This window comes from Natator depressus, chromosome 10 (genome assembly GCF_965152275.1).
Source record: "Natator depressus isolate rNatDep1 chromosome 10, rNatDep2.hap1, whole genome shotgun sequence".
NCBI lineage: Eukaryota > Metazoa > Chordata > Testudines > Cheloniidae > Natator > Natator depressus.
This window is the reverse complement of record NC_134243.1, coordinates 25,470,031-25,731,418: the sequence shown is the minus strand read 5'-3', so window position 1 is coordinate 25,731,418 and position 261,388 is coordinate 25,470,031. Positions and strand designations below refer to the sequence as shown.

Here is a 261,388-nt window from a genome sequence, read left to right as displayed (position 1 = left end):
AAGTACTGACTAGCATCTTTAATTTTGAACTTTGCTTTTCTGTATGTCATTGGGGTTAGTGAACTTTTTACAGCTTTTAAATAACAAAGTTGTGACTCTGAAGCAGATGGATTGCACACCTTGAAAAGAGGTGGGAGCATGTAAAGGCTATAATGAATGTCAAAAATGCTTCTGTAAACAGGGATTTCTTTAGTATTGTTTAACTTCAAATACAACTATAAAAACCATATTTTAATTCAGGGTTCCCAAGTTGCTGTCCATGGGATACTGCTGGTTTGCAGAGCATGTACTGGTGATCCAATAGAATTGATGGTTCATGTAGTCCTGGCTGCTGATTCTTGTTTCTTCAAATATCCAGGCTCTTCATTGCAAAGAAGAGTCTAGTAGCCAGTAAAAATAGGTGGAAATAACGAGGCAACGTAGCTGCTTCCACTAGGGGCACTGCTACATGAACAAGTAGAGGAAACAGGATCATGGGGCAGAGTGGAGCTGCCAGTTGCAAAGGAATGTCCAGGAAGAGGGATAGAGTGAGTTGGTCAGCAGAGGGACGGGAGCTAAGGCTCCAATCCAGCAAAACTATTAAACTAGCAAGTAGCCCAATTGATTTCATTGGGAATACTCAGGTGCTTAAAATTAAACATCGGCTTAGATGCTCTGTTGGATTTAGGGTCCAAGTGACAGAAAAAAGTCTTAGGGATGTTGTGTTATCTGAGTTGAGGTAGTGGGGGACGAGGTGCACATGCATGCTTTCTGAACTTATTAAAATGTTGTTCTGTATATATTCGGTTTGAGTCACAAACCTGACATGAAGAAAATCTGTCAATTTTCTTGTGGTTCAGAAAATCTCTCCAAGAAGACTTAAAATATGTATTTTTCTTGAAGACTGAAATGTGACACCCGGTGGGGACTGTTTGGGGGAACGTGCATTTAGAGTCTGCTCATGTAAATATTTGACTGTTCAGATTTTTGCCAGATTTTCAAGAGCCCAGGACCTCCCACTTAGGCATTTAAAGAAGTGGTCAGCTCTTTAAAACTGCATCATGCCCAGCAGTAGACAAGCAGCTGCAAGGTGCTGAATGGTGTTAGAAGTCTGGTCACTTCATATAGGTGCCTAAGTGGGAGCTGAGCTGTTCTGAAAAAACTGACCTCAGCTGTGGATGTTGATCACTCTTGGGGGGGGGGGGATGGGGGGAAACTTGTATTTAATTTTTTAAAATACATTGACAATTTAATGTGTGTTGAAATGTGCCATTTATCTAATATATCAAAACTCTGCATTTTTTGCATTTTTTAAAGTGATATTAACACAACAAATGAGCAGTTGTTTCAAATTTCTTAGCTTGTGGCATAATGTCAATAAATTGCTGCCAAAAAAGTTTCAGCTAGAAGCAGACTTTTATAACCAAGTTATAAGCTTTAGAAAATATGAAGATCTTGGGTCAATGGTGACTGCTGAAAGGAAGCGGAGCCTTTGCGGTTGTGGAATGTGCTTTTGCAAAACTGTTATGCTGTGTAATCAGTGTGGCCAAAGGCTTTGTTGTTTTTGGGTTAATACTAACAGCATGGTTTTACTTTGAAAATTAATTTGTGTTTTGAAAGTGTGGTGTAACAAGATAAATGAAACAGACCCTTTATGTGGAAAAGCTGTGTGTGCATAAGGTAGGGTGTTTACTCTTGCTGTGCAGATTTTTTACTTTCAGAGGAGCCTGAAAAGTCAACCCAACCATCAGCAGAAGGAAACTTTGGATTATACAGGTAGAGTGACATTGTAGATTTATTCTCCTTTTTTAACATAACTGGTTCTGATTAGATCTAAATGGAGTATCGCATGCTGAGATCCATTGTATGAGGGAGGGTGAAAGCCAGCTGTTTAAAATAAAAGGGAGTGTGGCATTTATTCACTTAAAATATTTTCTAGGTAATCAAAGGTAATTCTTTTATCTCTCTGGAATGTTTAAGTTTGGCTATACTCTAAAAGTGATGATGTTTTAAAAAAAAATGGTTACATGTTTGGACCAATGAGTTTCATTTAGAGTTGCTCCCATTACGATTAAAAATGGCTGTGGCTGCAGTTTCAGTCTAAAGTCCTGCTGTGTTGCCCCTTATCACCAAAAACAGATTCTGCAACCAAAAATAGGTAACAGCTCTGAGGGTACAAGAGCCAGAAAGGGAACTTGCACTCTCATCTGTGTACTTAGCTGTCCAGTACTAACACATAAGAAAAGGAAAAACCTATGCCAGAAAGTTAAGCAGGTGTTGCTCAGCATACCTAGAATAAAAGTTCTGAGTAAGAATGTGCAGCTCTTACATAGCCATGTTTCTTGCCATAACAGCACTTTTAAATAGTACTAATAGCGTGTGACCTTACTGAGGACTTACTATGCACATTTTAGCCTAAAGCAATTTAATTTGTTCTACTGATAGCAACAAAACCAAAAGTTTGTACAAATATTGTGTACACAAGTCTTGCACCCAGAAATTTAGTTTTCACCTTATCTGATATGACTTCCATTATATGTTTGGCAAAATGATATATTTTCCTAATATAGCATGATTTGGAAAATGCTACTAAGCCTGTTTGAAGAATATCCACTTGTGGTGTGCCAGATGGTGGCGGACATGAAGACTTTTTTGTCTGGTGCCTGAATTGTGTTTTGGACACAACTTTAGATCTTAGAATGTTGGCCAGAATATGTAGTGTAACAATATAGGTTATTAGGGTTCAGTAGCTCAAGCAACAGGCTTCAGGTCTCCCCTGATAGTTTTTCTCCCTTTTTACTGAGTGGATAGTTTAAGTAAGCAACTCTTCCAGTGAATTTGAGCGTTCGTGGAAGGAGCTGAATACATAAGCAAAGATGCTGCAATGGAAACCAAATCCTCGACACCAAACAGATATAGCTCAGATTCTTGCTGATTTGTCTTGAGTGATCTTCAGCCTACCTTCTCTTTCACTACCTGTCCTTTTCTATTGAGACAACAATCAAGGGTGCCAATTTTGTTGGTCGCTTTCATGATGCAGATAGCTGTTCGCTAGAAATTGCCATGGGGCCTCCGATTCCATTCACGTAGCCTGCCAAGCAAACTAAGGTGGTAGATGACAAAATCATTAAGATGGACTATCTTGGATGGGAATTAGAAGGGAGGAGGTTTCATGCTCCCTCCCCCCACCTTTTTTCCCCAATCACTGTAGACACAGTTCCCCTTCCTCGTTTTTTCTAACCTGGCCTGTAGTGGAGATTGGGAAAGGGATGCACAAAGAGCCCCAAGCACAGACGAAATAGTGTGGGAAGTCAAAGGTAATCACTGTGTTGGCATTCCCTCTGAGATCTCTTCCACTTGGCTTATCCAGAACACCTTGTTCAATCTGGGAGAACACTTCATCTAGTTCTTCTGGATCCAAAAAACTCCAGGTTTCGTCACTGAGGTTCCTTTATTTTACATACAGCAAAGCTATGTTGAGTTGATCAGACTCAAGCGTAGGTTGGGTATAGGGCAGGGATCGGCAACCTTTGGCACGCGGCCCATCAGGGAAATCCGCTGGCAGGCCGGGATGGCTTGTTTACCTGCAGCGTCCGAAGGTGTGGCCGATCGCAGCATCTCTCAGCCTGCGCCGCTTCCCGCAGCCCCCATTGGCCTGGAACGGCAAACCGTGGCCAGTCGGAGCTGCAATCGGCCAAACTTGTGGACGCTGCAGGTAAACCGTCAGAGCCTGCCAGCAGATTTCCCTGACGGGCCACCTGCCAAAGGTTACCGATCCCTGGTATAGAGTGTACCACACATTCCAAGTTACACAGAAACCTTATTTTGAATACTTTTGCATATTACATTGCATATACTATGCATTATATCACACATTTTTGATTGGTTCCTGAAAAGTAACCAATCTATGTTAAGCATGTTCTGTCCATGCATTGTCCATGTAGAACCTGATCTTTATATTCCAGGTTTATCTTGTCCATTGCTCCTAGCCTCAGGACGTTCCTGCTTATTTTAGCTGGCTCACATATTCTATCATTTTAGCCTACTGCTTGGTAAGCCCTTATTTACAAGTTCACCTCTCAGTCATGCCTACAAGAAATGAGGCAAGTTACTTATGTCAAGCCAGGCCTACACACTTGTCATAAACATACAGCTAAGGGTAGCATAAAATCCCTCCCGGGTTGCTGTACTGAATCTTTACCTGTACGGGGTAAGAAGCTCAAATAACCTAGTTGGCACCTTACCAAAAGGGCCAATGAGGAAAGAAGATACTTTCAATTCTGGGGGAGGGTGTTTGTTTGGGCTCTCTTTGTTTGTTCCCTCTCTGGACAGAGAGAGGGACCAGGCAGGAAAAAAAACATCTCCTAAAAGCCTATCTGAAATGAGCATATAAGATTACAAAAATTGTAAGTAAGGCAAGAAAATGCATTAGATTATCTTCTGTTTTAGCTTGTGAATTTTCCCTATGCTAAGATTAGTGTTTTATTCCTGTTTTTATTTTTTTGTTTTTGTTTTGTAACTTTGAAGCGGAGCCTAGAGGGGAATTCTCTGTGTTTTAAATCTTTTTATCACCCTCTGAAGTTACCTTCCATCCCGATTTTACAGATGTCCTTTTTTATACTTTACTGTAAAGTTCTTCTTTTAAGAACCTGATTGATTTTAGTGCCTTAAAGATAAAGGGTCTGGTCTGTACTTATATTAAAGGCAATTGGTTGGTATATTATTCTCAAGCCTCCCCAGGAAAGGGGGTGAAGGGGCTTGGGGGGATATTTTGGGGAAATAGGGACTCCAAGTGGTCCTTTTCCTGAATTTTTGTCTAAATCACTTGGTGGTGGCAGCAATACCATCCAAGGACAAGGAAAGGATTTGTGCCTTGGGGAAATTTTTAACCTAAGCTGGTAGAAATAAGATTAGGGGGTCTTTCATGCAGGTCCCCACATCTGTACCCCAGAGTTCAGAGTGGGGAGGGAACTCTGACAACACTGAAATAGAGGGAGGTGGGAGAGTGGCACACAGCAGGGAACTGGTGGGGGCGGGGGAGTAATAGAGGGATACAAGGAGTCCCTGGCGTGTGCAGTGAGCTCACTCAACACAAGCTGCAACGTTTGACCTGCCCTCTCCCTTCACAGTTACTGTAATTTAGGAAATAAGTGGTGTACTGAATTTTAAAGAACCCAGGAGAAGGTCTCTAATAATGATTTGTTGATAACTAACCTTCTATATTAGTGCCCTGGAATGCTCTGATTTGATGAGCATAGATCAATCTATTAGACGCACCAAATTTCCCTGAAGCAATAATGGATATTTTGGACTGCAGCTGTTTGGATCCAATGAGCATGCAACTCAATGTTATCACAGGCCTGAGGATCCTGCCTCTACGTTTCTATATTTAGCTAAAATAAATTGAGTGGTATAAGTTTAAAACATGAACTGCATATTAAAAATAAACCATATCTTATCCACTCAGGTTCTTGTACCACCCCATGTTACCATTAAATATAACTATTTCAGAAACCCCCATTTTATATATATATAGCCATCCAACATCTTGACAGATGAAAGGAACTGTAAGAAAGTCGATCCGTCAGTGTTGCTTAGCAATGGTATGGGCAAAGAGCCCAATGCATGAGCAGCAAACCTTCCCACAGTGGCTACAGGTCCACTCACCAGATGGAAGTTGAAGCATACTCTGCTTCCTGGCTTGCCTGCGGGCCTCAGTCTGGGATCTCTGATGGCTCTCCATGGTTACTGCACCAGTTTTAACCTGGCTTCTCCAAACTGAACAATTGTGGGCAGGATTTTCCCAGTTGTCAGTGGGAATGCTGAATTTCTTGAGGCCTTGCTTGACCTTGTTGCTGTATCAGAGCTTTGGCCTTCCTCTCCCTTGCAGGCAGTTCTTAAGTTGGCCATAGCGCACAGCCATCAGCAAATGTTCTTGAGGTATGCGCTCCACGTGTCCCAACCAGCAAAACCTGCAAACATCCAGCATAGTCTGCATAGACTGTAGGCTGGTTCTCTCATGGGTCTCATTATTGGTGATCTCTTGGTACCAAGTAACTCCAAGGATTTTTCTATGACAGTAGAGGAGGAAACTGTTCAATCTCTGCTCCTGCTTGGGCTATGTAACCCAGCTTTCACAACCGTAAAGGAGAGTACTAAGGACACAAGCCTGATAAACAGACTTTGTGTTCAGGATTAGCAACTTGTTTCAAACACGTGAGGTAAGTTTGCCAGAGGTAACAGAAGCTTTGCAATTCTGGCATCAAGTTCCCAGCAAGGTTAAATGAGTGGGTAAGAATTGAGCCAAGATAGCAGAAGTGATCCACATTGTCCAGAGCTTCTTTATTGACGTAGATTTTAGGTGGAATGTTGGTATGTTGTGATGTGGCAACTGGTTTCTTGATACTGATTTCCATACCAAACTTGGTGTATGCATCATCCACCCCATTATAAACTTTTAATAAAGCAATATTACTTTAGCATCTGCATTATGATCACTCAAAGACACACTTAATTTGTGACAGGAGTCTAGTGTTCCATTTGTTAGTATTAATTATTCATCTGGAACTTAGCTGTACAACTATTGAGCAAATTAAAACTGCAAGTCCTTTATGTAGCATTTGTGTAATGTATTTAAAAATCAATTAAAATGGGAAAGCTTGTAAAAGGAAATATTTGAAACTGGTTGCCTCCCTATTTCATTCTTTCCAGACTAATGATAGGTTTGAAGGATACAAATAAATAAAATGTGGTTGTATTTTAATGGATGAATTTTAATGGATGCACCAACCTAGTAGAGATTCTCCCCACCCCCGAAGCACAATTCATCAACATGCATTGTGCGTCTGGAAAAATGAGGTAGCAAGAAGCTCGAAGATATCCTCCTGTTGCAGTAAGGCCTCTGACAAAAGCTGTACATGAATTTACACTTGGAAAGAGGAATAAATATGCTGAAGTTATTTAATACTGTGCAGCACTGTACAGTTACTAACTTCCTGAAACTTTGGCATCAGTCCACTTCCACAGGTGCAAATTAGCAGGAAGATTATGGCAATTTCAGTGTGTAATGCTTGTAGACAAGCATAAACATATCCTGGTTCTCAAAACCAGTGGCTAATACTACATACTGCACCCAACTAACTTATGGCCAGCAGCACTTTGGTGGATTTTTTTGGGCTGTTGGGTTTGTGGGTGGTTGGTTTGGGATTTGGAGGAGGGGGGAAGAGGTCTGCTCACTCATTCCTGACGAGGCCTGGAATTAGGTTAACTGTGATAAGATCACAGCCCAAATTGGCAAGGCTGCAGGACTGAGTATGTGCTATCTTGAATCTACAAATTATCAAAGTGTCCTTGATAGCAACCACATGGCTATCATGAGTATTGAACTGTTTTATATCACGGGCTGAAGAAGCGTTTCCTAGGCTTGTCAGTCCTAATGACAGAGGCTTAGGATTTACAGTAATGGACTAGTTAGATCTAGAGAGTTCAACATCAACCCTGTCTGTCCTGTACCCATGCAGCATGCTACTTGAATTGTTAGAAGCAGGGCTGGATTATGACATTCTGAGGCCCAAACGTATGTCAAGTGTAAGAGGCCCCATACCATAAAAAAAAAAAAAGAATTTATTATTTTCACAGAAAGGACATTGAATTTATAAACACAAAAGCTTTATATTTGCATTAAAAAAAGGCAAAGTTGTAAGAATAGAATAATAATCTTCATTTTCAGCAGCCCTGTCTGACATCATGACAGAAATAAATTTTAGACTAATTCTTTGAACTAATTGCATATGTAAGTAAAGCAGACGTAAACAATACAATATAAAAAATACAAAATAAAAAACCACAGTCACTACAATTTACTAGAAGTTCTCAGGAAATTTTTCTTCTCTGTTGGGGCATCTAAATTGTGGAATTCCTTGTCTGAATGCGCAATGAGACTCTTAGATGATATAAGATGGCAACAGAGGATAAAAGAAGCTATAGAGGATATAGGATCTGGATAAGCCACAAGCTTAGAGCTCAACTGTTAGTTATATTGATATGAATTACACCCCGGTAATAAGTCAATCATCAAAAAATTGTATGTGGGTTGTATTTTTCCAATAAATTGATTTGTTTTGTTTTTATGCTGAATTACCTAATATGGTACTAAAATTAGTAGCAGGAAGTTTTGTATTGAAACAGGTTAAAAAATTAATTTTATATTTTAAACATTGAGATTTATATATCTATATAACAACAAATATTTTTAGTAATATATATGCCAAAAACCTGTGTCGTTTTACCAGGATATTTCTGTGAAAGTTAGTGCTATTTTGCCTATGTTCTCACAGGAAAACAAAAGGATATAATTCTTTTTACACCATGAATAAGGAAAATTATCCTTCTTTTCATATGAATAAATGAAAAAACATTTGATTAATTTTATTAGGAAAATATAAAGTTTATCCAGACTATATATAAAATATATTTACAAATATTTATTCTGATTGAATTTTTGCTATAAAACAATGAATTGTTGGGATTTTTCTTTTGCTATACTATAAAAATACGTCTTATGCATATGATATGTGATTTATAAGTCTATATAAGAATTTTTACATAGTCTACTACCTATAATAAAATATTATCTTGCACACTCCAAACCTGGCGAGCAGAAAATCCCAGTCTTTTTCTGGGCAGACATCTCTCTTCGCATTCTCTTCTCTATCCTCTGTCTCCCCCAGGCCCACTAATTAATCTCGAGCAAACACCTTGGCAACAGAGTGACAACAAGCTACATGCGCTAAAGAGAGAGAGAGAATTTACCAGAAAAAAGACTGGTACTTTCTAGACAGGCATTGAGAGAGTGAGAAAAACTAGCCTATATTCAAGCAAATATAAATATAATAGCCTATACATCATATATGCATATAGTTTAAAATAACCTGCTCACCAAGTATTCAGAATATTTTGAGATACATGTATATCTTCCTTCACTTCTCTCAAAACCCTCGATTTATCCTTTCGTCAGCACTCATACTGATACTTCCTGATACTACAAGGGAGAATCAGCTATTTTTCCATTGAAAATGGTTAAAGGAATGTCTCGTTTTGCTCTCCAAAAGTGCTAAGCGCCCATGGCTTCCACTGAAATACATAGGTTGAGCAGCTGTAGCCCCTGTCTGAAACAAGCCACATTTACATGTTTTAAATATGCGTTTAGGTGTCCAGGTTTAGGCACCCACATTTGAAAATGATGGCCTGGTTGCTTTAGATGGGGTTTGACAATTTGTATTTGATGCCTTGCTGTTTGTCACTGGCTTCTCTTGCTTTGTTCAGCAATTATTGATTGGTTTGCTTAGGATGCCATCCTGCAAACTCATGCAGCCCAGCTGCCTTCAGAATTCAAGATCTGCCCAGTCCAGCAGCAAGGGGAGGAAACTCACAGCAAGTAGCTCTGCTCAGCAACCAGCTTGGTAGGCTACCCTCTCTCATCAGCTTGGGAGTGGGTACTGGTAAATCATTTCTTCTCCAAATTAGAACTCTGCTCTAAGTAGTAAATCAATCACAGATGTTCCTCACTTTTAGGTGTGGGGGGAATGTTAACCACTAGATGTCACTACAACCTCAGGAATGAAGGAAGTCATAGGTGTCAGCGAGAATTTAAGAATGTCTCACTTCCTTTATGGGGCCATAGGCTGGAGATTTTTCCTTAAGACTTCCCTTTTGGCCAAGAGGGGTTAGAGTGTATGGTCTGTGTGAGACAGGGAATGTGTAGCAGAAGGCCAAATGAATCAGGAAGTCCCAAAGAAAGCAAGCTTCTCCGCCCCAAGGCGTCTCCTCAAGCCCTCTCACTCCTTCCAAGGCCCTTTGATAGCAAGATTATCAACAGCTTCTACACCTTTTTAGGCTTTGGGGTTTCCTCAGACTAAGGAAGCCAGATGGCCTATTGCCTCTTCCTGCTTAAGCATTTGCCCCAGTTAGCCCGGAAGTAAACACACTAACTGGCCAGATGCGCTCTCTGCCTGGGTCCCTTTGCTGGTAACTAATTCCTTTCCTGCCTGTGGTTTTGTGGGGTATGTATGTCCCATCACACCAGGTTCTAATCAGGTCCTTATAAATCTAATGGCATGTTCTAATTAGGGGCCCAAATCCTTCACTCTTATGTACACAAGTAGTCCTAGTGGATCTATAATGTTTGTAAAGAAATGTCCTTTCACATAAAGATGAGACTTGTGCCTGTACAGAACTTACAAAAGAAGACGAAAGAAATTACAAGAGATGTCAGGGACAAAGCATGCTTTTGTGGAGGTGAGTGGTCTGGAGCTAGGATCTCGTCAGTTTTATTCCCTGCTCTGCCACTCACGAACGGTAAGAAGGAACTGAGGGGGCTGCTGGTCCCTTTATACCGGCACTATGAGCACGCAACTCCAGGGGGCTGTGGAGCTGACCTGATGGATACCACTGAGGGAAAACCTTTCCAGCAGTGGTGCTCTGGGCGAGCACACACCTATGTTGGAATGGACATGAGTGACACATCTAGAAGAACAAGTCATAAAAGGTGGATAACAGTGTGACTGCCCACAATTATAGTTACCACACAGCTCTTTCTAAGCAAGCCTGCTTTATTCTTAAGGTAAAAAGAATTACAGAGAAAACATATTAAGAACAATAAAAGAACCTACCCTGCTGCTAATCAGGTAACCAGAGATTTCCCCTCCTTTCCTCTCCCCCTCCCCCCCCCCGAAGTATGGGCTCTGGAAGGAGCAGTCCTTCAGCACCCCATCCATGAGGCTTCTGTTGCGGCGATGAACTTGTGACCACATCAGCTTACAATAAACACACAGTCTTATGGGGCCTCAGCAGGCCCAAGTTCTTCCAATCCTGTCCGTGTGGATCCAAGAGGTCTAGAATGAAAAGTAGAAAAACACCCATGCACCCTTTTACGTTTCCCACTCCATTTAAGGTCCAGCTGAGCTCCAGTTATGGAGCTTGGCTAGCTGGTGCCAGCTAGTGACCAATGAGCACTACTCAAAGACGACCAAATTGGAGTCTTGAATGCAAAGTGTCAAAGCTTCCTGAAGGAAGCTGTTAACATTGTTGTCAGTTAAGCATTCCCCCAAGGGAGAGGATTACACAATGACTTTCAAAGAACAAAGGAAATTTGTTAACCCTAACATATCGAAGAACGCCAGTTATGGAACAGGTATGTAGTGCTTTTTCCCCCCTGTGATCAAATGCAGGGTGTTTGTGTTGGTGTCAGAATTTTGCACACTATTGCTTCATATTAATGAACTCCTGCATCTTTTAAAGTATGTACAATGATGAATCTCTTGTGGAAAGTACATATCTTGCTTGCAATGCTTGAGAGAGCCCCAGACAAGTAAATATTTTGTGTCCTTTGCTTCATACTGTTATTATTGACTATTACCCAGATAGCCTGCTTCTTGTAGAACTAAGTCTTTAGGGAACAGCTGAAGAGTGAGACTGCCGCTCAGCTTCTCCTTAGCCTCCGAGTACCAATCTGGCAAGAGAAGGATGCAATGGCAAGAGGAAGAAGGACCCAGCCACCACACCCAAGCTGCCTCTGTGCAGTGGGAGTTGGGCTGTCCATGTTATTTAGTATGGCTTAGCTGGTCCATGGTAGTGGTGGTTTTTTATCGGTTTATTGCAAATGGGCCCAGAAGTTGATCTATGGGCATGACTTTTAAATAGAAAGAAAACATAATCAATACAAAGAGTACACAGCACTGAGGTCCTGATCCTGTCATGCATCCCTGGGGGCAGGTTGTTTTCCGCACAGAGGCTCGCCCATATTGATCTGGTTGCAGAAATGGAGCCTTAGTATGTCCACAAGGATGCATCTCTTTTATTACTTATAACCCTAATCCAGCAATCAGCACCATGCAGGTGGACAGCTTTTCCCATGCAGAGTCCAATCTCTTCAGAGGAGCTGTGCCAGCTTATACCAGCCAAGGACTGGGCCCAGTGTTATATCAGTGGAGGGAGGAGAGAAAAGGCAGTGATTCTTTGGAGGGGTTCAGGAATGCCTTGACTTTCTCAGACTGAGATTGCACCTGAGTGCATGTTGCTCTTTGGGACATGTTCTACTGGACAGTTCCCCATTGGCATCCACAACTGCAACAGCAGAATTGGTTCTAGCAACATTATGCCTCTCACACTTAACTTTGGTTGCCTTTCCAGAACCCAAAGGACTCCTATAGCATCACTGTGCCAGTCTGCATGGGAGGTGAGACTTTACTAATATGATAATGGTCTACACACAATTACTCCAGCAATCAATGAAACATACAATGGAAAATCCATAAATAGTGTGGTGTTGTTCCTCTGTATGAGCGAGCATATATCCAAGGACAGAGCATTAAAGAGCCTAACTTGCTGTTTTGTTTTTGCTCTTTCTGACTGGTGTCAGCTATAGTGCAATGAAATAAAATAAATGTCCAAGGTAATTGAGGCACTTAGGGTGAGATCTTGAGCTGGTGTTAATTGCTAGAGTTGTTCTTTGAGTTCTTGCTCATATCGATTCCAATTAGGTGTGTGCACGCGCCATGTGCACAGTTCACCAGAAGGTTTTTCCCCTAGCAGCCCTGTTAGGTCAGCTCTGGAACCCCCTGGAGTCGCGCCTTCATAGCACTGCATAGAGGGCCCTGCCGACCCGCCACCTCTCCAGTTCCTTATTACCATCGGTGGCGGTCGTCAGAACGTTTCATCTCTCGTCTTCAATGAGCGATCATCTCGCGTATTTTCTGTAAATAGTTTTAAAAATTGTTGTAGTTAGACATCTGGACTTGTGGTACTGGGGAGTGTTTCCCTCCCCCGCTTCCCTGTCCCTCTCCCGGACCCGGCGCGTGCCTCGGACACGGGGTTAAGTCATGTGGGGTTTGCCAGAAGCCTATGCCAAAGGGTGACCTGCATTCAGTTTGTCTAAAGTGCTTGGGGGAGTCCCACCAAGCAGACAGGTGCAAGATCTGTAGGAGCTTTTACCTCTGCACGAAGAAGGAGAGGGATCACAGACTAAAGTTGCTGCTAATGGAAGCATAGATGGGGCTCCTCATCATCGGCGCGCAGCACAACGGCTTCGGTCTGGGAAGTGCCAAGGAAGGACTCTGGGATAACAGGGGATCTGGGTCATCCAGGCAGCCACCAGGCCCTCGGCAGACATTTTGAGGATGCGCCTGAGGACATTATACCAACCTCTCAACTGGATCCTTCTTTCTCATTTTTGGAATGTCTATCTCATTTCTACCGAGCGTGGTCCCAAACCACCTCAGACCATTGGGTCCTCTGCATGGTAAAGATGGAATATTCGCTCCAATTTTCCTCTTCTCTCCCCGCCCCAGACTCGAGACTGGGATGTCGAAGCCTTTCATGATGTTGAGTGATGAGGCCCAGAACTAGTGGTAGTGTGATTGGACTGTCCACCGGTAGCTGCAGTAGTGTGGTGTACCAATGCTGACGTGGCCAGGCCGGGTTCCACCAGGATCACTGAAGTTCCATTGCTCCGGATTTTGAGGAGAACCTTGTGAATCAGTGGTATGGGAGGGAACACATAGAACAGGGAGTCCTTCCATGGAAGGAGAAATGCGTCCACCAATGAATCCGGGCTGTGGTTTTGGAAGGAGCAGAATTGTAGGCACTTTCTGTTGGCCCTTGTGACGAACAGATCGATCTGGGGAACTCCCCACCAAGGGAAGACATTGTTTATCTCATCTGGGCAGATAGACCACTCGTGGTTATGGAAAGACCCGCTGAGGTGGTCTGCTTGTACATTCTGTGACCCTGGAAGATAGGACACTTCCAAAAGTATGGAGTGTGCTATGCAGAACTCCCAGAGCTTGAGGGCTTCCTGACAGGAGAAAGGAGTGTGCTCCCCCTGTCTGTTGATATAAAACATCGCTGTTGAATTGTCTGTCAAGACCGATATGGACTTGCCCTCCAGGAGAGGCCGAAAGGCCTAACATGCCAACTGGACCACCCTGAGCTCCCATACATTGATGTGAAGCATCAGTTCCTCCTGAGACCAGAGGCCCTGATTTCTGTGCTCCTCACCCCATGGCCGAAGCGTTGATGGTCAGACATAGGAATGAGTGGGGTTTGGAAAACGCGACCCCTGCTCATGCCAAGTGCAGGTTGAGTCACCAGTAAAGAGACTTGAGAATGTCCAGGGGAAGGGTCACCACCATGTCTAGACTGTGCCCGCTTGATCGCTACACCGATGCCAGCCAAGCTTGGAGAGGTCTGAGTCTGAGCCTCGCACGTTGCACTACATACATGCAAGATGCCATGTGACCTAGGAGTTTTAAGCAACTCCTTACTGTGGTTATAGGCAGTGATGAGCTGCCAAAATCTTAACAGCTGGTTCCCTTCTCACCCCACGAGGGGGTCATTGCTCACCCCCCTCTCCTATCCCCTGACTGCCCCCAGAACCGGGCAGGAGGGTCTTGTGGGCCACCGTAGTGGGTGCCCACCCAACCCCTAAGAGCCAGAGGGACCCACTGGGGGGCGAGGTAGGGAGTCCCGGAGATGCTTACCTGGGGCAGCTCCCAGGAAGCATCCGGCAGGTCCCTCTGGCTCCTAGGGGTGGGGGAGCACAGCTAGGGGGGGAGCAGGGGGAGCGGCTGCTCCCACCACTGATCACATCAAAAGTGGCGCCTTAGCTGCCAACTCCGTGGGTGCTCCGGAGCTGGAGCACCCACAGGGAAAATTTCGTGGGTGCAGAGCACGCACTGGCAGCTCCCCGCCCTGCGCCCGGCCCCAGCTCACCTCACCTCTGCTACGCCTCCGCCCCAAACGCACCGCCCCGCTCTGCTTCTCCGCGCGCCCCCCTCTCCCCCCGGGCTTCCTGTGAATCAGCTGTTCGGCGGGAAGCCTGGGAGGGCTGAGAAGCAGGCCGCGGCTTCCCACTCAGGCCGAGGGTGGCCTAGGTGATCTGGGACGGGGAGTGGTTCCCCTGCGTGCCCCCCCCCACCCCCCCGGGTTACCTGCTGCAGCGCAGGTGGCCCTCCTCGCACCCGCCCCACCCCAGCTCACCTCCGCCTCCCTGGGCCTGAGTACAAAGCCGCCACCTGCTTCTCAGCCCACCCTGGCTTCCCACGCGAACAGCTGATTCGCGGGAAGCCTGCGGGGGGGAGAAGCAGAGCAGGGCGGCGCGTTCAGGGGGGAGGCAGAGTAGAGGTGAGCTGGGGCCAGGGGTGGGGCGGGGAGCTGCCGGTGGGTGCTCTGCACCCATCAAATTTTCCCCTTGGGTGCTCCAGCCCTGGAGCACCCATGGAGTTGGCGCCTAAGGCACCACTTTGGGCCGGTTAAATTTAGAAGCCCTTTTAGAACCAGGTGTCCCTCGCGGAACAACCAGTTCTAAAAGGGCTTCTAAATTTAACAACCGGTTCTAGCGAACTGGTGCAAACTGGCTCCAGCTCACCACTGGTTATAGGGAATTGTTTGAAGGTCCTGTATGATGTTGTGAATGGTCTGGAATCGGGATTGGGGCAGGAATGCTCTGGCCTGTGCTGAGTCTAGCACTGCCCCTATGAACTCTATTCTCTGAGTAAGAGTGAGCGTTGACTTTTGAGTGTTTTTAGGAGGAGGCCCAATGTGTTGAAGGTGGATTTTATGAGGGAGACATGTTGATCCAATTGTGTTCTGGACCAGCTCTTGACTAGCCAGTCGTCTTGGTAAGGAAATACCTGAACCTGCCTTTTCTATAGAAAAGAGGCCACGACTGACATAGATTTGGTAAACACCCAAGGTGTCAACAATAGGCCGAATGGTAGTATTGTGAATTGGTAGTGGGAACTCCTGACTGTAAACCTTAAGAAGTGCATGTGAGGCGGAATTATGGAAATGTGGAAATATGCGTCCTTCAAGTCGAGGGTGACATACCAATCTCCTGGATCCAGGGACAGAATGATAGTGGACAAAGAGACTATTTGAAACTTTAGTTTCTTCATGAACCTGTTGAGGCTGCACAGCTCCAGGATGGGTCTGAGGCCCCCTTTTACTTTCTGTATTAGGAAATACCAGGAGTAAAACCCCTTTCCCCTGAACTCCGGTGGAACCTCTTCCACAGCCCCCACCAATAGGAGGGTTCGTACCTCCGGAATGAGAAGCTGCTCGTGAGAGGGGTGCCTGAAGAGGGACGTGGAAGGAAGGTCGGGGCAGGGGGGCGGCTATCTCACAGCTTGGAAGCTGCATGGCTGAACCTGCTAGAGCTTACATGCTCAGACCCCGTTAGGGAGGTGGTTCTGGGTAGCAGAAAGTCTTCAAATAGAGTGAATTACCTAGCCAAGTGGAAGAGATTTGCGATTTGGTGCTTGTAGTGTCATATCCCTCCAACACAATCGTCAATCCCTTTCATCTTGGACTACCTCCTAAAGTTGAAACAGCAGGACTTGTCTCACTCCTCGATAAAGGTTCATCTGGCTGCCATCTCAGCTTTTCACCCAGGAGAGCATGGATGCACCATCTTCACTAACAAAATGGTTCGGCAATTCCTCAAGGGGTTAGACAGATTATATCCTCATATTTGCTGACCCACCCCCACTTGGAACCTTAACTTGGTACTCTCGAGGCTGATTGGGCCCCCGTTCGATCCCCTAGATACATGCTCACTCCTCTACCTTTCCTACAAGGTGGCCTTTTTGGTTTCAATAACATCAACCAGGAGGGTGTCCATGCTCAAGGCTCTCACATCTGACCCTCTATATACCATTTTCTACAAAGATAAGGTGCAACTGCAAGCCCACCCGGCATTCCGCCCGAAGGTGGTCTCAAGTTTCCCCACCAATCAAGACATATTCCTTCCAGTCTTTTTCCCGAAACCCCATGCCAATAGCCGTGAGCAGAGGCTTCATTCCCTGGATGTGTGGTGTGCATTGACTTTTTATATTGAACGAACTAAGCTGTTCCATAAGTCGAACCAGCTGTTTGTTGCTGTAGTGGACAGGATGAAAGGCCTCCCAGTGTCCATGCAAAGGATATCATTGTGGATCACATCCTGTATCTGTCTTTATGACCTCGCTAAGGTCCTTGCCCTCGCTCTGACCGCACACTCCACCAGAGCTCAGGCATCTTTGGTGGCCTTCCTGGCCCAGATACCGATCCAGGAGATATGCAGAGCAGCTACGTGGTCTTCAGTCCACACCTTCACTTCACATTACACCATCACCCAGCACGTCAGGGATGTTGCAGTGTTCGGCAGGGCTGTGCTTCAATCAGCGAGTCCATAAACTCCGACCCCACCTCCTAGGTAAGGCTTGGGAGCATAGGCACCAACTCTGTGGGTGCTCCAGGGCTGCTCTGCACCCACCGGCAGCTCCCCACCCCGCCCCAGATTGCCTCCGCTCCAGCTCCGCCTCCTCCCCTGAGTGTGCCACATCCCCGTTTCTCCCCCTAGCTTCCAGCTGTTTCGCGGCAGCGTGCTCAGGGAAGAGGCAGGGCCGGGGCGGGGATTTGGGGAAGAAGTACAATAGGGGTAGGGAGGAGGTGGAGTTAGGACGGGGACTTTCGGGAAGCGGTTGGAACGGGGTAGGGTTGGAGTCGGGGCGGGGCCAGGGGGTGCAAGTAGCCACCGGCGCCAGGAAAAATTGTCGCCTATGCTTGGGAGTCACCTAATTGGAATCGATACGAGCAAGCGCTCAAAGAAGAAAAAACGGTTACTCACCTTCTCGTAACTGTTGTTCTTCGAGATGTTGCTCATGTCCATTCCAAACCCACCCGCCTTTCTCTCTGTTGGAGTATCTGGCAAGAAGGAACTGGAGAGGCGGCAGGTTGGCAGGGCCCTATATGTGGTGCTATGAAGGTGCGACTTCAGGGGGCTCCAGAGCTGACCCGATGGGTGCTGCTAGGGTCAAAAACCTTCCGGCGAACTGTGCACGCAGCGCGCACACACCTAATTGGAATTTATATGAGCAAGCACTCGAAGAACAATTCTGGCAATTGACACCAGCTCAAGATCTGACCCTGAGTGCCTCAATTACCTTGGACATTTATTTTATTTCATTGCACTATAGCTGACACCAGTCAGAAAGAGCGAAAACAAAACACGCACACACCTAATTGGAATGGAAATGAGCAATACATCTCAAAGAACAACAATTACAAGAAGGTGAGTAACCATTTTTTTCGAGCAAGTCAATTGGACTCCAACAGGTAAACAAAAGGAGTTTCTCTGCTAGCCTAGATAAAGTAACAGAGGAAATGGGGACTATGTGAGCAAGTTGTTGTATTTCTCTGTAGCACAACAGTATACAAATGCCCAGGTTAGTGCCTCACTCAGGCATGTCTACTCCCAGACAGGAGGATAGGAATTGAAAAGATAATTCAGGTCAAGGGCCAGATCCTCAGCTGCTTTAATCAGTCAACTAATTGCAGTAGCACTACTCCAAATTACACTAGCTGAGGATCTGGCCCACTGTTACTTTTTTTAAAGATGCCTCATCATTCATAGATTCATAGATACTAAGGTCAGAAGGGACCATTAGGATCATCTAGTCCGACCTCCTGCACAATGCAGGCCACAGAATCTCTCTCACCCACCCACTCCTGCGAAAAACCTCTCACCTATGTCTCGGCTATTGAAGTCCTCAAATCGTGGTTTAAAGACTTCAAGGAGCAGAGAATCCTCCAGCAAGTGACCAGTTCCCCATGCTACAGAGGAAGGCGAAAAACCTCCAGGGCCTCTTCCAATCTGCCCTGGAGGAAAATTCCTTCCCGACCCCAAATATGGCGATCAGCTAAACCCTGAGCATATGGGCAAGATTCACCAGCCAGATACCCAGGAAAGAATTTTCTGTAGTAACTCAAATCCCACCCCATCTAACATCCCGTCACAGGCCATTGGGCCTATTTACCATGAATAGTTAAAGATCAATTAATTACCAAAATCATGTTATCCCATCATACCATCTCCTCCATAAACTTATTGAGTTTAATCTTAAAGCCAGATAAGTCTTTTGCCCCCACTGCTTCCCTTGGAAGGCTATTCCAAAACTTTACTCCTCTGATGGTTAGAAACCTTCGTCTAATTTCAAGTCTAAACTTCCCAATGACCAGTTTATATCCATTTGTCATCCTCAATCCCCCAGCTAGGTTTTCTTCTGGCATTTTTGTCAAAGACCAGTTGAATTCTCCTCCTATGTTTTAGATTCTTTGCAGGTCAAGAGCATGCAGTAAAATGATGATGACTTCGGGGGTCAAATCCAACAATGTGTCAGATTCTCAGCTGGTGTAAATCAATATAAATTGAGGTAAATCATCAGCTCCTTTGACATCAAGGATTTCACAAGATGAGAATCTGCCCCGTTTTCTTCAAAACTGAGAGTGAGAGAGATTTCTTCCAGCAGGTGGCATATGGAGTCTCTATTAACAGCAACATCAGCAGCCAAGTGCAGCAATAAAATTATCTACATGTATTTGTATTTCTACAAACTGCTTGCTTCAGTCAGTTCTACTGGCGTCTGAAAGGTGAGATGTGAGATAATAACCCCTGCTGCTTCAGTAAGGTGAGTTGCTACTGCACACTCCTTTCTATCGTCTGTGTGGGATTTTGTTTGTGTGACGAAGGTGTAATATGTACTGTAACAGCAATTCTTCCAGTTCAGTGACTTTCCTCTTCTGTTCTTCTAGTTAATAATAATTCAAGGGTGAGGAGTGTCTTATGTATATACAGTATGCAGCCCCTAAGCCTGACTGGGTGATACTATAATACACATAATGCATTGTTAATAATTCAGAATATCCTAGAATCAAAGGCAGATAGACTGGTGGAAGCGGCCACAAACAATTTGTGTACTGCATTTGTACTCTGCTTCTCTCATTTTTAATAATGTTGCAGAGCTATATAACATCTTTACAGTTCCTGATCTGGACTTGCAAAGGTTTGGCTTTATGAGACTGAATTATGTTGCTATCTTCTCAGGCTTATTTCACCCTTTATATAATGTATTCTGGCCTTGGCTCACTCAGTGAATCTTTAGGTATTGTTGTCTGAGACTCTTCTTTATTATCTTTCCCCCTCTTCCCCTCCATTGTCCTTGTGTAGCATCACTGTTGATCTCCAGCATGTACTCATGGAGACACCATGGATCAAAGTCATTCTTGGAGTAAAGTGAAGTCAGTTTGGCCCTGTGTGTTTTTACACTGCTCTATTTTATAAATATGGCCCTATAAAAGGGTGCCAAGTTTGAGTGTACGCATGAGATATTTTCCAAATATTGTGACACTGAATTCAGTAGGAGTTTTGCAACTGACTTCAGTGTGCAAAGGATGCATGTTGTGTACTACGTAATTCTTTTCTTTGAATTAATATTTTATTTTTGCTTTTTTGTAACAAAACCTTAAAAAACTGACCAAATATTGCTTTTGGCTACAACTTCTCTGAATTTTCTTATGTCTCTCAGAGCTCTTGTGACAATTTGTTTATTAGAAGAAGAGGAAGGAGAGAGGCAGGGATCGTTGTTATTCAATTCAGGATTTCCTTGGGGGTTTCAAAAAACCAGCTAGTGCACCCTCCCCTTCTCAGGAAGTGTATTTTTCCTGGACAATACCCCAGTGTCTCTGGATAGTTAGCACAAGTAGCAATGGGCCAGTTTGTGGCCCACAGAATGTAATTTAATCCCTCCCTTGAAGATATGAAAGAGTACAGGAGATTTGCAAGAAAACCAACAGTTTCCAGTAAAACAGAAATAAGGGGCTATTAGAAAACCCGCTTAGTGCTCATCACTTTATCCTGACCAATTAATTCCATATTAAAGTCAATGGTAAGACTTCCATTGATTTCAGTGGGAGCTGAATTGGACCTAAGTCTCTGATCCTGCAAAGACTTAAGCACAAAGTCAGTGTACCCAATGATCATAAAGTTATGCTTATAGAATCATAGAAATGTAGAACTGGAAGGGATGTCAGTAGGTCATCTAGTCCAGTCCCCTGCACTGAGGCAGGACTAAGTATTATCTAGACCATCCCTGACAGGTGTTTCTCTAACCTGTTCTTAAAAACCTCTGATGACAGACATTCCACCACCTCTCTAGGTAATTTGTTCCAGTGCTTAACTACCCTTATGGTTAGGAAAGTTTTTCCTAATGTCTAACCTAAATCGCTCTTGCTGCAATTTAAGCCAATTACTTCTTGTCCTGTTCTCAGTGGTTCAGAACAATTTATCACCTTTCTCTTTATAACAACCTTTTATGTATTTGAAAACTATTATTATGTCCTCCCTCAATCTTCTCATCTCCATACTAAACAAGCCCAATTTTTTTTTTAAATCTGTCCTCGTAGATCATGTTTTCTAGACATATAATCATTTGTGTTGCTCTCCTGAGGACTTTCTCCAATTTGTCCACCTCTTTCCTGAACTGTGGAGCCAAAAAATGGACACAATATTCCAGTTGAGGACTTATCAGTGCTGAGTAGAGTGGAAGAATTACTTCTTGTCTCTTGCTTACAACACTCCTGCTAATACATCCCAGAATTACGTTCGCTTTTTTGCAACAGTGTTATGTTGTCAACTCCTCTTTAGTTTGTGATCCATGATAACCCAGATCCATTTCTGAAGTACTCCTTCCTAGGCAGTCATTTCTCATTTTGCATTTGTGCAATTAGTGTTCTTTCCTAAGTGTAGTGCTTTTGGATTTGTCCTTATTGAATGTCATCCTATTTATTTCAAATAATTTCTCTGGTTTATCAAGATCATTCTGAATTCTAATTCTGTCCTCCAAAGTGCTTGCTACCTCTCCCAGCTTGGTATTGTCCACAAACTTTAAAAGTGTATTCTCTATACCATTATGTAAATCACTTATGATGATATTGACTAGAACCGGACATAGGACAGATCCATGTGGGACCCCACTTAATATGCCATTTCCAGTTCAATTGTGAACCATTGATAGCTACACTCGGAGTACTATTTTCTAGCCAGGTATGCACTCACCTTATAATAGGTTTGTCTAGGCTATATTTGTCTAGTTTGTTTATGAGAAGGTCATGTGAGGCAGTATCAAAAGTCTCACTAGAGTCAAGATTTCTCACATCTACTGCTTCTCCCCCATCCACAAGGTTTGTTACCCTATCAAAGAAGAAGAATAGATTGGTCTGATGTGATTAGTTCTTGACAATGTTGACTATGTTGACTCTCGCTTATTACATTTTTTTCTAGGTGCTTACAAATGGATTGTTTGATTATTTGCCCCATTATCTTTCCAGGTACTGAAGTTAAGCTGACTGGTCTATAATTTGTCTTTATTCCCCTTTTCAAAGATAGGCACTATATTTGTCCTTTTCCAGTCCTCTGGGATCTCTTCCGTCTTCCATGAGTTCGCAAAGATAATTGCTTATGGCTCAGAGATCTCTTCAGCCAGTTCCTTAAGTGTTCTAGGATGAATTTTATCAGGCTCTGCCACATTTGCAGACATCTAATTTGTTGATATAAATTATGTCTCTCGGGATGTCAAAAAACACACCCTTGAGCAAGGTAAGTTCCACTGACAGAAGTACCAGTGTTGATGGTGCTGTGTCAGTGGGAGACACTCTCCCGCTGATGTAGCTACTGCTGCTTGTTGGAGGTGGTTTAATTATGTTGACAGGCAAGCTCTCTCCTATCGGCGTAGAGCGGCTACACAGGAGTTTTTACAGCAGCGCAGCACCAGTACAGTTGTGCCGCTGTAAGCTCTCTAGTGTAATTTTTAACTTGTTCTTTTCCTATTTTAGCTGCCGATCCTACCTGATTTACACTGATGTTCTCTATATTAGTCATCTGATAACTTATACCTTTTTTTGGTGAAAGCTGAAACAAAAAAGACATTTAACAGTTTAGCTGTTGCCGTGTTTACAGTTATTGTCTTTCCCCCTTCATTGAGTAATGGGCCTTACTTGTCCTTGATCATCTTCTTGCTTCTCATGTATTTATAAAATGTTTTCTTGTTACCCTTTTAGAGCCCTTGCTAATTTAATCTCGTTTTGTGCCTTGGCCTTTCTAATTTTATCCCTACCTGTTCGTTTGTGTTGGTTTTTATATTCATCCTTCGTAAATTGAGTTAGTTTCCACTTTTTGTATGATTCATGGAAGATCTCCTGGTTAAGCCAGGGTGGCCTCTTACCATACATACTATCTTTTCTACGCATTGGTTTAGTTTGCTCTTGTGCCCTTAATAATGTGTTGGGTTTTTTTTTTTAAATGCTAACTCTCTTAAACTCTTTTTTCTCCTTAGACTTGCTTCCCATGGGATCTTACCTACCAATTCTCAGGTTGCTAAACTCTGCATTCTTGAAGTCCATTGTCTTTATTCTGCAATTTTCCCTTGTACAATTTCTTAGAATCATTAACTTGATCATTTCATGATCACTTTCACCCCTGCTGCCTTTCACTTTCAGAATCTCAACTAGTTCCTCTCTTTTTGTCAGAATCAAATCCACAATAGCCTGTCCCCTAGTCACTTTCTCCACCTTTTGTAATAAAAAGTTGTCTCCATGACATTCCAAGCACTTGTTGGATAATCTGTGCCCTGCTCCATTATTTTGCCAATCAATGTCTGGGTAGTTGAAGTCCCCCATCACCACCAGGTCCTATGTTTTGGACGATTTGTTCAGTTTTTTTTTTAAAAGGCCTCATCCACCTCTTCTTCCTGGGAGGTGGTCTATATTAGACACCTATCATGATCTGACCCTTGGATTTTTACTCCTTTTATTCTTACCCAGATACTTTCAGCAGGTCTGCCTCCCAATTCTGTCTCCACCTCAGTGCAAGGCTATACAGCTTTGATATACAAGCATGAGCGGTGGGTGAACACCCACTTTGGGGAGGCTAGCTCGTCGGCCCCACCCACCCCCTGGACACTGGAGCCCCGAATCTTCCCTCCCGTAAGAGAAGCCCTAAGGGAGTGGCCCCCCGCAACCAGAGGAGCCCTGGCCCGCCTGCCTTAGCCACACCGGGCCAAGCTGTCAGCCTCAGTGCCCCTCCTCCCCAGGTGAACCACTGCCCCCCCCCTGCCCCTGAGGGCCCCCCAGCCGAGTTGCCACGCTCTCCTGCGAGCGCTGGGCCGAGCTGCTCGCCCCCCGAGACGCTGGGCCAGCCCCAGCTGCCAGCCCCCCCAGCCGAGTCACCAGGCCCCCCCCTTCAGCACTGGGCTAAGCCGCCATCCCGCAGCACTGCGCCAGCCCCAGTGCCAGGCTGAACCGCCGGACCCTCCCACCCCTGAAGGCCCCCTGGCCAAGCCACCGACCCCAGTGCCCGGACAAGCCTCCTTACTCCCCAGCCTGCCGCTGGCTCTCCACGTCCCTCCTCACTCCTCTAATCCCTGACGAGGGATGCAGCGAGCAGTGGGGACTTCCAAGCGGTGTGTGGAGTGGAGGAGACATGGCAGGCAAGCAGCAGCAGCAGGCGATGGGGGCCTCAGGGAAGGGGTGGGGTCATCGCGGCCCAGGTGTCCGGCCGCAGGTCAGTGGCAGCGCCAGGGAAGCCTAAACCTGTCCTATTATACCTGCCACCCATGTATACAAGGTAACACCTATGCTTGTTAGTCTCTAAGGTGCCACAAGTACTCCTTTTCTTTTTACCTATGCTTAAGACTTTGTAAGATATGGGCCTAAAAGAATCTACAGAACTCAAAGGGGAAGCCTAAACACGGTCCCACAGTTGCAGAAACCTCTTTCTCCAGTTTCTTCATCCAGATTTATAATCAGATTTGGCCAATACCGGGAACAAAGGTTAGTCCTAAAGTCTAATACAATGGTGTGCAATGATGTAAAAGTATAGACATGAACTGCAAAACCTTGGTGGAGGCTTGTGCCTTTCCTTTACAACAGTGGAAACCCATAGACTGCTCTAGAAAATGGTTTTAAAGTTCACACACAAAGAAACAAATAGGGGATTGAGAGATGACCAAGCTGCTCAGACCCCTCTGTGTTCAGAGATATTTATGATCTCCATGGGTCATACCATTAACTTTTATGCATGAGAACCAAGGCGTTTCCATGCTGCATCAGACTAGTCATCTATCTAGTCCAGTATCCTGTCTCTGATGTGGCAGAGGCTTCAGATGAAGAAGGAAGTTGTGGGACTCTTTAAGGGACAACTATGAAAAAACCTGCCCGTGGGGAAGTTTCTTTCTAACTCCATCAGATAGTGATTGGCTTATGCTCTGAAACATATGGGTGTTTATCCATTGTAGAAATAAGTATAATATCTTATAACTGGGCATGTTCTCATTATTTAGAGAAAGAGCTAATATTTGTATTAATCTAGTTAACCTCTTGGTCACCATGAGATCTTATAATGATGAGTTCTATAGGATAATTATACATTATGTAAAACAAACAAAAACCATTTAACCCCTTTGTTTGTATTAGTGGTAAATTTGGTTCCTTTCATTTTCATTGCATGTCCCCTCTTTTTTGTTGTTGTTTTTTTTTTTTGTGGCATCATGATGAACAACGGTAAAGAGGGGCTCCTCATTTACTTATTTTATGCACCTCCTATCATGTCTAAACAGTCCAAATCCTTTCAGTTTCTACCTTGTAGGGCTTTTGTGTATCTAGTCATTTTTGTCAGTTGTCTCTGAAAGGTGACCAGAAATGAACACACTATTCTGGGCAGGGTGCACTTGACATATATAATCAATATGTGCATGTGAGGCCTACTACTGATTACCCTGAAAAACACATGATTTAAGAACATGGGTTTAAGATTAGGTTTGCTTCAGAGCAGAGCTTCCTGGGGTTTGTGGGAAAGATGCCACCAGGGTTCAGCTCATATTTGAGCTGACTCTGTTCACCTACGCATACCAATCTGTTATGAGACCTGGCCTGAATGATCCAGCTTGGACAAGTCTGATCCAGCATGGAGTGATGAGCTGGGGCAGGAGCTCACCGTGCTGGTATCATTTCAGCTCCAGCCAAGGAATTGCCCAAGCACCTAAAGGCTGCCAAGTTCCTGCCTTGCCCCCTATCGATTCCTGAGGCTTGGTACACGCAGTAATACAAGCCAGCTTCTCTTCTGCTAATTAAGTGAGCCGTGCCACTGTCTAAGGGCCCACGATGCGGTGCTGAGTGCCACCAGCCCCCCCGGGCTTCAAGGGGAGTTGGGTGTGCTCAGCACCTTGCAGGTGCCTCAGAGGCACTAGCCCACAGGCGATGCTCAGAGTGGGTTTGGCTTAGCCCTGACCCTGTATGATCCCCACACTCGAGCTGCCCGCTCCCCTCCCCAGCAGGACTCGCCCTTCGCCCCTGCCCAAGCTCCGCGAGCCTCCTCTCCAGCCAGCCAGCCCCGCCCCTTAGGGGGGAGGGTGCCCGGGCCGCAGCCTCTGATTGGCCGGGCTGGGAGCGGGGCCCGGGGCCGGTGGCGCGGATTGGCTGCGGCGAGCAGGGATGGGCTGAGTGCGGGCCAAGGTGAGAGTGAGCGGTGGGGCCCTGCGGCTCTGTCTGCTCAGCCTGGAGCCTTGAGGCCGGGGAGGGACAGCCCGCCGTCCGCGGTGAGTGTGGTGTGGTGCGGTGCGGTGCGGTGCGGGGGGACTGCTCGTCACAGCCGGGGCGGGAGGTCCAGGCCCTGGGGGAGGCAGGCTACGAGCAGCCGTCCCTAGCGGGGCAGCCGGGCATCCCCGAACCTCCCTGCCGTGCGGAGCAGGGGACTCTGCTGGCCCGGCGCCCCACAGCCCTGTGGGAAGCCGACCGGGCGCTGCTCAGAACCTGCCCCTCCCCCCGCGAGCTGTTTCTGGGAACCCCCCGCCCGCCCGCCCGCCTTCGTCCCTGCCCTCCTCACAGCCCCTACTTCAACCGGGGGGGCTACCGGGCTTATCCCCCCTGCCTCCTGCCTCTGTCCCTGCCCTCCTCACAGCCCCTACTTCAACCGGGGGGGGCTGCCGGGCTTATCCCTCCTGCCTCTGTCCCTGCCCTCCTCACAGCCCCTACTTCAACCGGGGGGGGGCGGCTGCCGGGCTTATTCCCCCGCCTCCTGCCGCTGTCCCTGCCCTCCTCACAGCCCCTACTTCAATCCCGGGGGGGGAGAGGGGGGCGGCTGCCGGGCTTATCCCCCCGCCTCCTGCCTCTGTCCCTGCCCTCCTCACAGCCCCTACTTCAACTCCGGGGGGGGGGCTGCCGGGCTTATCCCTCCTGCCTCTGTCCCTGCCCTCCTCACAGCCCCTACTTCAACCCCGGGGGGGGAGAGGGGGGCGGCTGCCGGGCTTATCCCCCCGCCTCCTGCCTCTGTCCCTGCCCTCCTCACAGCCCCTACTTCAACCGGGGGGGGCTGCCGGGCTTATCCCTCCTGCCTCTGTCCCTGCCCTCCTCACAGCCCCTACTTCAACCGGGGGGGAGCTGCCGAGCTTATCCCTCCTGCCTCTGTCCCTACCCTCCTCACAGCCCCTACTTCAACCCCGGGGGGGGGGGGAGGAGGCGGCTGCCGGGCTTATCCCCCCGCCTCCTGCCTCTGTCCCTGCCCTCCTCACAGCCCCTACTTCAACCCGGGGGGCTACCGGGCTTATCTCCCTGCCTCCTGCCTCTGTCCCTGCCCTCCTCACAGCCCCTACTTCAACCCGGGGGGCTACCGGGCTTATCCCCCCCGCCTCCTGCCTCTGTCCCTGCCCTCCTCACAGCCCCTACTTCAACCCGGGCGGCTACCGGGCTTATCCCCCCGCCTCCTGCCTCTGTCCCTGCCCTCCTCACAGCCCCTACTTCAACCCGGGGGGGCTGCCGGGCTTATCCTCCTGCCTCTGTCCTTGCCCTCCTCACAGCCCCTACTTCAACCGGGGGGGAGCTGCCGGGCTTATTCCTCCTGCCTCCTGCCTCTGTCCCTGCCCTCCTCACAGCCCCTACTTCAACCCCGGGGGGGGGGAGGAGGCGGCGGCTGCCGGGCTTATCCCCCCGCCTCCTGCCTCTGTCCCTGCCCTCCTCACAGCCCCTACTTCAACCCGGGGGGCTACCAGGCTTATCCACCCCGCCTCCTGCCTCTGTCCCTGCCCTCCTCACAGCCCCTACTTCAACCCGGGCGGCTACCGGGCTTATCCCCCCGCCTCCTGCCTCTGTCCCTGCCCTCCTCACAGCCCCTACTTCAACCAGGGGGGGGGGAGGCTGCCGGGCTTATCCCCCCGCCTCCTGCCTCTGTCCCTGCCCTCCTCACAGCCCCTACTTCAACCCCGGGGTAGGGGGCGGCGGCTGCCGGGCTTATCCTCCTGCCTCTGTCCTTGCCCTCCTCACAGCCCCTACTTCAACGGGGGGGGGGGCTGCCGGGCTTATCCCTCCTGCCTCTGTCCCTGCCCTCCTCACAGCCCCTACTTCAACCCGGGGGAGGGGCTACCGGGCTTATCCCTCCCACATCCTGCCTCTGTCCCGGCCCTCCTCACAGCCCCTACTTCAATCTGGGGGGGAGAGGGGGCTGCCGGGCTTATCCCCCCCATCTCATGCCTCTGTCCGTGCCCTCCTCACAGCCTCTACTTCAACCCGGGGGAGGGGCTACCGGGCTTATCCCTCCCACATCCTGCCGCTGTCCCTGCCCTCCTCACAGCCCCTACTTCAACCCAGGGGAGGGGGCTGTCAGGCTTATCCTGTCGCCCCCTGCCTTCCCCAGCCCCTACTACAACCCCAGCGGGGGCTGCTAGGCTCCCCCCGCCACACCCTGTCTCTATCCCTGCCCTCCTCACAGCCCCACCTAAAACCCGGGAGGGGGGAGCTGCCTCTGCCCCTGCCCTCCTCACAGTGTTTACTTTAACCCCCAGGGGTGGTGGCTGCTGGCACCTTCTGCTCACCCAGTAGGTGGTGAGACTGCTGGGCACCCCGAGAACTGCTGCAGGGTGCTGGAAGTGGTCTGTGTGCCGTCCCCTTCTTACATGGTGGCTCCTTACCCAGCGTGTGTGATTCAGGGGAGGGAGTAGCGGTGTGGTGAGTAGCGGTAGTTGGTGAGGTGCTAGGAACCCTGGGATATGCCCCATAAATCCTAGCACCAAACATCTGTAATTGCAGTGCCACTGTGAATCGTGGGTATGTGGATACACAAGTACAGGGCATTTGGTTGTGCTGAGATGGGCTTGGCTAACACGCATCCCCATGTGCCGGGCTTGGCTAACGTGCATCTCCATGTGCCTGAGCCAAGATACAGTACATCCTGCAGTGTAGACATACTCAAAATGACTAGTCCAAGGTGACACAATCAGTGGCCAGATTAGATGTAAAACTGAGGGGTTTTGACTTCCAGTCCCATGCTTCAAGGCAGGCAGATTCCATCTCTTGAAATCCCCTTTTCTTTCTTTTTTCAGTTTAAAGTCAAACTTAAGAATTCCCCATGTCTCTTAACCAAATGGAAACATTGCACAGAAATTTGTTGGAACCAACAGATTGACTGATCACATTTATATATAGTATTGAAGTTAACTGTAAAAGTCATTATATCCTAAAACAGGGGTGGGCAAACTTTTTACCCGAGGGCCACATCTGGGTATGGAAACTGTATGGTGGGCTATGAATGCTCACAGAATGGGGTGTGGGAGGGGGTGCGGGCTCTGTCTGGGGGTGCAGGCTCTGGGGTGGGGCCAGAAATGAGGCATTCAGGGTACAGGAAGGAGCTCCGGGCTGGGGCAGGGTGGTGTGGGCTCTGGAATAGGGCTGGGGATGAGAGGTTGGGGGTGCAGGAGGGTGCTCCAGGCTAGGACTGAGGGATTCGGAGGGTGGGAGGGGGATTGGGGCTGGGGCAGGGGGTTGGGGCGTGAGAGGGGGTCGGGGTGCAGGCTCTGGGCCGTGCTTACATCAAGCAGCTCCTGGAAACTGTGGCATGTCCTTCCTCTAGCTCCTACGTGGAGGCACAGCCAAGCGGCTCTGCACGCTGACCTGTCCGCAGGTGCTGCCCCTGCAGCTCCCATTGGCCACGGTTCTTGGCCAATAGGAGCTGTGAGGGCAGCGCTTGGGGCAGGGGTAGAGTGCGGAGCCCCCTGGCTGCCCCTGTGCATAGGAGCTGGAGGGCGGAAATGCCTCTGCTTCCAGGAGCTGTGCGGAGCAGGGCAAGCCCCAGACCCCATTCCCTGGCGGGAGTCTGAGGGCCTGATTAAAACGTCTGAAGGGCTGAATGCGGCCCCTGGGCTGTAGTTTTCCCACCCCTGTCCTAAAACCTGTCAGTATATTGGCTGTACAACATCAGTTCCCATCAAGCAAAGCCAGGGCATCAGCTTTCTTGCTTTTAACTTAATGGATGAAGAATCTCCTTCTCTTCACTCTTGGGTGTGAATTTTAAGTGTGTATGTGTGCAATATATATATAAAGAGCATAGATATCTTGTAGGGAGACTAAATCTTCATGGGTGAGAGTCCGAGGGAAGGTGTGAGGCATTTTCCCGTTACTACTTTATATAGTATAAAGTATATGGTATATCCAGGAAGGTTCTAAACTGAAGGAACTAAATACTTTGCAATTGCCAATTTATCAGTACCATGGTTTCCTTCAAGGAGGCTCATTGAATGGTATGTGTTATTCCCCAAAAGAAAAGATCTTTTTGCCAGTGATCAGGAGCCTTCCAGACACTGTGGTGAGTCTGAACCAAACACCCTGTGCTCTTTTTCCATATGGGCATAGTTGGTAGTAGAAGAGCTGGGCATTTATCTTCATCTGACAGGGGAAAGACCAGTGAGGGCAGCTATTAGTCATATGTAGGAGACTATTCCTGCTGTGTCCCTGGAGAGAGAATGATACTTTAAGTACAGTGCAGTATGGTCTCTCTAGAGTATGTAGATTAAAGGGCCATTAATCCACCACATAGGTAGTTAATATGGTGGGCCTATCATTTGTGAAAGGATAAATAAGATAAACCTATAGAACAGCTGTTTCCTTTCATAGACAACATGCCAACATATTCTTGTTCCAGTCTCTGATTTATTTTTAAATTCCCTTTCTTCATGGACTGTTTTGTACACTGACAAGCTTGCGTTAGATGCTGGAACTGCTATCAGCAAGTGACAAACTCTTTCAGTGATTCAGGGTTCAAGTCATCTATCCCAGACTGCACATGTTTTGTGATGTATTTTATCAGATCACAATAGTGCACCCAGAACATAGTCCCGTTGTCTGAAACGATAACCATGGGGTAGGAAAAAGGTAAAAACAATGTTTTTGGTGGGCATATGGTATTTGTGCTAAAATAAGAGTTCTGGGTTTTTCTAAGGCCTTCAAAATGGCTCAAAGTCAAAATATTGTCATAAATTCTTTCTTTGTAGCTTTTAAGCTCTTCTCTGATTTATGGGAGCTGGAGTCTGTATTATGCCTCAGTGCTCATTCCTGACCCCACCCCGAAAAGTAGGATCCTGCTCCTCAGGTCTCCCTCAGTCCCGCATCCTTAAGGGAGGCAGGTACTTCTTAGAAACCTAGCAAAGCAAACAGGACACTTAGGAGGTGGTTAATCATTTGTGTGCCTGTTGCTGTATAGTAAATTGGGTTGGTGCCCTGTGGAGATGTGCTCCCTGGTGCAAATGGATCTTAGAAGGCATGGCCTTGGGCACATTCTGTGCTAAACCCATTGCATTTGTTAGCTTTGTGATAAAAGACCACAGCCATCTGTCTACCTCTTGAAATCCACCAACAAATGCAGAAAATCAGAGTAGCTTGTGCGCTTAGATGGTGAGCAAGTTTACTCCATTGAATTTTTTAAAAATGTTGTTTTAATATTTTAGTAAACATTTGTATAAGCTTGCTACATGTGACGGAGAGAACAAAGAAATACAGGCTATTGCAGTGTTGTTAGTTTCTCATTCTGTTCCATGAAATTACATATTGCAGCACTGTAGAATAAATGATCACATGGTTCCTTGGACTGTGACACATGGATGTGCAGTGGTAAATCCCTCTGTCCCTATTGTGTGTGGATTTTAGTCTTTCTCTCCATAGTACTTTGTAGCTGCCATAGTGACAGGCACTGCAGTGAAAATGTTCCTGTGTAGCTGCTTTTCCAGCTCAGGCTGTTGAATCTGTTCATTCTTTTACGTCAGATCAGGGAATTTTTCACTAGCTGCCTTAGTGAATGTACGTTGGAGACACTGCTGAAAGCTTTTCACTTGTAGTATCAAGGATGCACATCTTGCTCCTAGTTACGAGGCTGGCTTTTATAAAAGACAATGCTACAGTGTGCTAGCTAAAGTGCTGTGCTTACTGGGCGTGTTGCAAAATTGTTTACTGCACAAAGAGAAAATAGAGGATCAGGTATATGAACTCACAATGTTTCGGTTACTGATACAGAATTTCCCTCAAACCCAAATAGCTCGCCTGCCTTTAGATTATCTTGCACAGACCTTTCAAAGGATCCATCACAGGTATATGTCTGAGTATTAATACAGAAAAGAAGCATTTGTTCAGATGAGTGGCTTTATTGTGCTGCATGAAGTTTGTATTTTTGCCTCTGGGTCTAAAATATGTAAGTCCATGGAACTGCAGCTCATTTCCTTTTCTGTGGCAAGATTCTGGGCAGTTTAAAGGCAGGAAAGCTCAAGATTCCATGTATTGATGAGATTTACTGATTAAAGCTCCATTGAAAAAACACATATAGTTAATTTACTCAAAAACATAAATAAATCCTGACCTTTTCAAACTTTCCTCATCCATGAGCCACAGAGTTGGCTATGTTTATTCTGTAGAGCTTTACACCCGTGATCCAGTTAATTAAATCTTAGTTCAGAAATCAATGCCAGGACATAGCTATTCTGTAAGGCCTGCAAAATTTACCAGGTTTTTGAATGATGCTTTACCTGCCAAGACTACAGTTCAGGGTTCTTTTTCTCTTGTAGCAGCTATTGCTGCTAGCATTTTGTTGCAAACTGCTTTCTTAATGTTGTGATGGTCTTAGCTTTTGCAAGGGAAATTCAGAATCTGAACTCAGATGCAAACATATAAATAACCTACACAGTCACTTCCTCTTATTTTTTCAATGAATTTACTTCTGAGTTTACACATGTGCCCTAGTAATGATCTCAGGCCCCAATCTTCAGTCTAATATTGTCAGTAGACCCTTGTTTGAGCGGAGTCCTGTTGCTGCAAGATGTCCTCAGTGCCGGACTCTCTAGCTACCACATCCCTCCACAATAGGATACAGTTGAATGTTTTCAACCACTTTTGCCACAGGACAACATTTTCCCACTTTGGTGCCTGTCACAGGGTCGCTGATCCTTGTGAGTAGACCAATGCCAGCTCGCTTGGGTGAGAGAAGGTAGGCCCCAATGAGCCAATTAAAGGAGGCAGGGCTACACCTAGGGCTATAAAGGCCTGTCAGGGGCACGAAGAGGAGTGATTGGAGCAGGCTGTTCCTGGGAAGAGGAACTACGGAGAAGTGGGGCTGACTCTGGGGGTGGGTCCCTGGAACAAGGGGCCAAGTACTCAGGGAGATAGCCCTGTGGCAAGTGTTCCAGAAAGGGAGCAAAGCTGGTTGTGAGAAGGAAGCTAGTTGAAAAGGAAGCTGTCTGGAATTGGGAAGCTGTAAAAAGAAAAGGAGGACTTGTGGTACCTTAGAGACTAACAAATTTATTTGAGCATAAGCTTTCGTGAGCTACAGCTCACTTCATTGGATGCCTTCAGTGGAAAATACAGTGGGGAGACTTATATATACAGGGAACATGAAACAATGAGTGTTACCATACACACTGTAAGGAGAGTGATCAGGTAAGATGAGCTATTACCAGCAGGAGAGTGGGGGCGAGGGAGGGGAACACCTTTTGTAGTGATAATCAAGGTGGGCCATTTCCAGCAGTTGACAAGAACGTCTGAGGAACGGGGGCGGGGGGGGGGAAATAAACATGGGGAAATAGTTTTACTTTGTGTAATGACCCATCCACTCCCAGTCTTTATTCAAGCCTAAGTTATTTGTATCCAGTTTGCAAATTAATTCCAGTTCAGCAGTCTCTCGTTGGAGTCTGTTTTTGAAGTTTTTTAGTTGAAGAATTGCCACTTTTAGGTCTGTAATCGAGTGACCAAACAGATTGAAGTGTTCTCCGACTGATTTTTGAACGTTATAATTCTTGACATCTGATTTGTGTCCATTTATTCTTTTACGTAGAGACTGTCCAGTTTGACCAATGTACATGGCAGAGGGGCATTGCTGGCACATGATGGCATAGATCACATTGGTAGATGTGCAGGTGACCGAGCCTCTGATAGTGTGGCTGATGTGATTAGGCCCTATGATGGTGTCCCCTGAATAGATATGTGGACACAGTTGGCAATGGGCTTTGTTGCAAGGATAGGTTCCTGGGTTAGTGGTTCTGTTGTGTGGTTGCTGGTGAGTATTTGCTTCAGGTTGGGGGGCTGCCTGTAAGCAAGGGCTGGCCTGTCTCCCAAGATCTGTGAGAGTGATGGGTCATCCTTCAGGATAGGTTGTAGATCTTTCATGGTGCGTTGGAGAGGTTTTGGTTGGGGGCTGAAGGTGATGGCCAGTGGCGTTCTGTTATTTTCTTTGTTGGGCCTGTCCTGTAGTAGGTAACTTCTGGGTACTCTTCTGGCTCTGTCAGTCTGTTTCTTCACTTCAGCAGGTGGGTATTGTAGTTGTAAGAATGCTTGATAGAGATGTTGTAGGTGTTTGTCTCTGTCTGAGGGGTTGGAGCAAATGCGGTTGTATCGTAGAGCTTGGCTGTAGACAATGGATTGTGTGGTGTGGTGTGGTCTGGATGAAAGCTGGAGGCATGTAGGAAGGCATAGCGGTCAGTAGGTTTCCGGTATAGGGTGGTGGTTATGTGACCATCGCTTATTAGCACCGTAGTGTCCAGGAAGCGGATCTCTTGTGTGGAGTGGTCCAGGGTGAGGTTGATGGTGGGGTTGAAATCATGGTGGAATTCCTCAAGGGCTTCTTTTCCATGGGTCCAGATGATGAAGAGGTCATCAATGTAGCGCAAGTAGAGTAGGGGCATTAGGGGACGAGAGCGGAGGAAGCGTTGTTCTAAGTCAGCCATAAAAATGTTGGCATACTGTGGGGCCATGTGGGTACCCATGGCAGTGCCACTGATTTGAAGGTATACATTGTCCCCAAATGTGAAATAGTTATGGGTGAGGGCATAGTCACAAAGTTCAGCCACCAGGTTTGCCGTGACATTATCAGGGATACTGTTCCTGATGGCTTGTAGTCCATCTTTGTGTGGAATGTTTGTGTAGAGGGCTTCTACATCCATAGTGGCTAGGATGGTGTTTTCAGGAAGATCACCGATGGATTGTAGTTTCCTCAGGAAGTCAGTGCTGTCTCGAAGATAGCTGGGAGTGCTGGTAATGTAGGAGAGGAGGCCATGGAACCCGAAGAGAAAGGGTGAGCTGAGGATAGAAGTGATGTGTGTGTGGGGGCATGGAAGGTCACGTTCTCGCACACATACACATGCACCCTGCCCCCCCCCCCGCCCCGATTTCTGACTTCTGTTTGGCCCTGCTCCCTGAAGTCCTGATGTAGTGGGGAAGAGCAGTGGTGTGTCTCCTTGGCTGGGCAACAGGACATGGAAAAATTACTATATTAGCTGTATAGCTATAATTATTGTTGCAAGGTGTTTGTTTATAATCCTGTTATCAGTGTTTTTGCTTACTTGTATTACTATAAAAAAAAGTCTTCGATGTCAGCTCTCAGCCAAAAGGTCAATTGCTTTCTGCAAGTTTAAGTAGAAAATATGTTTAGCTCTTTTGAACTGTGAAGATGAAGTCTTTTTTTTTCCCCCCCAGTGTAAAAAAAAATAAACAAAAAAAAAAACCCCCAACAATTACCACACCTTTTTTACACAGATTACTCGAAAAGGGGCTGAATTTTGAAATTTGGCATATGTCTAGTACTCATCTTGGAATATTTCCATGATTCAAATCTGGGGAGGGAAATTGATTGGATAATAGTGAAGATGCTGAGTAATCACTTTTTGAGCAATACTCACTTGGCATCCGCTAAGATTTATTCTTGGAACATAATTAAACCCTGCCCACTTTGTAACTTGAATGACGACAATTGAACTATCGCACAGCTCAGCAGACCCAAGAGCTGCTGCTGGGACAGTCTGCATAAGGGAGATATTGCTGTGTGTTTTTCAGTGAAACATTTCCAAATAAAATAACAGCATGGGCAGGAGACAGTGATCCTGAAAAAACTGCACATCCTTTGATCGTTGTAGTTTGGGTTGCGTTCTCCTCTGTGAAATTTTCAGCATCAACTGAGAAAATTGGATCGAGTCTTCCCGTTGATCCATTGACAATGCGGCTTGTTACAGCTTGGTTTGTTCTGATTGTAAATGTATCTTGTACAGGCAGCATTCAGAAATGTCCAATACATTTTACTTGCACTTTCCCTTCATTTCCCTTCTGCCTCTTACGCTATTGATGGGGCCAGAAAAAAACTTCTTCCTGAAGTCCTCCAGATTATCTGCAGGGTAGTGTCCTTCCAGAGTCATGTGGGCAGATCTTTTCCACACATACCTTCTCAAGGCCTCGAACCTCTTTTGATAAATCCTCCCATCTCTAGTCTTTGCAACACTATTCCTTCTTTTGAAAAATTTTCTTGTTCCTAACACTGGTCCAGCTTCTCCAGTGGGAGTGCTAATGTAGACAACACAATAGTGTTTTTACCACTGTATCTCATAAATCTGCTTTGAGCAGGCTTTGTGTTGGGGGGCCACCTGAAATCCTGTCTGCTTCTCCATTCATTGCCACCTGTAGAATAGCTGAAGCAGTTTTTGCAACCGTGAGAGACTTTTCCAGTTAAAAGGCTAATGTAGATCTGGCATGTGACTATGTAAGACAGGAGATACTGCAGATAGACATTCTCTCTCCAGGGGCCAGGAGAGGTTGGAAGAGCATGTGTTGGACCTTTGCAGGGATAGGCTCTCTAGACTGAAAGACCCGGTGACATGCAAAACAAGGTTGGAAAAGAGGAGAGAGAAAACTGGGAGATATGGACAGAAAAGGAAGAGAGAGAATCTGTCCCGCCAGAACTCTCACCTGTGACCTTCATCTATTCATAGTAAGTGCAGGTTCAGGAAAGCCAGTTCAGATATCTAGGTTGTCCAATACTTCCAAAGTACTTGACCTAAGGTGGTGTATGGATATGTGTGATAGTTTTGTACATATAGGTTGGGGGGAAGTATGAAAGTAGAGGAGTATTATCAAAGAATGTGAACATTTCTATGAGGTTCATACTTCTGTCTAGCACAAGTTCTTTTTTACTCCATAACCTAAATGTGGGTGCAGAATTTCTTCAGAACTCCCTTCAAATTAGAATATCCTCTTTATTAATAACTAAATGAGACTGTTTGTTGCAACCTTGTTTTTTCTATGGTAGCCTGATCAGTTAGTGGTTGTCACATAGAAAGAACAGTAAGTGGGGACCTGGGAAGGGAAATAGAGCAATGAAAGTATTTTCACAGTGCTCCATTTTTGCACTTTATAGGGGGTATCTGAATCAACTTTCAGGTGTCAACTTGACATCCATCTGTAATCTTCATATCAACAAAGAGAAAAGCTGCTTTTGGAAATTGGTACCCTGGCACTGCCTGGACTCTTGCTAGTTCCTTTTCCTGTAATCTGGGATCCCAGAAGACGGAGTGTATTCCACAAGATTTGGCTGTACCCTTTCCCCTTTAAGCATCGTGCCCACTAAAATCTGAGCTCGTGCTTAGTGTATTAATGAATGCAGAAAGGGTGAACTGTTTCAGTGTGTTGCAACAAATCACTAAGGGGAATTCAAAAAGTAGGAATCAGTAATGTTCAGGAAAGTGAAAGAACAGTGTCCTTCTGTACAACACCCAACACAATGGGGCCCGAATCCGACTGGGGCCTTTGGGCATTGCCATAAAATAAATATTTACTGCTACCAAAGCGAAGGACTGTGCAGGTGTATTGTATAAGCTTCCTGATAGCATAGCATTGCAGATGCACCTCATTCCTAACCTGCAATCTCTTATGTAGTTTATTAGTAATATAAATTATTAGGATAGCATCTAGAGACCCAAGCTGAGCTAAATCTTGACCCTATTGTGCTAGACATTGTACAAATATATAGTGAGACACAGCCCCAACACCGAAGACCTGGCAACAAAGTGGGAGGGGGAGGATAAATCATACAAGCAGAGTGAACAAAGATATTGTTTGTAGCATGGGCAATTATTTTTCAAATTAATCTGGCAGCGCCCCTTTACATTAAATGCCTAAAATGTGGGTTGGCAAATCCATTCTTCCTTGTAACCTGTATTTCTACCCCTGGCCCAGACGACATGTTCTATTACATGCTATTTTAATGACTTTTTGATGTGCATGAATTAAAATTGGGACACCAGGAAGTGTAGTGGGGGAAATAAATCCTGAATAGCTCAGTGGATAGGTCTGATAGTGTTTAAAAGAATGGTTGCCTTGCTTGGGGTTAGAGGAAGTTAATACTGCTAGTTTAAAAAGCTATTTAGAAATCAGTGTTAGGATATAGATATTCAGGCCTGTCTGTAGAGGCCTATGCTTAAGAATGTAGGTATATGTTGATTATTTAGCTGGTTATAGAGGTATAAAAGAAAACTAAAATCACTGCTTTCTTGTGTAAGGGCCTTCTTTCACTGTGACAGTCTGAGGCCCTGTTCTTAAGCTAAGGCCTTTGGCTAAGCAGTGGGAGCAGCCATAAACCGGGAAGCGTATGGTTACATCCTTACATTTCAAACGAGTTATATTGAAATAAGGCAATCTGGGGCTGTTAGAAAGATGATCCGATATATTTCCTCCAGAGAAAGGGAAGAGCCTAGAAGAAAAGGAAATTTAGTTTGATAGTTTTCTATTTGGTAAGAATTTACTTATCAATAGACACAGCTAGGGAAACTCTTATGTCTTTATAGATGTAGTTGTAAAATCCTCACTTCTGTATTATTTTGTCATCATAGTTCCCACTTTGTTATTGTTTATTTGCATGGTCTTTGTCTGGTTTTATGATTGTTTCTGTCTGCTGTATAATTAATTTTGCTGGGTGTAAACTAATTAAGGTGGTGGGATATAATTGGTTAGCTAATCATGTTACAATATGTTAGGATTGGTTAGGTAAATTTTAGTTAAATGATTGGTTAAGGTATAGCTGAGACTATTACTATATAAATTAGGAGCAAACAGGAAGTAAGTTGGGATTCGAAAATAAGGAAAAAGGAACTTGGATTTAAGCTTGCTGGAAGTAGCATGACCAGATGTCCCGATTTTATAGGGACAGTCCCGATATTTGGGGCTTTTTCTTTTTTTGGCTCCTATTACCCCCCACCCCCGTCCCGATTTTTCACACTTGCTGTCTGGTCACCCAGCTGGAAGTTTACCCCAATAAACATCGAATTGTTTCCACCTTTGGACTTCGGGTATTGTTGCTCTCTGTTCATGCGAGAAGGACCAGGGAAGTAAGTGGGTGAAGGAAGAAGCCCCCTAACATTTTGGTGCCGAGTCTGTAAGTCCCCCTCCCCTACAGTCCACGCAGCTGCTTGGAGGGGGTATAGTGAACTCTCCTGATGGTAGTTGCGGGTTCTGGCAAGCCGGGGTAATGGATTTTTTTGATAAATGGATAAGGAAGAACCAGGGCCCATACCAGGTGCAGGGGTCAACCTGGGATGAGATTAAAAAGGAAATGGAGGTAGTGTTAGGGGACCCAGTGGGATGGGGAGTGGCTTAGGAGCCCACCATCCTTGTACATGGGTAGTGGAAGAAGGTCCCTGCCCATGGGGACTGGATGCTGTCCAGGGAAAGGAGGCACTTCAGTCCACTTGTGAGAGGTTTGAAGTAAGGGCAGCATTACAGGAGCTGGGACTCGGGGAGTGGGGGGAAAAACAGTTTTGAAGTGAAAAATGGCAGGGTTTGCAGGAGCAAGTAACAACCCCCACTCTTCTCCCAGAGCCAGGATGAAAACCTGGAGGTAAGGATTCCCAAGTATTTCAACCCAGAGATCCTACTCTTGGCTCAGAGTTAACTATATCCTTTTCTTCTTTTCCGTCTTTCTCTCAGTTTACTTAATTTGCTGCTGGTAGCCTGTACTTTAAACTGACCTCACCAGCTTAATTGGTTTCTTTCTGCCTCTTCCCCCTCTTCTCCCTCCGTCTTTCCATGCTTTTGTTTTTTCTGAAGTTTTAATAGAGGGTACTTTGGATACTTATGTAAAATGTTTTTGAGTTTTTGGACAAAGCATGATGGAGGTCTTCTGTATTCCACTGGAATTTTTTGGAGTAAAAGATCCCTGGGCAAGCATGCCTTTTTGAACAGTCTCAAGGTAAAGACAGCACAGGTTAAGGCAGCTGTGTGGCAATAATTGTATTTGGTAAAGAGTAACAGTTGTGTTACAAGAAGGAAGTTTTTGATTTAATGATGAAACCCAGTTATATAAATGTAAGTGTATGTGCAACTCTGCAGTCACATTGGATGGAAGCTTGGTAATTAAATTATACAAGGGGGTCAGGTAGAGTGGCTACTACCACCACTATGCTTCTGTCCCCAGAAGCCTTTACAGCTATTCTGAGGGGAAATGGGCCCTTTTCCCACAAAAATGATCTATAAGGGACTGCTGCAGGCAGCAGGCGGAGAGAGACTGTGATCCAAATTATTTGACTATTGGGTAATATAATCAAAATCACTAAAGGAATGTAAGGGGTTTCTATTGGAACTTAACTTGGCTGCCCATTGCTGTCTCTAGTTGTACAAGATGGGCGTGTAATCGGGGTACAGTTGTGTAAAAAAGAGTAATCGCAGTGCAAGGGATGTTAGGCAAAAGAGAATTTTGTGTGTGCGCACAGGAAAAAGAAAAGAAAAAGGGGAGCAATGATGGAAACACTGAACCTTGGGGTAGCTCTGGGGGATCGAACTGTCGCTTTGGTGGGGGTGCATGAAAACTCTGTGGGCACGGGGGAGGCAGTTACACCTTGTGTAAAATTAATATGGCTAATATAGTGTTATGGAGGTTAAACTATGGAAGGAATGTGCATTTTCCCAGGACTTGTGCAGTGTATATTGGAGAATGAGTAAAAGAAATGCAAAGAAAACATGGTACTTATTTAAAATCCTATTAGGGCTCCAAAAGGAGCCACAATAGGTTGTGCTTTCTTTTTCAGATCTCTGTGTGTTTTAGAGCAGGAGATGAAAGTGGAAAGTAATCAGAATTCTGGTGGAAGTGAAATGTTTCCCTTTTAAGACCGTCTCTGAGCTGCTAATAGCTTTGAATCCAAAAGCAAGCCAAAAGGCTTCTGTGTGGATGCAAATTACCTAGCTGGTGGGGAAAGGGAAGAACTGCCCATAAGTGGCAGCACAAAGAAACAAAGGAGCTGCAAATAATAAATACATCTGGTCAGCAAACAAGCTACTAGAAGACTCAAATTATGGCCCTCCAGGAAAGGGAGGTGGAAAAACAAGTCAAGCCTGAAAATAAGGGGGGCAGGTTAAGCCTAAGCGGGGTGTGTGTGTGTGTACAATGCTAAAATATGAAGCGGCCTTTCAGCTATTATCTGAGAATAAACTTAAAGCTTGGTACAGCAGAAAAACTATTGCAAACCTGGTCTGTTGTACAAGAGGGGAAACTGAGGTACACCACCTCATGAATTTCATAAATAACCAGTGCATGGGGTAATTCACTAGCCTAACGATAGAACAAAATAAGTACAGCCAGGAGGTAATTCTTCTGTTTTTCCTGCAATTAGCAAGGATATTTGTAAAAGAAAGTGGTATTATTATTAAGCAATAATCTGTCCCCATCAGGGGGTGGAAATTGTTTCTTTTGTTTTTCAAACACTCTACACGCAAGCTGGCACCAACGGAAAAATAACCCATAATACCATGGATCTATGTTTTGTGGTGTTTGTCTGTGGCGTTTGTCTTGTTGCTAGCATTGTTGTGTTTCAATGAACACAAAACTTCATGACGTGGGTCAGGGATGGCTTCAAAAAGCTAACCTGGGGGTGCGGGGGAGATGTGTATGGGAATGCAAAATGCTCAACTAGGAGGCCAGCACCTGTGTAATAGCTACCATGGTACCTGGAAATGGAACAGCAACTAAAGTGGTCCCCACAAGCCCTATAAAAATAATGAGAAGTGGAGGAGATCACTGGGAATCAATGGAGGGGTGTGTAAAACGGTGTAAATCCAGAGAAGATGTTTGGATGTGCCCCTCCCTGATGGCCATGGAGGAGCACAGCCAATGGCATATGGCAAGGGGTGGACAATTGGGTGTACTGTGTATGAGGGGTTTTGCTGGGAATGTACATATTACTAGGGGGCACAATTACACCAGCTCATAACCAACTACACACATCTACACACTGCTATCTGGACATTGGCGCGCAAATGGATCTATAAATCTTATTGCTGTAAATAATTGAACCAGGGCACACGGCCTGATTCCATACCAAGTGGTTAAGTTGGTTTGGACAATAACCCATTTCTCTGTGGACATTCAATGAACTTATAATATGGACAAAAGCACGCAAAACCTGCAGAGGCAGCTTGTTGCAACTGCCAGCAACTGGATACATTAAGATCTTGACCCTATCGAAGGAGGAGAGGCAGTGTTTTGGTGGTGGCTCGGATGATGGACCATACTGCAGGACTCTCCTTGTTGCTGTGGATTATCAAAGCAGCTGGTGTGGTGTTAACTGTATTTGTGTGTTACGTTGCATATGGAAACGATCAAGGGGGACACAACCCCCTAGAGAACAGCCACTAATTATAACCTATAAGTAATGTAGTAAGCCCTCCCCACCCCACAGTGTACTAGACAACCCGAACCCAACCTTCTTGGGCCCACTATAATGGGAAGTCTGGAACACTAATTGGAATAGGTATGGTATGCCCGTATGAGAGAAGGTGCAGGGCGTGGTACTACACAAGAGGCAGTGGGACAGATGGAGCAACGACACATTCCACCTTGATGCCTGGCCCTATCAGGAAATGTGTCACCGTATGTCCTATGCTTTTCCAGGGATACCTGGGCAGAAGGATCCCAAAAGAAAAAGGAAAAAAAGGGGTGGAGTGTTAGGATATAGATATTCAGGCCTGTCTGTAAAGGCCTATACTTTAAGAATGTAGGTATATGTTTATCATTTAGCTGGTTAGAGGTACAAAAGAGAGAATGAAAATCACTGTCTGCTTGTGTAAGGGCCTTCTCTCACTGTGACAGTCTGAGGCCCCATTCTTAAGCTAAGGCCTTTGGCTAAGCAGTGGGAGCAGCCATAAACTGGGAAGCATATGGTCACATCCTTACATTCCAAACTAGTCATATTGAAATAAGGCAATCTGGGGCTGTTAGAAAGGTGATCTGACCTATCGCCTCCAGAGAAAGGGAAGAGCCTAGAAGATGTAAAAGGAAATTTAGTTTGATAATTTTCTGTTTGGTAGGAACTCACTTATCAATATAGGTATAGCTGAGAATATTACTATATAAATTAGGGGCTAACCGGGCTAAATTCTGCGCTAACCAGAAGTAACTTGGGATTCGAAAATAAGGAAAAAGGAACTTGGATTTAAGCTTGCTGGAAGTTCACCCCAATAAACATCCAATTGTTTGCGGCTTTGGACTTCGGGTATTGTTGCTCTCTGTTCATGCGAGAAGGACCAGGGAAGTAAGTGGGTGAAGCAATAAGCCCCCTAACAATCAAAACAAATTGCTCTAGCATGACAGGACAGATTCAGCAGTAAAATACCTATTGATGATGAGCCAAGCCAAACACTACCTTATTTTCCTGTGCCATGAGGAAAGACTCAGATTCTGAGTGTGATCTCCAAATTCTTTCTAATTCCATTGGTTGAGATTTAAAGTATCACTGAGTGAGTTGACACCAAGGGCTCGTCTCCTCTTACGGTGGATCGACGCTGTGGCAGGTCTAGTGAAGACCTGCTTAACTGACCGCCGATTGCTCTCTCCTCAACTCTGGTACTCAACCAGAACTAGAAGCATAAGGTAAATCGACGGGAGAGTTTCTCCCGTTGACCCAGCGCAGTGTAGATACCACACTAAATCGACCTAAGGTACTATTTTAGGTGGACTTAGCCCCGCAGTGTAGACCTGCCCGAAGAGTCTTCAGAGAGGGTGTATGAGGCTACATTACGTCAAGGGATGAGGCTGTCGGCTCTTCTCAATGTTCTCTCATCAGCACGAAGCAAATCTTGTCTCTCACTTCACATTATTGCTGCAATGCAGCTGCTGGGAAAGGGAAACAGAATCACCAAATATGTGTGTGTGTTTGGGGACACAGAGAATGAATTAATCCAGAATGAAGGGATGGGTGAAAACCCAAGATTCCTGCTTGAATAATTTATTTCCCCAGGTTACTGCATGAGAGAGATGAGAGCGCCTTGGTATATACAATCACTTGAAGAGTGGGTTTACAGGGGACAGTCAAAATTTGGGTAACTGCTTCAAAGTGACGCTTCAATCTTGGCAATTTTAAAAAGCAAGTGCAGTTAAATAATATAAGAACGGTCCTAATGGGTCAGACGAAAGGTCCATCTAGTCCAGTATCCGGTCTTCCGACAGTGGCCAATGCCAGGTGCCCCAGAGGGAATGAACAGAACAGGTAATCGTCACGTGATCCATCTCCTGTCGCCCATTCCCAGCCTCTGGCAATCAGAGGCTAGGGACACGATCCCTGTCCATCCTGGCTAATAGCCATTGATGGACCTATCCTCCATGAACTTACCTAGTTCTCTTTTAAACCCTGTTGTAGTCTTGGGAGTTCCACAGGTTGACTGCATTGTGTGAAAAAATACTTCCTTATGTTTGTTTTTAAATCTGCTGCCTATTAATTTCATTTGGTGACCCCTAGTTCTTGTGATATAAGGAGTAAATAACACTTCCTTATTTACTTTCTCCACACCAGTCATGATTTTATAGACCTTTATCATCAGCCCCCCAGAGTCATCTCTTTTCCAAGCTGAAAAGTCCCAGTCTTTTTAATCTCTCCTCATACGGCAGCGATTCTATAACCTTAATAATGTTTGTTGCCCTTTTCTGAACCTGTTCCAATTCCAATAGGTCTTCTTTGAGATGTGGCGACCACATCTGCACACAGTATTCAAGATGTGGGTATACCATGGATTTATGTAGAGGCAACATGATATTTTCGGTCTTATTATCTATCCCTTTCTTAATAATTCACAACATTCTGTTTGCTTTTTTGACTTCTGCTGCACATTGAGTGGATGTTTTCCGAGAACTATCCACAATGACTCCAAGATCTCTTTCCTGAGTGGTAACAGTTAATTTAGACACCACCATTTTATATGTATAGTTGGGATTATGGTTTCCAATGTGCATTACTTTGCATGTATCAACTTTGAATTTCATCTGCCATTTTGTTGCCCAGTGACCCAGTTTTGAGAGATCCTTTTGTAGCTCTTCGCAGTCTGCCGGGGACTTAACTATCTTGAGTATCCTCAGCAAATTTTGCCACCTCACTGTTTACCCCCTTTTCCAGATCATTTATGAATATGTTGAATAGGACTGGTCCAAGTACAGATCGCTGGGGGACATTGCTATTTACCGGGTATCTGGCTGGTGAATCTTGCCCATATGCTCAGGGTTTAGCTGATAGCCATATTTGGGGTCGGGAAGGAATTTTCCTCCAGGGCAGATTGGAAGAGGCCCTGGAGTTTTTTTGCCTTCCTCTGTAGCATGGGGCACGGGTCACTTGCTGGAGGATTCTCTGCTCCTTGAAGTCTTTAAACCATGATTTGAGGACTTCAGTAGCTCAGACATAGGTGAGAGATTTTTCGCAGGAGTGGGTGGGTGAGATTCTGTGGCCTGCGTTGTGCAGGAGGTCAGACTAGATGATCATAATGGTCCCTTCTGACCTTAGCATCTATGAATCTATGAAAACTGACCATTTATTCCTCCCCTTTGTTTCCTGTCTTTTAACCAGTTACCAATCGATGAGAGGACCTTCCCCCATTCCCAGCTGCTTTCTTTTTGGTGGAATAATTTAGGTGACACAGCTTTTAGTACTATTTTTTTTCTTCCCATTCTTAAAGCCAGAAAAACTATTTTTTTTGCATGTCTTTCTGCAGCCACAGGAAGTGAGCAACTGTTCTTGTTCTTTAATTGTAATCAGTATCCTAATTATTAAATGGCCACACATGCAGGTGCAATGTCTCCATTTCAACCCAAAGGGTGAGATTTTGATCTCAGTAAATAAGAGAAGTAACTGTGGACTTACACTTCTGTAACTGAGATCAGAATCTGGCCCTCAGACTCTGCAGTCAGGCCCGCCAGCGGAGGGGGACGGCAAAGGGGTCAATTGCCCAGGGGCCTGGCAGCGGATGAGATAGATAAGGTTTTATTTTTGTTTTTTTAATAAAAAAGATAAAGAAATGCAGTTTCCTCCTCCTGCTGCTCTGTACAGAGCACCATCCCTCATTGTGACAGTAACAGTTTGCCAGAGCGCTGCTGCACCCTACTGGTCTGGCAGAGCATCAGCAACAGCAGCCTGGGAACCACAGAGCTTGCTGTCTCCTCTGGCTGCTCAGGAGCTGCTGTGCCTGCCGTGCTGGCTCTCTGGATGTGGGGCTGAGGACACGGAGACTTAAAGAGGAACAAGCTCCCTCTGCGCTACCAGATTTCCTCCCCCAAGGCTGCAGCCCCTCACCAAACACAAGGCAGCAAGTTCAGCCACCCAACTGAGTCGCCCTAAGTTTGCTGAGAGGCAGCCAGGGCTAGCCCTCCCTTCACTGCCGCTAGCACTGGCTGATGAGCCACTACCATGAGCACAGGATGAGGCGGGGGGCCACCTGTGACCACATTAAATGTGGTCAAAATCCACAAATGGCTCTAATATAATGGATTTCTACATTCCAGTTAGTAAGCTGGCGTTGCAGGCATGCAATGGTGTTCCCAAAGCATGTCATAAAACTTCAGCTTCTGATTAACTTTCTGCCATTAACTAGAAGCAGGAAGGGAAGAGGTGCAGGCTGCAGTGTTTCTTGTTCAAGGCTTCAGTAGATTATCAAAGGATATTGACTTGGCAGTGTCCAGTAAAATTACTTTATTGTTAAACCCTACATTCAGGTCTCACTTATAATGTATGTTTTATGGGTGAGAGGATAAACTTTGGACTGTCACCTTTTTTTGAGCAGTCTACAACAATGCTCCCACTGCATAGCTGAGCACAAGAGAAGTTAAATACAATCCAAGAACAACTAAAGGAAACATCCTTAAGGAAAGTGCTCTGCTGACCCATTACACTGGGGCTGTTTGTTTCAGCATACTGTCATTGAAAAATAAAAGTTCCAGTTTGCAGAGTCTGTAACAACTAAAATGCTAAACCTAATGGCTTATTTCTTCCAATGTCCAAACAGGCCAAATTCATCCCTGTGGAACTTCTCTGAAGCCACATTGAGTCACACTGACAGTGAATTTAGCTCAATATCAATGAGGTGATATCTTCTATTGAATCAACTTCTGTTGGTGAGAGAGACAAGCTTTTGAGCTTACACAGAGCTCTTATAAAAGATATTACCTACCCATCTTGTCTCTCTAATATCCTGGGACCAACATGGCTACAGCACTACATAGTGTGGAAAATGTCTAATTTTCATTTGACCAGAGTAAAAGAGGCTTGACTTTGGAATTCATGAAGGCCTCTGATTCAGCAGTCCATCCCTATTCAGCAAAGCATTTAAGTATGTGCCTGAGGTTAAATTGGGGCCTAATTCAGGAATCTACATAATCTGGGTGTTCTAGCTCTTATAGGGAGAGTCTGTCGGCAGTGTGAGGTAAAGGAAGGCTCTTGGAGCATAAGAAAGACTTCAGAATGTTGGCTGCCTTTTTTCCACTCAATATCACTCCTTTTTCTGTGGTCTTAAGTTCCTATACTCAGTTCTCCCCAGACTTTTTTCTCCTCTGTACTACCGCCTCTTTTATCTAGCCTCCAAATAAAAAAAGTCTATCTGTAATATTTATTTGTTCTTTTGTATTGCATTCCACAGCAACACAGATTATTTTGAGATTTCTGTTCTCCTGCCTATAGAAATTAGTTCTCTTTGTAAGGCACCCTTCCAGTTTAGGGATGGACTGAGCCTGCTCTCTAGAGTTTACTGTAAAAACACAGCTTAAGAGGTTTTCTCTTAGAATAAATTGAAACGAATATGATGAAAGAATTGTGATTGGAACCATGAATCTTTAGCAGAATGAAGTTTGAATACATCAAGTGACTTGTAAAAAGGACTGGAAACTTTTTATTTTATGTCGTTTTTCCTGCTACCAAAATCCTCTCATTTAGCCAGGAAATTCTGCAGTTATTCAGATCTTTCCCTTTAAAAGTCATGGTCAAGAAAAGTGGATTGAGATGAGCGCTTTAAAGGTGGATTCCACTTGCAGCACAACAAATGTCAAACATATGTCAGCTGTCTATTTCTCATGGGAACATCAGCAAATAAATATAGTCTTTTCTAATGTTTACTCAAAAAATACTAAACCCAGCAGTCAGTCTCTTGCAGTATCTCTAGGCTATCACACTGTCCTCCTTCCTCTTGCAGAAAGCTTTTCGTCCCACATGTTGTCTCTAAGGCCTGGTCTACACGGGGGAGGGTGTCGATCTAAGTTATGCAGCTTCAGCTATGTGAATAACGTAGCTGAAGTTGATGTACTTAGGTCTACTTACTGTGGCGTCTTTACTACGGTAAGTTGACGGCTGGTGCTCCCCCGTCAACTCTGCCTGTGCCTCTCATCCTGCATGCTTGGTGGTTGATTTATCACTTCTAGACTAGACACGATAAATCGACCCCCGCTGGATCGATCACTGCCTGTCGATCCAGCGGGTAATGTAGACAGGCCCTAAGTCAACTGTGGGTTATTTGCTTTTCTGAAACCTATTACACAGATTTGCATGATCTATCTTGAGGGGGAAAGGGCTTGGGGTTTCTAGTCTCTCTTTTAATGACAAAGTCTGATTCAGCTAAATTTCAGTTTGGGTGATTATATGCTGCCTATTTAAATACCTTGGCATGGAAGATGCTGTATAAATGTTGATGAGCAGGTGCAGCAAAGGGGAAAAAAATTATCTGTCACAGTGTAATGTACATTTCTATTCCAAAGCACTTTTGGGAAGCTAAGGCCCCACTTACTTAATTTTCTACCATGAGTAACTCCATTGATTTCAACAGGCTTACTGATTTGCAGTAAAGTTAGACATGTATATAAGTGTTTGGACTGAGGCCTCAATGTAGATTTATATTTGAACTGAATTCAAAGCTGCCAATGTCTGTCCATTTGCTTTCTCAAGTGATGTAGGTCACTGAAGCTGGAACTAACCTGCTTGGAAAAGGTTTGTGTGGCACATAGTGAGTGCTGTCACAGTCTGATGTTATAGTGGAAGATGAATCAAGGTTGTTTGAATAGCAAACATCTATGTAGTGAACATCTCTGAGCATGTATGAGTTGACTGTTGTTCAAGTAGCTGCTCCTTAGGAGTCGGACAATATTTTCCCCCAGACCCCTAAAAAGTTTCTGTTTTTTCCATGCCTACATTTAATTGACCATACACCATAATTCCCGCTCCCTGCCCTGACTAACTGAGATGTGTAACGGGATTTCAAGGGAAGGGGAGACAATACCATCATTTTGACATTTAAATGAGTAGACTAGACAAACATCACTAGGAGAATGTACTGCAGGGATCAGTCCTGCATTAGCAGGGAACTGGACAGCCTCACCAAACAGGCCATCTCCATTTCTAACTGCTATGAATCTATAATTAAAAGAAAAGGAGTACTTGTGGCACCTTAGAGACTAACCAATTTATTTGAGCATGAGCTTTCGTGAGCTACAGCTCACTTCATCGGATGCATACTGTGGAAATTGCAGAAGACATTATATACACAGACACCATGAAACAATACCTCCTCCCACCCCACTCTCCTGCTGGTAATAGCTTATCTAAAGTGATCATCAAGTTGGGCCATTTCCAGCACAAATCCAGGTTTTCTCACCCTCCGCCCCCCCACAGACAAACTCACTCTCTTGCTGGTAATAGCCCATCAAAAGTGACCACTGTCTTCACAATGTGTATGATAATCAAGGTGGGCCATTTCCTGCAGAAATCCAGGTTCTCTCACCCCCTCACACCCCTCCAAAAACCACACACACAAACTCACTCTCCTGCTGGTAATAGCCTATCCAAAGTGACCACTCTCCTTACAACGTGCATGAAAATCAAAGTGGGCCATTTCCAGCACAAATCCAGGTTTTCTCACTCCCCCACCCCCATACACACACAAACTCACTCTCCTATCCTTCAGGATAGGTTGTAGATCCTTAATAATGCGTTGGAGGGGTTTTAGTTGGGGGCTGAAGGTGACGGCTAGTGGCGTTCTGTTATTTTCTTTGTTAGGCCTGTCCTGTAGTAGGTGACTTCTGGGAACTCTTCTAGAGCCAGAAGATGACCCAACACTCTCACAAATCTTGGGAGACAGGCCAGTCCTTGCCTACAGACAACCCCCCAACCTGAAGCAAATACTCGCCAACAACCACATACCACACAACAGAACCACTAACCCAGGAACCTATCCTTGCAACAAAGCCCGTTGCCAACTGTGCCCACATATCTATTCAGGGGACACCATCACAGGGCCTAATAACATCAGCCACACTATCAGAGGCTCGTTCACCTGCACATCCACCAATGTGATATATGCCATCATGTGCCAGCAATGCCCCTCTGCCATGTACATTGGTCAAACTGGACAGTCTCTACGTAAAAGAATAAATGGACACAAATCAGATGTCAAGAATTATAACGTTCATAAACCAGTCGGAGAACACTTCAATCTCTCTGGTCATGCAGTCAGAGACATGAAGGTCGCTATCTTACAACAAAAAAACTTCAAATCCAGAGTCCAGCGAGAAACTGCTGAATTGGAATTCATTTGCAAATTGGATACTATTAATTTAGGCTTAAATAGAGACTGGGAGTGGCTAAGTCATTATGCAAGGTAGCCTATTTCCCCTTGTTCCCCCCCCCCCCCGAAGACGTTCTGGTTAAACTTGGATTTATGCTGGAAGTGGCCTACCTTGATTGTCATGCACAGTGTGGGGAGAGTGGTCAGTTTGGATGAGCTATTGCCAGCAGGAGAGTGAGTTTGTGTGTGTGTGGGGGTTGAGAAAACCTAGATTTGTGCTGGAAATGGCCCACCTTGATTATCATGCACATTGTAGGGGGAGTGGTCACTTCGGATGAGCTATTACCAGCAGGAGAGTGAGTTTGTGTGTGTATGGGGGTGGGGGAGTGAGAAAACCTGGATTTGTGCTGGAAATGGCCCACTTTGATTTTCATGCAGGTTGTAAGGAGAGTGGTCACTTTGGATAGGCTATTACCAGCAGGAGAGTGAGTTTGTGTGTGTGGTTTTTGGAGGGGTGTGAGGGGGTGAGAGAACCTGGATTTCTGCAGGAAATGGCCCACCTTGATTATCATACACATTGTGAAGACAGTGGTCACTTTTGATGGGCTATTACCAGCAAGAGAGTGAGTTTGTCTGTGGGGGGGGCGGAGGGTGAGAAAACCTGGATTTGTGCTGGAAATGGCCCAACTTGATGATCACTTTAGATAAGCTATTACCAGCAGGAGAGTGGGGTGGGAGGAGGTATTGTTTCATGGTGTCTGTGTATATAATGTCTTCTGCAATTTCCACAGTATGCATCCGATGAAGTGAGCTGTAGCTCACGAAAGCTCATGCTCAAATAAATTGGTTAGTCTCTAAGGTGCCACAAGTCCTCCTTTTCTTTTTGCGAATACAGACTAACACGGCTGTTACTCTGAAACCTATAATTAAAATAGGTATTTTACACATGCGGACACACTTCTCAAAGCTTCAGTTATCGCCATGTTGGGTGGAACGCAGACTGTTCTCTTGGGAAAGGGGCAGCTATTGTCAGCCATTGTATATCTGATCTGTCATTCTGCAACCATGGGAGAAAGGGTGTTTACTTTCAGAAAAGGGAAATATCTTCTGTGGCTATTGAGATCTGCTGGGCTTGGGTTTTGTCCTAAGAGCAAATGTGTAATTACAGTCATTGAATACATTCTTATTTTCATATCAAATTGGAACTTGATATATACCTTGGTAAACTGGGATATAGGCTACTGCATAAAGAGGAGTGGACAGTTACCAAAGTCTTAGGGTATGCAGGGGCTAGGATGACCCCTCCCTGCTACATGTTCTTGAAAACTCCAATCTTGCATGTTAAGTTTGATTAGTGTAGAATTGAATTGATGCATTGTATTTTTTGTCTTCTTGTGACTTGTTAAACTCTCCTGCTGCCAGAAATAATGTAATATATGAACTGATGTTGCATTATAAACATTGATACTGATGTCATAAGAAGAATTGAAGAAGCATGGAAGAAATAACCTCCCAGCTCATTATCTGGACTCTGATGGGGATTGCTACTGTGACAGTATATTAAATTGGCTGGAAATGTAATAAAAAGATTAAAAATGAAATGAACTGGCAAAGCATTGTAGACATGAATGTGCTGCTTTTGAAAGGGTTAGGTGGCTAAAAAAACTAAAATATGAGCTGGGCTATTTCATGTTTGCCTAGTCCATGCACTTTGTAATTCTCCCACACACAAAAAAGACCATTTATTCCCATTTTTCATCAGATTTGTTTGCAGTTGTAATAACCTCTTAATTATTTTGTCAAAATGTACTGCAGACCACTTATAATTACACTATGATTGTTAAACTACACTAGTCAAGTAAGTGAATAAAGTGCAGTTTGGATTTAGTTTCCAAGCATTTTTGTTTGTTCCCTTGCTGATTTCCACTGAGTCTTCCAGACGTTTGTGAGGTTCTGCCCTGTGGCCAAGAGTTGGTGAGATACTTAAGCTCATGAGTCATCTTAAGCATGAGTAGCCTCATTTATCTCATTGAGACTATTCATATGCTTAAAGTTGCACATGAGCTTAAGTACCTTATTGAATTGGATCAATGTTAATTTAATTTTGCCTTCCAAGCAGTCTCATCAGCTGGAGTCTGGAGATGATTGTTGAGGTTTTCAAAACAGTTTAGGGGATTTAGACACATTTTCCATTAAATTTAACAGAACAGATATGTGTCTAGCTTTGAAAATCTCAAGCTGAATGCTGCAAGGAAGGTGGCACAAGTACTCCTTTTCTTTTTGCGAATACAGACTAACACGGCTGTTACTCTGAAACTTGGCCTAATTGTGATACATGGGCAATGATGAGATAATGTTAGGAGTATAGGTATGTGAGACCCTACCTGACTTCTATGTAGCCCTTTAGTTCATCTGTTCACACTGTTTAGCTTTTTTTAAAAAAAAGGTTTATGACTTATCTCCTCTCTGATGTTAATTTTAAGTAGCTACTGTCTAAATGGCTTTGACACTTGTAACTCCAAATTAGTCCTAAAATGGAGACTGGGCCACTGGTTTTGTTTATGTCTGAGTGAATTATATCAGATAGCTGATATTTGAGTGACACTGTGCAAACCTGCCCCTGCCATGCATACATATACACATCCATCCCTCAAATTTGTTGGAAAGTAACGGGTTCCTAGTGATGTGCTGAGGTTGATTGCACTGAATTTCCAGCATTCACTATGCTTATTTTCTCTTCAGAGAGGACAGTTGCCTCCTGAAAATTAGTTTAGCTATAAAGCTTCCATATTGAATTCAGTAGTATGGGACACAGTCTTCTAGTCAGCCATCGATGAAAGAATGCATTTTTTACCACTGTGGCTGTCAAGGTTCCTCCCCCACTCTGAACTCTAGGGTACAGATGTGGGGACCTGCATGAAAACCTCCTAAGCTTACTTTTACCAGCTTAGGTTAAAACTTCCCCAAGGTACAAATTAATTTTATCCTTTGTCCTTGGAATATCCACTGCCACCACCAAACTCTAACTGGGTTTACTGGGAAACGTAGTTTGGACACGTCTTTCCCCCCAAAATCCTCCCAACCCTTGCACCCCACTTCCTGGGAAAGGTTTGGTAAAAATCCTCACCAGTTTGCATAGGTGACCACAGACCCAAACCCTTGGATCTGAGAACAATGAAAAAGCATTCAGTTTTCTTACAAGAAGACTTTTAATAGAAATAGAAGTAAAGGAATCACCCCTGTAAAATCAGGATGGTAAGATACCTTACAGGGTAATTAGATTCAAAACATAGAGAATCCCTCTAGGCAAAACCTTAAGTTACAAAAAAGACACACAGACAGAAATAGATTATGATTTCTTTAAATGGCTGAGAAAAGAATTGTGCTGAATAGAATAACTAACGCATACCTAGCTAGATTACTTACTAAAAGTTCTAAGACTCCATTTCTGTTCTATCCCCAGCAAAAGCAGCATACCAACAGACAGAGACCCTTTGTTTCTCTCCCTCCTCCCAGCTTTTGAAAGTATCTTGTCTCCTCATTGGTCATTTTGGTCAGGTGCCAGCGAGGTTACCTTTAGCTTCTTAACCCTTTACAGGTGAGAGGAGTTTTCCTCTGGCCAGGAGGGATTTTAAAGGGGTTTACCCTTCCCTTTATATTTATGACAGTGGCTATTTGGGTATCCACTGAAATTGATCAATCCAACGTTGTTGTTTGGTTTTTTTTCTCCTCCATTTTCTGATGTGCCTTTCTCTGAAGTCATCCCTTCACTTTTGTCCAAATAAGGTCCTAACTCTTCTCCCCAGTTTCTACTTGCTAGAACATTGCATGCTGTTTACAATAGTAATTCCTATTTGTGAGCTGCAGTAGGTATGTTTTGTTTTTGTTTTTGGTAGCTCTTGCGCCAGTGAGTAAAGGAAAAATGCCACCATCTAAACATTTAAGTTGTAAAGTGCAAAGAATATGCCAGGCCAACTTAATTTTTAGCCAGTGTCTGCACTGTCTCATATATTCCCTTCTAACTACACTGAAAGACTTCATAGCAATAGTTTACAGTTAAGCCAGTGATCAAACTAGTTAGGATAGCTATGGTATTGATTATTACAGAGGATAACCTAAGTTTGTAGACTATTTATAGTGATTAGGGACCTTGCTCTTAGTTATGCATATAAGCTAATTGGCTTAATAGGGTTGCACATGTGTAATAGAAAATGGTATTGGGCTATCGGTCTCTCTGCATGTGATTTTTCTGCCACATCACTCCCCATAATTACTTCTGGGGGAATTTTGCACCACTGTGCAATGCAGAATTTTGCAGAAATTAATGTGCATGCAGAATTTCCTTTTCCCCCATAGAAATGGGCTGCAGTGCTGCTAGCTGTCACTAGGAGCCACTGGACCTTGCAGAGTCCAGCTTGCACAGAGAAGACACTGTTGGGGAGAGGGAGAGGGAGCTAGAAGGTTCCTGTCAGTTGCAGTTCCCAGCATGCCTTTAGGGAAGGAGAGGGCAGCAGGCAGGAAACTCTGTGCAAGCCTGGGACTGAGCATCAGGCTGTCTCCCCCTCTGGATCCCTGGGCTCTGAGTGGGGAGAGGGTTGGGTGTCTGGTTTGGGGGGACCACAGCTGGGATCTGGGGAGGAGGGGATGCGGATATCTGGGCCCTGGGGGGCCCTGTGGCTGAGCTCTGGAGGGGAGGGGGTGTGGGTATCTGGGAAAAGGGGGACCTGTGGCTGGGCTGTGGGGGCTGGAGGGAGCGGGTGCAAATATCCGGGCCGGGGGGAAGGGATGCGGGTATCTGGGCAAGGGGGAGCCCCGCAGCTTGGCTCTGGGGGGAGGGGTTGTGGGTTTCTGGCCCGGCTGGGCTCTGGAGGGGGGAAGGCGGCAGAAAAACAGGAACTGGGTTGTCCTAGGGGTTTCTTTAACTCTCTATTCCTGAAGGAATTTTTGTGTGCCTGTATTGTTACAGACATACTTGCTGACAGGTATTTTGAAATAAATTACCAAAATAATTGAAAATGGCATTATTATGTAGTTTATTTTGACAAATAAAATTTGCAGAATTTTAAAATACTGTGTGCAGAATTTTTAATCTGTTGATGGAGAATTTTTAATTTTTTGGCACAGAATGCCCCCAGGAGTAATCATAATAACAATCCTATCCCCTGATAGGGTGCTGAGGGATAGGAAAGTCCTTTATTAGTGACCACAAAGACAAATTTATAAGTTGTCCAAAGGTGTGTCTTCCTTCCTCTGAACCGGTGACTTGGCTCAAGGAGTCAAATAGGTGATTAAGGAAGATAGGGCCATAAAGTTCTGCAATCCCTTTGTTGCAGGAATCTTGAAGTCTTGGTTTCCTGTTTCAGGAGCAGTCATAAATAGAAATGATTGTCTACCTGCTGTTAATGTATGTGGTGTGCCTCTTTATGGAAGACGCCTGTGGTGGTGTGGGCTTTGATTAGTTATAATCAAATCACTCTGATTGTAGTAGTTGTCAGTATGTAAATGTTGATTTGATACTCCAGTGAAAACAAGATGCTCATTCCTTTTCAAGGACTGCAGGCATTTTAAATGAGTGACACATTTCGTCCTCAAAAAGTTTGGAGTTCTCAGGGCTTACTTTTTAGTCCCTTAGCATGTCAGTGTTTTTAAATTATGAACAGAATGTGATGGTGAATGTCCCAGTTTGTTTTGCCGTCTACTGCTTGATGCTGATGTGTTCTATTTCTTGAAGGCATATATGACATTTATGTTTTTGACATTTTGTCTCTACCCCCAGGAGCTGCTATGTCTGGGTATTTTGTTTTACTCAAGTGTTACAGTTCTGTGCATGGTATGGAACATTTTGTATTTCCTAACAAGTCTCTGGCTGTTGCTTTCTAATGTGTCTGAGCCACTGCCTATTGAAGGCTTATAAAATAAATCATCATTTTCTTTGCTAGTATGTCTGGTCACTTATAGTAAAACCATGTGTCAGTAAATATCACAGCAATCAGTAACATGGCTAGACCTTATATTACCGGGGGTAAAAATAACGAGTCTTCATAGTTACCTTGTGCTTTCATTTGCTACTGTGTACCAATCTTTCTAGATCTTGATCTTCTTCCTTTTAGCGCATGCTTCTCGTGATAATACACTGAAACTGATGCATGTATGAAAGAATAAATTAATTTGATAGAAAAGTGTGCTTTTGAATAAGAACATAATAACTAGAAGGATCAGTTCATAAGAGCAGAAAATGTACTGTAAGTTTCCCTGGAAAAATCCAGTATGCTGTTTTCAGGCTGCACTACTACTTTCGTTGGTTGGCTATGTTCTTTCCTACAACATGCTACTCAAACAGGACTTGTAACTACCATTAGTCCTGATAAATTAGGATTGAAATCAATGACTGGCTTGTGTTATGACCCATAGTTTTGTTGAAATCATGAAAAGAACGATAGTCCTTTAGATTACTGGACTGGATCTCAGCATATCTGAGTTCAGTTCCTTGCTCTGCCACAGACTTTCCATTTGACCTTGGGTATGTTGTTTAATATCTCGTGCATTGGGTCCCCATCTGTGAAAATGGGGATGATAATACTTCCTGATCTCACAGAGTTGTTAAGGATACATTAGTCTGAGATGTTCGAATATTATGGTGATAGGGGAGCCTAAGCATCTCGATGGACATTGGTGTAGAAAATGCAAGTGGTAAAATGTACAGTGGAGGAAAAGAAAGGATTCCGAGCAGCCACACCTTCTTTCAGAACATACATTCCAGCTTGATATGGGTAGGAAGATATAATTTAGTCTTTTTACGTTGGCGCTTTTGGTGCAGGAATTATAAAGTCGGTCTCTAGTGTTGAATTCGATGGTGATATCTTTGGAGCAGGGGACTGTGTTTTATACAGTGCTTAGCACAACAGGGTCCCTATCCTGACTGGAGCCTCTGGGTGCTACTGCAATGTAAATAACAATAATAATAATTACTATTACTATAATGCTTTGATAGCACCTCCTAGCCAAGGATTTCAAATTGCTTTATAAAACTTAGTGAATTAAGCCATATCCTATCAAGCAGAGTGTTTGTCACTGGAGAGGTAATATCTCCTTTATAATACTGTCTCCATACAGCCCATCTTGGGAGTCATTATCCTGGCTGTTCAGCCACATAACTTTAAATGTAGTAGTAAATTTCTCAGAGAAACCCCAGCGTTCTATAGATTGTGGGTATAACTACCTACCACTCCCAACTCCTCACAGTCCCCCTCACTCTCTGCTAGCTGATATGGTCATGAAATTAACCTTCTGTCTGCACAGGAATATTTGTTTCTTCTTAGGTAGTGATTAAAGTAGTTTCATAGTGTAGCTAGTTACTTGATTCGCTACAAAGCCAATATTACAGTTGCTTTTATTTTTCCCAGCAGCCAGTATAGGCAAGAGGCTTTTGTCTCCATAAATTAACTATTTATATTAATAATAATGTATGGGATAACTAATACGTTTAAACAGATATTCAATTAAGTAATCAGCATTCAGCACTAGAATAAAAGGGGTAAGGGATTAACATCAGTATTTGATCCAAATCATCTTGAATGCCTGTGATCTGTGGATTGCTTGGTATAGTTCCGGCAAATGATTGACATTTGTGATACCACTGATAGATTCCAAGGCCCGAAAGAAGCATTGTGATCATGTCGTCTGACTCACCTGTATAACACAGGCCAGAGAACATCCCCAAAATAATGCCTAGAGTATATCTTTTAGAAAAATATCCAATCTTGATTTTAAAATTGCCAGTGATGGAGAAGCTGCCACGACCCTTGGTAAGTTGTTCCAATAGTTAATTACCCTCACTGTTAAAAATTTACATGTTATTACCAGTCTGAATTTGTCTAGTTTGAACTTCCAGCCATTGGATCATGTCTTACCTTTCTCTGCTAGATTGAGAAGCCTGTTATCAAATATTTGTTCCCCACGTAGTTAGTTATAGACTGTAATCAAGTCCTGCATTAACCTTCCCTTTAAGATAAATAGATTGAACCCCTGAGTCTACCATTATAAGGCATGTTTTCTAATCCTTTAATCATTCTTGTGGCTTCTTCTCTGACCCCTTTCCAATTTATCAGCATCCTTCTTGAATTGTGGGCAACAGGACTGGACACAGTATTCCAGCAGCAGCTGCACCAGTGCCAAATACAGAGGTTACATAGCCTCTCTACACCTGCTTGAGATTCCTGTGGTTATGCATCCTTTTGGCCAGTGTCGCACTGGGAACTCATGTTCAGCTGGCTATCCATCACAACGCCAAAATTCGCAAAAAGAAAAGGAGTACTTGCGGCACCTTAGAGAGGAACCAATTTATTTGAGCATAAGCTTTTGTGAGCTACAGCTCACTTCATCGGATGCATACTGTGGAAAGCACAGAAGACGTTTTTATACACACAAACCATGAAAAAATGGGTGATTATCACTACAAAAGGTTTTCTCTCCCCCCACCCCACTTTCCTGCTGGTAATAGCTTATGTAAAGTGATCACTCTCCTTACAATGTGTATGATAATCAAGGTGGGCCATTTCCAGCACAAAACCAGGGTTTAACAAGAACGTCTGAGGAAGGGGGGGGAAGGGAGTTAGGAAAACAAGGGGAAATAGGTTACCTTGCATAATGACTTAGCCACTCCCAGTCTCTATTCAAGCCTAAGTTAATTGTATCCAATTTGCAAATTAATTCCAATTCAGCAGTCTCTCGCTGGAGTCTGGATTTGAAGTTTTTTTGTTGTAATATCGCAACTTTCATGTCTGTAATCGCGTGACCAGAGAGATTGAAGTGTTCTCCGACTGGTTTATGAATGTTATAATTCTTGACATCTAATTTGTGTCCATTTATCTTTTACGTAGAGACTGTGCAGTTTGACCAATGTACATGGCAGAGGGGCATTGCTGGCACATGATGGCATATATCACATTGGTAGATGTGCAGGTGAACGGGCCTCTGATAGTGAAATGGCCCACCTTGATTATCATACACATTGTAAGGAGAGTGATCACTTTACATAAGCTATTACCAGCAGGAGAGTGGGGTGGGGGGAGAGAAAACCTTTTGTAGTGGTAAACACCCATTTTTTCATGATTTGTGTGTATAAAAACAAACATCTTCTGTATTTTCCACAGTATGCATCCGATGAAGTGAGCTGTAGCTCACGAAAGCTTATGCTCAAATAAATTGGTTAGTCTCTAAGGTGCCACAAGTACTCCTTTTCTTTTTGTGAATACAGACTAACACGGCTGTTACTCGGAAACCCAAAAATTGTTTTCAGATTCACTGCTTCCCAGGGTAGTCTCCTCCATCTTGTTAGTATTGCCTATATTCTTTGTTCCTACATATATATGTTTACGTTTACAGTGTTAAAACACATACTTTTTGCTTGCACCCAGTTTACCAAGTAATCCAATCCACTCTGTATCAGAGACCTGTCCTCTTCATTATTTACTACTCCTGCAATTTTTGTGTTACTTGCGTACTTTATCAGTGATTAGTTTGTTTTCTTTCAGGTCATTGATAAAAATATTAAATAGTGTAGTGCCAAGAATTCATCTCTCTGGGATTCCATTGGAAACACACCCACTTGATGATTCGCCATTTACAATGATGATATGAGACCTGTTAGCCAGTTTTTAATCCATTTATTATGTGCCATGTTAATTTTATATCACTCTAGTTTTTAATCAAAATGTTATACGGTAGCAAGCTAAACACCTTCCAGAAGTCTAAGTATATTACATCAACACTATTACCTTTTATCAACCTGACTTATTATAGCATAAAAATAAATCCAGTTAGTTTGACAGGATCTATTTTCCATAACCCCATGTTGATTTGCATTAATTATATTACCCTCCTTTAATTCTTAATTGAGTGCCATATCAGCTGCTCCATTATCTTGCCTGGAATGATGTCACACGGATAGGCCTATAATTACCTGGGTCATCCCTGTAACCCTTCTGCCAGGTGAAGTCGGCAGCAGCCAGTGCTGGGTTCAATATGTAGAGATTCCTCTTAACAATACAAAACAGAACCTGTTTAAGCTCCCCACCCAGAAATCTGGAAAAATGTAATGCCACTCTTGGGAACCTCTAAGAGGCAATTCTTCCCCTCTCGCATGCACTGACTCTGTGTGTAACAAAAGAAAACTTTTATTAAAAGAGAAAGGGAGCCAAGCATTAATGTGGGAAAACAGCACAACCACATTCAAAAGCATGCAACCATAAGCACGCAGTGTCCTTTGCCTCAGTTTCCCACCTTGTTCAGAGAAAGTCTGATGAACAAATGTCCTTTTACCACATTACTCTCCTATCCTTCTGCTGTATCTCGCTCTTAGTTGGCTGTCCTTGGTTAGCAAAAGACTCTGAGATGTGTTAACAGAGTTTACCTCCCACCCTTGGGGTGCGTGGGGGGGGAGGAGGGAAGGCACTGAGCAAAGCCTCTGCTGCTCCTTCTGCTTCTATTGTTTCTCTGTTGTCACTTGCTGCTCCCACAACATCACATTCTGAGGTTCCAGCATTTAATCCAGTTCTTAGTGATTTCAGCAGGTAGTGGGGAACCTCACAGTCAGTTCAGTCTTTGTGTTGTCTTTCACTGTGCCCCACCCATGGTCTAAGGCAGAGGTGGGCAAACTACCGGCCACATCCAGCCTGCGAGACCCTTCTGCCTGGCCCCTGAGCTCCTGGCCCGGGAGGCTAGACGCCGGCCCCTCCCCTGCTGTTCCCCCTCCCGCACAGCCTCAGCTCACTGCGCTGCCAGTGCAATGCTCTGGGCAGGGGGGCTGTCGGGGACAGGGAAAAGGGAGGTTTGGATGGGGCAGGTGTCCTGGGGGGGCATCAGGGAACAGGGAGGTTTGGATGGGCTAGGAGTCCCGGGGAGGCCGTCAGGGGGCGAGAAGCAGGGGCGGGGTTGGATAGGAGTCGGGGGCCAGGCCATGCCATGCCTGGCTGTTTGGGGAGGCACAGCCTCCCCTAACTGGCCCTCCATACAATTTTGGAAACCCGATGTGGCCCTCAGGCCAAAAAGTTTGCCCGCCTCTGGTCTAAGGCTTAGCTCCTAGATCTGCCCTGCAGTGATGGCAACTATAGAAATCACCACTGGAAACAAGGACTCTCAATTGAGTCTCATCAGCTCTGTCATTAAATACTAGGGAGGAGCAGGTCAAAAGGCACCTAGGATTCTTGAGGCAGAGCCCACATCACCAGGTAGAACATCTGTCCCCACCCACTCTCATCTTCACTGGGATTTGGCATCCCTGTCTCCTGCATAGCAACTGAGGTTCAGTTCAGGTTAGTGACCCCTGCAATCAGGGCATTCTAAACACAGTTTTGCTGCCCTTTACTCATACGATAAGGATAACAACATTTAATTGCCCCTGCAATTAGAGTGAGTTATAAAACAAAACCAGCCACAATTGATCATTTCAGCAAAGCAACTCCATTTGCTGCGTGACTGGGCATGTCTATGGAAATATGATCTGCTCCTGAAGCCTCTTCCTCCTGCTCATAACAAGATGTCATGGGAGAGCTCATTCAGACCCTGCTTACATCCTGTTTAACCTTTTTACAAATTGGCACAGTGTTAGCTTTCCTCCAGTTATCTGGAACTTCCCTGGTGTTCCAAGGTTTATTGTTCTGATTAATAGGCTTCATGTGGAATATGTGTACTATTTGGCGGTGTGGTCTGTAGTTCACATGGAACGTGATAAGAACCCCAAAGAACTTCTCCAAAGCCTGCTATCACTAGAGCTTCAGACCAAGGGTTTTTGGCATTTCCTTGGCTCTGTCCAAAGGTCAGAAGAACACATCAGACCTGCAACCAATTTAGACTTCATTATTCCATACGTTGTTGAACAAATAAGACATACTGAACCAAAATGTGCATAATCACTAGGATTATCCATCAGTGAACAATTTAGCTTATAATAAAATTTTGGTATGTTAGCAAATGACGCTTTTTTCTTTTTAACACATTTGTTTCTGATTTTTTTTAAAAAAAGCCTTGCTGAATATGTGAAATAAAGATTTGTATTTAAAGTACAGAGGTTATTGCCAAAGACAACTGAATAGTAAGTAGTCAAAGGTTACTAGATGTGGTGCACTTAAATATTTTGTGATGTTAAAGAAAATCCATATGTACAGTGCACACATACGTGTATGCACAAAAGGTTGATCAATTTGAATTGATTGAAGTCTGGATGTTATCAGTTGGCCATTTATTACAGGAGGTCTTGAGGAGGGAATTAAAGAACAGTGTAGTGTAATGCATTAATGGACTTAGACACATGCAATGTTAGAAGGGAAGAAAACCATGGACCTGGATTCAAGAAGTAAGAGGAATTAAACTGTATACCATGCATGATTTAAACATCACTACACTGTTCTTTAATTCCCTCCTCAAGACCTCCAGACTTACTGCCAGTAGGAATACTGATACCTATAAGGAAGGGAACCCCCTTCTGCACAGAGCCAAGGGAGGCTGTTGCTCCCCTCTCCTTGGCCATGCAACCATTGCCTGGGACCTCAAGTGGCTCCTTGGTAGCAGCCAGGGAGGGAACACAGAGGGAGGCAGTATAGATCCCTGCTATGTTGCCTATGCCATGTGGAAGTCCAAACACTGAGCAAGACGTGGTGACTTAGAGAAAGGATCAGCCCGTGCTCCACTCTGGGAAAGCTGTGAAGGGGCATACACGGAGCCAAGAGAAGCAGAGAGTGGTGATATCACATCACAGCAGCAGCACGCCACTCTATCCCTCCACGGAAATCATTGGAAATTGATCAACCTTTTGTGCATACACGTATGTGTGCCATGAGACTCAATTGAGAGTCCTTGTTTCCAGTGGTGATTTCTATAGTTGCCATCACTGCAGGGCAGATCTAGGAGCTAAGCCTTAGACCAGAGGCGGGCAAACTTTTTGGCCTGAGGGCCACATCGGGTTTCCAAAATTGTATGGAGGGCCAGTTAGGGGAGGCTGTGCCTCCCCAAACAGCCAGGCATGGCATGGCCTGGCCCCCGACTCCTATCCAACCCCGCCCCTGCTTCTCGCCCCCTGACGGCCTCCCCGGGACTCCTAGCCCATCCAAACCTCCCTGTTCCCTGATGCCCCCCCAGGACACCTGCCCCATCCAAACCTCCCTTTTCCCTGTCCCCGACAGCCCCCCTGCCCAGAGCATTGCACTGGCAGCGCAGTGAGCTGAGGCTGTGCGGGAGGGGGAACAGCAGGGGAGGGGCCGGCGTCTAGCCTCCCGGGCCAGGAGCTCAGGGGCCAGGCAGAAGGGTCTCGCAGGCTGGATGTGGCCGGTAGTTTGCCCACCTCTGCCTTAGACCATGGGTGGGGCACAGTGAAAGACAACACAAAGACTGAACTGACTGTGAGGTTCCCCACTACCTGCTGAAATCACTAAGAACTGGATTAAATGCTGGAACCTCAGAATGTGATGTTGTGGGAGCAGCAAGTGACAACAGAGAAACAATAGAAGCAGAAGGAGCAGCAGAGGCTTTGCTCAGTGCCTTCCCTCCTCCCCCCCCACGCACCCCAAGGGTGGGAGGTAAACTCTGTTAACACATCTCAGAGTCTTTTGCTAACCAAGGACAGCCAACTAAGAGCGAGATACAGCAGAAGGATAGGAGAGTAATGTGGTAAAAGGACATTTGTTCATCAGACTTTCTCTGAACAAGGTGGGAAACTGAGGCAAAGGACACTGCGTGCTTATGGTTGCATGCTTTTGAATGTGGTTGTGCTGTTTTCCCACATTAATGCTTGGCTCCCTTTCTCTTTTAATAAAAGTTTTCTTTTGTTACACACAGAGTCAGTGCATGCGAGAGGGGAAGAATTGCCTCTTAGAGGTTCCCAAGAGTGGCATTACATTTTTCCAGATTTCTGGGTGGGGAGCTTAAACAGGTTCTGTTTTGTATTGTTAAGAGGAATCTCTACATATTGAACCCAGCACTGGCTGCTGCCGACTTCACCTGGCAGAAGGGTTACAGGGATGACCCAGGTAATTATAGGCCTATCCGTGTGACATCATTCCAGGCAAGATAATGGAGCAGCTGATATGGCACTCAATTAAGAATTAAAGGAGGGTAATATAATTAATGCAAATCAACATGGGGTTATGGAAAATAGATCCTGTCAAACTAACTGGATTTATTTTTATGCTATAATAAGTCAGGTTGATAAAAGGTAATAGTGTTGATGTAATATACTTAGACTTCTGGAAGGTGTTTAGCTTGCTACCGTATAACATTTTGATTAAAAACTAGAGTGATATAAAATTAACATGGCACATAATAAATGGATTAAAAACTGGCTAACAGGTCTCATATCATCATTGTAAATGGCGAATCATCAAGTGGGTGTGTTTCCAATGGAATCCCAGAGAGATGAATTCTTGGCACTACACTATTTAATATTTTTATCAATGACCTGAAAGAAAACAAACTAATCACTGATAAAGTACGCAAGTAACACAAAAATTGCAGGAGTAGTAAATAATGAAGAGGACAGGTCTCTGATACAGAGTGGATTGGATTACTTGGTAAACTGGGTGCAAGCAAAAAGTATGTGTTTTAACACTGTAAACGTAAACATATATATGTAGGAACAAAGAATATAGGCAATTAACATTAATTAATTAATGTTATCAGTTGGCCATTTATTACAGGAGGTCTTGAGGAGGGAATTAAAGAACAGTGTAGTGATGTTTAAATCATGTATGGTATACAGTTTAATTCCTCTTCCTTCTTGAATCCAGGTCCATGGTTTTCTTCCCTTCTAACATTGTATGTGTCTAAGTCCATTAATGCAAGGCAGCTGGACTTGGCTACGTAGAGCTGTTAGAAAACTCTCTTGCTGAGACATAGTGTGAAGCAACCAAGACTGGATCTTGCTTGCATTTCATTCTGGTGTGGCACTGCAGCAGGTATGGCTCGATGATCCTGCATTATTCCATAGTGGTTAGGAGTTCATGGCAGCTTGAATCACTGTAATATGCTGATTACTGAACTGGGTAAGTCACTATCTCCCTTGTAATAATTACAGATTTCCTCTGTGATTTTTCTCCTATTTGTTACCACAGCAACCATGTAATAGCTCAGCTGAAGTGCTGTCACAGTGATTTAAAACTGAAATAGCTCAGCCTTTTACTGCACGCTGGTTCATCTTTCCTCTTGTTTCCTCCCCTGCCCCTTGTAGCCATGGCAACCCATCAGTGGCATTCAAGTCTGCTGTGTTTCTCAGTGCATCTAGCAAGACAGCCAGCTCTTGGTTTTTGTTACTGTTACTACATAGTCACTGCTTTTATTGTGTGCGCATATGTATTTCTCTTTAATTCCACAGTTCAGAGAATGAATGCACCATGGGGAGCTGATACTACAGTGCATCATGATTGCTAATTATATATACATACACGCATTCATGCATGCATGCTAACTGTGCAGGATATCAAGGAAACAAATATAAGACTAGATATTTTGTAGGAATCATGTTCCCTGATATTATAGCTGTGGCATTATAAGCCAGAGCACAAATGATGCGTTACAGAGCTAATCTTTAGAGACACATGCTATTTTTTAATCACACAGTTATAAGGAAGATACAGTATTTGGAAGCTAGCAGATCATTTGAAATGAGTACATTCCAGTTCTAGATCCATCACTACTGTATTTCTGAACAAGAACATTCATTGAGTTAATTTTGGAGCTTATACAGATGTGAGTTAAAGTGCTACACCTATGTGTTAAGTGACAGAGCAGGTACCAGTCTATGCAGTCATGTGGCCTTGTTGTGAACTGAATTGGCCATCTTTCTCCCCAACCTCACCCTGGGTTTAGATTGAGCACAGGCAATTTGTAGGAGCTAGATATATTTAAAATAGATGGCTGTTTTTTCTCCTCAGTTGAACTGCAGAGTTGCTGCTAGATTTTTTTCTCTGATTGATCTTTGGTCTTTTGGCAGTTACTAAAGGGACTGACATCAATGTTATTTCTCAACAATGCAGTTAACAGCAGCTTGCTTTAAAGGGAATAAAAGGGAAGTACAATTTCAACTTACATATTTTCATCCAAGCAATGTAAGTGTCATGAACTTTTTGTGTGTGTATATTGGAGGGATTACAATATCTATTGTGTTAAGATTTTAAGAATTTACTTTGAATGCTTTTTACAAAATGACAAATTGAAGGTTTTAATTACTGAGAAGCAAATTTGTTGTTGGAAGGTATGTGCATATGTATGTATTTAGATATTCATAGAATCATAGAAGATTAGGGTTGGAAGAGACCTCAGGAGGTCATCTAGTCCAACCCCCTGCTGGATGCAGTACTCCAGATGTGGGCTCACCAGTGCCAAATAGAGGGGAATAATCACTTCCCTCGATCTGCTGGCAGTGCTCCTACTAATGCAGCCCAATATGTCATTAGCCTTCCTGGCAAAAAGGGTACACTGCTGACTCATATCCAGCTTCTCATCCACTGTAATCCCCAGGTCCTTTTCTACAGAACTGCTGCTTAGTCAGTCGTCCCCAGCCTGTAGCGGTGCATGGGATTCTTCCATCCTAAGTGCAGGACTCTGCACTTGTCTTTGTTGAACCTCGTCATATTTCTTTTGGCCCAATCCTCCAATTTGTCTATGTCATTCTGGACCCTATCCTTACCCTCCAGGGTATCTACCTCTTCCCCCAGTTTAGTGTCATCTGCGAACTTGCTGAGGGTGCAACTTATCCTGTCATCCAGATTGTTAATAAAGATGTTGAACAAAACTGGCCCCAGGCACTCTGCTTGATACCGGCTGCCAACTAGACATCGAGCCATTGATCACTCCCCCTTGAGCCCGACAATCTAGCCAGCTTTCTATCCAACTTATAGTCCATCCAATCCACACTTTTTTAACTTGCTGGCAAGAATACTATGGGAGACTGTATTAAAAGCTTTGCTAAAGTCAAGATATATCACATTCACTGCTTTCCCATATCCACAGAGCCAGTTATCTCATCATAGAAGGCAATCAGGTTGGTCAGGCATGGCTAGCCCTCGGTGAATCCATGTTGACTGTTCCTGATCACCTTCCTCTCCTCCAAGTGCTTCAAAATGGTTTCCTTGAGGACCTGCTCCCTGATTTTTTCAGGGACTGAGGTGAGGCTGATCAGTCTGTAGTTCCCTGGGTTCTCCTTCCCTTTTTTAAAGATGGGGACTATATTTGCCTTTTTCCAATCGTCCAGGACTTCCATGTATCGCCACAAGTTTTCAAAGATAATGGCCAGTGGGTCTACAATCAGATTAGCCAATTCCCCCAGCACCCTCGGATGCATTAGATCTGGACCCATGGACTTGTGCATGTCCAGGTTTTGTAAATAGTCCTTAACCTGTTCTTTCATCACTGAGGGTTGCTCACCACCTCCCCATACTGTGTTGCCCAAGTCAGCAGTGTGGGAGCTGCCCTTGTCTGTGAAGACCGAGGCAAAAAAATCATTGAGTGCTTCAGCTTTTTCCACATCATCTATCACTAGGTTGCCTCCCCCATTCATTAAGGGTCCCACACTTTCCCTGACCTTTTTCTTGTTGCTAACATACCTGTAGAAACCCTTCTTGTAACCCTTAACATCCCTTGCTATATTCAAAGGAGTGTCTTTGTTCAAGTGCGTGTAACTATTTTTTGAAATGTTTGCTAGTCACCTTATAGTCACCATTTGCTTTCCTGTTCCTTCAAATAAAATGAGTCACCTTAAGGCTCTCTCTTAAATTTCTAATCCTCCCTCCATAATGTGTGGGGTGTTTTTTGTTTTGTATAGATTAATTTTGTAAGGATCCTTTATGTCTTCAGGAAACAGAAGAACGAGTGACACTTTTAGAATCAGTTTCATTTGACCATTTTAATCTAGTTAGTTTCATGATCTCTGAGAAAGCTTTGGTGGGATCTTGGGTTGGAATGAACAAATACAGATAAGGTTTGAGCAGATAAACCTTTACTTTAGGTTTAGCATTCTGGGGGTTTGGAAATAATTGTGGGACAATTAATCTAAAAGTATGTGTCTGTCATTATGGGGTTAGTTTGTTTGACCCCTTTGAAAACTAGGCTGGATGTTCCTTTTTGTGAAACATCAGAAGCTTCATAATGAGGTTTTAATTTGGGGTATTTTTCCAGTTTTTTTTTAAATGAATAAAAATTAAGTGCGCAGTTTGATTCAGAATATGCCAGTTTAAGGAAGTATTTGAGAGTTAGGATTTGTACATACAGATTAGTAACCGAGGTAATCATTGCAACCTTAATATTATGCAGTTTAAGAATTTTTTTTAAAATTTTGCTGCTAATAAGGTAATAAGTGTATAGTTTTGTGTGTTTTGCCAGTCATTTATCCATGTACCTAACACATAGGTTTATGCCAAATATAAGGATAGTTCCACAACTGTAACCAGAACTCGCTGAACTTGTAAGAAACTGATTCTAAACCCTCAAACATGCCTCCTGCATTTGATTCTGTCCCAGTACAGTTTTAGACCTGTACTCTGATTCTCCAAAGTTTCCTTTGTTCCAAAGAGGAGAGAGTAATGAGGTTGTCCTCACAAGTGGCTTCAACAGTATGTTAATTAGATCATGTTTCTATTATTTAGCTCAAGATCTGAGAAATGAAAAGTTGTTACCATCTGTTGGCTCTTTGGGCTGGAGATCACAGGGTAGTTTGTTCAGATCTTTGTTTCAAACTCACCACCCCCTGACTCAGGGATATATTTGTGGAGAATCATTGGATGAGGACACTGGGATTAGAGGGGGTCCAACTCCCCATGCAACAGTGAGTCAGTCACAAGTATAGCAGTAGGAAGTGACCCAGTGCATATCTAATTTCTGTCAGCTGGCACAGCCTGCCATGGAACTGGACTTGAGCAGCCTCATTTAGAAGGAATATGAAGGGCTCAAAAAGTGGAAGTGGGGACACAGTGTTAGGGGATGAGGGCTGGGAAGAAGAATCTGCCTTGGGAAAATTTAAGTATTTGAAGTGGGGTCCTGTTTAGCCTAAATTCACTTCTGAATAGAAGTAGCACAATAGTTATATATTTGTATTTCTGTAGCACCAAGGAGCCCCACTCATGGACTTGTACCCCATTGTGCTAGACACTGAACAAACCCAAAACAAAAAGACAATCCCTGTTCTAACTGGTATCCATATTAGTAGTCTTAGTAAACAGGGAAGGACTAAAGGGACTATTTAGACTGAACTATAATCTGACCCCCCCAAAGTTGTTCCTGTAGGTCTGTATGGAAGCTTTAACTGCTATTGCCCTTGCTGTATCTGTTCCATGGCTAAATAAAGGTCTTCTGTCTCCAGGGCTGTCCATTTGGCATCTTTCAACAGCATTACAATTCACTTAAAATATAGATCTTAATTATTGTACTCCAGAGGAGAAACTTTTTAAATATAAATAAAAACCAAACATTTTAAATCTGTACCTTCTTGTCACTCTATATTATAAGGGCACAGAAATTGACAACTCTGTTAGATTTTTACTGATGTTTCACTTCCGTGTCAAATCCATAATCTACCGAAAAAACAAAAACCAACAAAAAAAAACCCTCCAAAACCCTGTCTTTGCAAGAAGAAGGAAGTTCTTTGGTTTAATAGATAAGTGCGAAGTAGATGTCATGAGAAAGAACTTTGCTTCAGGTTTATACCTCTTAATTTATTTCTTTTCATGTGATTGTATATACTTTATATTGCAATATGTTAATATTTTCAAATTAAAATGTAACAGTTTACACTAACTCGAATGCTTTTCAAGTGACACATGGCCTGATGTATTAGGTATTTGTTGTTCCTCAAATAGTATAGTGTTAACAAAAGTTCCAGCCATTTCTAAGATGCTTCAGCCTTGATGTGAAGACCTAAATTTTGTCATTCCTTTATTAGATGCTTCCCAAAATGTGCGTCTTTATGCATCTGTGGCCTTGGCTCTCAGAAGGCTTTTTAAAGACTTTATTAAATTTTGTTTTGTTCCTCAAAACTTCTTAGAGAATTAGACCAATTCAATTTAAAATCTCCTCAGTTTTGTAAGGTCTCTTTCTGTAGCTTCTGTGGGATGGAAAGAAATGCTGTTCACATTGTGATTCTTCCTGGTTCACAGGCACCATCACTATTACTCTGTAAGATCCATGAGGCCAGGAGTATCCTTGGGCACAGCTGACCTGCTGCCTGGTCTGAGATGTGTGTGCTAACAAATATGCTATTTATTTCCATTATGTATACTACTTTAGTGGATTATTAGTGTTAAGTCTGCATCCTTGTGCTGACACACACTATACGAAGCCTACGTCCTCTCCCTACCAACTCCTTCCTTCTAGACCCTCAGTCTCTGGGTCTCCAGCCTGCATCCTAACCATCCCTATTTCCATCTTGCCCCCAAGTCCTTGATGTTTCTTGGTCCTTTCTTCCCCCACATAAATACAGATTCTGCCCAGCACACACAACTGGTTCACTAAAATTCCCAGCAAAAGTCTCAGCACCACTAACTTCTATGCATCCGATGAAGTGAGCTGTAGCTCGCGAAAGCTTATGCTCAAATAAATTGGTTAGTCTCTAAGGTGCCACAAGTACTCCTTTTCTTTTAACTTCTATTGAGTGGCTTCTGAGCAGTTAGGAAAAAATTGAATACCAGTGTTCAATTGGGCTATCTTCTTTGTTCCAGTAGACATGATTTGATCCAGACACAGGATACTTTGCTCTCAGTCTAATCAGAGAACTATGTGTATTATTGATAAGGGGTATTGGATGATGAAAGGAAAACCCAGTTTATAATTTACATATTGCACAATGCTCTTACAACTCCAGCAAACTGCTCCGATCCGGTACCCAGTCAGACTGTGTTCTTTTGATTAATGCTACATCCAAGACACTACTCCCACTTCTGCAGTGTTTCTGCATTTACCTCTTTCCAGTTCATTCTGTTTATTCGTTGTAATAAAGCTGTTACTACACCTCACCTCTCCCACAAAGTGTTATCACTCAGAATAACTCAGGGCTTCAAGTTAATACGTCTGAATTTAGGCTTCAGGCTCCTCCCCCTCCCCCCCTTGGGCTTTATATAGACTTGGATTAAAGATGTGATGTTAGATCATATTAACTAGCTCAATCTATCGAACACTTTCTAAAGATACAGTAAATTGTACTTGCTAAACTGACCAAGTTGAAACCTAGAATGGAGACTAGACCTTAACTTGACTAGGTGGCTTGTTGTTGTTTGGTATTTGTGCTGCAGCAGGCCTTAAGGCATGCTTGTGCTATATAAACATTTAAAAAAAAAAACATGTAACCGTCCCTTTGTGGACGGTTTGCTGTCTAAACATATACTAAAGTATAACTTCTCTTGTCTGGATGAGTCTTAAAGTGTTAGATTGTGATACTTAAACCAGTCAAACAGCACACCTTTAAATCCTAGTCTACACAAAGCCTTAGGGCTTGGCTACACTTACATTTTATAGCGCTCTAACTTGCTGGCTCAGGGGGGTGAAAAATCACCCCCCTGAGCACAGCAAGTCTGAGAGCTTTAAAGTGCTAGTGTGGACTGGCTCCGAGCGCTGGGAGCTGTGCTCCCAGCGCTCTGAGCTAATTCCCTCGTGGAGGTGGACCACTCACGCTTGCGCACGACCACACTCACACTTCAAAGCGCTGCCACGGGAGCGCTCCCGCAACAGCGCTTTGAAGTTTCCAGTGTAGCCATGCCCTTAGAGTGGAGGCCTGGCCTCACTGATTTCAATGGCATAACTACCTTATTTTCTGCTTAGTATGTTTGAAAAGACACTCCCCATAAGTGAGGCATTAGTTGACATAAAGATGGTCTAAATTTCCCCACTGACATTCCTTTAAGCAGTAGTTCATTAGCTCAGTGGGTTAGAGTATTTAGGATATTTTGTGACTGGTTTTACTGTTCTGTTGGGAGTCCCATCTCAAATATTTTATTTCAATGAAGTTTCATATCTTTACTATTTTTACTACAATATTCTGGTTAAATAGATAAGAAGCATGGTAGAGACATAATTGTTGCCAAGTATTTGAAGAATATAAGCACCAACAAAAGCAAGGCATAGTTCAGGGTGATACAATGGGTTATGTGGCAGCCGTCCATCTTGAAAAACAATGGTGTAAGCACCAAAGCAGTTCAGTTACTGCACGTCATGCTGCAGCATCACAAGTGGCTAAAAAGTCCAATTCTCAAGCAACAGTCCTTGCCATAAATAATGCAGGCAAAAAGTGCAGGACCAGAGCATGAAACTGGTGTGCTACTAGCCCTTGATACCTTCTTCGTTTTCCTCTCTCTTAAACACCTCTCTTCAGCCTCTTTGATTCGCTGGTGCAGCACAACCTTCTGTTGTGGCCTGTTGCTAACTGCATCTTCCCAGGTTGCAGTGTTGGTGTTCAAACTTTTCAAGTCCTGCTTGCAAACGTCCTTGAACCTAAGCCTAGGTCGGCCCAGTGGCCTTGGATCTTCTGCAAGTTCTCCATAGAAGAGATCCTTTGGAATGCATCCAGTGTCCATCCAGTACAAATGATCAAGCCAACAGAAACATCTGAGTTGGAGAAAACATTAGAGTTGGCAATTTTGCTTTCTCAAGTACTTTGGTGTCAGGAACTCTGGCTTCGCACTTGGTATTTAGAATACAACAAAGACAGCAAGTGTGGAAAGTGATTAATCTTCTCTCGTGCCTGTAAGTAAGTGGTCTAGGTCTAGGTCTTGCTACCATGCAGCAGCATTCTCAGAGTGCATGTCTGATAGACCCATATCTTGGTGTTGAATGTTAGTTTCCTGTTTTCCCACATGCACTTGGTCAGTGGGCCAAATGGGGTAGCTGCCTTTCTGGTGCAAGAATTAAGCTTGTCACCTAAAGATAAGTTATCCAAAGTTGATCCTGGATAGCAGAACTTATGCACAACTTTTAGCGTGGAGCTAGCTATTAAAACATCTGATGCAGTCGACACACCTTGTGCCATAGTCATTGTCTTCTTTAGAGTGATTTGTTAGCCTTTAAGGTGCCACAAGTACTCCTTTTCTTTTTGCGGATACAGACTAACATGGCTGCTACTCTGAAACCTGTCTTTAGAGTGATGGTTAGTCAAAATTCATCATAAGCTAGAGCAAAGCTATTGCCAAGGTGCTGGAACTCCTGCGTATGTGATGAGCACTGAGTCACTGGTGAAAAAAAGTTCTGTTATCAGCAGGAGTTTCTTTGCTTTTTGCTGTTACGTGTGTAAAGTTGAAGAGGTTTCCATCTGATCTGGTATGGTGATGTACATCCCTGGTGCTAGAAAGCATGATGAAGCAGAGAGAGAAGAATGTACTGAAGAGTGTTGGTGCCAATACACATTACTGTTTGACACGACTGCAGATTTCAAAGCTGTCAGGTTGGTCACCATAATACTGAACTGTAGACATCATGCCACTGGGGAAGGATTGAATCAGACTGAGGAGAATGGGGTCTCTCTAGCAGTTGGAAAAGACTTTCTGCTGACCAGGTCAAAAGCCTTTGTACGGTTAGGCTGAATATTGTGGGGGAGATTTTTCTAATGGTGTGATCCATTAGGATATGTCTTCACTGCTTAGTTAACTTGTGTGATCAGCTTCCACGTCTGATTACCCAGACTGGGTGTGAGCAGCCACACTGCAAAGCCCTTCCATATCACTGTGTCCTCACTGTTGCTATGTTCACCTGTGTGTCACTACCATGGCAAATCTGCTGCTGCTCACTGTCAAGACTGTGAAAAGCAGAACAGGCCCACTTATTTACTGAATGGTAAACATTGCAGGGTGGTGGTGGTGGGAGGGAGTGTTTGATCAATAAAATGAAAGTGAATAAGCACATAGGAAGAACAAAAACTCAGGCTTGTTTGTAAATACGACAACCTATGTACTTGAGAACTCAAATGCAATTAGGGTGGCCAGATTTAACGGGAAAAATATCAGGGCACATGGGGGAAGCAAAAAAAAAAAAAAAAAGACTGGAGCAGCCAAAGCCGCAATATCGGGAAAAATGGCGTTGGGACGCGGGACAAAGGCCTAAACATCGGGACAGTCCCGATTTTATCGGGATGTCTGATCACCCTAAATGCAATTGTGACGTTCCCAATTATATCCTGTTCTACAGAGAACCTTTAAGACTATTAGACAAACAAATAGTCAAAAGTAAATATCAGTGTGCAAAATGTACCTATGGCTAAAATGGCAATAAGGGCAGCAGCTTGGGCTGGCTGCCTGAGTACAAACCTGCCTGGAACCCCTGGGCTGCCCGAGCTGCTGCCTGTGCTACCCCCAGTTACACTACTCGAGTAGAACTAGCATTTGTCTGTCTGTCTGTCTGCCTCAGCTGGGAAGCATGCTCCCAGGTGCAATGTGGATGTACCCTGTGGGAATGCATGTTTCCATTCCGCGATAGTCATTGCTCATTACAGTATTAATGATGCTGGTGATAATGCTGCTGATGAACTGTGCAATCCAAAGTAGAACACTCCACTTCGTAGTGGTTCTTTTTTGTGCTGGCTTTCTGACTATTCCTTGGGAAACTTTGTCAGATAGGTGTCTCCCCCTCTTTCTTAATGCTGAGAGGCCTTGAGGAATCCTGTTCTCCTTGAGATGCTGATGGCTGTAGACTGTCACACCATGAACCCAGCACATACTGAGCGGAATCCTTCCACTGAACATGGCTCAGTTGCTATAGGAATCCTGATCATTGAGTTGGCATTATAGTCTATTCATGGTCAGTCCTGGAGGTACTCTGTTTGATATATACTTGCCATTGAAGTGCAAAACTCTAAAACTGCCATGGAGTTAGTTGTGAGACTGAAAAACCCCCCAAAAAACCCCAAATCACAAAATTAGGAATTGGTTGGCACCAAAAAATATCTGGTTGCTAAATGTAACTGGTGTGTAGCTTAATTTTTCTCACTGCCAGTTTCTGCTGTTTTACCTTCATGTGTTTTTCCCGACTCGTGTACTCTCTCTGCAAATAATGGCTGTCACCTTATGTGACGTTATTGACTTGAACTGGGACCATATAGAACATTGTTGTAACCAAAAAGAAAAGGAGTACTTGTGGCACCTTAGAGACTCACCAATTTATTTGAGCATAAGCTTTCATGAGCTACAGCTCACTTCATCGGATGCATTCAGTGGAAAATACTGAATGCATCCAGTGAAGTGAGCTGTAGCTCACGAAAGCTTATGCTCAAATAAATTGGTTAGTCTCTAAGGTGCCACAGGTACTCCTTTTCTTTTTGCGAATACAGACTAACACGGCTGTTACTCTGAAACCAGACACACCTTGCAACTTAGCAAGGTATGCAGGGACATGCCTATGGACAGAACTCTGAGGTTTTTTCCATGCCATGTGATGGACAGCTTCTCTTTGGAACAAAGGAAAAAAAAAAACCACATGGCAAGAGAATATAAAAAGCTGCTGCAGCTCCTCCATCTGGTCTTCAATCCTGCTTCTTACCTCTGGAGGAACTTTGCTACACTGAAGCTTTGAACCAAGGGCTGAAAGACCCATCCCAGCTGTGGATGTCCTCCAGAGACTTGATTTGAACCTGAAGTTTATTCTATCACTGCTGCAAGCCTGAACCAAGAACTGTGCCATTACTATATGTAATTGATTCCATTTAACCAATTCTAACTCTCATCTATTATCTTTTTCCTTTTATGAATAAACCTTTAGATTTTAGATTCTAAAGGATTGGCAACAGCGTGATTTATGGGTAAGATCTGATTTGTATATTGACCTGGGTCTGGGGCTTGGTCCTTTGGGATTGAGAGAACCTCTTTTCTTTTACTGGGGTATTGGTTTTCATAACCATTTGTCCCCATAACGAGTGGCACTGATGGCGATACTGGGAAACTGGAGTGTCTAAGGGAATTGCTTTGTGTGACTTATGGTTAGCCAGTGGGGTGAGACCAAAGTCCTATCTGGCTGGTTTGGTTTGCCTTGGTGTGCACAGAAACCTCAGCCTTGGGCTGTAACTGCCCTGCTTTAAGCAGTTTGTCCTGAATTGGCGCACTCAGTTGGGTCCCACCAGAACCAGCATCGTTACACCTTAACTCTGCCAAGGCTGTCTTGTTACCTTTCTATGGATTGCTTGGTGGGGTGGTAAGAAAGGAATCCCTCCTCCTGGAAGTAGAGTCTATAACCTTCTTGATACACTGAGCTCATATGGAAGCTAGAAGGAAGATGTCTCCCTCCTGTTCAAAGTTACTCCCATTTGGTAGTATTTTCCTACTTCCCGCAGTGTGGGTTTTCAGGAAACCTTACCTTGGCCATTGGTTATCACACTCCTGCAGCTCTCTGGGCTTTGAATATTCTTTCACCTTTGGTACATTTCATATCAATTGTTTTTTAAGAAAAAGATGGTTTAAAAAAAAACCGTAAAAACCACTTTACACACCTTTAAAAAAAAGCTGCACAAGGGTACATAATTCAATTAGCATTTTAATTAGACTTCCCAGAGTCTGACCAATGGAGAGAGAAAACTCCTGACAGAAGGAGCATGTGGAACTTTGGAAGATGGCTTCCTGCCTGTTTTCTTTTTCTTTTTCCTAAATTCACAGTCAGGCTCAGTCTTTGCAAGTGGGAGCCATATTTTACTAGTGTGCCATTCATTGCCAGTTTTGGACATGCAGACAGAGAATAACCACCATGAATGACCTGAGAAAAAGTCTTGAAGGAAAAAGACTTAACATGTGATCTATTATTATTCTTTCGTTGCACATACACAGATTGCTGAATTCTTCACTCTCTTCCTGTGGCTGAATGAATTACAATTAAACAATCCCCAAATACCCTCAGTTAACATACTGCCAGATTTTTTTACATTAGGGTTTTTTAAAGTGGTTAGAGCAGTAAGTCAGGATTTCTAGGTACCATCCTTAGCTCTGCTAGTAACTATGTGTGATCCTCAGGGAAATTGCTTACTTTCTCTCTGCTTTGATGTATTCACCTGTCATCATCTTTGTATGGCAAAAGAAGTGATTAGCAATGTTCAAATAGCCAAGTCCAGATAAGTGAGTAGCTTCAGAAGTGGCTTGGTGTAAGTCTGAGATATCACCAGCAAAAGATTGATGCGGGCACTATACTACAGTGTGGTCCATAGTTTGTGACCGGTGTCCACAGTTACATTGTCTCTCATCTTGCAGTGGTGTAAGAGATGACCACATCTACCATGCTGTGTTCTGAAACTGTTCAATGTGGATCATTGTTTCTGGCATAGATTGAAGCCTGAAAGTTCTTTTGTGGGTTGGCAATCAGATGATGTTTGAGACATTAATATTAGCCCAGAATTCTTTCCAGTGTACCTCCAGAGTGAATTAGGACAGCGGTTCTCAAGCTGTGGACTTACTGGGACCTGGGGCTGAAGCCCAAGTTCCACCCTCACCTGGGGTGGCAGAGCTTGGGCTCCATGCCTCCCTCCCCCCCGGTGACATATAGTAACTGTGTTGTCAGAAGGGGGTCCCGGTGTAATGAAGTTTGAGAACCCCTGAACTAGGACATTTTTAAGAGCTTTAGCCCAATGCCAAAAAGGCTTACAAGATTTCATGCATGTCTTCGTAAAGTTCTGGAGGTCCTCATGGATTCGTAAGTTCAAGTTGGTCATGGTTCACTTGTACCTCTCTCTCCGGATGCATGTCACTCCTTAACTTGGGTGCAGCCAGATATACATGCCAGAGTGGTCAACCATTGAACGGATGTTGATTTTAATGTTCCAGCTATAATTCTCTTTGTGGCATTAAGCTACACATCCAGAGGTTTGGAATGTGAGCTGCCTGCCCAAACTGGTGTACTAAATTTAGTGATAGAGTATATCACTGCTACAGTGGCTGTTCAGAGTGTGTGTGCATTGGCACCCCATGTTGTGCCTATGAGTTTTTGGATGAGGCTAGTTGTTGCTTTTACCTTTTCACGTCTTTTCCAGATGAGCTTTAAAAGACAAGCTTCTCTCTAGAGTTACACTTCAGATAGGGGTCATTTCAGATCTGTTGATGGTGAAAGATGACATTAAGTGGTTCCTTGGCAGCTTTGTTGTTTAGGGGAAAGGCTATTATCAAGCTTTTGGAGGCATTGGGGCAGAGTTTCTAGTACTGAAAGTATTCCTATGTTATCTTGAGGTTGGTGGAGAGGATGTCACTGATGGCAGTGAGGTCTTAACATCACTCTTGCAGTACAGGCAATCAGCATAAATGAACATATGCAAAATTGTGTCAGGTAAGACATTAATATAGGTATTATATAGTGAAGGTGGGACAACGCAGATCCTTGAGGTAAACCACCACAGAGGACATGTGCTTTGCTGATCTGCCCATTCAAAAGGACACTCTAGCTACATTTGCTCAACATTGTGGACAGGAGTCTCACAGTGCTGTGGTATTTGATGACCCTTGGGCAATAGCTCATATCTCCATACTGTGTCACAGGCAGTGGATAAATCAGTCAATGCTGTTTTGATTCTTACATTCTGTTGGAAGCCACCCTCAATATAACTAGTAATGGTGAGAACCTGGTTGCAGCAACTTCGTGCCAGTCCGAAACTGGCCTGATCCTTTGGTAGAATGACTTCAAAGATGGGGTGAGATGGGCCAATAAAACCCTCTCCATTAATTTACAAGTGAACATGGGAACCTCTATTGCTGACGTAAGAATCGGACAACAGACCATAACGAACATCCTGGATTCCTCCAGGATAGACATCTTAAGACCATGCCTGATGTATGTGGTGAAGCCATACTTTGCATCATTCATGGTGGCAATGAGTTCATAGCCATTAATTTTATACTTTACAGCTTGCTTATAGTCTACAGCATGAGTTTCTTGCAGAACAACATCAGTGTCATTCTCCTTAAGAACTCTTGAAAGATAGTCGTACAAGTGACAGACCTTCTGCTTTAAGTTGGTACATACACAGCGCTTGTCTTATGTTCTTTGATGCTTCCTGGACAAGGGCTCTTAACAGATTTCACATTGCTAATCCTAACGGTAGATTGATTAAGCAATGTCTATTAGCCTTTAATGACATTTGTTATGTTAATTAATACATGTAACAAGGTTAATCAATAACATGTGAAGGTTGTCAAGTTGCTCCCTATTCACCAGTGAAATGGTATATATACCTACTTCACAAGGGTCGTGATGGTTAATGAGTGCCATGCATTTTGAGGCCCTTGAGTGGCAGGTACTGTATAAGTAGTCTGTCCTTAATGTACTTGGCAGAAAGTCATTAGGTTCACCCATCCTTGCTCAGATAAATCCTGGGGAAGAACATGACTATGGCTAGAGGCTAGATGAACAAGCAATTTATTCTGAGAGCTGGATCCAACCCCAACCCCCAGCTGTTTGTGAAATGTACAAAAATAGTTCAGCCTCTGGGCTCTTCATGAGCTGTTTTTCCAGTATTAGTTGTTCATAATTAAATATGATGATGGTGTTACCTAACATCTACAAACAGGAAAGAAGTTTGATTTAATTCACTGGGGGACTTTTATGCTTTTTGGGGAAGGTTATGATGGGAAAGAGAGGAAGGGGAGAGCCAGCAGGAGATAAAAAGACTGAGGGACATTTGGGATGTTTTTTAAGCTTTCCCTATTCTCTTTTCCAGAAAAGAGTGTATTACATTTAGCTACATATATGGACCCTAGCTTTGAAAACAACTGGATCCTCATACTTTAAAGAGGGATTTATTGCCTCTTTTGCAGACTTAATGTTCGTGTTTTTTTCTTGTCACATTCACACAGAGTAATTCTGTTTTTCATCCAGATGCACAGTCTGTTTTGCAAAGGGTGCAAAACAGGTGACACATCTACATTTCTCTCCTTTTGGATTATTGTGTCTGTGGGTTGGGACAACTGCTCTCATAAGTGCCACTTCCCTATCTAGGAGATAATGATATGTATTTGCAGTGTGAATGCTTGTGTATACATATTTGTACATTATTCGGGACACATTGTCTTACCATGAATATTCTTGCGAAGAAGTATTAAAAAGGTTTGTATATATCATCCTAGCAAATTCAGGGTTTATTCAAAACAATATTTATGAATCCTCTTTGCAGTATTTGCCCAGCTACTAATTATGTCCCTTCTCGTTGTGAATAGTGCCATTCATGACTGTTGACTCTGGGATCAGGAGCAGTTATCTTAGCTGATTTGGGACTCATCTATGCTTAAAATGCTACAGCAGCACATTGGCATAAAGATGCAGCAGCTAGATTGATGAAAGAATTCTTCCATTGACCTAGTGCTGTCTACACGGGAATTTAGATTGGTGTAACTAACGCTGCTCCGTAGTGTGGATTTTTCACACCCCGAGCGATATAGTTATGTCACCCTAATTTTCTAGTGTAGATCAGGCCTTGGTTCCTCACTTTGCCCTCCCTTTTTTAAATTAAAGTGTCGCCTGACAACAGTGTACTGAATTGTGAAATGAACTACTCATCTCAGCTTTTGGGTAAATATCTATCATATAAGCGATCCAAGGTGCTTGGAAAAGGAACTGCTCTTTTGCTTCTAGAGATTGTATTTCCACTTCTGCCTTTAAGCGTGTTGATGGAACAGTATAGGGAGGTTTGCATTGTGGCTGCCTGCTTGGAACCAGGTCGATGGATAACGACAGAACTGCAGTCCCTAGGGCTGTCAGTCTTCCACCTTTCAACAGCACTAAATTTTCTACATGAAATTAAAAAGCCCTTCTTGGTCTCAGATCTGTGTTGGAAGTAAATAAACAGTGTGTGAGCTTGAGGGTATGAACACTCGCATGGTGGCATAAATGCTGTGCCTGCCTAGCAAAGTCAAGGTTTTACAAGTGAGGGCAGCCAACAAAAAGCAATAGTTAAGGAAAGAGAGCCCATTCTCCCCAAATGGTTGTGGAGATCTTTGGGGTAATTGCACTGCACAGCTTGTGTTTCAATTTTCTAAACCACTTCATTATTCCCGGTTAAATGGTTTTTCAGCAGCTGAGAGAGAAATGAATCTGCCCCCATGAATTTAAAGCAGGCTCCTGTGTTTTAAACAGGAAGAATGAGCTAGAAGCCTGCAGTCAGCAGCAAGGATGTCTTCTCTCTCACATTCTTGAAATATGTGTGTTTCACCTCTTACTCTGGCACTTTTTGTTTCAGATACAGATCCTGTGAACTTCATTCTGAAATGTAGATTTGTCTTGCAGGGTATGTTTTAGTAAAATGCAAAGTATTTCCAATACTAAACTGGGTGTATGTGTTTAAAACAACAAATAAACCAAAAATAATAAAATAAATAAAAACCTATGCCCTTAAGTTTATGTGCCCTGTAGAGTGAATTATACTGAGATTGCTTGCATTGATAGTGCTACACTAGTGGGAAATTAGAAGAAAAATCCTAAGTGCAGACAGGATGCACGAATGGCCACAACTTAATGAGCATTTAGGCAAATGTACCAATCAGTTAAAAGATAGGGCTTTGTGAGAGGAGCTATGCATAATGGAAGTAGAGAGGGAGTTGGTTTTCTTTATTATGTGATAAAGGATAGTTAAGCTGAAGGACAGGTTACCAAGGGAGATTGTGGAATCCCTGTTAGCTGAGGGTTCTAAGAACAGTTTAGGCAAATACCTGTCAGGAATGGTCTAGATATACTTATTCCTGCCTCAGCATGGGGGGATGGGTTATATGACCTCTTGAGGCACCTTCCAGATCTATATTTCTATTAAGATTAAGGCTGCGATTCTTTTACGAAGGTTGTAGAAGTCACTGATTCCGTGACTTCCGCAGCGGCTGGTGCAGCTGACTTCAAGCTCGGGCACCTCATAGCCAGCCGCACCGGCTGTTGCCGGAGTGACCCACTGCCAGCTGCCCTGGCAGTTGTGGACAGCAGTGGCCAGTGCGGCTGGTCCTGGGGACCACCGAAGCAGCAGTCCTGGGGAGCCCCGGGGAATGTCTGAGCAGCGGTCCTGGGGCCAGCCGCACTGGCTGTTGCTCAGGCAGCCCTGGGCAGCTGACTCCTGGGACCTCCAGAACAGTGGCCGGTGTGGCTGGCTCTGGGGAGTGCCTGACCGGCAGTCCCTGGGCAGCTGGAGAAGCAGCCCTAGGGATGCACGGAGGCCATCCAGAGAGCGCTCCCCAGTGACAGGGGGACAGTCAACCCCCAGCACTGGAGCAGGGCCTCCCTTAGCAGCCCTCCCGCCCCCTGGAACAGCGGGGCCCCAGAAGTAGAGATTTAGTAAGGGGTATTTTGGGGAAAAGTCATGGGCAGGTTACGGGCCGTGAATTTTTATCTGTTGCCCGATGACCTGTCCATGACTTTTACTAAAAATACCTGTGATTAAATTTTAGCCTTATCTATGATATAGTCTGACCTCAGGCTGCAAAATAATAAAATGTTTTAAAACAGCTGTCAAGCAAAATTAAAGCAAGCTACTTAATTCTTAAACTCTTGTAATAATAATTTTGTGTTGTTTTCAAGGAGCTTTTACATAAAGCCAATACCATCTCAAAATGTAATTTTAAACATTGCATGAACATTATAACTTAAAGGATGCTAGATAGGTAGGAAATAATAAAATAAGATTCTGCCAGCAAAAATATAAGATAATCTGTTCAGGGAAAACAGTTGGTAACACAGAGATTTAGTGGGAAGGAAGATGTGTGAAAAGCAATAATGCTGAAAGAAAGCTAGGGGTGATATTGGAAAGAAAGTAGATATGCAGCATGATATGGCTGCAAAACTAAAGCCGATGTGTGTTTGATCTGCATACACAGAAGCATCTCATAATTCAGAAGGAAGGTGGCCAAGACAAGCTACTACAGAACATGCAGAAGGGATCAATCCTGAAAGGGACTGGACTAGATGACCTAATATATATAATAAATCCATTATTTTTCCCCAAGTTAAATTTTAGCCTTGTGCCATGGGTAAAACTTCATGGCCATGTTTTGTGTGTTATCAGTACAGAAAATAATGGCTGATTACAGTTTTATGAGTTTCGTAGGGATGTTTCTGAGGTAATGCCTTATAAAGCAAATTTAGTTAAGGGATGTGAAGGAAACCAGGGATTACAGTAGTAAAGAACAAGTAGATAGTTCAGAGCTGTAAGATCCTGGCTTATTAACTAGTGGGGCAATGGGTGGGGCCGTGACTTTTTTGTCCTGTAAACAGTTTCCTGCCACAGTGACATTGGCTTTTGACCCAGGCATATGCCAGAAAAACAGAACATATCATAAAATCAATGTATAAAGTACAATTTTGATAGAGCACATGCTTAACTTTACATGCTGGTGAGGAGTCTCATTGAAGTTAATGGGAATACACAGTGTGTGAAGTTCAGCAGGTGTGTAAGTCTTTGAAGGATCTGAGCCTATATGGAGGAAATGGAGAGGAATGTGATGGAAAATATTAATAGGCATTAAGGGGACCAAATTAAATAAACCTTCTGCTGGAAACAAAGTAACTCTGCTTTCTACAAGTGGTAACTCCAGCTTCATTAAGCTCCTGATCCAAAATCAATAAATGTATATCATGAGTATGACAGCATGGACTAGGCCTGGAGGCCTCCTGCTGGAGGCTTCAGGGTCCTGACATGTCCATCCCAGGGATGGAGCAGTGGAGCTAAGTCCTCCGAGTGGCCTAGAGAGACTGCAAAGGGCAAGCCAATCAGAGAGCTGCAGGGAGCAGCCAGTTAGTTCCTTCCTGGAGCCAGAGGAGTGCAGATGATTACTCTTGGGGGAATTCTGTGCCACTGCTTGTGTGCAGAATTTATGTCTCCCACAGATTTCTTTGCTTCCCCGCAGAAAAGTGACCTTCTGACGGGGAAGCAAAGGGAAGCCCGAACAGCAGTCATAAGACCTCCCCAGAAGTATGTTTTGGTTGCCCAGGGCAGCCGGCAGAGAGGTAAATCACTGTGGGGCAGGGGGTGGGACTGGGGAGGAGCTGGCTGGTGGCTCCTACCCTGCGCCGGACTCAGCTGCTAGTCCCGGCTGGGCTGGGGAAGACGGGACTTCCTCTTCCCCTACGTGGCATCTGGGGTTGTCCAACCCACCCCCAGATTTCTTCCCCAGCTATAGGGAGCTATGCAAACTGCACTCCACCTGTGCTTCCTGCACCCATCGCTCCTCAGCTTCAGGGGGAGGGATCACTGTATAGGGCGCTGCTCCCCCATCCACCGAACCCCCGTGCATCCAGACCCCCTCATACCCAGACCTTCCCGACGAGCCTCACACCACCCCCACACCCAGAACGCCTATCCCCAATGAGCCCCACTCCCTCTGCAGCTGGATTATCATGATGAGCCACCCGGACCCAGATCCCCTTCCTAACTGAGCCCCAACCAGCTGCACCCCAGCATTTGAACCTCTCTGACTGAGCTCCCCACTCCGACCCCCCTGTTGAGCTCTATCCCCACAACACTCAGACCCTCCTGCCGAGCCCCAGCCACCTTTCACCTGGACCCCCCTGCACAGTCCTATTACAGTGCACCCAGAACCCCCCAACAAGCCCTTGTGCATTCAGATCCCCCTGCACCCAGATCTCCCACTGAGCCACCAGCACCCAGATTGCCCCACACAGAACCCTCTCAACCCACACCTGAGTCCTCCCACACTAAGCCCCTCCACGCTTGGATTCTGCCATGCTGTGCCTGCTGCCCACACCTGGCATGGCGGGGCAGGGCCCTGGGATGTTTCTGGGGCAGGTCCAGTCCTTGCGCTGTGTCAGGGTTTGGTGCAGCCTCACCACTGAGTCCGTGTCCCGGGTGGGGAGCTGCACAGTGATCTCCCACCTCTGTGAAGCCAGTGGCCTGTGCTCCCCACTGCCACGCTGAAGCCTCCACATTTGACAAATAAAATTTGCAGAATTTTAAAATACTGTGCACAGAATTTTAAATTTTTTTGGCGCAGAGTGCCGTCAAGAGTAGATGATGATCCTGGCTGGCTAAAGGGAACTGCAGCACCATGGACAGCTCAGAGCTGGTGGACAGGGGTGGGAAAGAGTCCTGGCTGGCTACTGGGCCTGAACACTGGAAGGCTGTGAGCTAAGGGTAAAGCATTGGTGAAGGCTGGGACTGCGGGGAAGTGGCTGAGAGAACTGAAAGTAGTTTTTGTTAAAGGGACAGGGTGGTGTGTGGCTGCTATTCTTGAGGTCCCTGACTGGGACCTGGAGTAGTGAGTGGGCCCGGTCTCCCCTGCCCCCATAGGCCACTGCGGAAATGGCCTACAACCAGACAGCGGTAAACCCCCAGAAGGGGATCTAAACTACTTAGTGGCCCAGCTGGGGCCAGAAATGACACAACCATTGCCTCTAGGGAGCAAGGCCTGTGGGTACGGCCCCATACCAGGGCTGGGACTGTTTAAAGACCACAGACACATCTGACCAGAAGAGGCGCTCATGAGAAGTGGGTGTCATGTCCTTACAGTGAGTCTCTAACTTTTCCAAAGTACACAACAAATACTATGTAAGTGTTTTCTCAGCTTGGCAGATTTCAAAACAGGTTTGATTTTGAATTGAGCTATGTCTAATCCATGTGCAACCAAATATCAGGCTGATTATCTTAGGGAAGATATAGGGGCTCTTTTCAACACAAAAATCATCTTTCCAAATTAATAAACTCAGATTGTCAGGGACTCTTTTTTTTTTTTTTTTTTTTTTTTAGAAACATTAGAGCAGCTGTGGACAAACTTTTTGGCCCGAGGGCCACATCGAGGTTCCAAAACTGTATGAAGGGCCAGGTAGGGAAGGCTGTGCCCTCTATCCGACCCCCACCCACTTCCTGCCCCCCCGACTGCCCCCCTCAGAATCCCCAGCCCATCTTGCTCCTTGTCCCCTGATCGCCCCCCCCAAGACCCCTCACAACCACCATCCCGGGACCCCACCCCGCACCAACCCCCCCTGCTCCCTGTCCCCTGACTGCCCCGACCCCTATCCACCCCCGCATCTCCTGACAGACCCCCGGAACTCCCACGATCCAACCCCCTGTTCCCCATCCCCTGACCGCCCCCCCCACCCCCGAACCTATGTCCCATCTAACCGCCCCCGCTCCCTGTCCCCTGACTGTCCCCGGGACTCCCTGCCTCTTATCCAACCCCCCCCCCCCCGGTTCCAGGCCCCTCACCATGCCGCTTATTCCCGCCTCCCCCCTCTCCCAGAGCCGCAGCGTGCCGCGCCCAGGAGCAGCCCAAGCCACGCCACTGCAGCGCTGTCCAGGGCTGCTCCTGGACGTGGCGTGCTGAGGCGCCGGGGAATGGGGGAAGGCAGGGGTGGGGCCAAGGGGAGCCTCCCTGGCCGGGAGCTCAGGCGGGCTGGGCAGGAAGAGCTTGCCCACTCCTGCATTAGGGTGTGCCTGGGCACACCCCGTACGCACACCTATGATTACGGTCCAGGTCCAAGTCTTCACTAGCAAGGCTACTTGGATTGTAGTGTCTTCCCTTGGATACCTGTGCGCAGCTCTGTCACTGTGCCTCAGTGGGTCGCAGCTGAGAATACCAGATTCAGGACAAGCTGCTGATAAATAGGGCAGACTCACCCAAAACTGGCGGTCATTCTTCCATTTGAAATAGTAAGCCAGTAACAAAAGTAAACTTCTGTCTCACCACGCTGGTTAGCAAGAAGTCAGAAATGCAGTCTCCTTAGGCATTCCAGCCCTTGTCTCACCACCCAGACACTGAACTCTATGATGAGTTGTTACTGAAAACCATCACCTATAGGGCCCTCTAATCCCAAGAGATCAACCATATAGCCAGGTCAGTATAGAACTCAGATCTTACCCAATAATCACACTGTTGCCAATCCTTTAGTATATAAATAAACCTTTAAATATTAGAAGAGAAAAAAAGGAGAGAGTTAAAAAGGTTAGGAAGTTATATACATACAGTCATTGCAAAGTTCTTGGATCAGGTTTATAGCAGTGATATTACAGACTGCTGGCTTGTAAAGACTCTGGTAACTTCCAAAAAATTGGGAGGTCCTCAGTCAATATGCTCCTTTTAGTGTAAGAGATTAGAGCAGGAAAGACGCAAAATGGAGATACTTCTGTGGTCCTTTAATATACCTTCTCCCATGTGGAGGGAATGTTCTCAGTCTTAGTTTGTGGAAAATTACAGGAACAAGATGGAGTCTAGGGTCACATGAGCGAGTCACATGCCTTGCATGCTTTGATGACTCATAGGAGCAGCCATTACCCATATTCTGGCTAACGGTCCACAGGAAGGCTCACTATGCTGGATGAATTTCTTCTATGGTCCATTGTGAGAGTTAAGTGTTGTTTAATGAGCTATCAGCTTGAATGGTCCATTCACATTGTGCTGGCTATACTGGATGTAAACTATCTTATGGGTGTTACCCCAGGAGCAAACACGTTTTAAATACTGGTACATAGTCAGTATTCATAACTTTAGATACAAAGATCATACATGCATAGAAAAGGATAATCGTACTCAGCAAATCATAGCTTTCCCACTAACACCTTACATGACACACTTTGTACAAGATTTGTTGCAGTTGTCCAATAGTGGCAATATTAATGATATAAATGGTCATGTTCCAATCGTACAGCACCCATGGCTTTGGACATGGAATTTGGCCCATAACATTGACTAGTCTTTGAACTATCTGTAGAAGATACTGAATGTTTTCAGGGGATTTGTTCTGCTCACCCCCCTTCCTGATGTCCTTTCCTTCATCTTGGTTTTGTAGCTGCTTTTGCAGAGTCTCTCTGGCTGTTTTTTTATTATGTGAAGTCAAAAGGAAAAAAGTCACAACTGCTTCCCATAATTTATGATTAATCTAAATGACAAATCTCTTTAAGAGTCACAAGCTAGTAACAATTTTTAAAGGCGTCATCAATCTAGTTCCACAACAAAGCATGCCAGAGAGAGTAAGTAAAATGAAAGGTCATCTTTTGTGCAAAAAGTGCCTTTCAGTGTTAGATGGTGGACCTTAGTTCATAACATAAAGGGGATCTTATGTTCTGCTTGGCATTTGCAATTCCTGGAAGCACAAGGGTCACAAATTGTAAGTTGCCAACAAGAATCAAAGATACCACACGGAGGCAGTGTGGCTTAGTGGATAGGGCCCTGGACTGGGAATTAGAAGACCTGAGTTTTAATTCTGGTTCTGTCACTAGTTTGCTGGGTAACCTTGGGCAAGTCACTTGCTCTCCCCATCTGCAACATGGCAGTAATAATACTGACATTTTCAAGAACTTTGAGAGCTACTAATGAAAATGCTATATAAGAGCTAGGTACCAATAATAATTTTTTTACCTTGTAATAATAATAAGGGGGAGGGAAATCTCCTTCTCTCAGTTAACTCATGGCTTGTTCATCTTGTTTCATGTTGCTATAATGAGGCCATCTGTGAGCTCTCTGGCTGATGTAAATTGTAAGATTCAGTATGGCGTCCATGGGACTTGTAAGCCTTTATTAGGGATAAAAGGTATAGATGATGGTTCGGAGTCATTTGCCTGGAGAAGAAGACGTCATCAGATAGATTGTGTTCTCAGTCCTTGCCCTTCCATTAGACTCCAGCAGCAACCCACTGTATGACATTCTTTCTGGCTCTCTCCATTTGGATGAATGAAATGGTAATCGTGATGATTAGATCAATGGGAACATAGGTACATTTTTTCTTTTCCTTTTTTTCAGAACATCAGCTGGAATAAGGTGCTCTCTCCAGTTTGAGGTTTTTCTGGTTAAAGAAAGAGTAAAATGGCCTTGATGTTGCTCAGTCGACAGCTGACTTGTTCTCTGCAACAGAACTCCAGGCTATTTGCATGTGGTAAGTATTCCCTTCATGCTTATGTAAAATATTATCAATGTAATTTACTATTGCCAGGTTTTGTCTAATAGTCTTTGATCCTCCAGATTTTGAAGAATTACCACTGCATTCAGCAGCTTTAGCTAATGCTGCAGTCATAGCCCAGAAATGTCAGAAACAGTTGTTCTTAAAGACTGCAAGCGGTGGAAGAAATACTCAGCTAGGAGCTGTTTTGTGCTACAATAGAATTTTCACTAACTGAAACAAATCTTTCTTTTTCAAATGCTGAATTCTGCTTTTATGGGACATCTTTCTGACATTGCGCAGTGTGGAAATGAGAAATCAACCATCAAAAGTGGCCTTTCTTATTTCTTTTTCTTTATGCACTTTAGATATGATCCTGCATTCCCTACTTCAGTGAAGTCAGTGGGAGTTTTGCATTAGTAAGAGCTCCCTTATTGAGAGCACATTACTTTTCTGACAGTGCACCAGTTAGCTATGTGTTTCATGCAAGAGCTATATAAAGTGTCAAACTATTATCTGATCTTAGGTGTGTAATGAAAAAATTCTTGCTTGGATACTGTCCTGTGTGTTAATATACTATATAGAAATATTAAGCTTACAATCTCTTCAAAGCAAATATTAAACTCCTTGGCCCTCATGATCTTTTCTAAAGGTATAGATTGAGCTGCCTTTTGTATGATAGGTAAAACAGTATAAAATTTAAGATCCAGCGTCTGTTTTATCCAGTTCTATATCAAATAGAATTTGGACTGAATGGCTTCTTCTTCTTTGCGAATAAATGTTAAACCCACTCTGAAAAATCCCAGACAAACACAGAAGCCTCACCTCCACTCAAAAACAAAACTTCATGCTGAAGGAATTGACTTCCTTTCTAATGTTGTGCTTCAGAGAGCAGCTTGACATACTCAGTCTATTCTTGTAACCATGTGAATGCATCAGTTCAATGCTGCAGTTGGGAAAATACAGTTGTATTCATGCCTGTGACGCACTGATGGTCTGTGTTGTGTAAATGCAGGGATCATCCAGTCAATAATGGACAAAGGAAAGTGCTTGGAGCAACCAAGCCCTTATTGGCTATCAGTGCTTTGAGCTCATTTGTCTCTTGAAATTATGCTTCCCAAACCAGGACAATAATTACATTGCAGTGGGGGGAGGGGGAACGGAGAGGTCTGAGGGGTCTGGAGTAGTAGGTCATCCACCTCCATGGCATTTTCCACCCATCCATGGGCCTGGGGATCCACTTTGGTGAGAATGTGATGTGGGATGGGGTGTATGAGCATTGGCCTGTTTTCCTTGCCAATCCGCCACAAATGGCAGTAAATCTGCAGAAATGGCTCCACCAACTTCTCAGAAGAGTTCCCTCTACACTGGGGAACTTTCTTGAGTGTGGAGAAGCCCCACCAAGGAGTTAGAGGGAAGAGCAGATGGTCCTGGAATCGGGTATGGTTTCAGGGCTACCACGTGTATAGTTCTGTGTTGTGAATGTATCCACCGAGATTGAAGAGTATAGTAGGATTGGGGGCAAGCATCTGTAATCCCACCCACTTTTTGTGGTTCTCTGTACCCTTCTAGTGGTGACTGGGCCACATAGAGATTGATGAGCCTACTATATCCTTGGCTAACAGAGTGGTGTCTCTTAGCTCAGGCTGTAGAGGCAGGCTCATGTTCTTAGAGGCAGAGATCCTAGGTTTAATCCCTGATGTTTACAAGACACCCAGGAGCGTGATGTTACACCCATCCTCTCTGGAGAACAATATGTGGAAACCTTCTTGAGTATGCTACCACTGAAACCCTCTCCCATAGATTTTCCATTATTATTAAGCACTCAGAGTACGTAGTGCTGTATAGAACAGAGAAAGACCTGCCCCTGGGAGCTTTATTGATAATTGGACCACAAATTTATTCCAGTTGTGAGCTTAACTGTGGGGACAGTGAATAAAAGCTCATAAAATGTCAGAATAACTTGTCACAATAAATGTTGATGGGAAAAGTTGCAAAAGGGGCACAGATTAATTAGTCTAAACAAAAAGACTTACTGATATAACTCAAGGACTATGTTAAAATCATGTCTGGTAAACAAGAGAAATGTGGGACTGGAAATTAATGGAACAAAATTGGTGTGTTGGAAATTAGGTCTAATTGGTGAACAAAATGATGAGGGGCTATGCTCTTCCACCCATCACTCCCTTTTGGGGTCCTTTTAAAAAAAAAAAAAAGAGAGAGAGAGAGAGAGAGAGACTTTGGAAGGAAAATTGGTGAACATGGGCACTGGCTTACTGAAAGAGAGGAGAACAGGAAGGAGTGAGCTTCACCATCATGTCTGTCACCTCCACTGTCTCTCAGGAGCCACCATTGGGCCTTCCTGTCATAATCCGGAGTGTTGTCCTGACCAGAAAGAGGGACCCAAATGACATTGCCACCTCCACTGGTGTGTGTGCTCACTATCACGTGCTCTCTCTCTCTCTCCCCCCCCCCACTCCCCCTCCCCCCCCCAATTGTGTGTCTTTTTCTTTCCCCACCTTATTTCTTCTCTTTCCTTTCCCTCTTCTTTTGCCTTCTGTTTAATAAGAATCTGGCTTAACCGGCCAAGACTGCATATTTTTCAACACTGCTGTGAGTCTTAGACCAGAAAGGCAGCTAACAGCAATGCCTTAAACAGCCCAATGCTGGTACAAGTTTGCCAAGTCTTGGAGTGGCTGCTAAGACTGTGTGCTGTGCCTGTGTTTCTCCAGCAGCGAGGCTACAAGTAAGAACTAACACCAGGCGTAGAAGCTGCCTATTTCTAGAAGTTTTCTATTTTTGCTGTTCTTTTGTCTTCAGTTTTGTGTGTCTTGTTTTTTCTTTTAGGAAAAGGGACCAGATTTTAACAGCTCCAGGCCATCTCAACTAACTTCTCTTTTTGTCAAAAAGGACAATTATTACTATCTTTACTACCATCTAAAAGACTGTCAGACAGGGCAGTTTTCATTCTAAAAATTATCTTCAACTAAAGGAAAAATGAATAAGGGATGTTGTTAAAAAAAAAAAGCTTTACTGAATAGTTTATATTTCAGATGCTTTAACTCTTTTTCCTTTTTTTCTTTACCTTTAATAAAAGGTTAAAAGGATTTTTAATGGTGTATTTGCCATGGTACCAAACCTCGAACCTTGTTTAAAACTGTTTAATGTGGAACGGTGACAGGGTCATATTAACCCCTTTGACTCTTTGGGCCCATTTTTTCCATCAAAATTAATATAACAGATTGCATTGGTTTTCAATTGCAGCAGAACCTAAAGCTCTCAGGTGGGTATCAAAGCCATTACAATGATATCCAGTAAGTTGGATGTTTGTATATTGCAATATTTAAATGACAAAATTAAAGTGGGGTGGGGGTGGGGGGAGAAAGTGACTGTTCTCTGGTAGAAATCTGTGTGGCTGTGCGCTGTCATGCTTCAGCTATGAGCACATATTGAGCAGAATAATTATGTACAGGTTGCCTCTACAACAAATGTATTCTCAATAAAAGGATCACTATGCTTGATTATTCTTGAATTCAAAAGCACAAGTATGGGAGTCTCATCAGAATGTTGCTCATCAGAATGAAATAAACCAGTCATCTGACAAAGGAGCATGTGTGAAGAAATGGGGAAATTGATTAGCTGAAATTCAGTGCAGCAGGCAAATGTAAAAAGATGAATAACCCCAAAATTAAGTGTTGAAGAGTGTGTGGGAGAAAAGTTTCTCTGGAACATAATATTAATAAAAAAAAATTTCATGAAACTTTTTTGTCAGTGGAAAAAGAAATGGTTGCATTTAAACTAAGATAGATCTTAACTCCTCAAAAGCTTTAGGGAGAGGATGGAGATCTGACTCTGGGGTGGGAGCTCATTTCTAATGTAAATGTCCCCTGCAGTGTTTTCAAAGCAGTGGCTGTGCAGGACTATGCTAGTCCATGAGAAGAGAACCAGAAAGGGAACTGACTGGTGTGTTCACAGTCTAAGCTGATTGATGCTGGTGGCTTTTTTTTTTTTTTTATTGCATTTTAACTTGAAAAGCAAGCTGAACTTTTAAAATTCTGTTTTGGTTTCTAAAGTATTTATTTAAAAACACCCATTAAAATATTGGTTTTATTTTAAAAAGGACTTTTAACCAGTCTCCCCTTATGTTTCTTCACTACTTGATCTCAAGATGGCTGTCCCTAAAAGTAGTTTCTATCCCTGAAATGAAAAGATGGCAGATTTAACAACTTAAACAAAATAGATTGAGCACACAGGATGTGTGGATTTATATGAAATATATGTAATCCTGTCTTAATGTCAGTAGAATAACTTGCGGGAGAATCTGTGTATGAGTGCTTTTATGTTATAGAAACAATAGTGACTCTAGGTGGGGTTTCTCCTCTCTGGATTGAATGTGATTTAGATTCTTAATAAAATAAAATTCTGTTTCAGTCACCAGTTCAACACACTGCAAATTGATCGGAATTGGTAACTTCAGTCTAAATATTTGTTCCACTTCACGCTAGCACTGGCAGAGTTTTTGCTGTGCTCTGAGATGCACACACTCACTGAGGTATGAGCACTGTCTTCTGCTATATATATATATATATACACACACATACACACACACACACACACACACACACACTTTTTTTTACTGAAAAAGCACTTGTAGAGAGGCAGGATGATCCAGTGGTAGGGCACTAGCCTAGGACTTGAGAGACCTGGATTCATTTCGCTGCTCAGCCACAGTCTGACTGTGTGACCTTGGGCAAGTCACTTTCCTTTTGCCTCCATTCCCCCGTCAGTAAAATGGGGATAATGGCACTTCTCTGCTTCACAGGAATGTTGTGAGGATAAACGTGTGAAAGATTGTGGGGCTTTCAGATACTGTTGATCTTTGATTGATTGTAAAATGAGAAGCCCTGAAGATTCCTCACTGTCGGTCCTACTCCTTTGTCTATATTAATATTTGCCCCCTTCCTCCTCCCCTGCCCTGCACTTTTAAAGTTTGCTCTTTGTTTTTTATAGCTGTACGGGAGGTGCCTAAGGTGAAATGCTGAACAAATTAGGGGCTGGGACAGAGTGATCTGTACTCTCACTAACACGTTTCAGGCCTGATTCTCCTCCCACTTATGCCGGTGTCACTCCACTGTTTTCAGTGAAGTAACTCCTGATATACATTGATGTGAGAGGAGAATGGGTCCTAGTGTCTGTTATAACTACAGGGTTTCTAAGTGTTCTACTTTTGTGCTGCCAGGGGGTGGGGTGGGGACAGTGGGTCTGGGATCCCTGGGTATATACAGGCTCGCTGCCTTTTCCAGTCTAGGGGTTTTGTCCTTTTTACCTTCTAGGGGACACTTTACATTGTGCACCCTGTTTCTCTCATATCTTGAGACAGACTCTAGTAGTTCATTCATCTCAGGGAGTGGGGGAGGTGATTTTGGTTAGAGCAGTTCTATATAGAGCTGCTGTTCTCTTTTGTGTCCAGTTCAGTGTGTGAAAGGACATAGCCATGACTGTGGTTCCCATTGCTCTCCAGGGTGTTTGGATCATTGTAGTCCTCACTGATACTACATACTTTTCATGAGCAGCTGTCCACTCATCTTGGCACTCTCTTTCTCAGGTTTGTCATGGCCTGGCACCTGCTGTTGCCTTGCTCTTTGAGGTGAGCATTTCCACTGTACAGCCTGTTTGTATCAGGTCTCTGTGTTTCTCTGTGGTGGGGAATTCTTTCCCTACTCCTAGCTAGCCCTGAGTGAGGGAGGGGGTACCAAAGCACAAGCCACCTCATATGGAATTGTTGCACTTACTGGCTTCTAATGTTACACTGTAAGCATTCTGTACAAACAGGCTCAGTTTGCAGGGTGTGATGCAATAGCAGTGTTCGCTCTCCAAGCAGCTCATGCTAGCCTGGCCTGTTGCATCTCCCTGTCAAGATCCTTTAGTAATGGATTCTGCTTCCAGTGGCTGAAAGAGAGAGATTGGTAAATCAAAATCATTCTTGTATTGGCTTGCAGCCTTCCAGCTCCTAACTAATTTTTTTTTAATCAAACACAATGAAGTAAGACAGTGAATATTGCAGCAATAGATCTGCATGTGTTGTTGTGATATGCAATATTACTGCTATCATGTGGCAATGCAGAAAGACAGTCTGCCTTCTTTGGGGAAAAGGAGCTCTCATTACACATGCTCTTGTGGAGGGAAAGATGAGGATTCCTAAAAATAAGTTTTTATTCCTACACCCAGTTTTCTCTCCTCCTTCCTTGAATTGGGTTTTCCTCTTGATTACACTGGTTTAACTACACTGCCTTCAGTGAAGTTACTGCTGATTTACATCAGTGTTCTGTGAGACCAGAATTGAACCGTGGGTGTTTACACCCATCCTCCTCTTGGCCTTTCAGGGGTAAGCACTTCCTCTGCAGGCCTATACTAAACACAGCTCCCTCCATCACTGCTGCCCTTTTACCAGAACCACAAGGTTGGAGCTGCACTGCTGATGACACTGGAGGGCTATTAAAAGGATGCACCTATTAATTAATGTCTGAGATCTTTGGCTGGAAGTTTCTATAGTAATGTGAAGTATTGTTACACTTGGTAGAACTTGGCTTTTATTTTGTTACTTTTGATGGAAAATATCAGTTTATTAAGCAATTTTTATCTATTTAAATTTTCACAGTCGTGGGAAATGGGGGGGGGAATGGTATTTATTTAATGATAGTAGATGTTGAGAATAAAAAGTTCAAGCTTTAACCATTATAACACACATTGTCCACATCATGTGTCCAAATATACAAAGTACACAGCCTTAAATCAAACTCTAATAAGTTTTCAAGCAGCCCTTTTCTTACTTTGCTTATCTGTAAATTTTGATTATTTGATTATTGATGGAAATAATCTTTTGTCAGTTTATGTGTATACAGTGAAATTGATGTTTATCAACATTTACTGATAAAAGTCTAATCCTTCCAAGCCTAAGTACGATTATTAGAAATGCTGAGAGAGAAGGCTGGTGAATGATGGTGGTAAATAGAAAAAGAGAGCAGAAAACAACTACCCTTTTCTCTCCTGAAGCAAATGATACCATCCCTGTTACATTAAATGTTACACCATGCTTATTTGTTAATGTTGCTGACATATTTAACAGCAAAATAAATGGGCTCTGTAGAAGTATGAAAAGCCAGCAGTAAGAAGGGTGGAATTTAACTTAATATACTGACAGTCTTTAAACTGCAGATTGTTTTGCTGCTAGAAAATTCTCTACAAATTATACAGTATATTAGTACTAATACTTATATTTACATAGCACCTTTTATCTGAGGATCTCCAAGGCCCTATCTGACAGGCAAAAAGTGTGCTGTCATATTATGTTAGCCAAACATGATTGAAAAGCTCTCTTAATGCTTGTTCACAGGCTAACACTTCAGGCTAAATACCTACAGCTATAACAGGAGCAGCTAACAACTTCAGAGAAATAGCCTGCATCATAACAAGCGTACAGAAGGCTTTACAATCGTGATAAGCTAACACAGTGTAAGAAAGTACCTCTTTTTGCCCATCAAGACATTTCCTAAGCATTTTACAAAAGTCAGTGGATGAATTTGGCCCACTGGATGAAATTTACAAACCCAGCTACAAGTAGGCCTTTTTTACACAAGAAAGTTATACTGGTGTAAACTAAACTGTGAATTTAACTCATTAGTATACCAGTAGTATACCACTGCACAGCCATTCTTATTTTGGTCAAAGAGTGGTCTTTTTTTTTTTTTTGTTCATCTTATGTCACCTTGGGAGAAGTTTAAACTAAACCAAAAAAGCCACTCTGATACCAGATATAAAGTGTCTACGCTGGCGGTTGTACTGGTGTAACAACATCAGTATAAATGGTAAAACTACCAAGTTTTGTTGACAAAACTTATGTCGACACACAAGTCGACAAAACAAAAATCGCCAAAGGGCGTTCACACTTGCTCCCTCTGTCGACAGATCATGTCCACACTGGGGACACCATCATCAACAGTGTGAACAATGCACTGTGGGTATGTATCCAATAGTGCAGTGTTGTGGGAAGGAAGAGCTGATCGCTGCGTGAGTTCTCCCACAGCCCCCTCAGCTGCCAAGAGCAGCATCATGAGTAGCTCTGTGAGCTCTCTGTGCTGAAGAACAGCAAAGCAGCGCAGCAGTCTGTCCCCCTCCCCCTGCAGCAGCCTGCTGCTGTGCTCCTAGTGCAGGGCAGAACAGGAGCATTCCTATGATTTGCTCTTTGTTTGTTCCCCACACAGAGCAGCACACAGATACTTCCTGGAGCTTTGAAAGGGGAGGGGCGCATGCCTGCAGGGCAGCAGAGATCAAAACACTGAGCAGAGCAATCAGGGCAGGCATTGTGGGATACTGGTGAAAGCCAGTTCTGTGGACAGAACAATCAGCAGTGTCTACACTGGCTCTTTGTCGACAATAAACGAAGGGGAGAAGACAAAAGTCTCTCATAAAGGTGGAAGTTTTCTGTCACCAAAATTGGGCATTTTTTGTGACAAAAGTCCTATTGTAGTGTGTACGCTCTTGCTGTTTTGTCGCCAAAGGGCAGTTTTTGGCAACAAAACTTGGTAGTGTAGACAAGGCCTTAGTCTGCTACTGGCAAATGGTCAGCATAAGTATGCAAAGTACATGAGATTGTTGAGGGAGGTTTCAGACACTGATGCTTTCTAGTTCTGAGGAGTAAGGCTGTAACATAACCCCAATGACATTTCACGTTTGATCATCCTATAATAATAAAGACAGTATTAATAACCAATTGGGAGCAGGAAACACCTAAAACTGTTTTTTTTTTCAATCATGCAATTACAGCTACCTTTTAAGGACAGAAGCCACATTTTTCAAAACCTGGTGCCCAGAGATAGGTCACTTTCATTTTATGTGCCTGATTTTCAGAGCAACCCCAGCACTCCTGTTGCTTTCCCTTTGCAGGTTACATTAATATTAAAATATCAGTCTGGTTGGGAAATGTAGTATGGGATCTGACTGGTTATAATCTCAGTGTCTCTTGTTTGGATATATAGTACAAAAGTTCATTAAAAGTAACCATAACGTTAAACATAACAGGTAATGATCTGGTAGGTCCTGACTCACTTGGATATAAGACCAGTTACAGAGAGCAAAGACTTTTAGCTCAGTATGTTGGACAGGGTTCCAACAAGCCATAAAATTCCTAGAGTTTATCCTGTTTTTGCATAGCCTATTTGTTAATCTCCACATGCCTAAGTAGAAACAACAAGGAGATTTATTTGGGCATAAGCTTTCGTGGGTAAAAAACCCCACTTCTTCACTTGCATCGGAAGAAGTGAGTTTTTTTACCCACGAAAACTTATGTCCAAATAAATTTGTTAGTCTTTAAGGTGCCACTGGACTCCTCATTGTTTTTGTGGATACAGACTAACACAGCTCCCCTCTGATACTTGATGCCTAATAGGTATATTATTAAATTCAGATCTCCTTGCCCCAATAACAGCACATCCATTTGGGCCTGCCTGTAGTAGAAAACATGGGTTTATGTGGATCTTTTCATCCTGGAGGGATCCCAACATTCTGTTACAATTTAGATAACGATAAAGCTGGGAACATGTGGGTCAATGTGTAAACCATTATGCGTTCAGGAATAACTGACACCTTTTTGGACATGAGTGGGAATGTTTGCACAGAAAATTTTTGTCTCTTACTCTCTTACAATGCGACCTGGGCTCCTTAAATTTTGTCTGGACAGTGTCCTTCAGAAGGGACCTGGATTTAACACATCATCTGATGGTCATAACCTCTAACAGTGCAGCATCAGTATCTCTTCTTTCAGTACAAGAATGCTGTGTCAGACAAGCTTGGCGGGAGATTCCTCAGCTGGTGTAAATTGTCACAGTTTCATTTACGTCAGTGGAGTTTTGACCATTAACATGAGTTGAGCATCTGTCCACAGGTCTTGTTGTAGGAGTTGACCTGAGCCATATGCAAATGTGCTATTCTGAGCCATCTTGACAGTATTTTAATCTGTTTCCTAGCTGTTAAGATGAGAGCTCTTTTCTTATTTCCCTATGCAAATTTATTCTAGAACTTGACTGATATTCATTTGAGACACAAAAGATCAGCAAATCAATTTTCAGCAAATCAATCAAATCAATCAGAATTGCTATGAATGTATATTTGCACAGACTCCTGATTTACTTTAGTTAACATTTTTGTTTATTTCCCTTTTAAACAAAAATACATACCCCATGTAAGTGGGTAAATGGAATACTGCAAGGCTGAAAGAATATATCTGTTGGCACTGCCAGAAAATGTGTGAGCTACTGTGCACCCATAATCTGCCCACCACTTTCTCAAAGTGGCGAGAGGTTAAAACAAATGTACGGTGTTGACAGTCAGAAAATATATCTGTCTGAAGCCAAACTGGGACTAATTCACCAAAGGCTTTGTTAGGATCCCCACTCCCCTCGCCCCCGGACATCTCTTCAGTTTTCAACCCAAGATGAGAAGGGAATTCTCTTCAGATTCTTTGATCTGGTGAAACATGCATCTATTGTTTTGCGTATGGCAAAGCTTCTCAATTTCAAAGAGGTGTCGGGGGTGGGGATGGGGGGGAGGTGAAATGATAAGGAGAAGGGGAGAGATTCCTTATGAAATAGTAGAGAGTAATAAATCAGATCTGCTATTACACAGGTTCTCATAAATTCAGGTGCTCTGTTAACTAGATATGTAGGCTTCTTCTTTAGAAAACAAGTAAAAAATGTGTTTGTATATTATATCTGTTAAACAGCCTAAAAGTTATTTGTCTTTGGTGGAAAATGAAGTGTAATATATTGCAGATGACAGCAAACAAATGGGGAAAATTGATATTTTGCGTTTCTCATTTTCAAATGGCTCAGGGTCACCAGCACTTACTGAAAATTAAGATAGTTTGGATAAACTGCTCCTGAAAAGGTTTTATTAAAAAAAAAAAACTGTTCCACAAATTGATCAACATTTCTAATTTGATGAAATCACCGTTAAGGCACAAAGACTGTTATGTTAACTGGGGAGCAATAACATGTTTTCAGTTCAGTTGAATAATTCCTGCACTGTGTGCCAGAGATTTAGTTTATTCATACAATAAGACACATGAGCTATGGCAATGTAAATTTATGCAGCACTGCACAGTACAGTTGTGCTTGTTTTTAAAGTACTATTACGTGCCTTTAGCAAATGTCTACTTCACAGGAACTTTTGCATAAATACCAACAACAAAAAGGGGTGGGAATGACCCTTGCTTAGCTCTTTGCTGCTCTGCTGAGTATTTTATGGTTTTTCTTTTCAGTATTCCTTAGAATGCTGTAATGTACGCTTTTTTTTCTACACTGATCCCTTCAAAGAGTGAGTGTGAGTGTGTGTGTGTGCGCATATGCACAGTTACCTATGGATTATTGCTTTTGATGTGAATGTTCTTGTAAGGTGTTCTTAATCTGCACCCAGTCTGTTTTCTTCAGTATGTGGCCTGATTTCTCAAAAGTGCTCAGAACCTCTGAAAATCAGTCTAGTGTAGATCAATTTTACTGTGCAATGAATCTAGCTGCTGAAAGAAATGAATCCTTAGTGACTTATGCTGTGAAAACCACTAGCCAGGGGAGCAGCAGAAACTACTCCAGATAGCTTCCCCACAGTGTAGCTCTTGTCCTGGCTGGTGGGATTTCTGTTGAGGAGGATGCACTGGGAAACACCTTCTGCTTCCTTTGCTGCACCATCCAGAGCAGAATTTGCCCATGGAGTTGATGTTAGGCTTTTTTTTATTGAACAATTATAAATAAAAAAAAAAATCCAAGGGATGGATAGAATACTTAGCTCTCAGTCTTTTCAGGGTGTTTTACAAATGTTCTTCCCCTCCCCCTCCATTTTGCAAGTGGGGAGTGCGTTATTGGGGTAATGGTAATAATGTATCTGTCATTAAGGAAGCATCCTTTTTTTTTCTGAGCATGATTTGATTTTTAAATTAGGTAGCAAACTTGAATGGCCTTCAGAAGGAGTACATTTACTCGGAGAGTCTGGCTGAAATTAATAGGAAAATTTTTCAGATGCATATTATTATTATTAAGGGCCAGATTACAATACTTAACAGATTGGCTAGTGCCTCACTACACAAGTAGTCTCATTGAAGTCAGTAGGGCAACTCATGGCTCAAGATGCTTTTAATGTGGCAAAGGGTGTCATAGTCTGACTCTTCTGTAGTATCGCTAAACTTTAAAAACACTCCTAAAACTTTCCTTTCTTTTTCGAGTGCTTGCTTATGCCGATTCCATTCTAGGTGTGTGTGCGCCCACATGCACGGTTGTCGGAGGTTTCTGCCTTAACGATATCCACAGGGTTGACTGTGGGGCCCTCTGGAGTGCCATGCTCATGCGGTGGTATATCAGGCGCCGCCGGGCCTACACCCTCTCAGTTGCTTCTTACCGCCCGTGATTGGTTGGTTGGAGCATCTGGTATTGCATGGCAAGAGCATTAGCGGTTCTTAATTGTTTAGATTGTTCTCCTTTGTTGTTTAGTTAAGTGATTAGTTAGTTGTTAAGCGTTTTAGTAAAAGTTAGAGTCCTGACTGAGACTTTGTCCCAGAGCGGGTCATGCCCCATATCCCCAGGCTTCAAGCCATGTTCTGAGTGCAGCCGGCCAATGGCCATCAGTGAACCTCACAATAGCTGTTTAAAGTTTTTGGGGGAAACCCGTAGAAAAGACAAGGGCCAGATCTGCAAAAACTTTCATCCTTGGACTCAGAAAGAGCGGGACATTCGATTGAGGGCCCTCCTCATGGAGGCTGCTCTGCACCCAAGATCGGAGCCCTCACGCTCAGACTCCACGCCCGGTACTTTGGCTTCGGCACGCAGTGCACCGCCGGCACCAGAGTCTGCCTGGAACCATTCCCCCTCACTGGTACTGAAGAAGCAGTCTAAGTCGACTGGTCCACTGGCACCGCACAAGAAGGGAACTTCGGGCAAAGGACCTGTGTTAGGACTCGTGTCCGCTACGGAGGCTCTCGGGGGTACCACTGTGGTTGGACCACGTAGGCCATGGAGCGGTAGCGGACCATCTGCGCCTGAAGCAGGGCCGGTGGCCAAAGAACAGTTAGGCCAACTGACACCACAGACTGCTGGCCGCACAGCGGATCCTGCCAAGACACTGGTGCTGATGGTCAGGCCAGTTATGGGACCACCCCAAAAGGCAGTGGAGTGTCCCCGGACCACAGGCGTCATTCCCCTTTGCCATGGCCCAGGAACCTGGCACTGCAACCTCGGTCTCCAGCCAGGAGTCTCACATCTCTGATTCCATGGTCCCCACCAACAAGACATGGGACTCCGGAGTCGCAGCACCAATCCCCGTGATCGGCAAGGTGCCAATCACTATCGCCTCACAGGTCTCCTAGCCATCAGTTCCCTCCATTACAGGATCATTCCTGGTCATGGTACCAGTCGCTGGGGCCCCGGTACTGTTCTTCAGGCAGGCACCGGTCCTCACCTTCTCCGTACTGGTCGCCAACGAGGGTCAGTTGACAGAATCAGACAGCCTCGCCCTGGTCACCAGAAAGGCAGTGGTCCAGGTCGGAGGGCCAGTTCGGTCCTTCCCCCACGTCAAGGTTCCTTCCCCACTCTGAACTCTAGGGTACAGATGTGGGGACCTGCATGAAAACCTCCTAAGCTTACTTTTACCAGCTTAGGTTAAAACTTCCCCAAGGTACAAATTAATTTTATCCTTTGTCCTTGGAATATCCACTGCCACCACCAAACTCTAACTGGGTTTACTGGGAAACGTAGTTTGGACACGTCTTTCCCCCCAAAATCCTCCCAACCCTTGCACCCCACTTCCTGGGAAAGGTTTGGTAAAAATCCTCACCAATTTGCATAGGTGACCACAGACCCAAACCCTTGGATCTGAGAACAATGAAAAAGCATTCAGTTTTCTTACAAGAAGACTTTTAATAGAAATAGAAGTAGATAGAAGTAAAGGAATCACCCCTGTAAAATCAGGATGGTAAGATACCTTACAGGGTAATTAGAATCAAAACATAGAGAATCCCTCTAGGCAAAACCTTAAGTTACAAAAAAGACACACAGACAGAAATAGTCATTCTATTCAGCACAATTCTTTTCTCAGCCATTTAAAGAAATCATAATCTAACACATACCTAGCTAGATTACTTACTAAAAGTTCTAAGACTCCATTCCTGGTCTATCCCCAGCAAAAGCAGCATATAGACAGACAGAGACCCTTTGTTTCTCTCCCTCCTCCCAGCTTTTGAAAGTATCTTGTCTCCTCATTGGTCATTTTGGTCAGGTGCCAGCGAGGTTACCTTTAGTTTCTTAACCCTTTACAGATGAGAGGATTTTTCCTCTGGCCAGGAGGGATTTTAAAGGGGTTTACCCTTCCCTTTACATTTATGACAAGCTAATTGGCTGTTTGTTGAAAGTTGTAAAAAACTGGATTGGATACATAGGCTGGGGCAAATAAGAATAGGTGTAGTGACACTGGGTAGGAGGAAAAGGGAATTGGGGAGGGAGACTGCAGAGGATCTTGTCTTTGAAATAGGTGATGTGTTCCTGCACAGACAGAAAGGGCAGCTCAGACTGAAGGAGAGACCAAGGCAGCAAATAGATGTTTGGATGGTGTGGTGAGACTGAGGGAAGAGAAATAGAGCTATCTGCCAATGAAAACTGCAGAGCTGGAGGAAGAGAGGATAAATTTGTGTCATAGGGTACATTATGATCTCATTCTCTGAGGGCAAAATTAAAGATTATTTTAGTCTCTTATCTGCCTTTTAATCTTTTTGACTTTATAGCTGAGCTACTAAATGTACAGCCCTTATCAGCTATGAATTGTGTTGCTTTTAATGAGCTTCAGAACCCTTATATCCAGTAACTTCTCTGATGAGACTACTTTGTCATACAGCCCACTGTTTATACCACTGCTAAACAGGAATGACACAAAAATGGAGTGACATTGTTTTCCAAACAAAGCTCATTAATAATGCACTTCCTTATGGTGTTGTCACTTAAACTAAGGTTTAGCACTCAGAATTAAAACTCATGAGAATAATTGTAGTCTGTGGCCAAAATTTTCCAAAGTGAGCAGCAATTGAGTACTCAGCTAGAGATTACTTAAACATGGCTGCCAGTCAGAGGCTGGGTGCTCTCCCCTTTTTGAAAATCAGACCTCTTTAAGGTGTCTCAAGCTGGGCACCCAAAAACTGAGGCATATAAAATTAAGTCATTTCTGAAAATCTTGGCCAAATGGTTCTGTTCAAAATTCAAGTGCACTCTGCTGAGAATTGCAGATGTGAGATTCCCTCCATTATTTCTTTTACTAAATATTTATTTCAAGCAAAATGACTCTAATAAGCTTCTCAAGCCCCTTCTGAATCTAAAATCTTGTGGGGGAAAGTGAGCTGTGGAATTCGGTTTTATTTTTCCACAATATAATTTATCTGCAGAAAAGTAGAGGGTTAGACAGCTGATAATACTGCACTCTGCTACAGGATGCTTTCCACATACCTCGGCATTTGCCTGCCTTCCCATATGTTTATCTTTCTGGAGCTCTGGTACATTCTGTTGTGTTTCACTTTAGGGGTGATTGGCAGATCTGTTCCTGGCACTCAATGTGATATTGTTGAATGGTAACTTCTACCTGTGCTCTGATGAATCCGTCTAGTGTCCATTTTCCACATATCAACCTGGTATAGGTGTGGTGCTACTAAAACGCTGAATCAATTACACCAATTGAGATTAATTTACAGGAGATAATTTTCTGGGGAATGGCCCTTGGGTACCGTGCAGCCAAAAATTGTGGATGAGAATGTTAGTTTGGTTGTACAGTTAATAATTTTGCTGTAGTTGAAGAGTACAGAGACAAGCTTGTTGTCTTTTTTTTTTTTTTCTTGGTTCCCTGATAATGCTCTGGCATCTGTTCTCTCCTTGCCCATCCTACTTAAATGGAGAGTACTAACATGCATGTTTAGAATTTAACATGGCTAGGTCCAAGTGTAACAGGGTAGTTTGCCCCTTGGGAACTGGGAGGGTTTAGGAACTGGAAGTTAATCCAACTCCTAATAAAGACAGTGGAAAGACTCTGTTTCCGATGGGAAACTAATCAATCCCATGTGTGGCCTTCAGGCTCCTACCTTGGTACTGTATTCCTTTGTTTCTTGACTTTAGGCACCCTGCTCTTAAGTGACAGGAGATATAAATAAATAAATAAATAAAGTGATTTTTTTTTTTTTAAATTGTGACGTGTCAAATTATAATCTGGAAAAATGTAACATTTAAACTGTTTTGGCCTGCATCCCTGAACATGGTGAGGGATTCCTCAGAGTATGTATCGCTTTAAATATCCTCTAGTGCTAAATTGTTGCAGTTCATTAATCTGCCCTCTGACAGGGTCATAGAAAAATTCACAACAAATGCATTTTATACTCACTCTGAATATGCACTTAATGTTTTACATCAGACGTTCAGTGAAGTAATTCTCAGTATTTGTGACAGTTGTCGGTATTCTTGGATAAAGTCCCATGTATGTATAATATGATCTAGCTATTTTTAGGGAAGTTGGTATTTATTAAACATTTTGGAATATATCCTGCAAATTGATGGAATGATTTTAGGGGTATGGTCTACAAATAATCTGTGGACTGATATGTGTAAGAGGAGGATACTGTGTTGGTAAGGACTGATTGATTGATTGATTAGTATTTGTACAGAGCATCACAAATGTAAAGCACGCTTATCTCACTGCTAACAGTTAGCAGTATCAGATTTGCAAAGTTTACTTTGCTTAACACTTTTGGTCTGTAAGTACTGCTTATTACGTAGTTTAGCACTCTGAATATTTTGTGTCCATGTCAGTACATACAGGAAATTAATGTGGACCCTTGACCAGAAACTGCACTGATCATGTTTCCTTGAATGTGATGTAAGTTTAAAAACCTTAAGATCCTACAAGATTTGCCTTGCTCTTTTTCCATCACATGTGAAAGCCTCAGATTTTACTCAGGAAATACCGCTTAGATTGTATCTTGTGAACTGTTTTACTCTTGAATATTAAACCTTACAGTTTTGGTGAGGACAACAGAAAAAGCTATTTTCTACATCCTTTAAAACCACACGCAAATCCTATATTTTTCAGAAGTTCCTTTAAAAAACTGGAGCAGTCTATTACTGATGAAGCATGGTAGTTTTCTGCCTTTCTGCTTCATTAGAGATGTCAGGTCTGTTATCTTTCCTCCATTACACGCATGGCTGCAGAGCAGCAGTCTACCCATAGGTCAGAATAAAGATAACCACAATATGACCCAGCTCTCTGAGCTGCAGTGCATGCTGTCTTAGTCATGCAGTATTCATTTGTTTAACAAAGCCATTTTTCTTTTCTGAGGTATACATCTTCTTTTACATCCTTAGAATTATTACTAAGCATACCGTAAGACCTTTCATTTGAGGATTTCATGGGAATTTTCAAATGGTCACTGTGCTTCTGCAGGTAGTGAATCACCTTCATCTTACAGATGGGAGTCCAGGGATAGACTTGCTCAATGTAACACATCAAGTCAGTAACAGAGATGGAAATAGAACCTAAGATTCCTGACTCCCATTCCCCCTTCTCTAAACAGTAGACTGTCTCCTCTTCTCTAGTGAAGAGCTAGGGAGGCCCATTTCTGATCTCACTTGTACTGGGATAATGCTACTGTCTTCCTTGAAGTTGCTCCTAATTTACATTGGTACAAGATCCGAATCGGGCCCTGAAAGTTTTCTTCACAGAGTACAACACATATGTCCTCAGCTATTGGATATTCTTATAAAGAAGAAGAATCGGATATTTTTATTTTGGGGGGAGTTTGTAATTTAGTTTTTTCATTGTTTTTATTTCTTACAGGGCACAGATTGATCAGTCAAACTGCAGCTAAAATTGATGTGGACTTTGATTATGATGGACCGTTAATGAAGACAGAAGTTCCTGGGCCTAGGTCCAGAGTAAGTTCACAAAGTGAGGTGGTTTTAGTCACACCCCCCCCACCCCATAGCCATATTTTGATTGACCAAAACACAGTATCAGGCCTGATATATAAAAACCGGGAGCTAAAGATTATTGTTATCCTAAATAAATATGATTACACAATACAGAGAATCCATTTTCTTTCAAGACCCCCAGAATGACAGACTAAAATGGAAGAAACAACACTAAAGAACACCAATGAGTGGAATTCCCAGCAGCAAGAAAATAACTGTGCACACACTTAGATCAGATTAGGAAAAGAGTTAGGCAAATGTCAGGTTGTCTGTCTGTCAAAATATTTTAAGACAAAACTCTCCTCCCAGATCTGCATGAAAGATCTCACCGGTAAAGTTCTGCTTCAGTAGTGTAACTTCAATGGTGCAAGTGGTACCATTGTACCAGGGCCCGCAAAATGTTGGGGAGGGGCAACTAAAGGAGCTGCTGGGGAAATGGCAGAGTATCTGAGTAAAGATTTGCAATGGCTGATCAGAGAGGAGATTTTGCCCTTTGTGTCTAACCTCCTGGTTTCTTAATGTCTGCTGCTAGTATTAAGAATTAGAAGCAAGTGAATCTAATGAAACCTCCCATCTGCAGGAGAGCAAAGTGTATTTGCTTGTCTCCCAGCACAGAACTGATTGTGCTGATTACAAATTGATACTTTAGTTTTGCAAGTGACATGAGGGTTTCAAGTAGCTGGACATTATTTCCTTCTGACGGAGTCAAGTGTTTAATAGACGTCACTAAAGCAGTTCAGTTGAAGTGTACAAACTATGTTTATCATGCTCTTGATTTTTTTATTATTTTCTTTCAGGAGTTAATGAAACAGCTAAATGGAATTCAGGTAACTCATCAAGTTTATTTTTTGCTGCCAATCTCTCAGCATTTCCATTTTAAAATCAGATTTTCTAGCTTTAGGTTCATAATGCAAAACTAGGCAAAAAATTTAAATCTAGGAGTAGTTGTAACAGACTAACAATATCCTATAATATCCTGAACAAACCTCATGGAATGAAGATAAACTTTATTGAATAAAGTTAAACATTATTGAATTGGGGTTAATACCTTTGGGGTAAACTGTATTACAAATGCAATTGTGTATGTGTTACTGTGGCATTGTATGTACTGTTTCAAATAGGGAGGGGATGCTAATATACTTCCTCCATGATCAGCCTTTGAAGCCATTTTCCCCACCCCCCGGACACACACATACTAGTTCAAACTGACTTCTCCAAAGAGTGACAGCCAATGGAAAGGACCTCTGGTCCACAGCAGGCCGCATCCTTAGGGAAGGATTGGAAGAACTTGACTTACTGGGGCCTATAAAACTGTGTGCTTGTTCTGAGCTGAAGCTGTCATGAACTTGTAACCACAAGGAACCCCGAGGGTGGGGTGTTGAAAGACTGCTCTTGCCTGAGGCCGTGTTAGAGTTGTGGTGGTCTCTGGTTAGCTTCTTAGCATGTGTGTAGGTTCTTTTATTGTTTTTATGATGTTTTCTCTGTAATGCTTTTTACCTTAAGAATAAAGTAGGCTTGCTTAGAAAGAGCTGTATGTTACTTATAACTGTAGCAATAAGTCTGTTATCAGTGTCTGAAGAGAAAGCAAGCAGGTTTGTTTAGGCAGACTGTCATTGCTGGGAGTAACACAGGGGATTGGGCCACTGAAGGGGGAATACTGGTGTAATTGCCCTGAATTGTGACAGTAGTATTTTATGGTTAAATTATTGTACAATGTTTAATATAAAATAACTCTATAACAGTTTTAAAATGCTGAAATGTTTTGTGAAGTCAGTGTACCCTATTGTTTATTATTTACCTCTTTAGGGATTCTGACTTAATGTGGTGATTTTTTTAATTGCTATTAAACAGAGGATATGAGCATAGGAATCTTTGATCTTAAAAGTATGTCAGTATAACTATATATTTCTTTGACCAAAAGAGCAATTCTGCAATGTGCACACTTGATTTATGTGCAGAAACCATACCCTTGCAGTTCAACTTTACTCACCAACTGGCACATGCAAGACCACATGCACACAGTGTGTGTGTGCGGATTATTAGAGGAACAGATTGAGTCAGGAATACTGTGTTTTATTCTCTGTTCTGCTACTGACTCAGTATTTGACCTTGGGCAAATCATTATCTTCATTTAATTCACTGATGCTTGTAAAACACCTTGAGAGCCTTCGATGAGGAGGTGTGAAATACTGTACTGCATTCTGTTCCCTCCTGTGTCTCTACTGCACTTCTTATTAAAATCCCATTTTTGTAAGAGGCTACAGTAAACTTAATTTCCATACAACACAGATGTGTATGTTTGTATTTTATCAATACTTTTTAAAAGGTTTTATTGTATATGTCCCCCATTTACTGTCTCCAGATTGAACTGAATATTCTGCCACTTACTAGATTTATTGGTTTATTTTTTCCTGTAAGAATGCAGAAGCTGTGCACTTTTTTTGCAATTATCAAGAGAGCCGAGGGAACTACCTTGTAGACGTAGATGGCAACCGCATGCTGGATCTCTACTCTCAGATTTCATCCATCCCAATAGGTAAGAGCCAGATTGCGCTAAAGCTCTTGGTTTGCTATGGAACTGCTCCTTTCTCTCTCAGTCTCTGCTGGAGAAGCTGATTGATTAACAGTGAAATAGCTGACACCATGTATGCCTCATTGCAGTCACAGTGCTTCACTGCTCTATATTCCATAATTGCATCTCTATATAGCTGGAGGATCTGCTTTAGGATTCATACACATGGCTCACTTGCAGCATATATTGGGACCCAGAAGGAGCCATAATATTAGTCTTGGATTGAATCACGGGGGGTGGAGGGTTCTATAACTTTTAAAACAAGTTTCTTATTAAATTTAATGGCCTAAATGCAATATTTGAGCAAGCATATTGCCTTAAAGACACAGCTGCCCTTCTGAGACAAAGACTGTCCTCCCACTCAACCTCTTCCCAACTGCAGACAAAACACATTCATTTGAAGGCATTCTTATCCTCACATCTCTCTTCTGTAGATACCAAACATGTTGCGTCTGAAATCCATTTTCTCTAGTTCCTTATGAGTCTGTGTGATGAAATACGTTATTGGCATACTGTGGGGCTAGCCCTGCAGAGTTCCCTTGGTGTTATCATGTACCTGATCAGTGCTAGCCCACTTTGTACATTGTTTATGTTGATCACAGCAATTGAAACAATTTGGTTCTAAAGTATTTAAGCTAGGTCATCCTATATGGACTTGCTAGATATGTTTGCACATCATTACACTTGAGAGAATCCAACGATGTTGTTTAAATCAAGTCTTGTATTGCCAGTAGTCAGGTTCATGACTACTTTCTCTTGCTGTTTTGGTCCCCTAACATACTTTTGTAAAAGGTCACCTGGGGAGTGAGTCTGGAGGTTTAGAATAGTAGAGGAAGTATTTACCCTCCAGTTTGAAAGGTCAGATGCGTTAACCAAAGTTATTAGCATATGCCAACTGGTTGCTGATCTTGAGCCAGGTCCTAGAGGACAGGTGTCTACACTGGAGAAACTACCTCTAACTGTCCTCCTGTTGACACTCTCAGCAGAGAGGCTAAATGGAAATGAGAACTGAACCTCACTCCCATCCTTAGAGGTGGTACATCTGGGCCACTACTGTGGCACATTGATGGGAAGTGCAGGGAAAGCTTGCTGTACCCCTACTGCATTATACAGTGGATGGAAGAGTTTGCTATCTAGGGCTGTCAAGTTGGCACCGTTCATCTAAATTCACTAAAACAAAGGTTCTTTTGGATGCAATGAATTCAGTATTTTAACACCACTTTCATCTTCTATGGCTGCTGGTCCACTTAATATTGCTGACCTGAACTGGGACTGAAATAGCAGATAGCATTTCTGTTTAATGTTTGTAAAGATTGTAGAAGATGGAAAACACCATATAAGAGCTAAGCATTGTTGTCAAAACATTTAATTTAAAAGTTTGCCATTTCATAGCCTCTTTTGAAAACAGTCCAAATATGTAGCTTCCAGATGCGTAGGCTGCATTAATTTGATTGGACTTTGAGGTGTGGCGGTGCCCCACCACCATGCCAGATTGGGCTACAACGGGCCAGAGTGGCTGCGCAAGGTGGCAGTCAATCAGGGAGGGCCTGTTAGAGAGCCAATCAGGGCCAGTATTACAGCCAGCCAATCAGGGCTAGGCTAGGCCCTATATAAAGGCTGCCCAGGAAGGGAGCAGGCAGTCTCTCCCAGACCTTCAAGGGAGAAGGTCTGTCTCCTGAGCAAAGGAGACCAGCATCCAGGACAGCGCAGTGCTGGGCAGGCTTGGGGGAGCTGAGGAGAGGCTCAGGCCCTGATAGAAGGGCCCACACGACAAAGTGGGTATTCACCCACTCAAGCTTATCCTCCAATATGTCTGTTAATCTATAAGGTGCCACAGAACTCTTTGCCGACACTACAGACACTCCTCTGTGATACCACATGAGCCCATGGTAACACACGTGCTCTGATACTCTGGAGACCTGTGGCCTCAGTACCCACGGAGAGACAATTACTGTACCATCTCTAAAATAATGGCACCAGCAATCTTTCTGTACTGGGCACAACAAAACTCTCATTTAGGGAGTGCTCTGCCCAACTATCGGTACTGACAACATCCACAGACACTCCTCTGTGGTACCAAATGAACCCATGGTACTGCATGAGCTCTGGTAACCTGGAGACCTGATGATTACGGAAGAACCACAATCCCCATTACGTGGTACCAGGACCCCGGTATCGAGCACATCCCGACACCCAGAATCGCTCTTGGCACCAGGCTGTATACTGCCAATACCCCAGTCAGCGGCACCCTTGCCCACTGACAAATCTGGCACTGGCCAGGAGGAGATCATTCCCTAGCCCCTCATCGTGGCCCACCATCACACGACAAGGGTCCTCCCCAGTTCCGTCAAGCCAACCTACAATTGAGGTATGGGCCCCTTGAGGTAAGCCCACCGCCCATGCCTGCCTTCCTCCCTCTATCCCTCAAGGCCATGTTGTAACTCTTCGGCGATGTACACACACATGTCGCGACCATCCCCGGTGTCTCTCAGGGAGAGTACACCAGATGGTTTTCTACAGCCTGGCTGTCCAGAGCACTTGAGCCAGGGTAGGAGAAAGTTTTTTCAGAACAGGAAAAAAGAACCCAAAGAGGAAGCTACCTCTCCAGCACACTTCTCCCCATCCTTCCCAGATGAGGCTGTGCTGCCCACCTCTCATTACTAGGTGAAGATTTTAAGAACTTTCTGGATCTTACCAAGAGGATGGCAGACGAGCTGCAGATTCCCCTACAGGAGGTGGCAGATACACATCACAAGTTGGTGGATATTCTGCACACCACCTTCTCATCTAGAATTGTCCTCCCAATTAATGAGGTGATTCTAGATCCTACCAAAGTCATCTGGCAGACACCAGCCTCCATCGCACCAACCTGCAACAGAGTGTAAACAAAAACAACCCTACATCTCTACCCAAAGAGGCAGACTTTGTTTTTCAGCATCTGCAACCCAACTCAATCATAGTGGATGTGGTTAATGCACGAAGCAAGCAACATAATGCCAAGTCAACTCCATACGATCAGCCTTGGCAAGATGGGGTATTCATCGACAATGTTATGGTTTAGAGTCATAAATTACCAAACTGTCATGGCAAAATACAATTTTATTAATCATGGGAAACCCAGTATGTTTCTGGAACATTTCTGGAAACACAAAAAGAACAGATTCAGACCATTCTTAGAGACGGTCAGTTAATAGCCAGACTGGTCCTAGAAACACCACCTGATGTAGCTGTTACAGCTGCCCATCCAGTCTCCATGACAGTGGTACTGAGGCGGGTTCTGGTTTTTGTGGTTGTTGGCTACATCTCTCTAGATTGCCCAAAGAGCTACAGAATTCCAGTTTGAAGGGCTGAACTCTTTGTGGAGAAGACAGATTTTCTCTCCACATCCTGAAGGATTCTCGGACCACAATACACTCCTTAGGAATCTACACTGTGAGACAGAAGAGAAGATATACCTCTCAACCAGACCACAGGTCACAATCTTCTCAATACCCACCATCTCAATGCTGTTATGAGCCACAGTTTAAGAGGCCCAGGGCTCAAAAGTGGGAACAGTCTGCATCCCAGTCCGTGACCTCTCAAACTGCCTCTTATAAGCACTTTTGATGAGCTGGTCGAGGGCCTGAACAATGATAACTTACAGCATCAGCTGCCATCTGTACACCCGTCACGCCACTCAGAAGTCACCTTACCCTACTTCACAGAAGTTAGGACCAGCTCTAGAGCAAAGAGATTGATTTCTAGCCCTGAACCACAGGGTGCCTACTTCCATATCTCAATACAGCCATCGTACAGGAGATTTCCTACTGCTTACCTTTGGGGCAGGATCATTATCAGTACAGACTGCTCCACACAGGGTATTCTCCAAGGTTCTCTTCTTTGTAGTGGCATACTAACCCCGGTACAGTGGCTGGACTTTATCAGCACCAACCTGATGCAGTACGAGTGAGAGCGCTCCTCTCACTACCCACATTCACCACCCTGGTACACATGTCTCCCTAATACGCTGGGGAGCTCACCTACACAACAACAAGGTTCAGGACAAATGGCCTTCAACAGAAATGACCTTCCATATCACTCTTTTGGGGCTAAGTGCTGTCAGGAGTGCCTGTGCGCACACTCTGCCTTTCTTCAAAACCAACACACAAAGGTCATGATGGACTTAATGTTACCTGTATGTTTTGTATAAACAGACAAGGAACTGCCAGATCTTCCTCCCTCTACAAGAAAGCACTCAAACTTTGGAATTGATGCACCCATCATAGTGTGCTCATCTCAGCTGTCTGTCTACAAGGGATACAGAACGTGACAACCAACAGTCTGTTGGAATTTTCTCACAACAATGAGTGTGTACTGAATTCAGAGGTGCTTCAAGATATATCCGCCCTTTGGGGAACCCTGCCTATGGATCTCTTCGCTACTTAATGGAACAAGAAAGGTCCTTGTTACTGCTCCAGGACTGGTCTTGGGAAACATTCACTGGAAGTTGCCCTCATCTTCCCATGGGACAGGGATCACTTGTATGTCTTTTCCCAGTTTCCTACTCTATCCAAGATTCTGTTGAAAATTCAACAAGACAAAGCGAGAATTATTCTGATTGCCCCTCTTGACCATGATAAGTCTGGCTCCCTTACCTGACACAGATGGCAATATGCCCTCCTGTTTGTCTTCAGCCCTCTCAAAACAATGGGCTGACCCTTCACCCCAACCCGTGGGTCGTCCGCCTCCAGGCTTGGTTCCTTCTTAGTTCCAAGGCTTAGAGGCAGAATGCTCTGACGAGTGGAAAGATGTGTTGCAACACAACCACAAGTTGACCACTCGACATACTTATCTTCAAAATGGAAATGACTCCCAGTTTGTGTCATTCCAAACACACAGACCCAACCTCATCATTCCTCCCTCTGATTTTGCACTACATTTTAAACTCTCACTCAGCTCCCTTAAGATACATCTTGTGGCGAAAAGGGCTTCCCACTTGGTGTTTGCTCACCCACTAATGCGTAGATTCTTTAAGGGCATTGGGAATCTCTTCCCCCGTGTGACACCACCCGTTCCAGCCTGGCTTTGACTAGACCTCCCTCCGAGTCCAGGGCAACTTGTTCTCTCACAGACTGTCCATGAAGACAGCATTTCTAATTGCCATCACCTCAGCTAGGCACATAGGAGAAATAGTGGCCCTGATCGCACATCCATCATTCACGGCCTTTTTTTTTTTCTTTTAAAGACAAAGTAACTCTAAGGCCATATCCCAAGTTTCTCCCTACTTTTTCTGCACTTTCCATATGAATCAACAGATCCATCTCCCTGTTTTTTTCCAAAACCACATTGTGACAACTGGGAGACAATTGTGCATATGCTAGATATTAGAAGGACATTAGCATTCTACTTGGACAGGACTAAGGACTTCAGGAAATCTCCTAAACTCTTCCTTTCGTCCACAGAAAGATCCAAAAGCACTGTGATATCGCCTCAAAGACTATCAAAATGGGTCTCTAGTTGCATTAATTACTTATCAAGGGCACAACTTACTTCTGTCCAGAGTCCATATGCACTCCACAAGGTCAGTTTCTACCTCAATCACATCCCGTAGGGATACCCCTATTTCAGCAATCTATAGAGCAACGACTTGGGCCTCTGCCCATACTTTCGCAGAACATTATGCAATCACTGAAGATTTGGCTGCTGACACTATCTTCGACTCCAGAGTATTCTCTGTAGTAAAAGACTCCACTCCGAAGTCCCAGCCTCCAGTGGTGGGTACTGCTCAGGAGTCACCTGAAGTGGAGCACCCATAGGGACACTACTCAAAGAAGGGGAAGTTACTCACCTTGTACAGTAACAATGGTTCTTCGAGATGTGTGTCCCTGTGGGTGCTCCACAACCCACCCCCCTCCCCTCTACTCCAGAGTTCTCTATAGGGCTCTGTGGTAGAGAAGGAAGTGGGGGGTTGGGGAGTGTTCTCCCGTGCAGTGCTAAATAGACTCGAGGCAGACCACAAGGGAGGGAGAGCACATGTGTGGGCTCAATGGGACACTGCTACCAAAAATCTCCGATTAAAGGTGCAGGGGCACACAGACACGTAAAGTGGAGCACCCATAGGGACACAGATCTCAAGAACCATCGTTACTGCACAAGGTGAGTAACTTCCTCTTTCTTTGTTGTTTAAGTTTGTACTTCAATCCACAAAGAATTGGAAAAGGAAGCAGAGAACCAGTTGTGGAATCTAATATAATAAAACTGCATAAAAGATTAGGCTGTAGTGCTGATTTAAAGTTATGGTGGCAGGCAGACTGATGGGCAAGGGACTTAAGGATGGAGTTGTCAGACTGTGGAAAACGGGGTTAACTTTTGAGAAATATTTCAGTGGAAAGGAAAATCAGGCAGTGATCCAAGCACAATTGCAAAGAATGCAGATTTATGACCACTGAGTGATCAGTGTACTTGCACTGTATACATGTTACTTCTGACTTGTTTAAGGAAATATTTCTGTTGGAAGAGCACCAGCAAAAAGTTCTGGGGTAACTAGAAAGCTAGGAGATATACCCTATATAGAAATTGTGATAATTCAATCACCACCTCATGTTTCGCTGAATCCATAGTTTAGCAATGTTTGAGTCATTGCAGCATTTGTAAAGTCCTAAATCTTTGAGTTAATCTTTTTGCAATTATGTTGTCAAATAACATGCTTTGCACATTGCACCTTAATAAATGTATAGCATTCCAGAACTCCTCACTACTTGCACCTTATTCCCATTAATACAATTGCCGTGCTTTCTCTCTGAGGCCGCTTTTGGGAAATCAATTTAGTTGGCTCTAATGTGGAAGTAGAGTGGTTTTAGGGGACACTGTGTGTGTTTCTGCACTAAACAACATCTAATCTAAATGGATTTGACCCTGGATTTGTATAAATGAAAATGAGTTTGGTATTATGCTAGCCTCCCATTCATCTACATCACAAAATTGCCACGTGAGACAGGGGTCCTGGGGAAAATATAGTGTGTGATTATGTAATTAAAAATTGCAGCATAATACATACAAACAAGGGGGCCAAATTGAGGTTGTAGATAGGAAATGCCAGAATTAATGCTAACTTTAAAGTGCTTGACTTTACAACCTTAATGTTCTTTTAACTTGTAGATGTGCAAAAAGTTGTTACAGTATATATGAAATATTTTTTTCATTTATTGTATATCCTTAGATTTGAAATATATGTCTGGAGCACATATGCCATGCTTATTGGAAATCATTAAGAAAAGGATAGATAAGACAGAAAATATCATATTGCCTCTATTTAAATCCATGGTACACCCACATCTTGAATACAGCATGCAGATGTGGTTGCCCAATCTCAAAAAAGATATATTGGACTTGGAAAAGGTTCAGAAAAGAGCAGCAAAAATGATTAGGGGTATGGAACTGCTGCCGTACGCGGAGAGATTAATAAGACTAAGGGGGGATATGACAGAGGTCTACAAAATCATGACTGGTGTGGAGAAAGTAAATAAGGAAGTGTTACTTCTCAGAACACAAGAACTAGGGGCCACCAAATGAAATTAAAAGGCAGCAGGTTTAAAACAAATAAAAGGAAGTATTTTTTCACACAATGCACAGTCAACCTGTGGAACTCCTTGCCAGATGATGTTGTGAAGGCCAAGACTATAACAGGGTACAAAAAAGAACTAGATAAATTCATGGAGGATAGGTCCATCAATGGCTATTAGCCAGGATGGGCAGGGATGGTATCCCTAGCCTCTGTTTGCCAGAAGCTGGGAATGGGCAGCAGGAGATTGATCACTTGATGATTACCTGTTCTCTTCATTCCCTATGGGGCACCTGGCACTGGCCACTGTCGGAAGACAGGATATTGGGCTAGATGAACTTTGGTCTGACCCAGAATGGCTGTTCTTATGTTCTTATTACTGGAGTCAGATGATGGCATTCATGAAAGATATCTGTTGGTGTATGTAGTCCAGATCCTTTAAGAAATTTGTTTTTCAAATTGTGTACTAAACGCTAATTATCTTTTTAAGTTGTTCTAGTCTTCACCATATTTTGCATGTAATTACCACAGTAATGGGAGCATTATCAGTTCTTAGATGCCTATCAGGAATGTGCAAAAGGAGATGGCTTAATATTTGAAACACAAATTATTCCAATTAGAAAACAAATCTGTTAGGATAAAATCACCTTTGGTACAAGATCTCAAACAACTCTGTAACTTAATAATGAAAAATACCTGACAACTCGAACTCCTTTGCACGTGAAACCTAAAATGTACAAATAAGATGAGAAATGCTGGTCTTGCTTAGTCAATGGAAAAGAAACTTCCATAACAGATGATTTAAGTAGACAATGGTATTTGCCCATTGCTGTGTATCTTTAATACCACATGGCTAGCATCCTCTTCTGGCACAGAGCAAATGGGTTGGATTTTTCCATAGTATATGGTAGCTTAGGTCACTATATTGTAGCTAAGTCAAATTCGTCCCTCCATTTTTCTCTTTCTTTTCTTCTTTTTGGTAAACTTCATCCCGTCTACACATCTGAAAAAACAAGTAATAATTCTTCCCCAAAGTGTAAATTAGACAAATCCTTTCCCAGTTCGTTGTAAAAAAAGTGAGTATGTTTGTTGAACTACATTGTTACCCAGAAGTGATTTATATGAACATCTCTGTTATCACACTGTAGCTATCTAATGAGAAATGGGAAGGAAAGAGTTAATTGGATGCATGCTGTCTACAGTGACGAAGTTCAGTCAACTTTGGGTGACATTCTTGGAGCAGGGTTAAAACATGGAAATGAGACTTATGGGAAGTGAATGGAATTTGATGATATGCCCATCCAAGGTGAAGGAGGGGGAATGTTTGATATATCCATTCTAATACTTTACATAATTTTCAGTGGTGAGCTTCAAGGATAGAAGAGAGTATGGCTTGGAATTAAATTTTTCCGGGCTGTTCGGCTAGTCAAGTGTGGCTCTTCCTTCCCCCATTCCTGTTCATGAAAAACAGAACTTTGGCAAGTCTCACTTAGCCCTGATCTACACTAGGGGGTGATCAATCTAAGTTACGCAACTTCAGCTACGTGAATAACAAAGTCGATGTACTTAGATCAACTTACTGTGGTGTCTTCTCCGCGGTGAGTCGACTGCTGACGCTCCCCCTTTGACTCTGCCTGTGCCTCTCACGGCGCTGGAGTACAGGAGTTTAGGGGAAAGTGCTCGGGGATCGATTTGTCACGTTTAGATTAGACACGATAAATCGATCCCCGCTGGATTGATCGCTGCCCGCTGATCCGGCAGGTAGTGAAGACATACCCTTAGTTTGATTTTTCATAATGTAGTATTCAAGAAATGAAAGACAAAATGGAGCTCTGCAGCTGGTTGAAATAAATCCAGGATTTTATCTGATAGGTAATGAATTTCTCAGAATTGTAGTAGATCATCCTCTTGTCAACTGATGAGGATGATAGAATATAACTGCTAAGTGAATTTAATGACAGATAGACTGCATCAGAGATTTAAATCCTCTGCTCTCAGAACAAGTACAGCACAGACAGTGGAAGTGCAGCACCCATTTACATTGCCCTGTCACTGTGCCTCCAATCTGAATCAGAGAGATGATCTTTAGGGGCAGTTCATTATTTGTGCCCATCCAGTCCTTAGCACGTCATGACTTTTGCGATATGAACAGATGTGAACTAAGAACTTGGGGCATGCTTTATATTAGGGTACATTTATATATAGTTTATAATGGATTAATAACTGATTGATAAACATCATAATAAATGCATAATTAGGTGTTATGGAATCCAAGAGATAAAGAAGTTGCTGCTAATCACATCAGGAGGTATTATAGGTTACAACCATCTATAATACATATTGCTCATGTCTATAACATCTATTCATAGTTTATTAACCCTCTATAAACTGTTTACAAATGTGCCCTTCGTATAGTGAGTGACTAGAATTGGGCTGAAACCCACCAACTCACCTCTATCTACACAGTGAAACCCCCAGCAGATAGAAAGGACTTCTGGACTTTACTTTCTTGGTTCAAACCAGTGACCTAAGTGTAGAAGACTCCCTAACCTGTTACCAGTCCCCTGAGTCATCCATTTCCTTTAGTTCAATACTTTTAAAGTCTGCTTAAGGAAGAGAGATTTAGCTATCTGATCTGTCTGTTATATTCCTATACTGTGTCTTCCATATCTGTTGTAGGCAATTGGTGAGTTTGAGAGTTTGATACATATAAAAGCAAGGAGAGCCTAACATCAAAGGCTGGAGCTGGGTGTAATGCGAGTAATCACTATTGTTCCTATTCTGGGCCTTTCTTAAGCAAGAACTAACTGTGCCAGTGGCTTAAAAATGTGGCCACAATGCCACAGACGTATGATGATAATGGCACCAACTCCTTTTTGTAATGACCTTAGTCAGATTTTTGTATTTCAGCATTAACCTGCTTCATTACTATACATTCTCAACAAATGAACATTTAAAATTATACCAATCTTCCTCTACGTGCAATGCAGCAAAGTCATTAACTATATCAGTTTCTGTAAATTTACAAAAACATGCTGTGTAGATATAAATACCTATATACTGGTATAACCGCGTCCATGCTCAGGGGTTGTACTGCTTTAAATTTAGTGGTTTCTAAACCAATGTAATGTGGTGCAAAAACTGTGTAGACATCCCTAAGAAAGTATGTGGGCTCTTTTCCATTAGAAAAATCCTCTCCTCCATTCTCACTCTGTCCATATGAAGTTGTAAGACATCAGAATTCATTGGTAGTGCTCTTATTTCAGCACTGGGCCCCTTTCTTCAGTGTCATCCTTGCCTCCGCAATCAAGGAATCTTTAAACTTTTTTTTTATTTTTAAGTGCTCCAAACAATTCCCCTGGCCTTTTTTACACCCTTCAGCTTTCTCATACAGTGACATGGTGCAAACTAGCTTTTCTCTACTCTGTACAGCACAGCTCTACCTCTTAGGATCTGCTTTGGGTATCAGAAGTCATAGCTGATTACCATGAGCCCAACTCTCATGCTCCAAAAGCCACTTGTTTTGCTCCCTAGGGAGCATGGTGAAAATACTGCTCTTAAGGAACTGTAGTTTAGTTCTTGACAACTGCTCAGGGTATGGATTTAAAATGTGCAGAAACAGCAAGCTTCCTGAACTACATATATTTAATAGATTTTATAGATCTTTGTTGGAGATCTGCTATGAAAAACAACATAATGTCAGTAGAGATGAATGGCCAGACTGGCCTCTAGGAGCACGAAGACACTGAAAGACACGTGGCAGATGTTGGTGGAGCGAGGCTGTAGATTGCGTGTTTTGGAAAACTTGAGCAAAATTATGTCAAAAAGTCAGCATGAATGTGAATACTTGGATCAGGACACTAGTCTTTTGTACTTATCTCTCTGCAAGTAAATCCGATAAACCTTGCATGGATCTGTTAGACTTTGTACCCCACAAGATTTAATAATGGACTGCCAGGCAAGAACATCCTTATCGGCAAAGACTGAGAAGTAATAAGCTCCTGGGCAGAGAGATAAGAAATGAAGTTTGAAAGACTCTTTAGACTAAAGACACTGGACTATTTCCTGCCAAACACCAATAGCTAAAACAAGGCTCTGGGAGATGCATTCCTCATCACATGGGATGCGCTGCTTCTCTGTGCCTTTCCTCCCTTTCTCCTTCTGTTCTGAGTACTCCACAAGATCCTGGGGGACAGAGCCTATGTCATCATTATAGCTCTGACATGGCCACAACAGATCTGGTATATTTACCTCATTTGCATGATGGTATGTCCTCTGATCTCTCTCCATCCAACTCTGTGACTCCTTTCACAGGTTGCAGGTCACGTCCTCCATCCCAATCAATCTGCTCTACCAGAAAGCTTGGCTCCTCCATAGTTCTGGAATGTGGAAATAACCTGTTCGGAAGCGGTTAAACAAGTAGTCAGTTAAACAAGTACTCTTTAATAGCAGGTGAGATACGACTAGACACACTTACCCCCACAAATGGACTAGATTCCAATTCTGGTGTGCCTCCAATCAGGTCGAGGCAATGAGCGCTCCATTACCACTTATCCTGGACTATATTTTACACCTTAAGCAATTGGGGTTATCCACGAGCTCCATTCATGTGCATTTGGCAGCCATCATGACCTTGAGATAGACAGCCACTCCGTCTTCACCCACCCTCTCATGGAACGATTCCTATGGACCTCCAAAATCTTTACTCTCACGTACGGGATCCAATCCTGACTTGGAACCCTGGCCTCTTCCTACACTCTCTTACTAGACCTCCATTCAAACCAATGGCAATATGCTCCTATGTTCATTTATCTATGAAAACAGCATTTCTTGTTATAAGCTCTGCCTGGCGGGTTGGTGAAATTGGAGCACTTATGGCATACGCCCCATATACAATTTTTCATAAAGACAAGGAAACAACTAGAGGGTCATCCATTTTGGATCTGGGGTTGAGCAACAGGGATGAATTGGTTAGTGAGAGGGTCCCAGAGCTCATGCTGCAGCCCAAGCCCCAACATCTGCACCACAATTAAACAGTCGCTTAGCCCTAGCTAGCCCTGTGAGCCCGGGGCAGCCGCAGGTGTCTAACTGCAGTGTAGACATAAACTGGGAGAATGGGAGCCCTGAGGCTGCTGACTCAAGTGCCCTTGTTGGCAGCAGAACAGAATGCCACCTCCTTGCCATTCTAGCCTAAATGTCCATTATATTCTGCTTCTTGGACTTTTTCTTTGTTGATAATATTTATGTAATGATTAACTGGCAAGAAGAGGAACTGAGTTATCAATCTCACATGGATGTAAGTCCTTCTCAGAAATGCTTGGGGGACCACAAATCCAGCAGCCTGCTTTGGGGAAAGAGTCAGGCTTCAGGGACTCCACCTCAATTGTCTGGGGTTTGTGTGTGGAGTAGGGAAGCAACAGGATATACCAGAGGAGAGAGAAGAATGAACAATGTGAGGAGGGGGTCAGAATGGCAGGGGTTGGGGTGTGGAGAATAAGAAGAGGATGGCATGAGTTAGGATGGACATTGTGTGTGGATGGAAAAATGTAAGAGAATGGGGAGAGGACACTCTGAATTTGTGCTTTGGAGAAGGAGGGGGCATCTAATAAAGGCAGCATATTTACACATTTTTACAAGCAATATGAAAGTTAGTATCTAAGCTTCTTGGATAGTTTTCTCTGTTAATGTCAGCGTTCCATAGGGTTTAATCTGGAGGTCTCTCATACAGCAGGTAGTTTTTCAACAGCAGCAGATAATCACTTTATTCCCTCCAACATACCCCCGATACTTCCCCGATAGATTCAGTGCAAACTCAGTTGTGTTGTCTGTGGTTGGGTAACCAGATCTACTTTCTTCATAATAATCTTAAATGATTCCTGGTAGCATGACACACAATTAAAATACTGTTGAGATTTTACTCATTGTAGACCAAAATGTTCAAAACAGTATTTAAATTTTAAAATTGATCCTCTCTCATGTTAGTCTAATGTGTCAGTGCTTGGAAAGAAAAGATAGGCTGTTATAATGAAACTAGAACAAGGAATTTAGAGGCATGATGTGCTTAGTTATGACATCAATATGAAGTGAGACTGTCAATACCAAGGAAAATGAGGTTTCCAAATAACCAAAGAGAGGGAGTATAAAATAATATGCTGGTCCCTGCCTTGGGTCTTACATTATTTTAAAATCAGACTTTAAAATAGATATACTAGGGCCCCGGTGCTGCATATATCTACATGTCTGTTTACCCTTAAGCATGCGAGTAGTCCCATTGACAAGTGATGGGCATAAGTTAAGCATCCTTGATTTAGTTAGCCCTATCAGCAGCCTGCAATACTGTAATGTTTCTCTGTGAAAAGGGCAGAATATATTTTTTCAGTTTCAAATAGACTCTCTTGTTTTAGTTTAAGAAAGCAAGAAGGAACCCGGAGAGTGCATGGTCTCAGCTGTAATACGCCACAGCAACTCGGAAAACAGAAATGCTTCTGCAGACAGGCAGAACCATAGGAATTCGACGTTTCAGTACAGAGAAAATAAAATCATAAGTTACATAACATACATTAAAGCTACCACTGACCACAAGGCTTGATTGTCTTTCCTGCACTGACTTACTGTTGTTGATGGAATAGTATTTCAGAGGTTTGCTCCTTCTGTCTGGAGTGCTCAAAGAGTAGGTAATAGGTGCTTTTTCTTCCCAAGGGTGTTGTGTTTGGGGTTCCATTTTGTGACCGTTGTGTTCAGTGTATATCTGTGGCTGTTTAGGGAACATATTTTGGTCTGCAGTGATAACAGTGCTTTAGGTCTGCATCTCTTCTAATTTAAACAATGGGAAAGAACAGCATCTGATAGCAAAAGAAAGAGACTGGGTGCATGCGAACTGGCTGCGGCTCAGTTGAGTTAAGACAAATTGATGCTAGTAGGTAAGGAAAGCATTTGTTGAACAGGCTAAGGCTGAGAGTACAGCTTTGACTGCAGGAGTTTGTCTGGCTTTTACCAATATAGATACCTGTTTCAAGGTTACATTGGATCCATTACAGGCTGTAGATTCACAGATAAGAAGTAGCTACCACAGGTGGTATAGTCACCAATGGCTGGCAACATTTCTCTCCAAAGCAGACTATGCATCATTGATCAATGTCCTGTAACTCTCAGGCTAGATTATGTATATGCACTCTGGTTGGGGCTACCCATAACAAACACTTGAGACCTTCAGCTAGTATGGAACATAGCTGCTCTTCTCTTGAGTTTGGTGAGCCACAGTGAATTCATAACCCAATCTGCTCTCTGCTCTGCATTGGGTATCTTTCTGCAGGTGTGTGAGTACTTGACGTTGCACTCCATATGCTTTATGGAAATATGCTTATGAATATGACATAACTGGAATATGCTTTATGCTAAATACCCCTTGTATGGTGTCATTAGAAAGCTACTAAGTGTGTTCATCCTATTTGTTTCCATGTATTATTTCTATATCTGGAGTTAGGAGAATAAGATATAAACTTGTATCATTGATGTAAACCTATTAAGTGGAGGCCATTAAGGGTGCTTCAGAAACAATCAGTTGTAAATGGCCTTAGTTACTGGAAAGCCTTCCTTAGTACGTGTGGGCCAGCCCATGGGGAATGGAGACTAGGGGTTTTACAGTGATATGTGATCATGTCACCTGATAACGAAATCCGTCTTATAACTGGTACTTTTCCATTTAGAAGGAGGGGTGGGGACCCAGAGAGACAAAAGATTCCCGCCTTGTACCAAAGCTATAAGAGGGGGTGGAGCAGGACAAAAGGGGCTGCCAGTCATGAAGAAACCCCTGTTTACCACCTGAGATGTCTGCTGGAACTAACGAGAACTGTACCGGGGAGAGGATTGGGCCCAGACTAGGAAGGAGTCTAGTCTGTGAAAGAAGCTTATTGGAACATCTCTGGGGGTGAGATATTACCAGTAATCAGTTTCTTAATGTATTAGGCTTAGCCTTGCATGTTTTTGCTTTATTTTGCGTGGTGATTTACGTTGTTCTATCTGTTATTACTTAAAACCACTTAAATCCTACTTTTTATACTTAATAAAATCACTTTTGTTTATTAATAAACCCAGAGTACGTGGTTGATACCTGGGGGAGCAAACAGCTGTGCATATCTCTCTATCAGTGTTATAGAGGGCAGACAATTTATGAGTTTACCCTGTATAAGCTTTATACAGAGTAAAACAGATTTATTTGGAGTTTGGATCCCATTGGGAACTGGGTATCTGGGTGCTGGAGACAGGTAACCTGCTAAGCTGTTTTCAGTTAAGTCTGCAGCTTTGGGGGCATGGACCAGGCCCTGGGTCTGTGTTGCAGCAGGCTAGCATGTCTGGCTCAACAAGACGGGGTTCTGGAAGTCTCAGACTGGCAGGGAAAATGGGCTCAGAGGTAATATCAGCAGATCAGGTGACAGTCCCAAGGGGGTCTCTGTGACCGAACCCATCACAAGTACAATCTATAAAGTCCTAAATAGCTTGAGATGGAGTTATTTAAAAGATCACCCATATCCAGTCACAGACTGTAAGAGCTGGAGAGTCTTTCTTGCTGTTGGTTCCTGGGGTTAACATACCTGTAGCCATAGTATGAGGGCATTCTCAGTGGAAAGGCCATGCATTTGGAACAGGCAGAGCCATTGTTTAGTGTATCAGAACACAGGACAGATTTATATTTAAGTTTTTGAAAGCCTGTTGGCTTTATTCTTGTTTTGTGTTAGAGCTTTCATTTTGGCATGAGGAGTTCTGTTGTTGGGCCTCTTTAGGTGGAAATGTTAGCACACAATGTTGGTTTCCTTTTATATATTAATGTGTTCGTCTAAGATTCTACAGCACTTGGTTATGTGTTTGCAATTAATTTAGTGTGGACTTGTTTTATCAGATAAACACTTCACTAAATAAATCCAAATATCCATGAAAATCTATATTATAAAGGTTCCAAATAATGAGACCTTTCTACCCTGTGCTGAAGTTTATACTTTTTTCTCAAATCATTCCCATTCTTTCCATTGTTTTTTTTCATAATTAATAGGTGGGTTTTTTTAAAGAAGTTGACTTTGTTCTCCACACAACTGACTTAGTTTCTGATATGAAACTTAAAGTCTGATCTCTGATCGGATACCAGAGTTTTGTATCATGCCCACTATCAAATCTAAAGGAGAGACTCTGGACACTAATATAACATAAAGTTGCTCATCATATCTTAAATGTTCTTGTTAAGAACCACCTTTACTTTTTACAGCACTATTCCAATCACTGCATATGAAAAAAAAAACCATAATGCAGCAAGAGCTCCATTTGGTTTCAATCCAGTTCAGAAAGCAATATCTTTCAGTTATGTACATAGTTGCCACTTGTGGTTATGCAATTTTGTACTAGAGAACATTAGGGAGATGTTATCATTAATATGTGGGTTAGTGGAGGGGTTTCTAATATAGTTTTCCCTTTTCCTTTTTCTTGCATTTGAGAAATGTGTGATGATTAATTGTGCAAGAATGTGGGATGATGTCTTTGGTACTTAAAAACTAGAGTGTTAGGAAGTTGGTTTTTCTCTCCTTGATACCTCCCAGCTTCCAGATTTTTCTTCTTTGAAAGATAATTATCTGCTGTAGGATCAGTGACAAGTGAAGGATGTTGTACTGTATAGCTGGAACAGAGATAAGGAGAAATTAGTATAAAAGGAGCTACATGCAGAGAGGAGAACAGGAGTAGGCAGTGTTTTCAGAGCAACTTAATTCAAGAAAAAAATGGTGTTCCTATGTAGTGTCTTTATTAGGGACGCCTTTAAAATATAAGGCTAGATTCTAATCTCAGATATACTGGTGTGAATTGAGTCATTCTATTGACCTCATTGACATTACTCTGCATTTACACAAGAGTAACTGAGATCAGAATTTAGCCCAGTGTGCGTGGTATTGGTCATCAAGATTGAAAAGATGCATTTAGGTGTTAGGTGGTGGAGCACTGCAGTGTCTGATGTATAGAGTGGGAAGGATGTTCAAGAAAAAGTTAAGCCTTGAGAAGGTGTGACTAGGACAGGGGTTCTCAACTGTGGGTTGAGACCCAGATTATGGGTCCCTTTTTTTTTTTTTTTTTTTTTTTTTTTTTTTTTTTAAATTCTGAAACAAAATTTGATCATGACTTATCTCCCAGTTCAGAGAAATTCCTGGGGCCCAACCTACAGCAGTTAGCATAGCTTAACTTCTGTCTAATGCTACCTTCAGACGTGTTGCTTTGTAACAAATGAACTGTGTGCCATATGAGATTTGTTTCATATTTAGTATTTCCAGGTTCTATCAAAGAGTTGGGTCTTAACATTTTAATGTATTCTCTTGAAGATGTTGCAGTAGGGAAGAGAAATATTAATGCAGAAGTTTAAGTATTGATTGCTGAAACAGATAGCCCAAGATTTAATCTTGGTCTCTAATGAGGGTTGTTATTAAAATAAAAATATGTTAAAAAGGACTCAAAGTTCCAGTCTGGGCCAGAGGTAAAGAAATCACTGGTTTTAGTTCAGTTGATTTTTACAGTCAGCTATTTATTTGAAAATTCATCTGAATGCCAGTGATGTTCTTTGAGTGCTTGTTCATGTCCATTCCAATCAGGTGTGTGCGCGTGCATGTTGGCCGGAAGATTTTTCCCCTAGCAGAATCCGTCAGGTCGGCCTGGGTGCCCACTGGAGTCGCACCTCCCTGGCGCCTAATATAGAGCCCTGCCAACCCGCCACCCCCTCAGTTCCTTCTTGCTGGCTACTCCAACAGAGGGGTGGGAGGGTGGGTATTAGAATGGACATGAACAACATATCTCGAAGAACAACAATTACTAGGAGTAACCGTTTTTTCTTCTTCGAGTGCTTGTTCATGTCCATTCCAATCAGGTGACTCCCAAGCCAAATTTAGGATAGGGGTCGGAGCTGTCCACTGATTGGAGTATTGCCTGTCGGGTCATCGCATAATGCGCAGCAGAAGTGTGAATGGAAGACCATGTCACTTCTCTGCAGATGTCCTGGGTAGGAACCTGATCCAGGAACGCTGTAGATGAAGCCTGCGCCCTGGTAGAGTGCCCCGTGATTGGAAGTGCAGGAACATCTGTCAGGTCATAGCACTCGTGGATACAGGACATGATCCATGATGAAATGCGTTGGGATGAACCCGGCTGACCTTTTCATCCTGTCAGCCACCGCCAAAAACAACTGGACCGACTTCCTGAATGGTTTCATTCTCTCAATGTAAAGGGCCAGCGCCCTGCGGACATCCAGAGTGTGGAGTCTCTGCTCCCTGTTACTAGAATGAGGTTTAGGGTAGAAAACGGGGAGGAAGATGTCCTGGTTGATATGGAACTGTGAGACAGCCTTCGGAAGGAAAGCAGGGTGGGGCCTGAGCTGAACCTTGTCCTTAAAGAACATGGTGTAGGGCGGGTCTGAAGTCAGGGCCTTGAGCTCAGACACCCTCCTGGCCGAGGTTATCGCTACCAGGAACGCGACCTTGTAGGAGAGAGAGAGCAGGGAGCATGTTGCTAAAGGCTCAAAAGGTGGCCCCATGAGCCTAGAGAGGACCAAGTTGAGGTCCCAGGCCAGAACCGGTTGGCGGACATGCGGGTACAACCTGTCGAGCCCCTTTAGGTAGCGGCTGACCATGGGGTTAGTAAAAGCCGAGCAGCCCTGTACGCCCGGGTGGAAGGCTGAGATGGCAGCCAAGTATACTCTTATAGGAGTCAACGAGAGACCCTCCTGCTTCAGATATAGAAGGTAGTCTAGAATGTGCAGCACTGAGGCCAGTGTCGGGGGTGAGTCGCGCTGCGCCAACCAGATTGAAAATCTTTTCCACTTAGCAAGATACGTGGCCCTCATCGAGAGTTTCCTACTGTCAAGGAGGACCTGTCTAACCTGGTCTGAACAGGAAAGTTCCGATGGATTCAAACGTGGAGCTTCTATGCTGTAAGATGGAATGTCCATAGGGTTGGGTGTTGGAGACATCTGTGATCCTTTGTGAGAAGGTCCGGGGAGAGTGGCAAGGTAATTGGGGCTCCCATGGACATATATCTAAGAGGGATGTGTACCAGTGCTGACGGGGCCAGGCCGGTGCTGTCAGTATGACCTGAGCACGATTTCTGCAGATCTTGAGCAGGACCTTGTGAACGTGCGGTACCGGCGGGAATGCATATAGGAGAGCCGCTCCCCAATGGAAGAGGAACACATCTGCAGTGGAGCCTGGGCTGTGATTCTGGAAGGAGCAGAACTGCTGGCACTTCCTGTTGTATCGCGTGGCGAAGAAGTCAATTAGGGGAAATTCCCACCTCTGGAAGACTGAATTTGCGACGTCCGGGCAAAGGGACCACTCGTGGCTGCGAAATGACCTGCTGAGGTGGTTCGGCAGCTCGTTTTGAATCCCGGGGAGGTACACCACCTGCAGGTGGACTGAATGTTCTACACACAAGTCCCATAGAATAAGGGCTTCCTGGCATAGGGGAGAGGAGCGTGCACCCCCGTTTGTTGATATAGAACATTGCAGCCATATTGTGCATCACGACTGATACCTATTGTCCAGTTAGGAAAGGGCAGAATGTCTGACACACTAGGCGCACCGCTCTGAGCTATCTGACATTGATGTGGAGGCGCAGATCTGCCTGTGATCAGAGGCCTTCAGTCCTGCGGTCCCCCAGATGAGCTCCCCAGCCCAAGTCTGACACGTCCGTCACCAACTACAGGGATGGCTGTAGGGCAGCAAAAGGGACTCCTGAGCACACCTGCTGGGCATCGGTCCACCACCAGAGCAAATCGAGGATAGGGCAAGGCAGGGTCACGATCCTGTCCAAGCTGTCCAGGGCTGGTCGATAGACTGACACGAGCCATGACTGGAGCGGCTGGAGCCTGAGCCTGGCATGTTGTACCACGTAAGTACAGGCTGCGATGTGCCCGAGAAGCTTCAGGCAGTTTCTAATGGTAGTGGTGGGAAACTGCATGACTCCCTGGATCATGTCATTGAGGGCTTGAAACCTCACCTGTGGGAGGAATGCCCTGGCTTGGGTCGAGTCCAGTACCACCCTTGTGAACTCTATCCTCTGGATGGGGGACAGAGTCGATTTTACAGACTCAGGTTCTCAAAGGTGGTTCTGATAAACGAGACCTGAGTTTCCAGTTGTGTCCTGGAGCGGCCTTTGATCAGCCAGTCGTCGAGGTACGGAAACACCTATTCTTGATGTCTCTGCAGAAAGGCAGCGACGACTGCCGTGTCATTCTCTCTTCCTGTCCCCAGCATAATGGAAGATGATAAAACCAGCACATCTAACATAAGTTTCGGTTTGGTTTTCTTGACTTTAAATAGTGATACATAACTAGGGATCTCTGGTGGTAATGGAGGTGAACAACTGTTATAACATGTTACAAAGACTTGTACACTCCACTGCCATCGTGTGCATTACTGCGTGTGTTACACCTCAAACAAATACAGTAGGGTTGACTTATAGCCTTGGCATGCACCTGTCTATGTACTTTGGTGCATGTGCACGCATTTACCCACACCTTGTGTTAGGATTGTAAAAGATCATGCACTGATATCTGCACCTGCAAAATGTGGGTTTATGTATATGCATGTGCACAAATGAAGGCACGGCTAAGAATGTGACCCAATATATGCTCTTTTTTAAAAAGGCAGAATCTTACAGAGATTGTGTGAAATGAATGCTTAATGTGGGCAAGTAGTTATGAATGCTATCCAAATGTAACAGATGTGCCAGAGAGAGCTGTCAAGCCATTGGCAGACCTCAGTGTGATGCCTAGTGTTTCTCGCTTTTGAGTAGGCCTCAGCATTGTTGGTATCTGTACAAAACGTTCGCTAGAACAGTGCTGTTGTGCCATTGAATTTCCCCTGCACTGTACAATTATAACTGTACCTTTTTATTACGGACAAAAAAATCCATAATTAAATCTGGTCCATAATTCTGTGATAGGCTGCATTATGTAATGAAACTTGTAATAGCTAAATGAACTTACCCTAGGAGTTCAGTAAATGTGTAGTTGTCACCCACACCTATTTTAATGCAGACTTGCTTGGCATTGTTTTTCCTTTATAGACTTGTAGACTTTACATTCAGAAGGGATCATCATGATCATCAGTCTGATCTTTTGCACACTGCAGGCCACAGAACCTTACCCACCCACTCCTGTAGTAGGGCCATAACCTCTGGATGAGTTACTGAAGTCCTCAGTACTGATTAAGTGAAGTGCTGTTTCTCCTGCAAATTGTTATTCCCTTTGGGGAAGAAAACAGGTGGGAAGGGAATCAATAACTCTCATAACTTCATGTTTTTGAAGCTGGCTTCCTGAGGCAGCATGTCACTGGGGGAGTGAGCCTGGCCAAAAGTTCCCATAGGGAACAGTGAACTTGTGGGTCTGCTGTTGGGTGACAGGTCACTGGATGCTCTTGCTGTCCATCAGCCACAGGAACTCTTATAGCTCTAGAGCAACCAGACCCTATTGCTATCCAGTGTCAGTTCATATTGTTCATTTGGCTATAATATGCTACTTTGCCAGGGGTTATATCAGATACCCCCTCACCAAACCCTAGAGCCCAAACTATGTGCCGTTTTTGTGTAAGAACTTCCACAAGTTCAGGGGTGATAGGTGGAATGATGCTACTTGGGGTCCTCTCCTCCCACTTTGTGATCATTGGCCACTTTTGGGTGATATTTATATGATACTCATCCCTTCTGTGCTTGGAAGCGGTGGACTAGTATGGGCTGACAAGCATAAGGATGGAGCGTAATTTTCCAGGATGACTTTGAGTGGACAAATGAATGTGTATGAAAATACAATGTTCAGTGCTTGATGAAGGTCATTTTACTCAAACAAGTCAAGGTTATGATTACTATCCCTCTGTTCTTGGAAAGAATCTCTTCAGAGTGGGAAAATAAGCAGTCCACAGTGCATGCTTTCGAAACATTTACAGTAATAGAATCTGAGCCGAAAAACATTAGTGGCACTGATCTAGCAAACAGTGACACCATTCTGAGTAAAAGAAAGTGGGTGACAGATACATGTGGTACTAAAGAGAAATGGGAAGTGTTAACATGGTAACCCCAGAGTGAAGAGGAAGCAAATTTCCACCACTGAAGTGGATGGCAGCACTTCAAACTGATGGTTAAAAAGATTAATCATGAAAGAGCTTCATTTATACAAGAAAGATTCACATATGTCATCTATGGGCCTGATTCCTTTTCAAACTGTCTGTAACTGTGTTATCTGTTTTAATCAAACTTTAATAGGACAACAGATCATGTTGTGTCCATTTCAACCTAATTGTCAATTTGGTGATAAGCCCTAACACTCAATGAAGTCTTACACCAGGGTGTTTGGTGGTATCACGCGTCCCTGTAATCAGATGCTGCATTTGTCCCACAGCCACTGAAGAGAATGTAAGTCATAGGGGAATAACGACACTAAGGGCTTGGCTAGACTTGCGAGTTACAGCGCAATACAGGAGCCCCGGGTGCACTAGCTTACTACTCTTCCACACTGGCAAGGCACGTAGAGCGCTCTGACTCCACGGCTACAGCGCTGCTGTTACTCCACCTCGGCGAGTGGAATAATGTTTGCTGCGCCTCCGCTGGAGCGCTGCAGCGCCAGTGTGAACAAGGTGTTGCATTACTGCACTCTGATCAGCCTCCAGAAATGTCCTATAATCCCCTTAATTCAAGTGGCCACTCTTGTCATTGTTTTTGAATTGCTGCAGGAATGCGGATATGCCTGTTGAAAGCTCCGTTTCTGACAAGTGGCTGCTTATCTGCTCCAAGACAAAGCAACCATTAGTGTGGAATGCTGTGTGTGTGTGTGTGTGTGTGTGTGAGAGAGAGAGAGAGAGAGAGAGAGAGAGAGAGGTGGGAGGGAGGGGGGTCTGCTGCTGTCTGAATTTACAAGACAGCATGCTGACATGTTCTCAGCCCCCCAAATACCCACTCTCTCTCCCCCCACATACACACAACACGCTCCCTGTCACACTCCACCGCCCACCCCACCATTTGAAAAGCACATTGCAGTCACTTGCATGCTGGGGTAGCTGCCCACAATGCACCCCTCCCAATGGCGCTGCAAGTGCCACAAATGTGGCCACGCCAGTGCGCTTGAAGCTGTTAGTGTGGACAGACTGCAGCGCTTTCCCTACTGCGCTCTCTGAAGGCTGGCTTAACTCAAAGCGCTCTCTATCTGCAAGTGTAGCCATGCCCTAAGAAAAAAGCAAGTTAAGTAAATAAAGTTACTCTCTACACTACAGTACATACTGATGAATAAATCTCAAAAAGGCTACTTGAAACCAGATGGAAATAGTCTCCTTCTTTTGTTTCAGGTTACAGCCATCCATCTCTGATAAAACTTCTCCAGCAGCCACAGAACTTGGTAAGTGGTTTGCATAAAAGACACAAAATAATTAAATCAGTCCTTCACCCCTCCCACCCTTGTTACTGGTTTATCTTGTGTTAACTTTTAAAAAATGGCCATAAATTCAGTGTCTTTATTAAGTCCATGATTTTCAGTGTCTAGCTGAATTGTAAATTTATGTTCCCAGGCTTGTCTTTTGAAGGTGTTGTGCAGGTGTCCTTTGAGGACAAGGACTGGGATGTCAGATATGGAATAATTATGCAGATAATGTGATATTGCTTAGCAATGTAAGTCTTCAGAAAGCACAGCATCCTACACCCTTGTTGCCTATGAAGTGGAAATTATGGGAGGGAATCCAACATGAAAGATGTTTGAATAATATTGCATTATAATTCAGTCTGCTTTTTTGCCATGGCCTTTCTGGAAGTCATGGGTTCCATGATTTTTGTATATATTTTTTTTAATTTGACTTTTAACAGTTTAGCTTGTGCATGTGGGTGAATGCATGGGATGATGAGCTGAATTAACTTAACTGAAAACCTTGCATGATTCCAAATTAAGCCCTGAATTGTATGAGAGTCTGAAACCAAAAGCTCAGCCACACTGTGTAGATGTGAAAGACCAGATCAGTGAATTCTCAAGGAGAGTTTTCATTTCTCCAGGGAGGGTGATTCTTTCTCCTGATTAGTTGTAGCTAAATTAGCCCGAATCATATTGTATGTATAGTTGGGGTTATTTTTTCCAATGTGCATTACTTTATATTTATCCACATTACATTTCATTTGCTATTTTGTTGCCGAATCACTTAGTTTAGTGAGATCTTTTTGAAGTTCTTCTTCACAGTCTGCTTTGGTCTTAACTATCTTGAGCAGTTTAGTATCATCTGCAAACTTTGCCACCTCACTGTTTACCCCTTTCTCCAGATCATTTATGAATAAGTTGGATGGGATTGGTCCTAGGACTGACCCTTGGGGAACGCCACTAGTTACCCCTCTACCTTCTGAAAATTTACCATTTATTCCTGCTCTTTGTTCCCTGTCTTTTAACCAGTTCTCAATCCATGAAAGGATCTTCCCTCTTATCCCATGACAACTTAATTTACGTAAGAGCCTTTGGTGAGGGACTTTGTCCACATGTATGTTGACCCCCTCAAAGAACTCTAATAGATTAGTAAGACATGATCTCCCTTTACAGAAACCATATTGACTTTTGTGCAACAATTTATGTTCTTCTGTGTGTCTGACAATTTTATTCTTTACTATTATTTCAACTAATTTGCCCGGTACTAATGTTAGACTTACTGGTCTGTAATTGCCCGGATCACCTCTAGAGCCCTTCTTAAATATTGGTGTTACATTAGCTATCTTCCAGTCATTGGGTACAGTAGCTGATTTAAAGGACAGGTTACAAACCATAGTCGATAGTTCCGCAATTTCACATTTGTGTTCTTTCAGAACTCTTGGGGGAATGCCATCTGGTCCCGGTGACTTGTTACTGTTAAGTTTCTCAATTAATTCCAAAACCTCCTCTAGTGACACTTCAATCTGTGACAATTCCTCAGATTTGTCACCTACAAAAGACGGCTCAGGTTTGGGAATCTCCCTAACATCCTCAGCCGTGAAGACTGAAGCAAACAATTCATTTAGTTTCTCCGCAATGACTTTATCGTCTTTAAGTGCTCCTTTTGTATCTCCGTCGTCCAGGGGCCCCACGGGTTGTTAAGCAGGCTTCCTGCTTCTGATGTACTTAAAAAACATTTTGTTATTACCTTTTGAGTTTTTGGCTAGCTGTTCTTCTTTGGATTTTCTTATTACATTTTTACATTTAATTTGGCAGTGTTTATGATCCTTTCTATTTACCTCACTAGGATTTGACTTCCACTTTTTAAAAGATGCCTTTTTATCTCTCACTGCTTCTTTTACATAATTGTTAAGCCACGGTGGCTCTTTTTTAGTTCTTCTACTGTGTTTTTTAATTTGGGGTATACATTTAAGTTGAGCCCCTATTATGGTGTCTTTGAAAAGTGTCCTTGCAGCTTGCAGGGATTTCATTCTAGTCACTGTACCTTCTAATTTCTGTTTAACTAACCTCCTCATTTTGCATAGTTCCCCCTTCTGAAATTAAATGCCACAGTGTTGGGCTGTTGAGGTGTTCTTCCCACCACAGGAATGTTAAATGTTATGTTATGGTCACTTTTTCAATATGGGGATAATTGAAATTCCCCACTATTATTGAGTTTTTTCTTTTGATAGCCTCTCTAATCTCCCTTAGCATTTCATCGTCACTCTCACTGTCCTGGTCAGGTGGTCGATAATAGATCCCTACTGTGATATTCTTATTAGAGCATGGAATTACTATCCATAGAGGTTCTATGGAACATGTGGATTCATTTAAGATTTTTATTTCATTTGATTCTACATTTTCTTTCACATATAGTGTCCCCTCTCTCCCACCCCTGCACGACCTGTTCTGTCCTTCCGATATATTTTGTACCCCAGAATGATTGTGTCCCATTGATTGTCCTCACTCCACCAGGTTTCTGTGATGCCTATTATATCAATATCCTCCTTTAACACGAGGCACTCTAGTTCACCCATCTTATTATTTAGACTTCTAGCATTTGTGTACAAGCACTTTAAAAACTTGTCACTGTTTATTTGTCTGCCCTTTTATGATGTGTCAGATTCTTTATGTGAATGTTTCTCATCTGATCTGGCCCATACTTTGTCCTCTTCCGTCCTCTCCTCCTGACTTAAAACCTAGAGAATCTCTATCAGTAGACTCTCCTCTAAGAGAAGTCTCTGTCTGATCCACGTGCGTCTCTGCAGCAGTCTGGTTCCCCCATCTCTTAACTTTAAAAAGGTTGCAGAGCAGTTTTTAAACTAAGTGCCAGCAGAAAATAGATCATATTTTCATTAAAATGGGGCATTTTTTCCTAAGAGATAACTTGATTCTAAACACCCTAATTACAATGCAGCATTAATCTAACAAAGAGCTGTCTACCACCATTGTGTTTGGTGGCACTAGCTTATTTGTGTACTGGCACTTTAAATGTCAGAGAGAAGCTTGGAACAAATCTCAGATCAGAATGCCTGCAAAGTGCAGATAGGAACTTTATAGCTAGATCCATCTCTCCTAAACATGATCTGCACAGACACTGTTCATAGAATCATAGAATATTACGGTTGGAAGAGACCTCAGAAGGTCATCTAGTCCAGTCCCTGCTCAAAGCAGGACCAACACCAACAAAATCATCCCAGCCAAAACTTTGTCAAGCCAGGTCTGAAAACCCTCTAAGGATGGAGATTCCACCACCTCCCTAGGTAACCCATTCCAGTGCTTCACCACCCTCCCAGTGAAATAGTGTTTCCTAATATCCAACCTAGACCTCCCCCACTGCAACTTGAGACCACATAGAGGATTTAGGAAAACAGTCTTTCTTCTCTGGAGACCTATAAGGACTTACTTCACTGGAGCTCAGACTGTAATTCTGCAACTTGGGAAAAGTAGCATTGTTTTGTAGTAAACATGGGTTGTTGAGCCTGTTTTGATACATTAATTAATTGCCAAACGTTACTGACTTGTACTTAATTCACTTTTAATATAAAAGTAGCATATTGTGTGACAATAAAACACCTGCAAAGATTAAAATCTGTGCTATGGAGAAACACTTCAATCCATGATATTCCATTCAAGTTACTTGAATAAATTTACCAAATTAATCTGTATTAATAATTTAACGGTGATTTTGAAGAACAAAAACTGTTTTTCAAACAGTGTACTGTACAGGTTGTTGCTCACTGACTCCCCACTCAGTTATCACCCACTGACCACCAACACCAAACTCTATACTATGAGGGTTTTTATACTATGGTCATTGCCATAGTATCTGAGTACCTTCTAGGAGTGTATTAAGCAACTTGACTAACTGCTGTCACACACTGTTTTGTTCACTCATCCTGTTCCCAGAGGAAGAAGCAGTGGAGTGGCTTGTTTTGATGGCATGGATTTCTTTTGTTTGTTTGTTTTTTCTGTGTGTGTATATTGTAGAAAGCAAGGTCAAAGAAATCCACCTTGCACTTGGAACGGAAAGTGATGAGGTTTGTGATAGTCCTGTCCTGGGGAGTTAATTTCCTAGTCTCAGACAGCTCTCAAAGAGCTTTAAACAATCTTTTAGGTATCCTGGGCCCTGGCCTTGGAGCACTTTGATGATAAGGACCAAGACCTTGAATTTGATTCAAAATTCTATGGGAAGCCAGTGTAGAGTACAGAGGACAGGTGTGATGTGCTCACAGTAGCCTTTGTTGCTGAGGAGCATTTTGTATTATTTGGAGTTTTGTAAGTGTTGAAGATTTCATGCCCAGGTATCTTACATTGCTATAGTCCAGCTGAGAGGTGATGAAGACCTGAATAACTAAGGCCAAGTTTTCATACATCAGGATGGGTTGGAGTCTCCCAGCCAACCAGAGAAGGTAGAAAGCATTACTTGTGGCTGTTGTGGTGTGAGGAATTCAAGAGTACTCCTAGACTATGGACTGAATTGACCAATTGTGGACGTGAACCTTCAATCACAGGAGAGACTATCATGGCTGAAAACTCCTCAAAATACTTTCCTTTGCCCACCAGCATCACCTCTTCTGCTTGGATTCAAATTCAGCCAGTTGTTGTTCATCCATAAGCTGATCTCATCCAAGCACAGGGCCATCTTGGTGGTGGTTGACATGGTCATAAGTGGTGAAGGATAGATAGAGCTGTTTATCATCTGTATATCACTGGCACTTGAGACCATGTCATCTGATCAGTTCACGCAGTGGTTCCGTATAGATGCTGAAAAGAACCAGAGAGAGAATTAATCTTTGTGGAACCCCCCAACTGAAGGGTCTAGTGATAAAAGTGCAGTTCCCATTACTGTTCTTTGGTGTATCACTCCAGGAAGGACTGAAGCCATTTTAGTGCATCACCCCGAACTCCTGCCACCTCTGTCAGGTGAAACAGCAGTATCTCATGGTCAATAGTGTTGAATGTTGCAGAGAGGTCTAGGAGGATGAGAATGGATGTCTGGCTTCTATCCATTGTCAGGAGGAGACCTTCCATCAGTGCCACTAAAGCAGTTTCAGTTCTGTGTCTGGTTCTAAAGCCAGATTGTGCTGGGTCTAGTATGTTGGCTTCACTTAGTTGTGCTTGTAGTTAATCTTTCACTAGCTTCTCTTTGGGCGGCAAATCCTGCTGTGGCCATCTCTGTAGGTGCCGAGGACTCTTGTAGTGGAGACATTTTGTTTCTACTGAGTTGGGGAGGACCCCACCGCTGGGAAGCAAAGAGGAGTTCAGCTCCCCAGTGTGTCCCTGCATGTTGTTGTACAGAAGAAAATTGGGGATAGAGCTGGAGAATCCATTGCTACAAAGATCATCCAGTCTTCCCCATGCCTTCGAGAGGGGGTGCTCGGGCTATGGAGGCTACTCCAGCCTTAGTGGCTGCTGAATGGCTCAGAGCTGGACCAAGAGAATGGGTTCCTCTCTCTTGTCTGCAGGGAATTCTGCAGCTGCCAGCCAAATTACTCAGATGTAATGCTGGGAGAGGCTGTTGCCAAAGGGAGACTAGTTACCCACAACATAAATGAGATGAGCAGAGAACACCATCATCTGCTTAGCCCATTGTTACAATCTGAAAGAAGAAATTTACCATGCTAGTGCACAAAGGAAAACTTCCCTAAAATGCAGTCATGGTAAAGGGGCATGCTTCAGACTCCTAGGAGGTTGGCCACGCAAATAAAAGGAACCAGAACACCAAACCATTTATTTCATTGGAAACATTTTGAACCTGAGCTGCTAAGCTGAGAGGAAGGCAGCCCGGAGTCAAAGAGAATCTTCAGTGTCCAACCAATCTTTGGTGAAAGCCAGTCTCCTTGGGTAAGAATAAATGCACATCATAGAATCATACAATCATAGGACTAGAAGGGACCTCGAGAGGTCATCTAGTCCAGTCCAGTCCCCTGCACTCATGGCAGGAATAAGTATTATCTAGACCATCCCTGACAGGTGTTTGTCTAACATGCTTTTAAAAATCTCCAATGATGAGATTCCACAACCTCCCTAGGCAATTTATTCCAGTGCTTAACCACCCTGACAGTTAGGAAGTTTTTCCTAATATCCAACCTAAACCTCCCTTGCTGCAAGTTAAGCCCATTGGTTCTTGTCCTATCCTCAGAGGTTAAGAACAACAATTCTTCTCCCTCCTCCTTTTATGTACTTGAAACTGTTATCATGTCCCCTCTGTCTTCTCTTCTCCAGACTAAGCAAACCCAGTTTTTTCAGTCTTCCCTCATAGGTCAAGTTTTCTAGACTTTTAATAATTTTTGTTGCTCTTCTTTGGACATTCTCCAATTTGTCCACATCTTTCCTGAAATGTGGCGCCCAGAACTAGACACAATACTCCAGTTGAAGCCTAATCAGCGTGGAGTAAAGCGGAAGAATTACTTCTCATGTCTTGCTTTCAACACTCCTGCTAATACAGTCCAGAAAGATGTTTGCTTTTTTTACAACAGTGTTACACTATTGACTTACATTTAGCTTGTAGTCCACTATGAGCCCCAGATCCCTTTCCACAGTACTCCTTCCGATGCAGTCATTTCCCATTTTGTATGTGTGCAACTGATTATTTCTTTCTAAGTGGAGTACTTTGCATTTGTCCTTATTGAATTTCATGCTATTTACTTCAGACCATTTCTCCACTTCGTCCAGATCATTTTGAATTTTTATCCTATCCTCCAAAGCATTTGCAACCCCTCCCAGCTTGGTAATGGCCACAAACTTTATAAGTGTACTCTGTATGCCATTATCTAAATCATTGATGAAGATAATGAACAGAACTGGACCCAGAACTGATCCCTGCGGGACCCCACTCGTTATGCCCTTCCAGCATGACTGTGAACCACTGATAACTACTCTCTGGGAATGGGTTTCCAATCACCTTACAGTAGCTCCATCTCGGTTGCATTACCCTAATTTGTTTATGAGAAGGTCATGCGAGACAGTATCAAAAGGTTTACTAATGTCAAGATATACCATGTCTACCGCTTTCCCCCTATCCACAATGCTTGTTACTCTGTCAAAGAAAGCTATCAGGTTGGTTTGACACAATTTGTTCTTGACAAATCCATGCTGACTGTTACTTATCACCTTATTATCTTCTAGACGTTTGCAAATTCATTGCTTAATTATTAGCTTCATTATCTTTCCCAATACAGAAGTTAAGCTGATTGGTCTGTGATTCCCCGGGTTGTTCTTATTTCCCTTTTTATAGATGGGCACTATATTTGCCCTTTTCCAGTCTTCTGGAATCTCTCCCGTCTTCCATGACTTTTCAAAGGCAATCCCTAATGGCTCAGATATCTCCTCAGTCAGTTCCTTAGGTATTCTAGGATGCATTTCATCGGGCCCTGGTGACTTGAAGACATCTAATCTGTCTAAGTAATTTTTAACTTGTGCTTTCCATATTTTAGCCTCTGATCCTACCTCATTTTCACTGGCATTCACTATGTTAGATGTCCAATCACCACCAACCATTTTGGTGAAAACCAAAACAAAGAAATCATTGAGCACCCCTGCCATTTCCACATGTTCTGTTGTTGTTTTTCCCCTACCATTGAGTAACGGGCCTACCCTGCCCTTGGTCTTCCTCTTGCTTCTAATGTATTTGTAGAATGTTTTCTTGTTACCCTTTATGTGTCTAGCTAGCTTGATCTCGTTTTGTGCCTTAGCCTTTCTAATTTTGTCCCTACATACTTGTATTATTTTTTTATATTCCTCCTTTGTAATTTGACCTAGTTTCCACTTTTTGTAGGACTCTTTTTTGATTTTTAAATCAGTGAAGATCTCCTCATTAAGCCAGGGTGGTCTCTTGCCATACTTCCTAGGCTTCCTACTCAGTGGGATAGTTTGCTCTTGTGCCCTTAATAATGTCTCTCTGAAAAACTGTGAACTTTCTTCAGTTGCTTCCCAGGGGATCTGACCTACCAACTCCCTGAGTTTGCTAAAGTCTGTCTTCTTGAAATCCATTGTCTCTTTTTTGCTGTTCTCCCTCCTACCATTCCTTAGAATCATTAACTCTACCATTTCATGATCACTTTCACCAAAGCTGCCTTCCACTGTCAAATTCTCAACCAGTTCCTCCCTATTTGTCAAAATCAAATCTAGAACAGCTTCTCCCCTAGTAGCTTTCTCCACCTTCTGAAATAAAAAATTGTCTCCAATACATTCCAAGAGCTTGTTGGATAATCTGTGCCATTCTGTGTTATTTTGAAGTTCCCCATCACCACCAAGTCCTGTGCTTTGGATGATTTTGTTAGCTGTTTAAAAAGAACAACAACAACAAAAGCCTCATCTACCTCTTCTTTCTGGTTAGGTGTTCTGTAGTAGACCCCTACCAAGACATCACCCTTGTTTTTTACCCCTTTTATCCTTACCCACATATCCTAATGTGTGAGAGAATTACATGCACAGTGGCAATGGTCCAGTGGATAGGACACTGGACTGGGAATCCAGGAGGCTTGGATTCTACTTCCAGCTTAGCCACTGACTGGTGTGGACTCTTGGAGAAAGCACTTAACCTCTCTGTGCCTCCACTTCCCCATCTGTAAAATAAGGATAATGATACTCTCCTTTGCAAAGTGTTTGAGATCTGTGGATGAAAGGTGTTTTAAATATTATTTATCATGCCATTTGCCTTAAACAGGAAACGCAAATATACTGCAATACAATAGAGCCTTCCAGGTATCTCCCAAAGACAGCATGGAAAACAGAACTGAAGAAAGCAAACAATCATTCAGGAATGTATTAGCAGGAGTGTTGTAAGCAAGATACAAGAAGTAATTCTTTCATTCTACTCAGCATGATAACGCCTCAACTGGAGTACTGTGTCCTGTTCTGGGCACCACACTTCAGGAAAGATGTGGACAAATTAGAGAAAGTCCAGAGGAGAGCAACAAAAATTATTAAAGGCAGTGCTTAATTTGTGTCTGGGCTTGCCAGGGCTGAGACCCAGCACCTCTGTGCTTGGCAGTTCATAGCCCTGGCACCTCTGGGCTTGCTGTATCAGTTATAAAAGTAAAAAAAAAAAAAATTGCTTGTGCCCTGGCACCTCTTTCATTACAAATTAAGCACTGATTAAAGGTCTAGAAAATATGACGTATGAGGAAAGATTGAAAAAATTGGGTTTGTTTAGTCTGGAAAAGAGAAGACTTGGGTGGGTGGGGGGACAGAAGTCTTCTAGTACATAAAGGTTGTTATAAAGAAGCGAGTGATTTATTGTTTTCCTTAACCACTGAGGACAGGGCAAGAAGGAATAGGTTTAAATTGCAGCAAGGGAAATTTAGGTTAGCCATTAGGAAAAACTTGCTAACTATAAGGGTAGTTAAGCACTGGAACAAATTACCTAGGGAGGTTGTGGAATCTTCATCATTGGAAGTTTTTAAGAACAGGTTAAACAAATACATGTCAGGGATTAGCAGGATAATCCTTAGTTCTGCCTTAGTGCAGGGGAATGGATTAGATGACCTATCAAGGTCCTTTCAGTCCTGCATTTCAGTGATACTATGAATATCATCTCTGCTTTCTCAGCCATTGTTCATGTCAGTCTTTGCTGTGTAGCTCTGTCTCACCAGTGAGATTACCTTCATGAGTATTGGGGATTGCAACTGGTTCAGTGCTGCAGCAGCACTGCAGCTGAGTAAACGCAATCAATTCAAAATGTAAACTATGGCCAGTAGTTTTGATGATTTTAACCCCCTTCTCTCACAATCCAGTACCAATCTGATCAGCCTCTGAGCGCAGAATCAAGTTGCTACTAAAACTAAGTTGGACAAAACCGTTGAATGCAATTTTACATAATATGATGTAGTAGTATCTCATTGAATCAGAACACAAATCCCCATTCCCCCTACAGTATCCATTCATCCAGACTTGGTTTTGCCTTACATGTTATTCCCTTGATGTACTACTCACTATTGTGAATGTGTGAGAAGATTTTATAAGGGAGAGAGCATGTGTGTTTGTGAGCATAATTTTATTGCAGGGAAACTATTTTATTGCGACAATTGCATTGCTGATTCTTGCAGTTTATCTTTCTCCTGTCCTTTGAACATATCTTTGTCTAGTTCCTCCATCCTCAAAATCCTATACTGTAATAATATCTGGGGGGTGTTTATACCCACAGTGTTCAGAACTGGTCTCCCTTGAAGCCTGATAAGGAAGAAACTATTACACTATCTTAATTAAATTTAAGTTTAGCCATTCTAACTGAAGCCAAATAATTAAGGCTTTAAAGTTTATTTCCTCTGTATAAAAGGAACTGAGATTTTGGTGAAAGAATAGGCTGTAGGGATAAAAGACCAGTGTTAAAGAAGAAACATTTCACTGCAGTCCAGAATATATCTCTTTAAAGGTGACCCTCAAAGAAAATAAAATTTGGGCTTAAACAGAAAAATGGGTGTATTTATTGAGACTTGACTATTTTCAGTTATTTTTAAAACTTCTGTGTCATAACTGGAACTATTTAAGAATTTGCCTAATGTTAGTGTATTTGAACTTTAGACTTAGTTTAATTTACATTTACATTTTTTGAATCAGTCTCAACGTCGCTTTTTTCTTATGATATTAAATACTTACTGTTTCTCTTCCTTCATTTTGCAGAGTACATTTATTAACAGACCTGCTCTTGGGATTTTACCTCCAGGGAATTTTGCTGAAACCTTAAAGGAATCTTTGCTTTCGGTAAGTTTAAGAATGAACTATGATGATTTACCATATTCTAAGTCTGCATATTCTCCAAAGTGCATGTATGGTATGAACCCACCCTGAGAGGAAGGATCTGAAATTTCTAGTGCATCAGTAAATTGCAAAGTTACTTAATCACAAATAAGAAATAAGAGCTCTGTGCACTTATATTAAACAACCTCCGTTAGAATATTCCTACCATCCATGTTAACCCCGATGAAGGGATTCAGAAGGTATGAAACACATTGAAAAATGCAGTAGCTGCTTTAGTTAATGAGACTACTCACATTCAAAAAGTTAAGCATGTGTTCATCTGCTTGCGTGATCAGGGCCTAAAGAACATAACAAAATCCAACCTGCAATGTTTAAAGCCATGATGGAAACAGGATTTGAAGAGATTTTAAGGCACGATAGGATTTTTTTAAAGAGAACTGAACAGATGGTCCTGCTTTTCCGCTCTTGAAGAGATTCAAAGGTTGGGACTATTATTAAATAATCATTATTCTATATTCTTGAAGATGTCTACTGAAATTATGGATAATGAGACTGAGTGTTGACAGTAATCATGGCTTACAACTTGAAGAGCTAAGCATCAAAGGAAGCAATGTTTTTGCTTTGTTAGTGTTCTACCCCTTTTCCAGTTTATGAATGCCCTTTCATAAGTGAGAAATTTCACATGGAACCCAGAAAGTACAAGGTTAAAGTTCTGTCTAACCATCCTTTAGCTCAAAGTGTGAACAGCTAAAGATGAGGCCCCCAAACCTTCCATTGTTGCATTTTCACTACAGGCTTTCTCCAAGTGACGTACTCTGCTTGTCAACCTTCTTTTCCGTGTATGCCGAGCATGTGGAGTTTGGCATTGAGGTTATTTCCCATATGTGCCTTTCTCCAGGTGGTGGTTATTTGTGTAACTATTCTGTAAAGGAATGTGTGTGTTTTCTCTTTCTTTGTTAAAATTGTGATCAATGTTTATGAAGAAACAGATGGCCGATGAAGTGAGCTGTAGCTCACGAAAGCTTATGCTCAAATAACTTGGTTAGCCTCTAAGGTGCCACAAGTACTCCTTTTCTTTTTAGATGGTATTTAGAGTACAGACTTACAAGGGTAAAAATAAAAGCATTTGAATAAGAAATGTTGTGGTTTAACTGTTAGCAGCTGAATCACCTGCCTTCCCCTTTTCAAGAGAATGGGATCCATAAATGAAACTGGATGTTCCCATGCAGAGAACTTTGCAGATGAAATTTCAGAGAGAACCTCCCACCCCCCCCCCCCACTGTGATGAAACCAAACCTTTGATTCTCTTAAGAGCTGAATGTGAGAAGTTATGGTGTGTCTGCATGCAGACACCACACTGAATTTATTCCGAGTAAGGGATTGAAATGGGGCTGGTTAGTGTTTTTGCTTTGTTTCATAACTGTGCTATTTTAGCTTTATTATGTTTCCGTTGTTGACAGGTGGCTCCGAAGGGCCTGCAACAGGTTGTCACCATGACTTGTGGATCCTGCTCTAATGAAAATGCCTTTAAAGCAATATTCATGTGGTACAGGGTAAGTCAAAATACTGAGTATGACTCCTTACAATACTGCAGCACATAAACATCGACAGTGCTTCATAAGAACTGAATCTACATGGAATGCGTTCCTTTAGTTATACAATTATGGATTAAACTGTAGAAAACAGAATAGACCTTTGCACTTTTGACTTTCTCACTTGGAAGATCCCAGATGTGTCAGCAGCTTTCTCACTAAAAAACTATTGTTTTTTCTTTTCTCCCTGTGCCGCCTCCTCCCCCTGGTCAGAATTAAGTGGATCAGGTAAAAGTAGAGATATAAAATTCACATTTTGCTTGAAAAAGTGATTATTTAAAGATTTGCGCTCTCATGAGCTGGCAGGGCTCCGAACAGAGGCTGTGTTTCTATCCTGGTTTCCACAATATTTATTTAGATTCCAGTATGCTACAAACTCCACACTGAAAGGCACCCATACAGGACTTTGGGCTCCCTTGACATGCATTTAAAAACATAAGAACACAGGAGATACAAAGTAAAGATCAGCCAGTGCAGCAGCACTCCTTCCTCCCTCTTTACCATCACAAATCATGTGACTGATGCAGTTTAAAACCCTCCAGCACACTTTCTCACTAACCAGAAATTCTACCCTCAACTGTCTGTCCTCTGACCATGCCTGTGCAAACAAATGGGTTTGCAGTGTATAAATTTGGGCTATTTCAGACTTGGGTGTGGTGAGTGGAAGAAGGGGACAAAAGTATTCCAAATAAAAGGAAAGCTGCTGATGCAGCTGTGATGCACTGGAGGTGGGAAGAGGGAGGGACAGATACCAAGCAGTTTCTGTTTTTTTAGGTCAAAACCAACACGTGAAATTTCACCCTGAAGCTAGTAGGCCCACATGGCTCATAGCAAAACTATTTTGGAAAAGCATCATTCTTTAAATTTGTGCAGTGCATTTTTGTTTCTGGCATTCCAAGGCCTGTGTGTGATTCTAGGGCAAAAAGGGGTTAGAAGGAGTTGGTTACAAAAGTACCAGTGAGGCTATCTTTTTAAACAAACATTTTTTTCAAGCTTTTATCGTAAAATGTGTTGCCTAAACTAAACATGCACGGGTGTGGTATAAAATCTTCCTTGGCCCTAGTTTGGAAACAGCATTAAGTTATGTCTACACTATGGACCTTACAGCTGCACAGTTGTATTGCTGCAGCTGCACTACTGTAAGGTCTCCTGCGTAGCTGCTCTATACTGGTGGAAGAGAACTCTCCTGCCAGCATAAATATACCACCCCCAACAAGTGGCGGTAGCTATGTCGGTGGGAGATGCTGTCCTATTGACATAGCGCTGTCCACACCAGCACTTTTGTTGGTGAAACTTCTGTCGGTCAGGGGTGTGAAAAAGTGCTAGCGTAAACAAAGCCTGAGTCACAAGTGGCTGTGCTCATTCACAGTCTCTCTCCTAATATCGTGAACTAAACTAGTGCTGGCCAAATCTTTTAACATCTGAATGGAATGTTGTTGGGTGACGGTGGCATACAGGTAACCAGTTAAATGTGCTGCAACCATTAGTTTAAATCCATATGTTATTGTTGCTTATATATTACAGTAGAGCCCAAAGGTCCCAATTAGGATTCATGTCCCATTGTCCCTAGTGCAAACATAGATAAAGAGAGAGTCCCTGCTCTGGAGAGCTTACCATCTAAAAGAAGCTAATCTTCTTACTAGTTCCCTAAGCCATTCTCTGGCCCCTCTAAATTCATCTAATAACAAAATAGGTAAGTCCCTTCATTCTCCTTTTGACTTTCAGAATGAGCATATAATGCCTCTAATGCTAGATCATCCCACATAATATGAAACTCATGAGAAACCATGTATGTATCTCTTCAGAGGAAAAACTTACTGTCCGCTTTAGACTAAACAAACTCATAATTAGCTAAAGGAGAGACAAATGGGCAGTGAAGAGTGGTCGCACAGACAAACCCTGGAGCTTCCACTACATCTGAAATACTGAAAAGATTTATTCTCTTTTTAAAAAGAGAGAAATAGAAAGGATTTTCTGACTATCGTCTCATGCCCATTCCAGACAGACTTGTGCCTGTTAAGCTTTGGAGATCCCATGTAATTTGTAGATTAAAAATCCATATATGGTTTCATCAAGTCTGTCATTTTACCTGCTGGTTAATCCTTCAGACACTTTGTTACAGTGGGATTTTTCAGCTAGACTTCACCAGTAAATAATGTGAGATTCACCTAGGACAGCTCATAAAAACCTCTTCATTTCTTTTGCAGAACAAAGAAAGGGGTAATAATAATGTCACAAAGGAAGAACTGGAGACATGCATGATTAACCAGGTAACTTTACTGTTCTGTTATCTCACCCAGACTGTTAGTGTTTGATTTGTTTACAGTAAAAAATCCAGGGCTTTCTAACATTGCAATGGATCCTAGTACCTAAAAGCTTCAAGAATGGTCAATTACCACTCACTCCCAACCAAAATTCTAGGCCTGCTGTGGGCATCCTACTGCCTCCCCAGAGAGTAGTTGTGACTTGTGTTAAAACGGCCTTCTTTATGTGATACACCATCTGCTAGAGAGACGTGCAGTGCTGAGAGAGACTGTGGGGAGCACTAATATACACAGATTTTATAAATAAAGATTACGAACGTTAACAGTCCTCTTAATTTTTTCCAAAATTGTGGTTTAATGACTTAAAATTAATCAAGAAGCTAGTTTGCCAGGGAATAATCACACGGGAGCAAGAAATTAAGATACAGCTGGAAAGCCTGTGAAGTGCCAATTCAGCTCTAACCCAGATTGTGTTGCTCTAGCCAGTCACAAACCTTAATACACAAGGTTACTAATGAAGTGGGGGAATGTGTTTAATTTGGGACACCTTCTAAGATGTGAGCATCTTGGAAATTACAGGATCTACAACTCCAGGGTCAGATCCTTGGTTCAGGGTACGTTCCTGTTGTGTTGCTCCAGTGGTGCAATGCTTAAAACTGTCTTGAAGAGGCTCCTGGAAATTCTTCTGCTGGAAGGGGAGCTGGGATGTGCTTTAAATTGGGCCAAAGCCAGGGTGAGAAATGGGGATTGGAGCACACTGTGTTCTTGCAATCCTGGACTGATGGAATGGTCCCATAGGGATCATTCCAGCTGGCATGAGTTAAAGCCGCCCTATGATCTGATTTATATCAGCAACCCCAGGATTGAGGGAAGTGGTAGATGTGCTAGAAGTACTTTTATCCCTCCCACAGCTACATCTTGTGTGAGCTCATTGCAGTTTAGGATTAAATCCACAGTGTGTTGATCTAAGCATTTTTTTGCTGTTCCAGGAAGGGTATCTTCTGCCTCTCCAAAGCTGCAGAGGTCCCACTGAAGTCACCGGCCTTGTGATATTTAAGGGCCATCCTTTCATAGTATAAAGTTAAGGCACTCCCTGCATCTGTTCCCAGGGGTGCTAGGCCTGCTTTTCTCTCCAGTGTTCCCCACCATGCAGTGGCATTGAATTACTACTGCTAAAGAAAAACTGGTTGAGAATTTTGGGCCTAAAAATATAGGATTTGCATTTAACAGAAACAAACCTTACAAGTTTTACAAAACATTACAGTAGAAGAGTTTCCATGAAATCCTAAAAGAAAAGGACAAATGCAGAAAGAAGAGGGGTTTGTTTAATTTTAATATTCACCTTTGGTTGAATATTCACCTTTGGTGTTTGGAAACTAAATGTTGGGAACTAGAGAGAGAGAGAGAGAGAGAGACTGATTAGCACAAGATATAAACCAACAGCAGGAATGGAGGCAGTTCTTTCACTTTTAAGATTAGATCACAAAGAAGGGGACTAGGCTCTTTAAAATAACCCAGCAGTGTCCCTTTTAAAGTTCAGCTAATGTAAAGTTTCCATACGCATTATACTGGTTTATTTTTCATTCAGCGTCCAATAAGTGAATCAAAATAGAGAGGTGTGTGGTGGTGATCTGAGTGCAGCACTGAGGACTCAGGTGTTCCTGTGTCTAATTGCCGCTTTGGACCCAATTCTGCAAACACCTACATACATGCTTATGCTTATAAGTATTGAAGTAATTGATCCATGTGTTGGGCACTAATTCCCTTGTGACCTTTGGCAATTCACCATCTGTCTTGATTTCTAAAAAATTGGGCTGATTGACCTCCTCCCCACCCCCCAGTGTGTTGGGAGGATTAACTGGTTAGTATTTGCAAAGCAATCTGAAAATGAAATGCTAAATTGGCAGATATTTGTCTTTAGTATTCATGGTATTTACAGGAGATCAGATAATTTTAAAGGGATGAAGGCTATTTCTTGGCAAAGAAATGTGTGAATATACTTTACTGAACTTGCTGCCTGAAGAGTGAAACTTGCTTGCATTTTAGCTGAGGCAACAGCCAAAAGTTGCAAAAATCTTGCTGTCTTTCCTAACGCTCTGATGGACATATTCTTGACTGGCCGTTTGATTACACATAGAATGTTTGTGTGTTCTTCAGTCTAGTTATGTAATCCTGTTTATAATACCATTCCAGTAAGCTACACTGCCACCTTCCTGTTGTTTGAATAGTTCAGTGACATATCCTGTATTTGATTTCAGTCTCCAGGCTGCCCTGACTATAGTATTCTGTCCTTTATGGGTGGATTCCATGGAAGAACCCTGGGTAAGAAAAACACTGCCAGTAACATATATATTTTTCCCTCTTCCTTTCTCAGCTGATATTAGACACAGCAATGCATATTTATCTCATTGTATTTGTATTTTTTTAAATGAAAGGTTCTCTTGCAATGAATTGGTGATAGAACTACGATCAGTAAAAAAAAAACCCATAGATTTATTAAAATATTAGGAACCTAAATCTGATGCTAATGGAATTTGTTAGAAATGTACTAAAACAGCATTTTGTTTCAACTGGAGGTGTGGTTAACTGTGGATTTTCACCTTCAGGAGATGCCCTTATGTAATTCTAGGCCCATAGTTTTGCCATCTACACTATTAAAAATCTACCGTATTGGGGGGACCTATTTTACAGGATATTATCTGATACCATTTGGTCCTGCCAGTGCAGATGGGAGAGTTTCATATTTTAAACATGTTACCTAACTGTGCTACTGCTTTGAACTTTGCAGGGCTGTAGCTTGATTCAGAACATGGTTTGATCTTGTCAATACTGAGAAGATGAAACCCAGTTTTAACCGTAGTGGCCATTACCATCGTGTAATCAGATTCTCCGGCCTTTTTTTTAAATTACATTTTAAATAGCGTAGATGCCATCCAACTCTTCAGAATGATGCTGCGCCTAGTAGAAATCCCCAAACCCAATCAATCAATACTCCAGAATAATCAAATATAAATTAATCTGAACACTGCAGTTAAAACGGAATCATCTAGTTATTTCCAGTAGAAGACAGTTTCTCATCTCTCAGAATGTTTCTTTCCTTATTTCTAGTGAGCTTTTGTTTTAATTTTTGTTTTTCTGGGTTTAGGTTGCTTAGCTACAACTCACTCTAAAGCAATTCACAAATTAGACATTCCATCATTTGACTGGCCAATTGCTCCATTCCCAAGACTAAAATACCCCCTGGAAGAGTTTGTGAAAGAGAATCAACAGGAAGAAGCCCGCTGTTTAGAAGAGGTGAGTACTTCACTGGCTGCATTCTGTTTTCATTTTGAAATAATGAAGTGTTAGTGGGATTAGCTGCTGTTAACTTGGAAGAACATTTTTAGGAATTGGAATGGCCTTTGATGAAAGCAATACTCCCTAAGCTGTTACAGTTAATAGCCTGCCTCTGCTGCCATTTAAAAAGAACTGTCGACTATGAAATTATGAATGATTCTGCAGAAATTTGACCAGAGTGAAATTTCGCACGCAAGGAAAGGTTTGTTTAAAAACATCTGAATTAATTTTCTCTCCCAAATTTGGGAGAGGGAAATGTGCACAAGGGTGAGCCTCAGTGTGCTTAGTCCTCTGAAAAGCAACTCTGTAAAAGTGACATGGATTTTCCTGCTTTTCTGTTTAAGATTTCTGGGTTCATGCTCTGATCCAATAACCAGCTCCATGAAGTTATATGCCGGTGTGACTCCCCAGTGAAGCCAATGAGGTCTGCCTGTGTAGGTGTAGTGAGGGTCCTATGCAGAGCCAGTTGCAGGATTGAGGCTTCATTTCCAAATTAAAAAACTGATTTTTCTGCTAGCCTTGCAAAATCTAGCTGGGATCTGGAAATCAAGTTGTGTTCCATTCTGCCCTTTACATCATTGCTAAGGCTACATTTTAGTCTCGGCTGTTTTTAGTAAATGTCACAGACCGGTCATGGGCAGTAAACAAAAGTTCACGGTTCGTGACCTGTCCATGACTTTTACTATATACTTCTGATTAAAACTTGGGAAGGGGGGGGTGGCTTGGGGGGGAACGGCCTGTGGGGGTTGCTTGGAGCGGGGGGAGGGCGCCATGGGTGCTCGGTGCGGGGGCGAGTTGACGGGCTGCGGCAGGCTCCCTACCCAGGTCCTGAGCTCCACATGCTGCCTCCTCTCCGCCCCAAACCCCAGTTCCGCAGCTCTAATTGGCTGGGAACCATGGCCAATGGGAGCTGGAGGGGCGGTGCCTGCCAGCATAGGCCGCATGTGGAGCTAGGGGCAGAGGGTGGGGAGTTCCTGTAGCCCTTTCAGGGAGCCCGTCCTAGGTAAGCACCACCCCAGCCCTGAGCCTCCCTACACCCAAACTCCTGCTGCTGGGGGTGCGGGGGAGGGGGAGGCGACGCGAGACTGGGCCAAGGGCTGCCCGAGCTGCTCCGGTAGCCCCCGGGCCAGGCACACCAGCCACTGCAGAGGTCACGGAAAGTCATGGAATCCATGACTTCCGTGACGTCTGTGACCAACATGGAGCCTTAATCATCGCTAATAGCAATCCTGCAGTCAGAATATAGCTGATATTTCTGTTGAAGCATAATGCAGCACAGAGTCCAGGTTGCTCTCCCATAGCTGCATTGGCTCAGCAGTACTAAGATAAGTGAATGCTTGTTTTATTAGTAGAAATAATTCAGGGCAGACACATGGTGAGTAAAAAGGTGTATTTTTTTTCATAGCCACTTTTCAACGTGATCTTAACATAGCTTAAATATTCCCCTTTCGTGATTCTCAATATTCTGGCCATCTCTTCCTGATTATTAGATATTTGTGCTTCAGGAAGAGTTTTATCCTCCTTATAAACACTCTTCTTTTCCCTGCACAATCCTGCAGCAAAGCTGTGCAGAACCTGGTAGGTTTCTGTGTTATTTCTGTGAATATTATATCTGCCCCAATTTAGCTGCTAAGTGTTATTCTGTATAACTGTATGTGAGTATATCAGAGGAGGTTGTTACGGGAAAAAAAGGAAATAAGACAATGACAGATAAGGTATCTCTGCAGAGAATACTGAGGGTCCTCAACAGAACAGTGGAGGAGCTATTAAATGGGGAGTGTGCCCCTGCATGGCTCCAATCAAGCTAGCTAGTTTATTTTTCCAAGACCCAAACATAGGATCAAAGGGATACTAAACCTTTAAAGACCTCTGTCTAGAGAGGAAAGAGGGTGAGCAGGCAGGAGCAGCTGGATGTAAGGCTCTGACACAGATACCGAGGGTATGTCTGTGCTGCAATTAAAAACCCGCAGCTGGCCCATGCCAGCTGACTCGGGCTCAAACTAAGGGACTGTTTAATTGCAGTGTAGAAGTTCAGGCTTGGGCTGGAGCCTGGGCTCTTGGACCCTGAAAGGTGGAAGGGTCCCAGAGCTCAGGCTGCAGCCTGAGCCCGAACATCTGCATTGCAATTAAACAGCCCCTTAGCCTGAGCCACACGAGCCAGAGTCAGCTGGTATGGGCCAGCCAGGGGTTTTTAATTGTGGTGTAGACATACCCTGAGAGTATGCTGCATGGGCTGTCTCTCCCAGCCCAAGAGTAGGAATGTCTAGGCTGATTGGAACTTACCCATAACTTGCAAGGAGAGAATGAATTTTAAGTAAGGTTCCTGCATGTCAGCCTTATTTGTTATTTTTAACCCATTTCTCTGACTGCTGTGTTCTTGCTGACTAATAAGTAGTAGTTTGTTTTGAAAAGGCCGAACTATGTCGCTGCATACATTTTGTGGTTATAGAACTTCCAAGAGAGAATACTCCTGCAAGGAGCCAAGCAAAATTGGCCCTGATAAAGGAGCCATGAATAACGTAGCTGGAGTCAACGTACCTTAGGTCAAGTTACCGCAGAGTCTACACCACGGGGGTCGATGGGAGAAAATTTCCCGTTGACTTACCTTACTTTTCTCTTCGGGGTAGAGTACAGGGGTTGACTGGATAGCAATCTGCAGTCAATTTGGTGGGTCTTTACTAGACCTGCTAAATCGACCGCAGGTGGCTCGATCTCAGAGCATCAATCCCTGCTGTAGTGTAGACCTGCCCTGAGAGTGGCAGTGAAGTGGAGGCCCCAAGCCCATCACTTGGAAGCATGCCCTTACAGGAGACTGCAGAGGGTTACAAGGCATAGCAGCTCTGTGATCTCAAACAGAACAATGATGAATTTGAGACTTCATAACTATTTACACTTCAACAGGCTAGGATGTCCTAAACGAAGCACTATCACTCCGCAGCAGGATCGTTCAGATGGACATGTTGGGTTACACTGGAGTGAGTTTTTATTCAAACCTGGATACAATCAGGAAAAACTACTTGCATAGCAAAATGCTTTTGGGATACATGCTGTTATGACAAACAGCAAAAAACCAACATGTCAGTGGAGAAAGCAAGGATGCAAAGGATCAATTCAGAAACTTAAAGATTATAAAGAGATGATGATTTGTTTGAAAGGCCCTATAATAGCTGATCAGCACCTTCAGAAAAATGTCACTTTAAATAGCATAAGCTGTTACCAGCCCCAGGAAGCTTGGAGTGGAAATTTCCAGACACAAATTATATTACGAACCATCAACAACTGGTACTCTGGGATTAATTAACATTTTTCTATAAAATGTTCTCAGCAACAAAAGTTCTGCACTATTTAATCTGCTTAGTTTCAAGGTATCTGCAATATATTTCCTTGTAATACTAATAATTCAAAATGATTAGATGAGGTTTCACTTAGTGGCACAATATGTAACTGTTTTTTCTTCAGCATCTGTCATAAATATAAAGGGAAGGGTAAACCCCTTTAAAATCCCTCCTGGCCAGAGGAAAACTCCTCTCACCTGTAAAGGGTTAAGAAGCTAAAGCTAACCTCGCTGGCACCTGACCAAAATGACCAATGAGGAGACTAGATACTTTCAAAAGCTGGGAGGAGGGAGAGAAACAAAGGGTCTCTGTCTGTCTGTCTATATGCTGCTTTTGCCGGGGATAGAACAGGAATGGAGTCTTAGAACTTTTAGTAAGTAATCTAGCTAGATATGTGTTAGATTATGATTTCTTTAAATGGCTGAGAAAAGAATTGTGCTGAATAGAATAACTATTTCTGTCTGTGTATCTTTTTTGTAATTTAAGGTTTTGCCTAGAGGGATTCTCTATGTTTTGAATCTAATTACCCTGTAAGGTATCTACCATCCTGATTTTACAGAGGGGATTTCTTTACTTCTATTTACTCCTATTTCTATTAAAAGTCTTCTTGTAAGAAAACTGAATGCTTTTTCATTGTTCTTAAGATCCAAGGGTCTGTGTCTGTAGTCACCTAGGCAAATTGGTGAGGCTTTTTACCAAACCTTGTCCAGGAAGTGGGGTGCAAGGTTTTGGGAAGTATTTGGGGGGAAAGACGTTTCCAAACAGCTCTTCCCCAGTAACCAGTATTTGTTTGGTGGTGGTAGCGGCCAATCCAAGGACAAAGGGTGGAATATTTTGTATCTTGGGGAAGTTTTGACCTAAGCTGGTAAAGATAAGCTTAGGAGGTTTTCATGCAGGTCCCCACATCTGTACCCTAGCGTTCAGAGTGGGGGAGGAACCTTGGCAGCATCATTTGAGTGGCTTAATAAACTAAAGTGATTTCCATTATTTCCCTCAGTTTTGCTACAACTTTCAAACAAGCATTATTGTAAATTAATGTGAGCTGGGTTAAAATGGTTTAAAATTGTAGCACCTTAACATAATTCAAATTAAGAAGTAAGTAACAATCCTAATTTCTTCAGCAACCAGATGTTAATTCTTTCATGTTAATGTTTGTGGTTTTTGATGCCACCAATGATCTTTGCACCAAAGAAGTCCAGCTTCTGGTGCCAGGAAGGACTAGTTTTTCCTGGGAGGAAACTTGCCATTATATCGTGGGAGAAAAATATAATATCCGTGTTTGATATACAGGTGGAAGATCTGATTGTAAAGTACAGGAAAAAGAAGAAGATTGTTGCTGGAATAATCATTGAACCAATTCAGTCAGAGGGGGGAGACAATCATGCTTCAGATGACTTCTTCAGGAAGCTACGGGACATTACCAGAAAGGTAAATCAAACATTTAGAGGTCCACTAAATGGTTAGTTGAGTTTGCAAGACTTCATTCCTGCTTCTCAAGTTAACTGGCATTTTCTCCAGACCATTTCAATGGGTTTCTCATAATCCCCTTCTGAAGACTAACATAAGAGTCCAAACATCCTAGCAGACCTCTCAAATGGCACTGGTGGCAATGATGTGTATGTGCTCAGACCCATCAGTGCCTCTTCACCAGCACAGTAACACCTCCTGTTCCATTTGAAGTGTTCTCAGAGAGTTAGCAGTGACTTGTTCTGTTGAATAAATTCCCCCACTCTCAAGGGAGTCCGAGGGATTGGTCCAGTCTGATAAATCCTGGTTCCTCATCAGTGTTCCTTAAGCTATAAAGCTAACTTCCATAGAGAGGCTCACACAATTCCAGGAACAGTAGTTGGGATGGTGAAGAAGTATTTTTCTTTTTGGAACATTTGCATTTGCAAATATAGACCCAGCAAAAGTAAAAGCAGAAGTTGAGTCCAGATGTAAGTTCAGATGAATCAGTAAATGACAAAAATGGACAAGACGTTTTATAACATTTGGAATGTCATGGGAGCCATTTAAAAGGGGAGATGAGACCTACCTTTCATTTTCTTCTTGTAAATGTTCTGGGGGAGAAACCTGAATGTGTGTTCATGGAAAAACATGTTCATGACATTTGGGTAACCCTGTTCTGTAGGATGAAGCCGCATAGTTTCCCTTTGTTAACAAGTGCTCTCACTGCCCACTCATTTTTCTCATAGTGGCATCATTTGAGCAGTTTAGATGAGGCTAAATCCAGCAGTTTTTGTCTTGCCCAAACTGAGGATGTGCCAATGTTGTAACAATACTGTGTTGAACACACTTAGTAATCTGTTTTAATGTGACTTTTCAAAATCTCCCTGCCCGCACAGGATCACTGGAGTAGTCCATTGCAAGTAACATCTTTTTTTTTTTTTTTTTTAAAGGGCTGGAATTTACAGCTAGTCAGGGTGACCTGATTGGCCGACCATTCCAAAGTGCTTTATGTTACAGAACAGATGTGCTGTGATGTTGCCTGTCTCTCTCGAACGTGACTAGCCCCCAGTGTTGTAGATGGAAACTTTCAAAAGCACAAATGGAAGTTAGGCTCCTAACTCCCATTGACTTTCATTGGGAATTTAAAGTCTAACTGCTTTTTGAACTTTTGAAAATCACCCCCTTAATATCCCATATAATTGTTTTGAGACAGTCTACATAAAATATGGTTCTTTTCTCTGTTGTCCTCACAAGCTTGTATAGAAACCAGATTACTGTGTACCTTCCTGAAAAATAGCTGAATTTCTTTTGATGATGTAGTAAAAGATAAACTGTTCACAGACTGACATGAAAGGGATGTTTAGAACAGTTCTCCTGACATATTGTTCTGTGCACTATTCCTTAACGCTTAGTATTTATGTGTTTAGTAAGAGAGGTAAATATTTGTTTTGGAAACATGGATTCAAGTTCCCTGATCTCTCAATCTTTCTGAACAGCATGGCTGTGCATTTCTGGTGGACGAGGTGCAGACAGGAGGCGGCTGCACTGGGAAGTTTTGGGCCCATGAGCACTGGGGCCTAGATGACCCAGCTGATGTGGTAACATTTAGTAAGAAGATGATGACAGGAGGATTTTTTCACAAGGAGGAGTTCAGGCCCGATGGTGTAAGTGTTTTAGTGTACCTTGGACTCTGTAGTCCTAAGTATTAATGAGTGAAGGACGATGACCAATTTCTGGGAATCATTCTAAAATGTGCTGAACCTTGGGACATGCTTCTGTTCTCAAATGCCTGTTGAGCAGTATTGCTGCATATCTAATAAATTCAGCTGGCCTGCAACTGAGTTCATCCGATATGTGGCAATGCACATGACATATCTGAGTAGGATGGAGCTATTATTTTTCTCTCTCTCTCTCTCGTCCCACAAGCACATGGCCTCAGTTACACACACATCCATTTCAGTGAGGTCACAAAGGACAGTGTGCCATTCTCTGCGCAGAGTGGCTTCTCCCTGGTTCTTCCTAAATGCTGTGGATCTGCTCCTTTCTGGGCAGGCTTTCTGTTCCTACAACACAGAAGAGGCACCGAGTGTTCATTTCTGGTACCCCAGATGTTTGTTGACACCCATGTACTCACTTTCCTTTGTGTACAGCATTGCTTTGATTCAAATTGCCTCTCACCATCTTCCACAATTTTTTTCCCCTCTCCCTCCAGCCATATCGGATTTTTAACACCTGGCTTGGAGATCCCGCCAAGAACCTCATGCTTGTTGAAGTCCTTAATGTTATTAAGAGGGAAGACCTTCTAAACAATGCAGCCCATGCAGGGAAAGCTCTACTGGCCGGGCTCCTGGACTTGCAGGTAACTTGCAGGGTGCGGGAGGGGGTTCCGACCTGGGGCAGGGGGTTCAGGGTGCGGGCTCTGGCTGGGCAGTACTTAACTGAGGCAGCTCCCAGTTGGCGGCACAGCAGGGCTAAGGCAGGCTTCCTGCCTGCCCTGGCTCTGCGCTTCTCCCGGAAATGGCCGGCATGTCCGACCTCCTAGGCAGAGGCGCAGCCAGGCAACTCTGCATGCTGCTGTGCTCACAGGCGCCGCCCCGACAGCTCCCATTGGTCACAGTTCCCGGCCAGTGGGAGCTGCGGAGCTGGTGCTGGGGAGGGGGGCAGCATGCAGAGTTTCCTTGATTGCTCCTGTGCTTAGGGGCTGGACATACCAGCCGCTTCTGGGAGCGGCATGGAGCTGACCGGACTTTTAACGGCCTGGTGGGGCGAACTAGCACTCACAGCTCCAGTGCGATGTGGGGGCCCGAGGATTGGGGTTTCTGGCCTGCGGTGCAGAGACTTACCACAGGCCCAATCCAGCCCACGGGCCGTAGGTACCCAACCTCTGGACTAGATGATCAAGATAGTCCCCTTTGGCCTTAGTCTATGAGTCTGAGTTCTACTGTGTGGTGTACCATCAGTGTACACAGGTTTAATTGTCCTGGTTTTATTGTTTTAAGGTTAAATATCTCCTTGTACTATAGAAGTCCCACTTGTCTTCTAGACAAGAAAATGAAGAGATGATGGGCCTTTTCCACCACAAGTATTAGAGTTTTTATCGACTGAGGTCTTTATCGCACTGCTCAGCAGTGTCTGAGCCCCATTGTGATCACCAGCAGACTGCAGGATTGGGCCCACCTCAAAATGCTGGTGCATTCACTGAAGTTGTTTTTAATACAAATAAAATCTGGGTTTACTGATCCTTTTACAATAATCAGGCCAGTCTGTACTAGCACAAAAGGTTTTTGAATGGTTATTTACTGTGAGATACTAAGCTAATGCTAGGAATATAGGAATCTATTGGCACTTAGAAGCTGTGTGACTAAGATAGGGGAAGTGTTTGTCCAATTGAGCAGGTGGTTGGACTAGATGACCTCCTGAGGTCCCTCCAACCCTGGTATTCTATGATCTTATGATTAATCTGTGAATAGTGGGTGGACAAAGAGGAGCACAACCAGCACATTTGTTTACAAATGGTTAACCGCTGTTCTCCCTCAGGAGCTACTCATTAATGATCCTGCCCAAGCAGACAGGGAGAAGTGACAATGTGGTTTATTTTTCTTTGAGATTTATGGGGCAAATTAAAATTGTTTACTCTTTAACTTCAGTTTGCAGGATTTGTGTCCTGAAGCTGAGTTATGATGGGTTCAGTCTGTGGACATGACAGATCTCGCTGCCTCGGCTTCTGTACTAAACTATTGATCATGGGTGGTTGGGTTGTTGCTTTTTAATTAAAAGCAGTCCTATAGAATATACCAGACACTAGTTCATTGTGCTGCACAGAGACAGTCGTATATAAGGTCATCTCCTCGAAGTGTGGTGCATATTAAATATAATGGGTTTAAACAAGAACTGGATAAGTTCATGGAGGATGACTATTAGTCACGATGATCAGGGATGCAACTCCATGCTCAGAGCAACTGTAAACCTCTGACTACCACAACCCGGAAGGGAAGACAGGGGTGGATCATTCTGTAATTGCCCTGTTTTGTACACTCCCCCTGAAGTTCTTTGGGCCACTGTTGGAGACAGGATATGGGCAAGATGGACCATGATCTGACACAGTGTGCCAGTTCTTATGCTCTTATATTGGGGAGTGAGATTTTTCTTTCTGTACAAAAATCCCTGCTGTTGCCCTTTTCATTTTTCTCTTTTCATTAAAAAAGGCTATGTCCCAGCCACACAGCAGTGCATGCTTCCTTGGGGAATAAAGAGCTAAACTCTTGCTAGTCTCACTTAGAAAACAAAGTTACCACTTCACTAGAAATAAGCATCATAAAGGGCAAGGGGTTGAACATACCTACTACTGTGTATATGTATTTTTAGCATCAGAATATATTTGTGTCTAGCAAAACTTGCAGCTTATGCAACATGAAGATAAGCTGGTTTCTAGCACCATTCAGTAAGTGGTTTGTGCTCAGACCGTGGGCTGTGGCCGGCAGTTGGAAGCTGTGAGCTTCGAAACAAGGTTTGAAATCCAGAAGCCTCTGTTCATTGGCTGAGCCTTAGTCAGGGTGCGGGGCTATCAAGAAGGCCAGGGCTTTATGAAGCAGTGAGAAAGCGACCAGGGAGCTTTGCGACCAGGGACTGCTAACTGGTAGTTTCGAGAAGGAGTTGGGAAGGGGGCGAGGTACAATTGCCAATCTTCAAAACCTTTAAACTAAACTATAATTAAAACTTCTTGATTTAAACAAAAACCCTATCATTAACCTAGGTAACTGTAGGAGAAAATGCAGGCAGAAGCCCAGCAGCAGAGTGGGGGTTATCCTGTTTATTGCACTCGCTGTAGCATGTATGATTACCTGCTCTGTGAGCGGGTGGCGTATGTGTGCATTCAGTGCAAGGAGCTCCTGGCCCTCAGAGACCGTGTACGGGCTTTGGAGGCCAGGGTGGTGGAACCTGGAGGAGCTAAGGGAGGCAGAGAGGTATGTTGATGAGGCTTTCCAGGACACTGTAGATTTGTCCCACCTCCGGTCAGACAGTTCCTGCGCTGTTAAGGAGGATGAAGGGCCCAGAGAAGGAGAGCAGTCAACGGGAACAGAAGGAAACCTTCCCATAGTTGGGACCCTCCTTCCAGATGATGTTGGGGTATCCTCTCGCACTGAGGTTACCTCTCCGGGAGGGGAGGGACTCCAGTCATTAGGAAAAGGCAGGTGTTAGTAAGGGGAGATTTGATCATTAGAAACATAGATAGCTGGGTTTGAGAACCGTATGGTGACTTGCCTGCCTAGTGCAAAGGTTGTGGATCTCTTGAGGCATCTAGATAGACTTATGTGTAGTGCTAGGGAGGAGCCGGTGGTCGTGGTACACGCAAGTACCAATGACGTAGGGAGGGTAGGAGAGACGTCCTGGAGGCCAAATTTAGGTGGCTAGGAAAGAGACTGAAATCTAGGACCTCTATGGTGGCATTCTCAGAAATGCTACCAGTTCCACGTGCAGGGCCAGGTGGGCAGGCAGAGCATCAGAGTCTCGATGCGTGGATGAGACGATGGTGTAGAGAGGAGGGGTTTAGATTTATTAGGAACTGGGGAAAATTTTGGGATAGGGGGAGCCTATACAGGAAGGATGGGCTCCACCTAAACCAAAGTGGATCCAGACTGCTGGCACTTAATGTTAAAAAGGTTGCAGAGCAGTTTTTAAACTAAGAGATGGGTGAAGCCGATTGCTGCAGAGGAGCACATGGATTGGACAGAGACTTCTCTTCGAGTAGAGTCTATTGATAGAGATTCTCTAGGTTTTAGTCAGGAGGAGGGGATAAAAGAGGATAAAGTATGGGCCAGATCAGATGAGAAACATTCACATACGGAATCTGACACATCAGAAAAGGGCAGACAAATAAACAGTGACAAGTTTTTAAAGTGCTTGTACACAAATGCTAGAAGTCTAAATAATAAGATGGGTGAACTAGAGTGCCTCGTGTTAAAGGAGGATATTGATATAATAGGCATCACAGAAACCTGGTGGAGTGAGGACAATCAATGGGACACAATCATTCCGGGGTACAAAATATATCAGAAGGACAGAACAGGTCGTGGGGGGGGGAGGGAGGGGAGTGGCACTATATGTGAAAGAAAATGTAGAATCAAATGAAATAAAAATCTTAAATGAATCCACATGTTCCATAGAATCTCTATGGATAGTAATTCCATGCTCTAATAAGAATATCACAGTAGGGATCTATTATCGACCACCTGACAAGGCTAGTGATAGTGAGGATGAGATGCTAAGGGAGATTAGAGAGGCTATCAAAAGAAAAAACTCAATAATAGTAGGGGATATCACTTATCCCTATATTGGCTGGGTACATGTCACCTCCGGACGAAATGCAGAGACAAAATTTCTTGATACTTTAAATAACTGCTTCTTGGAGCAGCTGGTACAGGAACCCACAAGGGGCGAGACAAAACTCGATCAAGTCCTGAGTGGAGTGCAGGATCCGGTCCAAGAGGTAACTATAACAGGACCACTTGGAAATAAATGACCATAATATAACAACATTTAACATTTCTGTGGTGGGAAGAACACCTCAACAGCCCAACACTGTGGCATTTAATTTCAGAAAGGGGAAATATGCAAAATGAGGAGGTTAGTTAAACAGAAATTAAAAGGTACAGTGACTAGAGTGAAATCCCTGCAAGCTGCATGGACACTTTTCAAAGACACCATAATAGAGGCTCAACTTAAATGTATACCCCAAATTAAAAAACACAGTAAAAGAACTAAAAAAGAGCCACCGTGGCTTAACAACTATGTAAAAGAAGCAGTGAGAGATAAAAAGGCATCTTTTAAAAAGTGGAAGTCAAATCCTAGTGAGGTAAATAGAAAGGAGCATAAACACTGCCAAATTAAATGTAAAAATGTAATAAGAAAATCCAAAAAGGAATTTGAAGAACAGCTAGCCAAAAACTCAAAAGATAATAACAAAATGTTTTTAAATACATCAGAAGCAGGAAGCCTGCTAAACAACCAGTGGGGCTCCTGGACGACGGAGATACAAAAGGAGCACTTAAAGACGATAAAGTCATTGCGGAGAAACTAAATGAATTGTTTGCTTCAGTCTTCACGGCTGAGGATGTTAGGGAGATTCCCAAACCTGAGCCGTCTTTTGTAGGTGACAAATCTGAGGAATTGTCACAGATTGAAGTGTCACTAGGGGAGGGTTTGGAATTAATTGAGAAACTTAACAGTAACAAGTCACCGGGACCAGATGGCATTCCCCCAAGAGTTCTGAAAGAACACAAATGTGAAATTGCGGAACTATTGACTATGGTTTGTAACCTGTCCTTTAAATCAGCTTCTGTACCCAATGACTGGAAGATAGCTAATGTAACGCCAATATTTAAGAAGGGCTCTAGAGGTGATCCAGGCAATTACAGACCGTTAAGTCTAATGTCAGTACCGGGCAAATTAGTTGAAACAATGGTAAAGAATAGAATTGTCAGACACATAGAAGAACATAAATTGTTGCGCAAAAGTCAACATGGTTTCTGTAAAGGGAGATCATGTCTTACTAATCTATTAGAGTTCTCTGAGGGGGTCAACAAACATGTGGACAAGGGGGATCCAGTGGACATATTATACTTAGAGTTCCAGAAAGCCTTTGACAAGGTCCCTCACCAAAGGCTCTTATGTAAATTAAGTTGTCATGGGATAAGAGGGAAGATCCTTTCATGGATTGAGAACTGGTTAAAAGACAGGGAACAAAGGGCAGGAATAAATGGTAAATTTTCAGAAGGTAGAGGGGTAACTAGTGGTGTTCCCCAAGGCTCAGTCTTAGGACCAATCCCATTCAACTTATTCATAAATGATCTGCAGAAAGGGGTAAACAATGAGGTGGTAAAGTTTGCAGACGATACTAAACTGCTCAAGATAGTTAAGATCAAAGCAGACTGTGAAGAAGAACTTCAAAAAGATCTCACAAAACTAAGTGATTGGGCAACAAAATGGCAAATGAAATTTAATGCGGATAAATGTAGAGAAATGTACATTGGAAAAAAAAATAACCCCAATTATACATACAATATGATGGGGGCTAATTTAGCTACAACTAATCAGGAAAGAGATCTTGGAGTCATTGTGGATAGTTCTCTGAAGACATCCACGCAGTGGGCAGCGGCGGTCAAAAAAGCAAACAGGATGTTAGGAATTATTTAAAAAGGGATAGAGAATAAGACAGAGAATATTTTATTGCCCTTATATAAATCCATGGTACGCCCACATCTTGAACACTGCGTACAAATGTGGTCCCCTCATCTCAAAAAAGATATACTGGCATTAGAAAAGGTTCAGAGAAGGGCAACTAAAATGATTAGGGGTTTGGAACGGGTCCCATATGAGGAGAGATTAAAGAGGCTAGGACTTTTCAGCTTGGAAAAGAGGAGACTAACGGGGGATATGATAGAGGTAAAAAAAATCATGAGTGGTGTGGAGAAAGTGAAGAAGGAAACGTTATTTACTTGTTCCCATAATATAAGAACTAGGGGCCACCAAATTAAATTAATGGGCAGCAGGTTTAAAACAAATAAAAGGAAGTTCTTCTTCACTCAGCGCACAGTCAACCTGTGGAACTCCTTGCCTGAGGAGGTTGTGAAGGCTAGGACTATAACAGGGTTTAAAAGAGAACTGGATAAATTCATGGAGGTTAAGTCCATCAATGGCTATTAGCCAGGATGGGTAAGGAATGGTGTCCCTAGCCTCTGTTTGTCAGAGGGTGGAGATGGATGGCAGGAGAGAGATCACTAGATCATTACCTGTTAGGTTCACTCCCTCTGGGCCACCTGGCATTGGCCACTGTCGGTAGACAGGATACTGGGCTGACCCAGTATGGCCATTCTTATGTTCTTATTTGCCTTGGCAATATCCTAAATGTACAGGATGGGTGCATTTTAAAAATCCAAGTAAATATTGCCTATTGATCCTGTTCTGTGGGGTAAACTCTGTCAGACTCCTTTATGTCCTTATGAGAGAGAACACACATTTCTACCAGGAATAGACATCTAAGTTTCTAGTTACTAAACTCTCCAGCAACACCAGGCAGTTACTGTAGCTTGGTAAATTGGTCACAGGACCCTGTGTCAGAAATTAAAACTGTGTAGTATTTCCGTGGCTGCAGATACTGAGAAGGCAGAGTTTCCACATGTCAGAATCCCAAGGTGCACAGCTCACCAGCAAAATGTCCTGGAGTCTCTGCTGGAAAGGTCTGACAGCAGATGTAGAAGTAATGCTCCCATAACTCTTTATTCTAGGCTCGTTACCCCCATCTCATCAGCAGAGCAAGAGGGCGAGGGACATTCTGTTCGTTTGACACTCCAAATGATGCAACTAGGACCAAGCTAATTGCAATAGCCAGAAACAAAGGTATGATAAAGTCTGTCCGCATGTCATGCGAGAGAGTGGCTTTCAGTATCACATCCCCCGCATGCATTTGATTTTTCTCCTGTGGCGTATAGACAATGTCACACGGATGTTGCACCAGTGAATGAAAAAGTTCCAGAAAATTTTGTTTTCCCTGGCTGAGGAAATAACATACCGTTTCCATAAGCACAATGCCAAAGCCTCAGGTTGTTTCCACATTCGGGATGTAAGACAACAGAAATGTTCCCCAATGTTCTACATACAGCCTAACACTTCAGTGGAGATTTTAATTTTTATATTAAAATAGAGGTTAGTTCTACGAAGGCTTTTTTTGTTAGTGAATACATTTACACCACCACACTAATTTATCATGTATGTATAACTAATATTTTATAATGCCATTTATAATTTTAATTTTTTAATTAGAAAATGAGATCTTTTTTCTATAACAGTGGAATGTTCTATTTAGGCTGGTAATACTCAAAATTTATTTGTGTATAGAAAATCACATAATCACGTGTGTGTGTATATATCCCTATATAATCCACTCTTCTTGCATTGTAGCTTACAATAATTTATAGTTTATAGAACTGTCATTTTATGTCATGACATACCACAGTTTATACAACTATGCAGACTATAATTTCATAATAATAGATCATCTATAGAAGTGTATCTGTAGCTGGCCAAGATTTTCAAAAGTAACTAGTGATTTTTGGGTGCCCAACTTGAGACACCTTAGAAGGGGCCTGAATTTCAAACAAAGTGCTGAGCACCCAGCCTTTGAAAATAAGGTTCCTTCTAATTTGTCTCAAGTCAGGCACCCCAAATCACTAGTCACTGTAGATCTTTAGGTTTAAACAATTATACAGTGGTTTTTTAGAGGACTGTTAAATTCTAGTATTATGTTGATATGGGGTTGGGGAACAAAACCTTTTCTTTGTAAAAGCTGAAACAGTAAAACAATTTCCTTTGGCGCTAGGGCTGTGATCTTGCACTTCCATAAAATAAGCCTCCTGTGCAATGAAAATCTTTGTAACATTATAAGTTTTAAAAGAAATACGGATTTGGGGAAATGCCTGTTATTAAATTTGAGGCTTCAGAAAGTCCGTCTGTACATCCTGCTTATAGAACCGACTCAGACAAATTAAGATGCAAAAGGTGAAAAAGATTTAAATCCCAGAATGGGGGGGAGGGTGAAAGCTATTAACTTTATGCAATACTCAGTGATGAAATAACCCTTGAAGCTCCCTAAAACAGTAACAAAAGTACCAGCAATTATTGTACTTTAAAGACAAGACAGATCTTCTTTATGGGAATTTATTTTTTCCCACCCAAGCTTTAGAGAGAGATTTTCATTGCTGAGAGACTCCAAATTTAAAATGCAACCTACCTTACTGTTTTAAACGTCCCCCTGATTCTATGAATTCTTAGCCGTCCAAGACTAAGGTAGCTTGAGAATGGTACACATAGAGGAGACAGTTGTATTCATGGACTTGGTGCTGTCCCTCTGCTGAAATTACTGTCAGACTAACATTTTAGAAAACTATAAAAGAAAATCAACATCCTCCTTGCTTATGAAAAGTGAGCCAACAGAGAAAGCTGAAGGAGAAACACTTTCAGGGCCACTTCAAAACTAGTTAGTGCTGTAGGGTAGGGGTGGGTGGGTGGGTGTGAGCCAGGCCTTGTCTACACTACACAGTTTTGTCGGCAGAAGGCAGCTTTTGACGACAAAACAGTGGAGGTGTACACACTAAAAAGCTACTTTTGTCGGCAAAACAAAACCACCTTGACGAGAGGCATAAAGCTTTTTGTGGCAAAATTAAAGTGAGAAAGCATCAATATAGGCATGAGGCATTGCTTCCCAAAGCACCCTGCAGCCAGTTGCACAGTGGGATAGCTACCCATAGTGCACTGCTCTCTGCATTGATGCAAGAGTTGCTAGTGTGGGTGCACGCTGCCAACACAAGGAGTATAGTGTGGACATGCAATAGTGGTTTAGTTAAAGCACCATAATTTTGTCAACAAAATTCTGTAGTGTAGACATGGCCCCAGCTGAGCAACAGAGATTTTAGCAGTACTGCAGCCTTTGATTGGGAGAATGGATAAATTGTTTCAGAATCAGGAGAACACTTTACATTTAAAAAAAAAATTTAGTAGGGATTCAATGATTGGCCAGTCCCTTTGGATGGTTACTCTTGACCTTCCGTACTTAACAGTGTATTAAATACAAAAACATCACACCAAAGATGAAAACTAGCAAACATCTTGTTCTGTGATGTAGGCCGTGACTGTGTTAAGAGTATTAATGCTCGCTTTCAGTCTTTGTCACTGCCTGAGCATCAGTCTCTTTGCGATACTATTTGGCCTCCCTTGTCACTGCTAAGACTACTTCCAGCATTTCAAACATCTGATGAGAAGCATCAAACTGCTACCGTGCTGCTTATGTTTGTTGTTGTGTCAGGTGATCAGCTCCAGGCCCCTTTGCACCACTGAAACCCCATTTATGGCTTTACATGGGTCTGCAGTGCTGTGGAGAAGCTTGTACTGGCCCTCTGCACTGGGATGAACTTCATCCTGAAAGAATGGTATGTGCTGTGTATCCTACAAAGTGGGAAGTCACTAAGGTACATCTTATTGCCTTAGGTGTTGTCCTGGGAGGCTGTGGTGACAGATCGATCCGTTTCCGCCCAACTCTGATCTTCAAGGATCACCACGCGCACCTCTTTCTGAATGTCTTCAGTGACATCTTAGCAGACTTCAAGTAAACACACACTTTCTTATACTGAACAGTCCAGTCCTCTAAGATAATGAAATTAATTTACTTAATTGATATATATATTCACTTACAGGACAAAATGTGAATTCATAAAATGAAGCTGTTGGTTTTTTTCCCATGCTTACCAGCAAGTCCAGCTGCTTTAAACTGAAACTCTGGATGCTCATGGAGCTTTGGAGTTTCACAGACCCCTAGCAAGTGCATCTAAATGCCTGTGCTCTGAGCAGGGTGTTTGCAGGGGATATTGCACTTGTTGGGTGCTAGATTGCCCTCCATTTTCAGCCTTGGGTCAGAGCAGGAAACAAGGAATAACTCTACAGACATGCACTGCCTTGCATATTTGATTATTTAAACATAACACAATAATATCTATATTTTCATAGGTAAATGCTGTAGCTTTCCTTTCTCCGCTTTGTGTCCAGAGGAAGCAGCAGGTCTTGTGAGTGTGGGGTAGAAGCTTAGGAGATGTCTGCCAGGCAGAAAGTGCCACTGTCTGACAGTGACTGGGAGGAGAGAACAGATGTTTCAAAGCAAGCTCTGCTTTCCAGCACTACCAAGTACAGTATTTCAGAGAATCATTTCCAGTTGTGGTCCCATAAATACAAACACACCATCTGCCATACCAGACTGGACCAAGGGACCATCAAATCTGCCTTCGACCTATACCTAGTTCTTTAGAGGCATTGATGCATCTGGCCAGTTGAGTAGTACATGGAAGTGAGCGGGGGGGAATAATTTGTTTCTGGCCCTTGATTAGTTATTCCTAATTTATAAAGTGAGACTTGTGCACACAAAACTGTACCCAAAGGTTTCTGAATTGCTGAAGCTTAGGAAATAAAATGAAGCATGTACTGCAGCCTTATTTTAGCAATCTAAAATGCGTTGGGCTCAGGATTATTTAACCTGCTTGCCCATAATATGCAGCCATTGATTTAGCAAAATTTCTAAGCTAAATCAATGGCTGCGTATTCAAGGTATTTTGCAAAACCACAGATGCATTGTTTTGTACCGAGCCATTACTTGACATCAGATCTGTTGTGATGGAGTTCTTACCAAGTGCACAGCTCTAATGCAAAATAATTCTATTGTTTTAGTAGATTTCTTCTCTCACGCTTTAGGGGTCCTTTAGAAAATCACAGGATCTATAATGTCAGTGGTCTGTTAATCTGTTCACTATCAGACAGTTGTTTTGGGGTATCTCCTTTATATATGCCTTTCCTCTGTCCAGTAGAAAGAATATTTTCATGAAGCTGATTTGCTAAGCTAGTGCTGTTATGTATTTCCTTTCTCTTCACTAAGGAACGTTTGAATTTTGACTGAATAATGACTGAACGTCATTCAGGGTGAAAAATATTTTGAGCTGACTTGTGAATTTTTCATGTCTGAGCCAATAGATAAGTATTAAAAATTAAATTCAGTGGAAGCACTTAAAGATTTAGTTTGAGACCTGCTCAGCAGCATAGGCGATTTAGACACAAGTTCTGATAATTTCAATGAAAGATATGTCTAAAACTTCTGGTCTGTTTTGAAAACCGTAATATTTCTGCCTAAGAAGAAACTTTCATAATTACTGCCAACTAGCAACCAAGGAAATTCACTTCTGCTAATTTAAAAATAAGGAGATTCATGTAAGCCTGTCTGTGCTACACACCGGAACTCTGGAACTCATTGGTCAGAGTTTTCATAGTGTAGACAGGGCTTTTGACTGTTAGTTTTCTGATGATTATCTGTAAAAGTTCATAGTTAGGGAACTAGCCAGCAAAAGTCAGGATAAAACTTGGAATTATATGTAGATTACAAAAGACTAGATGAAGGGTTGGTGAATAACTGTACAGTGAAATCTCATTGTCATCACAGTCCTAGCAGATATAATACTATCAAGCAGAAAGTCAAACTAAAAAATTCCTTATTTGACAACATTTTGGTAATTAGTTCATTCAACATATCAGTCAGTAGATTTTAGTAAATGTCTTTAGCAAATCTTGTACTTTTACAGAATCAAAGGTCCAGTAATGAAGTCTTATCACATCCTCACTTTTATTATAAATACTCTTGGTGTTTTTTATAACTCTTACTGACACTCAGTAATTGTATAAAATTGTGCACAATGTATGTTGATCAGATTATGTTAGAAAACATACACAGAGAGCACTGCAGCCTAAGCATAATAAAGTAATATTGTTTACAGCATATTGTGGACCGTGCCAAATGTTTAAACAAAAATACCTAACTGCACTTCATGATGTAACTGGTAGCAATGTACACAAATCCATGAAATAAGTAAGTTTCCGGTGTAATCAGTATTATTAAATAAAATATTTATAATTGAACTCCTCCAGTAGCCCTTTTTATTGTTAGAAATACACTTTTTAAATAAAAATATACAATCAAATGTTATGCTCACTACATAGTTCTGTATTTGTATATACTCTTTAGAGGATAGTACAGCATACACATAGTCCACTCTTGTCAGGTGATACCTCCGGCTGCATTAGTATTTAAGCCAAGAGGAATCACAAGCCAGCTGACTGCTTTGTCATTTCCTCTTGCTTTACTGCACTAGCATTGAGTTCAGCCAAGCCATAGGAATGATGTGAACTCCCCCTACTGGCTCTGCATTAGTAGACTGCAAATCAGGGTTGGTCTGAGTGATGTGTTTAAATGGTGGTGGTTTTCCTTCTGCAACACACACACATGAAGTGAGCTGTAGCTCACGAAAGCTTATGCTCAAATAAATTGGTTAGTCTCTAAGGTGCCACAAGTACTCCTTTTCTTTTTGCACACTCAAAAATGAGCCAAGGACGAGGTGTGGAAACAACCCTGAAAATTATAGCTAATTCTTCCAAGGCAAGTGAACACTGAGAGCTGAATTATTTGCCATTGTCCTAGGTTTGCTGCATGAAGTAAAAATGCTGTAAGAAAAGTCTTCCGCACTTCCAGAACAACTCAACATTTGTAGGTTTTTCTTGAATTTGTGATAGAAATGTTAATGTTATCCAGCAGACTTTTCATGTACAGGTCTTTGATTGATACTCAGCGCTGAGTGAGCACCGTCCAGATGACTATCATTTCATTCTCTGAATCAGTAGTTTTCTCAACATCAGTTGATTAAGTTTCACAACACGCCAGCGAGGTAGGTGTACTTATGGATGTTGAGGGTGCATTTTAAAAAAAATCTAAGTAACTATCCATTTCATAGATGGGGATACTTCAGACCTCAATGTTCACAGTATTATCAGTGAGCAGAATCCTGCCCTGTTCAGCACAGTGGAGGGAACAGACATACTCCCTGCAAAATTCTACTATGAACTTTACCCAGTCATAGCAGGATTTCACAGGACAGGTTTGAAGGTGCCCTGGGAAATGCTCTTTGTTGCTCCTACAAGCAGAAGCAAAGTGCACTTTGTGCACATCATGCTGCTGTGACTGCAGCATGTAAGCCATTTGATTGGGGTAGGGTTACACCTCCATCCCTTAACGTATGTCTTAACACTTCAAGATGGGAGTGTAATCCCCAGCTTGAGGATACATAACTGTGCTAGCTCTGATCTAACTAATGCACTAAAAACAGTGTGTAGCTGTGGCAGCAGGAGGTGGTAGCCATCCCAAGTATGTGCCTAGCATCTCAGACAGGTATGTACTTGGAGTTGCTAGCCCCTCCCACCCCTTGTGCCTCCATGGCTGTGTTCTATTTTTAGTGTGCTAGCTCAATCATAGCTAGTACAGAGATGCCTTCTTAAGCTGGGAATCAAACCACCAGCCCAAAGTGCATACATATCGTTAGGAACATGGCAATCTCACATTGGCTGGCCTTTCATCGTAGCACTCATAAGGTGCTGCTTGTTCCCTAATCCTTATCTTTCTTCCTTTACTCTTGCATACCAGTGCAGCAGAGAGGATTTTGCATTAACGTGCTGTATGTTTTTAGGAATTATTTGACTCTAGGCAAAACATTTGACACTCAGTTGTAAATCTGTCGCAGAAATCAGTAATACTAGAATGATCGAGAGCAGCTAAGTAATGAGAAATGGAACCTCCAAAGATGTGAAAAGGTGGAATGAACTCTAAGCTAATGCTTGTGATCACCTATGTTCTTCTTGAACATTTCCATTTATGATGCCTTAGTGACCTCCTTTGGCAGTTGCTCTGTAATTGCTCTTATCTGACACGGTAGGTTTAGATAAGGATACTTTGTGCTTCTTAGACCACGATTTCTTGTAGAACTTTATTTGGTCAATTTCAAGTGTTTTTGTACTGAGTAATCTATCTTATCCCACCAGCCATCCTCTCCCTTTACTAATTCAGTTATTTTAATGTGAAAAGGATAAAATTGCAGGATCAGGCCCTTCATTAATATACAATGAAATTTATTACAGGTATAAAGTCCATACAGGGCCACACAGAGGGTTTTGAGGGTCTGGGGCAAAATCTAAAACTGAGGCTCCCCACCCTTCCAAAAAGATTACCACAGAGGGGAGAGGGTTGGAGAGTGAGCCCATCCCATACTCACCCCAGGATAAGGCTCACCTCGTGTCCCAGGCTCACTGGGCCAAATTTCACTGCGTGATGTTGCAATCTGATACAACAGTTTGCAACACCACTAGGTTTGGTGGCCCTCTCAAACAGGACTCCTGGGCAAACTGCCCCTTTTTCCCCACCGTGGGTTTCCCTGAGTCCATGTTTTCTCCATGTCCAGGCCTGCTTCTTATTATGGAGTAAATCTTGATCCTGATTTCTAGGTCACTGGTAAGGACATCTTTGGGGAGGTAAGGACTACTCCCCACCCAAGGCCATGGAGCAGTGAAGCTGCTGTCCTCGGTGGGGGGACCAGTGGGGAAGGGGAGTACAGAATTTGAATAGTGGTTCTTCCAGCCTCTCCAGGTGCGCATAGCAGTGGGGGCGGCTATATGCCTCTGTGAGACTGCCAAAAGCGAACACAAACACAGATACTGATGGTGTGTAACCAGAGCATTCCATATCTGGAGAGGCACTGGGCAGGATTTACTCCTATGAACTTTCATAATACTATGTAAAGTGGTACAACTTTAATTAAACAGCTCCCACTATACCATATGGTTTGCTTGTGTTGACATTTGTAATTTTTCACATGATGGTAATAAAGGTAGCCATTACATTGTCATTAAAATACATACTGTGCTTTATAAATCTGCTTAATTACCTGTCATTCCATATCAGTAAGCAACACAACTGAAGTCTCTTAACACTTTATACAGTACAACTTTGGTTTTTTTAAAATTTGTGATAAGTACAGTCCATACCACACACAGCAAAAAAGCAAATGTATTCTAACTGCAGGCCAGTCAGTGGAAGGATATTTTGAACTGATGTGCTATTTAGCTCCTGTATGGGCACTGTTGCTGTCGAAAGATCCCAACCAGTGATGACATGAAGTTGTGCATGCACCCACTTTTTATAAAATCTCAGCCCAATTCAAATATTTCCATGATTCTTTGTTTTAATGTTAATCTTCTAAAAATAACCATTCCCCTGCTGTTTTTGCAACCCAAATATTACAATGCTATGCCTAAGAAAATGAAATTGACAGTTTGTTGGTTAAATTGAAAAAGAAAATCCAAACAGAGCATAAGCACTGAAAAATAAATGCTTAAAATTCTTTGTTTCAATAACCTAAGACATTTTCTATAGACCAGGGTAAGAAAATGTTTTTTAAACTTGAACAGGAACCTGATGGTGTGTCTGTAAATAGTACTACTGTAACATACTTCTCTTCAGAATTTTTGATCCTTTTCATTATGTACACAATTTAAAATGCTTTACTGTGGCTCTTGAGACACTGTCCAGCTACTTTATTTGTTTTCATATAGTTGAAGTAGATATTCTCTTGCAACATATTTTTCTCCAAGCAATACTTAGAGCCTTGTGAAGATCATCCAAGCATTGAACCCACAAGCTACAGATGAAAGATGGACAAAGTTCACTCTGGATCCCATTAACACCTTTTGATCTGACAGAACAACTGTTACAGAAAAAAAGTGAGTGGCAAACTTTCCAGTTGGTGCCAGCCCAGAACACAAGGGAGTGAGCAAGCAATTCCACCTCACTCCCATGACAATATCTTTGCAAATCCCTGTACCGGGATACAGTTTTAATAACTTATTAATTTTTCATGTTAATATAAATAAGACTTGCCTGATCAAAATTTTATATAAATTGGAAGTGCAGTCTCACAAGAGACTAAAAATGGCACTGTGGGCTGCTATGTTATATCTATGATAGCAAATTACATTTGCTCAGTTTTACCAATAAATGTTTTCTTTAACTGCCATTCTACAGTCTGAAAGCCAAGCTGAGAGAAAGACACAAAAAAACCACCACCCACCACCACGCTCCACTGCAACTGCAGATTAAGGTGAAACAATTTTAAAGATTTCAACTGTGTATGTTACCATCAGACATGAGTATTAAACTATATTTCTTTACATAATGGTTGTTTGTGTGTGTGTGTGTGTGTGTGTGTGATGAGATTCCCCTTTCATCTGAAATTAGTTGTACAGGAACTTCTATCTAGTGGGTTGCCACATCATTGTATCCCCTTTATACAAACACGGGTGTGCATGTTAGCTCATAAAGGATTTGTATGGAAAAAGTCTGGAAATATTCCATATTTGAGTGCTTGCAAATCTATTAAGCTATGAATTCAGCATGAAGAGCAATGGAAAAACATTAAACAAGCTAGACGCTTGAAAAATGTTGGTCATTGCATCTAATGAGTCACTAAAATCCTCCAAATATTTGGGCAAACCTCTGTTTATCCACAATATGGCCAAACGTTAGAGTAAAATATAAAACCTGTGTACTATTGTGCTGTTTAAACTGGAGCAGTACTTCATTCTTAGCATCTCCAGTGTCACCCAACATCATTACAGTTTCAACTGGACAATAAATTTCTTTCTTTCTTCCCCAAAATGTTAAGTGTGCCACTTTTACAATGGTGCCAGCTTCATTTAAGTACATCAGTCCAATCATTCGTCTGAGAAAATAACTTATACCATACAGCATTGCAGAAGCAAAGCAAGCAGTGCCAGTGACATACAACAGAAAATCCTGAGAAACTTGTTCCTGCAGATAGAGGTGATAGACAGGAGGGAGGATGAGTATGGTTATACCAGTCTGTAGCAACTTCATTCTTGAAAATATTCTACAATATTTAATTCCTGGAAACTTGTAGACCAGTTTGAACTGTTCTTTGTTCTCAATCATAGACTTTTTTAAGACTCTGTTGGTGGGGGTTAAGCTGCCAGCACATCTGTGCAGTGCCAGCCCTGTCCCAGGATAAAAATTAGCACTACCAGGTTGCCATCTCTGTGGCTGTAAGAACATATGGGTCCCAAAGCAACGGGGTAGGCACATGTCTTCTCTTTTCCACAATCTTGGTGAAAGCTCCCTTGGTAGAGATCTCCCAAAGGAAGGCAGCAAATGGAGTCGAGTCCTTATTTTGAAGATTCCAGCCTAAAAGAAAACATTCCCATATCACACCATTAAATCTTTCAATACTGGCATTACACAACACTTGCAGCTCTTACAATATCTGTCTCTGTAGCAGCTTGAGGACAATCAGGGTATAGCAGTTACATTCCTACTGTGTTCTAAGCGAATTGGTGAAGCCTGGGTTTGTGTTGAGAGACTTACTCAGGTGCAGATTTCAGTTTGAGGCCCGTGTACACAGCACGAAAGAGGCAGAATTCCTTGCTCTGGAGGCGTAGAGCGGCCCAGGAGCAGCCGCATCACAGCGCATACAGGCGGAAGGGCCCTGGAGCGCCCCATAGCCTCGCTTCAGGGCACCAAGGGGACTGGCACCGGCCCTCAGCGAAACGTCATGAGGGCTGTCCAGGCGCTAGGTGGCGCCACCTCCCCGGCGTGTCTGCCGGCAAAGTGTTTCCGACCGCGCCTTCCCCCGACACCACACGCGTACGCCCCTCCCGCGCCGTTGAGGGCGGCCTGGCCCGCTCGTCCCCCGCCCCCGCTCAGCTACTGCTGGGGCCGGCCCTCGAGAGGCGGAGTATTAGCACTGTGCGCCATGTACAGCGCCTAGCACGCCTGCGAATACCGCCGGGGCCCGGCCTACGAGCGGGCGCTGGGCCGCATTCCCCAGCGCCAGTCCCCGGCCCCTTACCATCTCGACGCGTAGAGAGGTGAAGCTACGCGGCCGCACACTGCGCCTGCGCTGGCACGACTGTCGCTCCGCGGCGCCCCGGCGCGCTGCACTGTGGGCGGGCTCGGGGAGCCGGGGGGGGGCTGCGGGCGCCTTTCGGTGGAGCGGTTTGGGTTCCCGGCATCCCCCGCGGCGGAGTCGCGCAGAGCCGGAAGCGAGTGCAGCGCCCGGCTGAGCCACGTCATCCGCAGCATGGCGGCGCCGGGCAGCAGCGTCCTGTGCCTCTTTGATGTGGATGGGACCCTGACCGCCCCCAGGCAGGTGAGCCGGCGGGGGCGTCCCTGGGGCTTTCGGACCTGGAGCGGGTGATTGGGAGCGGGCCCTGGAGTGGGTCGGGGGGTCATATATGGGAGGCTTTGGGGTTGGGACGGGCTGGGGGGTGGGCGTCACATGGAGGAACCTGTGAGAGTTTATGGGGTTGGGGGTGGGTTGTGGGGGTATGGGGGGGTGGGCGGGCTGTGGGCTGATATGGGGATGTGTGGGAGGGTATGGGGGTTGGGGAGGGCTGTGGGGGGCATAGGGGAGGGGCTGTGGGGGCTATAGGCCTCGGGTGAGCTGATATGAGGATGTGTGGGAGTTTATGGGGTTGGGGTGGGTTGTGGGGGTATAGGCCTCGGGTGAGCTGATATGGGGATGTGTGGGAGGGTATGGGGGTTGGGGAGGGCTGTGGGCTGATATGGGGATGTGTGGGATGCTGTTGACAGTGGGTTGTGGGGGGGTATAGGGTTGGGGTGGGCTATATGGGGATGTGTGGGAGTTTATGGGGTTGGGGTGGGTTGTGGGGGGGTATAGGGTTGGGGTGGGCTGTGGCGTTACATGGTGGATGAATGGGAGGTTATGGAGTATAGGGTAGAAGGACCTGGGCAGGTGATTATTATGGGAGTCTCTGGCTGGACTGGGAGCCTGGGGAGGTTATTGGGGAGAGGGGTGTGGTTTGGGCAGGGTTATCGGTGATACGATCTGCCAGACCCATCAGGTCTGACTCCAACATATGCAATTGACAAACCCTGAGAGTTACACTATCAAAGACCTAGAAAATAGCAGTTTCAGGTCCCACCAAAGATTTAGCACCTACAATTTCCCTCCTGTACTAATATTCCATGCATCACTTTTACACCAATAGGGGGCCCCTGTGTTACAGTCATGTTCTTTTCATGCGTTGTTTGCCATGTTGATGGAAGATGGTAATGTCGCTTGTAGTATTCTGGCTTGTCAACACCGTGTGTCAGTGACTTATGATTAGAGCTGTGCAAAAAACTGATTTCTCCACTCCGTCAACTCAACTGGCCATGCTGAAAAATTGGAGAGGAAAATAGTTTCAGGTCGATGTGGGATGAACATTTTTTGAACTTTTCAGTTAACCAAAGTGTTAAAAAAAAAATCAGTTTGGGTCACACTAAATATTTCATTCTGTTTTAGAGCTTTTTGAAACTTTTAAAAATAAAACTGAAGTAAACTTCAGAAAAAAACTCATTTCAAGTACTGAAAAAATCAAAACTTTTTTAAAAAGTTTTTTTGGAATGAAACTGTTCTGCACATTTGTCATGGCATTGCATTAATTTTTGGTTGACCCAAATCTGTATTCTTCAGCAAAAATAGGTTTTGGCTGAAAATATTCACACAAGCAGCACGTGTGATAGATTTAAAATTTTTATTAAAGCAAATGTTAAAGTTATACAATACATAGATTGAGAAAAGAGTGTCTGTATATCTGGTTATAGTGCTTAGATTATCCACACATACAAAGTTAGTTTTTAAAAGTTTTACATATGATACATAGAGTACATAATCAGCAATATCCCAAATTTAGGTGAATAGATTTAACAATACAATTTAGATATTAGAATTTGAATTCTTGGGTACATCACTCATGAAAAGTTGTACAAAGATTTGGTTGTGGAAAACAAAATATATCAATGAGTGGGGATTGTCCCTCAGTAATTGAGAATTAGGTTCATTGTACATTTAGAAAATACATACTACACTACAAAAATCTCTTGTTGCTGTGACATTCTGATCACCAGTTCTGTCCCATGTGCAAACTCTGAAAGAGTAGCCACCCAGAAACTTAGGGCTTTGTGACTACTACTCTGTGTTGCTATTTTTAATGATGAGCCCTGTCCATTCTGATTGCAATAATTTTTTGGTAACAGTTTAGGTGACTTTTTAGACTGGAGACTTGGATTAAGACAAGCGCCACATGATATTATAGTGCATACTGCTAAATGGGAGACTGCTTGACAAGTTCACGCGAGGCCTTTGTCTGGTAAACTGTACAGTAGTCCTGAAAGGATAGGAACCAGTACACTGAGGGTGGGAGTGGCAGAGGAGGTGTTATATAAAGCAAGCTTAAAGTATCCATTGCTGCCCCATGGGATGAGTTCAGTATGGGGGCAAGGAAGAAAATACAAGTTCTGGGTTATAACTTTTTTATAATATTCCTGATTATTAGGATTTAAGAAGCATGTTGTGTTGTCAGCTCCAATGTTTAACTGTCACAGGAGCTTCTTTCCTTAATTATTCCAAAACCTCTGCTAGCAATAACCATATTACACTGGGGGATGGATTTTGTTGAACACACATTCATATATCTCACTTTGAGATTCAGAAAAATAAATAAAGGTGCAGCTCAGGTTTTTTCCCTAGGGGGCTGGAATATTTATTTTCTGTTGATTTAGAAGTAACATGCAAGGTTTAGGAAATGAATAATTATATAGTCATATGCATTCAGTTTAAGTCAAACTGAGATTTCTTGTAACAAGATTTTTTTGTAACAGCCTCAAAATAAAAATCATATTGCTTTTGAATATTTTGTATATTCAGTGTAACTATAATTGAAAAAGTGGATGACATTTTCAACTGTTTTTCAGTTTATTTACTTTGTACCTTTGACAATACTTCGCATATAGCCAGTTTTGTTGTTTCCTTTGTTTTGCACGAGTGTCTCACACAGTAACAGAAGAGACATCTTAAAAGAAAGTTGTTATAAAGCCACAAAAATTTACCAAGGACACTTGTGGGCAGTTGTCTGGCCTGAAACTAATTTAACTCATTTTTTAAAATTCATTAGATTTAAGATGATGATGTACCTTCATATTATTTTTTACAGTCTTTTGTTCTGTTTTTAGGAGTAACTTTGTCTCGATAAATAATAGCTGGCTGGCTGGAATGAGAGTTAGCTGACTGAAGCTCAATGAATTAAAAATGGAGATAATGCCAGTAATCTGAAGGAAATGCCTACTGTTCCATCTTGAGAGAGTTGCGGGTGCACAGTATGTTGTTGGCTTGCAGTTTAGGGGAGGGAGCTCTTGGATTCTCAATTTTTCTTGGTTTCAGGAAGCAGCAGTGCCCCTAAGTGCCATTTTTTAACCTATGAGTTTAGTGTGATGATTGTAAGCCATTTATTCGAATATGGACGTTGTGTCACGCTTGCCTCTGACTTCCAAACTGGGTGGGGGAGATTAGTTCAGTCTATGTGGAGGCTGACCTAGAAGACGCCTCAGAAGCCAGTGCAGTTTTTTGACTTTTTAGCAATAGGAAACACACTGCATTAGTGAGCCAAATGCTGTAGTGGCTTCCTTCTTATTTAAGGCATTTTTACCTTATGGGAAGATTTTCTCATAGGCATTTTTAAAAAGCTCTCATATTGTTTCTTAAAGCCCAACACAATTTAGTTCCCAGTGACCTTTTTCCCACTGCACTGTTGTATTTACAGTCAACTGGTATCTCAAACTAAAAGTACCTAGACTACCTAAAAATTCTAAACTCTTCTTTTAATGTAGAAAATCACAGCAGAAATGGCAGAATTTCTGCAGAAGCTGCGGAAGAAGGTGAGAGTTGGACTTGTAGGTGGTTCAGACTTGGACAAAATTCAAGAGCAGCTGGGAGACGATGGTAAGAAAAGAGGATGATGCAATCCCAGTTGAAATGAATTGCTTATGAGGTAGTCCTGATGCGTAAATACAAACCCTTTCTCCTGGAGTTGTTCATTAAATGCAAGCTTCCTTATTCCTTGTTCTGAGTATCAGTTTCTCTGTGTTTATTATACCACATCAATTTCATGAAATGTTTGTTAGTTATTTACTGTCCCACTGAGAACCTGCTCAGGTTAGAATATGACAATTGCTGAATTTTATACCCTATGTGGACACCTACCAGCTGCATTAAAAGTCCTATCTAGTACCTATGCTTTTGGGTAGGATGATTTTATATCTTAAAGATCTTGAAATTTTTTATTAAGGGATTGCGACTCAGAGTGAAGTACTGACTCCACACTACCATTGTAGTAAGATATATTTTAACATCTTTATAAAATGGAGTTGTGCATATCTCATTACATAGGTTGTTAAGCTATCTAATGTGTTCATCCATGCAGGAGCTGATTTTATTAGATGGTGGCTCTGAAAAGAAAATCTGGTTCTTTTCCTTTTCAACTCTATGTAATATTTTTAATGTGAAAGATCAATAGTAATAGCCTTCCATAATTCACAAATATGCAAGCCCACTACATGCCACAAACATGTTACCTAACCGTGGCCTGTAAGTGGCCTCCAGGAAGTCATCTTGTCCTACACTAGCAAGATCCTGATACCCTGAAATAACCTCTAGCAGTATTACAACTACTGCAAATGTTCAGATAAGGATGTGATTTCACAGCTTTTCTTGAAACAGAATATTCTGTTCCACAACTGATCTGATAGTGTTTTTCAACCTATTCCTGCAAAATTCATTTGAATCCAAATGCTGAATTTTAGTTTCAGCAGCAGTATCACACAGCTTGTAGTGAAATAAATAGTACGGTACGTTTTCCTATTGCAACATAGTTAATGGCTCAGAACAAGCTGCTTGGATTTACCATTTTGTAACCATATATTTTCATCTTCTAATACTACTTACATATTTCAGAGGAGACTCAATACTCCTATAATTCAATTTAAACACACACACACACACAAATCTTAATAAGGCAGAGTTGCATTAAAAAAATCACTCTCAAATAGGTAAACTTTCCTTCGTCCTCTTATCAATTTAAATCCAGATTGTTGTTCCAAGGTTTTGCAATACTTACTGGATGCAGGACAGTTTACAATAATAAAGTACAAAGAAATGTGCTAAGGATGGAGTCATATCCTTAACACTAAATGTATGTAACTTAACTACAAGCTCTTCACATGATGTTAGTCTCCCAGTGACTTCCGAAGGAGGAACAAATACAGAGGAGTTGCAGGATTAGGTCCTTGGAGTCTCTCACCGGACATTACAAGTGTGTAACTTTTGTGCTTAATATTCTAAAAACTACCGTATTTTGACCTAAAAGGGTTTGCATATTATAAAGTATGAGGGAAGGCAAATTAAAGTAGACGCTGCAGCAGTTTTTTGTTTGTATTTTAGTGGTTGAAAAATTTGACTACGTCTTTCCAGAAAATGGTCTCGTGTCATACAAAGATGGGGAATTTTTGTGCAAGCAGGTATGTATGCAGTTTTAGTGATCATTTTTTAATAAAGTCTGAAATTATTTTATATGTTTTTTATTTGTATAACTGACGCTTCATCTTGCTCCTTGTAGACTGACACGAGGTATGGGGCCAGATCCTTACCTCAGACCTCCTGTTTTGTGCTGCTCAAAACCTGGTAGATTTGGCTAGGTGAGAATTTTTCCAGCATGGGAAATTCTTGAGTGACATCTCTCCTAGCCTCTGGCATAGGGATCATGGCTGGAGCTCTCTAGTGATCCCAAGCTCATGGAATTTCCATGGCAATTGGGCCTCATTTAGAGTAGCCTTGAGGCTACTCTGAATTATATCTGATCCCTGACAGGCCTGAGAATTGAGAAACTGGAAGGTGGCTTTCACCTTTTTTCCTTCCCCACCCTCCAAATGAGTGGAGTGTACCCTGGCTGCTACTTAGGATCTAGCTCATAGAGTGAATTCTTGATTGATTAGTGTATTTTATAAGCTGCAAGAAATAGTGTAAGTGGATGAGAAAATACTGTTGATTAAATCTAATATTGTGATAATCTTCAGTGACTCAATCTAGCTATTGCAGAATGGAAAATAAAATAGCTCAGGGCCCAGATTGAAATCTAAGACAGTGGTATCCCACACTGTACTAGCCACTGTCTGCCCCTTTCCATTCAGTCCTGCATTTTATAACCCACAGTTTGAACTAGGGGCTTAGAGGATCATAGGGAGAGGTAGTCAGTTATAGGGGGAGGTAGTCAGTTGCCCAGCACAGCAGTATATGATTAAGGTAGAGAATGGGAGCTTTACCATACCGGTGCTGCACACATACTAACTGAAAATCACTTATCTAAGACATGTTTTTCTGCGATCTGCTATACAGGACTATCCCAAACCTGTGTTGTCAGTTAGCTACTTTCAGAACCCTGAATTCTGGACCTATAGCTGACAGGTCTTTTTGTATGTTTAGAGCATTCAAAGTCATCTGGGTGAGGACCTGCTCCAAGATCTAATCAACTATTGTCTGAGTTACATTGCAAAGATTAAACTGCCAAAGAAAAGGTAGGTATATGCACATGCACATCTTAGGGGAGAGGGTATTCCCGCTTTTGGGATATTGAGCATCAATAGGGAAGACAATGTCCAGTCCAGTTAGAGCTGGATGGTTTGTGTTTGAGGGCACGCTGTATAATTGAGATAGATATATATTATTGTTCCAGCAATCCCATACATAGGAAGACAAGCTCTGCTATTGGAGCAGGTGAAGAAGGATCAAAAGAAAAGATTGTCCAGAGTTGCTTGCCAGGGAACAGGGAATTATTTATTCTCCATAGAACAAATTACTCTATAAAAATCTAGAAAGACAGAACATTGGGTGCTGATTGGGATACCTCCTATTTTCATTTCCCAGGAAGGGAAAATTAAACTTAATGTAAAAGGAATTTTCTTGATGCAGTTGGAATTCAAAGGCATTATTGCTTCCATAAATTATAAGTTTGCAAGTTTTCTTCTAAAATTTGAGACCAATTGCCCTGCACCGTATTTGGGAATGCAACTGCTGGAGATGCTGAGCTAGATCCTTTGCTCCATACAGCTGGGACAGGTCCATACAGCTGGGACAGGGAGAGTGAAAGATAGATTTAAGCTACCCTTGCAGCTCCCCAATATTGGGGCTGGCTAAGAATTGTCCTAAGGTTGCTTTCAGTTCTGTCCAGCCACAGCTGAGCTGATCCAGCAACCAAGGAGTGATTATTAGAGTGAAGGGGTGCTTCCGCCATGCATCCTTTTCAATGGGGGTGTCTTCTATACCAGAGATCAACAGGGGTAGTGTAAGATGGCTAAAGGAGCTCTGCACTCATCAAAGATTCCTCCATGCCAGGGGAATTGAATCCTGCTGGGTTTCTAGCTGCTTACACAGAGGAAGAGGAATGGGGCTGATCATCTGACCCACAAGGTCTTGAGCACTTACAACTGTTTTTATCAACAATGTGCAAGATACGTAGTAATCATGTTTACTCTGACATCCTAAGCAAATTTCTACTTGGGTAATTACATTTTGCAATTTGAAATGAAAACTTGTGTGTTTTCCTCAGCTATCACTAATGTAATGGGCAAACACAGTTCCTTTAAACTGTAATATTTTCATCACATAATGCCATTTTTGGAGATCTCAGTAACAGAGCAAAAGTTCTTGAGATTCAGCTTCAGCAATCTGATCATCGCTGTGTTTGCCTTTCAGACATACGTGGACTTGCGTCCATTTTCAGCAGTGACAGTTGACTCTCTTTTTCAGGGGTACTTTTATTGAGTTCCGAAATGGGATGCTGAATGTCTGCCCTGTTGGGAGAAGCTGCAGCCAGGAAGAGCGAATTGAGTTCTATGAATTTGATAAAGTGAGTCAATTTTTAAAATGGGTTACCTCTCTTATTCCTCACTGTTCTAAAGGACACTGTCACGGTCAAATTGTATTTTCAAAAACTCCCCTTCCTGTGTTTAACACCTTTCTCCCTGCTGTTGGTTGAGTTTCATTGTTCAAACTGCAGGAAATGTAAAAAGCAGATTAGCTGATCTCACTTTCTCTTTCTGGTGCTCTAGCACAATGCTGTTGTGAGGTGTTTCCAATACTATAAATCTCCCTTCCTTCTTACCCTGCATCAGTCCTCCCAAAAACCCCTAGTCTGTCAGTGTGTCTTGGGTTTTGTATAGCACCAATCACTGTGGTAGCTTTATGTTCTTTGAAAATTAATGAAAATACTCTTTTTTTCCTATTACCTTCTCTAATGCTTTTTAAACAAAACCTAAACTTGAGGCTTAAACTACTCAGCATTAGCCATCTTTAAAATGCAGTTACATTTATCAGGGCAGAGATGGTTTTGTGCCTAAAAGCATAAGACTGGGAATTGAGAAATCTGGGTTCTGTTTCCTACATTGTCTCAGACTTCTTTTGTGACCTTGGGCCTGTCACCAAGACCCAAGATTTCCAACGATGTCTCTAAGTTAAGAGTACCTCAGTTACTGGCTGCCTAACTTTTAGAAAACTAGGCTTGATTTTCAGTGTGTCTCAGGCCCAAAAGTGTGAGGCATCCAAAATTAGAGACCACCTTTGAAAATTTGTTCTTAACCTCTCAGTGCCTCAGTTTCCCCTTGTATTACACCCTTGCTGTGAAATTGAGCTTTTCAGCAAGGTTATAATACACCATTCATTAATTTTTAATTCATTAGTATGTAGAATATGTTGAGCTCCTCTGACGGAAGCGAAAAATAACATGGTATAGGTCAAATTCTGTTTGCGTTCACTGTACACTTGTGTAATGTCCTAGTAGCCCCATGGAGATACTCCAGACTACACTGGTGTATGCTGAGCAGAACTTAGCTCTGTAATACTAGTACTGCACCATTGCATCCATGGACTTGGGAGCAGCTAGCTAGGACCACAGTTCCCTACTTACTATTGCCTTTTCTGATACTGATTACTACATAAAAATCACTTAACTGATGCGTCTTTGTTTTTGTTTTTAACAGAGGGAACATATAAGAGAGAAATTTGTAGCTGATTTACAAAGAGAATTTGCAGGAAAAGGCCTCACATTTTCTATAGGTATCACATCTTTTAAAAAAAGAATTTCATTTAAAAAAAAATCATGCCCTCTTGCCAGATTGCTCACGCTGTATGACTCAGTGGCCAGGGTGGGGGTGGCTGCTGCCATTTTGTACACAAAGTCTTTCATTAGGTCCTTTGTGGTAGAAGACACCACAACAAAAGGAAAACTGCATCTGTTTTTGTTAGTTCATTATCTTCTGATGTCACTCATACAGTTGATTTTGCTTGATTTGTAAAAACGAATTACACATTTCTGACTAACGAGAGATGCTTCTTCTGCCCACCACGTACATGACAAATACTTACTGCATTAACACTGCCTCCATTACTAGCCCTTGACTTTTAATTTCAGTGGTTGTATTATTGGGGGCGGAGGGGGGTGAGTCAGAAAGGAAATTCAAGAGGAGACACAAGATGCACAGTAATTCTGTACAGTAGGGATGTGTCTTTCTAGGCTTGTCTTTCCTATTTTTTTTCCTACTGAACATCTCTGGGCAAATTCTCCACTTTCTCTTTCATTCATAGTAGAAAGAATAAATGGTTGTCTGTCTCTACCTCTGGCAGAATTAAACGGTTTATTTGGGGCAAAATGAGTTTCAAACAGGGCTTGCCATGAACAATCCTCTATGATGACATCCACTTAAACTGGGCAAAACATTTTTAAAATATCAAGAAAATCCTCCTGTTTGAGACTTTGTGTCATATTTCAGCCCAGTGTTAAGCTTGACATGATAAAAAAAAAATCCCTTGGAAAAATACAGGTTTAGAATAAAAGTATCAACTCAGAGTTAACCATAATAGAGTGAAAAGTTTTTCTTTATAAGATCATTATCTTAAAAAGATTGACTTCCTCCTATTTGTCTATTTCAAAACTCTTATGAAATCTTACTGTGTGAACACAGTCATATTCAAAGAACCAGGAACTCACCCACAATGTTGTATATTCCATTAGAACATTGAGAAAAGGAGTAAGAGCGGGTCTTATGCACTCCACACAAGCTATTCAAATGAATTTGTCAGTGATTGGAATTCTTACCTGAAAATCTTTCTTGTGTTTGAGAACGTCTCTTTCCAGAAGATGGTATGCACTGAGTCAGGCAGCTTCCTTCCCATGCTGAGGGATTATGTCAATGGACGAGTTTAATTGTATATCTGTAAGTTCTCAAGCATAAACATCTATACTCAGCGTCAGACAGTCTCTGATATGTGGTGTCCCTGAAAACGGTCATTGTTTTTGTAGAGCTGGTGGGGATTCTGGCATTGGCTCCATTCAGAATTAATTGGTTCAAAGCACAGAGTGATAACCTGACAGTCCTCATTAATACACACAAACTTAATTTACACTCATTTTCTGCTGAATTGGTTGCAAAGTTTGTGTCAGGGAGAGTTCAGACACACTTGTAGAGCTTGATTCCCACTGGGGCCTGGTCTACACTAGAAAATTAGGTTGATTTAACTACATCCGTCGGGGTGTGAAAAATCCACACCTCTGAGGGATGTAGTTAAGCTACCTAAGTCCCTGTGTAGACAGCACTACACAGAATTCTTCCATCAACCTAGCTACTACCTCTTGGAAAGATGGATTACCTATGCTGATGGGAGAATCCCTTCTGTCGGCATAGATAGTGTCTATACTGCAGCGCTGTGCTGCTGTACCATTTTAAGTGTAGGCAAGTCTGAGAAGCTTCTACAGGCTTGGAAAAAGGAGGACCAATGGAGTAAAGGCTTCACTTACCTTTTTCTTCAATGTCTGAATCTGCCAAGCCTGCCACCCTTTCTGCTGTGTAGAAAAGGGTGTGGCATGATCTGCTTTCACTCAAAAGCAGGCACTTGAACTTTAAACATTTATTTTTGATTTTTTTGAGAGATGTTTGAATTGAAATTTGGTCCTAGTAGAACTGCATGATACTGTGGATAGGAAGAAATTCTAAACCTTTAAAAATCAGTTTAATTTGGGACCACAAACACTAACACGCCTTAATCAAAATCCTGCGGTCTTGCATCCTGTTGCTACAGGCCAGGGTTCAGTTTGGGTGTTCTAAAGATGTTTGGATTTCTTTTAAATTTAAACATCTGAATATCCTGCGTGTAGAACACTTGGTTTGGTAACCATTGTAACATCCCTGTAATGTGTTTTACACTAAAGTCTTGATGTGTTCTCTCAGCCTTAACTCCATTTCATTTCATTTCATTTCATTCATGTCTCGGACTTGTTCAGTTTCCTTTATCAGAATCTGCTTCAGTGGCGTTCAGCCTCAGTCAGCAGAGTTCCTTTTTTTCCCCTCCCCCCTTAACACTTGCCTCTTGTCTACCTTTTACTTAGGGGGGCAGATAAGCTTTGATGTATTTCCAAATGGTTGGGATAAGAGATACTGCTTAGGAATTGCTGGCAACGATGGATACAAGACTATCTATTTCTTTGGAGATAAGACCATGCCAGTGAGTACTGCACTATTCTGCATATACATTTAGAATCCCCTTCCCAAACTGAAAGCTCCATAAGCAGGACTTTTTAATCAATTAGATTAGAGACTGAAACCACGCTATGGCTTTCATCTTTTGTCAGACATTTCTTGGATTGGCACCACCTCACGTTGCTGAACTTTTTTACCTCTATTTAATACCCTGCATTTTCTTCCTCAAAAATATTTAAGCCAATTTCTGTTCAGCCATTTGACAGAATAAAATGTCTCTCCCCCTCCCTCTAACCCATTCAGTGTAAAATAATAAAAATTCTCTAGCTCCAAGGGCCTCTGGCATGTTACACACTGAAAGCGAGTTCTTCTGCCTGGGCTCCTGCTTTACGACCTCATTAATAAGGGGGGTGGGGGGTCACACTCAAGGCTTGCTGTGTGAAAGGGGTCACCAGTACAAAAAGTTTGAGAACCATTGGATTAGATTAATTCAGCAGCACCGTTGTGTCAGAACAGCTTGTGCTGTGCAGTCTCAAAACCACAAGAACTTTGTGCATGAAACAAACTCTCTTCCAAATGTACTGTTACTGAACTGTACAGCTGTGTTGTTGGAGTGATTTTAAATAAGAGTGCACAGAACAAGCTAGCTGCAGTTACCTAGCTGGTCTACAAGGTGCATCAGTGGACCCTGCTAACATGCACTAAAAGCTCCCTAGTGCACACCAGCAGGATCCACATAGACAGGTCACACCATGAAAACAAGGACTTGCATTGGCTTCTGAAAAATCGTATGTTGGAAATACTAGTGTAACCTCTGCCTCTGTTTCCAACCCATCTTTTACAGATCAAATTGAAGGGGCATTCACATGGTTAGATTTTTAAAACCTACTTGATACTAAATCTATTGTGGCCACTCACAGGGGAATATGAAGGAGTAAGGCCCCTGTCCCCTTGCACAGCTGTGTTGTGTAGCCAGCAGAGTGCCTGAGACATCTCCCTACCAAAATCAAATTGTGGGGGGAAGACCCTGCCCCTGCACACCAGTCTTTTCACATCCCCTCCATCAGAAGGTATTAAGCATCTTTCTAGGGCTGAAGAGGATTTTTTTTTAAATAAATCAAGATGTTGAAATTAAGAGGCTTGAAAGATTAGCAATTATCTATCTGTAGCTGTGAGAGAGCCTGATTAATAAAAGGTGCTTTTCTTTAAAAAAAAAAAAAAAAAATCTACAGTAGTTTTTCTGTAAAATGTGATAAGGAAATTACAAGATGTGGGATGATATAAAAGTTTATTAGCACAAGTTGGAAATAACATGCATAACTCAGTCGTGATTTGTCACTCCTATCAACTGTACAGTAGGCATTTTACAGACAAGCTTCCTGTTTGCGGTATAAGTAAGTTACTTGTGAGTGTCCAATTGGGCCAGTAAAATCTGAAGAGTGAATCTCCCTTGTGTAGACACAGCATATGCTGACGGTTTTTATGGTAGCATAGCTGCATATACGTGGGGATTTTGCGGGCACGTTGGCACACCAACATAGCTATACCAACAAAACTTTATAGTAGTAGACCTGACATAAAGGTTTGTACCGTTTAGCTCAGGCCTTTAAAAAGTGACTTTAGTATATCTTCAATTATCCCCATCTTTGAAAGACACTGAATTTGTTAAATGGTACACTGGAGAGATTTTTCTAAGAAAATAATCAAAAGCTACTCTGAGCATATTGACCAGTAAGTGTACAGATTAAATCTACTACACTGTCTAGTCATTTGTATGTAAATCAGCTTTTAGCATACTGTTCCAGTGATTTAGTATTTTTCTATTTTATACACTCTTTGGTGAGTAACAAATGGATTGTTACTATTGCAGTAAATAACAATTCAAATGCTGGTTAAGCCTAACCTGTGTGTTGTTTATGTGCTGCACAAGCTGGCTCTCCAGAAACCTTTTCAGTGGACTGTTGCTCCACTGGAGTTTGAAAGCCATTCACATCCACCCTTTTCACAACACACACAATGTCCTTAATGTATATACACCGTGTAAGCGAGCATGCATCTGCACTATGAAGAAGGCAGCTGATTTGTTTGTCTCTCTTGTCCCCAGGGTGGAAATGATTATGAAATCTACACAGACTCCCGAACAGTAGGCCACAGTGTTACATCACCAGAGGACACAAGAAGAATCTGTGAAGAGCTCTTTTTTAAATAAATGACTTTGCTTTTCTTCAGATTTGACAGCAACCAAACACTGAGTTGAAGAAGAAATACCAATCCCTTCAAACACGAAATATTTCACTTCTTTCCAGTGGTGTTCTTTCATAATGGTTCACAAACATTAAATGTCCTGTTAGTCATATGTCACTAGGGAGAATTCAATGTTGATTTGTCAAGCATAGCAATGTTTGTTTAGGAACAACTCTTTCATATTTTTAATTCAGTTATGTACTGATGTCTTTTTAAAAATGAATTATCTAACGAGGATATGTAGGTTCAGCTGTTTTTTCTCTGAAGTGGTTCATTGGGAAACATAATTGAAAACTCCTAGACATTTTTGGATCAAATTTACATGACCTGATTTAACTCCTCATAGGCTAAAATTAAAATTTCACTGGCTTATTTGATTCCTAGAAATGTATGTTTTGGATTTAGATTTAGTGGACTAAGGGAGAAATGACACCATTAAGCTAATGTGCTTTCAAAATAGGTGTAATAAACAGGGAGAGAGACTTGTCACCTTGTTTTACCTGAAAGACTGGAGAACCAATCAGTTCCATTTCCTCCTTGTAATGCCATAAACAAACATCTCTTCCCTTGGCATTTAAACCAAATATTTTTCCTCCAACCTGTTTGAGCTAAAGGTCCACCACAGCTCCCATCGTCCTCTACGGAGAACTCCAGCAAAATTACTGATGCTTAGACGTGGATTAAATAAACTGTCACATGTACAAGGAACAGAAAGGCCCAGCAGCCTTATCCCTGTATAAATTACCTTTAAAATATCTTGCCCTTCACTGTGTTTTCCTTGCAAAGTGTAATGGTCATATCTATTACTGCAGTGTAGGATAATTAAATAACTTGTCAGAACATTAATCATGCCTTGCAAACTAGTCTGTACCAAGAGAGAGATGGGTTTGTATATTTAATAACAAGTTGAAGAATCAACTATGTGAGATAGTAGCAAAGTGGAATGTTGCCTACACTGTACATTTTGGTCTAAGACCAGATTGTACAGTGTGTGTTGCAGCACTAAACATACTATCATTTCCCTGTATAACAAATTGTTCACACTACATTTCACCCTAACAGTAACTATTTTAGATTTTGTATGAAGCTTAAATGGAAAATGAAAGTTGGCAAACCTGGGATGCAAGTTACTATTTGTTACTGTGAGCTGAAGCCTTCAACTCACTGAGAAACAGGTTAGCTACTGAATTTTGTCTCATGCAAACAAATAAGCCTCTATGTAAACAAAAAACAGCTTGCAGACAAATCACTCAACAGGATATGACTAAAGCTAACCAAAGTATTCAGAATGTGCCAGGTGGGGTTAGTTGAGTCTCAGACTAATTTCATTGGTCAAAAGGCAATGTAAGTTTTATTGAAGTCACTGGAAAGACTGCCATAGGCACCTGCATTGAGAACACTGCAGCCCCATATTTTAATAATCTTCAGTTACTGCTGTGGTTCACGTGTCTTGTAGCAGAATCTTGACTGGCCAGTTATGTGACAGTATTACCATTTTTTCATTGCCTTATATATGCAAATGAAAGCTCTTTGTAACACTCTGCAGCTTAGTGAGTGGAAATACTGCCTATTATTGCTGAAGTGACCTAGTCCTAAGAACTGGGCTGAATTTGTCATCTTCTATGGCAGGGCTAGTCAATAACCAGCCTGCCCATAACTTTTGACAGGCGGTAGCGTTAGTGTTGTTTTTGTATTATGTTGTCTGGACCTTGACACAAAATAATTGAGTTCGGCGGTATTGCTCTTTTCTCTCCTCGTATGTCTATTCTAGCAACACTGCAGTCACACTGAAATTCCTTTTTTAAAAAGGAACAGCTATGCCTATTAGTCTCACTAGCAAAGAACTAAACTCTTTTCGACCCTCCCTTTTTGTGTGCGTGCGCGCTGCTGTTGCCAATCCCTTTTCTAGAATATGGTTAAAAAAAACTTTAGGAAGTTCCAACCCTTCCTGTGTTTCTCAGCCCACCATTCAAGAGAATTATCTGATACAGCCTTGGATGATGTCACATAATAAATGTGCTCTAGGGAGAGCTGTAACATTCCAAGTTTTCTTCCTTTGTACATAAAGATTGAGCAGTGAGCTTTTTGCTATTGAGGTCAGAGTTCAAGATGTTTTATCTCTATGGGCGCACCCCTGTAAGAAGGTGTCACCCATGCACTTGCAACTGAAGAATGCAACGCAGTCTCTGCAACACTAAATGAGGGGAGGCATGGCCCCACCACCACTCTATGCTTGCTCACTTGAGCAGCAGAGCTGAGGGGCAGGCACTGGAGCACTCATAGGGACAAAACATCTCAAGGAGGCGAGACTGTTCAGAGGAGTGTAGCAGCAGCTAAACTGGCATAATGATTGACAAATGTGAATGGAAGACCAAGGTGCAGTCCTATAGGTTTCTGCTATTGGGACATCTTTCAGTAGAACTGAGTGCTAGTTGAATACGCTGGCCCTTTGCAGGCGGGATGGGGCTGCATCCCAGCAGATTCATAACAGGTTAAACTGCAACCCAAAACCTGCTTTGATGGTCTTTGAGTCAAACTAGGTTGTCCCTTCATCCTCTCTGCATACGATCTAGGAAAGGCCCAGGAGGTCTTAAGGTAGCAGCTGAGAGCCCTTCTGTCATCTAGCGTAGGTAGGCTGGTTTCCTCTCTGGTGGCATGAGGCTTTGGGATAGATCACTGGTGGGCAGCTTGTGTGATTAATAAAGAGACCTTAAGCAGGAAGCAAGGATGGGGACACAGTGTAATTCTCTCTCTACAGAAGGTAGTAAATGGCAGGTCTACCCTGAGAGCATTGAGCGCTCCCCTTCATCTAGCCAAATGATGGCTACAAGGCAGCGTTTCTCAACCTTGGGACGCCGCTTGTCCAGGGAAAGCCCCTGGCGGACCAGGCTGGTTTGTTTACCTGCCGCGTCCGGCCGATCGTGGCTCCCACTGGCCGCGGTTTGCCGCTCCAAGCCAATGGGGGCTGCAGGAAGCGATGCGGGCTGAGGGGCAAACTGCGGCCAGTGGGAGCCGCGATCGGCTGAACTTGCAGACGCGGCACGTAAACTGGCCCAGTCCGCCAGGGGCTTTCCCTGAACAAGCGGCGTCCCAAGTCTGGGAAGCACTGCTCCAAGGAATGAACTCTTGAGGGAGAGGTGGAGGAAAGAATGGAAAGCCATTGGTTCAAAGGTGATGGGAGAGTTCCTCAGGGCACTGAGCCCCACATTTGGGCTATACAGGGAGAAAATAAGTTGTGTAAACCTCGCTGCCATCTGGCTGTAGTAGTGTGGGCAACCAAATGTACTCTGACTGAACCCATTGTCTTTAAATCCAACAGGCAGTCTAGGTGTGCCATGTGGCCAGAAAGGATTAAGCATCCTGCAGTCTTTATGTTGTCAACCTCTTAACATATATATGTAATCAAACAAACAGTTCCTGTCTATGCTGTATTCTGCTAATTCAGAGATCTTAACATTTAACTGTAAATATAGTGATAGCAGCATAGTGATCAAGGCAATTGTCTTATGTTAATCGGTGTAGCTAATTACCAGTCACGCTTAGGTCCTGATGCGTTAGGTCCTGATCATTTTTATCTCAGATCTGCTTTATGCAGGGGAAGTTCAAGTTGTAAGACTGAGATCTTCAGTCCCACCTGGATCACCCTGGATATGAACAGTGGACTGAATGTATGGACTAATTCTAAGAACTCTTTCTAACTCCAGCATACACTATCTCTACTATGAAACTGATCTCAGAACTGTACTCATGTCTGTGTGTATATTGATCTTTTAACCAATACTCTCTCTCTTCTTTTTCAATGTTAGTTTAGTTGGGTAAGATCTGAAATATTCATTAACTTGGGAGGTGATGGTCTGATCCTTTGGGATTGGTAGAACTTTCATATTTGACTTGGCTGGGTGGAAGCCCACTGCTGGGTTGCTTTAAGAGACCTGTGTTTTGGCTTCTGTGCAACCAGTAAGGGTATTGTTGAAGCTTTTTTGTGCAGGCTTTGTAAATCTAAGTATTGGAATATCCATCAGCTTTGGGGATTGTTTGCCCTAATTGAGTAACCTCAGTGTGGCTTCCCCTGGGACCTCAGTCATACTAGGATCGTGGGAGAGCACTCTTCTTAAGCATCAGACATTTCGAAGAAAACACCAGGAATGGAAGCAGTTTACTTTTGAAGGCAAATTTTGCGAGTACTAGGTTTTCTGCTAGATTGATTGGACTTTATTGAAGCAGGTTAGCTCCATGCTCGAGAACCATCTATGAGCCATGCTCTGATCTCAGAGCTCTGCACGGAAGTTGAGGGTATCGAAGACTGAGTAGAAGGGCCAGGTGCATCTTGGTGCCAAGAGGTGTCAGTCTGTACCGAGGAAGAAGGCTCCCTGTGCTGTCTATTAGAAGAGTTCTCTGCACCCTGCTTTTTTGGCTCAGTACCGGAATCAGATAGAGCCTTAGCTGGAGCCTTTGAGGGCCACGAGGTCTCCTTAGAGTAGGATTTAAGGGGCTGACCTACACCTCCTCCACATTTCTCAGGTGGGGGAAAGAGGCTTCTTCGGTGTCCTAGTCTCTAAGGGTGCTGCTTAAGCTGCAACAGTCACTGGCGCAGCCTGGGATGTAGAGGCCGATGTACAAGGTGAGAGAAGTGGAACCCATTGGGGCTAGTGAGCATTCCATTAGAGGGCGTTTCAGACAGCTCTATCTTTCCGAGACCTGCCTTGAAACCCTGTACGACCTTACACTTTGACGAGACCTGAGTTTCTTGGAGGTAACTCAAATGTCTGTCACGAGGGAGGAAAAGACCTCGGGCAAGTCTGGCAGGGCTTAAACCCCAGAATCTTCTGCATAAGCCGGAGTGCTAATGGACCAAAAGCAGGGGTCCTAAAGAAAAAATGGGGGAGGGAAAACTCCAGTTCAAACCACAACTGGGATGAAATGAAATACGAATAATAAAATAACTAAACAAAGGAAAAAACCAGGACTCAATTGTTGTGTTAAGAAAGACGGGAAGCCATAGTGACTTACACTCAAAGAAGATTCTGATTTTTACAACAGTTCAAACCCTAGTTGTACAGATTTCCTAGGAAACATTTCAGCCAAACTACGATCAGATTACTATGTAAGGAGAAGATCCTTCCCTTATTTGATAGCCTCCAGCTGCTGTTGCTCACAGATTACTAAGAGTATTTTTATTTTACTTTCTGTTCAGCCCGTTCACAAGATGGGCTCAATTTTCTCTGTGCCAATCTCTGCTCCGTGTGGGGGAGGCTTGTCAGGGAGCCAGTTCTGCCTCTCAAAGTTCTCAGGCACTGAAAGTGGCTTGCAAAGCAGCTTTAAATTCTACATAAGAACGGCCATACTGGGTCAGACCAATGGTTTATCTAGCCCCGTATCCTGCTGGCCAACAGCGGCCAATGCCAGGTGCAGGCAACATCAACTGATCCATCCCCTGCCACTGATTAAGAGCTTTAAGGGCTCCCATGCCAGTAGCGTGATGGTACCTTTCCTCCACAATCCAGCCCTGTGCTGTGCGGCCATGAGGACAGGGTCTGATGGTAACTCTGAAACAATCTTATGGCAGACCATTAGCTATTGAAGTTGCTGACTGAGAACCCTTGAGGTGGAAAACAAGTCAGCAAATAGCAGACTCAAGCAATAAGGATGCCGCAGTAATGCGCCACAGTGAACAGCTGGTGGGTTCCAGTCCTGAGTGTATGCGACTAAGTGCTGTTCTTCATGCAAAGGGCTGCAGATCCCTTACAATGGAGAACCTTAAAGAAAAACTGCAGTCATGGGACTGCAGAGAAATTCACTCACGTAACCTCCATGTTCTGATAAAATAAATTACAAACCAGGAATGAAAAGTACCTGAAAACATCAGATTTCTGTGGCATAGTTTTCTTCTGGCCCCTCTAGCTGAACTCCTCTGTGCGGGGCTGAGGAATCTGTGCTGTTAGAGGTGGGAAGAGAGAGAGGGGTGGGGAGATGGGCGCTTTCCACTAGACCTGCGGGATTCCATAGTAAAGTTAATATTGAGCGTCAGCACAAAGCGAGTTCTTGCTGTGAACAACCCTCACCCCCTGCCTTAGCTTAGTGGCTTACACAGAAGGCAGAACAACAGAGCCACCTGGTTTCCTTGTGGCTGGCGCGTGCGCACCCCTCATCCCACACACACACTTTTATTACTAGATCACAATTTATTGCTAAGCTATTCTAGAACTACCGTTTAAAATGTGACCCACTATCAACAACTGAACCTTGGACCAGCGCGCTCTTGGAAACACTGACATCTGTGTTCCTGGGGGGATAAATCAGTGCAGCTTGACACCCAAAAATAAGGAAAATAGTTACAACATTTTCTTAAAACCCAACATCTCATTCAGCGTAGTGTAGGCTATTGATATTGAAGCTAACCATTCATATGCTGTCAAAGTGCTTTGCAGAGGGCAAGTAAAGCCCTAAGTAGGACAGACTGATGTCTACACAGGGCTGAAACTCACATGCACTATTACATATCAAAACGTAGCAAGCACCATGTTTATAGTCACCAATGTGGCTGTTCTACAAACACAAGTTGATTACATTGTGTTTTTGTGGGCTGGGTCTTAAACATGTTACGCCTGACCTAGTTATTGCCTGCAGACAGCAAGTCTCATTGGTCATGAGTGCAGAGATCATAAACAAACAAGCTTTGTGATTATCAAGTAAACACCTGAAAAAGAATACAGATTTTACTTAAAACCTAAAGTCTTCTAATAAAATACACCAGAGATCAGTCAGCCTACACAACTGCTAGATTTAACTAATGTTTTCACCAGCTAGGAAACTGTAAAGTTACTCATTTTCCAATACCCATAATTTGATATTGCACAGAAGTGATTTTTGCGAACAACTTCACCTCTCTCTCTCTCTCTCTCTCTCACACACACACACACACACACACACACAAACTTTTAATTAGTACTAGTCTTAAATACAGAATAGGTCGTGAGTGAGTATACTGATGATAACTTATCAACCAGTTATGAAATAAACTTTTATTGTGAAGGAAGCAGTGTATGCTAATCTACAATCTACAGCATATTAAACCCACAACAAATACAGGTTTAAAACTCAAAGTAGCTTACAAACTATGCAGTACAATATAGATGAATTAAAAGTGAAACGAAATATCACAGTAATTATTAACCTTCACATTTCTTTTCTTTTAGGTTGAAATGGCTTGGGCCATTTCACCTTTCTCTGTGAAATAGCATCTTCATGCATTCCACAACAGCACAAGTCCTGATTGTTACTATAGTGAACAGGCAAATGCCACGTAACTAAGAGAAGAGAGTTTCATTTCAACCGGTTTAATTTCTGCTCACTCTGTGTGGGGACAATGCTTCATTTGGAAAACTTACGGAGGACAAGCAGTAGCAGAGCCAATGCAGAAATGAACAGTTACAATGGTTTGTCTGCGCGAAAGCCTGCGGGAACAGAAGCGGAGAACAGATTCTAGGTGGTGGCCGCAGCACTACACAGCACTGAGCAGGCTTGGCAGGAAAGCAGGACACAGAATCCACTACAAGGCTTTCTCACTCAAGCTACTAAATAATTCACACAGCATTTTATATACAGTGATCTGAACACGGCAGAGTTCACTTTTTCGCAAGTGCCGTGACTGTGTAAATGCTAACAAGCCATGGTAGACACTAACTACTCTCGCAAACATGTATATATGAAAAAAATCAAGGCAGTTTAAAGATTTCATTAAATTCAGGCACCATCAGAGGCTGTGAACCACTCCCACCTCTGTTGCTTTTCTACTGCTTAGTGCGAAGCAACCTACTTTTGTAACTACTGGTCTGTAAATCTGTTGCTAATCACCCATCAAGGCACACAACGTAAATGCACAAACAACCCACATTTAATAAAGCTAACAATTCCACACTCCTGCAGCTAGCTAATTTGCAACTGTTCCACCTGACAGTTAACCAGAAGGTGCTGTCAAAACTGAGAGCTGTCAGATTAAGACTCTACAATGTGCTTGTTATTTAGCTTGTGAAGAAAAGAAATTGCAGCAACGAATGTCTCTCGCTCTCTCTCTCTCTCTCACAAGTACATTTACTCAGAGACTTTTTAGCAGTATTCTGCTGACATTCTGCTGCCTGAGCATTCGCCACATTTACAGAAATTTAGCCAAAGGGAACAATATGTTACAGGTGGATACTGGGTCTCTAAGCATGTCCCTCAGTGCTGCCATTTTGATAGAAAATCTTATCACTCCAATCTGTTTTAGTTAGAGTTCCTAACACCTTTGGGCATCCACTATCATTCAAGTCACAGATCACAAAAGCAGACACACCCGGCATGGAAATTTCCTTAAGCTATTTTTTTCCCTTAGAGTTTGTATGTTGTTTTTAAGTATCGTGCCTATTGTAAAAATGGTAATTTGGCCAACTCCTACCTTATTAACAGTTTTCCCACTCAATATGCAAAATATTCATTTGTCAGTCTCACGTGAAAGTCAGTTGTTGAGTGTCTTCGATGATACAGCTTCATGCGGGATAACTTAGGAACTAATAACATGCCCTGACCAGGTCTCGTGTTTTGTTCCAGGTGCTAGATGGGTAATGACCACGTCTACAGCTTGCAGCTTCTCATTCTTAGGTGGAATAGAGCACATCTTGTAGGTGACTTCATCGCCAGCCACTAGAACATATTCTCCTTCAATACTGTTAAGGGAAAAACACACACAAAAAAAAAAGGGGGGGGGGGGAGAGCTCCAGGTAAATGTATTCTGGCACTTGCAGAATAATTAGTTGTACCACTTCTGCTATTGCTCTGTAACAGCTGCTTCATCAACTCTATAACCCGCACTTTTCTTTCAGATTGACTTCCTACCTTTAGATCCCCAGGGCCCACCAGGCCTCTGACCTTTATACACTCTTTCTGGGAGTATACCCCATTAGTGCTCTGCCCTAGGCCTCCACTTTTTGCAAGGGAGAGCCTCATGGCTCTGCCCACTCCGAGACTGGGGCTCTGGCTGCATGACTCCGTTTCTTGCTGTGGTTTCTCCAGCGGGTCCAAAGGACTTTATGCCCCTGTTGGAGACTTACCCCTTTTTGGGAACCATACAACCAGCAGACGTTTTGCAGCAACATAGGATGGCCTTCTCAAAACAAGCCAGCACTTATTAGTCAACTGAACGCAGTACGGGAAGGTGAGAATGGAAGAGCGAAGCTTACACAGATGTCCATGCTAGCAGTACACCCTGCCTCTAGCCCAGAGCATCTAGGACTCAATTTGCCATACTGCACTTGGCAGCCAAATTCTTATTCCAGCGAGCTGACACCTCAGGGTCTTGGTTTCAAGTTGCAGCTGAGCTGGTGCAACATTTTCGGCTGCCAGTCATTAAAAGTTAATGACGGATCGCTGTCCTCCACTGTGTCTCCGAGGGCTAGGTTCAGTTGCTGAGGGTTCTTGAGCATTCACCACTCCAGAGATGCCTCCAGCCCATGTGACTTCTTCCCCAGTACCCTGTTCCAGGAAAGACATTAACCCCTTCACACCTAGTGAGGTGGGAAACTCTGTCACATCTATTCTTCCAGAAATACAGATATTTCCCACCTTCTCCACATCTCAAGCCAGCTTTTTGCAGCGGGGCCAGTCCGTGTTCCCCTCTGCCCTGTAGTCACACCCTGAGGGGAAAGGTCTGATGCTGAACCAGTTGATTCAATGCCTCAAGTCATAATTGTACGATTATTCCATGGCATCACTGCAGGCTACAATTATAGGTTGCCAAACCCTTAAATGTGTCATTCTTACCTTAACTTGGTTGGATTTCTTTTAAGCATCATTTCCACTCCTGGATTTTGGGAGAATTACAACATCCCGGTGATTATGTTTACCCTTAAGTTACTGAGATGTACTCTCAACTTTAATTCCCTCAACATTTTTGGCGGGGGAACAGAATAGACATCGAAATTAATATACAAGAGAGTGTCAAATGCCTTAGAGTTCTTTCTTCTAAAGCCTTATGCTGTGCAAAAAATTCTAAACATGGGCCTCAGGGAACAGGCAAATACTGAGCCATTTTCAGCTTCCATTGACAACACTCGCTCCCTTTATCTGCCATTCATCAGCAGCGTTAAGGTGGGTACACAGGCCCCAGAGCAAGTACGCCCAAAGCTGCATAGTCAGCTTATTAATTGGTAGCTGTTTACTGTATGCAATCCAAGCAGAACCCGCCTGGAAATAATGTATCTCCTCCTCCTAGTTCCCAATATCAGGGTCAGCCATAGAGAACGTTAAAGGTTACTAACCCACCACTTTTTCACTGACTGCTACGAACTTTTCCAAGGCCCCCTCCTTGCCCCCTTCCAGCAGCCTGCCACTAATAAAGCAAAAACAGCAGGAAGCTGGGCTTATAGCTCAGAACAAGCTTTTCACCCCTGAAGGCTGTGGGAGCCCAAGTGATTAATAATAATTGTGTAGCCAACTCTCAGCCACACATTTTCCTACCGTATAGGTTAAAAAAATAGCTGCAGAAAAGCTCCTCTTTCCCACGGGAATACAACTCCAGACAGACCAGCATGGAGCAAAGCAGTCAACACAGAGCCTCTGCAGAAGCAATCCCTGTGTAAAATCAGCCTTTTACAGCAATGAGGAATGGCAATATAAGGCAGAAAAAGCTTTCCCAGGGGAAATCTAAGGAAAGTCTTCCATTATGATTTAATACCAGCTCCACCAAATTCAATGCACCTTCCCCACACAGCCTGATCCAACTGGTCTTTACCTCCCATGGCTCCAGCTGCCCTCTCAACCCACAGCTGCATCAAACTCAGTGGTGGATTAATGTATGGGCCCATGCCCAGGGGCCCTGGCCAATTTGGGCCCCCCCGCAGGAGCACCAGAACCTGGGTAAGGGGGGAAGAGGGGAGTAGGGCAAAAGTTCTTTGTGTCCAGGGCCCCAGTAAATCTTAATCCGCCTCTGAGCACACTAACCATATGATTATTTGAGACTTGACATCTCCTGGCTCCAGGAGCTTGCCGTAGAGAGTGGGTACAAGTAGCTTCTTGAAAGCAGACTATTGAAACTATCCTCAGTGGAACCACTGGAAGTGCTCAAAAGAAATGGCTACCACCCCTCTGGCATCCAGTCTGCCTTGTGGCCTTTATATCCCAAACACTTCCAATGTGACCCAATAAGACACTCTTACTATGTACATGGCAGTCCAAGCTGCTCCCAGGGGCTTAGATACAAATGTGAGATGTCCTGACTGTCAATGCAGCATCACAGCACTAGCACAGTGCTACAGGGCACCAGAAAGCCAAAGTCCCCGCGTCAAAGGGTTAATCTGAGCATCACTGAAGAACAATAGGTGCTGTGGGGAAATTCAGAGAATGAGCTAATGAGCACTGACAGATGAGCTGATGCAGCTTTTGTCACTGCTCTTCAACTAGGGGTGTCAAGGTTCCTTCCCCACTCTGAACTCTAGGGACCTGCATGAATGTGGGGTCCTGCATGAAAGACCCCCTAAGCTTATTCTTACCAGCTTCGGTTAAAAACTTTCTCAAGGTACAAACTTTGCCTTGTCCTTGAACCCTTTGCTGCCACCACCAAGCGTGTTAAACAAAGAACAGGGAAAGAGACCACTTGGAGACATCTTCCCCCCCAAAATATCCCCCCAAACCCTACACCCCCTTTCCTGGGGAAGGCTTGATAAAAAATCCTCACCAATTTGCATAGGTGAACACAGACCCAAACCCTTGGATCTTAAGAACAATGAAAAAACAATCAGGTTCTTAAAAGAAGAATTTTAATTAAAGAAAAAGTAAAAGAATCACCTCTGTAAAATCAGGATGGTAAATACCTTACAGGGTAATTAGATTCAAAACACAGAGAATCCCTCTAGGCAAAACCTTAAGTTACAAAAAGACACAAATGCAGGAATACCCATTCCATTCAGCACAGCTTATTTTCTCAGCCATTTAAAGAAATCATAATCTAACGCATATCTAGCTAGATTACTTACTAAGTTCTAAGACACCATTCCTTTTCTGTTCCTGGCAAAAGCATCACACAGACAGACACAGACCCTTTGTCCCCCCCATCCCCCAGCTTTGAAAATAACTTGTCTCCTCATTGGTCATTTTGGTCAGGTGCCAGCAAGGTTATCCTAGCTTCTTAACCCTTTACAGGTGAAAGGTTTTGCCTCAGGCCAGGAGGGATTTTATAGTTCTGTATACAGAAAGGAGGTTACCCTTCCCTTTATATTTATGACAAGGGGTATATCTACATTGTAATTTAACTCCTGCGGCTGGCCCATGTGGGGCTTGGGCCCTGGGGCTACAAAACTACAGCGTAGACATTTAGCCTTGGGCTGGCGCCCAGGCTCTAGGACCCTCCCCACTTGCAGGTCCCAGAGCCAGCCCAAGCGTGAACATCTACACTGAAATTTTATAGCCCCACAGCCCATGTCAGCTGATGCGGGCCAGCCACAGGGGTTTTACTGCAGTGTAGCCATACTCTTAGAGGTGATAAGCCTGATATGAATCAGCCTGAGTCATTCAAACAGAAGACTCATGTTCCACTCATCACTACCCGTCTGGGGATGGCATTTTTACAATAAGTACCTGAGGGGAATATAACTTACCTAAAGGACTCAGCACTGGGCCATGCTATCCCAGATGTAGTCTGGGCACAACGGTGAATGCCAATTGCCCATAAGCTGTAACGAAATGAGCAGCTTTGCTATAACTCCACTGTCACACCCTATCATGCATGTGCAGGAGGAACAAACCTGAGGACCATCAGCTCCAAACAGCCCATAGGCTTCTATTATTTGGGCTAACAGAGAATCCCCGTTAGCTATTACTGGCAACAAAACTCACACTCTCTTTTGTCCTCCAGTGTCCCTGGGGCCTAGAGATGCACCTGAGCAGACCAAATGCCATTCAGTGAAAGGCACTGGTGCACAACCACTAAATACACACAGCCCCCTGGTAAGGGACTCCAGGCGACAGAATAAAATACCTAAAACAGTGACCAAAAGCATTAATTCAAGACTCCATCACCTGCATACAGAAAATATAAGTAGAAAAGATACGGTCAACCTGTACCAGTGGAAGCAATGGAGCAAAGAGCAGTGATGCATTCTTTTCCATGGGGCTTCAAACACACTCTGCCAACTCCAGGCAACATTTTATAAAGCGACAGCTGCAGAGTTAGAAAGGGTTGGAAACAAAGCAGCATCTATTCATCATCCCGACAGCCAAAAGCACCTCAATCTCACTGACACACGCATGCTAGGTGTTGAGCGCATGCAGTCACATCACTGCTTTACAGGCTTCAATCCAAACTGGTGCCATTCCCAAGCATTGTCGTCGGTTTGGCTGAAGGAGCTGCTCCGCAAATAGGGGTCAGCTTTCGCTTTAAAAACTTTTCTGAACGCAGGTGACATCCATCTAAACTCTGTGCATGCTGAGGCATTCAAAAGAGACACTGACAGCTAGCCTTAGACGGAAAGGATTTGAACTGCCTCCTGCAAACCCTGAACACAGCAGCAATGTGCTAAGTACACGAGCAACAGAGCAAGCAATCAAGTCTCTTGTGTTCTTGTCCAAGCAGAGTGGGAAAAAAAAAAGAAAAAAGATTACCCTCAGTGGTAACATCTATTGGTTTATTATTTTGTACTGATGTTTGACTAGCGATACAATCTGAATGATTCGTATAGTTACATGTATGTGGCTAGCTCTCGAGATGAAAGGGAAACCAGGTGCACATTAACAGAAAGCTTTTCCTAATAATCCAGAGCATGTGCACCAACATGCAGATAACATGAGAGCTGCACCTGCCTGCAGTGCAGACTATATGTTAGGGAGAAGAGTGAATGGGATGGGTACAGAGGCTGAAGGTTATGCTCTCCATTACCATCTTACCTTTTCTATCCACACAGCTATTCGCCCACTGGGTGCCCACACAGAGAACAAGAAGCTGGTATCATTGTAATCCATAAATTGTCAGTTTAACAAAGCTGGACTTACTCTGACCCAAGCTCTTTTAAGTTAATTAACCCAATGGACAAACCTAGTTGCTGCTTTTTCCTTCCACAATGTTAGAATCCATTTACATTTTACAAATATGATCCTAAGAATCCTAATTCTGCTCCGAACTGCCTTGGCATGCTGTTCAAGGCAAAATTAACTCCTGGTGACCGTACTCCAAAATGGAGGTGTCTGTGAGTATGCCCAACCAGTAAGAACAGCAAGTGTCCAGCCCGTGTGATGAGAGTTTTACAGTGGGCTGTCCTTAGACCCCTGGAACCATCGTCCAGTTTCAGTTTAATCTACGCCATTGTTAGTAAGAGAGGCAGGAAATGTTTGAGCATTATGTTGACTACATCAATTTTGTGCTTGTCTTCTAACCTTATACAAACCGACATGCCAGGAGACTGAAGTTTATGAGAAAAATCTCACTCCACCCTAGAAAGGCTCTAAGTGCTTCCTCCCTCTAATGCTTCTCTGCCTCACATCTTCCCCTTCCCCTTCCTGTTGACAGAGTTACTTGATCAAAAACAGGACAGTCCTTTTGACCCAGGACTGCAGAATGGCCCAGGGCTGCAGACAGATTTCATTTCTCACACACTGATGCGCTTGGCTTCCTACTGAATGGAGATTCTTTCCCCTGCATCTTCCCGCTGCGTGTCTCACTGGATATGGCAATGTTAACTTTGTGTGAACAGTACACAAACAGGCTGCAAAACACTGGACAGAGAATTGCTCCTGCCTTGTGACATGGTTAAATGATGTTTTGATGTTAAAGAGCAAGCAATGTTCGAGCTGGATTAGTCTCTCCATTGGTGGCAAAAAGAAAACTATATAGCTATGGGAAAGATGACAAATCAGCAGTAGAGAGGGAGTGGAAAAACGCATTGAGTGATGGAGTTTAAGATGAAGGGATAATTCAAAGGTTGTTTTGAAACCCTTCTTTGAGTTACAGGCGGGAGCAATAAGTTTAGTTTTGGAAATCAAGTGAACTTGAAGAGATCAGATAAACTAAGCAAAAAGAATCAAAGTGTTTCAGTATGTGATAGCTGTTTTCTTTTTGACTACGTTTGCACTAAATGCAATGCAGGTTATAGATGTAATCTAGTAGAGGATCTGCTAGGAGGCTAAAACACAAAGATGTCTTGTTCTTATGGACTGATGAATATTTGAAAATAAGGCTGAGTTTGTCCAAAGCTACTTAAGGGATTTGGACACCAACTGCCTTTAATTTTAAATTGAATTCTGCATCTAAATCCCTTAGGGGACTTTGAAAAATCTCAGCCAAAAATATTAAAATAGAAAATGACAGGTTTCAGAGTAACAGCCGTGTTAGTCTGTATTCGTAAAAAGAAAAAAGAAAAGGAGGACTTGTGGCACCTTAGAGACTAACCAGTTTATTTGAGCATGAGCTTTCGTGAGCTACAGCTCACTTCATCGGATGCATAGCATATTGTGGAAACTGCAGAAGACATTATATACACACAGAGACCATGAAACAAAATTTCCTCGTTGTTCCTGACTCCGGGTAGAACCGAGAGCATGTATATTAAGTTTTATGCTATCTGGCAACTCTCGTTTCCCATCACAATACCATTGTGATTGTGAGTATCTTATACTGCACTATTTTTAGGGAGGCCTGCACGTGAATCGAAGGAGGGGCGCTTATTAAAAAATTGTCTAAATATGGAATGTTACAGTCTCACAGTCGCTATTCATATCAGTAAGGCTCTAGTTAGCCCTCCAGGGACAAAGACAAAGTCAAAGGGAAACCTTTTAGTGTAAGTGTTTTCAGTGTGGTCAAAATATGTCAGAAGGAACAATCCTGCATGGCCGAGAGTTGCCCTAGATAGCTAGTTTCAATGCTTCTAAGATCTGTGTATCTTGCACACTTTGTAACTCATTTAATACCCCTACAACACTAATATTTTTATTGAGTAGCAAGACAGGAGACACCAGTAGAGCTACCCTGGGTTATCAAACCTGAATGCCTTCAGATAACTTCAGTCCAAGGCAAACTGCTCCAGTCTTGCAATCAACAAAAGAGGGGATGACCTAACAAGGGGCCATGGAAGCCAAGACAAAAAGAGAGAGTTGCCCAATCCACCTTCCTTAATGGAGTTTGAGCCAACCACACAAAGAGAAACCTTGGAACTTTTGAGGGATTTCTGCCCTACCATTGTGAAACAGACCCTGCACCTGGGGAAGGTTCGATAACAACAAGAGAGCCCCCTGCTAAATAATCAATGCTTCGTTCTACGAGCCACAATTCCAAAGAAACCTACACTTGATGCCACTGAATAAAGCCACAACCCCGGAAAAAGCTCCAAATGGTACGAAGCGAAGCAGTCTCCAGAGACATATTTCACCCTGATTCCCAGCTCTTGGTGTCAGCTCTCTAGTGAACAGACTGTCCATTTCCTGATATTCAGAACCATCTATGAGACTGTCCCTAGCTACCGAAGAGAATGCCTGTTCCATGCCAGTTACATCCCACCTTCGTAACAGTGACATTGAACTAGAAGCAGGAAACTGATGACCAATAGCAGAACACTCATGAGCATGAAGGACAGAACTTTCACAGGATAAGTGCCTAGATTTTAGAACAAGCTCTCTGCATGTACACGTCCAAGGTGTGGCTGCATCATGAGGCCACCTGCAAGATGAAGTCATAGAATCATAGAATATCAGTGTTGGAAGAGACCTCAGGAGGTCATCTAGTCCAATCCCCTGCTCAAAGCAGGACTAATCCCCAACTAAATCATCCCAGCCAGGGCTTTGTCAAGCCTGACCTTAAAAATATCTAAGGAAGGAGATTCCACCACCTCTCTAGGTAACCCATTCCAGTGTTTCACCACCCTCCCAGTGAAAAAGTTTTTCCTAATATCCAACCTAAACCTCCCCCACTGCAACTTGAGACCATTACTCCTTGTTCTGTCATCAGCTACCACTGAGAACAGTCTAGATCCATCCTCTTTGGAACCCCCTTTCAGGTAGTTGAAAGCAGCTATCAAATCCCCCCTCATTCTTCTCTTCCGCAGACTAAACAATCCCAGTTCCCTCAGCCTCTCCTCATAAGTCATGTGTTCCAGTCCCCTAATCATTTTTGTTGCCCTCCGCTGGACTCTTTCCAATTTTTCCACATCCTTCTTGTAGTGTGGAGCCCAAAACTGGACACAGTACTCCAGATGAGGCCTCACCAATGTCGAATAGAGGGGGATGATCACCTCCCTCGATCTGCTGGCAATGCCCCTACTTATACATCCCAAAATGCCATTGGCATTCTTGGCAACAAGGGCACACTGTGGACTCATATCCAGCTTCTTGTCCACTGAAACCCCTAGGTCCTTTTCGGCAGAACTGCTGCCGAGCCATTCGGTCCCCAGTCTGGACCGGTGCATGGGATTCTTCCGTCCTAAGTGCAGGAGTCTGCACTTGTCCTTGTTGAACCTCATCAGATTTCTTTTGGCCCAATCCTCTAATTTGTCTAGGGCCCTCTGTATCCTATCCCTACCCTCCAGCGTATCTACCTCTCCTCCCAGTTTAGTGTCATCTGCAAACTTGCTGAGGGTGCAATCCACACCATCCTCCAGATCATTTATGAAAATATTGAACAAAACCAGCCCGAGGACCGACCCTTGAGGCACTCCACTTGATACCGGCTGCCAACTAGACATGGAGCCATTGATCATGAGCCCGAAAATCTAGCCAACTTTCTATCCACTTTATAGTCCATTCATCCAGCCCATACTTCTTTAACTTGCTGGCAAGAATACTGTGGTAGACCGTGTCAAAAGCTTTGCTAAAGTCAAGGAACAACACGTCCACCGCTTTCCCCTCATCCACAGAGCCAGTTATCTCATCATAGAAGGCAATTAGATTAGTCAGGCATGCCACATTCTTAAGCAGCGCACCACACAGAGAACATGACACCAGTGCTCAGCCATGGTTTTGGCCCAAGGCGGCCCAAATGGTTTGGGGTCTGGCTACCTCAATAGCTGCCTGTTTGCCCATGTGAGACACTGTAGTTGCTATCCTATCCTTGGACCAAGCCACAGAATTGTCAGCCCCCAGAACATGCCACAAAACTCATCTTTTCTCTTGGCTACTTGGGATGCAGCAGACCAGGGGTCTAGGTTTGGGTTATTATCAACATCATTGTGGACACATACTGTTGTAGTTTTCAATGGGAAGTCCACTTTGCATTAGTATTATGTGTGAAAATACATGAATGGCAGAAAAACCTACGGAAAATCCTGCTCACTAATTTGCTCATTTCCATACCCCCCCCCAAATAACATTGAATGATCTGTTCCCCCTCTTCCTGTGGGAGCTAGTTCTACCTGCCATAACAGATCCTGCTTTGGATATTTCAGTATACCAATGAAAGCAACCCATCTGACTGGCAGTGTGGGAAGAAGACGGACGGCAGCCCTGGGCTAGGCAAAGCCACAGCCTGCCTCTGGTACTTTAGAACCAGCAATGGACTCAAATCAGAACACTCAGATCTGGATTTTCAACACCCCAAGATTCCGGTGAGCAGAGGGTTAAGGAGACAAGAGGTCCGACTGGGGAATATTGTTCAGGACCATCTCCTTTTAAAATGTAACAGAGGCAGGGCTGTGCAGAGCAGCTCTCTGCTTCCTTTTGCCACGCAAAAAGTCACTTGGGATATTCAAATGATAAAATCCAACCTGTGACTCAGCTAATGTGTTTCATGGAGCAGAGAAACAGGAAAGAGAGAGAGAAAGAGAGAGAGAGAAGAGTCTAAAACAGGCTATAAAAATCCAAAGGGATGCTTGGTCCACCTTTGGGCATGTTCATATGGTATAGCAATGGGATGGCAACTCCATGGAATTATAGTTTAACATGAACAGATTTCATTACTGGTGCACAGCAACAGATGGTATGTAGCCATTAACAACACGTGTTTTGTACAAAGCATCACTTCAACTCACTGCCGAGTCCTCATTTTTTGCTTCCATAGAAGTTCTGAGCGTTCAATCAAACATTATGACCTGTGCACTTGGACAAACCCCTGCTAATACAAATACTTCAAACTTGAAAAGCAGTGAGAAAGACCACGGCCAGGTTAGGTGCTTTAAGAGGAATCACACCACAGTATAAGCCTGGTAGCTCTCTGTTGTTTAAGGGATACGGTCACACTTGCCAGGCTTACCTCAATGAGGTTCTAAACTGGCAGATTCCAATAAGCAAAGAAACATTCTCCATTCAAGACAATTTCAGAGCTGTTGCACTGCGAGTTCCCTTGGTGCTGAAGCTTCGATTCTTTTGCTGGAATATTCACTTTCAATTCTGTCTCTCAGCTCAGAACTAGACTCACCTTCCGGAGAAAAATTACTACTTCTCATGTCTCCAATACATGATTTTATACCCCACTCTACAGGTACAAGAACAGCCCAAAGGGTGTTAAGGCAAGATGCTGGTCTTGCAACTCAACTGACAGCAAGTCAAAGAGGAGTTTGAAAAAGACAATCCCTACATTCTGCCAAAGAGTCTGGAAGGGTAACAAAGGCAATGTCTGATTTCCTTCATGCAACAGGAGTGTGACATCTAGATGTAAAAGGAGGTTGTCACGGCCCAAAGTAAAACTCTTGCCTTTCAGTAATCTCTTCTGATCGCAGACGTATGAATGTGTGGCCTGAAATGGAAATGCATCCCAGGGTATCCCCATTTACAAACTGTTTCTGGCTAACATAGCATCCTTAGTTACGGACGTAACGAACCTAGTTCTTCCAGAACTCATGCCCCAATACATTAGGAAACTACAGCAAGCCAGGGAATCTCTGCAAGGACTGTTTATGATGCAGAGGGGCGGGGAGAGAGGTAAGAGTAGGGAGTGCAAACAGAGAACCAGTTCTGAGAACTGGTTCACTAACACTGTGGTCAGGATATTCCAGCCTGAAGGACAGTGTGAAGGTCTCTGCAATGCAGCCGTTCCTCATTGGAGCCAAGTTCTAATAAACTGCAGAAAGCCACAGAAGCAAGATACATCACTTTCCCATTCCATGGGATCAGCTGCTCCTACAATGGTGTTTTCTGAAGCAGATGGTTCATTCACTTGTTAACATGCTCTGATGAGCTAGCTTCCAGTCTCACCTCTATAGTCAAGCCAGTTTAGGGCCAAATCCTGCTCTGCACTGTACAGGGTTGGGCAATAAACAAGCCTTCACTGCGTGCCCCCTAATGCTCACTAGAACACTAGCAACCGTCACCATGGGCACTCCCCAGCCCCAAGGGACCAGCAGCACACATGCTGCAGTGTGTACCTCGTACTATGCAGCAGCTTGTCATGTTCTCTTCCACACACTTCCCTGGCTATTCTGTCCTGCACCAGCAGGATGGTTTGGGAAACTGCTGACAAGCAAGCTCTGCAGGGATCTCCTCTACTACTGACTACCACACAAAAGCTTCAAAGCCCTCAGATTGTCATCCATCAGGAACTGCGCCCAGTCTTTTTGGGAAGGACAGATGGAGAACAAAGAATAAATTACAGTCATATGAGTTGTTATGCTTCAATGACAGTCAAGAATCCAGCATTTATGTGAGCCTCCGTTAGCCCCCATTAAATTGCTGGCTATGAAACCAAAACAATGGAGATAGGATATTCACAAGGACAGAAAATTTGCTATAATCGTTGCTGCTACAATAACACCGTTACCTTGGAGATAGTGGTTCATTTTAAAGCACTGCCTTGTGGTTAGAGAAGAGAAGGGATTAGAAGACCCTGCCAGGGAAAGTGGATTTTTCAAGCCCAGCTCTAAACAATGACAAAGTGCATGAAAGCCTTACAGCACTTGGTGGGCCATAACATCTTTCTAGTTTAATTACTTTTCATTATAATAAAATTAAGCCTTTCCAATAATCTCAAGGAAGCTTTTCAATAAAGGTACTTGGACTTCTGGAATCAATACTTAATGCAGAAGGCCAGAAAAAGTAGACACCACGAGTTTTGTGGATCAGCCTTGCTTTGGTTACACGTCAGGCAATACTGAGTTTTCACATCAGACGCTACTGAGAGTCATCATTTCAGAAGTGCTTCCAAAGGGAAATTCCACCACACACCTGCTGTGGGCACCACTACTACGGGGCTCCACATGGGCCTCAAGTTCTGCTCAAGCTGAACAGTTTGCAGGATCAGGGCCTGACTGCCTGTACCAGGAGAAAGAGTGAAACCGAATATACACAAGTGCTATCAAAGTAAAAACAAACTGAACCAGAGAACTTCTCCCCTCTGATCTCTTTCAACTCTAGTAAACTTAGGAGTTACTTGTTACAACGGTAGGTAAAACAGACAGAAGAATGGTTTAATTTGATGAGATACTTTTAGTTCGATGGACTTATGAGACACATTTGCATTGAAACATAACCTTGCTATTCCTCACAGCTGTGGGAGCAAATAAAAGAGGATCAGACAATCTTACCAAAGTTGCTCAGGAAAATCAAAACAAAATCCCAAGCATTACACTGCATTTCTTTACCTTAAAATCAGGGCTTCTGGTTTTAAGTTAAAGTAATGTTCATCTGTGGTGAGAAGCAGCCAGATTAACACTTGCTGTTTAGAATATCCACTGAGCTTCCCGCATTGTAGAGATGAGCAAAATTCAGTGGGGTCCCTTTTTATCTAACCCCCTAAAGTTGGTGAGTGCAGATAAAGGATTCAAGTTTTGTTCCAAAATGTCTGTGCTGCAAACCTGGTCAACCAGTTTCATGCCACTCCTAGTCAAATCTCACGTGAGAGAGGCCGGAGGCTGAAAAGCACACAGAAGAAGTGAACCCCTGTAAACACAGATCGTATGTTGAAAGTGACACTGTATAATGATAACTGAGTCATTAGAATCTACTGAGCCATTATGGGTTATACAACGCTCCTGAAATGAGCAATGCCCATTAATGAAGAACAGTGTTTCTAATTCCCAGTGCAAGATGCTGAAAAGCAAAGAGTTATTAAATCATCGTTTCTGCACTGCCTGGTGTCAGAAGACAGAGACAGTGACACTTCCATTCACTTTCAACCACAAAAGCTATTTCCACCTACCTGAACCACACTTCAGAATAATTAAAGAACACAGAACTTGTTGAAATCTTCAACACTTTGGTAATTGCACATATTAATAAGAGGGAGGGAAATGTCAACTATTTTAAAACTGTAGATCTGAAACTGAACATTTAAACTAAAGGCCCAATCCTGTTCTTATTAATATCAATGGAAAAACTCCCACTTACTTCAATGAGAGAAGAGTTAGACCCTAGACATATACAGCCTTCCAGTCCCACAAAACTTGGAAGTGTTAAACTTGCTAACCTGCTTATAAAACAGTATTTGGAAGGAAAACATAAAGCAACTCTGCATCAGACCATGATGGACTCAGAAAAACTGGACACCAGTAATAGTGGGATCATCAGGCAAAAAGAGCCAATCCTGAAATTACTCAGTAAAACACAAATGAGAGGCAGGGTGGTTCAGTAGATAAGGCACTAGACTGGGATTCAGGAGACCGATGTTCAATTCCCATCTTTGCCAACAGCCTGCCTGCTACCCTCCCACTCTCTGTCTGCCCTCTCTATTTCAACTGTAAGCTTTTCAGGGCAGGGGTCATCTTTTCCAATGTGTTTGTACAGAGCCAAACTGAGCCTAGCATGAGGCCCCAATCTAAGCTGAGACCTCTAGGCACTCCTGAAATACAAATAAATCATGACCACCACCATCAGTGGGGCTTGAACCTGCAGACACTCACTACTGGGGACAGTGCAGTGAAGAGCTCCAGCAGAAAAGCACTTCACCCAGAGATAAGTTTGCAAGAGCACATGCATTGTTTGCTAGTCTGGCAGGCGTAGGGGAGGTTAATAATGCACATGACACTGCATTATCGAAGTGGTACATATTTATCAAGAACTGCACTTGCTCCAACTTCTACACCACCAGTATCACTGAAATAGGAGCCAGGTGGAGCCAGAGTAAATAAGTGCCCCTATTTAAACAAAGAATTACTGAAGGATCAACACAAGGGAAGGTGCTGAGGAGGCAAACACGGTACAATCTCAAACTCCATGTGTTTGAACAAATTGAACCTATATGGAAAGGATGTGAAGAGAAGAAATTTTTCAGTTGCTTATATACCAATGCTAGGTGTGTGGGACACACGCGAGAGGAACAGGTAATTCTCATTGATGAGAAAAAAATTGCGGTTACTGGTATTCCTGATAGCTGGTGGGATATTTCACATGATTGTAATGTTAAAATCGTCAGTTATAACCTGCTCAGGAAGGAGAGAGTGGGTAAAAGAGATGGGGAGGAGAGGGTCACTCTACGTTAAAGACACTATCACCTGTTTCAGGATCACTGATAACTAAGAACTACAAGACCTTGAATGCACATGGATCAATTCCTAACTCACAAAACCCGAGGACGGCTACTAGTGGAGGCTTGTTACAGGCCACCAAATCAACCCAGAGAGCAGGATAAATTACTCCTTAAACACTCATCTGTAAAGAAAACCTGTGATGCTGCTGGGCACCAATATGGGCACCGTATAAGCACAACATAAGAACACAAGAACGGCCCTACTGGGCCAGACCAAAGGTCCATCTAGCCCAGTATCCTGTCTTCTGACAATGGCCAACGCCAAGTGCCCCAGAGGGAATGAAAAGAACAGGTAATCATCAAGTGATCCATCCCGTCACCCATTCTCAGCATCTAGCAAACAGAGGGTAGGGACACCATCCCTGCCCATCCTGCATGAATTCATCTAGTTCTTTTTTGAACCCTGCTATAGTCTTGGCCTTCAGAACATCCTCTGGCAAGGAGTTCCACAGGTTGACTGTGCGTTGTGTGAAAAAATCCTTCCTTTTGTTTGTTTTAAACCTGCTGCCTATTAATTTCATTTGGTGACCCCTAGTTCTTGTGTTATGAGAAGGAGCAAATAACACTTCCTTATTTACTTTCTCCACACCAGTCATGATTTTATAGACCTCTATCATAATCCCCCCAGAGTCATCTCTTTTCCAAGCTGAAAAGTCCCAGTCTTTTTAATCACTCCTAATACGGAAGCTGTTCCATGCCCCTAATCATTTTTGTAGCCCTTTTCTGAACCTTTTCCAATTCCAATATATCTTATTTGAGATGGGGCAACCACATCTGCACACAGTATTCAAGATGTGGGTGTACCATGGATTTATTTAGAGGCAATATGATATTTTCTGTCTTATTATCTATCCCTTTCTTAATGATTCCCAATATTTTGTTTGCTTTTTTGACTGCTGCTGCACATTAAGTGGATGTTTTCAGAGAAGTATCCACAATGACCCCAAGATCATAGAATCATAGAATATCAGGGTTGGAAGGGACCTCAGGAGGTCATCTAGTCCAACCCCCTGCTCAAAGCAGGACCAATCCCCAATTTTTGCTCCAGATCCCTAAATGGCCCCCTCAAGGATTGAACTCACAACCCTGGGTTTAGCAGGCCAATTTTCAAACCACTGAGCTATCCCTCCCCCCTTTCTTGAGTGGTAACAGCTAATTTAGACACCATCATTTTATATTTATAGTTGGGATTATGTTTTCCAATGTGCATTACTTTGCATGTATCAACATTTAATTTCATCTGCCATTTTGTTGCCCAGTCACCCAGTTTTGAGAGATCCTTCTGTAGCTCTTCGCAGTCTGCCTGGGACTTAACTATCTTGAGTAGTTTTGTTTCATCTGCAAATTTTGCCACCTCACTGTTTACCCCTTTTTCCAGATCATTTATGAATATGTTGAATAGGACTGGGCCCAGTACAGACCCTTGGGGGACACCACTATTTACCTCTCTCCATTCTGAAAACTGACCATTTATTCCTCTTCTTTGTTTCCTATCTTTTAACCAGTTACCAATCCATGAGAGGACCTTCCCTCTTATCCCATGACATCTTACTTTGCTTAAGAGCCTTTGGTGAGGGACCTTGTCAAAGGCTTTCTGAAAATCTAAGTACGCTATATCCACTGGATCCCCCTTGTCCATATGCTTCTCCACCCCCTCAAAGAATTCTAGTAGATTGGTGTGGCATGATTTCCATTTACAAAAACCATGTTGACTCTTCCCCAACAAATTATGTTCATCTATGTGTCTGACAATTCTGTTCTTTACTATCATTTCAACTAGTTTTCCCAGTACTGAAATCAGGCTTACCGGCCTATAATTGCCAGAATCACCTCCGGAGCCCTTTTTAAAAATTGGAGGTCTCATGACCTCCATTCTGGAGGTCTCATGAAGCCAGTAGGAAACATCACTTGGAGTTTCTAAAAATCATAGATGATAATTTTTTAACAAAAAGGGTATTGCACCCAATACAAGTTAACTTGATTTTGAACTTCATTATGACAAATGACAATGAACTAACCACTGGCCTGTAAATTGGTGGTTACCTAGGGACCAGTGATCACGATCTGATTACATTTATTGCGGGCAAACAGAAGACAATCAGTAATATAGATACTTGATGCTTCAAAAGGGCTAATTTCCCAAAGGTGAGGAAAGTTATGAGAGAAATTGATTGGGAAGAAAACTTAAGAGGGAAAAAAGTGAATGAAAATTGGCAGCTCTTGGCCTTTCTGGAAGGTATGCTTTAATCAAACACAAGTAATTGGACTCAATGCAGAACACACTGGGTGAAATGTAAAGGCCTGTGACATACAGAAGGTCAGGCTAGATGATCTAATAGTCCCTTCTGGCCTAAAAATCTATGACTTTATAGTATTGCTCAATAACCAGATTAGCCTACTACTTTCCATAATATTTGCATATTTTTCTGCACTGAGGTTAAAGTTTCACAACACAGACCCCATTATAACCTGAGTAATGGGGGGGAAAAAGAGGGGAAAGGAGATTGCCAATCAGCTGTAAATTACAACATCCAACTTGAAAGACTTACTCAGAAATGTGTACAAAGATGTCTGGCCCTCCATCCGCAGGAGTAATGAAGCCATGGCCTTTGGAGCGACAGAAGCATTTACAGACTCCTTTATAGACAGGGCCTTCAGAGGCCCGCACGGTCCTGCATAGGGAGAGGGACACAAATAAGCAGTTCATGTTCAGTTATATGTGGGCTTCCACCAACACCAGAGCTAGAGAATACCATCCACACTGAATACAACAGTCCAAATGTTCAGTCACACGCCACTAACATGTCTCTCTGTGCAAACTATTTTAACATACAGTATCATATGCTACACACATCTTATCTAGCACCCAATGGCCTTTGAAAATGGGTCAAAATCAATACAGATCTATGCTGGTGCTGTAGTCCGGCAGCTGGCACCTTTAAACACAGGTACTGGGATTGCTTTAGAGTACAGATTTTCTGGAAGTGGCTATTCACACAGAGCAGTAGTCTTGTCCCAGGCTCCCACGTAGACATTTATATAACTGTTGCTATAGGGCCTGAGCCAATGAAGTCAATATAAGGACTCCCAGTGACTACAGCGGACTTTGGATCAGGCCCTTAACTGGTGTGGATAACATCCACCCATGAAAAAAAGCTGATCTGCCATTTCCCCTGATTGTCACCAGACCTACAATAGCTGTCACTGAATAGGCAATTGGTATGATAAAGCATGGGATGTACTGATCATGAAAAAATTTACTTCAGTGAACAGGGATAAATATGCTCATGATAATTTTGTGATTTAGCCATTTTGTCCTCTCAGCTATGCCTATTTGGATACCCAGCAGCCAAACTGCCTGTCTAAATACCTTACAGATCTACCAGGTTGTAATGAAGTTCACTCCATTTTCACTGACTGTGCTCCCCACTTGTAATGGTTTTTCCTTTGCTGTGATTGTTACGATCACCTGGCCAATATTCAGCTTTATCTTTATACCGACACACTCTCTTTCTTTTTCTTCTCCACCTGTGACTCTCTAGAATGGTTACTTAAACACACAGAATAAAAAAGACCATGCAAGATGTTTGCACCCCAGCCATCACAGGCAAGTGTTCTCCCTACATTACAGATATTCCCCACGAAGGCACAGGGAGGTTAAGTGATGGGCCCAAAGTTCTGCATTCAGCTAAGTAAAGGACTGTAAGAAAGAGAGTGTGGAGATAAATAAATAATGTTGTAGCAGAAAATGGCGGGCCTTGTGCAAAAAATAGTGGAAATGCCAGGCAATAGCCAAGAATGAGACACCTGGATTCTGGGGGACCTGAGGAAGCGGAGGCATATTCATGTGGCTGAATAGATAACGTTAAAGTTACACAGCAGCAGGACACGAACCATGGTCCATTCATGGCTGCATTAGCTTCTTCACCCCCCCTTTCACTTTGTGCCTGATTCTGTGGTACTGTTTGTTTGTTTGTTTGTTTGTTGTGCTGCTGCCACCATGTGGAACCCAGTCGAAAGTTGGCGGGAGGTGGGAACGTAGCGTTTCAGTTTGTCAACAGCCCTTCTGACCTCTCCCTTGCTCGCACTGTAGCCGATTCTCTCTCATTTCTGAGCTGCTGGCTGGATGCCATTATGAGTTGGCTAACCCCCAGTAAGTCATTTGTATTGCCACTTAGACAAGCCCTAATTTTCACAATGTAGGTCACTTTCAGAGGGTTTATTTAGATATGAGTGAATTGAAAAATCTCTTAAAAGAAAATCTGCTCTGTTCCTGAATCACTCATTTAAACCCACAAGCCCCAGAAAACTGGACAGAAAATTTAAATAACCACATACAGTATTGAAAAAAGTGTCCACAAATAACTTCATTTCTACCTCCAAAAGTGAACTAAGGGCCTGATCCTGTGAGTATTTATTACTGGGTATAACACTTACTGCCCTGAGTAATCCATTGACTTCAAATCAGCCTATTCAGGGAAACAAAGCACTCCTCCCAGCAGTGATTATAGGAGAAGACCTCAAATCTGTAATGAACCAACTGAAAGTGGAGAATTTCAGGTCACCTGCATCAGAAATGAATTTAAAAGATCTAACTAGTGCAATAAGATGTTTGCCACCACAGTCTTTCTTTCCATACAGCTTAGGACTCTGAACTGGCTTAGAGCTCCTTTTGTTTAAAAAGGGCAATCAAAATTAACAGCTGTTTTAATTTTCAGGGTTACCAAATCAGCAAGATTCTGACAACTAACAGTGATTAGAGAATCGCAGGAGCTCCCCCCCACCCACCAAAAAAAACAAACAAAAAAAACAAACACCCTAAGTCTTTAAGAGCTGGAGTGGAGATTAATGACTGATAGTTAGAGCCTATAATTTAGTCATAGGAAAAGTCTAACCCTAGGTAGTTTTCAAGGTCACATCAAGCCCAGACATCAAACTGGGCAAGCACTTCATGAGGTTTTTTTAAAACCATAAATGGTCCATTATAAAGGTTCAGAGCAACTGAAGTATTTTGTAATTAACATCATGTTAAGTTCACCTCTTCTGGTGTGGCTGTTGTTTTTTTTTAAACTCACTTTGAACACAACTGCTAATATAAATAACCTCAATCTTAATTCTCCTATGAATCAGTAATGTTAATTTCTGACAAGAGAAGCTGGGTTACACAGCAGCAAAACACAGCTGCAAACATACCAAGCCAACTAGATGCAGAAGCACTTAAAATATAGACAAACTGAAAGACTGAGGTCTTAGTGATGTAGCATTTTACTGTGAGGTCTGCTTGGACAGACCCCTGCTCCCATAAAGACCTCATTCCAGGATTGGGGTCCAATGGCTGAAAACAGCTTCATATTATATACATGCAGTGTAGTTGTACTCGTGTGGGTCCCAGAATATTAGAGAGACAAGCTGTGTGAGGTAATATCCTTTACTGGACCAGTTACAGCCTGATCCAAAGTTAATAGAAATCAAGGGAAAGACTCCCATTGCCTTCAGTGGGCTTTGGAGCACAGCTGTATTGTGCAGATTTGCTCTTTATCACAGGCCCATGTTATACGTTCAGTCAAAAGTGACCAGACTGTGACCTCTTTGGGGAAGACACTCCGGCAATATTTATTTCACCAGGCCACTCTGGATACACCTTGTCTTGGTAGAATCCTAAGGGGCCTGCACTGGATGGGTGGGTCATGGAGGGTGAAGGATCAGGACAAGGCAGACTGCACTGGAGGATCAGGGTCTTAACTAATTAAAAACAACCACAACCACACACACACTTTGTAAGGCAGCTTCAAGCAACCCACAAACGCAGCATCCAGCCAAACCCAACAAGGACAGAGTTATACCAGGAAAGCTAGTATATACCTTGAATAACTCTATTAAACTTGTTTTTTGTGCAGATTCACAGAACACTATTAAAAGAGGTCATATGTCAATAGGTGTCCTTCCCTCCTCCCACGTTGCTCCCCCAATACTCACGCTGAAAACGTCCTGGTCCGACGAGTTGGAAGAGGGCTCGGGATAAGGTAACCTCGCATGGGAGATGGAGAACGATCTCTTGTTCTGCGGTTTTCGGGCAGGCGGAGAGAACGTGGAGACCCTGGAGAAGTGGGGGACTGCTCAGAAGCTGAAGATGTGGGCTCAGAAGACATTCCTGATCCCTGAGGAATATCTACCGGGGGGAGGAAATTCTGATTTAGTACAAGATTTTGACCTTTTCAGTAAAGATCATAATTTTCCAGCTTCTATTAAGTCATCAAAGCGGGGTCACTTCCCTGCACCCATATTCCCAGATATTAATGCACCAAGGCATACTGCTATGTGCAGGATCATATTACGTACATTTTCTATCAGCTAGTTCTCACGAACTGCATCGGGAAATTCCCACAGAAAATTTCCAAAGGCCATCTGTTGGCTCAAAGATTTGCTGCCCTATTTCCAACATAGCTAGTCTCATTTGATGTATATTGACAATTTACCTATATAAAAAAACCCATAAAATTAAAAAGCATTCCTAGGTTCCTGCCTAAGACATTTTTTTATTTGATAAAACAGATTAAAGTCTGCATTCTCTACAGGCTTGGAGGCAGAAAATCTGGGAATGGTCCTAAACCCTGATCCAGAATCAAAGGCCTGGCCTGCCTCCACTCATAGAAGAAGTGGAATTTCTATTGGAAACACACAGCTCTTTTTTCTTTCCTTTTACTTGGTAACTGGAAGGGAATTTTTTTAGGTATATGAAAAGTGCTGGATTTGCAGCCCAGGAGACTGAAATCTGTTTACACCACAGAACAGGTACTGCAGAGGCCGTGGAAGTGCAAGCCATATTCAGCAGAACTCAGCCCAGACCAGGAGGAACCATCACTAGGGAAAAGATAAGTGAGGCCAGGTCTATGCTAGGAGCGCTTTGCTGGTAGAGCTATGCCAGTATATTATACCAGCAAAGTGCTCCTAGCGTAGACACAGACTACACCAGCAAAAACTTTTATCGATATACCTTATTCCATGCACCCCCACCCGCAGTGAAATAAGCTATTCCAACAAAACTGCTGGGTTTTTTTGGTACAGCTGCATTTACACTACACAGCTGTGTTGGTCAGAGGTCACAAACTAATCACACCCATGAGTGACGAGCTATGCTGGGAAACGTTTGTAGTGCAGAACTGACCCTATTCTCCCAATCAGTCAAATTCTTGGTCTTCTTGTCAAAACTCCGCAAAAGGGTGTCACATTGATAAGAACATATCTACCCACTGGGGCTAGACTGAGACCACACTGCAGTTCAATGGTAACTGTCTGTCCCTACCACCTGGGTTGGATTCAGACCAATGATGGAGAGGCAAATACTCCATATTTAAATTAAGAATCCCAATCCCATGAACACCAGCCAGTCTTGTCCTTACCCACTTTGAATAGCAGGAAAGGAAAAAAGGTCTTTTCCTTTCCTTACCCCAATCTCAAGTTCTGTGTTTCTAATGACACAAACAATCCAAAACTCTCAGGAGTTTATTTTCCCAGCATTACAGGACTGAGACCATGTCACACACACGAAAAGCCTCATTTAAGGCATGGGAGTGGTGATGAGGAATACAAAAGCCAGAAAAAATAAAAACCTCTTACTGAAAGGACTAGCCAGGGAAACAAGGGAAAGAAAAGCTTCCCAAATTGCATTTGACTGGTTTTGTCCAGTTACAGTCAGACACCTTCTTGTTGGGGCTACAGTATATGCTTATACCCTGTGTATTTCTCCTGAGTGAAACCCCTGTTGAATTGGTTTCATATGGCAGTGCAAAAGGATCCTGGTTTAATTATTTTTAAATGTAATAGCATTAATTTTTTTAATTTAATACATAAACAACTGCTATAGCTGCTGGTACATGGAGTAGAAACCCACTGACAACATCACCTACGATTTAAGCTTCTCTTTTCTCTTACTTTCATGTATATTTCAGTGAATAACAGAAGAGTAAACAACAGCACTTTGAAGTACTGAGTCTCTCTTTGACACACCTCCACCCACTCACCCATCCACTTGAAGGAATGTGATCAAGGGCTCCTCTACACACAGATGCTGTACTGCTTAATTATACCAATGTAGTAGGACAACTCCCCCAGTGTGGGCACACTTACACCAGAGTAAAAGTGCTTACCCCGATATAGCTATACTGGTATAACTGGGAATACGGGGGCATAAGCTATACTGGTATAACTGCATCCACACTATAGGCTGTAGCAATGTAACAGCTCCAGAAAACATATCACCAAGACCAAGAGCTGATTCAAACTGGAGTTTTTCAAACTAGACAAAAGAAACCCATCTCACACCCTGCTCAGACTCCTACACACCCCTTCCCATGAATTATGGAGCGAATCCTTAGGTGACAGTTAAAAGAGTCACATTCTTGCTGTCAATACAACAATTCCATTCCCATTAGTTCCTTATTGAAACTATCAAGTATGAAATTAAAGCAGCCTCTTTAGAATGAAGACATCAGGGAAAAACCTTTCTTGGTTTAATTACTTGAGGTGTCAAGAGGGTAAGGTGGAAGAGACAAGATCCTCATGTTCCCTTTAGCAAGGCTTGAACTTTTCACACCACATTCTCAAGGGCACCAACGCCCTGCTGAAATAAATGCTTTTTTCAGATTATTTGGACACAGATGGTTCCTTGGGGTACGTCTATACGTACAGCACCACAGCAGCGTCACTGTACCGACACAGCGGCGCTGCTGCAGATACTCTATGCTGAAAGGCAAGACCTCTCCCGTTGGCATAAAAACCCTGTCTCCGTGAGCAGCGTAAGCTATGTTGGCTGGAGAAGCTCTCCCGCTGACACAATGCTGCGCACATGAACGCTTATGATGGTGTAACGTATGTTGCTGGAGGAAGAGTGGAATATTCACACCCCTGAGCGACGTAAGTTTTGTCGACATAGGCTGTAGTGTAGACACAGCCTTAGAGTCATTGGCCAATGTCAGCCCTGATGTAAGTGGGCTCAACATTTGGCAGGGATTGGGACAACAGTGCCAAAGCCATAGGGTTTCCCAATTTTTTTTCCTAGTGATTTGCTGAACAAGCTTTTGCTGAGGAAGTCAAGAAGAGACCCCAGTGTTACAACTGAAACTCAAAAGGTCTCTATTTATTTTCTTTGCTCTCAAGGGCTGAGCATCCCCAATGGCAGTAGAGACCTAAGATGTCTCCAACGAACCCTAAAGCAAAAGTAAAACAGAGGTGATTTAAAATTCCAGTTTGAAAACTGAACAAATCAGAGGTGACATGGGCTGTTGCACCAGCATCAGTACAAATTTTTACAAAGAAGCCAGGCTTTTACCAGGTTATATACATTTGAATCCACTCGTCAGGGGACACAGAGAGGAAACCCTTGGCATTTTGCTTATATCTATAACAAGCAAAGCACAAGGTAACTGTGTTTCCCCTGTGCCTTGTAAAGCAGGGGAGGATGGGAAGCAGCCGGAAGCACATTAATCTATTTTAGTTTGATATATAGATGGCCTGCAAAGACATTTACACACAAAAAGGCTATAAAGATTTTGAAGTGTGCTGACTCACCTTACTGTTTCACTTTATCCTAACCCTGTGCCCTTTGCATTGTTGACATAAAATAAAATGTGATCAATGTCCAAAAAAGGGCTTACCGTTCATCTGTAAGGTATTTGTAACCCTTTGTACTCTCCCCTCTTCTCCCCCTCCCTTCCCCCCGCCCACCCCATGACCAAAGCAGATGTATTTCCCTGGCTCTCACTTATTATTCGTATTACAGTAGGGCCCAGAGGTTGTAAATCAGGATCAGAACCTAGATGTTACATAAAAACACAGAGTAAGAGACAGCCCTTGCCTTAGAGGGCTAATCACCTAATTTCAAGCACGATGCAACAAGGAAATGCAACAAATAAACCAAAGGAACAGGACAGGGACAGTGAAGACAGAAGTAATAGAAGATCTGCAAAGACAGCCAGATAGTTGTGAATCAACTGATGTAAAGAAATAAAAGCAATCTGCCAACAGAGTGCAAACTGGGAATGTCTTACATGCCATGGAACGCCTTTGGACAAGACATTTCAGGAAAGGTTCATGATTTTGCCTCGATTTCTGTTGGGGGTTTACTTGCTTGAGCATTGCATCTAATTAGTATTACAGATAACATGAATCAATAACTTCCTGAAGAATCACACTCCTTGTACGTATTGGTACTTTAAAATGTTTGCATTTGTTAAAACATGTGCTTTTAGAGTATTACTGCTAAAGTAAATGGGGCATTTATTTCCATGCAAGTACAATATAGTTAGCAGGCCAACATTTCAAAAGCATCTAAATCCCATTCAAAGTCAATGGGATTTAGGAGCCTATGTCACTTATTAAAATTTTACCTAGTATCCATTCAAATCAGTCACAGTCTGTACTCATCAGCAGATTGAGGGACTCGGGTCTAACTCAACCACTGAAACCTCAAGGAAAATGCTACTTTAAGAGGCTTAATCTCCAGCTTCTTACTGGGCTAACAATCCGGAACCACAAACTCACTAGACACATTATAACATTCAACACCATACACATTCTTTAGAGATGCCCCCGGTACATATCTTCCATGAAGAGTATGTCTACACTACGAAATTAGGTCGATTTTATAGAAGTCGATCTTTAGAAATCGATTGTATACAGTCGATTGTGTATGTCCCCACTAAGCGCATTAAATCGGTGGAGTGCGTCCTCAATACCGTGGCTAGCATTGACTCACGGAGTGGTGCACTGTGGATAGCTATCCCACAGTTCCCACAGTCTCCGCTCCCCATTGGAATTCTGGGTTAAGCTCCCAATGCCTGATGGGGCAAAAATATTGCCGCAGGTGGTTTTGGGTACATGTCGTCAGTCTCCCCTCCTTCTCTCCCTCCGTGAAAGCAACGGCAGACAATCGTTTCGCGCCTGTTTTCCTGGGTTACCCATGCAGAGGCCACAGCATGGCAAGCATGGAGCCCACTCAGCTCACCACTGCTGTTGTGAGCATTGTAAACATCTCGCGCATTATCCTGCAGTATGTGCAGAACCTGGCTAAGAGACTCCAGTGCGAGGACGATTGTGAGGAGGACCTGGACACAGACATTCCTGAAAGCACGGGCTGTGGCAATTGGGACATCATGGCGGCAGTGGGGCTGGCTGATACATTGGAACACCAATTCTGGGCCCCGCAAACAAGCACAGATTGGTGGGACCGCATAGTGTTGCGGGTATAGGATGATTCACAGTGGCTGCCACTTTCCTTGAACTTTGTGAGTTGCTTTCCCCCACCCTGAAGCGCAGGAATACCAAGATGAGAGCTGCCCTGACAGTTGAGAAGTGAGTGGCAATAGCCCTGTGGAAGCTTGCAATGCCTGACTGCTACCCGTCAGTCGGGAATCAATTTGGAGAGTGCAAATCTACTGTGGCGACTGCTGTGATCAAAGTAGCCAATGCAATCACTGACCTTCTGTTATCAAGGGCAGTGACTCTGGGAAATGTGCAGGTCATAGTGGATGGTTTTGCTGCAACGGGTTTCCCTAATTGTGGTGGAGCAATAGACAGAATGCATATCTCTATCTTGGCACCAGACCACCTTGCCAATCAGTATGTAAACTGCAAGGGGTACTTCTCAATGGTGCTGCAAGCACTGGTGGATCACAAGGGACATTTCACCGACATCAACGTGGGATGGCTGGAAAAGGTGCATGACGCTCGCATTTTTAGGAACTCCAGGCTGTTCGAGCAGCTGCAAGAAGGGACTTACTTCCCAGACCAGAAAATTACCGTTGGGGATGTTGAAATGCCAATAGTTATCCTTGGGGACCCAGCCTACCCCTTGCTCCCATGGCTCATGAAGCCGTACACAGGCAGCCTGGACAGTAGTAAGGAGTAGTTCAACTATAGGCTGAGCAAGTGCAGAATGGTGGCAGAATGTGCCTTTGGACATTTAAAAGCCTGCTGGTGCTGTTTGCTGACTAGGTTAGACCTCAGTGCAACCAACAATCCCATTGTTATTGCTGCTTGCTGTGTGCTCCATAATATCTGTGAGAGTAAGGGGAGATGTTTATGGCGGGGTGGGAGGTTGAAGAAAATCACCTGGCGGCCGATTTGGAGCAGCCAGACACCAGGGCGATTAGAAGAGCACAGCTGGGCGCGCTGCACATCAGAGAGGCTTTGAAACCAGTTTCATGACTGGCCAGGCTATGGTGTGACAGCTGTGTGTTTTTCTCCTTGATGCAAACCCACCCCCTTTGTTGATTTTAATTCTCTGTAAGCCAACCACCCTCCCCCCTTTGATCACAGCTGGCAAAGGAAATAAAGTAACTATTGTTTTGAAACCATGCATTCTTTCTTTATTAATTAAAAAAAAGTGAGATAACTGACAAGGTAGCCTGGGTGGGGTGGGGTGGGGGAGGAGGGAAGGACAAGGCCACTTTGCTTATTGTAGCCACACTACAAATCAAAACTGTTTGAATGACAGCCTCCTGTTGCTTGGGCCATCCTCTGGAGTGGAGTGGCTCGGTGCCCGGAGCCTTCTCCTCCTGCCTTCCCCCCCCCCCCACGTTCTTGGTAGTCTTGGTGAGGAGGATACAGAACTTGGGGAGGAGGGCAGGTGGTTATACAATGGATGCAGTGGGGGTCTGTGCTCTTGTTGGCTTTCCTGCAGCTCATCATGTCCGTTTGCTCCCCCATTAGCCTTAGCATCACCTCCTGCTGTGCTCATCGTGGTCACTTAATGCTTTCCTGGCCTCTGCCACTGAATGCCTCCATGCATTAAGCTGTGCCCTATCAGTGCGGGAGGACTGCATAAGCGCCAAAAACATGTCATCGCGAGTGCGTTTTTTTCGCCTTCTAATCTGCGATAACTTCAGGGACAGAGATGATAGGGGAAGCACAGAAACATTTGCACCTGTGGGGGGATAAAAAGGGAGAGTAAAATTTAAGATGATACATTTCTGAGAACAAAAGGGAGACTCTTTCACAGTGAATCAAGCAATTCACAGCAGACAGCACATGTGCTTTAGGTACAAGGTCACATTTTGCCTTTTCTATTGAGCGCCTGCTGGTATGGTGACACATCACACATGGCTGGGCAACCGAATTCCATTTCCAGGCAACCATGGTAAGTCAAAGGGTACGCGGGGTTAGCTTCTTATGCCTTCATAACATGTGGGAATGGTTTCAAACAGCAGCGCCATCCTTTCCCATAGAAAGCAATGTCGGTTGGGTTTCACATTTAAAAGGAGGGGCTGCGGTTTTCGGGTGGATGTGCAGCACACACCTCCCTCCACCCCTCCGCGTGGCTATTCTCTGAGATGATCCCTTCACCCCTCCCCCTGCCACATGGCTATTCTCCGGGATGATCCCTTTCACCCAAGTGCAAACAGCCCAGCATGAACAGGGTCCTTTTACTGTTCCCTTACAAAAATTCCCCTATTTCAACCAGGTGACCATGAATGATATCACTCTCCTGAGGCTGACATAGAAAGATATAGACCGAATGTTGCTTGAATGCGACCAAAACCCAGAACCATTCACTGCCATGCTTGGTGCTGCAATGATTCCAGACTACTTGCTACTGGCTTGGTGTGGTAAAGTGTCCTACCATGGAGGACGAAATAAGGCAGCCCTCCCCAAAAACCTTCTGCAAAAGCTTTCAGAGTACCTCCAGGAGAGCTTCATGGAGATGTCCCTGGAGGATTCCCGCTACATCCCCAGACACGTTAACAAATTTTTCCAGTAGCTGTACTGGCCGCAAATACATCCCAAGTCTTCAGGGCAAATCAAACATTAAACACTATTGCTTTTAAACCCTGTACTGTAGTTACAAATGTGCACTCACCAGAGGTGCCTTCTCCGGCTTCAGGGTCGGGGATCCTAACTTGGAAGGGTATTGGTTCCAGGGTGATGAAAAGTTCCTGGCTGCCGGGGAGAACGATTCTCCTCCTCCTCCTCTTCCTCATCCACAAAATCCTCCTCCCTGTTTCATAAGAGTCCCCCCTTGCAGGTGTACACAGACAGTGGTGGGGTAGTGGTCGGGTCCCTCCTAGAATGGCATGCAGCTGATCATAGAAGCGGCACGTATGGGGCTCTGACCTGGAGCAACTGTTTGCCTCCTTTGTCTTTTGGTAGGCTTGCCTGAGCTCCTTAACTTTCACGTGGCACTGCTGTGTGTCCCTGTTGTAGCCTCTCTCCATCATACCCTGTGTGATTTTGGCATACATATTAGCATTTCTTCTTTTTGATCGGAGTTCGGCCTGCACAGATTCTTCTCCCCATACAGCAATCAGATCCAGTGTCTCCCTTTTGGTCCATGCTGGAGCTCGTTTGCGATTCTGGGGGGATTGCATGGTCACCTGTAATGCTGAGCTCGCCACGCTGACCAAACAGGAAATGAAATTCAAAAGTTCCCAGGGCTTTTCCTGTGTACCTGGCTAGCGCATCGCAGTTCAAAGTGCTGTCCAGAGCAGTCACATTGGAGCACTCTGGGATAGCTCCCAGAGACCAATACCATCGAATTGCCTCTGCACTACCCCAAATTCAACCCAGCAAGGTCGATTTTAGCGCTACTCCCCTCGCCGAGGAGGAGTACAGAAGTTGATTTTAAGAGCCCTTTAGGTTGACAGAACGGGGTTGGTTGTGTAGAAGCAGTCATTTTAAAATCGACCTAACACGGCTAAATTCGACCTAACCCTGTAGTGTAGACCAGGGCAGAGTGAAAAACAAAATATTTCCAAAATACTTACAATCCAATCAATTAAAATATAAATTCCTAACACTGTTTGGAAATAGGGTTTTACACAATCAATATGTATTCTGATGACAAAAATATAACGTGGCAGATTGGCCCTACAAACAATACCGACTGTATAACCTACAAGCCACTGACAACAGCAACTTTATTGTCAAAGACGACAAGGGAAGGGTTATAGGAGCATTGATCAAGGACGATCTGGTGCATTTCTGTAGTTTATGTTATCTCCGTGAGACGAAGTATTTTCTAAATATCAGCAATGTTACTGAAAAGAAACCTAGAAAGCTGTCATGTCAAAGTTTATGATAATATATTTAAAATATGTCATAAAGCCCTGAGCTGAAACAGGTTCCTGCAGGGGTCAGGCTGCATAGTCAAAACTAAGGTAAATGTTAACACAGCTGAGATTTCAATGGAGTGTAAGGGAATCATGTGATGAACTCCCAATTGACCCTAACTCCCAAAAGGCTCCTCTTAAAATGCCATCCCATAAAATTATTCTAGAATAGTCTTGACTGAAGGAAATCTTATCATGGCCTTTTCAACCAGATGAGAGGACACTCTACTTAAGGTCTTCCCACAATCCCAAACAGGTGACTATTTCTGCTAAAATTATTAGCAGTGAAAGGGAGTTAATGTTGATATTTCAGTGTTCATCGATAGGGTTCAGAATTAATGTTGTGAACATAGTAACACAACTGAGGACAACTGACAACTCTCACAACTATTGATTCTCTATTTACAGACTCAATAGACAGCACTGCAGAGGGTCCCACTGAAAGATTTTTCTTCATTACATTTGGCTTTTTAAAAATGTCTCTCTGTACGTTCTAATATGGCCCCCATCATGGGGGTATCTGAGCATCGATTGAAATGAATTTTATATTCACAACACACTCACAAGCCAGGAAGTGTGATCCCCATTTGACAGATGGGGAAATGGAAGTCCAAAAAGGTTAGGTGATTTATTCATGGACCACGGTCACACAGGAATCTACAGCAGACACTGAAATTTAACCCAAGTCCCCTGCATTCCACTCTGGTTTCTCAGCCACACGATGACCCTTGCTTACAAATATATAGGTACAGCTAATTTTTACAATCTCTTCAAGGGCTTTTCTGGGATTTAAATCAGATCCTCATACCCACAGAGCACGAATCATACGTCTAGGCCAACAAATTTAAACTCTGCAAAGACAGGGTTCACAAGAAGAGAGTTGGTTTGTTGCACAGGTTCAAGCTAACCCTCATTTTCAAAATGAACAAACAGTTTTAAGGCAGCTTGCATCCATTTGTAGTTTCATTTGAAACAGAGGTTTCATCAGTAAGAAGCATTTCAGCCTGGAACTACATACGCTGGTGGAATGGAAAACATCATCTCTGAGTACTGTTTTCAATTCCAAGCAAAAAGGTCCTGCTCCAACAACAGAGCACAGTCTAATTCCAAGTGAAAAATTCCTTATGCATTAGTGCAATGCTAGCTAATCCCAAACAGATGGCACGAAGTATAAATGCAGGGTTTTCTGAAGGTATCTGAACATTTTCTTAACTGAGCCCTGGCAAAGGTGACACAGGTAGGGGTAGATGGCACTTTGTTTTAGTCGTGGGGAGGACAGAAGAGAGAAGAAAGTGTAAGTTAAGGCACAGAACAGTAAGTAAGGAGATATAGATTCTGTTTCTGCACTACTACTATCTCTGTGTGTGGCTAAGTCCTTTAACAATGATGTGCCTCAGTTTCCCCACTTGTACAACTGGAGTTAACAATACTTTGTTAACTCAAAAGTGGTTATGAGGATTAACTCAGGAGTCTGCTGAGATTCTTTTATGCTATGGCGTTGAGTGCCATGGAAATGCCAATAAATAAATAGAAACAGAAGGTGAAGATGCAGAGTTCTTGCTACCTGCTGAAAAATAAACCCATCTGTTTTTAACAGCCTTACATTTGCTCTCTCTCTCTCACATACACATACACACACACACTTACTTCACTGGACATTTTCCAACTATAAGCCTGGATCAATATGCTTGTATTTTGCATTTATTTAATTTATTTATTTATTGTTAAGATTACAGACACTTTGAAGGATAGACTTCCATTGCCTCAAAGCCCCAGGCACCTTTGAGGCTCCACTCTGACAGACATCAGGTATCTATCAGAATGGAGCCCCAAAGGTGCCTGGCGCTTTGAGGCAATAAGCTGATATAATTGATATGTATAAATGAAATAGCAAAATATTTAGATGGTGCCATTTATAGCATCAATATAACTTTATACATAGGTGTGAGATTTTCACTTAGATGTTTTTGAAAACCCCACCCAGATGTCAACTAAAATACGAGCAGATTTAAACACAAAATACTCTGTAATTATTAACAAATGTAACCTTCCATCAAAGCATATTATATATTAGGGCTGTCAATTAATCACAGTTAATTCACACGATTAACTAAAAAAATTAATCGTGATTAAAAAAATTTATCACGATTAATCACACTGTTAAAGAATAGATTACCAATTGAAATTTACTAAATATTTTTGGATGTTTTTCTACATTTTCAAATAAATTGATTGCAATTACAACACAGAATACAAAGTGTACAGTGCTCACTTTATATTACTATTTTTTATTACAAATATTTGCACTGTAAAAATGATAAACAAAAGAAATAGTATTTTTTCAATTCACCTCACACAAGTACTGTAGTGCAATCTCTTTATCATGAAAGCGCAACTTACATATGTAGAATTTTTTTTTTACATAACTGCACTCAAAAAAACAAAACAATGTAAAACTTTAGAGCCTACAAGTCCACTCAGTCCTACTTCTTGTTCAGCCAATTGCTAAGACAAACAAGTTTGTTTACATTTACGGGACAAAATGCTGCCCGCGTCTTATTTACAATGTCACCTGAAAGTGAGAACGGGTGTTTGCATGGCACTTTTGTAGTTGGCATTGCAAAGTATTTACATGCCAGATGTGCTAAACATTCGTATGCCCCTTCCTGCTTCAACCACAATTCCAGAGGACATGCTTCCAGGCTGATGACGCTCATTAAAAAAAGATGCGTTAATTAAATTTGTGACTGAACTCCTTGGGGGAGAATTATATGTCTCCTGCTCTGTGTTTTACCCATATTCTGCCATATATTTCATGTTATAACAGTCTCAGCTGATGACCTGGCACATGTTGTTCATTTTAATCACATATTTTCACTGCAGATCTGACAAAACGCAAAGAAGGTACCAATGTGAGATTTCTAAAGATAGCTACAGCACTTGACCCAAGGTTTAAGAATCTGAAGTGCCTTCCAAAATCTGAGAGGGATGAGGTGTGGAGCATGCTTTCAGAAGCCTTAAAAGAGCAACACTCTGATGCGGAAACTACAGAACGGAACCCCCAAAAAAGAAAATCAACCTTCTGCTGGTGGCATCTGACTCAGATGATGAAAATGAATTTGCATTGGTCCGTGCTGCTTTGGATCATTATCGAGCAGAACCCGTCATCGAGCAGAACCATGTCCTCTGGAATGGTGGTTGAAGCAGGAAGGGACTTATGAATCTTTAGCACATCTGGCATATAAATATCTTTTGGGGCCAGCTACAACAGTGCCATGCAAACACCAGTTCTCACTTTCAGGTGACACTGTAAACAAGAAGGAGGCAGCATTATCTCCTGCAAATGTAAACAAACTTGTTTGTCTGAGTGATTGGCTGAACAAGAAGTAGGACTGAGTGGACTTGTAGGCTCTAAAGATTACATTGCTTTATTTTTGAGTGCAGTTTTTTTTTGTTTTGTTTTGTTTTTTTACACAATTCTACATTTGTAAGTTTAACTTTCATGGTAAAGAGGTTGCACTACAATACTTGTTATGGGGGAATTGAAAAATACCATTTCTTTTATCATTTTTATAGCGCAAACATTTGTAATTAAAAATAATAATATAAAGTGAGCACTGTACACTTTGTATTCTGTGTGGTCACTGAAATCAATATATTTGAAAATGTAGAAAACATCCAAAAATATTTAAATAAATTGTATTCTATTATTCTTTAACAGTGCGATTTATCACACAATCATGATTAATTTTTTAATTGCTTGATGGCCCTAATATATATAGATATACACACACGCATATACACAAGAATGCTAAGTATTTTTTTGCTGTTTATCTTTTTCAAACAACTAATAGAACATTTGAATGACATGGGAACGCCAACATATGATATATAAATATAGGATCTGTCAAATACACATCACATCAGTAACAGTACTTGGAAGCTATTCCTTACTCTGGGGTATTGTGATCTTTATTCTGAAATTTCCTATTAAGTGCTGCAAAAACCTACTGAGATAGGTTAAAAAGTTAGAGGGGGAGAGAATATTAACTATGCAAAAGATACCCCTATTTGTAGGCTATATAAAAAGTCATTTTTTATTGTCATTGTCCTCTTTGTGCACCCCACACCCTAAACGAAGCCTCCAGTCCCTCAAAAAATGCAGACACTATTTTCCCAAAGTGATGAATTCCTACTGGCACCATAATAGACTACAAAGGAAATCTAATCTCCCTTTTGACCAGGACAGGGGCCATGAAACTAAACAGACAAGTTATGAGAGACATTTCAAGAAATCTCTCAGCTTGGGTACATATATGCCGCTGTAGCACTTCAGTGACAGGAGGGGTTCTCCCATTGGCATACATAATCCACCTCTCCGAGGGGCAGTAGGTAGGTCGATGTAAGAATTCTAGACCTAGCACTGTCTGCACTAGGGGTTAGGCTGGCATAGCTACATCTCTTAGGGGTGTGGAATTTTCATGCCCCTGAGAGACATAGCTAGGCTGATGGAAGTTCCCAAGATAGACCAGCTCCTTATGAACAGTTTCTCTTTCACTTGCAAAACACAATAGCATCTACATCCAGTCCATACAGCTTCAAAGGGATTATCATTTGAAAACTCAGCTGGGCATATTCCAATGTCTCCATGTGCAGTAACATCAGAGCATGAAGAAGAGACCTGGGCTCGCTGTAGCTGGGGCACAACATCAGCTAGACAGAAGACAGTAGTGTGCCTGAAAGTGGTCCCTGAGAGCATACAGTACTGAATACATGTGCACGGGCACAAACAGGCCTGCTTAGCTATTCTGCATAAAGCCTGGTATCCTGTGGCATGAGATTAGATTTAAAGGGACGCTGTCAACACCACATTTGTGAAGCTGACTAATTTTTTAAAACCCCAGTTTCTGATAGATGATGTGTCCGGAATTTACTTCCTTTTAAAAATCTTTTTTCAAGGGTTTTCCTGTTCTTCTGTTGATGTTCACAAGGGTGTTTTCAACAAGGGAGAAAATTACTAGTATTGATGAAACTGACTCTACAAATACCTTTCTCCATCCTCTGCTCCCTGCTCCTATCCGGCGAAGAGGGATCACTTAGGCGACTCTGCTCTCTCACTCTCCTCTTCTGAAGAAACTGCTCTGCCCCAAAATGTGGTGTCAATCCCTCCTAAGACTCCTATCCCTTTCAACATATGCAAAATTTCTACTCAGCCAAGGCAACCAGACAAGCAGGTTTCTCCAGCCTTCAACTATACTCTGACATGCCAGGTGCACATTCAAAGCTTCGTTCAAAGTACTCATCCTTTGAGAGCACTGAGCTCCTATTCCCAAACCACAGCAAAGTCAAGTACTTACAAAACAAAGATTGTGAAATAGCTTGTCCAAGAGTTTCCCCTTTACTAATATACTAGTTTGCATATGAGGAAACTTTCCAAGACTCCTACAGATACGTCAATTAACACTAAAGTCCAGAGCGGTTGCACTGTGCTTTTGAGGTGCTGATGCTTTTACAAAACACAGAGAGCACTATGACACACAAGTCATGCTCTCATGTCTAATTAAACAAGCATTGGGAAAAGAGACCATTTGCATGTAGCCCATTTGTTATAATCACGCAGTATGTTAACAACGACTTTGGTATTGCCAGACTATGCCCCAGGTACATTCGAAACCTAATTCCAAAGTAGGCAGATACATTAGGTGCAAGGCAAACTCTTGGAAAATCTTTGCTTAAGAATGTAGCTAACCTTTTTTTAATAAAACCTTCCATGGAGGTAGCAGAAGAAAGCAGCCACTACATAGCAAGGAGCTGTCTACAAGAAGGTCGAATCAGGCATAAACACAATCTATAAGGTGCATTCATAAATTAGGGGGCATTTTTTCAGGTCAGTATATTCTATTGATAATGTAAACACACAAGAAGACACCATTTAAACAATATCAGATTTAAGGAGGAGAATGGAAGAGAGATGTGCATCAGACAACATGCATATTATTCCAGTGGTTTATAGAGGGTACAAACATTATTCAATAATATCCTGTAGACAGCCCTATCAAAAATAAAAAAAGTCAAGACTCTCTCTTCTGGGTAATATGATATTCACCACTGCTGCTGCAGTTTCTTGCTTCCACAGGCTTAGCAGAAGGAAATCAATCAGGAACCTTAAAATGATGCTTTTAAACAAACAGAAAAAAGTGAGCTAGGTGCAGCCTGCCACAGGTAAAGTGGTACAGGGGGCTCGTCCTCCAGGCTCAATAAACATCACTGGGCCTCATCTAAAAACACACTATGAAGAGGACAGTGTCTCCCTCTACCCTGAACTCCCTCTCCAAGCGATCTGGATATCTAAACTATCATATTTCATGCAGATTTGCTCAGTTTGCCTGAATCTTAAAACTAAGGCCTTGTCTACACACAAAAGTTGTTCAGATTTAACTAAATTGGTTTAGAAACTGCTTAAGGCCTTGTTTACACAGACTGAGAAATGATTTAACTAGATCAGTTTACAAACTGCTTTAGTTAAATGGTACAAGCCCCTAGTGTGGGCACACTACTTTCAAATTCAGTGGCTTGCTTTGATTTAACTTTTTTGTTTGTTTGCTTTACAGGATTAAGCTAAACCTTAACATGAAATAAGAACATCTACATACTAGCTTGCAATGGTTAACTGAATCATTTATAACTATACCTTTCATTAAACGAGTACAAGTTTGTGTGTAGACGAGGCCACAGCAACTTATTATGCTGTCCCATTTTCCCCCCCCCCACTCACAATCTTTCCTCTACCCCCGACCCGAGATATAGCTCACCATCCTATGAGCATCAGGACAGTCAAGTAAGCCTATAAAGGACACTTCCTTTCAGGACCTGCACTCCCTGAGGCCCGATTCTGCCTTGTGGCTGAGCACCCTTGACTCAATGAAGCCAATGGGAGTGGAGGAGGGCACTCAGCCCGGCTCAGGAGGCACTTGCCCCAGCAAGATCGGCCTGCTGGTTTCTGCGGCAAGACTGCCATGTTACAGCCCGTCATTTCCCAGCACCCAGCTAGAAGGCCGCCAGTTGCACCAGAACAGTGACTGGCCTGGGAATAGATCTCAGCCCCTCCACAGTGCAGCCCCTTGTTCTAACAGCTCTCCTCCCACATTGGGAACAGAACCCAAGGGTCCCAGTACCAGACCCCGGCTCCAGAGTTGCCAACTCTCACACTATTACTACATTTTTCCTGGTTCTGGGTATCTATGCTGCACTCAGATCCAGCCAGAAGAAAGCAGGAGCTTTCCTCACGTTCCCCCCTCCCCCTTGCTTAAAATGGCTTCTATGTTCCATGGCTCTCAATGGAATGGAAGCCATATACTGCCCTCAGCCAAGGTGACTGCCACTTCTCCGAGCCTCTTCAGGTAAAAATGAGGCTGCTCCTAGTAAAGATGGCTGCCATCTCTTATTGTTCCCAGTGGGAACGAGGTCTACTGCCCTCAGCTAAACCCGTCCCCCTACAAGGCCCAGGCAGAACACAGGGAAAGTGAAGGGGGACTGTGGAGAGGAGGGAGAGAGCATGTGGAGCAAGGAAACATGGAAGGGAGAAGAGAGTTCACAATGGGGAAAGAACTGGGGCCTGGGGAGGGAGGAAGAATGGAGGGGCAGGGACACTGAATGAGGGCAAGGGAAAGAAAGGGTGCCAGGATGCTACCAGCCAGGCCAGAGCAGGAAGGTGGGGGGAAGGGGAGGTGCAGTTTTGTATGTGTAAAGATGAATGAATTTTACTCATGTAATTAACACACACATATTAGGGGTGAGGGGGGCTTTCACCTAGAGTTTAAAAGAAAAATAAGAGAGAGACAGAAAAAGCCACACACCTTACCACTAGATAACACTCCTGGGTAGTAACAAGTGTTTCTAAAGCTTTAGCCTGTCTACAAGTTACCTTGAAGCATGTAGATCAGCATGTGTAATCAATGTTCCATAATCAATGTTTTATGGCCCATGGCAAAGAATGCTCATGCCATTATAGATCTCTGCACCCCACATCAACTCATTATTAGCCATTATTATCGTTATTATGCTTGTTCTTGAAGCAAAGAGGCAATACGTAATACTTTTTATGCCATCCTTACTGATAGACTTCAGTCACAATGAGTTTATCTACCTCCAAACTGAACTACAGATGGAAAGGGATTAATCTGAACAATCTGAATTTGCTATCACTTGTGCCTTCACTGCAACTGTTCTGTAGGCAGAGTAGCACATGAGTTTTGGTTCCTATCCTGTTCTGTTACAAATTTCAGGCCCCATTTCTGCAACTGCGTGCATGTGGGCAGAGCATCGACTTCAAATAACAAAGATGCATGCAGTTCCAGGATTTATTTCATTTCTATTGAAAAAGCCTATCCCAGACCCTTTGAAAAAGGTGACATTTTTCAAAAGTGCCTAAGTGATTTAGCACTTGTGTACATGAGGAAATGTACCCACATAACTATGCCAGTATAACTACAAAGCTGTAGCTATACCGGGATGACACCACATGTGGACTCTTATTCTGGAATTAGAGAACCTTTTTTTCAATTTAGCTTATATGCTTCCAACACCCCATTTTTGAAGATGAACTGAGGTGCTTTGAAAAAATTTACCTTAGGCGCACCCTCTTTCCACCATAAAAAATAAAATAAAATAAAATACAACTAAAAATATATATTTAAACAGGATTGAGCTTTTTCTATAGAAACTGCAAGTGTCAGTTACCTACAGTAGAACTTCAGAGTTACGAACACCATAGTTACAAACTGACCGGTCAACCACATACCTCATTTGGAACCGGAAGTACGCAGTCAGGCAGCAGAGACAGAAAAAGGGATAGTTTAAAAAAAAGATTTGACGAGGTAAGGAACTGTTTCTGTGCTTGTTTCATTTAAATTAAGATGGTTAAAAGCAGCATTTTTCTTCTGTGTAGTAAAGTTTCAAAGCTGTTGTCAGGGTTCCCTCCCCACTCTGAACATAGATGTGGGGACCCGCATGAAAGACCCCCTAAGCTTAATTCTACCAGCTTAGGTTAAAAACTTCCCCAAGGCACAAATTCTTCCTTGTCCTTGGACGGTATCGCTGCTACCACCAAGCGAGTTAGACAAAGATTCAGGAAAGGGATCACTTGGAGTTCCTGTTTCCCCAAAATATCCCCCCAAGGCCCTTCACCCCCTTTCCTGGGGAGGCTTGAGAATCATATACCAACTAAATAGGTAAACAAGGTGATCACAGATTGGACACTAAAAACCAATCAGGTTCTTAAAAGCAGAACTTTATAATAAAGAAAAAAGTAAAAGAAGCACTTCTGTAAAATCAGGATGGAAGATAATTTTACAGGGTAGTAAGATTTAAAACACAGAGGATTTCCCTCTAGACAAAACTTTAAAGTTACAAAACACAGGAATAAACCTCCCGCTTAGCACAGGGAAAATACACAAGCTAAAACAAAAGATAATCTAATGTACTTCCTTGCTTTACTTACAACTTTTGTCATCTAGAAGCTTATTTCTGGTAGGGTTTTAGGAGAGGGTTTTTTTTTCTGCCCTGGTCTCTCTCTGTCTCGGAGAGAACAACAAAAGACCACACAAACAAAACCTCCCCCGCCCCACAGATTTGAAAGGATCTTCTTCCCTTATTGGTCCTTTTGATCAGGTTGGGCCAACCAGGTTATTTGAGCTTCTTAACCCCTTACAGGTGAAGGAGGGATTTTATGCTACCCTTAGCTGTATGTTTATGGCAGCTGTATTAAGTCAATGTTCAGTTGTAAACTTTTGAAAGAGCCATAACGTTATGTTCAGAGTTACAAACATTTCAGAGATACGAACAACCCCATGCCCAAGGTGTTTGTAACTCTGAAATTCTACTGTACTTAAATAGCTTGCCAGCTACTTACTTGATTGAGACACTTACCAAAAGCTTGAAACGTTAGGATGAATGTGGTATATAGATACTAAAAATGAAACATTATGTTGTGAAGTTAAATTAAGCCATACGGGTGTGAACAATACTATATACATATTCCGTGAAAATTGCAGACATTCCTTTCTTGCTTTTCATGAACTCACAAGGATAGTTCAATCAAGAAATACTCCCATGAAACCTGTCTTGACAGCATTATGAACACCAACAAATAACTGAATAAATAAGTTGCATAACAGAGATGGCTTTATTCAAAATAAAGAGGAGTGGAATTGTATATTTGGGGGATATTATGGAACAGTCTCTCAAGACAGGAAGTTGCGTAATAAGTATGTAAAACAAATTTGAGGTACTGTATTTCAAATTTGCTTTACAGACTCAGAACCAACAGTGTCCAGAAAGCAATATAAGCAATTAAGAACTATTTTCATTGCACCATATTTGTTCAATAGCCTTTAGAAACTGCTAATAAAAATTAATTGGGGTTGAAAGAAGTGGCCCTTTGCAGTACATAGACCACAAAGTGCTTTGGAGCTTTTTCCATCTACTGAATCATTTACTTAACTGTTTCAGAACCTAGCAAGAATACATTTTAACAAGTAATTCATTCAAAAATCTGAAAATTCCATTTGCAAACGTGGATTAAACTTAAACCTTTAAAAAGCTTACAATAAGATAGGAGTTGTACAAGCTTTAGTTTGTTATAAATTATAACAAACACAAACAGCTGGCTCAGCAACTTCTGCCCCATCACGCATGCTGCTTCAAGGTCCAAAATAAAGCTAATAGTTATCCAGACACTACTTTTTTTCCAACTACAGCTCAATCAATAAACCAAAATATCAAAAGGAGGGGGCCCATACATTAGCCCATATCGCTAAGTAAGGCCAGGTCAAAGGTATTTAATGGTGACCTGTAGATGGCGGGGAGAAGGTAATATGTTTGTGTTACTATTTGCTTCTGTATGATGAGTAAGAAGAGATGGGAAAGTTGGTGGAGGGCGGCTTCTGCTTGTTTCTTTTGCATCTGTCCTGGAAGACTGGACAACTAGTGAAATGACACCGTCACTTGAGTTAAGAGTGAAAGCTGAACTACTTAGAGAGGAAAAAATATACATATATTTTAACCAGGCTGTTTAAATCTGCACTTTTTGTTAACACCTATTCAACTTCAATGACTAAAATACACTTTGGACAAAGGAATATTTTGTCAAAGGTCCAACCAAGTTCAGATAAAGTGTGGGAGCACACAATACATACATTATCGCATACCCAGGCAGTCCTCCAGGAACGACCAGACATTTCACTCCTAATATTTCTAAATGTAAAAAGCAGGGGGCGGGGGGGATGGCGGGGGGGAGACAGAGATTAAAATGTTCTCATAGTTTCTACATATCCTAGTGGAAAAGGGACTCAAGTTCAACAATTTTTGTAATCCTTTGCAGGGCACCTCTAACAAATTACTTCTATATGGAATTCCTAGTTAGTCGCTTCATTACATATTATCATGTAGGCAAGTTAGCATAAAACAAACAGCCAGTTCTATCATCAAGTTCTGAACAATGCTAAATCAGCAGAAATTCAGGATTCACAACCACAACAACTGTTAAAAACTAGAGCACGGCAGACTAATCTCTGAACGCTATGGATATAGCTCCGTTTTGGAGCTCCCACTTTTGCAGTACACAAGCATACAGTACAAACTAAGATTCCAATTCAAAACATGTGGACAGATTCCTGTTCCCATATAAAATCATAAGGAAGCCAACAGAGCTCCACAAGGAGTGTAAGGGGCTGTCCACATGGTTTCAGTTGTAGGACTGCGGCCCAGTATCCACTCATATTTTCCTCTTTCTCCAGCCCGCTCAATTACTGCTAACACATGCACACTGAACACTGCAGAAGTCTTACACTCAAGGCTCTCAGACATGAAGGTCGGGCGATGCAGTTCAGAACAGAGCTGGAAGGATGGCTTCTCTCACACCACTCCATCAGCACTCCAAAATACAGTTTTATTAAGTTACCAAGTGCCAAACTTCCCAAACCACTTGGAATTCTGGGTCCTTCCAATTACAGTTACCACCAGCATCAGGTGTAAGTGGTTACAGACATATCAGAACTAATTAAAACACGACTAAATACTGGTCTACGCTTAAAAGAGTTATATCAACATAGCTGTGTCGGTCAGGGGTGTGGAAAAAAAAACACCCCAACTGACGTAGCTATGTCGCCATAACCCCCAGTGTAGACGCAGCTATGACAACAGAGGAGTGCTTCCCAATTGACATGGCCAACATCATTCGGGGAGGTATAGACTGCACCTACATGACAGGGCTATACTATGCCAGTATAGTCCCCCTAAGTGTAGACATACCCTAACTTTCCTCCCCAACTAAGGTCTTCAATAAAAAATTAAATCATATTAAAAAGTGCAGGTTTATATTTGTAAGTATTTATGCAGCACAAATACCTGCTGGATTAGTCAAAGACAGATTCAGAAAGATTAATCCTATAAGGACATTTTCCTTGCAAATGTTTCAGCAAGAAACAAGTGCTATGGTGCGATGCCAGCAGCTACTTACGTATTATACAAATAACTTGATCCCCTCACTGGTGCTGTGAAGTAACCACAGGCTACCGAAGTCTTTTCCCTTTCTGTTCTATACTTCTCCCTGCTATAATGCACCTGTCATCTCAGCGTCTCATATTAGTCATTCTATAAATCAACCTAAACATTTGAGTCTAATAATCTGAGTCTAATCCAACATTCAGACTCTCTAAAACCAATCCATCTAAAGTTTGTGATTGAGACATCATTACCAATCTACTTATGTATCAATTAGTGAGTCACAAAGATCCAATTATCTATCATCTTAGTAAATGACAATTCTCAATTTCTGTAGAGAAGAAGGAAGGAGTAGAATTCTCAGTTTCTGGAAAGGAGGGAAGAAGGTGGAAGAAATGTCTTTGATCTGTCAAACTCTCCCTACCCCCCAGAAAATCGATTAGTCCCTAAACAAGCTTTTCAAGACCATGGTAGATATTCTACCACAACAAAGTATTAGAACCATACTCCACATGCATAAAATTTAGTGTCTCTCCCCACATCTCCCCTGACCAAAAAGCAAATAATAAAAAACCCCACCACATAATGACACACCTACTTAACCTGCACTAACTGACAAATTTCTCAGGCTTATTTAAATTCCATTAGCATCAGACAAAAGGAGCAGATTTTCCATACACACTCTCAAAGCAGGGAGAGAGGGGGGATACCAGAGTTCTAATAGGGAAGCGCTAGCAGCCCATTTAATGGCTACGTTTCTCCGCTTTTCTGCCCATCTCTGTGGATCTCTTCCATTTTGTATATTAGCACATGTCTACACCAATGCAGCTGCACTGCTGTAAGATCTCCTGTGTAGCTGCTCTATGCCAACGGGAGGGAGCTCTCCAGTCAACAAAACACCACCTCCTCAACGAGCAGCGGTAGCTATGTCGGCCAGAGAAGCTCTCCTGCCGGCATAGTGCTGTACACACTATCACTTATGCCGGCGAAACTTATATCACTCAGGGGGATGGAATATTCACGCCCCTGAGCGACATATGTTTTGCTGACATAGGCTGTAGTGTAGACATGGCCTTAGGGTCTGCTCCTCCTTCTACCACACCACAGAAGACCTTCAGTAGCAGGAAATGGCCAGCACTGCATCTTTGCACAGTAGTACTTAGTTTCCTCTGCTCCTGTGAGGGATTCTCCTGCTGAAGTACTTCTAAAAATGAGAACAGACAAGAAAAAAGAAATCTCATAGTATCCTCACCAAGTTAACGCTCTGACAGAAGACGTGGTTCAGGTATCACTCTGGAAACTCGTCCCCTATTAATCAGATTAAATGAATTTTAGACTGCTGAATAATTTAAACTACTGCACGTACCTTATATATAATGGAACAGCTCTCCTAAGCAATTGAACTGAAGACTGGGAATCTGTACTTTCAAAAACAAAATTATGAAACCAAATCAGCAGTTGCAGTAATCAGGAGAGAGTGGCAGGATTAATATATTTCAATTTTTAAACCACTTCAGGGCCCCCTGTAATTTTTATAGTAAGCATGGCAAAAAGGCAGATTTATTGAGCAATGACAATAGGATTTTATAAATACTACTCTCTTACTCTAGCTACTGCAACCCCAGAGGCATTTTACCCTAACCTGTAGTCAAACACCTGAAAGTTTAGCAAATCAGAGCACAACAACAGAACCATATTAAAAACTCAGAGTCAAAGTTAGGCCACAAAACAAACAAACAAACTGAAAAACTAAACCTAAATGAGAACAGCATAAGATAGCAGATCAAGTTTGGGAGAGGGAGCCAGAAACTACTGAACTGTAATCCTGAATCTGACAATGCTTCACGGTACTGGCCTCTGTAAGTCATTTCACCTCTGTGCCTCAGTGTCCCCATCTATAAAACTGGGATGGTATCTACCTACTTCATAGTGGTGTTTTGGGGATTAGCTGGCGTTTGTACAGCACTTGGGAGACGTAACACCTGTTTGGAGCTAAAGTGTTTGTTGTCAACATGCTAATGATACTTTATATAACATGCTTTATATTTCCTTTCAGTCAAGCCACAATTCTTCTCTCGTTACTCTCCTTGTGTATGATACAGATTGGGATCAGGTTGAAAATAAACTGGCTGCCAATCAGACTGAGAGAAGTAATGTTTATTCTCTTTGCTGTGCCAGCGGACAATTGCATCAATTGAAGGTGTATATCTTTCTCTTGTAATCTTGCTGTAAAGATGGAAAGTTCTTGTTACTTCTGAATCTTACTCCCTAGGGACCAGCTCCAGTCCCTGCCCAGGCTGATACATCCAGGGCTTCCCAAAGCAACAGCAAAGTGAAACTGAACCAAGTCTTGTCAATTTCACACTGCAGCAGCAAAGGCAGCAGAGCTGTCTGCCCTTAGACTCAAGTCTGCTCACATAGATTCACATTCAGATTTTTCCCAGGACCAGAAGCACTACATACAATTCGATTTTCACGCTCTGAACAAGAACATCTGTCACACTTCTAATAGTGACTAATTTAATATACGAAAGCACTTATGCATCATTTCAAGGTAAGGGCTTAATCAACTTTAATACAAAATAAAACGTTTAGAGTCTCACGCAAAACTTCTCAGTTAATTTAGCTAAGATATATAGGACAAGTGCTATTTAACATTCAAATGCCACAAAACTGTTTCCTCTGCAAATGTATACATGACCAACTACCTGTTTTACAGAGAATGTAGCCACTTTACCTTCTGTCCAATTAGATCCCTTCCCAACCAGGCCTTGATAGCACAATTAATACTACAGCAAGTAGAGTCAGTAAACAAATTCTGTTTTCCCACACTGATTAAAATAAAAATCAGTCCATGGCATAAGCAAGATTTGTGGCTGCACGAAGCAGTAGTAGGCTGAGGCAATAACATAAACCACAAGCTCTACAACAGCCTGAAGGGCAGGAGTCATTTCAGTTAGCATCTTAACCCTTTGTAGAGTGCAAGTTAGACTAATCCTACTAAACGATCATCCGGCTGGCAGTCTGGAAAACACAAGTATAATACCTTGGACTTCTATAGTATCTTCTAGCGAGGCTCAAAAATGTTTTAACACAATAATTAATTAAGCCTTAAAAGATAACTTATTATTCCCATTTTACCCAAAGCCCAGTGTGCCAACCTCACCCATGGCATAGGCACAGCTAGGTTGACAGAAGAATGCTGCCATCAACCTAGCCACTGTCACTCGAGAAGGTGGAAAAACCTCTTCCATTGTGTAGGACGCATCTACACTATGGCACTGCAGTGGCATAGCTACAGTGCAATAACTTTTCCACTGTCGCGCCCATAATGTACACCTGGCCTGAGGCACAGAAAAGTGAGAGTAGCTTTACTCTGAAACGCAACAGTGCAAAACCAGCACCTCTACTGTGCAGACCAGCTCTACAGATGGGCTCAGAGCCAAATAGTGACCAAACACAATTTTATTGTGAGCCCAACAGCTATGGGTGTGAATCTGGATTCTATTACCTCTTCGCATCAACTAAGTTCCAATTTCAGGACCAAAAGTTACACCAATTTGGTGTAAACCTAGTAGAAGCAATGGAACTGGCAGAAGTCAACAAGGGCATAAGTATCATTTATGTTTATTATGCTAGGGCCTGGGGTCAACTGAGAATGGGTGTGGAGGGCTAGGGGCATTGTACTTTTGTTATGATGATGTGGGAATGGCAAACTCTTGGTTGGACTTTGAAAACCCACCGTGACTTCCAGGGCTGGCATTAAGACAAAAGGTCCTTTCCCTGTCTTTTGGATCCACTTCCACTTGCCAATATTCACTTTTAAGGTCCAGTGTGGAAAACCAGATAGAACTTGCTTCTGTAGGTTATCATCTATTCAGGGAAATGGTAAGAATCCTTTAAAACAGGGATCGGCAACCTTTGGCACGCGGCCTGTCTGGGAAATCTGCTGGCGGACCAGGCCAGTTTGTTTACCTGCAGCGTCCGCAGGTTCAGCCGATCGCAGCTCCCACTGGCCACAGTTAGCCGTTCCAGGCCAATGGAGGCTGCGGGAAGCGGCGCGGGCCGAGGGATGTGCTGGCCACCGCTTCCTACAGCCCCCATTGGCCTGGAACGGCGAACTGCAGGCAGTGGGAGCTGCGATCGGCTGAACCTGCGGACGCTGCAGGTAAACAAACCTTCCCGGCCTGCCAGTGGATTTCCCTGCCAGGCCGCATGCCAAAGGTTGCCGATCCCTGCTTTAAAACAACTTCATTTCATTGTCTATAGTCCACACCAAATCTTGTGCTGCCCTCCTTTTTCTTCAACAGCACTATTTCGAAGTCATGAGAATGAGTAACCATGGAACCCTACAATGTCGCTTTCAGGGTCACTTCTCAGACACACTTTCTCCACACAAATCAATGGCAAAGCCAGGAACAGAACCCATCTTCCAACTTGGGTGTCTTCTACTTAACCAGTATTTCATGCCTCCTTTCTATAACAAGAATCCTTCTTCTACCATTATCTACCTAGAGGAAGCACTTTGGAAAGGCCTTGTGCCGTATTTCATAATCGTTATTGACAGATATGCTCTAAGTATCATCTGAAATAAGAAGTAACTTACCATTCTCGAGACAAAACCTACAAAGCAGATCACATTCCCTCTTACTAGCTGGCTGTCAGCAGGGCATACAGGCCTGGATACTTTTTTGAGCAGTGCTGACTGACAGTGGTGCTGGAACACTTTTTACAGTGAGGGTGCTGAAAGCCAGTGGTCCCCAAGCTTTTTACTTTGCACCGCCCTTACCCCTTTCCGTGCCCCCTCTCCCCAAAGCAGAGCCCCAGGCCATGAGGAGAGCCACAGGTGCAGGGCTGGCATCAGCCAGGACCCCGGGCACGGGGCCAGGAGCAGAGCTCAGGGCCTGGGGCCAGCAGCACCGGGACCCTGGGTGTGGGGTCGGTGGCCAGGATCCCACACAAAACCTGCGGGTTCTGCAGCACCCACCATGCCCCTAGTTCCCGTGCTTATGCTGACTGGCATTGTCATCCTGCTCTTGGTCAGAAAAGGCTGAATCATATTTGTTTACAGTTCAGCAACTGCTTCATGGACAAGCATCTGTGGAAAGAAAATGCCTAACGGCCAAGGCTGCATTTCTAAGTGTTGATTACAACTCTTACATGGCCTTCAGATATGATGATTATTCCATTCCCATCAAGTACCTGAGAGCACAGCAACTTCCTCTAAGCAGTTTTTTGAAACAACCAAGCATGCATGCACACATCAGCCCAGGAAAACCACCTATCACCACTTCCAAGAAGGCAGGAGCCCAGCTACTGTGGTGATAAGGCCTATATTAGTATCTAGATAGAACATTTTGCTTCATTACTTGCTTTGTCAGCAGCATGACTTATTCACTCTGCCTATTGCTTGGGTTCTGGTGAACACAGTAGCACACAGAGAAGCAAACTTTGAAGTAAACTGGAAGGTCAAGCTCTAATGTTTCCTGGACACAATACACTCCTTGTCTGGATGTTATCTGAAACTGCAGCAGTGTCAGAAAATACACAGACCTGAAGAAAAACAACACTTCTGGAAGCACTGCAAGACATGGGGCTTTGGGTTAAAGGGGATGGAGTCATTTCCACAACTCAACACATACCTTCCTCTAAAGGAAAAATGCCTCCATTTTCTTCAGACCAGCTGCCTAAAAGTTCATCGATCAAGAGAAATTTACGAGCAAACACTGGACCTGGTTAGCAACCTCTTCCTCTCACTGTGGAGCATTTGTTGTTAACTTGTGCAGGTAACTGCTGCTGACCAGGGGAGCAGGGGATTCATAGTATGCCATCTGAGGCATATTTGTTCAAGTTTCGTTACAGACAGGACCTTCTGATAACACGGCACCTGGACCTCAATTCTCCATTGATGGAGGTGTCCTGAAAAGGGAACTCAGACATTTCTACGCAGAGCAGGGCTAGAGGACTATGGTAAGAAAGGCAGACTTCTGTCTACACTACACTCTCCACAGTTTCTGCCATTGGTGGATAATTAAAAGTCCTAATTGCCTCGGCCATGTCTGCACTGGGATGTCTTTTGGGCACCAGCAACGTCAAAGCCCAAAATAATAGACTATTCTAGTTCCTATCATAATGTTTAGTGTTTTAAATTGAACACTTAAGGTCCTGTTACTCTCCTCTGTGGCCCAGTGCAGAGCACCCGAAGCACACACAGCGATCTGAGTAGCAGAGCCAATCCAACATGGTCCCTGGATGTCTCTCCACATCAGTCTGGGAGGACTGGAAATCAGATCCCCTAGGTGATATGCTCCTCTCTGAATTCAGCATCTTTCCCAATGGCAATCCACAGGGGAGTTGGTGTCACTAGCTGCAGTGTTAACTTGCTTTCCCACAGCTCCTACCAGTCTCAGACAAAGGGTTCCATGCAACTCTGAAGGAGGAGCCTCAGCTCCTAAATCAGTCATGCTGTCCGGCACACGTGTGTGTTTGGGGGGAGTTCACTAAGCAACCTAGCGGGCCTGGCTGTATAAGCTCAGATCATCTTGAAGGCACACCATGCCCCCGAAGCGCTGGATGATGCAGACATTTTCAGAGCACTTTCCCCCGGCCAGCAGGGTTTCCCCCTCACAAGGGCAGAATCCAGAGCAGACTGCTAGATTAGCATAAAACGTCCAATATTCAAACAATGGCTAATGTAGCGTATCTTAACATTAATTCCCCTATGCCCGTTACATTATTAACACAGGTTGGAAACTGGCTTACAGGCTCTTAATGCTGTGTTCTAACACGGCTGGTGTCACTTCCCGACACGAGATTCAGAAATGGCAATTGTTATTAAAAGGGATTTGTTATTTCGATTTATCCATATTCATTTTTATTCATCCCCATGCAGGAGAAGCAGCACAATGGCCCTAAACATCCCACTTGAGCGCAGGGCTCACTGATGATTTGCAAAGGAACAGAAAATGGGCTCTGTGACTCTTTTGTTTCTTTGTGATGTGTGAAGGAGGCTGGGAAAGTTTCCCCCACCTCCACTACCACCTCCCAACATCTCTTCCCCTGCTTGGGTTTTTTGGGGCTTTTTTTGGTTTTGTTTTGTTTTTTTGGCATTAGAAATTCCGGTCATCTAATCTGTTTTTCCTGGAAGACTACGAGTGAATGAAGAACTAGTAGAATTATGACATCAGAGAAACCATTAAAGTGAACCTTGATTAACTGAGATGGGAAGTGATTTTTATTCAGGCTATTTAAACCCTACCCCTTCAGTTAGCTCTGAGAAAGCTCCCACTCTGAGTCACCAATAAACCCTACAGCAAAAACAGGGAAGATTTGACGTGTCTCACATTCCTGGGGGGGGGGGGGGGGGAGACGACGACGACACAAGTATAATTTTTATATATTCCATATAATTTTCATATATATGGAAAAAAACACAGTTCAGGCCTTCTTTATACATCAAAGAGACAAAGAGAGCACAAACCAATTTTCTCACATACACTCACTCTCTCTCTCTGTCACACACACACACTTTTCTGATCACATTTAAGTATAGGGCCTTACTCTCTGCTCTGGGATGAATTTCATCCCTCATGAATTGCTTCTTAATGTGTGAATTTTCATACTACTGAGCTGAGAAAAATGGGTGAAGTTTTCCTTTAACGTGATACTGCATATGCTTGTTTATGAAGAATCACGTCACAATCTTTCTGCCAGGATACTTCCTCATTGACATAAAGCAGAGATCATGCTGTAGGAATTAATGTTCCAAAAGCCGTGAGGCCTCAACAATGTTTGAACAAGAACCATGGGGTGAATGAAGGTTCTCTCTTGCCTCATTTAATGTTATTCTTGGTGACATAAGTCAGACATCAGACACCACAAATCTGCACACACAGAGTATGAAAATGAAAAAGAGCATCGAGAGAAAATTACAAATCCATTACCCAGCTAGCAGAGGTCAACTTAAAGTAATGGAATTACAGATCTGAACAAGAAAACAATTCAAACCTACTACAGCATCAACCTCAGCTTTGAATTACCCTGTGTGACCCTCAAGAGACAATCCTGCCATAGAGTAATAAAAAGAAATGAAGTGAGGACAATTTAGAAGTCTGAGGAAATGAAGATAACTTGTCTTCCCAGAGGGCTGCCTTGGACATGATGAAAAGACAATATTATACAGAGGTAGGCAATACAAAACAAAACAACTCTTTGGAACCCTTTTAGGAAACCCTCTTTTCCTACACTGAAACAGAAGAGATGGTAATTACTTGGATGAACTCATGTAATTCCTCTCTTTGGCTTTACTAGTGCAGTTTGAGAGTGACTAATCAGGCATAGAGAAAAACTGTTCTCTCTTGCCACAGAGGGCAGGACAAGAGACAATGGATTCAAACTACAGCACAGCGATTTAGATTAAATCCCAGGAAAAACTTCCTAACTGTAAGAACGGTAGGAAAATGGAACAAACTGCCTAAGGAAGTCGAGGAAGCTCCTTCACTGGAGGTTTTCAAAAGGAGTCAGGATAGCCATCTGTCTTGGATGGTTTAGACACAACAAATCCTAAATTTTGGCAGGGGATGAGACTAGATGACCCTTGCAGTCCGATCTAACCCTATGGTTCTATGATTCTACACCAAATCACCATTATCTATCCTCCATTTCTCTATAGAGTATTTGATCGTCCTTTTATTTTACACAACAGACCGGCGAGAGAAGTAAACAGTTTACTTTTTTTTAAAAACCTATCACCTTCTAGAAGAACACACATAGCCTTTTGTTTCCTTTTTCTTACACGAACTTATCAACTTCCTGCACTTTCTGGTGGCTTACAGATCAATTGGACATGATCTGCACACAGCTGTGTGGCCCAACACCTGCTGTTCCAACCTCATGGGCAGACGGTGGCTAGTCTTCTTGCTAGAAGTCTCTTCCTGGTTCTATAATAAGTGAAAAGCTGACGAATGCTGGCCCCCCATTCAGTTCCAGTCCCCCACTGAGTTTCAAGCAGGCATCTTGTTGATGAGTGGCAGATCCTGGATTACTCCTCAGCTTTCCTGACTGAAATCCAAAATATCTGCAGAGCTAGATTTCCAAGGTAAAAACCCATTAGCTTCCTCTGAAAGTTATTCTTTTCAGGATTTCCCCAGCCTTAAAAAGGGCTTCCACCACTTTCCTTCATAGACTATTCCACAGTAATCAATCTAGCTATCTGTCAGGAGATTCTTCCTGGTATTTAAGATGTAATTTCACCCATGATCATGCTACATTTGTAGCATCTTTCATCATGAAGGACCCAAACTCCTTACCAAGCTATATTATACATAGCTTTAATCTACTGGACTATCGTGATTACATTTCCCTCTTTCCTGGAAGATGCTTCTGCTTCCAAATATTGTACACTACCATGTCCTCACTTCCCCCTGCCTACACAAGTTAGTGGCCATTTGACCAATATATCCATGTTTAGATCATAGATTATCGGGGTTGGAAGGGACCTCAGGAGGTCATCTAGTCCAACCCCCTGCTCAAAGCAGGACCAATCCCCAATTTTTGCCCCAAATCCCTAAATTGCCCCCCTCAAGGATTGAACTCACAACCCTGGGTTTAGCAGGCCAATGCTCAAATCACTGAGCTATCCCTCCCCCATAGTTCTTTTAATCTTCTCTCAGAAATCAAGCCCTCCAACTCTTTAATCATTCTGGTTTCTCTTCCCCCAGTTCTTTCCACGTTATCTACAAATTTCCAGTACTGAAGTACCCAGAAATTAGTACAGACTGCAAGGGAGATATCAGCTCTTTCGAACACATTTCAAACACATGTCTATAGGTGTTTGACAGCAGGTTACTATCTTTGGTGTCATACACAAGAACCTGATCCAAAGGCCACTAAAGCACCGTTTCTCAAATGCAGCCACCAACAGGTTTCCCTGCAGCCACGACAGCTTCCTGGGGCAAAGCATCGGCCCATCCCACTCCCTGCCTGTTGCTCCTGGATGTGCCAATCTGCAGAGACAGGTGGGGCACAACGCTGAAGGAGCAAGGTCAGTTCTCTACCTGGGGGAGAACAGAGGGACTTAGTGGGGCTCGGACTTCAGCCTGGGGTGGTTGGGCAGCGGGGACTTAGGGAGCCTGGCTGCAGACTAGGGTCCAGGCATGGGCTTCAGACTCCAACCCCTGGCCATGCGGTGGTGGGCTCCAATCCCTGGCTCTGGCTGCATGGCGCCGATCCCCAATCCTGCTGGCCCCAGGTGCTGAACCCTATCTGTGCACTCGGACCCCCAGTCCTAGTCACTTACTCCCAGGCGCCGACCCTGAGCTCCAGCAGCTGCTGGCCCTGGGTGCAGATCCCCAGTGCTGGCCTTGGCCTCCGGCAGGTGCTGACTCCAGATGCCAACCCCTAGCCCTGGCCGTGCGGCAGCCAACCCCCAGCCATGTGCTCCAACCCCCAGCCCTGGACATTGATCTTGGGCACTGTTCTTGAATATCAACCCTGGGTTCCGGCAAGTGCTGGCCCTGGGTGCCGATCCCCAGCCTCAGGCGCCAGCCCCAGGTGCAGATCCCCAGCCCTGGTCATACAGCAGCGGGCACCAGCACGTGCTAGCCCTGGACACCGACCTCCAGTCCTGGTCGCGCAACAGCTGGCTCCAGTGGGTGCTGGCCCAGGACACGGACTCCTAGCCCCAGCTGTGCAGCAGCGGGCGTGGACCCCAAGCCCCAGTCACACAGCAGCAGGTGCTGGCTCCGGGTGCTGACCCTCGGCTGTGTGGCAGCGGGTGCTGATCCCCAGCCCAGGGCACCGACCCCCAGCCCCAGGCACCAACCCACATCTCCAAACACACGGTGGCAGGGCCCCCCATCCATCACCCCTGGCCTTTGCTGCCTCACCCCCCACTCCTCCATCCATCCTCCCTGGCCCCTGCTGTCTCACCTCTGGCCCCTCCATCCAAGTCTTAACTTGCCAGGACTTGCTGTGAAAAGTGATATTAACAAACATATAAATATCACTTTTCACAGCATTATTTTAATTACTGAGTCTGCAAAAAAACCCTACATAAATAAACTGCAATGATCTGGATGTGTACACATGCATATTTATTTGTTTTTCCTAAAGTTAATTAAGTTTTATAGGAAAAAGTTTCAGTGCGGCCACCAGCAAGAGTTGGTGACTACACTCTGAGGCCACCAAAAGATGTGTTGTGAGAACCCCTGCAAGTCAATGGAAAGACTCCCATTGACTTCAAAAGGTATTGGAGGCTCTGAGTACATTTGAACTTTCAGATTCTTTTTGTCCTACAGTATACCTTAGAACATATTTCTGACTGTAAGCTTGTAAGTGCAGAGACCATGTCTACTTCCACACGTGTACAACTCCTAAAAGAAATGAGGCCACAATCTTGATCAGGGCCTCTTGGTGCTAGCATAAATTAATTAATAAATACTACAAGCCAAAATTCATTTGGGCAACCAAATTTTATACAGTATTTGGCCAAGGTAATATAGCACTTTGCTAGGATGAAAAATAAGAGCCAGCAGGTAAATCCTCTGATCCAAATCTGAGTGCTTCATGGCATATTTCAATGCTACCATCACAACAGCTACACAGGAATCAGGCTTAAATCAGACCTATAGTGAGCCAACCTCCATTATTAATAAAATGCTGGAGAAAGAGATATAAATATATCTGCCAAATGGAAAAATATAAAAATAAGAGAGATGATTTAAGCAAAAACAGACAGTTAAAAACTCAACTTCACAAACAATAAGTATCCAGAGTATCATTTGAAACAGTCTCGATTTAAACACAACTGTTCACCCTCTCTTTTTAAAGAGATCACATCTAGCCCCAAATAAAGTTCTGTAAATAACATTCCTTAGCGTTAGTTTTGTAAATGCCTACAGAAACACTGTAGGGAAAAAAACAAACGGACATCCACTCCCAGTAGTATTTGCAACACATATTTTGCAGCAACTGAACCCAAAAGTGAAACTTAGTGCACTTGGTCTGTTTTCATTGTTGAGAGCTAAGCAAAGTGTGAACGGACAGCATAAAAAACAAAGTAAATTAGACTTAGTTTTTTTCCCAGCTTTAATAATCTGAGGTGCTAATTAATACAAGAAATACTGTTATTTGAAATGTGCAACTGTCCCTGTGAAAAGACAACATAAAAGACTTTGTGCACTTTATTGTTTTTTCCTGTCTATCCTACAAAGTCCAGAATAATGTAAGAAGAGTTGTTGTTTTTTTCCTTCCTACGTGAAGAGCTTGTCTTTTGGGCTCTTCTTTCTCATGCATTGCCTAAATTTATGTTTACTGCAGAAAATGTTTTCCTTTGCGTGGAATAATTATATATTCACAGTTTGCAAGGGAAAAAATGTGCATTCCAAAAAGGTTTACAGAGCCAACACCGGTCTTCAGATGAATTCCCTCTTGTTACAGTAAATTCAGTGGAATGAGAGAGATGATGAAACCTCTGTGATTCCCCTTCAGTGAGTGCTAGGAGCGAGCTCAGACCCAAACCTAATTTTTTCCCCCAGGCAGCACTTAAAAGTCCAGTCACCAAATATGCTAATTATAGACCCTCTATAAGTACAAATCTGCTACAGTACACTCACAAAACTGAAATGAAAGGACCTTTTCAAACCTTCTATACTAACTGCCCCCCTTTAGCAGGGACAGCCTCTACTAAGCAACAGATCTGTCATTTGCCCTATTCCATCCAGCCAAAAAGCCCTCCCGCTCCAATGAATTTCAGCAGTTAAAAGGAGGTCTCCATTTTTCTTCCCCATATGTCCTTATTGATAGCTTTCAAATGCTGGCAGGTATGAAGGTGAAGAAATCAGTTTGTATGCCACCGGATTTGGGTAGTCTGCGTTCGTGGCAGTCATGTAAAAGGCACCCTTCAGAAGTGAATGGAGAAGGGTGGAGAGAAAGGGGGGTTGGAGGGAAGAGAGAAAGGATTTGCCCCATCGAGCTGATTCTAAAGCAAGAGCATCAGCCATCAGCCAAGGGGAAAGCGTGAGGTGGCTCCACTACTTGGCTCCCAACCCAACCACACACAGCCAGATCTCTTCTTTCAGCCATTGGGTGGGGAATGCACAGTCCCCTCCCAGGCTCTCTGTTTACTGAGCCTCCCGGCTGCACACGCACTTCACTTTGGGCTCGTCCGGAGCAGCAAACGAGGCAGAACCGAGGCTACACGGGGCAGCTTCTGGAGCGCGCCCAGAGAATGGGGGCTTGCGGGGGACGCAAAGTAGAAGGGGAGCATCGGAGAGTTCCCCGAGTTCTGCTTTCTACTTTAGAGTCACTTGCAAAGCAACCCATTGTTACAACCGGATGTCTCGCTCCGGCTGGCACACACCGCTTGCACCGCCTCCCCTGCCCCTCGAGGACTGCTTCGCGAGAGAGCCAGCTGCAACCTGTAGCAATCCCCTGCCCCACCCCTCTACCTCCCGGGCAACCACAGCAACGTGCACTCTGCCAGCTCCAGGTGCATGTCGCTTAACTTGCAACAATCTGCATGCTTGTGACTATCCCTTCGCGGCCAGGCTCCCCCGTCTCCCGTGCAAGTTGCTTTGGTGGCCCCGTACGTTTGCGCCCCCTCCACTCCTCCTCCCCCTCCCCGCTGCATGCGCTGCAGTCCGCATGCACCCGGCCCACTCACCTTCCCGGGCAACTTCTCTCTCTCGCTCGCTGTGCAGCAGGCTCCGGCGGTCGCAGCTTCTGTAACTCCAGGGGCCAAACGGCTCGCCCGGTGCCGGCACCGCCTGCGAAGGGGGGTGAGGTGGGCAGGGCTGAAAGCGGGAGCCACCCCCTAGCTGGAGACGAGCGCACGGGGCGGGGACAGGGCTACGCGCGGAGGAGCTGGGGCCCCCAGCCGGGGGACATGGACCGTGGAGGGGCGGTGCTGGGGGCATGCAACGGGGGAGGAGGAGCGGAGATGGGGGGGGGGGGGGGGAGGAGGAGGCTGGCAGGGAAGGGGGCCAGCGCGCGGGGTTGCATGCACAATGGGTAAGGCTTGGAAGGACTCGATTTTTATGAGTAAACGGGGATTTTACTGTACATCCCCCAAGCCCCATGAAAAAAATATTTCTATCACGGATCATCAACATTTACAGACAAGCAAAGGAAGAAGAAAGCTGGAGAACTTAATACAGTTTGATTGAGAGGTATTTGCACTGTGCTTTCTGACAATTTGCGTTTTCCCAGGTACAAAGCTTTCATTTTTTTGAATGGCAGGATCTACTGTCATTAACTAATTATTGGCTGAGAGCTCCCGATTGGCTGAGCCCACTACCTCCCCCTCTCCCCCCCCCACCGGAAATTCCCGCAATTGTGGAAATTTAAATGGATAAAAATTAACAATGCTTAAAAATAAATGTTGATATTATCCGTCAGAATGATAAAAAAATTAAAAAGTGATTTTTTGCCAAGCCTCAGGCTGGGGGAGCCCTAAGTGCTGGGTCTGCTCACAGTTTGAATACACCCAAGAATACACCAGCCCTTCTGCCTAATGGCTTGAAAACCCTGCTCCCCAAGGATCTGTCCTCATACTGCTGAGGGCAGTTTAGAAAGTTCTGGACTCCGGAGACAAAGTGTTTGGCTTGTGGTGGTGTGTGTCTACACTAGAAACGCCAAGGCAGCAGTGCTGCTGCACCACTGCAGCGTAGACACTTAAGGCTTGTCTACACTTGCAGCAATCGTGGCATCTAGTGAAGACCCGCTAAATCGACCGCCGATCGCCCTGCCATCGACTCCTGTACTCCACCTGATCGAGAAAAGTAAGGGGAGTCAACGGGAGAGCGTCGCCCGTCGACGTCGCGTAGTATGGACCCCGCAGTAAGTAGATCTGAGCTACGTCAATTTGAGTTACTCTATTTACGTAACTCAAATGGTGTAGCTTAGATCAACTTTTCCCTTTAGTGTAGACAAGGCCTTACTTGTAAGTGGCTGTAGTAAATCCACACCCTTGAGAGGTGGTAGCTAAGTCGAAGGAACAATTCATGTGTCACGTTAGCGCTGTCTACAATGGGGCTTAGGTCGCCTGAATTAGGTCTCTCAGCGACATAGCTAGTTCGACATAACTTTCTAGTGTAGACCAGCCCCCAGTGTCAAGGAAACCCTGAGACCCTGGCTCGCTCCCCTCAAGGGCAAAGCATGAACAGACCCCCTACCGCAGGGCTGGTCTGCACCCCTGAGATGTAGCTATGCTGACCTAACTCCCAGTGAAGATAGTACTAGGCCGATGGAAGAATTCTTCTGTCAACCTAGCTGCCACTTCTCGGATTGAACCCCTTCCATCAGCATAGGTAGTGTCTATCCTGAAGCACTACAGTGGTGCAGCTGCAGTTGTGCTGCTGTGGTAGTTTAAGTGTAGACCCAAGCCTGGTCTACACTACAGAGTTAGGTCAATGCAAAGCAGTTTACGTCAATCTAACTATGTAAGGTTTTGTGTCTACACTACTAAGTTTCTCTCAGCATACTTTGTGTCACTCAGAAGTGTGAATAAACCACACTACAGCGTTATATGTGTTGACAAGTCCTGAGTGTGTACACTAAAATTTCACTCCCACCGACATAACTCACCCACTGAACTGACTTAATTACTCCACCTCCATGAGAACAGTCAATGTCAATGTAGTTAGGCTGACGCAGTGTCAGTGTAAACACTGTGTTGCTTATATCTACTGTTGCTGGCTTTCAGAAGCCATCCCACAATGCCCCACACTGACAGTTCAATCAGTGCAAGTGCTCCTGGTAAGGATACGCACCAACGATCCAAGGAGCAGAGTGTAGACATGCACAAGTGATGTAATTACTGCGGCGGCTGTATGCCAATGCAAATTAGGGGTGATCTAATTTTGTAGTGTAGACATGCCCTTATTTATTCTCAGCTTCCTGGGGACCCAGGCACTGCAGCATCAAGGATAAAGCTCTCTGTGTGCCCCATGCATCCACCCCCCATCCTCTGGAAATGAAGTTTCTAGGGTTGCCAACCCTACAGGGTTGTCCTGGAGTCTCCAGGAATTAAATATTAATCTCTAATTAAAGATTATGTCATGTAATGAAACCTCCAGGAATACGTCCAACCAAAATTAGCAACAATAGCACTGGGCCGGGCATGCAATTACAATGCAAAGTCCACAGGTGAAGGAAGGGCTCTGAGCAAGAAGCAAATGTTTCATAGCAAAAGGCAATAAAAACGCACTGCTTAAAAGTAGTTGCAACACAAATTCAAAAGGATTTTCTGTATTAAAATTACCACTGTTATTAAATGTTTTTATACGCTTCTACTGTGTGATCTCTGCAATCCTCAGCTAGTGCATATTTAATTGCTGGTACTAGAGAACAGCACACAAGCTGGAAATCACTAATTCTAAGAGACTCAGGAAAACAAAATTCTTCTGTAACTTTTAAAAGCCCTTCATGCCCTGAAGAGACCATCAGAGACCACTTAAGTGGGGCACCATCTTCTCTGTACCAACGTGTTTAAATTGTGGTTAAGGTGAGCCCCAGTCCTGCAAATGCTCACACGTATACTGAACTTGAAGGCCATCCTATTATTTTACTCACCTGATTGAAGTGAAGCACGTGCTTAAGTGTTTGCAGGATCTGGGCCATGGTATGCATCTGCAATACACAAGTGTTAAATGTTCTAGCATCAAGTTCCAGAACAACTGTAGGACTGAAAGGCCATGCTGTAAAATACCAGAATTTTCACTAAAACAAAATGGGCCAAATTCATCCCCGGCATAACTTCAGTAACTTCTAGGGAGTTACACCAGGGAAGATTTGGCCCAAATACACACAAACGGAATTTGCTATTTTTCACTCTACACAAATATTGTTAATAACTTGGGATCTTTCTTTTTAACTATTTTTTCTGTGCAAACACAGAGTCTCGTAAAAGACAAACAAAACATGCCAGACAAAACAAAGAAGCTTTTATATTAGTAACAACCAGAACGCGAGAACCGTCTGAGCTCAGGCACCACTGAGTACATTTGGTCTGCAAAAGAATAACAACTAATATTGAATAAATGCTTCAATTTAGTGAAAGAAAAGCATGTGATGTAATTGGATAAATGAATAAGAAAAGGAAAACTTAGGCTGAGTAATAGGCAAGACATCCTAAGGGTGGACAAAGCAGTAGAAAATGTATTCGGAAATAACCCTCCACTGGCAGGGAATGGGCCAAATAACCTAACTGATCTTTTCTGTCTGATTGCCACAATAAGAAATTCAGCTGTAGTGCAAGTTACACATCAACTATGTGTGAGTCAGAAAACATGTAAGTGATTTGTAGTAGTGTAACATCCACTGATTTGGCATTCAGTGGCTGTTCAAGGCTTGTGTAATTTGCTCTGCAAAGGGGCAGAAAAAGGAAGCTGTAGCAAGAAAAGGAACTAAGAGAGTTTATGGGAAAGCCATATTTTAACCAACCATCCCCAACATTCCTAAGGCCAGCTTCAACCCCTGCTATAAACAGGTGCACCTCTAACTGGATTTAGTAGGAACACAGGGATTTCCAGACTAGATCAGACCAGAGCAGTGATCTGCTTAGTCCATCATCCTATCGCCAAAAGCACACATCATAGACTGCTTCAGAGAAAGGTGAACGAAACACTGCAGTTGGCAGTTATGGAGTTATGCCATCAGGGACATTCTTTTCCTAACTCCCAACAGTTAGAGGTTGACTTAAACCAAAGGGAACTGTACTCACTTATTCCAGGGAATGAATTTGGATCCTACAGAATCAAGATGAGTTACACTCCTATCTACTGAATGCCAGATTTCTCACCAACTTATGCCCACAGTCACGTCAGCCTCTGAATTTGGCCAAAGGCTCCATGCACGTGACAGTCTTGGCTGGCTTAACAGACGGTCTTCAGGATCCAGTTGTACTAATGTTTTTAGTTAATATAGTTTACTGGCTGATGCTGTCCTGGTTTTAGAAACCATACAAGGCTGTAGTGTAGATAGGGCTTGAAATGTCTCCTTTCCTTTTCTTTTCCTATTTATAGACAACAGACAAAGCACGTCTCAGTATCACTGCGAAGTTAACTTTTGGTTTATAGGAGCAAAAATTATATGCTTGTTTTATTTAGTCACTCCTAATCACACAAGGAATAGTAGGCACTAAGAGCAGTGTGCAAATTATACTTAAAACTGCCCCAAATAAGCTCAAATGCTATTTCTCTCATTGGGAAAAATAAACAGTTTGTGTTATTCCAAAACTTCTGGTTATATACATTACTCACCATTAGACCTGAATAAGAAATAGGAGGGAAAATTAATAATACTACATGGGAGCAAATTAGCCATCATCAGAGGTATCTTGTCCCTTTGGCCCCTGAGTTCTTATTCCACAAAAGATATTACAGCTTAGTGGGGCATAATATGGAGACTTGTGAGTTTTCCTACCTAAGGCTTTAATTTTATTTTTGCACATCTATCCTTTTAGGTTGTGTGATTGGACTAGTTTCTAGGGAAGGAGGAGGGTGAAAGGAAAGCAAATAAATAATAATAATGATTATACTAAGCACATCCATTGAGCTAAAGCCTATTCATATCAATGGAAACTCCAAGGATTTTGATGGGCTTGGATCATAGAACTGCCACCCTAAAACTTTCGAAAACAGGAGTCACCCCCCCATCCCCAAATCATGAGATTTAAAACAAAAAAACCCAAATCTAATTTTTAGACCCAAATTTCTCTCACGTTTTTGGTCTGCCTTTGGATTTTATAACTCCCCCAGGCTACCCCAGCATGTCTGTGTGCATGAGCGTGCACATGGCCCCTGCTGCACCAGCTCTCCCAGGCTGCCCGATGGTGCAGAGCTTCCAACATCTTTCTGTCTCCAAATGTCTAATTCATTGATTCTGTATCCCCATCACCTACCCCCACATCTACCCAGCCCCCAGCCTAGCAATTAATTATGTTCCCACATCAGTTCTGCACCTCCGAGCCCATATCAGCCCCTGGCCCCTCGGCACACCTCTGCAGCTCCAATGATTCTTCAGCCCCTCTCTTCCTTCCCAGCTGGGTGTTGCAAGGATAGAGGAAGGATGTAGTGGGGGAGGAGGAGGAGGATGCTGGGCTGCCTAGAGCTGCTGCTCTTTTTTGCTCCCTCTCCCCCCATCCCCTCTCTACTACCCCAAAACTCCTCCACGCTCCTGAGGGTAGGAGGGAGAGATCTGTCTGCCTCCTGCAGCAGCCCTGATTGACTGCTTTTCTCCAGAGGGCTGGGAAATGGAGGAAGTAGCCAATCAGAGGGCATTTCTCCCCTGGGCAAAGCTGGAAATAATGTGAAGGCTGGAGTTTCTTGTATCGAATTTGGCTCCACCAGGGGCCAAATCACATTAGGCAATTTAATTGTGAGGGTTCGTCACACTGGGATCACATTTTTATAGCACACTTTTTACCCATGGTAAAGGTGGGAGAGCATTATTATCACACCCTGCATTTTCCGAATGGGGAAACTGAGGCACA

At 43.2% G+C, this 261,388-nt stretch overlaps 4 protein-coding genes across 10 annotated transcripts; 2 read left to right on the top strand and 2 right to left on the bottom strand.

Moving 5' to 3' along the window:
* The first annotated feature begins 19,390 nt into the window (after positions 1–19,390).
* Positions 19,391–171,312, top strand: ABAT (4-aminobutyrate aminotransferase). 4 transcript variants are annotated; one of them, XM_074965482.1, is made up of 16 exons: positions 19,391–19,484; positions 89,403–89,535; positions 107,437–107,534; positions 108,368–108,397; positions 109,989–110,106; positions 134,035–134,084; positions 144,753–144,833; positions 146,291–146,383; positions 148,630–148,692; positions 150,945–151,008; positions 151,832–151,980; positions 156,648–156,785; positions 158,303–158,470; positions 159,019–159,165; positions 166,091–166,202; positions 168,846–171,312. In XM_074965482.1, exons 2-16 carry the CDS (start codon positions 89,466–89,468, stop codon positions 168,965–168,967), a joined length of 1,503 nt encoding a protein of 500 aa, XP_074821583.1. In that variant the 5' UTR covers positions 19,391–19,484; positions 89,403–89,465; the 3' UTR covers positions 168,968–171,312. The 4 variants fall into 4 exon arrangements, with proteins under 4 accessions (XP_074821583.1, XP_074821582.1, XP_074821586.1 ...); XM_074965481.1 differs by lacking the exon at positions 19,391–19,484 and adding an exon at positions 26,314–26,444; XM_074965485.1 differs by lacking the exon at positions 19,391–19,484 and adding an exon at positions 28,827–28,845.
* A 2,098-nt stretch (positions 171,313–173,410) lies between these two features.
* Positions 173,411–177,300, bottom strand: TMEM186 (transmembrane protein 186). Of its 2 annotated transcripts, none has more exons than XM_074965479.1 (2): positions 177,134–177,300; positions 173,411–176,469 (listed from the first exon to the last, which is right to left on the bottom strand). In XM_074965479.1, exons 1-2 carry the CDS (start codon positions 177,134–177,136, stop codon positions 175,735–175,737), a joined length of 738 nt encoding a protein of 245 aa, XP_074821580.1. In that variant the 5' UTR covers positions 177,137–177,300; the 3' UTR covers positions 173,411–175,734. The 2 variants fall into 2 exon arrangements, with proteins under 2 accessions (XP_074821580.1, XP_074821581.1); XM_074965480.1 differs by lacking the exon at positions 177,134–177,300 and adding an exon at positions 176,650–176,860 and having other exon boundaries at positions 173,413–176,469.
* Positions 177,282–195,818, top strand: PMM2 (phosphomannomutase 2). Of its 3 annotated transcripts, none has more exons than XM_074965476.1 (8): positions 177,282–177,433; positions 180,955–181,066; positions 182,564–182,640; positions 183,602–183,693; positions 184,925–185,024; positions 186,154–186,229; positions 188,556–188,671; positions 190,751–195,807. In XM_074965476.1, exons 1-8 carry the CDS (start codon positions 177,365–177,367, stop codon positions 190,853–190,855), a joined length of 747 nt encoding a protein of 248 aa, XP_074821577.1. In that variant the 5' UTR covers positions 177,282–177,364; the 3' UTR covers positions 190,856–195,807. The 3 variants fall into 3 exon arrangements, with proteins under 3 accessions (XP_074821577.1, XP_074821579.1, XP_074821578.1); XM_074965477.1 differs by lacking the exon at positions 177,282–177,433 and adding an exon at positions 180,290–180,444 and having other exon boundaries at positions 190,751–195,809; XM_074965478.1 differs by lacking the exons at positions 186,154–186,229; positions 188,556–188,671 and having other exon boundaries at positions 190,751–195,818.
* A 3,154-nt stretch (positions 195,819–198,972) lies between these two features.
* Positions 198,973–255,721, bottom strand: CARHSP1 (calcium regulated heat stable protein 1). Its single transcript, XM_074964647.1, has 4 exons — positions 255,560–255,721; positions 220,268–220,460; positions 216,841–216,963; positions 198,973–199,592 (listed from the first exon to the last, which is right to left on the bottom strand). Exons 2-4 carry the CDS (start codon positions 220,438–220,440, stop codon positions 199,430–199,432), a joined length of 459 nt encoding a protein of 152 aa, XP_074820748.1. The 5' UTR covers positions 220,441–220,460; positions 255,560–255,721; the 3' UTR covers positions 198,973–199,429.
* Positions 255,722–261,388: the final 5,667 nt, after the last annotated feature.

Bases quoted from the DNA above. Each gene is read 5' to 3' on its own strand.
- ABAT (XM_074965482.1), top strand. From the start codon at position 89,466: ATGGCCTTGATGTTGCTCAGTCGACAGCTGACTTGTTCTCTGCAACAG. The intron at 107,535-108,367 runs GTAAGTTCACAA...ATTTTCTTTCAG, and splicing joins TTCCTGGGCCTAGGTCCAGA to GAGTTAATGAAACAGCTAAA. The intron at 134,085-144,752 runs GTAAGTGGTTTG...TTCATTTTGCAG, and splicing joins TCCAGCAGCCACAGAACTTG to AGTACATTTATTAACAGACC.
- PMM2 (XM_074965476.1), top strand. From the start codon at position 177,365: ATGGCGGCGCCGGGCAGCAGCGTCCTGTGCCTCTTTGATGTGGATGGG. The intron at 185,025-186,153 runs GTGAGTCAATTT...TGTTTTTAACAG, and splicing joins AGTTCTATGAATTTGATAAA to AGGGAACATATAAGAGAGAA. The intron at 186,230-188,555 runs GTATCACATCTT...CCTTTTACTTAG, and splicing joins AGGCCTCACATTTTCTATAG to GGGGGCAGATAAGCTTTGAT.
- CARHSP1 (XM_074964647.1), bottom strand. From the start codon at position 220,440: ATGTCTTCTGAGCCCACATCTTCAGCTTCTGAGCAGTCCCCCACTTCT. The intron at 216,964-220,267 runs GTGAGTATTGGG...CTCCCTATGCAG, and splicing joins CGGACCAGGACGTTTTCAGC to GACCGTGCGGGCCTCTGAAG. The intron at 199,593-216,840 runs GTAAGTCTTTCA...TTCCCTTAACAG, and splicing joins ATCTTTGTACACATTTCTGA to TATTGAAGGAGAATATGTTC.